Raw genomic sequence first — 288358 nt, forward strand, 5'->3', positions numbered from 1 at the left:
TAGGTGCTTTCTCTTGGCCAGTTCTTATCAGAGTAATGAGGGGATGCAGAAGCCTGAGATGAAATCTTCTTGGACACAAACATCAAACGTGTGGTTACCCCTCACTCTCTAAACGTGGAACTGAGGCTCAAGCAGGTTAGACAATTTGCTGTGGGTCACACTGTGTTAGCCTGCATTTCAACATAGGGGTCTGATATTTATTTATTTATTTATTGGGGTCTGATATTTATTTATTTATTTATTTATTTATTTATTTATTTATAGCCAGCATGAGCAAGGGGAGGGGCAGAGGCAGAAAGACATGTGGACTCCCCACTAAGCAGGGAGCCCTACCTGGGGTCCTGGGATCGAGTCCCACATCGGGCTCCCTGCAGGGAGCCTGCTTGTCTCTTTGCCTGTGTCTCTGCCTCACCCTGTGTGTCTGTCATGAATAAATGAATAAAATCTTTTAAAAAATAATAATAAAAATTAGAAAAGTAAACCACTTTTAAAGACCAACCTTTTGGGAATCCCTGGGTGGCTCAGCGGTTTGGTGCCTGCCTTTGGTCCAGGGTGTGATCCTGGGGTCCCGGGATCGAGTCCCACATTGCACTCCCCGCATGGGGCCTGCTTCTCCCTCTGCCTGTGTCTCTGCTCCCTACCCTCTCTCTATGTCTGTCATGAATAAATAATTAAAATATTAAAAAAAAATTAAAGACCAACCTTTTGCGATGCGTTTGTTGGTTGAAATGTGAGAGAATGAACTTTCTAAATTATTTTCAGGAGAATAATTTAACTATAATTTCAAAATCTTTTTTTTTCCATTTTGAAAAATCTTATTTCTGATTCTTTGTGCCTCCATTGATTCTACCCAGTGTTGATAGACAAGAATAGAACTTGGCTGGCGTATGATGATAGGGACATTTCCAGCAGTAAAAATAAAGAAATGATAGGAACATAAAAGAATGACATAGGCTGACAATAAAGAAAATTCATTACAACAAGGAGTCCTGGGATGCCTGGGTGGCTCCTGTTAAAAATAAATCTTAAAAAATCTTAGAAAACAAAAACAAAAAACCCCAAGGAGTCCTAATTAGGGCAGCTTCAGGGCTGAGTAATTCGAGGACCCATGTCAGGTGACTCCATCATCCTGCATTGAACCTGTCAGTTTTGTCCATAAAATCGCTATAGAATTCCCAGGTACAGGCATAACATCATCTCTTGCAAGAAGAGAAAGTGTTTGGGTTTTTTTTTTTTTGGTGGTTGTTATTTTTTTTGTTTGTTTTTTTGGTCTTTTTTTTTTTTTTTTTTTTTTTTTTAGATTTTATTTATTCATTCATGAGAGACACACAGAGAAGAGGCATAGGTGTCCCTGGTCTTTTTTTTTTTTTTTTGTCTCTTTTCAAGGTGAGGAAACTTTTTCCAAAAGCCACCCAGCCACCTTTGCATCAGGGCTCAATGTCCCAACAGCTGTGAGACCTGCTCACACCTAAAGCAATCCCCAGCAGGTGTCATGGGACCATTGGGACTGAGTGAACTCTGGCCTTACTCCTGAGCTAGGATTGGACCTCCTTCCCTGAGAGGAGAGGATTCCTGAACCAGAGGCCTTGCTTGGTTAACAAGGAAGCAGGTGATCCATGTTGAATATGCAACAAGGTCTAATATTTGGGGCAAGGAAGACTATTATTTGCTTGGGCCTATTCTATGTTGAGGGGCTTTACAGGGATTCTCTTGCTTAATCCTTAAACTAAGGGCTCAGGACACCTGGGTGGCTCATGGGTTGAGCGCCTGCCTTCGGCCCAGGGCGTGACCCTGGGGTCCCCGGATCCAGTCCCACACAGGGCTCCCTGCAGGGAGCCTGCTTCTCCCTCTGCCTGTGTCTCTGCCTCTCTGTGTTATGTCTCTCATGAATTAAAAAAAAAAAAGAATTTTTTTTTTTTAATCTTTATTTATTTATGATAGTCACAGAGAGAGAGAGAGAGAGAGAGAGGCAGAGACACAGGCAGAGGGAGAAGCAGGCTCCATGCACCGGGAGCCCGACGTGGGATTCGATCCGGGGTCTCCAGGATCGCGCCCTAGGCCAAAGGCAGGCGCCAAACCGCTGCGCCACCCAGGGATCCCAAAAAAGAATTTTTTTTAAAATCCTTAAACTAACAGCATGAAATGGAAATTGTTATTCTCATTAACTCATGATGAACCCGAGGCACAGATAAGCTAATTAAATTGTTAAAGGTCAAACAAAACCTACGTTACAGTGTTATCATTCACATTCAGATTGGCCTCCAAGGCCTCCATGGTCACACTTTTCCAGATGATATAAGTATCAAAGTGACAGTTATCTGTCACTGAGAACTTTGTGATAAATCTCCCTGAAAAATTAGTTCTTCTTCCCAGCACATCTTAAGAATATTATCTACAATTACAGTTATACAAATGTAATCATTACACATGTTGTTTCATGATCTGCTTTATTTTTTTTATTTTTTATTTTTTATCTTTTCATGATCTGCTTTAAAAATCATTTGCTGGGGGATCCCTGGGTGGCGCAGGGGTTTGGCGCCTGCCTTTGGCCCAGAGTGTGATCCTGAAGACCCGGGATCGAATCCCACGTCAGGCTCCTGGTGCATGGAGCCTGCTTCTCCCTCTGCCTATGTCTCTGCCTCTCTCTCTCTCTCTGTGTGTGACTATCATAAATAATAAATAAAAAAATAAAAAAAAATCACTTGCTGGGGCACCTGGGTGGCTCAGTTTGGATAAGTGTCTCTGACTTCAGGTTGGGTCATGAACTTGGGGTCCTGGGACTGAGCTCTGCATTGGGCTCCTGCTCAATGGGGAGTCTGCTTCTTCCTCTTCTTTTGTCCCTCGTGCTCGCTCATTCTCTCTTCTCCTTTTAAGGATAAATAAAATCCTTTAAAAAAAACCTGCCAATTTCAGGGGCACCTGGCTGGCTCAGTGGGCAGAACAAGTGACTCTTGATCTCAGGGTCCTGAGTCATGAATTCAAGCACCACATGGGGCATAGATCTTACTTAAAATAGAAAAAGAAAAATACCAAAAAACCCCCAAACCATACCAATTTCATGGGTGGAAAATGTACTTTGTTGTTTTCATTTGCTTGAGTTCTCGTAAGTTTTTTTTTTTTTTTTTAAGATTTTATTTATTCATGAGAGAGAGAGACAGAGAGAGAGAGAGAGAGAGAGAGAGAGCATGAGCAGGGGGAGGGGCAGAGGGAGAAGCAGACTCCTTCCTCACTGAACAGGAAGCCAGACATGGGGCTTGATCCCAGGACCTTGGGATCATGACCTGAGCTGAAGGCAGTAACTTAATGGACTGAACCATCGGGTGTCCCGAGTTTTCATAAGTCTTAGTAGTCTATTTTCAACCCAGCAACCAAAGGAGTCCTTTAGAAAAGTAAGTCAAGGGGCATCTGGGTGGCTCAGTCGGTTAAGGGTGGCTCAGTAGGTTAAGCATCTACCTCAGGCTTGGGTTGTGATCCCAGGGTCCTGGGGTGGAGCCTCGCATGGGGTTCCCTGATCAATGGAGAGTCTCCCTCTCCCTCTCCCTTTACTACCCCTGCCCTTATTCTCTCTCTGTCAAATAAATAAATAAATGGTTTTCTGGGGCAGCCCAGGTGGCTCAGTGGTTTAGCACCACTCATGAATAAATAAAATATTTTAAAAATGTTTTTTTAAAAAATAAAATAATATAAAATAATTAAAAAGTAAGTCAAATCATGCTGTTTGTTTGCTCAGAATCTCCAGTGGTTATTCACCTCAAAGTAGAAACAAAAGCAAAACCCCTGTAAGTGTTCTCATGGCATTATAGAAACAGTAAGCTTTCTGTCCCTGTTGCCTTTTTTTTAAATTAAATTAAATTAAATTAATTAATTAATTAATTTATTAGAGACAGAGAGAGAGAGAGAGGCAGAGACACAGGCAGAGGGAGAAGCAGGCTCCATGCAGGGAGCCTGATGTGGGACTTGAAACAGGTCTCCAGGATCAGGCCCTGGGCTGAAGGCAGAGCTAAACCACTGAGCCACCGGGTCTGCCCCCTGTTGCCTTTTGTACGGAAATTCCTATGACTTTATCCTCCAATCACCCACCCAGACACACTGGCTTCTTTGCTCTTATTCAAATATGCCAGCACACTCCTTCTCAGTGCCTTTGCACTTGCTGTTCTCTCTGCATGAAATACTTTCCCCAAGGATATCTGCATGGCCAGCTCCCTTAACTCCCATATAGCTTTGCTGAATGGTGACTTTCTCAGGGAGAGCTTAGACAACAAGTTTCTATAAAACATTCTTTATCTTTTGTCCATGATTTATGCAAGACTACTTATTACTTCGAACATACTATGTAATTGTCTTCTTTTGTTTTGCCTGTCTCCTTCTAGCCCACGCTAAAGCATATGCCCTACTAGGACAAAAATTTTTGTCTGTTTTATCCAGTGATGTAGCTTTTGTGTTGAGGTCAGTGTTTAGTAGATAGTATGTGCTCTTTAAATATTTGTTGACTGAGTGAAAATTTTATTATGATTATTATTTAAAGATTTTATTTATTTAGGGAGTACCTGGATGGCTCAGTCGGTTGGGCATCTGCTTTGGGGTCAGATCTTGATCCCAGGGTCACTCGTGCTCTCTTTCTCTCTTTTTCTCTCTCAAATAAACAAAATCGAGGCCCACGCAGGGGGAGAGAGAATGAGCGAGCATGATTGTGGTGGGGGGAGTAGGGGGAGAGGGAGAAGCAGACTCCCTGCCAAGCAGTTTACACAAATCTAGAAATCTTTTCCTTTATGATCTTGTGTTTTATTAGGACAAGTTAACAAAAGAAGAGTTTTACTTTTAAATATATTTTAGTTAAAGGGTGATCAGTGCCAAAAACTTTTTTTTCTACATTGATTATATGTATTTGAGTTTCCACTATTTGTGGATATATAGTGCTTAAAGAATCTGAATAATGATTTGAACTTATTTAATCACATTTATAGGATTATTTTTCACCTGTTTCTTGTTTTTTTTTTTTTTTGTTGTTGTTGTTGTTAAGTTCTAACCTAAGTGTGGGGCTTAAACTCACAATCCCTGAGATCAAGAGTCACATGCTCTTCCTCTCCTGGAGGGATTTATTGCGTGAACAAGAAGGGTTAAACCGTTCCTTACTAAAGCCTCTCCTTTTACGTTGATTGAAGGAAAATGATTTGATGTACAGGATGATTAAAATTGCAAAGCATTTGTGTATTTTTTGCATATACTTATTCTGTTTAAAATATATTCCCCCATTTAACATGGAAATAAAAGGTTACTAGTCTATAAATTTAAATCATCAGGCTCTCATAATATTACTGGAACATTTATGATAATGGAGTCTCCTTAGAAGTCCTGTTGTGTTTGACAGTAAGTCCTTTCAAAACTGAACTTGGTTGTATACATTTTATTTATTCCACCCCCTTCCTTGAATTCTAAATGGTAAAAATGTCTAGTTGTTTAATGTGACATTTTGAATTCTTACAAATTCTAATTTTATGAACCAAATTTTAATAAATTCTTTAATCAAGAATACCATCAGAAATATTTAGAAATATGATTATTATGCTTTTGGGAATCAGAATGCCAATTCTTTCTTCCTTCCTTCGTTTTTTACTTTTTGTTGCCTGAAAAAGTAGGGCTTCTACTTCATTATTCAGTTATGCCTCTTTGTTATAACTGATACTGATGGTGTGCTGACAGATATAAAAATCTAGTCCTTTGGGACTTAAAAATGACACCATGAAAAAAATCCTTTTTATGGTATTGTGGATCAGAAAACACTTCATTTTGTAAAATATTTTATTTATTTATTTGAGAGAGAGAGCACAAGCAGGGGGAGTTGCAGAGGGAGAGGAAGAAACATGCTCCTCTCTGGGCAGGGAGTCTGATGCTGGGCTATCCCAGGACCTTGGGCTCATGACCTGAGCTGAAGGCAGCCGCTTAACCCACTGAGCCACCCACGTGCCCCAATCTTAAAACACTTTAATGTAGTTTTCCTTTTAATATTTTTCTGCCGAATATTCAGAAACTTTAATTAGCCCATGTTGGGTTATTTCCCTGTCCCCATCCACCATAAAATAAGGGACTTAAAATCTTTAACCTACACATTAGTCTTGAATTGGAGGTATTTATTTATTTATTTTATTATTTTTTTAATTGGAGGTATTTAATAAAGATTATGTGAATGTAGTAACAAAAACCAAAAATCTATCATAAAGTAATTAAAACATTGGGTTATGTGCATGACACCAGGAATCAGTTTAGACTGGGTAAGAAGATATGGAGTTAGAATTCCTGGTCTCTAATTATTCAGTAGCTGTGTGGCTGGGCTGGGAAGAAGGCATTAAGGTTGCAGCATCTTCAAAATGGGCCGTAACTCCGAGGCCTGCCTCTCCATCAGCCGTGAATCACTGGGAGGGTAGTGCACAGCTTTGCTAGCTGGGTGTGTACGCCTGAAGGTGAGCAGGTTTGCAAGGCTTAGTTCCGCCTGCGGGTAGGTTGAGTCAGGAGCTCTCCCGTCACTGGTGCACCAACAGGCACAGCCCACTGGAGGCCACGCTGAGGACCTGGAAGGGGCGCTGTAGACTTCAGAAAACAGCAAATCAGGGTGGCCCTCAGTCCTACCACCTGCAGCTGCTTTCCTCTTTATTTTTTTTAAAGATTTTATTTATTTATTCATGAGAGACACAGAGAGAGGAGAAGCAGGTTCCATGCAGGGAGCCCCACGCCGGACTCGTAGGGACCCCGGGATCACGCCCTGAGCCAAAGGCAAATGCCCCAGCCACTGAGCCACCTCGGTGTCCCTACTTTCCTCTTAAAAACCTGAGCTGCTCTGGGTGTAAAATGAGCAGAAATTAGTCCTACTTTTTTTTTTTTTTAGTTCTACTTTATTTTTTTAAAGATTTTATTTATTTATTCATGAGAGAGAGGCAGAGATACAGACAGAGGGAGAAGCAGGGAGCCCGACGCAGGACTCGATCCCAGGATCCCAGGGTCACGCCCTGGGCCTAAAGCAGGCCCTAAACCGCAGAGCCACCCAGGGATCCCTAGTCCTAACTACTTTAGAGTTGTTTTGAGGACGAAAGGAAATATGCCTAGAAAGTTTCAGGATAATGGCCGAATATTCTCTTTGGTAGCCCTTCTCTTCCTCTTTTAATGAAACTTCTGAAAAAGTAAAAAATAAAAAAGAAAGAAGCTTCTAAATTTAGGCAGCTCACCGCAGCAGCGGTGGTGAAACTTCAAGACCGCGTCCTTTCGGGCAGGATCTCCGATAGGAAACTAGTAGGATTTAAATCAGTTCAATAACCCCAAGGTGTAGATGGTCCCCACAGGTGGCTAGGAAGAAAATTTTGCATTCTAAAAGAGGATTAAAAAAATAAAAGGATTAACCTACTGGTAGGATTTCAGAAAATATGCCTTTTTTGGGGGAATAGAGTGCCTTGAACCCATCACCCCATCGCAGAAACCCTGCCTTGTAGGATTGTGGGAGGGACACTGAAAACGCACATTTACTTACTAGATACCGGAACCGTAGGACGAATCCCCCTCCCCCCGCCGCCTCCACCGGGGGCCGCCGACGTCCCGGCGACCTGGGACGTCCCTTATCTGACCGGGAGCCGCGGCGGGGGAGGCCGGAGGAGCCGCCCCTCCGCCCAGCGCCCAGAAAGGAAGTTTTCTTTTGAATAAAGTCTACTGGGTGTCACCTCGCCGAGGCTGCGGCCCGGGCGGGGCGGGGCTCCCCAAGGCTCCCCAAGGCTCCCCAAGGCTCCCCAGCTCCCCAGACCCCGGGGTCACCGCGGACTGCGCGGGAGGTTGGGGGCGACCCGGGGCACGGCCCGGCCACACGCGGGCGTCCCGAGTGGGCGTTCCGGGTTCGCACCCACGCGGCGGGGAGCCGCCGGCTGCGCCCCCACACCTGCGGCCGCGTGGTGGGAGGGGACGGGCACCCCGGGGGGTGGGGGGCACCCGGGGGGAGAAGGGGGCACCCGGGAGGGGCACCCCGGGGGGAGAAGCGGCACCCGGGGAGGGGAGGGGCACCCCGGGGGGAGAAGGGGGCACCCGAGGAGGGGAGGGGCACCCCGGGGGGAGAAGGGGGCACCCGGGGAGGGGAGGGGCACCCCGGTGGAGAAGGGGGCACCCGGGGAGGGGCACCCCGGGGGGAGAAGCGGCACCCGGGGAGGGGAGGGGCACCCCGGGGGGAGAAGGGGGGCACCCGGGGAGGGGCACCCCTGGGGGAGAAGGGGGCACCCGAGGAGGGGAGGGGCACCCCGGGGGGAGAAGGGGGCACCCGGGGAGGGGAGGGGCACCCCGGTGGAGAAGGGGGCACCCGGGGAGGGGCACCCCGGGGGGAGAAGGGGGCACCCGGGAGGGGCACCCCGGGGGGAGAAGCGGCACCCGGGGAGGGGAGGGGCACCCCGGGGGGAGAAGGGGGCACCCGAGGAGGGGAGGGGCACCCCGGGGGGAGAAGGGGGCACCCGGGGAGGGGAGGGGCACCCCGGTGGAGAAGGGGGCACCCGGGGAGGGGCACCCCGGGGGGAGAAGCGGCACCCGGGGAGGGGAGGGGCACCCCGGGGGGAGAAGGGGGGCACCCGGGGAGGGGCACCCCTGGGGGAGAAGGGGGCACCCGAGGAGGGGAGGGGCACCCCGGGGGGAGAAGGGGGCACCCGGGGAGGGGAGGGGCACCCCGGTGGAGAAGGGGGCACCCGGGGAGGGGCACCCCGGGGGGAGAAGGGGGCACCCGGGGGGTGGAGCACCCCGGGAGGAGAAGGGGGCACCCGGGGAGGGGCACCCCGGGGGGAGAAGGGGGCACCCGGGGAGGGGCACCCCGGGAGGAGAAGGGGGCACCCGGGGAGGGGCACCCGGGGGGAGAAGGGGCACTCCAGGGGGAGGGGCACCCCGGGGGGAGAAGGGTCACCGGGGAGGGGAGGGGCACCCCGGGGGGAGAAGAGGGCACCCGGGGGGAGGGGCCCCCGGGGCGGGGCGGGCCGGGGGCGGGGCCGGGGCGGGTGGCCGGGGCGGGTGGCCAGGGCGGGGACCCGGGCCGGGGCGGAGGCGGCGGCCCGGGGCGGGCGGCGGAGTGAGCGGCGGCCGCAGCTGCAGCGGGACGGCGGCCCGGGGGTGGCGGCGGGCGGGCGGGCGCGGCACCCCCTGCCTTGGCCGCCTGCGCCCCGGGGCGGCGGCCGGCGCGCGGCGGCGGCAGCAGCATGAGCAGCGGCTACAGCAGCCTGGAGGAGGACGCCGAGGACTTCTTCTTCACCGCCAGGACCTCCTTCTTCCGCAGGGCGCCCCAGGGCAAGCCCCGCGCCGGCCAGCAAGTGAGTGGCCCGCGCGGCGGGGACCCCGCTCCCGAGGGCCGCCGGGGCTGCCGCGGGCAGGGCAGGGCGGGGCGGGGGCGGCCGCCGGGGCCCGGGGTCGCGCCCGGAGGCCGCGCACGTGGGGGCCCGGGGCCGGGGCCGGGGCCGGGGCCGGGGCGGGGGTCGGGGCCGGGGGCCACCGGCGGCGGGAGCGCGGCGCGAGGCCGGCGTCTTCCTTTTTTGGAGGCAGCGCGGCTCGGAGGGGCCGGGGCGGGGGGCTGGCGGCGGCGGCCCCGCCGGCCCGGAGCCTCCCCCGGGCGCCCCCACGCGCGCCCCAGCCCTGCCGGCGGACGTGCTCCCGGGACCGGAGCGGGGCCTGGGGCCGCGGGGCGCAGTAGCGCCGGGGCTTCCTCGCCACTCCTTTGAACCTTAGCCGCTTTCTTGCTTTTTAAAAAAATATTTAATTTACTTATTCATGAGAGACACAGAAAGAGAGAAGCAGGCCCCCTGCGGGGAGCCGGTGTGGGACTCCATCCCGGGTCTCCAGGGTCACGCCCTGGGCCGGGGGCAGATGCTCAACCGCTGAGCCCCCCGGGCGTCCCCAAATTGGGAGACTTCAGAAAGTTTTTTTTTTTTAGATTTCTTTTTATTTATTTATTCATAAGAGACACAGAAAGGGAGACACAGGAGAAGCAGGCTCCATGCCGGGAGCCCGGTGTGGGACTCGGTGCCGGGACCCCAGGATCCTGCCCTGGGCCAAGCCGCTGAGCCACCCAGGGATTCCCCGCCCCCCACCCCCCACCCCCCAACCGCTTTCTGAGGTCAAGTTTCTTTTTTTAGGATTCGGAAATGCTAGTGTTTTCACCGTCTTCAGTCCCAAAGCCGGAGGCGGGGGCGCCGTCCAGGGCGCGGGTGCTGCGGCCCTAGTCCGGGGGGCTGGGGCGCTGGGCCGCCCTCTGCGGTCGCTAAGTTAGGGCTGCGGGGCCGTAGCCGGGCGCTGTGACCCGCCGCAGAGCCGGGGGCTGCAGATGGATCCGGGGGCCCGGCCGGCTGCTGGGGTCTGGGCGAGGGCCCCTTCCTGCCTGGGCTTCCTGCTTGGAGGCGGCTGCTGCTGGCGGTGAAGCAAGGGCTGGCCCGTGGGGAGAGGGCCAGCCTCTTCCTCTTAGAAGGACACCGATAGGGACGCCTGGGTGGCTCAGAGGTCGAGCCCCTGCCTTTGGCCCAGGGCCTGATCCTGGAGTCCAGAGATCGAGTCCCACGTCGGGCTCCCTGCAGGGAGCCTGCTTCTCCCACTGCCTGGGTCTCTGCCTCTCTCTCTCTTTCTCTGGGTCTCTCTTGAATAAATAAGAAACAAAATCTTAAAAAGAATGCCTGAAAATTAAAAAAAAAAAAAAAAAGACACTGATCCCATCGTGGGAGGCCACCCTCGTGGCCTTTTATTCTGCCCAAAGGTTTCGCTTCCAAGCCCTTTTGCTTTTAGGGTTTCATCGTTTGAATTTTACAAGGAGTATCTGCAAACATTCGGTTCATAGCTGATTCTTGATCTTTCAGTAGGGCGTCTTTTAACAGCGTGAGTTTGCTCTGAGGCTTAGAAGGCAGAAATACGGTTTCGTGTCTGTTGGTTAGGGAAGAATTGCTTTTCCTTGTGTGTCTTTCGCTTGGCTTTTTCTTTCTTGGCTTCCTCCCCTGTCTTGCTCTTCTCTCCTTTGTATTTTCTCCTGCCGGTTACACTGCTGTCACCTTTTGACTAGAACTTGACCGAGGTGGCTGTGCTAGTTTGAAGTGGGTTCCAGAGGTGGCTCTCCTCCAGAAAACTTGCTAGTTCTCAGATTCTCCAGGTATGGGGTGTTCCATAAAAAAAAAAAAAAAAAAAAAATTGTGTGAGAATGTTGTAGGGCTTTGAAAAGTAAAAAACATCTCTTTTTTTGCATTTACATATACAGTGTTTCTGCTCACTAATCTAGCATCTTTATTTTTTTTTTTTAAAGTACTGCTTTTTTTTTTTTTAATTTATTTATGATAGTCAAAGAGAGAGAGAGAGAGGCAGAGACACAGGCGGAGGGAGAAGCAGGCTCCATGCACCGGGAGCCTGATGTGGGATTCGATCCGGGGTCTCCAGGATCGCGCCCTGGGCCAAAGGCAGGCGCCAAACCGCTGCGCCACCCAGGGATCCGAGTAAATAATGTTACCTGTTTAGCTTTTAGAATAGGTCTAACAGTAATATTTTCTCAAGGATTGTGGTGAAAATCAGGACAGCAAGACCTAGTTCTTAGCTTAAAGGGCTTGTTCCGTATATTCCAAAGCTTTCTGGCCTGTGTATTACCCCTCCTAACATAATAACGCAAAGTACTGAGTTACAGGACTTAATTGCCAGGTGGCAGAAGTATTTGAAACTGAATTTTTGTGGGCACTTTGGTTAAAGTGACTGAATGAGCGCATTAAATTCTTGATAAGATTTGTGAATTAAAGAAGTATAAAACTTGCAAATTTAAAAGCAGACATTCTAAGTATAGAACACTTCTCTTACCTAAGCTAATAGATATGCCTGTTTTATTTATTTTCTTTTTATCATTATTTTAAGTAATCTCTACCCCAGTGGGGCTTGAACTTGTGACTCTGAGATCATGAGCCAGCCAGGTGCCCTGCCTTATTCATTTTATTATGCTGGTGATTATAATAAGATAAGCATTTCTGACAGCATAAGGTGAAATTTATCCTTTCTCTTTTTCTTTTTTTAAAGATTTTATTTATGCATTCATGATAGAGAGAGGGGGGGGAGGCAGAAGCAGTCTCCATGTGGGGAGCCTGACACAGGACTCCATCCTGGGACTCCAGGATCACGCCCCCGGCCAAAGGCAGGCGCTAAACTGCTGAGCCACCCAAGGGATCCCCTCTCCTTTCTCTAGAGAGGTGGAGATGTCATAAGGTTTATTATTGATCATAGTAATTTTTTGGGGGGTGCTTACCACCTGGTGAAAAAGCAAGGAAAATTCAGTTTCTAGGACTTCTGAAAGTAGTCCTAGAAAGCAAGATAGAAAGCAAGATGTTTGTGGTAAATCTAGGATGGAGAAAAAAGGGGTGGGGGATGAGGAATCTCTTTTCTTCTCTTGCCAGGCAAAGGAACTTAGCCCAATTTCTGTCCAACAAAAACAAAAATCATATGAATATAAAGAAAATGTTATTGTTATCTCCCTTATGTTGGTACCCTCTTAAAAAAAAAAAAAAAGGGAAAAGGCCTAAAAACCTGCCTGGAGGATATAAACCGGAATGAGAGGTGGTCTTTTTGTGGCAGTTTGGAAGTCCTGTTTATTGCTGTACCTTGGGCCTCCATTGGTACCAGACACACAGTGACTGCTCAGTGATTATTAGTTGTATGAATGCATGCTTTCCTGGCTTGATAATAATTGGCGTATTACAGGTTTTCAGATGTACCTGAATTCTTGTCTTGTGATTCTTCCAAGAACCCCCTGGAAAATTAACTTACTGAAAGGTGAGGCCTTTCAGTAAAAGGACCCCACCAAAGGGCCCACACACTTTTCCTTTTTAATTCTCAGCCACGTGTTTTTTTCTTTTTTTTTTTTTTTGAGAGAAAACACGTGTGTGTGTGCCCGCGCCCATGTGTGCAGATGTGTGTGTGCAAACAGAGGGGGGCTGAGGGATAGAATCTTAAGCAGGCTCCTTGCCCAGAGCGGAAGTCCCCAGGGGCTCTATCTCCCAGCCCTGAGCCCAAATCAAGGAGTCAGACGCCTAACCAACTGAGCCACCCAGGCAGCCCCCCACCCCCAAATTTTAAAATTTGATTTTCTCTTTGCAAATATGGACATTTCTAATTCAGGAGTTCCTTAAAATGCTGACCCCCCCCAATCTGCATATATATTCATTAAAGTGTCCATAATTCACGCTTGTGAATTCACTGCTGCTGTTTTATGCAGGACCAAGAATGTGGGTGGTTCTGTAACTCATAATTCTCCTTTTCTACACATTCAGACTTCCAAGAGTAGAAATGGGCCAAAATTATTTAATGTCGTCTGTTGGGGCATAATCTTACCCCAAAGCTATGGTAAACACTTTTCTTCCTGAGTCTTGGGTAGTTAAGTAATGGTACCATGAGTTAATAGGAATAAGGAAATGAGACATTTTTTGCTTTAGCAGAATAGTCAAGAAGTCTTAAAATTGTCTCCGAGCCACTCACACTTCTAAAAAAGTTATACTGAAGAATTGTTTAATAAGGCAGGCCTGTGAGACTTCACATAGCAGGTCTCCAGTTCGCCCTGTGATTACTCTCCTTATAATTTAAATATTTTTCTAACTTGCTGTTTGGTTCTGCTAGAATCAACAGTAATGAGTTGCACTGTTTTATTCCGTGTGTCCATTAGAGGCTTTGGTGATAAGTCACAGGTGTGTGTGTGTGTAAAAGAATAATGGTTTACAACCTCAAAGATTTTTGGCTGTACTAACTCTTGCACTAATTTTTAATCCCTATATTGTCAAATACAAACATTCCCACCAGTCCTTTTGCCTGGTGCCCGGTGATCTGCCCATTTCATCTCCATGTCTGATAAATTCTGTTCTTACACGGTACATATTAATCCACTGGAATTTTGTGTTTGTTTGCGCAGGACTCACAAAGACATTCCTTTAACTCAATTTCAAGAGAAAATTAGTCCCTTCTTCTATGAACAATACATGCTCTACCCCATTTCTTCTGGCCAACTTGCAAGATTTGGAATTATTTAGAAAGCAGTGACACAAAACATTTATGAAAAGAAAAGCTAAAAATATCCAATAATGTGCTTATTCTTTTTAGACTTCCTTTGGCAGACAGTGCATGTCATACTTGTAAACATTCATTTTCTGGGAGAAAAAAAACCAAGGCAGACTAAGTGATTTGTACTGTGGCATGGTCCCCGATTCAGCCCTGCGCACCAGCTCTTGCCTACCCCCAGCTGCCCACATAGGTAGCTGTCTTTTGGTGATATAGTCCCTGGTTTTTGTTTTTAAAGATTTTATTTCTTTATTTATGAGGGACATTGAGAGATTGGCAGAGACACAGGCAGAGGGAGAAGCAGGCTCCCTGTGGGGTGGGACTTGATCCCAAAACCCCGGGATCATGCTCTGGGCCCAAGGCAGATGCTCAACCACTGAGCCACCCAGGAGCTCCTGCTCTCTCTTTTCATAGTAAAAATTATAATATGTTTGGTTCAATGGGGACCGAGACTGCCATATTCACCGAGGACATAAAAGAAATGCTCAATGCTTCGTAGGTGCCCGAAGGAATGAAAGCCTGCTGATTTTGGTTGGAAGTCACAGTACTTGCTACCATGAGTTTTCCTTTATACACAAATGTACACAATTTTTCCCTCTCTCCCAAGTAGACCATAGCTTTCACAGTATCTTACACATTAGTAGTCCTTTAAAAAACAGATGCTATTGTTAATAAATGTTATTAATTTAGGCAAAATTCACTTCATATATTTTCCCCCTTATTTTAAGAAAGCCCATCATTCATTTATTCAATAATTTATTGAATTTATTTTACAAACATTTTTGCTATGGAGGGAAAGTGCAATTTATTTTTTAAGATTTTATTTATTTTTAAAAGATTTTTATTTGAGAGAGCAAGCACATAAGTCGGGGGTGGGGGAAGGAGGTAGCAGAGAGATCAAGAGTCACATGCTCCACCGACTGAGCCAGCCAGGTGCCCCCAATTTAGTAATATTTTTTAAAAGCTAGCAAATAGAATATCTCTCTTTTTTTTTTTTTTCACAGAGCTGCTCCTTTAGTGCAAAGGAAACTTGTAGCTGTTGACAGTTTTTCAGGGAACACCTCTATGGTGTAAAATGTGGTAAAAGCTGTACATCTGTTTAGATGGAAAGGTTTACTGAGAAGTGTATCCCTGTAAAACAAGTCACATTTTCCTGTTGACAACTGTCCAGAAACTATAGATGATTGTGTTCCAACAGAAACCTCGTCATCCATGAGGATATGAAATGCATTAAACAGAGTTAATATGAATACCACTAACCAGGGTTTACCAAACTTTTTCAAATGAGGTTTGTTTTCTTAATACTTCTGGTTTGGCTATCAGTGGCTAGTCAAATGGTTTTTGGTTACTTGGTAATTTTTTTTTTTTTTAATGGAGAGGGCCAGATATGCAGTAGGAAAGATGCCTGAGCTCATAAAAGATGATTGACATGTGATATGCGTGTAAAAATATTACGAATAAAAGAGCCCACCATTCTAGATTTACTTATTTATTTTAGAGAGCGGTGTGTGAGAGCCCACGTACAAGTGGGTGAGGGGTAAGGGGAGAGGATCTTCAAGCAGACTCCCTGCTGAGAATGCAGCTGGATCTCAGGACCCATGAAATGATGACCTGAGCTGAAACCAAGAGTAGGATGCTTAACCGACTGTGCCGCTCGCGCAGCACTAGAAGTGACCATCATTCCAAAACTGGACTGTCCAGTAGTTACTGGCCTCCTGCAGCTGTTGAGCACTTGAAATGTGGCTGCCCTGAATTGAGAGGTGCTGGAAGTATGAACTACACTGGATTTCCAAGAGAAAGAAAAAGAGAATATTAATATATCACAGTGAGGGCCCTGGGTGGCTCAGTTGGTCAAGCTTCTGCCTTCAGCTCAGGTCATGATCCCAGGGTCCTGGGATCGAGTCCCGCATCAGGCTCCCCGCTCTGCTGAGGGGTTGGGGGTGGAAAACGGGGTGGATCCTGCTTCTCTCTCTCCACCTGTCTGCTACTACCCCTGCTTGTGTTCTCTCTCTCTGCAAATAGATAAAATCTTAAAAGAAAAATCATAGTGATTGTTTAATATTGCTTACGTGTTGAAATAATATTTGGGATATTCCGAGTTAAATAAAATTAATTTTTACCTGTTTGTTTTTTAACATGGCTACTGGAAAATTTAAACTTTATCTCTGTGGCCCACATTCTGTTTTCTGCTGGACAGTGCTGTTTGCTAAAGTGGAGCAGCTATTCTTGACAGGGGTTTCTTTCTTTTTTTCTTTTTTCTTTTTTTTTTTTTGCCAGGGGTTTCGATCTCCATCCTCCTGCAGTGGCTGCAGATGGGTTTGCACTCTGGGAAGATTTCTCTGCGTGAAGGGGAACTTGCCCTTTACTGTTGGGAATAGTTTTTCACCCTATCTTGGGTCATGCATACCATCATTTTGAGGTTGTGAAACCTGTGTGTGGGGAAGTTCTCTTTTTTCTGATACATGAGCTGATAGGATAAAACTGCCCTAATGGTATTTCAGACTGCAACTCTGCCTTGAGTTTACAGAGGATGGGGGTTATTACTTCATAGAATATTAAAACAAGAGTTGATCCACATTTTATGGACTGTAATTGCTAACTGCTGCTACATGATTCAGTCAGCTAAGAATAATTTACTAATTATATATTGCAGCACTCAGTTCTTTTCCCAGATGCTGAACAGTGAGATAATTAGAGGAGGAAAGATGAATTTGGGAATTGGAGACCAGAAGGATAGATTGAGAAGATCTGGGTTTGAGAGGTTGAGAAAGCAGTCAGCAAGGTGTTTTTCATGAAATTAATGTGGTTTAGGCAAAGTGTGTGTTAAAATCGCGAAGGTGGTTTTTCTAAATTCATTTCCATGTATATGGTATGTTCTCAATATACTAGGCTGATGCTGGGGTTTTGGTGAACAAAACAGAAACCTGCTGTTTACTTTGTAAGTCTCGGGGCACCTGGTGGGCTATGTCAGTGGAGCATGTGACTCTTGATCCTTGGGGTTGTAAGTTTGAGCCCCATGTTAAGTGTAGAGGTTACTAAAAATTAAATATTTAAAAAAGATTTAGGGGCACCTGGATGGCTCAATCAGGTAAGTGTCTGCCTTCAGCTCAGGTCATGATCCCAGGGTGCTGGGATTGAGTCCCTGCTCGGCGGGGAGTTTGCTTCTGCCTCTGCCCCTCCTATTGCTCATTCTCTCTCTCTCTCTCTCTCTCTCTCTCTAGTAGTCTGTATAGGTCATTTCTCATCCATGTAAAGAACAAGATCTTAGTCCAAAATTTGGCTCCCATCTTTGTTTTGTATAGCCAAAAAAAGAAAAAATGTCTGGGACACTCGGTGGCTCAGCGGTTGAGCGTCTGCCTTTGGCCCAGGATGTGATCCCGGGGTCTGGGTATCGAGTCCCACGTCGGGCTCCCTGCATGGAGCCTGCTTCTCCCTTTGCCTGTGTCTCTGCCTCTCTCTTTGTCTCTCATGAATAAATAAAATTCTTTTTTAAAAATAATTTTTCTTTTTTTTAAAGATATATTTATTTATTCATTCAGAGAGAGCGAGAGAGAGGCAGAGATACAGGCAGAGGGAGAAGCAGGCTCCATGCAGGGAGCCCAAGGTGGGACTCGATCTTGGGTCTCCAGGATCACACCCCAGGCTGCAGGTGGTACTAAACCGCTGTGCCATCAGGGCTGCCCTAAAAATAATTTTTCATAAGCATGTCATTTTTAAATTTAATTAATTAATTTTTATTTATGATAGTCACACAGAGAGAGAGATGCAGAGACATAGGCAGAGGGAGAAGCAGGCTCCATGCACCAGGAGCCCGACGTGGGATTCGATCCCGGGTCTCCAGGATTGCACCCTGGGCCAAAGGCAGGCGCCAAACCGCTGCACCACCCAGGGATCCCAAGCATGTCATTTTTACTGGAAATGTGTTAAGATTTTATGGGTCCCTATAGCAGTATGCTTTTTTGATAATAAGAGTACTATAAAAATTGCATCATATAATTTTTGGGAAAATGGTCCAATATCTTACTGTCCTATTCCAAATACTATTTTGTAGAATTGTTTCATAGTTTTTTCATTTGTCTATATATATATATATTTTTAAGATTCTATTTATTTACTCATGAGAGAGACAGAGAGAGGCAGAGACACAGGTGGAGGGAGAAGCAGGCTCCATGCAGGGAGCCCGACGTGGGACTCAATCCCGGGTCCCCAGGATCACATCCTGGGCTGAAGGCGGATGCTAAACCACTGAGCCACCAGGGCTGCCCTATTTGTCTATTTTTTAGAGTAATTTCTACACCCAATGTGGGGCTTACACTCACGACCCCGAGATAAGGAGTCGCATGCTGTATGGATGGAGCCAACCAGGTGCCCCTCTCTTGTCTTTTTTGTACATATAATCATACTGAGTTTTTAAATCCCATTTGAAAAATTGTGTTAAAATACACCTAACCTAAAATTTGCCATTAAACAGTTTTGTTAACAATTTTAAGCATTCAGTAGTGTTAAGTACCTTTACATTGTTATGTCTCCAATTGCCAGAACTTTTTCATCTTGGAAACTGAAACTCTTGTCTCCGGTAAACTGGGATCCCTTCCCCTGCAAATACTCTGGGAAATCAGCATTTTGTTTTCTGTTTCTATGCTTATGACTATTCTAGATCTCTCATATAAGGGAAATCATACAGTATTTTGATCTTTTTGTGACCAGCTACTTCACTTAGTGCAAGATCATTAAGGTTCATGCTGTGGCATGTGATAGATACTTCCTTGAGTGGAATATTCCACTGTATGTGTGTATATGCCACATTTTGCTCATCCATTCATCAGTCAGCAGATATTTGGGTGCGTCCACCTCCTGGCTGTTGTGAATAAAGCTGTGATGAACATGGGTATGCAGGTAACTCTTAGAGACCCTGCTTTCAGCTCTTCCAGGTATAAACCCACAGGTGGCATTGCTGAATCATATGGTAATTATATTTTTAGTTTTTTAAGAAATTCGGCCCCAACAAATTTGAATCTTGCTATTTAAACTTAGAATTATGAGCTCTTGGGACACCTGGGTGGCTCAGCGGTTGAGTGTCACCCTTCAGCTAAGGGCATGATCCTGGGGTCCTGGGATCGAGTCCCGTCGGGGTCCCTGTGTGGAGCCTGCTTCTCCCTCTGCCTGTGTCTCTGCCTCTCTCTCTGTCTCTCTCATGAATAAATAGGTAAAATCTTTTAAAAAAATTATGAGCTCTTGCTGAATGATTTCAGCTAGCACAGATATCCTTTTCAAGCCTGCCTTGTATTTTATTGAACGGGCATTATTTTCCAAATATTGGAAAACTGAAATGTTGCTGGTTTTTTGTTTGATTTTTTTTTTTTTTTTTGCTCCTATACATAACAATTTGGTGAACATTATGAACGAGAAACCTTTTCCATCCTTTCCTGAAATTTTAGCTTTTCAGGATAGATGTACAAAATGGAATTTTGCTTGGCAGGGATGGCATGGCAATTTTTTTTAAGATTTTTTTTTTTTAAAGACTTTATTTATTTATTCATGACAGAGGCAGAGGGAGAAGCAGGCTCCAGGCAAGGAGACCGACATGGGACACAATCCTGGGTCTCCAGGATCACGCCCTGGGCTGAAGGTGGCATAACTAGTTTGTTGTGCCCTTAGCTCCACTGGGTATAGTCATTAAAATAGAGGGAACACTGGGGCGCCTGGCCGGCTCAGTCCACAGAGCATGCCACTCTTGGTTCACGAGTTCAAGCCTCACAGTGGGCCTACAGTATACTTAAAAAAAAAAAACATAGAGGAAAAACTTTGTAAAGGCACCTTATTTTTATTTAATTTGTATTCCTTTAACAGTAAATTTAATGTCTTTCTGTACTTCTGAGTGGCTCTTCCTCTTGCTCTGAGCATTGTTCATGGCCTTTGACCACTCGAGGTGGGCAGGAAGTCTCCCGAGAGCACAGTTCTTGAGCCCTGTGCATATTTAGCTGGGTAGCTGGTTCTCCTTTTTTTTTTTTGCGGTCAGCTAAACTTCAGGTTATTTTTGACTTGCCCTGTTTGTTCCAAAGGGACATTACATATTCTGGCATTTTGAAATACTTTAGAGTGTGTCTCAGGCTGACATCACTGAAACTTGGAGCAAAGAAAACTTGCCTTACTCCTGTAATTATGACACAGGAAAGGCATTACTAAGAAAGCATCAGTGTCCTAAGAATACACCGTGGAATACAGAGGGTGGGAGCTGGATAATGTGTTTTGTTACTAACCATGTTAAGAAAAAAAAAAAATGCCGGAACATGCCTGCTTATCTTTGAATTTCAGTAAATTTAGTGCCAGTTTTCCAGCCACCCGATAGAATTCAGAGGAACCTGTTTGATAAACACACTAGGTATTGAAAAAAGGGTTGTAGGACAAACTAAAAACTCTACCTACAAAGAGGATTTTTATACTGTTTACTTACAAGCTTACTGTCTTTTGTTGAAACCTTGCAATTAGATGGAATCTGGCATTGCCGTCTACTTTAAGCCTTGCCTATGTCGAAAATTTTTTGTTTAATCTTTTATAATCTGATTAACTCCTGGTTTGCCCTCATTTAATTTTTTTTCTTGTTAATATTTTATTTTTAACATTTTTATTTATTTTTTTTGAGAGGGAGGGAAGGGGAGAGGAGCAGACTCCCTGCTGAGGACTGGGGCTCCACTCCAGGACCCTGGATCACGACCTGAGCCTAAGGCAGCCAGTAACCACTTAATGGACTGAGCCACCCAGGTGCCCCTTGTTCAGAATATTTTAATTAAATGAATCTTTTAAAGAGATGTAAAGCATTATTTCTGACTTTGGATTATGAGCCATCCTTAATCCTCATATTCTTTTTTTTTTCTTAAAGATTTATTTATTTATTTAAGACACCACAAGTAGGGGGGTGGGGAGCAGAGGGAAAAGCAGTCTCCTCACTGAGCAGAGAGCCCATAGGGAGGGGGCTCCATCCCAGGACACTGAGATCATGACCTGAGCCACAGGTAGATGCTTAACCCACTGAGAGCCACCCAGGGGCCCCAGTCCTCATAATTGTAGGCAACTCAAACAAATACACTCAAATTTCTTATACATTTTTGTTTCAAGGAATATTTTTTGATATTTTGCCAGTGAAGTCCTAGAAATTTATGTGTATCTGATCACAGTTCTCAAGCAGCAAACCAAAACCCAAAAAAGTTGTATGAAAATAGAAAACAGAATAGCTGTATGCATTTCATAGGAGGAAACAAATACCAATACTAAAAATGAAGTTTAGCATTCCACGGTATTTTACAGTTGATGGAGCTTCCCAAGGAAGGGAATTAAAATGCAGTTGGTTTACTTGAATTCTAATTTTTCTTTTTTAAGATTTTATTTATTTATTCATGAGAGACACACAGAGAGGAAGAGACACAGGCAGAGGGAGAAGCAGGCTCCACGCAGGGGGCCGATGTGGAACTTGATCCCCGGACCCCGGGGTCATGCCCTGGGCCACAGGCAGATGCTCAACCACTAAGCCACCCGGGGATCCCCTATTTCGATTCTAATCTCAGAACTTGGAGAGGAGAAATTAAACCAATTACAGTTTTATTGGTTTAGACCTTCAGCAGATTTCAGGTTTTAATGGCATCGCAGAGGTGAATTCAGGGATCCTTGACTAGTCAGTGACTTCCCAGCTGTGGGAAAATGTACATATTATGTAGGTGGTTTAAAGCAACAATGATATTATTTTTGTCCATTTAAGGTCTGTTTCTGTTTGTTTAAACAGGCTTGTGGATAGCTTTTTCTTGCCAGTTTTCCTTTGGAGGGAAGTTACTGCCCTTTCAAATCTTTCTGAAGTTTGAAAATTGCTTTCTCTAATGACCAGCATTGGCCTTTGTGCAGGCCTTTGGAGGGAGTGCGGTGGTGGGGCTGCTGCTGCTGCTGCGCTCCGATGGGGTTTGATCCTTGGCTGTCCTGTTGGTCTCTGTCTGGCAGGGGAAATGTGTTCTAGGAACTGTACTGAAAGCATAATTATTCCTGCTATTTGGTACAGAGGAGTGGAGGTAGGTCATGTAGGGCAAAGTAGTACCTTTCAAAAAGGCAAACATAGCACCAGTATCAGCAAACCAACTTAAAATTCATTTTCCCTGGAGGTGGTTCTGTAGCATTTTAATTAACAGTGGATCTTGGTCTTTTGAGGCGAGGCCTATTGAAAACAAAAAGGGGAACTGGATTTTGTTACGGGCTACAAGGGGGTGTGTTCTTGATTGATGACAAGCAGCTGTGTAAGGCAGCCTGGGTTTAAATCCGGGCAGGCTGGTGTCTTGGGCAAGTCCAGCAATGCCTGGCACATAATCTGTGATAAATATTAGCAAAAATTTTTGAAAAAATTAGCTATTTATTTTTAAAAGGTTTTTCCCTATGTGGTCACAGACTTCATTTGAGTTTTGAGCTGAGTGGAGAACTGAATGACCATGGATGGGAGATGTGGAGCCAAAGAATGACCGGTAGTGCGAAGTTAGGTGTGTCTCTGGTTTTATTGACTACAGTGTCCTCTTCAGGAAGAAGCTTCATTCCTGGAGGCTGCATCCCCCGCCCCCCCCCCCCCCTTTTTTAAAAGCCACTTTGATTCTCTCTGTAGTTCCTTTGTTTTCTAGTAAAGGGGTGGTTGTCTCCTGACCAAGCCTGAGGCCACCTATCAACATCTTAACCTACGTCTTTTTCCCCTTAAAGCAGGCCAGCCCAGCTCTGCAGCCCGGAGGATGATCTGGCCTGTGCCAAGTGCTGCCCTTTTACTTAAGAGTTTATGTACAGGTTAAGAAACTAGTGAAGTGTTTGTTGTTTTTAAATTTTTATTTTTATTTATATTTTTAAATATTTTATTTATTTATTCATAGAGGCAGAAAAAGAAGCAGGCTCCATGCAGGGAGCCCGACGTGGGACTCGATCCTGGGACTCCAGGATCAGACCCCGGGCTGCAGGCGGCACTAAGCCGCTGTGCCACCGGGGCTGCCCTTAAATCTTTATTTTTTAAATTTTTTTTTTTTTTTAATTTTTATTTATTTATGATAGTCACAGAGAGAGAGAGAGAGGCAGAGACACAGGCAGAGGGAGAAGCAGGCTCCATGCACCGGGAGCCCGACGTGGGATTCGATCCCGGGTCTCCAGGATCGCGCCCTGGGCCAAAGGCAGGCGCTAAACCGCTGCGCCACCCAGGGATCCCAATCTTTATTTTTTAAAAAATATTTTATTTAAAAAAAAATATTTTATTTAAAAAAATATTTTATTTATTTATTCATTAGAGACACACAGAGAGAGAGGGAGAGACACAGGCAGAGGGAGAAGCAGGCTCCTGAAGGAGAGCCTGATGGGGGACTCGATCCTGGGACTCCAGGACCATGCCCTGAGCCAAAGGCAGACGCTCAACCAACTGAGCCACCCAGGCGTCTCTTATTTTTTAATTTTTTTAAAAAAAGATTTATTTGAGAGAGCGAGAGGGAGAGTCAGAGGGAGAAGTAGGCTCCCCGCTTTGCTTGGAGCCTAATGTGGGCTGGATCCCAGGAACCCCCGGATCATGACCTGAGCAGAAGGCAGATGCTCAACCACTGAGCCACCCAGGTATCCAAATTGTTGTTTTTTTGTTTTTTTTTTTTCTTTTTCTTTTTCTTTGAACTTCCTTTTTTTTTCTTTGAACTTCTCCCCTCTTTTTTTTTTTTTTAAGATTTTATTTATTTACTCATAGAGACACACAGAGAGAGAGAGAGAGAGAGAGAGAGAGAGAGGGAGGCAGAGACACAGGCAGAGGGAGAAGCTGGCTCCATGCAACAAGCCTGATGTGGGACTCGATCCTGGGTCTCCAGGATCACCCCCCGGGCTGCAGGTTCTCCCCTCTTATCTGCCTCTGGCTGCAGGACTGGCTGCTGGCTTGGCCTGGTGACAATTTTGCTTCTAACTGGGGGCTTTTCCTTTTTCCTCCAGAAAGTGTAAATCGCCCTGTGCTCATTGTTTAGGGACTTAGTCACCGTTTTGTTTCTGGTTTTCATGAGATCAGATCAAATGAGGTAATGCATGTGAACTGTGTCACTCACTGCGAGGGAGGGCTGCCCGGCTGTCCATTGCAGTGGCTGGGGTCCCAGCGCCCCAGTACCCCCAACCCCGACCCCGTGTCAGCACTGCTGCCAAGGCCACAATTTGGAAACAAGCCCGCTTCTGCACAGTGTGAGCACAGGCATTGTCATGTGATCTGTTTGGCCAACTCTTCAGAGATCATGTATGCTCTGTAAAACTGGCATGAGTGTTGGAATCTGGTGGGAAACCCCTTCCTTCGGACCACGTGAGCCTCTTGGGGTTTGCTGTTCCCTCTCTGTCCCCAGTCTCCCCTTCCTTTTGGTTATGTTTCTTACAATAAATTGATTGTCTAAAACTGGCTTTATATTCTGAACGCCGCTGTATTTTTAATCGCTTGAATTGTAAATTAGCTGAACTGTAAATTTTACTGATACACTCTTATGTAAATATCCTCACTCTTATAAAAAACTTAGGACTTTAATCCCACATGTGAGTGCATGCTCAAGAAAGGTTAACTATGGCTTCTAATAGTCTTCCCCCGCATTATTAATTAAAAACAATTTGGTAGGAGCTTTTACTAAGATAGTGTGGATTGGGAAATCATCTTGGATTCGAATTTGTCATTTGCCAGATCTGGGAGCTTTGGACAGGTTCCTTCTTGAGTATCAGCTTGTTAATCTTTAAAACAGTTACTCTAGAGGAGTTAAGTAAAGTAATGTGTGTGGAAATACTCCTAGATTATAATTGCAAATATGACTACATCACCAGCGTGTTTAGAGAGTACTATAAAATTGTTTTCTTAATATATATTGTGTCATAAATTCTCAACCTATGGTCGTATTGGAGATGACACTTGATAGTTACTGAAAAATGAATGTATTCACCTGGCTCATTCACATAGGTCTATTTTTAGCTGCAAGGTAGTGATTTGTGTTTGGGGACCTGAACATATTATATCTAAGCAGCAAGTTTAAGTTACCTTATGAATGGTGTTCATGAAGCACTCTGATGCTTTGGAGAAGGATGATGTTCTAGCTCAGTATGGAACAAATGCGTTGGGGGCTTCAAGTAAATGTGGTCCTTAAGCCTTCCTGTTATCCTGTGAGCTTCACAAGCGCAGACGTGTCTCTCTTGTTCACCACTATACGTTCATTGTAGAGTGGTACTTGTCACAGGGCATAGAGTGGGGTCTGTTGTTCTGTAAAAAAATTTAGTTTTTTTAAAAGATTTCATTAGAATGAGCAGGGCAGAGGGAGAGGGAGAAGCAGACTAACCAGAGAGTCTGGTGTGGGCTCAGTCTCTTTGATCTTGGGGCTGCAGGATCATGACCTGAGCCACCCAGGGAGGGGCCCCATTTGATTTTTTTTTTAAGTTTTTATTTTTAAGTAATTTCTGCACCCACTGTGGGACTCGAATTCACAACTCCCCATGCTCCAGAGTCACATGCTTGGCCAACTGAGCCAGCCAGGCACTCGTGGTTGTTTGTTTGTTTTAAAGTAGGTTCCATGTCTGATGTGGGGCTCTGACTCACGGCCCAGAGATCCAAGAGTCACATGCTCCCCTGAGCCAGCCAGGTACCCTGTCCTCGTTGTTAATTGATCACCTAGTTTTCATTTGATCAGATGTGTATCAGAATCCTAATCAAGAAAAAGAAGTTGGATGAAGGCAATGGAACATGTTTATTTCAGGGGATATAATCATAAACCAATGGTAATAAATTCTGTGTCATGTGAAAGTGAGCTATTTAGGTGAAATGGAAAATACACTGGGCTGGGGATGAGGAGACCTGGGTCCTAGGCCTGTACTTTGTTCCGAAGGAAGTAACTCTGGAAGTTAATGGTTAATAGATTCTAGAGCTGAATACCTGATTGGAGGGAAAGTTTTAAAAGGGATAAAAGTCTTGAAAGGGATTCCATGAAATGTATTGAGATGCCAAATGAATGAGTTTGGAAACGGCTGCATTAGGTCATATCTGGTTGGGTGGGGTTGAACTTAAGTGAATTGGTTAGTCATGGGTGTTTGAGAAATGAGTGGAATATGTAGATTTTTTTTTTAAGGAGTATTTTTATTTTTTATTTTATTTATTTTATTTTATTTTATTTTTTTTTTAAGGAGTATTTTTATTCATTTGAGAGGGAGTGAACAAGAGTATGAGCAGCCTGGACGGTTAGAGGGAGAGGGAGCAGCTGACTCCCCACCTTGTAGGGGGTCTGCCCTACTTGGGGCTCAATCCCAGGACCCTGGGATCATGACCTGAGCCCAAAACAGATGCTTAACCGACTGAGCCACCTAGGCGCCCAAAGATAAAATCTTTTTTAAGATTTTATTTATTTATTCATGAGAGGCACAGAGAGAGAGAGGCAGAGACACAGGCAGAGGGAGAAGCAGGCTCCATGCAGGGAGCCCGACGTGGGACTCCAGGATCACACCCCTGGCGGAACCAAGGCAGGTGCTAAACCGCTGAGCCACCCAGGGATCCCCAGAATTATTTCTTTTCCTAAAGAGGGAAAATGTCTTGGGAAAGAAATCAAGGGAGTCCTGGCTGGTTTATGAAATCCGTCCCTGTATAGTGACAGCCAAGAATGGGTTTCATGTAAGCCAAAGGGAACACTTAAATGTTCTGAACTTCTAGATTGCAGGAGCTTTAAACAGTGTCAAGAACTATTTAAGAAAGCCCACCAGCAATGCCACATTCCTCAAAATAGGGCAGGATGAATGTATGAGAGTCCTGTTCTGAGGGAGAATGCTAGGGCAGTGGGGGCAGTTTCCTGAAGAATGAGTGCTTGTGGGCAGGTGTGCATTCCTACTTGGGGGTGAGGAAGTATATTCATTTCCTTTGGAAGATTAAATTTTGTCTTTTGTTTCCAGTGTCTCTTTTATTCCAGTTGGTCTGCATTAACTGTTGCTAGGTAAATGTTCCAGATTTCTTTTAGCAAGTTAAATTCTATTATAAAACATCAGAGTTGGGCAGCCCGGGGGTGGCTCAGCGGTTTAGCAACGCCTTCAGCCCAGGGCCTGGTCCTGGAGACCCAGGATCGAGTCCCACATCAGGTCTCCTGCATGGAGCCTGCTTCTCCCTCTGCCTGTGTCTCTGCATCTCTCTCTCTCTCTCTCTGTGTCTCATAAACAAATAAAATCTTTAAAAAACAAAACAAAAAAACCATCAGAGTCTATTGTCTAATACAATACATCCAAATGTGAGGCTTCCAGAGGCTTCTGTCCCCTTGCCCGCACCCTGTATAGAGTGCCTCACTCAGCCTCTCCATTCACCGATCCATGGATGGCCAGTTCAAGGCTCATTTCTTTCCTACAGTGTCTTGTCCTCTGATTGCTACAGGTAATCTTGAAGTATCGCCTTCCTGACAAGAATGAAAACTCCTGAGGGTTAGGGGTCTTTGCTTTAGAGATTCCGTATGGAATGATTTGTGAGTGGGATGGTTAACTGGATTCATTATTGTCTTTACTGAGAAGAGTTATTTTTAATCTGAGCAATTCGTTTAGAACTTTCATCTGTTTCTAATTTCATTTTTTTTTTTTTTTTTTAATTTATGATAGTCATAGAGAGAGAGAGAGAGAGAGGCAGAGACACAGGCAGAGGGAGAAGCAGGCTCCATGCACCGGGAGCCTGACGTGGGATTCGATCCTGGGTCTCCACGATCGCGCCCTGGGCCAAAGGCAGGCGCCAAACTGCTGCGCCACCCAGGAATCCCTGTTTCTAATTTCATACAGACTTTAGGAGATACTTCAGCAAGACCCAAGGGAAGGATATTCTTTTAACATTGGACTTTTATTTTATTTTTTAAAATGATTTTATTCATTCATTCATGAGAGAGAGGGAGGGAGAGAGAGGCAGAGACACAGGCAGAGGGAGAAGCAGGCTCCATGCAGGGAGCTCGATGTGGGACTCGATCCCAGGTCTCCAGGATCATGCGCTGGGCCAAAGGCAGGCACTAAACCAATGAGCCAACCAGGGACCCCTAAAATTGGACTTTTAAATACTTGAGGGATTTTGGATAATTTAGGAAGACTCACTGTAACTCTAAAGGTATGGACTGGGTGGAATGGTTCCTTTTAATGTGAAGAGTGAGGTTTTCTGCTATTAGTTAGAAGGAACAGGCTTCAATGTGCAATTTTAGGAAGTTTTGTTTTTTAAAAAAGTATTTTTCTAGTGACTCCTGTTCTTTTCATTAAGCACGTCCTCATGTCCCTGAAATTCTGTGGTGCGTTTTAGATTTGGAAAATGTGTGATGTGATAATACACATGGCAGATATATTTATTTATTTATTTTTAAAGATTTTATTTATTTATTCATGATAGACACACATTGAGAGAGAGAGAGGCAGAGACACAGGCAGAGGGAGGAGCAGGCTCCATGCAGGGAGCCTGATGCTTGACTGGATCCTGGAACTCCAGGATCACCCCCCTGGGCGGAAGGCAGGCGCTTAAACCACTGAGCCACCCAGGCTGCCCCTGCTGAGCCACCCAGGCTGCCCCTGCTGAGCCACCCAGGCTGCCCCCGCTGAGCCACCCAGGCTGCCCACATGGCAGGTTTAGTAGCTGCTCACATTTTGTGTCCATTTTAATTTGAAATGCTGGCTGTATGAAAAGGAGTATTGTATTAGAATGGCTTATGTGAACTAAAATGTTACATTAGCATTTTGTGGCATAGTAGGATACCAAGACTCATTAATGCTACGTTTTTAAACATTATTTGAAGTATCTCTGAATTTATATATAGGCCTTACATTCATTTAGGCACTGATTTTTTTTTCTTAACCATTTTAGTGATCAAAAGGGAACATGTGGGCTGAACTATAATAGATTCCCCCCAGCTGTATAATGTATGCCACTGAAAAAGGTAGACACGTGGAGTTAAAAAGCTGCTTCAAAATACTGATCTGTGCTTTGTGGCCATCAGGGCTCGCGGGAGCGAGTTCTGGCCAGGCTCAGCAGCTGCCCAGTTACTGAGGTGGGATAAAGTGAAGAGGCCCAGGCTGCAGATACTGGTGAACTGGGGGCGGCTTTGGTAGCTCTAGATGTGTGGGTGTCGGGGTGGTGAGAAAGGACACGGGTGAGTCGTGGGTTTCTTTTTTTTAAGATTTTATTTATTCATTTGTGAGAGACACACACAGAGAGAGGCAGAGACACAGGCAGAGGGAGAAGCAGGCTCCATGCAGGGAGCCCAACGTGGGACTCGATTCCAGGACCTGAGGATCACACCCTGGGCCGAAGGCAGGTGCTAAACCCCTGAGCCACCCAGGGATCCTCCGAGTCTTGGATTTCTTGGCTTGGGTGACTCAGGAGGTGATAGTGAAGGGAAGAAAGGGAATAGAGAAGAAAGGGAACAGAAGAAAACTCCGATCTGGGAGGGAAATGCGTTCACTGTGCTGACTCCAGGGGCTAATAATGAATGAGCGAGGGGACCGGGTATAGTGCTCTGAGCTGCCCATGGGGCATCGGAGTTGTGATGAGAGGAGGAGAGGAGGAGGGCCGGATCTGGGGAGACGGCTGCGGCCTGTGCTGGAGCCAGGGGAGGGGGAGGAGGACCAGGCGAGGGGCCACCCCCGCAGTGCCCCGCGCAGGGTGTGCCCCAGAGATAACTCCGTGGGGGGCTGGAGGGGTGGGAAGGCGGGGCAGTGCCATTGGGGAGCCCAGGGAGGGCCCCGTCCAGAGCTGGGCCTTGGTCAGTAAGACGAGTGCAGCGTGCACAGAAGCCAGGCACTGAAGGGGAGCCAGGGGGCCCTGGGGGCGCCTCTCAGGTGGGGTGCAGGGGCCGCCCCGCTGCGGAGCCTCCGATGAGGGAGGCGGTGGCTCGCTGGCATCCTTTTTAGATGAGACCCTTGAGTAGAAGGAAAGTGGCTGGGGACTGGAGGACATGGGAGGTGGGGGTCCTTGAAGCAGACAGCAGCCTCGGCAGCTCCGGAAGGGATGATGCTGTGATGCGTGGTCCCAGGAGGACAGGGGACTGCTTGGAAAGGAGGTGGCTCCTCTGGGGGGTGGGGGAGTTCAGGCTGGAAAACCTGTACCCGATACAGGTAGTGGTGACTAGGAGCTTGAGTCGAGGCAGGTGTGTGCACGCAGGTGTGTGCATAGAAGGCGGGAGCGCAGAGGCAGAGGCGGGGCGCACAGCTCCCCAGGGCTGGGTGGCTCCCTGGGTGGAGCAGGGGGGAAGGGCTCCTGAGGGTGTGGTGCAAGGCGGGAGGGAGGCGGCTCTAGAGGCCTTGCTTGCCTGGCTGAGGACTCTGGACTTTCTTTTCTGGATAGGGAGGAAGCATTTAGGGAGAAGTAGTGAGGTGCGATCCACAACCGCTGATAGCTACTGGCAGGGCCACCGTCTGGGGGGCGACAGTCTGGGGGGCTGTCGCGGTAACCTGGGGAAGGTCAGTAGGGCTTGATGGGCCAGTTGCAGTGGGAGGGCTCTGAGGGTCCCGACAGCGGCAGGTGGGTTGGCACCTGGTGGAGCAGGTGGGGAGGGAGGGGAGGGGGAAGGCCTGTGTGGGGCGGCGAGGCTGGGACTGCCCTCATGGGACAGGGGCCAGCGGGCAGGCCGGGCAGGTGGCGGGCAGCTCCAATCCAGGCATGTTCTCAGAGCACTGGTGTAGCGTCCTGCTGGCAGCTAGAGTCCCGGCCTGAAGCTCAGGGTGGAGGTCTCTGCAAGAGATGGATTTGTTTTTGTTTTTGTTTTTTAAAGATTTTATTTATTTGAGACACACAGAGCTGCAGAGACACAGGCAGAGGGAGAAGCAGGCTCCAGGCAGGGAGCCCGATGTGGGACTCCATCCCAGGTCTCCAGGATTAGGCCCTGGGCTGAAGGCAGGCACCAAACCGCTAAGCCATGCAGGGATCCCCTAAGAAACGGATTTGGAAGCATGAGATCATTGTCCTTGGATTGGAAGTGGTTGAGATTTATTTGAAGGAACAAGAGGAAGATAAATCTTGATGTGGATATGGACCGTAAAACGTCAACTTCTCAGGCCATTTCAGTGTATTATTCACTTTCTTAGAATAAAATCTTTGACGACCACAATGTGGATGTGTTCTCCAAATAGCTCAAAATTAATGAACCAAAAGATGTCAGGAAATAAATTCAAGAAGGTTTTGATAGGAAAAAAATTTTTTTTTTTAAAGATTTCATTCATTCATGAGAGACCCAGAGAGAAAGAGAGGCAGAGACACAGGCAGATGGAACAGGCTCCATGTGGGGAGCCTGACCTGGGACTTGATCCCGGGACCTCAGGATCAGGCCCTGGGCTGAAGGTGGCGCTAAACTGCTGGGCCACCCAGGGATCCCTATAGAAATGTTTCAATCTATATATATATATTTTTTTTTCTATTAGGTTGAAATCCCTTTGTTAATCTTTTTTTTTTTTTTTTTTTTTTAATGAGAGATTTGAGAAAACTGGGGACTAGCTGGTTGTATTTTAAAAATATCTTTGAAGGGACGCCTGAGTGGCTCAGCGGTTGAGCATCTGTCTTCCAGTCATGGTCATGATCCCAGGGTCCCGGGATTGAGTTCTGCATGAGGTTTCCCGCAGGGAGCCTGCTTCTCCCTCTGCCTGTGTCTGCCTCTCTGTGTCTCTCATGAATAAATAAATGAAATCTTTAAAAAAATCTGATGAAATACACTGTCTTGCGTTGTGGTATCACCATGTTTTATTGCCCAGGTTTGGCAGCAGTGGATACCTAATAATTAGATATTCTAATGCAATGTCAAGAGATGGATTTTATTTATATATATATTTATAAATATATATTTTATTTATATGTATAAACAATATATTTATTATATATATATATATATTTTAAGGTTTTGCTGACAGAGCACAAGCAGGTGGAGTGGTAGACAGACGGAGAGGGAGAAGCAGGCTCCCCGCTGGGGAGAGAGACCCCAAGGTGGGACTCAATCCCAGGTCCTGGGATCGTGACCTGAGCTGAAGGCAGATGCTTAGCTGACTGAACCACGCAGGTGTACTCCCAGAGACAGATTAAAAAAATAACAAAACAATAACAGACTAAAGTGGTTTTCAGGAAATAGACTGATTATAGTTTGTATTTAGCTAAATACTGGTTTGCAGACCCTTACTTTGGATCTGCCATAATAAAATCGACATTTTTCTGTTTGTCTTCCCAAAATGTAGAAGCAAGTAATATTGCTGATCTGTGGAAATGTTAACAACTAAACAGAAGTTAAGGGCAGCCCGGGTGGCACAGCGGTTTAGCGCAGCCTTCAGCCCTGGGCATGATCCTGGAGTACTGGGATCGAGTCCCACGTCGGGCTTCCGGCATGGAGCCTGCTTCTCCCTTTGCCTGTGTCTCTGCCTCTGTTTCTCAAATAAATACAAAAAATCTTAAAAAAATAAACAGAAGTTAAGTCTTTATTATTTTAAGTTTTATTAATTTTTTAAGTTATATTTTTATTTAATCTCTATACCCATCTTGAGGTGCAAAGTCATGACCTGGAAGTCAAGAGTCACTATCTCTTCCAACTGAGCCAGCCAGCACCACCCCACTCCCTCGCTCCCTCCCCCTTTTTGGGGAAGTAAGTCTTAGCATCCTTTGGAAGTTCCAGCTGTGGTGGGTGCTCTAGAATTTGTATAGACATGTGGGTGGTTGAGATTATTCTTACCCCCAGCCTCTAGACTCCTCTGAACTGTCTGTACTACTTTTTGATTTAATGATGTAGAAGAGAGAATCCTGCTTTTATGGTATCAACAGGCATTTATTTTTTCATAGATTTTATTTTTTTTAAGATTGGATTTATTCATTTGAGAGAGACCCAGATAGTGACAGAGATAGAGTAGGAGTGGGAGGAGGAGTGGGAGAGAAGCATGTTCCCTGCTGAACAGGGAGCCAGATGCTGGGTTTGATCCCAGGACCCCGGGATGGGATCCAGGCCCCGGGGATCATGACCTGAGCCCAAGGCAGATGTTTAACTGAGCCACCCAGGCGCCGGAGGAAGGGGCAGAGGGCCAGGGAGAGAAACCCAGGTGGCCTCCAGGCTGAGTACTCAGCCTGAGGCATATGCAGTGAATTGGTGACACAGTAATGACGTAAAAGCAGTATGAATACCTTTATAGCTGTCATCCAGCTTTATTTATTTTTTAGATTTTATTCGAGAATGAGTGGGCGAGTGTGCACCTGCACATGTATAGGGGGTGGGGCGGGGGGTGGGGAGAGGAGAGAGAAAAGCCCAAGCAGACTCTGCACTGAGTGCCCAGCTCGTCTGGAGGCTCAGTCTCCTCACATTGAGCTCGTGACTTGAGGGGAAACCAAGAGTGGGACACAACCCAACAGAGCCACCCAGGTGCCCCGAGCACCCAGCGTTAGAGAACACCTTGCAGATGGGTCTTCCTAGCCCCATGTTCTCTCCCCTTTCTCTCTCCAGTTCTTTTCTTACCATTGCTGTGTCTTTAATACTTTGATTACTGGTGTCTATGTAAATATTAATCATCAGCGTTAGTGTTCCTTTGCATGTTTTTTTTTTTTTTAAACTTGTGGCTGTGGTGTCATATTGCATTTTTTCTTCTGCGGCTCACTTCCATTGTTCAACTTTGTTTTTGAGATTCTTGCCACCCCAGTTCATTCTTTTGATTGCTGAACACGATAGTGTGTCCATTTTTCTGTTGATGGACATTTAATTATTATTTCCTCCCATTTTTCTCTATTACAAATGACCTTGCAATACGTTACATGTCTCCTTTCACATGGGCGTAAGACTTTCTGTAGGTTATAATTCCAGGAGTGGACTTGCTTTAGTCACGGGGAAGGGAGTGTGTGTCTTCATGAGTTTGTTGGGTAGGTTCTTCGGTTCCATCTGTGCATCGGGAAGCTCGAGGACTTAATTATTTATTTCTAATTTGTATGTTAATATTTTCTTGAAACTGTCGTGGACCTATGGAAATATGTGGTTTGGGGAAATTTTGGAATACAGAATAGGTAATATTTATTATGTGCTAATGATATTTAATGTTGGTGATTTTCATAAAGTTCCATTTAATTGGATACTGTGTGAGCAGCCCTGGTGGCCCAGCAGTTTAGAGCCTGCCTGCAGCCCAGGGCGTGATCCTGGACACCCGGGATCGAGTCCCGTGTCGGGCTCCCTGTGTGGAGCCTGCTTTCTCCCTCTGCCTCTGTGTGTTTCTCATGAATAAATAAATAAAATCTTAAAAAAATGGATACTGTGTGATTGCATATATTCACCTAGGATTACAATGAAAGACTATAAAGAAATTCCTGAGCTGTATTTCTTTGGTTATCTGTGCTCACCTGAAGTGACATGGTGTGTGGCTTGGTGGGGCAAGAGAGACTTTGGATTAGATAATATTTTCTGTGGTGTTTAAATTTTCTATAATTTATTTGAAGTTGTCCTTTTTTTTTTTTAAAAGATTTATTTTTATTTATTCATGATAGACATAGAGAGAGAGGCAGAGACACAGGCAGAGGGAGAAGCAGGCTCCATGCCAGGAGCCCGACACGAGACTTGATCCCCGGACTCCAGGATGGCGCCCTGGGCCAAAGGCAGGTGCTAAACCCCTGAGCCACCCAGGGATCTCCTGCCCCTTTTTTTTTTTTTTTTAAGATTTTTATATATCCATTCATGAGAGACACACACAGAGAGATAGAGACACAGGCAGAGGGAGAAGCAGGCCCCCTGCAGGGAGCCCGATGTGAGACTCGGTCCTGGGTCTCCAGGATCACACCCTGGGCTGCAGGCGGCGCCAAACCCGCTGACCCACCCGGGCTGCCCCTCTTTCTTTTCTTTTTTAAAGGCTTTATTTATTTGACATAGGGAACAAGTGTGGAGGGAGGGTGAGGGAGAAGCAGGCTCTCCACCGAGCAGGGGGCCCAACAGGGGGCTCGATCCTAGGACCCCGGAATCATGTCCCAAGCCAAAGGCAGACGCTCAACCCCTGAGCCACCCAGGCGTCCCTGAGATGGTCTTTTAAATTAAACAGTTTTTATTGGAGCGCCTGGTGGCTCAGTCGGGTAAGCATCTACCTTCAGCTCAGTTCATGATCCCGGGATCCTGGGATCGAGCTCTGCGTCCCGTTCCCTGCTCAGTGGAGAGCCTGCTTCTCCCTCTCCCTCTGTGTGTTCACACATACTCTCCATCTCTCTCTCTCTCTCTCTGTAATAAATAAATACTAAAACATTTTTATTGAGGTATAATTGACATGTATTTGTTTCAGGTATAGACCTAATGATGCAGTGTCTGTATGTTACAAAATGATCATCAAATCACTTTACCTTGTTACAGAATGATTTTTCTTGACTTGAGAATTAAGGGCTTAAGTACCTTGGCTGGTACTCTCTGAGCCACTTTCAAACATGTGCCACAGTGTTAGTGACTTCAGTGTCCAAGCTGTACTGCAAATCTCTTCTTCTGTCCTCCTCCTATCTCTGATCAAGCAGAATGGAATGAATCCTGATGGGATCTTTTTGAAGTAACCTAGCATGCTCCCTTTGGGTGAAAGAGGGTTCTCTTTTCTTATCATAGTCTTCCTCAGGCTGCCTAGGTTTAGTTTGTGGTTTGCAGGAGACCTGTTGGACTGGCTTTAGGCTGATTCTAATCACTTCTTTGATATTTCCCCCACGACCTTTTTTTTTTTTTTTTTTTAAATAGAGGTGCAGGGAAGGGTAGAGGCAGAGGGAGAGAGAATCCCAAATGGGCTCCATGCCCAATGTGGAGCCCGACACGGGCTCAGTCTCATAACCCTGAGGTCATGACCTGAGCTGAAATCAGCAGTTGGACACTTAACCACCTAAGCTTCCCAGGCACCTCTTCCCCCACTACTATTTATTTATTAAATTTTATTTATTTATTCATGAGAGACACACAGAGAGAGAGAGGCAGAGACATAGGCAGGGGAGATGCAGGCTCCATGCAGGGATCCTGCTATGGGACTCGATCCCAGGACCCCAGGATCACGCCCTGAGCCAAAGACAGGTGCTAAATCCCTGAGCCACCCAGGCGTTTCCTCCCCGTCCCCCACAACTTTTTAAAGAACTTCTCTGCAGCTCTCTTTTCCGTCACATCCAAAAACCATTTGCTATTATGGTTTAGTGGTTTCTCCAAACCTTTATTTCCTTCTGGCAGGAATCAGAGAGCTACTTCTCATGAATCCTGTCATGACAAGACAAGACCTTGGCTACAAGTCCTGCAGTGAATCTTGTCATTGTTGACAGAGGCTTTGTGCAGGAATACAGAATGAAGGGTCTCCTTGCCATTGTATGAGGAGATGAGGGGTGAGCTTTGCGTTCATGTGGATTTAATGTCAGTCACTGACTGATCATCTGAGGCTTCGTGGGCCTCTTACAGATTCTCCACTCTCCTGCTAGTTTATACTACAAACTTTAAAGCAGGTGATGGTCAAAATAGAGAACAGATGGGAAATCCTGTGGATGTGGGGTCCTACGAGTGCACAGTTGTCAAGACTGAGCTTGAGAAGTGACGCAAGGGATTTTTTTTTTAAATAAAATTTTTATTTATTTATTCGTGTGTGTGTGTGTGTGTGTGTGTGTGTGTGTGAGAGAGAGAGAGAGAGAGAGAGAGAGAGAGAGAGGGGCAGGCAGAGGGAGAAGCAGGCTCCATGCAGGGAGCCCAACGTGTGACTCGATCCTGGGTCTCCAGGATCACACCCTGGGCTGAAGGCGGCCCGGCTGCCCCACACAAGGGGATTTAACGGGCAGGTAATGTGTCGTGAACAGCATTTCCTTCGTCCTCTATAGCCTCCTTTGACTCCTTGAAGTACATAGTGACTTTTAGTCCAATACTTGGAGCCATCAAATTGCAGTTATTTGTTGCAAATGATCTTTTCTCTACTGTATTAGGATTCCTGTAAGCTGGTAAAATAAGCTCAGGTTGATAAATCACCTGCTTATATATTTATTTTTTAAATTTTTACTTGAAGTAGGTTCTGTGCCCAGCATGGGGCTTGACCTGACAGCGCTGAGATCGAGTCCCATGCTCTACCCAGTGGGGCAGGCAGGCACCCCTTACCTGGTTTCTTAAATGGTTTGCTTTCTCCTCTGACCTAGCAATTCTACTTCTCAAAATTTATCCTTCAATTAAAAGAAAAAAAACAACAAAACCCACCAAAACCCAAGGGTATATGAAAAGATTTGTTATAAAAAGGCTCATCAAGCATTTTTTTAAAGATTAAACAACTCTTTTAAAATATTTTATTTATTTATTCATGAGATGGACACAGAGAGAGAGAGGGGCAGAGACACAGGCAGAGGGAGAAGCAGGCTCCCTGCAGGGAGCCTGACGTGGGACTTGATCCCGGGTCTCCAGGATCAGGCCCTGAGCTGAAGGCAGGTGCTAAACTGCTGAGCCACCCGGGATCCCCATGTGGGCAAGTTTCTTAATGGCTCTGATAATTGTAATCACAGCTTTCTTTAGGTCATTTTGAATGTGACCAAAGTTAATGAATGTAAAAAACACAGACAGGGCCTGGTCCAAAGTAACATTCACACATTATCTATTAAATGTTTTTTTATTTTAATAAAAATTTTATGGGGCACTTAGGTGGCTCGGTCAGCTAAGCATCTGCCTTCAGCTCAGGCCATGATCCCAGGTCCTGGGATGGAGCCCCACATCAGCCTCCCTACTCAGGGGGGAGCCTGCTTCCCCCTGCTTGTATTCACTCTTTCTCTCTCTCAAATCCTTAAAAATCAATAAATAAGATTTTTATATATTTAAGATCTACAAATGACTAGGTATCCACAGTGTACGGATTATTACAGTCAGGCTAATTAACGTGTTATCTCCTCACATTGACCTTTTTTTTGTGGGATGAGAGCAACCGTGGTAGCATGTTTCCTGTGTGCAGTAGAATATTAACTGTAGTTATCCTGCCTGGACATTCTCTAGACTCCCTCATTCTACAGAATAGAAACTCTGTACCCTTTCACCAACAGACATTAGGGATTGTTAAAGTATTCAGTACACAGATACTACAAAACTTTTTAACCAGAAAAGATTTTTAAAACAGCACGTATAATTTAAATACAAGACTAGGGAAAAAAAAAAAAAACCCAAAAGTTTTACCTCTCCGGATGATAGGATAATCTCATTTGGCTTCTGTTTCTTCTTTTTTTTCCTCCTGTAATTGTCTTGTTTTTCTCTTGTAATAGAAAAAAATTTGCATATGATTTTATTTTGGTGCCTGTGGGTAAAAATTACCCAGAGGTTCTTGGCAGTTTAGTCCTAAACAAGGACTATTTAATTTTTTCACTTTATCAGAGTTTCATTTGTTCCCCTTTTATTTGTTCACCATTTAAATGAAGTTAAGATTCATTGTGGCATGGAAACAGTTGTGTCCAAAATATGCTTTCATACAAAGGCAACTTCCTAAGGGTGTCCTTAAAATTGCATATAGTTTGTTAATCTTATTGTGGTATTTTTTTTTTTTTTTTTTTTGTATTTTGTTTTTCTTAACTGTAGTTTCCTGTTCTTTGGATTTTTTGCATGTCGACATTACTGAATATAAATATTTTGCTTTGCAGGGTTAGTAAGCCATAGAGAGTGGTGTTGATAATTCAAGGAAATAGCCTAAACCATCATCAGTTAAAATTGCCTACAAAGCCATGAGTACCTTGATAAGAGCTTTCTAAGGTAGAGAGCCAGGAATATTTTAAATTCCTGGTGCTCATGCTATTAAAACTGTTCTAGAAATGAAGGTGGGGAGAGCAAGAGTACAAGAGTGGGTCTGGAGGAGTGAGGGCCAGTGAACCACACTTGCAGTGCCCGCAGCTGGGAGCTTACGACTTCTCACCAGTGCTGTGTGTTATCTTAGCAAACGTAGTCTTAATGTCAGCTTAAATATAAATGGGATTTCTTCTAAGTTGTAAGTAAGCCTGCCTCAGGTTTATATGCCAGCTTTATCCCAATGACCTCTGGTACACCTGGGCGTGCCCAGAGGATTTTATAGACCCAGATACGATAAGTGTGGCCTAGACAGCTTGGGTATCCTGGAATCAGGTTGGGATTGTTTATGGCTTGCATGCTTTCAGAGAGCTTCTGAGTTTATTCTCCCCATATCAAATGCCTGCTAGGCTGAGAACTTTTGAGGGCTGGGCTGAAAGAGATTGAAGGACATGGACAGATGATTCCTGCAAGCTGATAAAGTGATGAGTAGATACTGTACTGACCAGTAGGCACTGTATTCAGTGCTTTATTATGTTATCTCTGCTGATTTAGCATCACAACAACCCTGTGAGAATTGGCATTGTTACCCAATGTCCTTTACAGGACAGGACATTACAGATGAGGTTATCCTTTCTGTACAAATATTTTCATTTTGAATGACACCCCATGGCTCAGCGGTTGAGCATCTGCCTTTGGCTCAGGGTGTGATCCCGGGGTCCTGAGATCGAGTCCTGCATCGGGCTCCCTGCATGGGGACTGCTTCTCCCTCTGCCTGTGTCTCTGCCTCTCTCCCTGTGTCTCTCATGAATTTAAAAAAGAAAAAAAAAAAAAAAAAACTTGACATTTTTTTCATTTTTTTCATTTTTTTAAATTTATTTTTTAAAAATTTAAAAAAATTTTTATTTTTTAAGTTTTTCAGTGCTTTTAGGTATAGGTTTTATGAAGTAAACTCTATTACTAGCCTGCTAGCCTGCTTTCTCTTACCAAAAAAAAAACCCAAAAAACCCGTTCCTGAGGTTAAGAATGGAGCTTCTTTTATCTTCAGACACAGAATCTTCATTTATGTATTTGAATTTTGAAATTTGAGGTATAACTAATATAAAGTAAAATGTGCAAATCTCCATCACAGGTGCTGAGGGTCTCATCACCTTCATGAGGGTCTCTTTCTCTCCACCTTCCCCTACCAACTACCCCCAGCTCAAAATGCAGCACATTTCTGACACTCCAGAAAGTTCTTTGGTGTCCATTCCTTTTTATTTATTTTTTTAAAAGTATATGTGCTGCTGAAGCAAACACTTTCATGTCTATTCCTAATCAGTAATCTTTTCACCCCTTGGCTAGAACCACTATTCTGACTTCTGTTATTATGAGTTAACTTTGCTTCATCCCAAACTTTCTATATAAATGAAATATTCGGTATTTATTCTTTCTGCAACTGCCGTCTTTTGCCCAGTGCTATGTCATGTGATCTATTATTCATCTAAAGTAAATGAGGCCTATATTTGTTTTATTCACAGAGTTCTTTTTTTGGGGGGGAGGGTCCTTCTAGGAGTATAAAACAGAGTAAGTGGGAAATAGGTCCGGTTTTCAAGTGCTGTATGAGGTACCCAAAAAAAGAAATGCACTTGGCTGACCATGATACAGCCAAGGAAGTGCGGAGGAAAGGGCCTGATGGTGTGCTGTGTTGTCCTGGTATCAGGCTTTGTGTAGAAGGAGGAATGAGGCCTGTACTTTGAAAGGCAGCTGGACCTCAGACATGGGGGCACTAGAGGTTGGGCTAGGGGGTGGGGTCTGTGCTCCCAACGGATTCTTGTGTTTGATACACATGTGAGATGTGTGGCAGGCTAAACCTGGCCCCCAGTCCTGGACTAGGTCCTGGAGGTACTTTATTGAGTGTGTGGCCACGAAGCCTTTGAGATATTTCCCTTTTTGGAAAGATGCATGGGGCAGTGGTAAGGACATTGCAGTAGAGCTGAAGGTCAGAAGGGTTGTGGCCAGCCACTGGCTGTGGCTGTGAGAGTGGACCAGGGCTCCTGGCTAGAGCTCTGGAGAAGTAGAGTTCACCAAGGGTGGGCGTCTGAATTGCTCCTAAAAGCTCTTGGAAGAGTACTGGGTGGGTCTGCCCAGGAGCTTTGATTGGTGGCTCTGGGGCCCAGGAGCCTCTTGGATTTTTAAAAATGCCTCCGTTGATTCTAACATACTTGCTCTCCCCCTGCTGCGGGTTGGAGTCAGTGAGGAAAGTGGGTCTTGTGACCTCTTGGACACACTCACATCCTACGGGCAGGAGAGTGAGAAGACAGGACATTTTTTTTTTTTAAAGATTTGTTTTTACTCATTCATGAGAGACAGAGAGGCAGAGACACAGGCAGAGGGAGAAGTAGGCTCCCTGCGGGGAACCCAGTGCAGGACTCGATCCCAGAACCCTGGACCCATGACCCTGAGCTAAAAGGCAGACGCTCAACCACTGAACAAACCCATGTGCCCCAACGTGTTTCTTAAAATATTTTAAAGGTTTTATTTATTTTTTTTAAGATTTTATTTATTTATTCATGATAGACATAGAGAGAGGGGCAGAGACACAGGCAGAGGGAGAAGCAGGCTCCATGCCGGGAGTCCGACCTGGAACTTGATCCCGGGACCCCAGGATCACGCCCAGGGCCAAAGGCAGGCGCTAAACCGCTGAGCCACCCAGGGATTCCCCCTAAAGGTTTTAGTTTTAAGTAACCTCTACACACCCAATGTGGGGCTCAAACTCACAACCCTGAGACCCTGAGTCACATGTGTCACCCCCTGTGCCAGCCAGGCGCCCCCAGTCTTTTTGAATTACTGGAAGTGCTAAGGCGGCGGCTTGAAATGTACAGTAGTAGACCAGTTGGTGATAACCGTGCTTTTTGGTGTGTCAGCAATTTCCTTTGTGCAGAAGGATGGAGGAGGGTGGAATCAAAGCTACAAGGTAAAGAGCTGAGGTGCTAATCACAAATAAACGTGGTCATCTGAAGGTTTCTTGAGTAGTGTAGCTTTTTGAAGAGACTACCTACAGAAATATGCCCATATGTTTTGTTTTGTACACCCAGATCTGTGACTCCTTCCAAGGCATTGTTTTTAAACCTTCCGTATTGTTCAGTGTACACTGTGGTACGGTGCTCACTTCACACTAGGCCTCAGGCTTTTTTTTTTTTTTTATAAAGATTTTATTTATTGATTCATGAGAGACGCAGAAAGAGGCAGAGACCCAGGCAGAGGGAGAAGCAGGGTCCCTGCAGGGAGCCCGACGTGGGACTCGATCCTGGGACCTCAGGATCCCTCCCTGGGCCGAAGGTAGATGCCCAACCGCTGAGCCACCCAGGGGCCCATGTTTTTGTTTTTAACACACTTTAGGACCAGGGCTTTATGGGCACTAAGTCTTTTGTAGAAGAAAGAGATGATTTTCCCAGCCAGCACTTGCACAGCCCCCAGACTTGGGGACTTCTTTTGACTTACGGAGGATTGTCTTTTGCTTCCTCTTAACTCTAGGAGAGTTTATGAATATGTGGTCACCTTATGTCAGGTTTACCACAGAAATCACATACTTATCACTTCATGGTTTCGTTACTTAGAAAGCTGATTGTTTCAGTATATAATTCTCAGCATATTTCTCTTTAAAGTCTCGGGATCGTCAGGAACCAATTAGCAGCATGTCTATGGAAGGATGTCTAAGGGTGATGACCATGGATTCCCAGCTCAGGTTTACCCTCAGGGATCACCAGGTTGGTAGTGGGCAGTTGTTAGTGGAGTTTCTCTAGGTCAAGAGCAAATTTATTTCAGAAAGGGGTGTTGGTATTGTTCAGTGTCAGATTGCCAGTTCTCCCTCTGTTTTCTCCATTCTAAAACCCAATAAAAGCAATTTAGTAGCAGTGGGAGGAGTAATTTCTAGCTTGGCACAATAATCTGGCCACTAGTCTGACTAATATATATTTTTAGTTTTATTTAGAGCTAGAGAGAGAGAGAGAGAGAGAGAGAGAGAGAGAGAAAATGCATGCACATGTGGGGGGGATACAGCGGGAGGGAGGGAGAGAGAGAGAATGCATGCACATGTGGGGGGAGAGGGAGAGAGAGCGTGAATCTCCAGGCAGACTCTGCTGAGCATGGAGCCTGATGCAGGGCTCAATCCCACGGCCCTGAGATTATGATCTGAGTTGAAGCCATGAGTTGGATGCCCAACCATCTCAGCCACCTGGATGCCCCAAGATTTTAAAGTAATCTCAGCACCCGGTGTGGGGCTCGAACCCACAACCCCAAGATCAAGAGTCACATGCTCTACTCACATAGCCAGCCCGGTGCTCCTGGAATGTAAGAGTATTAGATAGAAACTCTGGGGTGGCATAATGGGAAGGAGTGGGGTCCACGTACTAATGGGGACAGGGTTTCTTTTTTTAAAAAAAATTATTTGTTTATTCATGAGAGACACACAGAGAGAAAGGCAGAGACAGGCAGAGGGAGAAGCAGGCTCTGTGCAGGGAGCCTGACATGGAACTCGATCCCGGGTCTCCAGGATCAGGCCCTGGCCTGAAGGCGGTGCTAAACCGCTGAGCCACCTAGGCTGCCCCTGGGGACAGGGTTTCTGGGTCTGAGAATATTGTGAACTTAGATCTTGGGGGTGTTTGTACATATTGTGAGAATACTAAAACTACTGACTTGTGTGCTTCACGTGGATGAATTTTATGGTATGGGACTTTCATCTAAGTAACTCTGTTTAAGAAAGAGATCTTATTAATGAATTTTTAGTGCAAAGAAGAGTGCAGAATTGCTTGTGCTTTCCTGCTTTCCTTTTTGTATTCCCCAGACCTTCCAAAGTAGTTGAAATGAAAGATAAAGAACATTAAACACTCTTATCTACTGGTGGTGGGGAAATGCTGAATGGGGGTGAATTTGTGCAGTGAAAGCTGTTTACACAAGCCTGCGTCTGTAAGCCCGGTGATAAGAAAAATCAGGCTGAAGGCTCATTCAGGCAAGAAGTGATCAGAGAATCGGGCCTGTCTGCCCCATGGAAAATCTGGGATTTCCTGATACTGGTCCTTTTAATTTATGGACCATTGCAGGCTGTCAACAAAGTAATTGTCTAAAGTAAAATTCTGACACTTTCCTCAATGTGGAGGAACCTTAGACATTAAGCTTAGTCAGAAGAAGGCTGAGATTCCACTGACTTGGCGCTGCCTCGAGTAGTCAGATTCCACGTGGTAAAGTAGGATGGTGGTTGTCAGGCTGAGGGAGAGGAAAAGGGGGAGATATGAAAACATTCTGGAGGTGGGTGTTGGTGATCACATTAAGTAGGGTTTACAACTGCGTGAACCATGCTCAAGGCCACTGAACTTAAAAATGGGTAGCGTGTGGGACACCTGGCAGGTTCAGAGCATGCGACCCTTGATCTCGGGGTCATGAGATTGAGCCCCACGTCGGGCGGGCTCCATACTCAGCGTGGTGTCTGCTTGAGATTCTCTTCTTTTCCTCTGCCCCTCCCACTCATGCTCTCTCTCTTTTTTTTTTAATTTAATTTTTATTTTTTTTTATTTTTTATTTATTTATGAGAGACACACACATGCAGAGAGAGAGGCAGAGACACAGGAGGAGGGAGAAGCAGGCTCCATGCAGGGAGCCTGACGTGGGACTTGATCCCGGGACTCCAGGATCACGCCCTGGGCCAAAGGCAGGCGCTAAACCGCTGAGGTACCTGGGGATCCCCTCTCTCTCTCTCTCAAATACATACGTCTTGAAAGAATTTAAAAATGGGTAAAATGTTAAATTCTATGTCATGTGTATTTGACCACACATAAAAGGAACTCAAGAGTATGATCACTTGAGGGGGTCCTGGGTGGCTCAGTTGGTTGTGCCCCCATCTCTTGATTTCTACTCCGGTTTTGATCTCAGGGTCCTGAGTTCAAGCCCAGTGTTGGGCTCCACGCTGTGTGTATAGCTTACTTTTTTTTTTTTTTTTTTTAAGGTCTTATTTATTCATGAGAGACACAGAGAAAGGCAGAGACCCAGGCAGAGGGCGAAGCAGGCTTCCTGCAAGGAGCCTGACGTGGGACTCGATCCCGGGACTCCAGGATCAGGAGCTGGGCTTAAGGCAGATGCTTAACCACTGAGCCACTCGGGTGTCCCAAGAGCTTACTTTTTTTTTTTTTTTTTTTTAAAGTAAATTCACTTTAGAAGCAAAGAGGGTGGGACATGGTGTCCAGGTTCCCTACCGGACTGGGCACCGGTTCCAGTGGCTCAGCCTCCGCTCCTGCCCTGAGTGTGTGTGAGGGACAAGCCAGATGCTCAGTGAGGCCTCCACCTGCTGTAATCTTGCTTCTGATCCTTCCACCTGTCATTTGTGAAGCGTCTCCCGTGTCCCCGAAATTGAGCTCTGCACTGGAGAAAGATGAAAGTGTGCTCCAAGGCATTGATAATCCTGAGGGAGCTTGGGAGAGATGCATTTGCTTTTTAAAAAGTGTCACGTTGCATAGTGCTCATCTGTGGTGCAAGTGTGGGTGGCACTATTTATTTAGGTAGTATTTGGGGGCTGACCGCGAAATGTCTGGAAATCTAATTTAAAGTAGTAAAATCAATACATGCCTGAAATTTGATACCCACAGATGCACTCTTTAAAAAGACAGTGTCTATAAAAGAATAAGAGTTTGCAGCCTGAAAATTCTTTTTTTTTTTTTTTTAAATGTTTTATTTATTTATGATAGTTACAGAGAGAGAGAGAGAGAGAGAGAGAGAGAGGCAGAGACACAGGCAGAGGGAGAAGCAGGCTCCATGCACCGGGAGCCCGATGTGGGATTCGATCCCGGGTCTCCAGGATCGCGCCCTGGGCCAAAGGCAGGCGCCAAACCGCTGCGCCACCCAGGGATCCCCAGCCTGAAAATTCTTAGCGGGGGTAAAAATCCTCTGGTGCCAGAGGAGCAATGAATTTTTTTGTGGGAGCCCCCAGGATGAGGACGAGGTGAGCTATCTGGTGGCTCCTGTTCCCTAGGCAGCAGGAGGCAAACCCAGGCAGCTACTTGAGGAACTGATGGGCCGGTCAGTGGAGGGCAGCGAAATGCCCACCTGAGGCAGCACATGTTTACAGAGGGTCCTGTCACCATGGGCAAGGTGGCATGTAACCACAGGAGCTTATTTCTCACAGTTCTAGAGTCTTGGAAGTCCGAGACCAGGGGCCTGGCAGATGGGGTGTCTGGGGAGGGGGTGCTGCTTCTGGCTCACAGCAGTGCTTGCTGTGTCCTCACCGGGTGGTCGGGGGTGAGGGAACTCTCTGGAGTCTCTTCTCTGAGGGTTCTATCCCCTTAGGCCCTGATCACCTCCCAAAGGCCTCACCCCCTAATGCCATCTCCCTGGGGATTAGCACTTCAACGTACACATTTTGGGGAGGATGCAAACATTCTGTCTGTAGCAGAGAGCAAAATAGAATTATTTGAAAATTGATAAGAACAAATTATGGGAGGGAGGCATGAGGGGCCGATGGGTCAGCGACCATGAGCTTGGACAGTCTAGTTTCAAAACCGAGCTCATTCTCAGAGGCAGTCCATTTGTTAAATAAATTCTTCTCCCTGGGGAGGAGGAGGTGAGGGAGGTGGCCGAGAGGTGAAGCGAGGCAGGGGTGTGATATTTTTGGAACAGTTTGAAATACAAAGCAATTTCCTGATAAGATTAGTTCCTCCTAAATTAAACCCCAACTGGTGGTTGCTCTCTGAGTAATGAAGAAGTCAAAGCACAGTGGCCAAGCCTTGAGAGACCGGGTCCCTAGCTCTTGGGCTGAACGCCAAGGCTGTCCTAAGCCACCGCCAAGGCTGTCCTAAGCCACCGTGCAGTTCACTTTAGGATCCGGGAGGGATCGGTTTTTGTGGAGTACTTTATCCTGATTTGATCTGTTTGCGAATTTTGTAATAAAAGTGAATCAGTCTGTTTCCCTGTCACTTTTCCAAGGGGTGGGGGTATAGGGGGTGTACCTTTTCAACATACAGCAAATCTTGTTTTTTAAAGATTTATTCAGTTATTTACTTGACAGAGACAGGGCACCAGCTGGTGGAGCTGCAGGCCAGGGGAGAGGAAGAAGCAGGCCCCCCTGCTGAGCAAGGAGCCCAATATGGGGCTTGATCCCAGGACCCCGAGATCGTGACCGGAGCCGAAGGCAGATGCCTAACAGACTGAGCCACCCAGCGCCCCTTGTGTTTTTAATATAGCAAAATTTGAAAGAAAGTATAGATAAATCAAATGCTAAGGGTTAAGAATTATTAGTAATGTTTCTTTTTTAAATTTTTTAGTTTTTTAAATTTTTATTAGCAGTGTTTCTGGAAACAAATCCTGTCCCCCGCCCCAAGGGACACTAGAAAATAATTCCACGGGCAGCCCAGGTGGCTCAGCAGTTTAGCGCCGCCTTCAGCCCAGGGCCTGATCCTGGAGACCCGGGATCGAGTCCCATGTCAGGTTCCCTGCATGGAGCCTGCTTCTCCCTCTGCCTGTGTCTCTGCCCCCCGCCCTATCTCTCATGAATAAATAAATTATTAAAAAAAAATAATTCCACTAAAAGCAATACCTCTCTTTGCTAATTCCATTATCCTTCACCAGTGACCTTACGAGCTGTTGTAATAGGCATTTAAAAGGAAATTATTTTAAAGAACTAGCTCATTGTGTTTAAGGGTATGAATCCTGAGAGGCTTATGTTGGCTTGTCTTGTAAGACAACTGCTGCCCAAACCTGGAGAGGTGCTATTAGGGACAAGCGCAGCTTCGTATTTCCCAAGTAAAGTTACCAGTAGGTCATTAATCTGATTTCTTGACCTTTAAGGAGGAGGCCAACATCAGATCTTAATTTTAAGTAGGTGATGGTGCCGTCATTTGTTTTATCTTTGAAACGCAGGGAAATTTCTTTTTTTAAAATTGATGCAGTGACTAAGATAACACATACTCAATGTACAATACTTGGAAGTTAGAAAAAAAAAAAAGCTGGAGAAGTTTCTGGAAACTCTCTTCCTTTCAGGCAGTCTGTTTCAGGATAACTGTTGGTTGTGTTTTGAGGAAGCGTCGTCCCTGCTGGTCTGCTTTAATCCAGACTAGCCGTCCTTTCTGCTTCGGATGATGCATTTGCGGAGGGCCCGTCAGGGACACCACTGTCCTTTCCCTGCCTGCTCTCTGGCCTCTAAAATGCGGAGGATTTGGGAGGCAGTCCTGGAGCCTCCCCCCATCTACCCCCTGTCTCCATGGATGCACAAGAAGCTTTACTTTGCATTTGTTAAACATTCAAGTCAGCGGGCACCTGGGTGGCTCAGTGGGTGGAACATGGGACTCTTGGTGGGGGGGAGGGTTGGTTGTGAGTTTGAGCCCCACTCTGGGGGTAGAGATCACTTAAAATAAAATGTCAACTAAAGAAGTCAGCAGAACCTACTGCCCCAGCCCTGTACTTGGGAAGGTCTGTTCTCAGGGTTTGTCTCTGGGGCTTTCTGTACAGGGGAAGAGCCCTCCGGTGGGAGGCTTTGGGTTCAGATTCTGCTCTTGCCAAGTGGAGCTGTGTCTGTGACCCACAGGTTGGCCTTGGCTTCTCGTGTGTAAGGGCACTAATGTTTCTTAGGTAAAATTGTAGCGTTTGCTCGATGCATAGCAGGCTTTCAGAAAGTGTTCTCTCCCTTGAGGTTACGCCCAGCAAAACCTGTTCATTTCTTTCGTTCAGAAATGTGTATGGAGGGGCGCTTGGGCGGCTCAGTGGTTGAGCATCTGCCTTCAGCTCAGGGCGTGATCCTGGGGTGCCGAGATTGGGTCTCCCATCGACTCCTGCCTTGAGCTCCCCCTGGGCAGCCTGCTTCTCCCTCTGCTTCTGTCTCTGCCTCTCTCTGTGTGTCTCTCATGAATCAATCAATCTTTAAAAAAAAAAAAAATGTGTATTGAGCACCACCTGTATGCCAGGCTTTGCTCTAGGTCTTGGACACCAAAACCGGGACAAAAAATACCTGTGTCCCCCAGAAACTCAGATGCTTGTGGGGAAGCCTGTAATAAGATAAATGCCTAAATTATATATTAAGTAGTGGTAGTGGTAAGGAGAAGAGAGTAAAACAGCATGGAGCGTGTGTGTGTGTTGGGGTGGGGGAAGGAGGAAATACTGAGTTATTTAACCCGTAATGTAGCTGCCTGGTGTTGCCCTGTGTAATGGGTCTTTATGCTTCGGTTGGAGGCCAAAACTTGCCTCTTTGTTGAAGCGGAACTCTGCTGTCCCTGGATGTTTCTGGGAGGGCGTGGGCCTGGTGCTGGCTGGCTGGGAATGCAGGCTCCAGGAACAAAGGGTTTGAGAGGTGCGTGTTTGTGGGGTCTTTGGGTATACCCTGGAACGTTCAAGCATTTAGTAAGTTTTAGCTATTCCAGGTTAAAGCTGCCTAGCTAATTCTGTGTCTTCTGGGGGAAAACTCAAAAGTTTTAAATAGAAACCACAGGGGCTGCTTTCTTGGAGGAGTTGCCCAGTGCTGGAAGCAGGAATGACCTAAGTGTCAGATTTGGAGCCCAGACATAACTGTGGACCCTCCTCCCGCCAGTTCCCCGCACTGGTCACTTCTTTCCCTAAATCTCTCCTCTCCCCTTTCTTCCCTTTTGAACTGACCCTGTGGGCATCTGGAGGAATAGATTTTGAGGCGGGGACCATGGTTAATGTACGTAACGAAGACCATCTTGTGTTGCTCTGTTGAATCCGCAGGCAGAAGGAAGAAACACGTTTTCAGAGCGCCATCAGGTTTCTAACAAAATGTGCTTGGATAAAGAGAAGAGGATAAAAGCCCTAGGGAAGGTGTGGTGCCTGCTGAATGGTGGAACAGCAAAAGCAGTGCTTTCCCTCGACTTGAGCCCTACCTTACAACACAGCTACATGCGAGTTTTGGGAATTAACAGAAATCCATTCGGGGATGTGAGCTTGCTCTGTGCGATTTACACCTTCACGTTCTCATTATTCCTCAGTGGTGTTTTTCTTAGTTCAAGGAATATGGGTTCTATTACTGGTATTAAAAAAAAAGAAACTGGGCAGCCTGGGTGGCTCAGCGCTTTTAGGGCTACCTTCAGCCCAGGGCGTGATCCTGGGGTCCCGGGATCGAGTCCCACGTCGGGCTCCCTGCATGGAGCCTGCTTCTCCCTCTGCCTGTGTCTCTGCCCACCCCCCTCATAAATAAATAAATAAAATCTTTTTTTAAAAAAATTAAACTTTATTGAAGGCCACTGCTAATTTTTTCAGTTCTCTATACATTGTCTGCCCCAGTTTAATAGTTGTCACTAAGTCAGTTTTTGATTTTTGCTTTTTAAAGAATTTATTGTAGAACATGCATGAGCTGGACGTGCAGAGGGAGAGGGAGAGGAAGAGCTCAAGCAGATTCCCTGCTGAGCTCAGAGACCCGGGTGGGGCTGCATCCCAGGCCCCTGAGATCAGGACGGGAGCCGAGACCAACAGTCCCGGTGCTTATACCAACTGTCCCCCAGGTGCACTCTCACTAAGTTAGATTGATTGATTGATTTATCTATTTTTTAAAGATTTTATTTATTCATGAGAGACATGAGTGGAGCACACAGCTCTTGATGTTGGGGTTGTAAATTCAAGCCCCGCATTAGGTGCAGAGATTGCTTAAAGAAGTAATATAATTTTTTTAAAAAAAGGTGCCAGTAGCAGTGGTAAGGATGACGGTAGGCCCTGACACTGGAAAGTGCTTCATGTGTGTTACCTCCCTTACTCTCAACAAGGACCCTCTGAGGGCAGGTATTCTTATGATGATCCTTTTTGCTGACAAGCAGGTGAAGAGACTTAGAAGGTAATGAAAGAGGAATGTTAAGCGATCACTTTTTGTTGGTCAAGAGTACGTGAGTTAAAAAGTCATGGGAGGTTGCTGATAATAGTTGGCAGTGGGAACTTTCTTCTGGAAGCAGTTCAGTGTTTTGCAGGACAGAAGCCGGGCCTTGCTCTGCCCACCACGTGGACACCCATGATATTGGGGTCTTCGAAGGCCGATTGAATGGCATCCCAAAGGTCTGATGTGGTTGCAGAGTCTCGCTGAAGGTTCCCAGAAAGTGTCTAATTTTGCTTTCTTCACAGTTGATCTGTCCACCTGGGAAATCGCTGGCTTTACCACTGGTTATTATTAGTTCCCACAGGGTTGAGAGGCCAGCCTGTAATCTCTGCGCAGGGAAGGGAGTAGGCCGGAACAGCGCAGCAGACAGTTGGGTCGCCAGATGCTCTGGGCAGGCCGGAGACGCTCATGGTGCGGATGGATGGTCCTTCGGGATGCCTGACGTTCGCTCGGGTTCTCTGGGCTACTGGGGGCTTGGTGTGCATCGGCAATTGGCTGTCCTTACACTTGTCTAGATTCTAGACAAGATTGTCTAGAGGCAATCTAGAACATTTGATACACCTGATACCCTGGTTACCTGGGAATGAAAATTCTGAGTTCTAGAATGCAGCAGTATTTTTTCTCTTTATGTTTGTGCCTATTTCATTTTTGAACGCTGACATTTTAGTGAAAACAGAAGTGGATTGAACCGTGGTTTAAAATAAGACCAAAGAGACCTAAAAGATCAATAGGAGCACCTTGATTGGATCAAACACAGCTATAAAAGGTATTTCTGGAACAGATGGGGAACTTTTAATACGGAATGGAGATTAAGCTCTTCCCAGTTTTCTCAGGTATGATAAAGGGGTTTTGATGATGTAGGAGAACAGCCTTATTCAGAGATTCATGCCTAAGGATGTGGAGTGTCATTATGTCGGCAGTTTGGAAAAGGTTCTGCAAAAATAAATGGATGAGCTCCCCCCCCCCCCCCGCGCCGTGCAGGGGGTGCACTTCAGTGCACTGGGGCCAGGACCGTGTCTGCACTAGTACCTGACACGTGGCAGCGTGCACAGTACTTGCTGAGCGGGAAGCCATTCCCAAGAAACCACCTGCTTCTCTCCCTTGCCTGAGCTCCTCAAGGGCAGGGTCTATATCTGGGAAGTGCCCCGGCACAGGGCTGGGCACTCGTTAACCTGTTGAATGAATGGGACTAATATGAATAGCACAACCATTTGAGGGTCTTAGCAGCGAGCATTTCAGAGTGAGCTTGTTGTGTTTTCCTTGCAGGCTTCCTGGCTGGCAGGAATCCAAGACCCAGGGGGTAGTCTGTCTGCTTGGTGCCTCATGGGTATTTTCAGGAAATTAGGCTGAGATTGTAACATCTGAAAAAGGAGTGGCTCCTCAAATGTGGAGTGGCCAAGGAGTGGCCTTGGGTGGTCCAGTCCAAATCTCCAAGACTGATGTATTTTTTGCAGAAAATAAGCAGGTGCCACTGTGCGCAGTGAAAGCTGAACTTTCTGGAACTTCTTATCCAAAACTTCGGAGTTTGATTTGCTCTCGGGCTGAGCCAGTAGTCAGGTTTTAAGAGCCTAGTGGATAGGCTTGGCGTTGCTCTCTGCTTATGAAGTGTTGTTTAAACTGTGTTTGGGTGGTTTGGGAAGGGAGGGAAAACTTAGCATTTTGTGCGAATTTATTGCCTGTTGCTCATATGTGCTTTTCATCGTTCAGTGTTTCCTTTTTTTTTTTTTTTTTTTTTTTTAGATTTTTATTTATTTATTTATGAGAGAGAGGCAGAAGGAGAAGAGGGCTCCATGCAGGGAGCCCCAGTGAAGGACTTGATCCCAGGACCCCAGGATCAGGCCCTGGGCCAAAGGCAGACGCCACACCACTGAGCCACCCAGGGATCCCCTGTTCAGTGTTTTCTTAAGAAATGCAGTAAGAAATAACAGCTGTAGTCAACTTTGTTCCTTAAGTGCTTAGCAGGTACTTAGAGTGTTTAGGCATAGAATGGAATTAGTTGCAGAATGCCGATTGTTTATTTTCTGTTTAGGATGAAAGCCATGAGGCACAAAGGAAGCCGTTAACTTGCTTTGTAAATTTGAAATTTTGTTCTTTTTTTTTTTCCTGATGAGATGTTCAGAGTGGTTAACTGAAACAGCCTTCTAAAAATACCCTGTAGCAGCACAGAAAGTATTTTCTCTTTGTCTAAAATTAGCTGATTTGAGGTCTGTCGTCTGGTTTTCTAAATCCTTCCATTAGGAGCTCTGGCCGCTTCTCTCTCTAGTTTTATGGGCTCTGGGTAACTTGTTTGATGGGGAAGCAAACCAGGAATGACTTTTATCTTTGACAGAAGAATTTATAAACATCTGAGGCTGGATCCAGTTAAGATCTCACCTCTCCCAGGAAGCCTTCCCAAGCTGTTTCTCTCCTGCGCTCTTCTTTCTGTCCCCCGTCTTCTCCGATGACACCTCTTTCCATGTCCCACCCTGACCCCAAAGCACATAGAACCTGTGCTCTGCTCCCTGCTCCACCCCGGCCTCGCGCGGCTATTTGCTAAATATTAGCGCTTAGCAAATATTTGTCAACTGTCAGAATTGATGCATTTACCGAGCAGAAAGGGAAAAACATGATTTGGTGGTGGTGTTGACAGAGACCTGCAAATTCAGGAAGTGGGAACTGAAGAGAAAGCGAGAGAGAGAGACAGAGACAGAGACAGAGAGAAAGAAACTAGTTGAGTTGGGAGTGGCTCCCAGGTGGTGGGAGGTCAGGGTGCGGGCTCGAGGCAGAGGCCTGTGCCTGGGGGCTGAGCAGACGCCCCAAGCTCACTTTCCTCTGCTAGCCCTAGATGGCACTGCACACTTTTTTTTTTCTAAGATTTTATTTATTTATTCATGAGAGACACACAGAGAGAGACACAGACACAGGCAGAGGGAGAAGCAGGCTCCATGCAGGGAGCCCCACGTGGGACTCGATCCCGGGACCCCAGGATCACGCCCTGGGCTGAAGGTGGCACTAAACCGCTGAGCCACCCGGGTTGCCCAGCACTGGACACTTCTAAGGTGTGTTTATGTTTTGAAAATACCACGAGGTTTTGAAAAATGTGGCTTATCTGCCTCAGGTGGGAAACCACAGTGATTTTGTGAAAGGCGCACCCAGGTTACGGTTTGTATTTGTCAGTTTCTGAAACCGTTTTTTCAGTTGCTTGGAGTGTGTGTGCTTTCTCTTCAAATCCCGTGACAGAAGGGGGGGTCCTAGGGGCACCCGGGGGGCTCAGGGGTTGAGCATCTGCCTTTGGCCCAGGGCGTAACCCCAGGGTCCTGGGATCGAGTCCTGCGTTAGGGTCCTGGGATCGAGTCCTGCGTTAGGGTCCTGGGATCGAGTGCTTCTCCCTCTGCCTGTGTCCCTCCTCTCTTTGGGTCTCTGATGAATAAATAAGATAAGATAAGAAAGAAAGAAAAAAAAAAGAAAGAAAGAAAGAAAAGGGCAGCCCAGGTGGCTCAGTGGCTTAGCACCACCTTTGTCCAGAGCAAGATCCTGGAGACCTGGGATCAAGTCCCACGTCGTGCTCCCTGCATGGAGCCTGCTTCTCCCTCTGCCTATGTCTCTGATGAATAAATAAATAAAATATTAAAAAAGAAAAAAAAGAAGGGGGTCCTTCATTCTCTGAGACTAACAGAATTTCTTCTATTTTAGAAATAGTCCCATTTCGTACCTGCTGGGATAGTCCAGGAGGATCCCCTGTCATCCCGGTGCCCCCCCTGAGTTCTGGATCCGGTGGTGGGGAAGGAAGATGGGGACCAAAGTTTGCTTTAACTTTCTTTGCCAACAGCGGAGGAGGCTGACAGGGAGCTGGTGGCCTGTGCCTGTGGGCAGGTCCCTTCCCGGGGTGGCCTCCCGGGCTGGGCTGAGGTGGCCCCCCTCCGGGTTCAGAGCAGAGTGGTGGCTCTGAGTGAGGGCGGAGGGAGGGGCAGGGGCCCGCGCACCCGATTTCCCCTCCAGCCCCACCCACAGGGGGCCCTCGGGTGACCCACGGGTGGACGGACGAGGCCTCCTTTCTTAAGTCGCACACAAACCTGGTTGGCAACCGATTTTCCTCCCAGGCCCTGGAGGAGCATGCTGCCCCGGTGACCTTTGCATTGGCCTCTGCATCCTCATCAGGGGTCAACAGCCTTCCCAGGTCAGGGCCCCCTGGGGAGGGCGACACATGTAACCCATGTTTGGACCTGGCCCAGAACTCCGTGTCCTAAGGAGCAGTGCAGAGCTCACCCAGCATGTACCAGTCCCTGTGTCCTTTCTTCTTAATCCTGCCTCAGGGCCTTAGGAGATCCGGTGATCGAGAGGGGGTTCCCGGCAGATTGGGACTTGGAAATGGAGTATTTCAATTTTGATATTTTTGGGAAGGGAAACCGTTCCTAAGGAAGGAAAGTGCTAAATTGGAAGACTCTCACATGTCATATGCACCATAGGACTGGCCTGGAATTGGTCGTGTAGTCGGGCCTGGACAGCGTGGCCCTTGGGGATCAGATGCTGTTCAACACCAAGTGTTCTTTTCTAGAGCATTCTGGAAGTGGTGGTTTTAAAAGGTGTGTTAGACATTTTAGAGGACTGTGAAAACCTTCCCTGGGAGGGAAAGGGGGGAGTGGTGGTGGCTGGGAGAAAGGACAAGAGAGGGAACCTTGACATCTGTGTGCTGGGGACCTGGGGTCCACCTGCAAGATGAAGCCCCACATCTGCGTTTCTCGGGAGGTCCCCATCCCGGCCCCCAGGGACCCCGCGGCGTGCATCCTGCGTGTGCTGACCTCCCCCTGCAGGTCTTCAGGTTAGAGACGTGCTGCTGGAGGTTTGCCCCAAACCCTAATGCTAATAAGCCTCCGTTGGCCTCTGTTCTTTCCACTTCAAGGCTGCCTGGGGCTCTCTGCGCCTGTGTGCATCTCCCCCTTGCAGGCAGCCCCCCCCTGCACCGCCCTGGGCTGGTGTGGGGGGTAGGCGATCTCCAGCCTTGAGGAAAGGTGGGGCAGGAAGGCACTTCCTCGCAGCCTGGGACTTCCTGTGCAGGCCCGAGAGGGTGTGCAAATCCTCAGGGTTGCACCAGCGGTGCCCTGCCCCCCCTCCTGCCGCCCCCCCACCCCCCATGCTGGCAGCTGGGTTTCCGGGCCAGTTTTTGGGAGGGTAGCTTGTTTTTTTTAGGGGGGGGGGAGGGGAGGGTAGCTTTTTGATTTTATAAATTGAAATTGGTTGCCTTGATGGGGTGATGTTAAAGACCTGGCTTTTCCCTTTGACAGCCTTTGGCAACAGTTTGGCTTTTGTTTTTTATGCAGAGAGGCTCCCTCACTCCCCTGCCCCGAGGGCCTGTTCTTACCTGGCACCTCTGGGTGCCAGCCCCGGCAGCCTCCCAGGCGGGGGTGTGGGTGCAGCGGGCTGCGCGGGCTGCGCACGGACCACGAGGAGCCTCGCAGTGCTGTGCTGCAGCCTCTGCGCCTCCTCTTGAACTTGTTTCTCTCTCTCTTTTTTTTTTAAAGTAATTTATTCACTTGTTCATGAGAGACACACAGTGGGCCAGGACACAGGTGGAGGGAGAAGCAGGCTCCCTGCAGGAGCCGATGGGGGCCTCGATCCTGGACCCCGGGATCACACCCTGAGCCCCCCAGGGGCCCCCGAATATCTCGAGGTGGCCCCTTCGCCGAGGAGCAGAGTGTCCATTTATGCTGACAAACGTGCTGAGTTGCTTGGTGTTTTTACTTGTTTTTAAGGATCTAATTTTTTTTTTAATTTTTAAAATTTATTTATGATAGTCACAGAGAGAGAGAGAGAGAGAGGCAGAGACACAGGCAGAGGGAGAAGCAGGCTCCATGCACCGGGAGCCTGACGTGGGATTCGATCCCGGGTCTCCAGGATCGCGCCCTGGGCCAAAGGCAGGCGCCAAACTGCTGCGCCACCCAGGGATCCCAGGATCTAATTTTTTAATGCGTGGAAGTCTTTATTTTCCCGATCAACAGTCCTACAGACTTCCAGAGAAGCTCTTGAAAATTTTGTGTAGAAAGAAAACCCACCTCCAATCTCAGCAGTCTGGCGTAAGCACGGTTCTAACATCTTGGCTTGTTTCTCTCTTGTCTGTGGGCACGTTGACACCTTAAAATACAAAATTCAGCCGAGTCGATCTTCCATGATCTCACTGGCTCTGATCCGTGATTCAGGAATTGAGCTGCATCCCATCTGGCCCATCGGAACTCTGAAGAGCTGTAACAAGAGGAAAAGATTTTGGGGTGGGGGGCAGCAGTGGCGGTGGCACTTGCAGGGAGAGGCACATGGAACTGTGACGAGAGAGAAAAAGCAAAAGGGGCAGATTGTGGCAAGGTCACCTTCCTTCAGGGGACAGCAGGGATCTCTCAGGCTGATGACCTCACTAGTGCTGACCCGGTAATTCCAAATCGACTGGTGTAAGGTTCTACTCCTGGGGGGAGGCTACAACTGTAAGTTCGGTATTTGATCTTAGTTTGGGGACTTGGGCTTAGCACAAGTGACTCCACTTTGGGCTTGGTGTCCAGCTAGGCACGTAGTTTGTCTTATGGGTTCTCTTCCAATTTTTTTTTCTCCTCCCATTAAAAAGTCTTCTGTAGGGTTCCCATTAACAGCTCCTGTACGGCCCCTCTTGAGATTTGGAAGTATTATTTAGCTATTTCCTTAATGCGGGGAAACAATTTCTGATTTTTTTCTTTTTTCAGTTTCTGATTTTTAATTCTCTGTGGTCCTGGCCAGGTTACTAAGTTTCTCTCTCTCTCTTCCTCTTTTCAACACAGGGGCTTGATCTAATGACCCTGAGATCAAGAGTTGAGCTGGGAAAAAAAAAAAAAAAAAAGAGTTGAGCTGAGGTCAAGAGTCTGATGGTGACCTGACCAAGCTACCCAGGTGCTCCCATATGACTCTCTAATAAACTGCTAGTTGTATTAGGTTTTCACTCTTCCAAATTTTAGGTTGGACACAGTATTATCAGAACAGCCTTTGGAAGCCAGCAGTGCATAGACCCGAGGGTCTCTCCTCTTATTTTCATCATCTGAAGTTCATGGTTGGTTCTTTCCTCCTCCTGCTTTCTTGGCTTCATGGGCTTTGAATCGGACGGACCCGCTATGAACCTTACTTGCTAGTTTCTGCACTAACTGCACGTCCTCGTAAGCCTCCATTTGCTTATCTGCAAAATAGGGCTAATAGTGGCGTACCCAGTTATAGGGTTATTAGAAGACTTCAGAGTCTGGTTGTGAAGGGGGTGGCACAGAGTCTGGAGTTTGGCGATCAGATTCACTAAGGGCAGCTCTCAGAGGGGAGGCAGTAGGTCTGGGCTAGGGGTGGGCGGGTGTGGGTGCCGTGTACCAGGCCCTTGGGCATCCTTCTGGCAGGGGCTTCTCTCTCCCAGCTTCTCTCCTTCTGATCATCTCTGGGTGTCACCTAATTCACCCAAGCCTCCGACTGTGGCCAGCCTTGTATCCCTGACACGCTGCTGGTGACTTAAAAAAATTTTTTTTTTTTAAGATTTTATTTATTCACGAGAGACCCATGGAGAGAGGCAAAGAAAGACCTAGGCAGAGGGAGAAGCAGGCTCCTTGCGGGGACTGGATCCCAGGATCACAGCCCCTCTTCTGGTGACTTCTGTATTTCTCACCCCCTCTGCGACTAAGCAGGAGGGCAGGGGAGGATTTCTGTAGAAAAAAGTGTCTCCCCCGATTGCTTAGGTCAAACGCTTTTTAGGTGATAATTCGCCTGATTCGTTATTTGAATTGATCTAACCTTTTAGTGACTCCAGAGTACTTTTAACTCCTTGGTCGGAAGACAAAAGGTGACTCCTCACCTGGGGCAGCTTTTGTAAAAATGGGGGGATCTCTCTTTGTCCTTCATCCCGAGTTGCCTGTGGTGTAGAAGAACCAGTCCTCAAACACTTCAGTGGAGCCTTTTAAGAGCTCTGAACAGACTTACTCAAAAGAGCAGCCTGGAGTGGTGGGGAGGCTGCTGGGAGAGGGAGTGGACCGGAACTGGAGGGATAGAAAGCAGCTTTAACCCTTGCGGCCCCCTTCAGACTTTCAAGTTTGTCTAATTAAAATTTTTCTTCATCCGGACATCTGGCCTGAAAGGACTGACGATTCTCTCCCTTCCTCTCGTGGTGCCAGTTGCTTTCACATCTTTTTATGGGGTGTTAACCTAGACTCCAGACTATAATTGGCAAGGAAGATTGCCAGGTATCTTTTGGAGAAGCTTGCTGCTGATAATTTTTCTTGGAGTGCTGACCTATAGACATTTCTAATTTTTTAAAATTACATAATTAAAAAAAAAAGACTATGTATTTAAGAGAACAAGCAGTGGGAGGGGCAGGCAGAGGGAGACTGGGAAGCAAGCTCCCCAGTTGGCCAGGGAGCGTGACCTGGGGCTGGATCCCAGGACCCTGGGGCTGGATCCCAGGACCCTGAGGCTGGATCCCAGGACCCTGGGATCATGACCTGAGCCAAAGGCACACATTTAACCGGCTGAGCCACCCAGACGCCCACATTTCTGGTTTACTTGAGACACTCCGTTCTCCATCCAAATTAGGTGATGGCTCCTATTTGCTGGGAAGCCTCTGCCCTGGATTTTCAGATTCCTGCTGTTGGTGGAGCTGGAGCAACCCGGAGCCTGCGCAGCTTCCCAGATGGGCTCCACCTGCCTCCCCCTGGTTGTTGCAGCCTTCGGTCCCTCATGCTTCCTGTCTGGCTTCCCTCCAAATGAGCCTGCTCATTTCCTTTCTCTGGAACCTCCCTCCCCTTGTAGCCAAGGTTCAAAGGTTCCATAACCAATCAAAGGATGTGAGGGTCACAGACCTGACTGGCAAACTCTGACCTTTGTAAGAGCCTCTAGTGTCCCTGGGCTAAGCTGAACTAGGACTGTGGCTCTGGAGCTAGTTTTTTTTTTTTTTTTAAAGATTTTATTTATTTATTCATGAGAGACACACAGAGAGAGGCAGAGACACAGGGAGAGGGAGAAGCAGGCTCCATGCAGGAGGCCGACACGGGACTCAATCCCCGGACCTCGGGATCAGGCCCTGAGCTGAAGGCAGGCACTCAACCACTGAGCCACCCAGGCATCTCTGGAGCTACAGTTTTAATTGCTCTTAGCTAAAGCCAGTGCCCAGATGACCATCGGAGCCTTGAGTAGTGAACTGTTTTATTTTATTTTGTTTTTTAAAAATTTATTTATTTATTTATTCACGAGCAACACAGAGAGACAGAGACACAGGCAGAGGGAGAAGCAGGCTTCATGCAGGGAGCCTGATGTGGGACTCGATCCCGGGTTTCCAGGATCACGCCCCGGGCGGCAGGCGGCGCCAAATCGCTGCGCCACCGGGGCTGCCCCAGTGAGCTGTTTTAATCTAGAACTTAGGGTCGACACCGTGTCACCACTTACCAATGTGGTGCCTTTGCCTTTCCCACTTCCTTCCTGGCTTCTCAGTGATTCCTTATATTACTTTTCCAGTTAATTTTCCTAATACCCCAGTGGGCTTACTTTGTAGGTACTTGATTAGGGCAGTGGTGTACATAATATAGAACATTAGAAAACTGGGGTGCCAGGCTGGCTTAGTCAGAAGAGCATGTGTGGGTCTTGGTCTTGGGCTCATGAGTTTGAGCCCTACAGTAGGTGTGCAGATTTCTTAAATAAATTAAAAAAAAAAGAATATTAGAGAACTCAGTGCGGAAAAGGACAGGGACCATAGTCCAATGGTGTTTTAATAATCAGGGAAGCCGTCCTTCGAGGAGGATGCACCTTTCTTTGGAAACCCCCAAGAGTCCACTGCGTCTCCCATTCTGCCCCAAACCTCAGGGGGGTGCTGACTCCCCAGGGGCCGCATTCTTCTTCTAATGATCACAGCTGAGTGGCTGGATTTGGATGTGCTTATCTCTGAGGCCGCTAATACTCTCTCTGTCACCGAGCTCACCCAGAATTTGAGAACCCTAAAACCAGTCGTGAAAGTGTATCCCCTCTGAGCCTGGGGTTTCTGAGTCCGAGTGCGATCGGGCATGCCTGGAGGTTGGGCTCTCCAGCTGGGGCACTCCGAGGAGACTGGTCCACCTCCAAGTTTGTTTTCTGGCTCCAGACAAACGAGTGGCTGTTTGACGATTGGCACACGACCCGGTTTTGAAAGTACAACCATATAGGGTATTGCGGACTGGTAACCAGGGGGGTTTAAGAAGTGAGGTCATGGGAGGCCCAGATGGGACGCTTCGGGTGGCTCACAACTGCAGTTAATCTTATTAACACCCTGGGCCCGTGCTTGCTCTCCTGCCCCAAGCGTGTGGGGGCGGCCAGGGGCTCCCCCTTCGGTGGTGCAGACAGGGAACAGAAGCATAGAAGACTTTCTGTCTGGTGTCATAAAGGCCTTTTGTGTGCCCTTGCAGATCCGTTTAGTTTTGAGAAGCCAACAAAAAACCTCATGCAGATTGATAAGAATGTACACAAGCGGGGTTGGATTGCAAATGCAGTCTTGTAGATGTGGGCTCCGGACCCGATGGACTCCGGTTGAAAAGGAATGTGTGGCAGCCGCCTTGGGGCATCGAGCCCGTCCCAGGACAGGATCCCCGAGTGCAAGATTCAAAGATGCTGTCGGGTTCCTTGGAGGCAGGAGGGAGCACCGCAAGCAGCCCACCCACCGCCGAGGGCCCGGGATGCATGGATGGGGTTGCCTGGGGGCTCCCGGGATAGAGCAATGGGGGCTCCTGTGGGTAGGACAGCTTCCTAGTGGGGTGGACCTCGAGAAGGGGGAGTCCCAGGGGAGGCGCGGGGTGGTGCGAGCACGCAGTGCTCTTGGACAAGTGGAAGAGGCGAGGCTGGGGGGGTGCGGCTGGGAGACTTGAAAGGCAGTAGATGGCACACGTGCGTGCAAGAGAGGCCTACTACACTGTTCCATCCTTATAAGGTTGCTGCCTGCTTCTATTTTCAAAGTCCCTTTGAAAGAAAAAAAAAAGTCCTCTAAAACACCCACCTAGACTCCCTTCTGCTGTTCTCTTTGTTGTTTCACAAGTAGCCTTAAGACAAAGGTGGTTTAAAGCTGTCAAGTTCAACAGGTGCGGGTCGGGTGCACTAATATCCCTGAACGGATACAGAATCTGCTCACGAGGTGAATAATTGATAAGAGAAATGTCCGTTGTTATGTAATGTTCCATCTGCTCATAATTAATGAGCTCACACCTCCAACAGTGGCACTGGACTGTTTTCTTAGTTTCCTGCCGGGTGCTGATACCGGTTGGTTTTAACCTGCTGGTCTTCCCGGATCCTATAGCATCCTAACGTGCTTTGGGGCCTCTGAGGGCAGAGGCAGAGGAGGAGGAAGGCGCCCTTCTGGCCTGGGGAGCAGTGTCCCCTCAGCCACCCCCCTTCTCTTCCCTCTGCCTTTCCCTGCCCTGAGCTAGCAGTGATGCAGGTCTCCCGACCGGGAGGCCGAGTGGGGGGAGAATCGTTCCCTTCCTTTTTCTTGCTGTTGGAGATGTGAACGGCCTACGTCCTTCCTGGCTGCGCAGAGGCTACAAGCTGAAGTCGGGCAGGATGGGTTCCTGAGCCCTCAGCCCCAGCCCTGTAGCCAGTATTTATAAAAGATCTTCCCAACTGGCAGGGGAGCAACTGGACTGGCCAGAGTGAATCTGCGTGCCATGGCCGTGCCCCAAGATAAGCGTGAGCCTCTGGACATGGCACCCGGCCGACTGTCCGCACTGGTGCCCTGAGACCATGGCAGCAAGCTACACCCTGTACTTTTAAGGTCAAGAACAGCAGCACCGAGCACCCCCAGAAACAAGTGTTCCTATTCTTTTTTCAGGAATAGAATTCCATTTGCTCCAGAATGGTTGTCTTTTTTACGTTGACCTATTATTTTACATTGCTGTCTTTTAGGGTTTCCCTGTCTTGCTCTTCGTTGGCAGCCGTGCACGTTATAGTCAAGATTCACATTGTCCAGTTGAGTCCCCCAAGCCACACATCAGTATTTGCATTTAGATTATTTAAAAATAATAAAAATGGGAGAAGGGGTCCAGGGGACTCTGGGGGAAGCATCTGCCTTCAGCTCAGGTCACGGTCGCGGGGTCTGGGGATGGATCGAGCCCCGCATGGGGTTCCGTGCTCCGCAGTTTAGTGCCGCCTTCAGCCCAGAGCCTGATCCTGGAGTCCCGGGATCGAGTCCCACATCGGGCTCCCTGCCTGGAGCCTGCTTCTCCCTCTGCCTGTGTCTCTGCCTCTCTCTCTGTCTCTGTGTCTCTCATGAATTAAAAAAAAAAAAAAAAGTCATTAATCAAGACTCCATTCCACTCCAGCTGTCTGTGCATCCCGTTTGCAGCAGGGGCCCATTGCTCCGAGACCAGGCACGGGTCGGATGCCGGGTGCCTGATTTCTATTCTGTACCCAAGACTGGCACCTGTTCCGTGGCTGGTGCCCCTGGGTATCCCAGTCCGTTTGGGACCACAGTAGGTGACTGCCCTGTTTCCACATCTGGAGGGTGACATTCAAAGTAGGGATTTGTGAATTTGGAATCTCGCCTCACTTGGAGTGAGCACCTGTTGGCCAGGTAAATACACACTTTTCCACTGGCACGGGCTGAGCCGCAGCCCGGCCAGGAGACCGAGTGGCCCCACACAGAGCTGTAGGACCAGCAACAGAGAGGTGGTGACACTTTACCTGGTGTCTGTCCGTCCGTCCGTTGTCAGGTGCTGTGCCTCTGTTGTCCTCCACCCAGTCAGAGACACTATGCTAGTGGTGGTTTTTAAAGGGTCAGTGGTTTTTTATTTTTTTATTTTATTTTATTTTATTTTATTTTATTTTATTTTATTTTATTTATTATTATTTTTTTAAATTTTATTTATTTATGATAGTCATACAGAGAGAAAGAGAGAGGCAGAGACACAGGCAGAGGGAGAAGCAGGCTCCATGCGCCGGGAGCCTGATGTGGGATTCGATCCCGGGTCTCCAGGATCGCGCCCTGGGCCAAAGGCAGGCGCCAAACCGCTGCGCCACCCAGGGATCCCTATTTTTTTATTTTAAAGAAAAGAAGGGGGTGGGGCAGGAGTAAGACCAACAGCATCAGGCTGTCAGTCCGGAAAGGAGGGAGAGGCCGCGGCCCCAACCACTGTGCTGTAGCTTTAGGCGCTTGGCCCAGAGCCGGGCGCCAGGGGCACTCAGTAGAATTGTTGAATAATGAGTTGTGTTATATTTTTTTCTTTATTTAGTTTTTCTTTTTTTAAAAAATGACTTTATTTATTTATTCATGAGAAATCCAGAGAGAGGCAGAGACGTAGGCAGAGGGGGCCTGATACGGGACATGACCCCGGGGCTCCTGGATCGCGCCCTGGGCCAAAGGCAGGTGCCAAACCGCTGAGCCCCTGGGCGTCCTGGTGTTCTCTGTGCTGTAGCAGCTCTGGCCTGCACGTCGTACAGGGGCGGTGGAACAGAGGGGTTGAAAGGCCTGCCTTCGGTCACACAGCAAGGTCGGGGCCGAGAGGGGATAGGACCTAGCTCATCCCAGGCAGCGGCCCTAGCTCATCCCAGGCAGCGGCAGCGCAGTGGGTCCTCCGGGTGCTTTAGCTTCTGGTTGTTGTTAGCTCTTTAGCTCAAACCTGTAAGTTGAGCTAAAATTTCGAGTTACAGAGGAGTTAGCAGGAAGGGCATTAACAGCCCTCAGACCCTCGGCCCAGGCTGTAGGAGGGGTAGGTTCTGGGGCGGTGTGTGGCTCTAACCCGGGGATAGGGACGCAGGCCGGGTGCCGCCCTGGGGAAGTCCATGGGGGAGCCCAGCTCTGTGACCCCCGGGAGCCAGCAAACCCCAGAGTGGCCCCCGGGCTTGCTGGAGGCAAACACTAGCGAGGCTGGGGTTTATGCCCCCCCACCCCCGCCCCCGGCCGCCGGGGGGTGGGGGCAGAATGGGTGTACCGGAGGGTATAGTGGGGAGACCAGGAAAGCAAAGCAGCTGGGAAAAGAGAGGACCTGGGCAGCCCATGCAGCCCCAGTGGCTCAGCAGTTTGGCGCCGCCTTCTGCCCAGGGCGTGATCCTGGAGACCTGGGATCAAGTCCCACATAGGGCTCCCTGCGTGGAGCCTGCTTCTCCCTCTGCCTGTGTCTCTGCCTCTCTCTCTCTCTCTCTCTCTCTCTCTCTCTCTCTCTCTCTCTGTGTCTCTCATGAAGAAAAAAGGACCCGTGGCTGCTGGAGCACCTGGGCGTGGCCAGGACAACAATAGGGACGCTGCCCCTGGCGTTTCCTGCCCTCCCAGGTCAAGGTCAGCGTCTGTACTGTTTTATCTCTTCGGCGCTCCCATGCAGGTTTTTAAAGACCCCTCCTCCTTTGCACCCTTGTGCCCAGCTCTGGCCTCCTGGGCTGCTGCATGCCGCTTCCCAAAGGCATTGTGCACGCAGGAGGAGGGGCAGGAGGCTTCTTCCTGGTGTGGGGGGGTGCAGTCTCTTTTAAAGGGGTAAAGATTTGGAAGTTCTCCAGCTCTGGAGACTTCCTTCAGTCCTGACACTGAAAGAAACCAGTGTTCTCCACTCCAGGGCCTGAGCTTGGGACTTGTGTGCCTGTTCCCCTGCTTCCAGAAGCTTCCGCCCCACCTTTCCTCCCTCCCCCCCCGCCCCCCGTACTCCACTGTGCTGGACGGTAAGCACCGTGCAGGTGGACGTGCCGTGCCTGACATCCCCACGCTTGGGCAAGGGCCTGGTGCCCAGCAGAAGCTCAGCAAATATTTGCTCAGGGCAGCAGGCCTTGCTCTGTGGCCGTGCTGGGTGACATCAGTGGACTTGAACAGTGCAGGGTCCCAGCAGATGGTGGATCTTGAACATTCTCATGGCAGGGATAAAGAATTGTAATCACGGGGGATCCCTGGGTGGCGCAGCGGTTTGGCGCCTGCCTTTGGCCCAGGGCGCAATTCTGGAGACCCGGGATCGAATCCCATGTCGGGCTCCCGGTGCATGGAGCCTGCTTCTCCCTCTGCCTGTGTCTCTGGCTCTGTCTCTCCTTCTATCTCTCAAGAATAAATAAATAAAATCTTTAAAAAAAAAAAAAAAGAATTGTAATCGCGTGAGGCGAGGATGCCTGTTACTTGTGGCAGTCGCTGCAGTACATACGCCCGTCCGGTCCTTTCGCAGGGCACCTAAAACACGTGCAGTGTCCTATGTCAGTTCTGTCTCCATAATAAAAAAAAAAATCAGGGTCGCAGCCTTTTAGGTGTCAGCTGCTTCTCTGGGATCTGCTTTCCAGCTGACCCTTTAACGAGAGGGGTCTGCCTTGAAAGGCTCTAGGAGGTCTTTGGGTCACCTCTTTCCTGGCCTTTTGATCTTTGAGAGGGAAGGAGAGTTGGGGCACCAGCGTGTCTCATTCACGCCTGCGTGGGTGGGTGATCCAGGGGGAGTTTCTCTTTCCCAGCCAGCTCGCTCCTTCAGTCTTCCTCCTTCAGTCTTCCTCAGGCTCCTGGGAGGCCTGGGTGCTGAGCTCAGCACCTGCAGTTAAGAACTCCCCAGGAATGCCTGGCTGGCTCCTTGGCCAGTAGAGCACACTGCCCTTGATCTTGGGGTTGTGAGTTTGAGCCCACACTGGGTGTAGAAATTGCTTTAGAAAAAAAAAAACTTAAAAACAAAACAAAGAAACAATTTACTGAATTGTCTTGACCCTGCCTCTTCACTCTTAACCACTCTTCTCCCTCCTCTTCATTCTTTTTTTTTTTTTTTTTGAGTTTGTTTATTCATGAGAGACACAGAGAGACAGAGACACAGGCAGAGGGAGAAGCAGGCTCCACGCAGGGAGCCTGATGTGGGACTTGATCCGGGTCTCCAGGATCACGCCCTGCGCGGAAGGCAGGTGCTAAACCCCCGAGCCACCCAGAGATCCCCCCTTCCTTTTCATTTTTAGGATTATCTCTTATTTAGGCAGCAAGCCTCGAGACTGGACATATGCTCCAATATTTGTGCAGTTAGCTATTTTGTTCATTTTTATTTATTTGTTTAAAAATTTTTTTGTGGGGGGGAGGTGGAGTAAAGGGAGAAGGGTGAGAGAGAATCACAAGCAGGCTCCATGCTCGATCCCCTGACCCTGAGATCATGACCTGAGCCGATACCAGGAGTCGGATGTTTAACTGACTGAACCACCCAGGTGCCCTTATTTTCATACCTTTTTTTTTTTTTTAAGATTTTATTTATTTATTTATGAGAGAGGCACAGAGAGAAGCAGAGACACAGGAGGAGGGAGAAGCAGGCCACTTGCAGGGAGCCCAATGTGGGACTCCATCCAGGACCCCAGGATCACGCCCTGGGCAGAGGGCAGATGCTAAACTGCCAAGCCACTCAGGCGTCCCTGTTTTTGTACGTTAAAAAAATTTTTTTTATACATCTTTAATGATGGGCCTTTGGTTGCCTTGATTCCTTAAATGGCACCATCCTGCTCTACAGGTCACACATGAGTGAGAGCGGCCTCAGATCTCTGCAAAATTCTCCTGTTAGGCCAGGAAGCACTTTTGAGATGATTCACTCTGTCTGGTACCTTTATTTGAACGGAAATGAGGGAGTGGACTCAGGTCACTGAGCTGAGGGCATGGGATTAGTTGGCGACAGACTCGGGATCGGAGCCCTGGCCTTGCTGGTATTGGGCATACTTTTCATAACACCCTCATGCCCCATCTCACTGTCTACTTTTTAGTATTGGCTTTGAAGAGTCTTTGGACTGTCTGGACTGAAAAATAAATGTCAGAACAAAGCCTCATTATTTTTTTCAGCTATGGCTCGTGGCCTGCTAATTGTGGATTGGAAAGAGCCAGACAAGCAGAAGGGTGCAATATTTTTGAATTTCTTTAGAAATAGTCATTGAAGGGACACCTGAGTGGCTCAGTGGTTGAGTGCCTGCCCTCCGCCCAGGACATGACCCCAGGGTCCTGGATCAAGTCCCACATTGGGCTCCCTGCCCGGAGCCTGCTTCTCCCTCTGCCTGTGTCTCTGCCTCTCTCCCTGTGTCTCTCAGGAGTAAATAAATAAAATCTTAAAAAGAAATCATTGAAGCTTTGGAAAAATTCAATCTATAGCTTTTTTTTTTTCTTTCCTAATAACCCTTGACACCAAAAATACAATTGCTTTGGGGTTTTATGTTGGCAGACAGAATGGTCCCCAAGGGATTTGGGGCTCACTCCTCATGCTAGGGAACGAGCAGGTGTCTCGTGCTATTTCCCCAGCATTGTCACCACTGACCCTGGGATACCTGGACTTGGATGCCACTGAACTTGACAAGTTACCGACATACTTTATAGTCTGCACACCTCAGCCAGTTCAGGGTGTGAATTCAAGAAACTCACGACCTGAATGGTCAAGAGCCATTTTATGTTCTTTTTCTCTTTTATTTTTTAAAGATTTTATTTATTTATGAGACAGAGAGAGGCAGAGACACAGGCAGAGGGAGAAGCAGGCTCCATGCAGGGAATCCGATGTGGGACTCGATCCCGGGACCCCAGGATCACGCCATGGGCCCAAGGCAGGCACTCAACCCCTGAGCCACCCAGGGATCCCCCCCCCCTTTTTTTCTTTTTTCCTTTTAAAGATCGTATGTATTTGAGAGTGAGCACACGCATGTGCACCTGCAAGCAGGGGGCATGGGCAGAGCGAGAGGGATGAGGATCTCCGTCCCATGACGTGAGATCATGACCTGAGCTGAGATCCAGAGCTGGACAGCTAACCCACGGAGCCACCCCGGCACCCCTAGAGTCATTTTAGGTTCTTTTGTAACGTGTTCCTACAGGTTCCTTGGTAGCCACTCCGTGGGGCCTGTGGCACCAGCTCCTGGGGACGGTGGGCACAGACTGGCGTGGGTAGCTTCCGGCTGCGAGGATGATCCAAAAAGAGACACCTGCCTGGGGGTTTTATTGTGGGCGATACATCAGTCCATATTAGTTACTCTTCCTCTTCTTGCCTTGAAGGTTGTTAGGACGCTTCGTCCTTTGGGTGCTACTCAGGGTTGAGTATGATCACATAGCCTTTCTGCAGGTTTTCAGACACCCACGGGGGAATAGTGGGGACCTATTCGTGTTCGTGGAAACAGCCTAGAGGACCCGGATTAAAATTGCATTTGGTGTGTTAACTAGTGGGGTTGGCCCCCGGCAAGCCATGTCACCTCAGGAACGGGAGTGACCGAGGGTTGGTGGGCTTCGGGACCAGGCTTCAGGTAAGTTCCATCACTGCCACGGAACAGCTAAGTTTCTCTTAGCAGGTGAATTCACTTAGGACTTGATCTCCTTTGGAAACTGGAACAATGTCGTCTTGGTTAGGTTGGTGGGAGACATAAATGCAGTACACGCCGGGTGTCTTGTCCAGCTGGCTCCGGGGGGGGTCACAGCACACACGCTTGGGCCCTGTGACTGCATATTAGCCGTTGCACAACGTCCCACACCGGTTGAGCTCTTGAGACCGTACACCACTGGCGAATCCTTCAGTGGTAAGAGGGTTCAACCAATACCGTTCTGCCCGCAGTGTAGAGAGAGGTTGGGGCTGGTGAGAATGGGCGGTTAGGGGAAATCCGGACACGAGGATTTGTTTGGAAGGGAAATGACCCTCTGGTGGGTGTCCTTAACCAGGTCCTTGCTTCGTGCCAGGTCACGTCATTAAGTCCCATACTGGGGGACGGTAGGTCCCCTTTTGCTTTGTAATGGGACTTGTGCTTTTTTTGCTTTGTAAATGGGATGAACCTGTAAAGACCATAAAGTTGGTAGAATGTGCTAGAGAAGCTTTTGGTAGGTGTCCTTAAATGTCGTTTCAAATGAAAATAGCCAGTCTTGCAGGTGCTTGCAGCGAATCGTGCTTGTGCAGAAGGGAAATTCAGCAAAGACGTCTGACCAAAGGACCACGTTGAGGGAAGTGTTGCTTTTAGCTGCTGACAAATTAGTTTTATTGGCTCTACAGCCCTCGGGGAGACTTGGCCTGAGGAATGAAAGCCGTATTTGGTGCGTGACCCTGAGAGTTGAAGGGGGGGGGGGCGTGTGCGTTAGTGTCTGCGGATTTCAAGGTCAAGTGCTCTGAGCCCTTGTGTGGGATGTGAAAAGAATCCTGGCTTATCTGCATCTCTTTCTGTGCCTGTTCATGTGCAGCATGGCCTGTTTTTCTTCTAGGATGTGGAGAAAGAGAAGGAGACGCACAATTACCTCAGCAAAGAGGAAATCCAAGAGAAAGTTCACAAATACAACCTAGCAGTCACAGACAAGTTGAAGATGACCTTGGTAAGTGCCCATAGTATTCTTTACGCTGACACATGTCAAAAGACAAACCTCAGTCGTCGGTGTTCCCTTCTGTATGTTTTAAAAATCTCTCAACGGGGCAGCCCGGGTGGCTAAGTGGTTTAGCGCCACCTTTGGCCCAGGGCGTGATCCTGGGGCCCTGGGATCGAGTCCCACATCGGGCTCCTTGGGTGGAGCCTGCTTCTCCCTCTGCCTGTATCTCTGTGCTTCTCTCTTTCTCTCTCTCTGTCTCTCTGTCTCTCTGTCTCTGTCTCTCATGAATAAATAAAATCTTAAAAAATCTGTGAACAGCATCTGCAGAAGTTTAATGGTCAAGGCACGCGGGACAGTAACGTGGGAGTATTTCTGCAGCGCTCAGATTAAAGCTGTTTCTCAAGTAGCTTTCTCTCTACATCAGTTAACACTGGCAAGATTTATTGTAAAAGTTGTGTGACCCCTCCAGAGGATTTTTGGCGTTGAGTATAGCCGTTGCCCATTGACCACACAGGAGGTAACTCCTCCTGGTAAGGCTTAGATAAGTTTTATCTTGAGCAAATATATTTGCAAGTGGCGGCAAGAGGACTTCATGGCCCTGGATTAGAATACAGTTGAGCTAAGACTCCTCGGGGCTGGTTGTCCTGGAAGATGGCAGAGGTAACCCTCAGCTGCTACCCACTGTTGTTCCGAGGCCCGTGGGGAGTGAGGGTGCGGGGGAGGAAGGCCCAGGCCTTAGTGCCGTGGACGGAGAGCCCGCAGTGAGGTCGGAGTATCCCGGGCCTCCCTGGCCTGGCGTCTGCCTCGGCCTCTGGCTGCACCTGCCAGCCCTCGGTGCGTCCCCGGGGCCCTTGGGCTCCTGCCTCTCAGGCCGTTGACTGTGAACTGACCGTTCAGCAGAGGACCGGGCGACTCGCTTAGACAGGCCTTTGGGGAGGAGCATGACATATAAAGCCTCGTGAGAAAGCATCCCTCCCCAGGGGGACTCCCCCGAAAGCGGGGAGCCGGACACACGATCCCAAGATTAGTCTTCATTACTCCGGCAGTGATGCTCCTCTGGTTTCAAATGCATTTTGCATCGAAGGAGACCTATTCTGCTTGTCACGGGTTCTTCTTCCCCCCTCTCCCGTGGAGATTAAAACACGCAAGATCGCATCTCATTACAAACCTAGAAGACTGGGTTTTTTTTAGATTTTATTTGTGTATTCATGAAAGAGACAGGCAGAGACACCGGGAGAGGGAGAAGCAGGCTCCCTGCAGGGAGGCTGAAGTGGGACTGGATCCCGGGACCCCAGGATCTCACCCTGGGCCAAAGGCAGGTGCTAAACCACTGAGCCACCCAGGGATCCCCAAACCTAGAAGTTTTAAGTGTTGTAAATTGATCTTGTGGAAAGGAAGAAAAATAAATGGGCTTAAAAGGAGGATTTTAAGGTTTTAGTTTAACTGTCCCATTTCTATATGACACCTGATGATTTGTTTTATTAAAAATAAATAAAACATTAGAATACTTCCCCCCCCCCCCCTAAATACACTGGACGTGTATTTAGAAATGGTTTTAGAAAAAGTGAAGACCAGGCCATCGTTATTATTTTTGGCAACTATGCGACTGTAAGTCTACCATCATTTAGGACAAATACTAATAAACTCAGCAAGTCGTGTATATTAAATATGTGCAGTTTTCCTGTATAAAAAGCATCCCTCAATAAAACAGAAAATAGTATCCAGAAGGGAGGTATAAATACCAGGGCAAGACAAAAAGGACAAGGGCTTAGAATATCCCCAGGTCACACTAGCTTCTACTTGTTTTACACTTGCTGCTGGAGGCACCCGAGATGCATCGTCCCGCGCCCCACGCTGTAGGGGACAAATGCTGTGCCCGGACATTTCAGTGAAATTGATTTAGGACACCCATTATCGCCACCAGGAATGACACTGTGTGCGGTGCCTGGTGGGCTCAGCGGTTGAGCGCCTGCCTCAGCTTAGGGCGTGATCCTGGGGGCCAGGGATCGAGTCCTGCATCGGGCTCCCCAAGGGAGCCTGCCCTCTGCCTGTGTCTGTCTCTGTCTCTCATGAATAAATAAATAAAATTAAAATCTTAAAAAAAAGGAGGGGGGATGAGCTAGCTTGTTTGCATATTGTCCCCTCCAGCTCTGCTTGGCTGTTTCCAGGTACCCTAGCGACCTTCTCTTTCTCTTTCCCCTTTCCCCTTCTTTTCTTTTTCCTTTTCTTTTCTAGAGAGCTGAGCAGGGGGAGAGAGAGAAGCAGGCTCCCCACTGAGCAAGGACACCCCCACCCCCAGCCATGAGGGGCTCCATCCAGGACCCCGGGATCGGGACCTGAGCCTAAGGCAGGTGCTTAGCTGACCGAGCCAGCCAGGCGCCCCGCGACCTTCCTTTTCTGGGTGATAGCTGGCCCCCAGCTGCAGATGTTTGCTCTAAGCAGCTTGCCCCGACGTGTCCCCCACGCACGAGTGCCCCTTGGGAGTCTCTGGCCCCTGCTCCAGGCCCCTGCTCCGGGGGACGGGAACCCCTCTGGCCACCCCCACCTTCCACCGGTGGCCGCAGAGGCGTCAGTCTCTGTGGTCCCCGCAGCACCAGGAAGCATCTGTCACCGCATCTGTCCTGCAGACCCCGTCCGTCCGTCTGTCCGTCCCTGGAAGCACTACCTGCTGCCGGGTGGCGCTGACCTCCCTCCCAGATCCTGCCCTTAGGGGCAATCTTTAGTGAAGCTCTGCGGCTGTAGGAGCTCAGATCGAGAGGTCTCCTAGTCTTCCGTCCTGCTAGGCTCCTTCCCTAGAAGGCCATGGGCGGCCCAACCGACGTGCGCTTTTTCTTCCTGCTTCAGAATTCAAATGGGATTTACACTGGCTTCATTAAAGTCCAGATGGAGCTCTGCAGCCCCTCCCAGACTTCTGGAAAGCTCGCTCCCAGCAGCAACGGCTGCATGAACACGCTTCACATCAGCAGCACGAACACCGTCGGGGAAGTGATCGAGGCCCTGCTCAAGAAATTTCTCGTGACCGAGAGCCCTGCCAAGTTTGCACTTTATAAGCGTTGTCATAGGGAAGACCAAGGTACGCCGCCAGGCCTGGGATGAAGTGGCCTTTGCTTTCAGGTCTTTGTCCTCCTCAGCAGAGGGAACACGGCTGGGTGTGTGGATCCCAGAGCCCAGGGACAGATTCGGGAAGCCACGGTGACTGGGGCATACCCTGGCAGTGTTTCCCGGCCTTCCATAGTCTTGAGCCGGGCAGTTGTGGCTCCAGGGAGCTCCGAGGCGTCCACACATGATGGGTACTTGCGGCGGGTTTTGTGACGTGTGCACAGGGTGGGGGTGCATAGCTTAGAGTCTTTTTAAGCCTTAACTTTAATGCCCTTCAGGACAAAAAAAGAATGCCTCTGTGCTTGGAGGTTGCACGCGCGCGCTCCACACTTGATGCGCGTCTGCACGGGAGTGGCTTGGGGCCTTGCCCCGGGGGACTCCAGGATGGGGAGGTGCGCGCGCGTCCCCGCAGGCCTCAGACTTGCTGTGCAGAGGCAACCGCGTTCTCTCTCCCGGGCTGGGCAGCGGCATCGGGCTCCCCGGGGGCACGTCCAGGGGATGCAGGACGCTCGGCTGCCGTTGGCCTCTGACTTCATACCGCGCTCAGCGGGCAGACCGAGACGGTTAAGCGAACTGACACTGGAAGAGGCGCTGAGCAGCGGCTGTCCCCCGCGGTGGAGGTCCGGTCCGCTGGTCACCAGGGGCTCCTTTGAGTGTGTCCGTGTGTGCGGCAGTCAGCTACCTGGGCTGTTGTGGGAGGAAGAGCTGCTGGGGTGACACGCTCGAGGTGTCCTCCGTTTGCCCGGGGACGAGCGCAGCTGGATGCCGAGCGTGCACCTCGCCCCAACTGCGGCCTGGGCCCTGCAGCACGCAAAGAGCCGCAGGCCCAGGCTCCAAGCAAGGGGATTTACACCTGCAGGGAAGCCCACAGCTCTGAGGCCCTTCCCTCCAGGAGCGCCGGACTAACGTGCACGAGCTCGGGTGGCATCGCGTCCTGCCGGCTGCGCTGCCTGCCCACCTGGACTTGAGCTGCACATACGGACAGCAGGAGCATCCTGTGGAAATACTGCCCTCCTGGGCGGCAGCTTCTTTCAGCAGTGCAGGCGGTGCTGGGTCCCTCATGTGCGTGTGTCTGTCTGTCTCTCACAGGAGACAACGCACAGCTGTGCCTAAAGCCATCAGAGCTTGCGTTCTGACTGCTTGGTTTGTTTGCAGCTGCTAATAATTCTAAATTAATCTACAGAGAGAGTTGCTCTGATTTTGTGTTCTTTGGACGGTATATTTTTACTGTTTTTATGTATGTATGTATGTATTATTTATTTATTCAATTTTTTTCTATCACTGTTTCTTAAAGGGGTTGCAGGTGCTTGCGTAAAGCGTATTGCTTTCTAAATGGAGCAGCAGAATGCGTTCTGAGCCCATCTTGGGACTAACTAATACCTGTTTGAATTCACTCCTGAGAATCATTTCCTTTCTAATTAAGGCACAGCATATACTGTGCAGCTGGAACGTAAATAGCATAGATTTCATTCCACTGCCGGCCGTTCAAGGGGATAAGATGAGGAGGAGGGCGACCTGGGGGCTGGGTGTCGTGGGCTGTGGCCTGGGTCGGGAGGAGGGGATGGAGAGCGGGGCGTGGGGTCCAGGGAAGGGCGCGATGCTGTGTAACGGGCTGTTTGCTTCCTTACACAGTCTATGCCTGCAAGCTCTCAGACCGGGAACATCCGCTCTACCTGCGTTTGGTAGCTGGGCCCAGGACAGACACACTGAGTTTCGTTCTTCGTGAACATGAAATCGGAGAGGTAAGTGATTGTTCGTTCTTCCTTTAAACCACATAGAGCAGCTGGCTCTGTTTTACTGCTGTATTCCCAGTGGGGGGTGGGGATGAGGGGGAACAGGAGGAGGGAGAATGTGCGCGCACGTCTGGCCGTCTGTCTGTATCTCTTGGGATGGGGAGAGCTGGTCTGCAGAGGACCATTTTCTGTGTGTTTTTGAATTGCCAGAAATGAATCCAAAGTTAGCCTACAATATATCTACAAAATACAGATATCTAGGTCTGTACGTTTTTTACAATATCTATTGTCTTGGTTTGTAATTCTCAGAAATGGGAAGAGAGCGAGTAAGAAACTTTCCTCCCACCCGAAGAACCCTTTTCACTCCTTCTACCTCCAAATTAGCCTAATCCAGCTAAACCACGAAAGTTGATACTCTCCATATGTTTGCTACTAACAGACCTCTCCAGGCTCCTTCGTTTGAAGGGAAATGAAAGGAAATGTAATCAAAAAGTACAATGTCCTATGCACAAAAAGGAAATGCAGCCTTTTTTTTTTTTTCCACCATGAAGGACATAAAACTTTGTAGAATCTTTTTTTTTTTCTCTTGCCAAAATGATTTTTATTTTTTTGCCAAAGGGATTTAGAAATTACGTTTGTATGTGCATCATTTGCCATTTTCTCTCCAGGGAGGATTGAATTTAGGCCAGTTCAGTTGGAGGAAGAAAAGCACTTCATACAGTCCTTCTCTAGATCAAATGCCAGCTTTAAGACGACACTTGAGTCAATCTTGTAAGCCCTGGGTGTCTGTCTGCTGTCTGAACAGGAAATGGTATGAATTGTCCATGTGCAACATTGTGTGATGCAGTGAGAGTAGTTTCCAGGGTAAGAGCTAGGAAACCGGGCCTCTGCTTCCTACTGTTCCTCTTGTTAGTTGAGGAGCATGACGTCGGGTAGAATTTCTCATCTTTTCAGTCCTCAGGTTTGAAATCTGTGAAGTGGGACTAAAGACTTTAAAAGGTGGTTTTGAGTCACAAATTAAAAATATATGTGAACATGCCTTGTAAATTATGGTCCTAGATCTGTAAGTTGCCACCTGATTTGGGGAGTTTTGGGAAGACTGCTACTTTAATTAATAGAAAGTAGAAAGTTCTCTCCTCCTACTCCATGTTTCTTTGATAACCAGGTCAGAATTCTTCTCCAGGAAGCCTTCTGCCATTGGGCCTACTTGGTGGTTTCATTCTTTCTGTTGCATCTGTCCCATTTGTATTAGGCTGTCTCCTGTCTTTTCCCTCCCCACGCCCCTGGGAGTTCCCATCAGAAGTTGTTCCCGGGGCGCCTGGGTGACTCAGTCAGTTGAGCATCCAACCCTTGGTTTCAGCTCAGGTCATGGTTTTGGGGTTGTGAGATCAAGCCTGGCATGGGATGGGATCTGTGCTCTCTGCTCAGCGGTAGTCAGGCTTGGGATTCTTGCCCCCTGCACCTCCCCCTGTTCATGTGCGTATACTCACTCACTCACTCTCTCTCTCAAATAAATAAATAAATCTTTAAAAAGGAGAGAGAGAAAAATTGTTCCTGGTTAAGGCAGTGATTCTCAGCGGAGGTCCCAGGGAGGATGTGGTGTTTGGAAAACAAACAAAAAACCAAAATCTTCCCTAGTGATGGCAAGCACCTTTCTTGACCTTTACTGATCAATCAAGAAAATTTTTATTTATTTATTTATTTATTTATTTACTTACTTACTTACTTATGATAGAGAGAGAGAGAGAGGGGCAGAGACACAGGCAGAGGGAGAAGCAGGCTCCATGCAGGGAGCTTGACATGGGACTTGGTTCTGGGACTCCAGGATCGCGTCCTGGGCCAAAGGCAAGTGCTAAACCACTGAGCCACCCAGGGATCCCAATCAAGAAAATTTTTAAACCCCACAGTGTTTATTTTGTGCCTTCTGTGTACCCGGTGCTATTGGGGAAACAAGTCAGAGACTCGGGCAAGAGGCTCAGCCCGGATAGTGAGAAGCACCACATCTGCAGCGTGGGTAAAGTGTAGGTGAGGGAGATACTAAGCAAATAATCGTCATAATTTTTAAATCTCTTGTGATCAGGACCGTCATTGCTCAGTGCAGGCTTCTAGTAGACCACGTCCTGGGTGGGAAGGGAGGGAGGAAGGAAATCGTGGAAGACTTCTTTGAGGAAGTGGCATCTAAGCTGAGACGTGAAGGTTGAGTAGGAGTTCGCCAGGCAGCGTGGAGAGCATGGGCAGAGCTACTGAGGGAAATGTGAGTAGGATAGTGTGAGAGAGAGGGGAGCGGAGAGGTTAGAGTCTTGCAGACTTAGCAGGAACAACCAGGGGAAGCCATCGAACAACTGTAGCAGGGGCCGGGCATGCCTAGATTTGCGTGTTCCAGAGAGTAGTCCGACTGGCTGTTGGAGGAACAGATTGGGGAATGGAAGAGTGGAGTCGGGGTCATGGGGCCGGCGGGTTCTTCCGGGGCCTGGAGAAGAGGGCAGTGACCGAGGGGGCAGCAGAGGTAGCAGAGAAAAGCAAGCCAGTTGGAGAGCCACTTAGGAGCTGGTGAGATGGGGGGGTGGGGAGGCAGCAGTGACTGTGGGGGCTGCAGGGAGAGGGTGGGGGGAGTGGCTCCTGTTGCTTCTGGGCTCAGGTGGAGGGGGGCCAGGTCAGAGGCCAAAGTGTCTAGTGTACCTGGGGCCCCGAGGCCTGTCTTCGGCCCCAGTGAGAGCTGGTGTGGAGAGCTGTGGGAGGCCTGAGTTGGCCTGGGTGCTGTCCCGGGGGCCGGGGCTGTGTGGGTGCCCTCCGGGGGGCTGGGGCTGGGGCCTACATGCTCTCCCAGGGGGCCACCCTGGGTGCCCTTCCTGGGGGCCGGGCCTGGGTCTGGGTGCCGTCCTGGGTGCCCTCCCCGGGGCAGGGCCGGAGCTGGAGGGGTGGCCGCCCCCTACGCGCTCAGGCCGCCCCCTCCATCCCCGCCTTGTGTCCCTGCAGTGGGAAGCCTTCAGCCTCCCGGAGCTGCAGAATTTCTTGCGCATCCTGGACAAGGAGGAAGCCGAGCAGCTGCAGAGCGTGCGGCGGCGCTACGCGGCCTACAGACACAAGCTGGAGGAAGCCCTGGGCGAGGTGTGGAAGCCCGACTAGGACGCGGGGCCTGTGCCCGAAGCGGCCGCCGCGGGGCTGTCGTCGGGGGTCGCGGCTGTCTCCTGGGCCCCTCGGCGGCCCGCAGCCCGGCAGCTTCTCGGTTGTTCTGCGGCACCGACCCCCCGGCAAGCTGTGAATCTGCTCGTGTGGCCCGGAGCCGCCCAGGCTGCTTGGAAGCAGGGACTCCGGGGTTTTTGTTTTTGGGTCTTATTTCCTTACTCTGTTTTAGTTAATTCTGTGATGAGGACGTTCAGCTTCAGGATATGCAGGTGATTTTTTCCAGGCTTCACAAGGAATCTATCCGAATACTTGTCCCGTGTTGAAGCTACCTGTCCGGGTGATGTTTTTCTTCTTGTTTTTAGGTGTCAGGGGATGCGGTCCGTGGGAGTGGAGAGGCCAGGACCAGGGACCCTGAGGAGGTTGTGAAGGGAGACTAGGAGCTCGACCGAGAACGTGCAGAGCAAGTGTGGAGGTTGGTGGCCTCAGCAGGGCAGGTGCACAGGGCAGGTGCATGTAGGTGACGCGAAGGCTTATAGTTTTGAGGTTAAGCTTGCTGTAGTATAGCTGGATTTGCTGGTAAGTGAAATGTGGGAGCAGAGCCAAAGAAAGTAGGAGCTGGACCCAGAGGAGGAACGGGAAGTCTGCAGCTGACTGGAGACTCAAACCTTCTGGCAGGTGGAGCTCGTTGGCCCAGATGGAGGGGGAGCCCTGCAGCCGGGCTGCCTCCTGAGGAGGGGCGGCCCTGGGGGGGGGGCAGTGATCACCTGCTAACTTCTGTCCTGTGATGCCCCCCCCCAAGCTGTTTTCTGAGTTGAAGAGGATTCTGGGTCCGGGGGCAGGGGTGGTGGTGGTTTTCTTGCTAGCTGGGAGATGGAGGTAGAGAGCTCATAGCATCCATGTGTGACAGTCACTCCCTTCCTTTCCCTATTTTTCCTTCTTCCTCGCACTTTCCCCTCTTCCTGCTCCACTCCCACCTCTTTCCCCCTCCCCCTCCTCAGAGACTGCCCTCTGCTTACCTGAGGATGTAGTTACAGACTCGGGGCCTTCAGATCCTCCTGCCAGGAGTCCTGGTCTGTAAGGAGGAGGGTGGCCAGGGACGGAGGACTCCCCCGCCCCCTCCCCACCCCCAAAAGCCGAGCACACAAGAGGGGTTCTTTGCGGAAATGCTTTAACAAAAGTGCATGTTCCTACCTACCAAAGAAAGGCGTGTGCAATGGAAGCCTTCCTTTAAAGCACAGTAAATAACCTCATTTTCTTTGCAGCAATCTGAAAACAACGGGAAAGATGTGCTGTGGTTCGAAAGGGGCCTTATAATCTACTTTTCAGTCTAGATATATTTTGTTTTATAAATTCCCAAGGAATTGTCAACACTCTGGTGACACCTAATGGATTCTTTTTGAAATTCCAAGGTGCTTCATTTCTTTGCCTCTTAAGTGAACTGTGCCTTTTATTGCATTTCTGTTCCCCTCTTGGTGGCGCTTCTGACTTTTCAGACACCGCCCCTCCTGGTGGAGGCAGGTGTAAGCCATGGTTCTGTGGCGCCACATGAGTTACTGAGACAATCATATCTTCCTAAGCATTTTAAGGAGAGTTGGAAAAAAAAAATAAAGTAGAACTAGCTATAAAATATGTATGGCACATCTTGTTTAATTTTGCATGGAACTTCTTTTTAGTGCATTGATGAGGTTTTAGTGACATCGTCATCCGACACTTTACCTTTATTGTTCAGGGAATGCCTTCATGATTTTTATACTGGTTTTACTGTTCAGACTGTGGCTTGGGTTTGCGTATACTGTTATCAGCCAGCTGGTCTTTCGGTTGCCCACTCAGTAAGCTTATATTTTGTGAAGCATTTGTTTCTCAGATTAAGACACTGTTAGAACCTAAAGTAGTAGCTGATGGTTATCTGTGAAATTTTTTTTTTTTTTTTTTTACTTGAAATAGATTGTCTAAAATAGGCATCCTCCTCCGTAGTATCCAGAACCTCGCTCGTTGCCGTGTGCACTACAAGTTGCAGTTTGGAGAACTTGCCGTATTGAAAAATCTGTCAGTGCATTATAGTTCGATACTGATGTTCTCTGCCAAACACTGGTTCCAACAGCATTTTTCATGCATAAAAGAAGAAAGGCCACGATGGCCAGAGATTTAAAAAAAAAAAATCATTGTACAAATTGTTATATTAAATTAAACTAAGCTTTGCTGTAATACTGTTTTCTCTTCAATAAGTGATGGTACCGGAATGTTGTCTAAGTGAAGGGGGGGTAGTATTGCAGGGGAGCAATCTAAATCGCAGAAGTAAAAAAAAAAAAAAAAAAAGTATATTTATAATTTTGATGAGTTTATTTTTATAGGGAAGATTTTTCTTCCCTACAGTTGTTCCTGGAATGGCAAATTGTTTCCATTTATTAAAAGTCGAAGTTGTTCGTTGATGTTTGTTCGTGTGTTTTTATTTACGATAATAACGTGCCGGGTAAACAGAGGCCACGGGAGTGGGACAAGGAGGGTGGGTGTCCTGGGCTTGGGGGCCCGCGCACCCTCCAGATGCTGCCTCTCCTGTTTTCTTACCCCTCGGGGGGATCCCCGGCGGTGGCTCTGCCCCCAGACACGGCCTGAACAGTTGCATTGTGAGGTCTCCGTCTGTCAGGGTGAACTAAGAATTGGTGGCGGGAGGGCACCTGCAGGTTCCTGAGAAGGCCTCGCCCTGCGCCCTCCGTTCCTGCCTTCAGGCCTCCCGTCCTTGAGGCACAACCACCTGGGTTCACCCTGTGTGTGTCCGCGTGAGTGTCTCTGGTGGTGGCATGGGGGGCATGTGGTGGTCAGCAAGGGGCACCGGGTGCTGACATGGGTGGTGACCTGGGCACCTGCTCCAGGCCGGCGTGTGTCCGGCTGCACGGCCCCCGGAGGCCGGAGGTGGGGGGCAGGAGCGAGGCTGCGGCCCTGGGCAGGGGGAAAGCATTTCGGGTACGTAGCTGCTTTATTGATGTATTTATAAAGATTTTTATTTATTATTTATTTGAGAGCGAGCCAGAGCATGAGCAGAGGGGGGAGGGAGAAGCAGACCCGACCCCCAGCGGGGAGCCCGATTCGGGGCTCGATCCCAGGACCCTGGGATCACCACCAGAGCTGAAGGCAGATGCTTAAGTGACTCTGCCACCCAGGTGCCCCCGCAAAGCTGTTTTATTTATTTTATTTTTAAATTTATCTTTTAAAAGATTTTATTTATTCTTGAGAGACCCAGAGCGAGGCAGAGACACAGGCAGAGGGAGAAGCAGGCTCCACGCAGGGAGCCTGATGCGGGACTCGATCCCAGGACCTCAGGATCACACCTTGGGCCGAAGGCAGGGGCTACACCGCTGAGCCACCGGGGCGTCCCCCAAAGCTGTTTTAGAAGTGAAAATATCAGCCTAGCAAGGACGGCTTGGTATAGGTCTCTGGTGAATTAGCCAAGGGAACCTAGTTTGGGAGTTGGGCCTGGGTTACTACCCAAGGACAGGGTGGGTTTTTAGGAATTTTTATCTTTTAAAGGGAGTTGGTTAGCTTCTTGCTCTAGGCTTTTTGTCAGAATTTGTCACCAGTTGGTAACTTGTTTAAATTTGCTTGTTTTGCAGAATCCTCGTGAATGGCAATCCTGTGCATGCGTGTGAAGGGAAGGGGAAGGTCCCTTTACTGTGGCACGAATTCAAACCAAGTGTTGACGGTGTGCCGGGCGATAGTCTAAAAACCTTAATAACACGTATTCATTCATTTTCTCCCCCGTGAGGTTGGTGTCCACCTGCCTGGTCCTGCCCCGCTGCTCCCCCTTCCTGGGGGCTCTGATCCAGTTTTCCAGGTCACCTGCCAATTAAAAGCCCAGAACAAGCAGTTCGTCTGGAAGCCAGCCTCTCAGTTGGTGCAGTGGGGATTTGGGGACATGAAAGGACAACTGTCCTCCCCTGTGGTTGTGCATTTAGCATCCAGTCCAAGGGATTACAGGTCACACGGTATTGAACCATCCACGTGCATTTTCATTCCACAGGTTCTGTTGTGTGGGACGGGCCAACGGGGCAGGGAGCTGGGCCAGTGTGCCCCCCCCATGCACTCCATACCCCCGAAGCACTAGAAGCCTGGCTGGCGGGGTACAGGGTTCCCATGGTGCAGGGTTCCCATGGCGGAGGCGGGAGCTCCACTCCCTGGTGCAGGACGAGCCTCTCCAGAGGAGCACAGGAAACCAAGTACTCAGGGTCCTCAAAGTGCACACTTGTCTGGTGTGACTGACCACATGCCTAACTGGGTGTGCAGAAGAGCAGCCTTGTGCACAGATTAGGGACGGGGACGGGAGCGGGTTGCATTAAATCACTTCCAGGTGAAGCGTCATGTTGTGTTGGTTGTGTTGGTTTTGCTTGCGTTTTTTGGTTGGTGCCTTTTGGTTTCATTTGGATTTGGGGCAGCCCTTGCCCTGGAGTTCTGCAAGGTGAGGGTGGCAGGGTGGGGGACAGACCCTTTTGATCTCAAATAGCAGTCTCCAAGGACACTTGTGACTCATGTGCGGCTCACGTAGGACTTGGCAGCAGCTGGACCCCAGAAGCGCCTCTCTCCTTCCCCTCTTGGAAATGTGAATATTGGAATTTTTAAATGTTTATACACAAACAGCGGAGCGCCGGGGCTCTTTGTACACTTCAAAGGAAGTTGGCGTTTTTGGCTTTGCTTCTGGAAGGGTGTTACTGCAACCAGAGTAGTTCCTTTACATCTTTCTACGTGAGTCTTAGTTTTTTAATGCATCTGGGTCTTCGGTGGGGGGTGTCTGGGGGCCCACCTTGTTTGTGGCAGCCTTTATTAGCAGGAGGGATTAATGAAATCCTGTGTAGTTCCTTCTCTGAAGTGGAGCCCCAGGCGGCTTTGCTCTCCTGCTCTCTGATTTTCTTCTCTCATGCCCTGCGCCTTTAGAGAGAGACAGTGAATGTCAAGCAGTGGACTTCCCGCTGAGCGCAGAGCCTGATGCAGGGGTCAGCCCCCCCCCCGCCCCCCGCCCCGCTCCCCCAGACCATGACCTGAGCTGAAACCAAGACTTGGAAGCTTAACTGACTGAGCCACCCGGGCACCCCGAGGGCTTTCTGGTTTTCAGGTGCAAGAAGATTTACTTAAATTTCAGGAACCCTGGAGCTGCTAGCATCCTTGAATTATTGCTGCTGCTGATCGCAAGGCAACATCTTAAAACTCGAGTGGTTTGCACTGAGCCCAGTGGGTCTTCAGATCCTTTTCAGAAGGGCAGAGGCCTCAAGTCTTGTCTTGCACGTGTCATCTCTCAAGGAAAATGGTCAGAGTCGGTGATTTTCAGGTGCAGTTGGGGTAGCATCTGATGCCTCCTCAGTGAAAGACGCTGGAGAACACCTGGTGACCGGGCCGCCCAGGTGTGGGCCTTCAGAGGAGTCCACCTGCCGTCGCCTTCCTGCAGATGGAGTTTGTGCCGGGAGGGGTGTGAGCGCCGAGGACGATGACCTGGAGGGGTGTGGTGTGACCTGGAGGGGTGTGGTGCGGCCAGGAACACGGTTCCTGCTCCCCGGGGGGCCCTGTGCCCACCGCCCCCAGCTCACTGGTGCAGGTTAGTTCGTTTGTACCTAAGGCAGCGGAGGCACAGTCGGTCTCGGGAAGGACATGCACTCGGAGGAAGCTGGCGCCTGGGAAGGGCAGCCTGGGACCTGTAGGAAGAGCTTTCAGGGCAAAATGAGCTTCCCGTGCCCTTCACGGACCGTCCCCACACCTCCCGGAGGCGCTGCTGTTAGTTGATTGTTCTGCATCTCCCCCAGCGCTGGATCCGTGTCCCCAGCACGGGGTTCTGAGGATCTGCCGCCCTCACCAGCGCCCTCCGAACTGTTCGTACACTGACCGCGGGCCCTCCGAGGGATCCAGAGGCTGGAGGGACACATCCGTGGGCACGGAGATCCCTCTGGATGCTTTTTATAAAAACCCCCTTTCTTACTGCAATTGACACAAGGTTAGGTTAGTTTCAGGTGCACAGCACAGTGAGCCCACAAGTCACACCTGCTGTGTCCCCCCGGTGCAGCTACCATGTGTCCCCAAAGAACACGGTTATTTATTTTTTTTTAAGATCATTCATGAGAGACAGAGGCAGAGACATAGGCAGAGGGAGAAGCAGGCTCCCTACGGGGAGCCCGATGTGGGACTCAATCCCGGGACCCCGGGGTCATGGCCTGGGCCGCAGGCAGTTAGAATACCACACACTGCACCCCCTGTGGGCTCTTTGTCCCCAGACCTGTTCATCCCCTACCTGGAAGCCCATGTCTCCCCTTCGCCTGTTTTGCACAAGCCGCCTCCCCCGCCTCCTGCAGCCACCAGTTCTCTGTGTTTATGGGTCTCTTTTTGCTTTGTTTTTTTTTTTTTAATTTCTTTTTAAAGGATTTACTTTTTTTTAAAATTTTTATTTATTGGGACGCCTGGGTGGCTCAGTGGTTGAGCATCTGCCTTCAGCCCAGGGCGTGACCCTGGAGACCCGGGATCGAGTTCCCGCATCAGGCTCCCTGCATGGAGCCTGCTTCTCCCTCTGCCTCTCTCTCTCTCTCTCTCTCTCTCTCTCTCTCTCTCCCTGTCATGAATAAATAAATAAAATCTTTAAAAAGAATAATAATGATAAAAGGGCTTCCTTTCTAAAAAAAAAAAATTTATTTATTTATGATAGTCACACAGAGAGAGAGAGAGAGAGAGGCAGAGACACAGGCAGAGGGAGAAGCAGTCTCCATGCACTGGGAGCCCGACATGGGATTCGATCCTGGGTCTCCAGGATTGCGCGCTGGGCCAAAGGCAGGCGCCAAACCGCTGCGCCACCCAGGGATCCCCCCCCCCTTTTTTTTAGATTCCACATACACGTGAAATCACATGGTACCTGTTTAAACAAATTTTAAATTGAGCGTAGTGGGCCCAGGCCCTTGGCTCTGGAGGGGAGCTGTATGCGCAGTACGGCCCGGTGGCTACCTGGGTCTTTGGCTGGTACAGGCTGTTGATCAACTGGAATTTTTTGAAAAAAAAAATTTTTTTTAAAGATTTTATTCATTTATTCATGAGAGACAGAGAGGCAGAGACACAGGCAGAGGGAGAAGCAGGCTCCATGCGGGGAGCCCGAAGCAGGACTCGATCCTGGGACCCTGGGGTCACGGCCTGAGCCGAGGGCAGGTGCTAAACAGAGCCACCCAGGGATCCCCCCCTTTTTTGATCAGTGATATTCTAATATCCTTTGCCTTTCGTATGATTGGAATTACAGGGCGGTTTAGGCTTATCAAAATGACAATTCTGATTATGGCTCCTTCCCTCCCTCCTGCCTCATCCCTCTCTCTCCTTCTCCTCCCCCGCCCTTCCTCCCTCCTCCTTCCCCTCTGCTTCCCCCTTTTTTCCTTTCCCAGCCAACAGCTTGGAATTAATTATATTTGAAAAGTGAGTCAGTCTGGGGCACCTGGCTGGCTCGCTCACCCAGCAGGACACGTGAGTCTTGCCCTTGGGGTTGGAAGTTCAAGCCCCCTGTTGGGTATAAGAGCTTACGTAACACAAAGAGAAAAAGGAGTCGATCTGACCTTTGGGTTCTGCCACATCTATATCTTTTAACCGCCTGTTGGTGTTTTTTTTTTAAACTTTCACTTTCTACTACTTTGTTATGTTCTTTGCAGAAAAAGAAATTAGAGTAGCACGCGGAGTGTTTTAACTTCTTTCATTCGCCATCTACCTATAGATCGCCCTGGAGATGTTGGGTACTGGGTGGATTATGGTGGGAAAGAATCTGACAGCCCCTTGCTTCACAGAAACCATGTGAGATACAAACTGGTGAGTGCTGTCATGGGGACGTACAGAGCCTTATGAGCACTTACGGGTGGGAGAGGCCTGTCTTCTGCAAGCGATTTAGAGCTGAGATCTTGAGGAGGAGTAGGCGTTGCCTAGCAGGTCCCATGCCGTACGTGAACATGCTCGACGCAGCGGGGACCGGTTTCTGAAGTCCGTCCTTGGGCAGCACGTGAGATGAGCATCACTCTTGCTGTTTTTCCTCCATTACGAGAAAGAGCGTTAGGGCTAATTGTGTCGAAGTTTAGGGTTCATCCTCTCTGTCAGGGGCAGAGGTGAAATTTACAGTGCGGCAGTTGCTCTGGAGCAAACCATGTTTTCCCTTCCTGTAAAGCGGAGAGAGCGTCCCCTGTGTGCTCCCCTCCCAGGGCTCATGTGGGGACAGTGATGACTGGGAAGGCACTTTGTCCACCGGAAAGCCCATCTCGCGTCGGCCAGTATCGTCCAAGGTCTGGTTCCAGCGCGGTGTTGGTGGCTGCTCCACCACCGGGCTCAGATGCTTACCTGTCGTGTGGACACTAGAATGTGTCCAGAAGCGTCACCGAGGAGAGCAGAGCAGTGACCTCACCGCTCGGGGCGTTTCCCCAGGCAGAGACCCTTTATGTTTTGTTTTCTAAACTCCCGCTTTGGACAGGCGCTTTGGACAGGCCGTAGCGCAGCTAAAGCAAGACCGTAGCGCAGCTAAAGCAAGACCGAGCAAAACACCGAGATTCCAGCCCCTCGCCGGAGGCCAGTGATGCCGAGACGCAGAGCACGGCCGCGTGGGCGCCCCCAGGGCCTTCAGCCTGCTTTCTAGCGGGTGTGGGTGCAAGCACTGCCCCGGTGGGAGCCCCCCGCCCCCCCGGAACGGCTCCGGGCCTGCAGCCACTTGGCAGCTGTCCGGGCTGCGGGGCTCGGCTCGCACGCTCCTGCCTGGGAACAGGTGTCCTCTGCACCTGGCCGGGCTCGGGGCTCCGCGCGGGCCCCAGCCGTGCTCGCCAGGCACGCTCGGGACCCCCGCCTCCTCTGCCGGGGGAGCATCCGCGAAGGCGCAGAGGCCCAAGGCCACCTGGTGGGTGGTGGCAAGTCCCGGGTGTCCCGCTGACCGCGGGCTCAGCGAGCTTGCCGCTCCCCTGATCTGGGATGGGCCTGGACGACGGGCCGCGCAGCACTGTACCCCACCCCCACCCCCACCGGAGCCCCCTGGCCTGACGTGTGCCGAGCCCGGGCAGGCGACTGTGGCAGCAGGAAGCCTCGGCCCGGCTGTGGGGCAATAGCCGGGAGCCTCCTGTATGTGACACACGGTTCTCGCCCACCTCGGACACCAGGTGAGCCTTGGCCCCGGACAGCATGGCCCTCTCGGGCACCCTCGGCTGAGTAGGTTTGTTGGTTTGTTTAAGATTTTATTTATTTATACATGAGAGACACAGAGAGAGGAAGAGACACAGGCAGAGGGAGAAGCAGGCTCCCTGCGGGGAGCCCGATGTGGGACTCGATCCCGGGTCTCCAGGATCATGACCTGGGTGGAAGGTGGCGCTATACCGCTGGGCCACCGGGACTGCCCAGTTGAGTAGGTTTTGACGGAAGGCTTGCCTTGGTTGCTCACTTGGTAAACCAGATTTTGTCATTATAGGAGTCCTATGTTGCTGCATGACGAATTACTTCAATATCAGCAGCCACTTGGCAGCTGTCCCGGCTGCGGGACAGTCTTTTTTTTTAAAGACTATTTATTCATGAGAGACACACACAGAGAGGCAGAGACCCAGGCAGAGGGAGAAGTAGGCTCCATGCAGGGAGCCCGACGTGGGACTCGATCCCAGGACTCTGGGTCACGCCCTGGGCTGAAGGCAGACGCCCAACCCCTGAGCAGCCCGCCCCCCCCCCCCCCCACCGGCGCCCCAGCTGAAACATTTGTTCTGTCACATGGTTTCTGTGGGTCAGGAGTTTGGGAAGCAGCTTAGCTGGAGGGTGCTTTGGTTTGGGCGTCTCTTTGGGACACCGTAGTTCAGACGATGGCAGCCCTGGTCAGCATCTGAAGTCTCGACTGGGGCTGGAGGACTGCGGTGGCTCACTCGCATGGCTGGCTGGCAAGTCGGGGCTGCTCACTGATGGGCCTCGGATGCTTATCACAGAGACCCAACCATCTGGCTGCTTTGGGGTCTTCGGAATATGGCAGCAGGTTTCCTCCCAAGCCATCCGAGAGAGCGAGCAAGGACAAGGACAAATGGTGGGGTCTTCCATGATTAGCTTCTGGTGTCACCCAGTACCTGCCACACATGCCTGCCCTGTTGGGTGCATGGACCAGCCGGCTGGCATGTGTAAAGGAACCATACAGAATCATTAGGAGCCATCCTGGCTGCTGGCTTACCCCAGCTGTTCTGGAAATACAGGAGGTGTGAAAAAGGAGCTCTGTTTTGACCTCTCCAACCACCATGCCATGGAGTGGGGATAGGAAACCACTTGTACGGTTGTGGCTACTTCCCCCGTAGTCTGAACTAGTTTCCCTGTAAATCCAGGGACAGGTTCCCCCTTTTTTGGCATTCAGTTAATATTTGCTTTGTATCTCTACACGCGCTTGTGTTGGGTATGCAAACGTTACAGAAATGTTTAGAAACAAACAAACAAAAATGTTTAGAAACATTTCCTTCTCTTGCTGGATTGACCCCTTTAGTGTTAGGTGATGCCGCTTGGTCTACTAGCCTTTGCTTCAAGTCCATTTTGTCTGATGGATGTATAGCTGCCGCTTTCCTTTGGCTGCTTGTGCATGGAATGGCTTTTTCATCCATTCACTTTCCTGTGTCCTTACAGCTGAAGTGAGCTCCTTGCATGTAGCATGTAGGTGGGTCACGTGTGTGTTGGTTTTTTTTTTTTTTTTTAAGATTTTATTTATTCATGAAAGAGGCAGAGACACAGGCAGAGGGAGAAGCAGGCTCCATGCAGGGAGCCCGACGTGGGACTCGATCCCAGACTCCAAGATCACACCCTGGGCCAAAGGCAGGCGCTAAACCACTGAGCCACCCACGGATTCCTGGTCATGTGTTTTTTGATTGGAGAATTTAGTTCTCTTACTTTTTTTCTTTTTTAAGCAGGCTCCATGCTGGGTATACGGGTTCAACATGGGTGTTGAACTCGAGATCCTGAGATCAAGACCTGAGTTGAGATCAAGTGTCGGGGTGTTCAACTGAGCCACCCAGGAGCCTCAGTTCATTTACATTTAAAGTAATTATTGATGGGTATGTGCTTATTGCCATTTCAAAAATTTTATTATTTTTCCTGCCAATTGTTATTTTCTGGCTGTTTTATAGCTATTTCTTCTTGCTTTGTGGTTTGGTGACTTTTCGGTGGTGGTTTCTACAGCTACTAGTGTTTTTTTGCATGATGTTTACTACAAGGCTTACAGAGAACATATACCAGTCTATGTTGGTAACTTGAACACATCTTTACTATTCCCCCGACTTTTAATGGTTTTGAGGTCACATTTTACATATTTTATCTTGTGTATCCCTTAGTTATTGTACCTATGCTTTTACTATTTTTTTTTTAAAAGATTTTATTGATTCATTCATGAGAGAGGGGCAGAGACACAGGCAGAGGGAGAAGCAGGCTCCATGCAGGGAGCCCGACGTGGGACTTGATCCTGGGTCTCCAGGATCATGCCCCGAGCTGGAAGGCAGTCAGTCAACTGCTGAGTCACCCAGGCCTCCCTACTTTTATTACTTTTACCTTTTAGCCTTACACTAGCTTTAAGATTGATCCACTACCTTTACCAGTGAGATTTATACTTTCATATATCTTGTTGCTAATTAGCACCCTTTTCAGCTTAAAAAAGTCCCTTTCAGGGCAGCCCGGGTGGCTCAGCACTTTAGCACCACCTTCAGCCCAGGGCCTGATCCTGGAGACCAGGGGATCAAGTCAAGTCCCATGTAGGGCTCCCTGCATGGAGCCTGCTTCTCCGAGCCTCTCTGTCTCTCATGAATAAATAAAAAAAATCTTAAAAAAAAAAGTCCCTTTCACATTTCTTGTAAGGCCAGTTTAGTGGTGATGAACCCCTTTAGCTTTTGCTTGTCTTCTGGGAAACTCTCTTCCTTCAGTTCTGAATAACTTTGCTGGATAGAGTCCTCTGGGTAGTTTATCTCTTGTCAGTCTATAAGCTTTCCTAGATGTCATGGACAGAATAATTCCATTTCATAATCTACCTCACTGCCAGGCACAGTAGGCACTCAGATGTGTAACAGAAGAGGGAAAAACCCTCTTTTGATCAGAGACAGTGGAGTTAAACAGAAAGATGGCTTTGAAGCCAGATCTTCTTTGGAATCCTTATTCTCTAGCTTCATGAGCTTGGGTAAATGCAGCGGAAGGAAAAAACCCATCCTGCAGAGGTGTTCTAGCACAGTAAGTACTGATTACGAGCATCCTTTGAGTCTCTCGATCCTATCAGCATCAGATCTGCAGGTTCAGAGAATGTTTTTTTAAGATTTTAGAGGATGCAACTCTCCTTCTTGGGGTCGAGTTCAAGCCCCCCCACGTTGGGTGGAGAGATTACTTTAAAAAAATCTTAAAGAACATTGATCCATCAGAGCCTGTACTTTGCCTTACTTTGTCTATACAAATAAATGTTTTTTGTTGGCTTCACCTTGTAATGTACTCAGGTTACTTTTCTGGAATTTAGCTAAGCATTCTTTTTTTCAAAAAGATTTTAAGTAATCTCTCTACCCAAAGTGGGGCTCAAACTCATGACCCCGAGATCAAGTCGCATGCTCTACCGAGTCAGCCATGTGCCCCTCAAATTATTTTTTGATAGTGATTTGGCAACTTTAAAAGTGTCCTCTAACATGTTTTTTTCTACCTGGTTTTCATAATTTGGAAGATACGTGACAACCTCCTAGGTCAGGGATTGGCAAAATCTTGACCTGTTTTGGTAAATAACATTTACCAAACATAACCACTCATATTCTTTTACGTATTGAGCAGAGCTACTTTCTGTGTTCCAAGAGCAGAGGTAAATGGTTATGACAGAGATATTCCTTTAAGAATAAGTCTATCAAAAAAAAAAATAATAATAAGTCTATCTTCATGTAGGGCAGTGGATCACATGAGTGGACATCAAAAGAAAGCATCTTGGAAGTTCAGCTTAGTCTTATTATCTGATTTAAAAGTCTGCCAAGATAAGACCCTTTTTCCCAGCAAAACTGTAAATGCATATTTTTCTCTGTGGTACGTTACGCATTCAGGTCAGTAGGAGACCACGTACAGAAGAACGCTACAGGTAGAGATTACAGCACCCAAGGAGAAAACAGCCCATCCTCCAGTCTTAGGTGACCGATGCAAACATTAACCAGCATCAAGAAAGAAAAAAAACATCTTGTCAAAATTACTACTTGTGGACTAAAACAAAGGACACATTCCCACTAGAACAGAAATAAATTTTAATTTGTTGAAAAGTGCAGCAGTGAACAGGGTCTTTTTTGAAGGGCACTTTCTAAGTCAGGTGACTTGAGATGACACAAAGCCAGGGCAGAGTAATTTCTAGGAACAAATGACACAAACACAGGAATTCACAGAAGTCAGTGGGACCTAAGTGGTGGTGAAAGTAAAGAACCCAAGTATTCCCATCTCATTCAGTGATACACCAGCTGAAATACCCTTTGTGTTCTCTTAGGGAGGACCCTGGAGCAATCCATCGTCTTTTGTTAAAGCACCAATCCTTAGACACCAGAAATAAACTTAAGTTTCTCAGAGACCGAGGTATAACTTCCATGGCTATGGTTACTATTTTGTACAAAAACCTTGGTATTGTGAATTAAAATGTACTTTGGAACAGTATGGTTGGTCAAATTCAAAGATGCTCAAAAGGGGTTCCCCCCACTTGGTATTTGAAGGACAGCTTTTAATAGGACATCTTATAAGGCAAAATCTCTGTTCATTCTGTGGCCTTGGATCACTGCTAATGGTTATATAGTTTTCTACTCTGAAGGGCACAACCAGTCCAGACCAGGCCTTCTTAAAAGAGAAAGTAATCAAAATCCAAGTTTGTACAATTAAGGGAGAAACAAGCCGAGCCTCTTGCAGTGTTTTCCTTGTACATATACATTCGGAAAAGTTCGGCGTGTTTTACAGTCTGTTAAGCTATCGCCCATATCCAGAATAAAGCCAGTCTAAGAGAAAGTCAAATTATAGGCCATTCCCAAGTTAGGAGATGTACCAAGTACATGAGAGGTAGACACAGCAGGCATCCCATCCCTACCACCCACGCAGAAGTCCGCTGGATGGACGAGCAGTGTGGCAGGGTTACTCACTACGGGCAGCTGACTTGTGTCACTCTTACGACTTTATCCTGCTCTCAGGAACCAGCATCATAAAACTGAATAATAGGACATCACAATATACCACCTGGTAAGAGTTGATTTCTTTTTATTCGGGAATAACTATGGTCAACTTTCATGAAGGTAGAAGTTGACTGAGAAATGTTAAGAATCAAAGTGTAGAATAAAGATGATACCCATATTTAACATTGTAGTTGGCTTTCAGTTACAAAATATTTAGAATTTCTCTCCCTAAAACATTCACAGCAGAGGTGTTCATCTCACTTGCCTATTTCACCTCTAAATACCACCACAGTTAACTGGGATTGTGTGAGGTAAAGGAACAAACCCAATGGCTATTAACCCAGCGTGGCTCTCTGGAGTTCTGACAGAGAAGCTGCTTACAGCCAAGTCTTACAAAGTGCTTAAAGCTCAACCTAAGACCTTAAATAAAGCTAAAATCAGTATTGCCTGAGTTGAACAGGTTATAAACCACAGCTCTTCCTCCTCGCCCTGCCGTCCCACCACAGATTAGCTTTCTTGTGAAGAAAACAATAGAAACGGGATTGGTTTTGGAGCCCAGAAACCTACAACTGTAGGTGTTCTGAACAGTGAGGAAATGTCAACAACGTCTGGCTTTGACAGGGGAAGGGTGAGTGAGGCCCCAAAATATGCAAGACTCCACTCACAACTCTGAAAGGGAAGAAAGAAAGGAGGGTGTAAAGCAGCTGGAACTTTGCACCAACTATACCAAATGAACAGAATGTCAACAAAATGCAGAGAGTCAAAACAAACCCAGGCTCCCTGCGAGACAGGCACTTCACTATATCCCAACTACAGCCCTTCCACCTGTCACCCCGAGAGCCCTGTCTACCAGGGCCCTCAGAAAATGCGACCTTCACCACCCCTGGAAGTTCTTTTCTCTGCTGAGATACTAAGCCACTTTGCTTTGCAGATCTCGGAGGGGTAGTTATCGAAAGAAGAGACATTCCTTCTTGTGGTTAGCAGCCACCAGGAAGGAGATATAAAAAGATCACTTTTTTTTTTTAAACTACCTGGAATTAGTCTTTACCAAAAAATAACTACTTGGAATTAGCCTTTACCAAAACCTTACTGTTCTATTTCAGTGTAGCACCAGCCCAGGATGAAAAAAACCAAAAAAACCAACCAAAAAAAAAACCCATACTTGGTTGACAGGCAAGTTTTGAATTTGTGACCTTATCACATTGTGATGGATATTATAAACAATATATTTCTACTAATCTGGAAATGGTGGTACTTGTTCTTGCTCTGATGGATACTCAAGCTGTGTGATGTTGGTATTTTTGATAGTGAAGTGGTCAAGCTCTAAAATATCCCCCCCCCCCCCGCCCCCCCAGCCCTATGTATTGCCATTTATCTGAATGGATTTACAAATTCAGACTTTGACCTCATGGGGAATAATCAAGAACTCTAACCCCAGGACCCTTTCTGTCCTTTCTGAGGACAAAGACCTCAGGAGCATTCCTTATTAGCTGAATGAAGGGACCAGGGCCAGCCATTCCTGACACAAGGGCAGAGTTCACAGTTTAACACATTGCACAAGGAAGTCAGCTGATTGGGTTGCTTTTTCAAACAGGACTTAGAGCCAGTCCAGAAACTTTTCCAGGCGTGGTCCTGAGGACTAGCTACAGATACCTACTACAATCACTTCATCAGACAGAGGCGTGCAGGGATCCAACTGCAGAGGTTGCTACAGAGTGTGTTTTGAAAACCTTCGAGTCCTGACACTGCCCTGATTGCTGAACATGAGACGAGGGTCAAACCTGTATCTGTGGGAGGAGAAAAAAAGGATGTCACATTGAGCACTTCATTCAGAATGTTCAGTGGAAAGGATGGCAGAAGGCAGATAAAGGAACAATTAAATCACTGGAGAGGAATCCAGTGGTAAAGGCCGCAGTACAAAACAGAAGTACTGCATAAGTGAGAGCGTTTCCATCCAAGGAAGTGAGCACAAAACAATGCAGTAACAAGCAGAGAGAAGAAAAATAAGCAAGGTTAATCTCAAGGCATCAGGAGGAGGCAAGATTTGAGGTGTTTTCTAGCCCTTGCTGGAGCCCTACCAGCAGCTTCAAAGCCCTTTCTTTCACAGTTCAGATGGAATGACAGGTAAGAACACAGGTGTGCACCCCAGACATGTTTCCAGCTGGCTCATTATGAACTCACAGAAGTCATTAAGCTCTGGCTACCAAGAAAATAGTAAGGTGATGCAATTCACGTAAAATATCTGGCACATCATAGAAGTTGGCCAAGTGTCAGGTATCAGCATTTATTCTTTTCCTTGGGTGGTAAAATTAAAGAAGGTAGATTGGCTGCAAAGATATGTTACATGTGTAGGCTAGACACAACATCGTATTTTACTTTTACCTGCAATCTGTGGGATAAATTATTTAGCATTATTTTAGACCAAGGGCAGGACATACACTCTTTCCCAACTATTCAACTTCGTTGCTGTATGTAAACGAATGTTTGTGGCTGTTTTCAAAGAGTGGTGGCTTGATTGGGCCTGTAGGATCTAGCCTGCTGACCCCCATTTTCAAAGGATCCTACAGACCTCAGTGTTTGGTGGGAAAGAATAAATGACTGCTAAGGAGCTTAAAAAGAAATCAGGTGGTTTAAATAGCTGAGGCTAACATTAGTGAAGCCAGCACCTACAGTGTCGGTAATATGCTTCTTAGAACATGAGCGAGACAATTATATAGTTATCACAAACGAAGCCTGCCTGAGAGTCAGGAGGTCTTGCTGTATCTCTTCTGACAGGGTGACCCTTGGACAAATGTGCCTAAGGGCTCTAACGGCTGGATGGAAATTCTATGGTTAAGTCCTAACACTTGCGGCTTGATGCTCAGGAGAACCAAGGGGGATGCTGCATCCGGCCAACCAGCTGCCGCAGAGCAGGTAGGTGCGTGTTCTAGCAGCAGCTTGGGCAGGGACCGTGTGGCCAAACACCACACCAAGAGGTATAAGACCTGACCCTCTTCCAAGAGTCATCCAGAGACTGCTCTACACCTCTAATTTTATTTGGTAAAACATTCTGAGCAAAGTAACTGTTGCAAACTGCAAAATCACCATGTGTCAACTAGTTTACTTTAGAGACTGGCACTGGCATAAGAGGACGCATTTCACTAATGTAGAGGAAAGCTCCAAGCTGGGCAGTTGGAATGCCTGACCAATTATAGCATTAACAGGGTTATCTGTATTTAAAAAACCCTTAAGTGATAGAAAATTATGATTTTCTAAAAAAAAATGTCTAAAAACGTGGTCTTTTTATACTGTTACCTAATTGTAGTCTACTGGTCTCCATGTCCCTTTGGCTCTATTTATAGCATTTAGAAGCAAAAGTGTTTTTTTGTTGTTTTTAAAGATTTATTTTAGAGTGAGTGAGCATGCGAGAGGAGAAGGGGAAAGAATCTCAAGCAGACTCCCTGAGCTGAGCACATAGCCCCACTCGGGGCTTAAAACATGACCCTGAGATAAATGACTTGAGCTGAAACCAAGAGTGGGACGCTTAACTGGCTGAGCCATCCTGGCGCCCCTACATTTAACAGTCTATACACAGTTTTTCTGCTCAGTCACAAACATTACTCTCTAATGTGTACTGAGGATATTTCACACTAAGACAGCTAAGTAATTGAGTTACTACTTTCCATCAGCTTAGGATACGAATTTCCCCTCTTTCCTATAATTGATAGAAGAACTGAAATAATGAGGTTTCATAATCTTCAAGCACAAATTGACAAGTTTCATGCCACAGGCAGCTCAAACGTATGGTGTGCTGAGACCCAATGTCACTGGTGAAAAGTTCCTATTTCAGGAGTGAGTGGGAGGAACAGAGCTGGCCTAGTAGGTGATAAAAATCTTTTCTGCCTTCATATACTACAGTGGTCTTACGTATTTCAACATTTCAGAGTCTAGAGCTTCTAATTCATTTTGTGTGTTTAGCATATTAAGTTTACTGGCAAGCATTCAAGTTCGTCTAATTGGGTTTTCTCCGAAATGAAATGAAGGCATACCCCCTCTCGGAAGTGCTATGGAACAGGGTAGCACTTGGTTGGTTTAAAGAAACCCCACAGTCACCAGTGCAATCAAGTTGGTACCATGACAAGAGTCACACGAAGAAGAGGAGGAAGAAGAGTCCCACATGGCAGGGAATAGGGCTAGGCCTGCAGCTAAAGCAGCGACTGGCACTGAAGAGCGAAAATCTTCCCAGCACAAGAGGTAACGCGCTAAGACACAGCATTCCTACTATAAAGCAGAACATTGAGAAACACAGCTTAGCTGAAGGCCAGAAGGGCCATCAGGCTCCCTTCATGTCTTCAAGAATGACATGACTGCTATAGATAACTTGGCAAAGCCATCGAAGAAGATGGAAACTTACCCAGGGTCAAACACCCCTGGAGTGCGGCAGGTTGGTCCAGAACAGGACTGTAACATCATGAGCCGGTAGTTCATTTTTCCTAAAAGCTCTGGGTCGATACTTTTAGCAATGTTTGTGATTTGGTCTGGGTCTGCAGTCAGGTTATAGACTTCTACAAACACCTATAAGAATGAAAAGATGGAGGAAAGAAAAGGGCAAGCATTATAGTTGAAATACTCCTTGTGTGGATTATGTCTAAATGGGGCAGGAGGACAAACTACCTTATAAGAGCAAGAACAGAATGCAGGACCCTCAAATAGCAAGGTCACAGAAAGTAGACTCAGTGGTAATACTGTTTCAGAAGTGAGTTGACATTTGAAGGTTTATTGATGCCTTAGAATTGTTAAGTTAGATATGGAAAGTTCTCTAACCTGTCTTGTACAGATGCTGAAGTTTCCTGTCTTAAAAAGCAGTTTTGGATGTCCCACACCAACTGGGAAAGGACACAATCCCATTGTTTCTGACATTAGATATATCGAAAGTATCACTATTCTCTCCCCCTCCCCTGTACTTTGTTCTCCAAACTGGAGTTAAGTGATAGGCTAGGAAGATGACAGGTAAATGTCACGGGAGAAGGAGGAACAAGAATTGATTCCGAACGATGCTCTTCTGCCTGCTGTCCAAAGTGCTCATGAGCCACAAACGAGTGGCAAGTTGAGTCCATTTCTGAGAAACACAATGAGCATCGGCTCCATATGGCAAGACGTGGGTTGCCAGATGAGCACATGCTGAGGAACAGTAGAAACCACAAGGGACTGCGGTGCATGAGATCCTCAGACAATCCATACTGATCTCTGGTAGCTAAAAGCCACCTTCTTACATGGATGGGGCCTCCTGGTCTTGCTTTTGATGCCCCCTGCTTATCTATTTGAGCAGCTCTGGACTGCGATACTGTGGAGACCTAAGGTTCTGTACAAGCTGGTTGCCAGTAAGCCTTCTAGCAAATGTCCCAACTCCTTTCACCTTCATAGAGTAGAAGTGTCTTACTCTGATCCCAAACTATCAGGGAAGCAAACAGACCAGACCTGTAGCAATCTCAAAAGTGGATGGTGCATTTAAAGCGTGTTTGGGTGGTAGTGGGGGTGAGGAAAATCTCATCCAGAAAGGGCACAGTTAGAGGGGTGTAGTATGGCTTTGTGGAATTCTGTTTCTTTCCTTTTCTTCTTTTCCTTAAGATTTGAGAGAGAGGGCGTGGGTGTGTGTGCAGTGGGGGGGTTGGGGGGGAAGGGAGGAAGGGAGTCCCAAGCCGACTGTGCTGAGTGCAGGGCCCAATTGCAGGACACTGAGATCACCACCTGGGCCGAAACCAAAAGTTGGATGCTTAACCGACGAGCCATCCAGGCGCCCCTCTATTTTCTTAACTGAAGGAAGCCTGAGTGGAAGTACAGATAAGAAACCTATCTTCCCTATGGAATTGCTCTTCTGCTGCCAAGTCCAGCTAACAAAGCACTGGCACTAGGACACGCAGGGGCAGGGGAGGCAGAGGGCCTTCTTACCTCCTGGTCATCAAACTCACAATACTGTAAATTCCACCGTGCTGACATGGTCCTCACGCAGGCGTAGGTGTTATTGTAAGCATCTTCACAGACACAGTCTGGGAAACATTGCTGTAGGGATATTTAAAAAGTTAAGTCAAGAAAATTCTTCTATAGTAACAAATACCACTTGCCTTCAGGGGTAATCAAGTTGGCTCAAGCCAGGCCTACCACTGGACAGAAATGAGGAAACCTTCCACAGAGAAGTCAATCACAAATAGATGTGGGCTTTGTTCCTTACTTGTGGCTAACTTAAGGACCATGTTTGTGGTGGTTTGTATAGACCGTCTGCTGATCTCCTGACAAGAATCTGTAGAATACAGATTCTACAAGAATTTGTAGCAAGCAACTGGAAAATGGATGGAGACCAAAGCAATCTCCTATTGAGTCATGTCTAAGGTATATTAACGGGCTGGAGAAAAAGGCTCAAGTGAGCTTTGTGGAATCAGCTGCAGGTAAATTCTTCATGTCTTCCTTACCAACTTTTGGTTGGTTCTTTGCTATTCCTTACACTTTGGTATTAGGCTTCCCGGACTTTGCTATTTCCCATTATCCAAAGTGAGGCCAACGTTGCCCTTACCACCTCTGGGGCCAGCCTCGCTGCCCCCAAGCAAGACACGTATGATGGCACTTGGATATAACTGTGGCAATCCTGCATCTCTACTCAATGCTACTGATAACCTCCCTTAAAAACAATGGTACTGCTTTTGGGAAGGGTACAAAAACACGGGGAATAAATAACATGGGTAGATACATGTAACTTGTTACAGAAACTGAAGAAGTCAAGGTGGACATTCTGACAATAGGTCAGAAACATTTTCAGGATTATTAAATTTGCCTTGTCTACAAATCTCTACAGTCAACTGACCAAGTGAAATGATTGAGACTCAGATTAAGGGTTTTTAATTCTTGACCCCTCTAAACCGATGCTTTGCTGTGCTATTGCTAAGGAAGCTGTCTAAGCCAACTCAAGCCATTACTTACAGATACTCCAGGACTCAGGGAAGGACAGGTTGGGTCGGTGACATCACGGCCTTCTCCTTGATATTCCACCAAGACATCTGATCGCCAAGTCAGATTTCTGGCACCTTTCTGGAAGGAAGAGCAGTAGTGGTTTCTGTGAGGCATACAGACTGTGATAAGAATCACAAAGTTATATTCTTACTGCTAAAGGGGATGTGGGAGTCCAAACTCACTGGACTGTTAAGTAGCTAAAGAGAACGGCAGAACTTGATGCAAAGGCTTCTGAGTATCACGTTTCGTAATGTGCAGAGCCTTACGTCCAATGCTTTGAGCATTTAATAGTTACTTCCCAAGACTTTCTGTGAAGCAGGTTTGCAATGCAGCCATAAAGTCTGGGAATTCTTCCAGGGGTGCCTTGATGGTGTGGTTGGTTGAGTGCCCGACTCTTGGTTTCAGCTCAGGTCTGATCTGGGGGTTGTGGTATAGAGCCCTGCATTGGGTTTGGCACTCAGGGTGGAGTCTGCTTGGGTTTTTCTCCCTATCTTTGCCTCCACCCCTGGGCATTTCCCCTCTAAAATAAAATCTTTTAAAAAAAATTCTTCTAAACTCTGATGAAGAAATTCACAGCCTAATTCAAGGACAAAAATTAAACATGGCTGGTTCAAAGTTCTTCTGGTTAGAATGAAGATACTATACACACATGAACTCATTTATTCTTCACTGTAATTAGTGGAGTGAAAGGAAAGAAGCAAAAGCATTTGAGATGGGAAAGTTCAGGACAGGTACATAAATGGCTAAAGAAATAAAGGAAGTTTTGTATCAAAAGGACAACACTAACACTGGAAGGAAGCAGAACACTTGGTAGAAAGTTTCCTGAAATCCAGCTGTCAGACAAGGAATAGAAAGACGTGGTAACCATACAGAAAAAGGTGCTGACAGGAGGCTGCTGTGGCTACTTGTTCTGTAAAGAAGAGCAGATGGTGGAAAGCAATGGGAGGCTTTTAAGCGGGGAAGGAACACACTCAAGACTGCTTTAGAAAGGTCATCTTAGTAGCAGAATCTAGAGACGGGGTAGAGAGATGAAGATAGGGAGATCAGGTCAGAATGTACTCTTAAAATGGTCTATACTCTTACTAATCAAAGTCTGATTTGTGGTTTTAAAAAGGGGACAGCAAGCCCAAAATGGAGTCACTTGTGCTAAACCCCACACCAACAAACCAGGACTTAATACCCAACCTAGTTGCAGTTTTAATCCTCCAGGAATGTAACTTTTGCCAGTTAACTTGAAATCGCCTGGTTAGCACAAGTGAGGTAATCTGCCCCATACGCCTTTCCGTTCCCCTCAGGAGGGTGACCTTACCCAAAACAATGCATTCTTTGCTAATAATTTCCATTATGCACCCCCTTTCTACCTTAAAAACTTTCTCTCTTCTACAGCTCTGCAGAGGCTACCTTCTATTGTAGAGGAGCTGCCTGATTCATCACTGAATAAATTTTTAACAGATTGCGTGGCAGTGCCAGGAGCTCAACCAAACTTCTGACAGCATTCTGGGACAGTGAGAACCACTGGCATGATACTTGCAAACCCGTTTTTTGTTTCTGGGTTTTTTTAAATAGGCACCATGCCCAGGGTGGAGCCCAACATAGGCTTTTGACTCACAACCCTAAGATCAAGACCTGAGCTGAGATTCGAGAACCAGATGCTCAACCAACTGAGCCAACCAGGTGCTCCCTCACAAACCTAATTTTTGAGTTCACGGTTCTTTCACCATTTCTGAGGACTGTGGGTTGCGATCCTCATCTAATTGGCTTTTCCTGTCTAGGGCTTAGCTGGTCACCTTGGGCTAGCAGAATGTTCCATTCAGGACTCAATTTCCCAGCCCTTGGTTATCTGCAGTTCCACAGTTATATGGAATCTCTTTCTAGTCCCCAGTCCCCATTTGCTGGAGTTTGCTGGTTTAGTCCATACTGGGACCTGCTGGTGGTGCACACAGCCTTCTCTTGGCCAGTCCCCAGTAAATCACTCTTGGTTACTGCTAGTATGTTAAGAGTGTCAAAATCTCACTGCTTAGTAAAGATAGTGACTCAACCACCTACCTACCTAAAGGTTAAAAAACAGAAGTAGTAAAATAATCTAGATCTACAATAATTAGTCAAGGGATACAAAAAGATATAAAATATAACGTCAAGAATATAAAACACGGGGGGGGGGGTTACAAATGTAGTGCTTTTAAAATGTACTTGAACTTACATAACTATCAACTTACAATAGACTGCCATATACATAGGATGTTCTACATGAGCCTCATAGTAACCATAAACCAAATACCTGTAACAGATACACAAAAATAAAGGAACAAACACTAAAGAATGTCACCAAATTACAAGGGCAAGAAAGAACACAATTACAAAAACTACCAGAAAACAGATGACGACATAAGTACATATCTATTAAGAAGTACTTTAAATGCAAATGGACTGAATGCTCCAATCAAAAAACACACCTAGGTCAGGGTGGCTGAATGGATAAAAACAAGACCATATATATGTGGCCTACAAGAGACTTCTTTCAAATCTAAACAACACATAGGCTGAAAGCAAAGGGATGGGAAAAAAGATATTCCACAAAAATGACAACTAAAACAAAGCTGAGGTAGCAATACTTACAGGGGAAGACTTTAAAATTAAAGGCTAGAACGAGACAAAGAAGGGCACTACATAATAAGGAAGGAATCAGTCCAACAGGATCATATAATATTTACGCAGCCAGCATAAGGGCACCTAACTACATAAAGCCAATATTAACAAAGATATAAATGGACAATGATACAATAATAGTAGGGGACTTTTAACACCTCCATTTACATCAAATGGATACATCATCCATCAATAGACTGATCTTAGGTGACACCTTAGGCTAGATGGATATGTACACAGCATTCTAGCCCTAAAACAGCAGGATACACATTCTTTTCAAGTGCACATAGAACATTCTCTGGTATAGATCACATGTTATACCACAAAACAAGTTTCAATGAGTTTTATGAAGACTGAAATTGTATCAAGCATCTTTCCTGACCACAATGGTATGAAACTAGAAATCAACTACAAGAAGTGTAGTCACTATGGGAAACAGTATGGAGGTTCCCCAAAGATTAAAAACAGAACTACCATACTCTCCAGCAGTCCCACTTCTAGGTACTTACCCGAAGAACTTTAAAACATTAATTGGAAAGATATATGCACCCCTATTCTCTGCAGCATTATTTACAACAGCCAAGACATGGAAGCAACTTAAGTGTCCACTGATAGATGAATGGACAAAGAAAATGTGTATATATACAATGGAGTACTACCCAACCATAAAAAAAATAAGATCTTGCCATTTTTGACAGCATAGATGGATCTAGGGGGTATTATACTAAGTGATATAAGTCAGAGAAAGACATACTGTATGCTTTCACTTACATGTGGAATTGAAGAAACAAACATAAAAACAGAATCAGAGTCATAGATACAGAGAACTGGTGGCTGCCAGAGGGGAATGGGTGGGGGAATAAGTGTAGTTGATGAAGGAGAATAAGAGATATAAACTTCATTATAAAATAATTAAGTCATGTGGATGAAAAGCACAGCATATGGAATATACTTAGTCAGTACTGTCATGAATGCTGACAGTAACTACACTTGCCATGGTGAACATTTCACAGTGTATGTACATATATGTCAGATCACTAGGATATGCACCTAAAAGTAATAAATTATTGTAGGTTAATAATAGGTTCAACTACAACAACAAAAGTAAGGGATCCCTGGGTGGCGCAGCGGTTTGGCGCCTGCCTTTGGCCCAGGGCGCGATCCTGGAGACCCAGGATCGAATCCCACATCAGGCTCCCGGTGCATGGAGCCTGCTTCTCCCTCTGCCTGTGTCTCTGCCTCTCTCTCTTTCTCTCTGTATGACTATCATAAATAAATAAAAAAAAATTAAAAAAAAAAAAAAGATGAAAACTGGAAGAAACACATGCAGGCTAAGCAACATGCTATTAAATAACCAATGGGTCAACAAAGAAATAAGAGGAAGAAAAAGTACTTTGAGACAAATGGAAATGGAAGGAAAACAGTTCAAAATGTAGGAGACACAGCAAAAACAATTTTACGAGGGAAGTTTAGGGGTGTCTGGGTGGCTTGGTCAGTTAAGCATCTGCCTTTGGCTCAGGTCATGATCCCAGGATCCTGGGACTAAGCCCCACCCACATCAAGCTCTCTGCTCAGCAGGGAGTCTGCTTCTCCCTCCCCAACCCTGTGTGCGCGCATACACACATACACACACACTTACTCTCAAATAAATAAAATGCTTAAAAAGGGGGGGGGGGGAGTTTATAGTGATACAGGCCCATCTCAAGAAACCAAGATCTCAAACAATCTAACCTTACATCTAAAGAAATTAAAAAAAAGAACAAAGCCCAAAGTTAGTAAAGGAAATAATAAAGATCAGAGCATAAATAAATGACATTGAGACTAAAAACCAATGGAAAGATCAGTGAAACTAAAAGCTGGTTCTTTGAAGAGAGAAAGAAGATTTATAAATGTTTAGTAAGAATCATCAAGAAAAAAATATACAGGATCTAAATAAATATAATCAGAAGTGAAAGAGAAGTTACATTAAAAGGGACAATCTAGAAGAAATGGGTAAATTCCTAGGAACATAAAATTTTCCAAGAATGATTCAAGAAGTAGGAAATCTAAACAGACCAATTACTAGTAATGAAACTGAGTTAGTAATCAAAAAACTCCCACCAAGACCAGACGGCTTCACAGATGAATTCTACCAAATATTTATTTTTTCTAAATTTTATTTATTTATGATAGTCACAGAGAGAGAGAGAGAGAGGCAGAGACATAGGCAGAGGGAGAAGCAGGCTCCATGCACCGGGAGCCCGACGTGGGATTTGATCCCGGGTCTCCAGGATCACACCCTGGGCCAAAGGCAGGCGCCAAACCGCTGCGCCACCCAGGGATCCCTCTACCAAATATTTAGAGAAGAATTAATACATATCCTTCTCAAAGTATTCCAAAACTCAAAGAGGAAGGAATGCTTCCAAATTTTTCATTCTACAAGGCTGGCATTACCTGGATACCAAAAACCAAGACCACCACCCTCCCATACCTGTGCACATGCATGCACATGCACGCGTGCGCACGCGCGCGCGCGCACACACACACACACACACACAGATTATAGGCCAGTATCCTTAATGAACATAGATGCAAAAATTCTCAACAAAATATCCGTAAACTGAACTAAGAAATACATTAAAAAAAAAAAATCATACACCATGGTCAAGTATCCATGGAAGCAAGTATGGTTTAAGGCCCGCAAATCAATCAACATGATATACCACATCACTAAAAAGAAAGATAAGAATCAGGGGTGCTGAGTGTCTCAGTTGGTTAAATGTCTGCCTTTGGCTAAGGTCACGATCAAAGTCAGATGATCATTTCAGCAGATGCAGAAAAAGCATTTGATGAAATTCAACATCCATTTATAATAAACTCAACAAAGTGGGTATATAGGAAACGTTCCAACATAATGAAGGCCATGTATGACAAAACCACAGCTAATGTCATAGTCAATGCTAATAAGTGGAAAGCTTCTCTCCTAAGATCAGGAACAAGACTAGGATGCCTACTTTTGCCACTTTTATTCAACATAGGATTGGAAGTCCTAGTCACATCAGACCAGCAAAAGAAATAAAAGGCATTCAAATTAGAAGTGAAGGAAGTCAGCGAAGGACAAATACCATACGATTTCACTTCTATGCACAATCTAAAAAAATCTGAGTGAACAGAAACAGACTCCTAGAGACAGAGAACAATCTGGTGGTTGTCAGAAGGAGGATGGTGAGGGGGTGGATAAAATAGGGAAAGGGATAAAAAGGTACAAACTACCAGTTATTATATAAATAAGACACAGGGATGCAGTGTGCAACATAGGGAATACAGTTATTAATGTAGTAACTTTGTATGGTGATGGAAGGTAGCTAGATGAACTGTGGTGATCTCTTTGTTTCCTATGTAACTGTTGAACACTATGCTGTACACCTGAGACCAATGTAATATTGTACATCAGCTATATTTCAATTAAAAAAAATTGTACTTGAAAGGAAGGGTTCCTGAATTAAATGAAAAGAATGGGAGACCTATTTTAATCGGTATAAAGAGGCTTCCAAAAGGTTTCAAGATTCCAAAATAGCCTCACTAAAAGATTCATTTCAGAAGACCAAGGAAACATGAAAGACAGAGAGGTATCTAAAATAAAAGATAGGACTGACTCCTATGCTCCTCTCTATCCTCCTTAACGTGAGTACTCTTGTGTTTACTAGTTCTGTCAAAAATGCCTTTCCACTCTGAGGAGACTATTAACCAGCTACCTTTACAAATAAAACCACCTAAAAAAAACAAAAACAAATAAAACCACCTGAGCGCGCCTGGATGGCTCAGTCAGTTGGGTCTGCTTTTGGCTCAGTTCATGATCCTGGAGTCTCAGGATCGAATCCTGAGTTGGGCTCCCTGCTCAGTGGGGAGTCTGCTTCTGTCCCTCACCCCACTCACGTATGTGCATGCGCTCTCTCTCAAATGCATAAGTAAAATTAAAACAAAACACAACCACCTCAGGTTGCAAGTGATCCTTCTCAGGTCTCTCTCACTTCTTGGTCAAAGACTGAGTTAAGGGCCATAGCTAAAAGAACTTCCTAAACCTCAGGAAGAAAATCCGAGTTTTCTGAGGGGTTTAGAATCATTATGAGGGTCTATGACCTCAGGCTGCTAGAGATTTATCAGCTTGTACACATGTTGGTAGAACCTCATGAAGGCCAAAAATGTATTTGGGAAGCAGAATGGCATAATCCTAAGGATGAAAAAAAAAAAAATCCTAAGGATGATATTCAAGATCCTCAATCACCAACACAGTCCTCTTATGGACCACAAAAACCTGGAAACATACAAACTGGTATTTTAACAGCCATTCCTACAGTCTTCCCTGTTACACTCATTGGTCTGTTATTCAAACATGAAAATAAAAGATGAATCTGCGGCAGAATCTGAAGCCTGTTTGGAGGTGTTCTTCCTATGTACTCCTGATTCCATACAATCTGCTCAAGCTGCCCTGTTTGTAAATGGATTATTTCCTAAAATGAATGGATTAATAAAAAAGCAGAAAACAGGATAAGAGGCCACCCGCGTGATTGAACTTGTGACCTCAGCCAAACACTTTGAAAAGATTTGGACCAATATCATAAACAAAGGTCTGCCAATCTAAGGGCCTTACTGGGTCTCCCACATCATACCCTTCTAGAAAAATCCATCATCAAATGGCTGGTCCAGAGCCAAATATCTCATTTGTAATCAACTGGGGCACTTTAGAGAAACTGTCCTCAAAGGCCCTACACAGATCTTCAATGTCCTCAAGAAAGAGCTCCTATATGGGCCATTCCCAAAACTGACAGGGCTCCAAGGGACCCTCCAGTAAACTGCTATCAGTAATACCCTTAAGCACCCAAGGGGAAAATAAAATTAATCAAGTACTTTGCTCAATTTTTATAGATACCAGGGCTATACTTTATATTTTAAATCCCACTCTTGGGGTACCTAGATGGCTCGGTAGGTTAAGCATAATTTTGGCTCAGGTCATGATCTCAGGGTTGTGGGATCGAGCCCCACATCAGGCTCTGCACTCAATGTGGAGTCGGCTTCGAATTCTCTCCTTCTGCACCCCCACCCTGCTTGCATATGTGCTCTTGAAAATCAATAAAATCTTAAAAAAAAAAACACAAAACAACAAACCCCACTCTCATAGCAACAAATCCCTTAAGAGTGAAAAGGTTTATTACTAGAGGTATCTAATAAAGACAGAATTTCTATCTTGATCAGTATAAATGACTTTGGGACCTTTTACTGCATTACAGCCCCAATTTATAGAGATCTGTCTAAATTAAAAGGGCTAAAAAATTTTGCTGCTAATGTGACCTCACTTTAGAATCTCCTGACCAACCTGAACCTGATCTGATGTTCCTTATAATCTGTCTTTGTCACAGATGAAGAATTGTTCCAACAGAAATCTCTTACTTTATTTTTTTTTAAAGATTTATTTATTTATTTATGATAGACATAGAGACAGAGAGGCGCAGAGACACAGGAGGAGGAAGAAGCAGGCTCCATGCCGGGAGCCCGACGTGGGACTTGATCCCGGGACTCCAGGATCGCGCCCTGGGCCAAAGGCAGGCGCCAAACCGCTGAGCCACCCAGGGATCCCCGAAATCTCTTACTTTAACTGAGATGCCTGAAAAATCTGTGGGCCACTTCAAATTCTGGCATTGGGAGAATAACAAATGCAGACCCTATAGAAATTCAGACAGATAGGATCAAACTTACTCCTGTATTGCCCCAATATCCATTAAGGCATGCACACCTTGCCCCAGGGTCGCTCATCCCCGGTTCCAGCCCCTGCAACATGCAGATTTTGCCAGTCTGGATACATGATGGTGAGGGGATGGCAATTTGTCTGGGACTTCAGAGTCATACTGAGTTATTCCCTATTTCCCAGTTCTTCCAAATGCAAACACCCTTTTGCCACAAGTTCTTCCAGACTCAAATGGTTCACTGTTGGAAGTCCTGTTTGGCCTTTTCAGCATCTCTGGAAACAGCCAATATCAATTTGCTTTTACTTGAAACAATCAATAATACACCTGGACAGGCATGCCTCAAGAATTCATCAAGGTCCCTTTCATCCCCATGTACTCCATCAAGATTTCATTATCCTCCAGTTCCCTGGGAGATCAATCCTTTTACAATATGCAGACCATCTCTTTCTATGCTCAGCTACCAAAGGTGTTTATAAGGATTCCATTTACCTGTAGCAATTAGCTGAAAAGGGACTTCCAAATCAAACTGCGGAAGCACAGAAGCAGGTGACATCAAAGTACACTGCTTCCCCCTGGATCAAGACTTCATACTTTAACTGAACATGAAAATTTTTTTCTTGGGACGTCTGGGTGGCTCACTGGTTGAGTGTCTGCCTTCAGCTCAGGGCATGATCCCAGAATCCTGGGATCAAGTCCCTATCAGGCTTCATGCATGGAGCCTGCTTCCCCTGTCTCTGCCTCTCTGTCTCATTCATAAATAAATAAATAAATAAAATAAATAAATTAAATAAATTAAATAAATAAATAAATAAATAAATAAATAAAAAAGAAAAGAAAAGAAAAGAAAAGAAAAGAAAAGAAAAGAAAAGAAAAAAATTTTTTTCCTTCTTCTTTTCTTTACTCTGGTCTTGGCCTGGAAAGATAATGCCTTTGATCTGTTATCTCCCAGGCCAGTCCTAAGGAAGATAACCTTTCAGACCGCTGGATTTATCATCAAAAATTCTAATCTATCCATGAGGCTAGAGATCCCATGGTCTTCCCTGTGACCAATTTCTCTTCTCTTCCCAATGTTACTACCCATCCCCCCACCCCTTTAAAAAGCTTTGACCAAGTTCAAATCTTATGGTTAGACTATCCTGTGCCTTTTTACCTTTCTCCATTTATAACTATTATGTGCTCAATCAGAAACAAGTATCTATGTAAATCTTAGTACACCTGCACCACCACGTTCTCATGATCACGTAGGTCATACCTGTTCCTTTTCAGGCAAAGATCTCATGAACAGCACACATCGTTGCAAAGCATTTAGAACGACTCTATTTCAAGCTAGGAGATTTTCTTCCCATCTGTGCTGAAAACCTAACTGACCCTGGCTTGATTGGGTAAATGTCACAAACTCTATAAATGAATCCATCAATACGACCACTTTAACCGAGACAGGGTTTGTCTTTTTCTGTGATTATCACTCTTCTTAGGCCTATGGATGCCTAGACAGCTGGCACATTGTTGTGCAATGTCTGAGGTTATCTGTGCCCCTAACTTTTTATAATGAACTAAGATACCTCATTTGTTGACTCCCTTGGGTTTATACATCAAGTTAGAAAGAAATTACCAGGAGACATTCATGACTCAGGATTCACCTCCTTTGGCAGGGGCATACTTGTCTTATTCTCAGAAAATATAAATTAGAATATGATTAGAAACTTCTCCTTAACTCAAAAATATTGCAGAATCCATAGCTAAGACAAAGCTGTCCAATAAAGATCCTTAGACTCTCTGGCCAAAATTGTTCTTGTTAATAGAATAGCCCCTGATTATATTTTGGCTGAACACAGAGGTGTCTGAGCTATGGCCAAAACCAACTTCTGTGCTGGATTAACACTTCTGGGGAAGCTGAAACTCAGTTGTGTAAGATTACTGAGTAAACCACTTAGCTCAAAAAGGTGACTCCTTCACCTGTGACTGATTTTGATTGGTCTGGGTCTTGGGGACTCCAAACATTGGAGTTAATTATGAGTTATTATGAATTAATCCTGTTCATAATAACAATAACAATCTTCCTGGTGCATTGTGCTTTCTCAAAAGCTTCAAGTGTGTGTTCATTGCCACTAACCATCAAGCAAATAACCTCCCCAAGATTGGAATGTCAGAAATGGGATGAAGAGAAGGACTGATTTAAAGATGGTCAAGCTGAAGTCATGGCTTGCGAGTATCAGAATAATAAGCAAAAGACATCATGACCTGTGCATACCACACAAAGGATGGACAAAAGCTGCGAGAACTAGAGCAGAAGCTGAGAGCAACACTGATGCCTTAAATTCTTATCACATCTCTCAGTTAAGCTGAGAGTCTGATCAAAAGGGAGTAAGCTGTTAAAAGAGATAATCGGCCCCAAATGGAGTCACTTGTGCTAAAGCCCACATCAGCAAACCAAAACTTAATACCTAACCTAATTACAGTTTCACCACCCCTCCCCCCCTTCACTCCTCCTTAATTTTTAATCAGTCAAGCTGGAATTACCCAGTCACTACTACTGAGGTAATCTGACCACTAGGCCCTTCCATTCCACTTAGGAGGCGACCTTGCCTGAAACAATTCATTCTTTGTTAATTTTTTCTGCTCCCTTTCTGCCTTTAAAAACCTTTGGTTTTTTAATAGCTTGGCGGAGCTCCTTTCTATCACCAGATGAGATGCTGCCCAAGTAATGAATCACTAAATGAAGCCAATTTGATCTCTAAATTTACTCAGTTGGATTTTTAACCGCAGTCTACCAGCAATCCCCCAGAGCTTGTTAGATATGCACAATCTCAGGCCCTACTCTCTCCTTGGCCCTACTCTCTCCTTAATGGGTAATGGGTCTGTGTTTTACTAAGATCCACTGGTGATTCATATGCACAGTAAAATGCGAGAAGCATCACTGAAACAGTGGTTCTCAAAGTGCTCCCTCAGCAGCATTAGCATCATGTGAAAACTTACTGCAAATGGAAATTATTAATTCCTAGTTGAGTTGGGAAACCATTTCTGGTGAATGCTAAGCTGCACTAAGGATGTCAGTGGACTCATCTGATGAGCACAGCAGGCATTAGGGAGAACCTGTACAAGGCCTAGGAATGCCACAGCTGCCTGGAAAGCGGGATGCAGAGAAAGGAATGCATCTCCTAACCTCTGGTCTATAGTGAATCCTGAACAACCCCATGCAGGTCAGGGGCTCAAGAAATCTAAGTCACAGGAGAGTTCAGAAGCCAACAGCTCCTCTGTAAGTACCCGCTATGCCAACTCTGAGCCATGGAAGCTGGGAGTCGGGGAACAGCTTATCTGTCTAGAGCAGCAGTCTCAAACCTTGCTACATATTAAAATCACTAGGGGAGGGGATCCCTGGGTGGCTCAGCGGTTTACGCCTGCCTTTGGCCCCGGGTGTGATCCTGAAGTCCCAGGATCGAGTCCCACGTCGGGCTCCTGGCATGGAGCCTGCTTCTCCCTCTGCCTGTGTCTCTGCCTCCCTCTCTCCCTCTCTCTGTATCTATCATGAATAAATAAAATCTTAAAAAAAAAATCACTAGGGGAGCTTTACAAGTCCCCAGAGCCAGGTTATATTCAATGTTAAGACTAATCAGAATCCTGGGAATGGGACCCAGGCAAAGTAAGCAGTCCCCACCCTTATCTGTGGGGGGTACATTCTAAGACCCGCCTCCATGGCTGCTGCAAACCATGGAAAGTACTGAACCCTAGGTATACCACTTGTTATTATACATACATACCTATGACAGTCTTATTTATAAGTAAGGCATAAGAGATTCACAATAAAATAGAACAATTATACTGTAAGGTATGTGAATGTGGTGTCTCTCTTGAAGTATATTTTGTACTGTATTCACCCTTCTTGCGATGTGAAATAAGATGACACAAGACACTGTGATGTATTACGGACACTGTAATGTCAGGCTACTACTGACCTTCTAACAACACTTCAGAAGAAAGATCATCTGCTTCCAGACCATGGGTAACTAAAACCATGGAAGGTGAAATCACAGATCAGGGGTGACTACTGTATTTTAGTTTCCCAGATGATACTATGTGGGACCAAGTTTGAGACTAATGGTCTGGAAGGGTCATTAAGCATTTTCTGTCAAAAGCCAGACAGTAAATATTTAGGGTCTATGGTTATATGGTCTCTACTGTAACTACTCAACTTTGCAGTTGTACCAGGAGAGTAGGCCTAGCCAATATATTCATGGAAGAATGTGGCTGTGTTCTAATAGAACACTATTTATGGAAATGTGGGTGGGCTAACTTTGGCCCATAGGGCCAAACTTTGATTGAAAGGTTCTGTATCTGTGCAATCAAAACAATGGCTTCTGAGCACTGGTTATGTGGCTAGTGACATGGAGGAAGTGAATTTTTCATTTGATTTTAGTTTATTTAAATAGCCACATGTGGCTGGTAGCTACTAACCAGGGCAGAGCTAGAGCTGTAATGGCAATGCAGACTCTGCTGCTCTGCAGAATACATCAGTACTTTCACTAGAATAACTTCCAAAACAAAACAGGAACAAGGAAAAGAACCGAGTCCTAATGGCACTTCCACAACTGTGCAGAGAAATTAACTACAGGGTACCCTCGAACACAGGGGTTAAGGGAATGTCACAACACCCTGCAAGGTCAAAAATCCGAATAGAACTTTTGACTCTCCAAAAACTTAACTGCTGACAACCTACTGTGAACTGAAAGCCTCCCTGATAACACAGTTGATTAACACATGTCTGGTGTATGTATTATATACTGTATTCTTACAGTAAGTGAGCTAGAGAAAAGAAAATATCTTAAAAATCATGAGGGAGAGAAAATATATTTACGGTACTGTAACTTCCCACACCGGTAAGTTTGTCTTCTGGTTTACAAGATGATCTCTTTCATGCCTACATTAATACCGTCTTACATGATACAAGGCACTGCGCGTCTTATATATATGGCCAGCACTAGATATGAAAAATGAAAAAAACATGAAAAAGAAACTCATGTTTATTTACAGATATAATGATTCATGTGCTGGTAACAAAGAAGCAGAAATATGGTTGCTTTTGATGGTAACCTAGTGTAGGTGACACAACTGCTTCATGGTAGCCTAGCTTAATGAATGGTTATAAAAATTTTTATGGCAAAAGAAATTTATGGCACACAGTGTTATAGTCATATTCATAACACAGCACTGGAAACATTATTACATTAAAAAATTCTTACCGGTGATGATAGGCTGATTCTCAGTTTCTCCAATTATGAGAGAGCAAGAGAGCCATAGTGCACAGTAATGTAATTCTTTGAAAGCAAAAACAGTAAGCAAACTAACACATTAATTTTATATTAAATACAAAATTACCTTACGCCTATGTAAGGATAGGCTATCCACTTCCGTACAAGTCTTGTAGACAGTGTTCTACATGGTGAATACTGGGCAATGATGCTGCTGATACAGTTCTTGCCATACAGTTATTATATTCTTTTTTTTTTTAATTTTTATTTATTTATGATAGTCACACAGAGAGAGAGAGAGAGGCAGAGACACAGGCAGAGGGAGAAGCAGGCTCCATGCACTGGGAGCCCGACGTCGGATTCGATCCCGGGTCTCCAGGATCGCGCCCTGGGCCAAAGGCAGGCGCCAAACCACTGCGCCACCCAGGGATCCCCAGTTATTATATTCTTAAACACAAAGACACAGACCTAAGTATTAACTGTACGACATGATGACTGTTCAACTATTAAACAATCCACCATAAACGTCCTCATCCTAGTCATCTTGTTGACTAGGCTGAGGAGGAAAAGAAAGGGTCGGTCTCACTGTCCCAGTGTTGGCAGAGGAGGGAGGGGAGGCAGGAGCACTCAGTGTAACTTTACAAAATAAACATCCTAATTTTTGTCTTTTTTGCCTTTTCATTTCTCTAAAAATGTTTCCATATGGTACCAATCCTTCTTCTACTGATTGACATAGAAGGGTCCTGTCACTAAAGAAGTTAAAAGCAGTCTTGAATAATCAAAACCCTTCTGCCAGATTGTCTGATGTCAATTCTCCAAGATCCGTATCTTGAAATCCTTTAACACCCCCATGTACTTTTTGCCATATCCATAATTTCTTTCACAATTTCCTCTATTGTTAAGTCTCGTGAAGTTAGGCACATCTGGACACACTTTTCTCCAGCAGGAATTTATTGTTTTGGCCTCGATGGCTTTCTATAACAACATCTTCAATGGTGTAATCTTTCCAGACTTTCATGATATTCTACTAGTAGGCTTCTCTTCCAGTGTTGACAATCCTTTCCATAGAGTACTGTATGTAATGAGCCTTATAGGTTTTTATGACCCTTGACCTAGAAACTGAATTAGAGACACTGTGTTTGGGGGCAAGGTTCTGGGTGGGCATCTTCACTGTCCAATGTCAAAAGGACTTTAAAAGGCAGTGCCTTATTGGCAATGTATTTTCTCCTGACTTCAGGAATAAAACATTGATCCAGAAAATGGGTTCCTCACTGTCCAGGTCTTCTTATACAACCAAAAGACTAGCAGCTGGTATTTACCTTTTCCCTTAATGGCTCAGTAGTCCCGATATAAATCCAACTGCATGTGCACAAAATAGGAGGAGTTAGCCTCTCCCTTTCTGCCTTCAGTCTTGATGTTTGCTTCTCCTCCTTACTAATAAATGTCCTTTGTAGCATTTTTCTCCAGAATAGGGAATTCCTTTTTTTTAAAAATAATTTTTTATTGGTGTTCAATTTGCCAACATACAGAATAACACCCAGTGCTCAACCCGTCAAGTGCCCCCCTCAGTGCCCGTCACCCATTCACCCCTACCCCCGCCCTCCTCCTCTTCCACCAACCCTAGTTCGTTTCCCAGAGTTAGGAGTCTTCATGTCCTGTCTCCCTTTCTGATATTTCAGAATAGGGAATTTCTATTTGCATTAAAAACCTGTTCAGGCAGACATTCTCAATGATTTTCTCTTTCTTTTCTTTTCTTTCTTTCTTGCTTTCTTGCTTGCTTTCTTGCTTGCTTGCTTTTATTTGAGAGCGAGCACGAGCCAGGTTGCGGGGGTGGGGTGCGGGGAAGGGAGAAGTGGACTCCCTGCTGAGCAGGGAGCCTGATGCAGGGCTTGATCCCCAGACCCTGAGATGAGATGAGCTGAAGGCAGATGCTTAAACAAATGAGCCACCCAGGCGTCTCTCAAGGGTTTTTTTTTTTTTTTTTCTTTTTTCCTTTTTTCTTTTTTTTTTCTCAAGGGTTTTCTTAATGGCATCTGGGAAACTCATCCATTGCCTCTTGGTCAACAGAAGCTGCTTATTCTGTTACACTGACATTTTTTAAACCAAACTACTTTCTCAAATTATCAAACCGTCCTTTGTTGGCATTAAGTTCTCCATCTTTAGATCCTTCATCTTCCTTTTGCTTTAAGTTCTCATATAAGGACTCTGCTTTTACTTAAATCATATTAGAATCTATAGGTATGCCTTTCTTATAGCAATCTTGCTTCCACATGAAAGCTACATTTTCAATACAAGATAAAAAGATATTTTGCAAAGAGTGTAAGGTTTTCATGCCTGTTGGCATAGCTACAGTGATGGCTTCTTGAATTTCCTTTTTTTTCCCCCCACAGTGGTCTTCATGCTGGACTAATTTATCTTGAAATGGTGAACAACCACAGTGGCAGACCTCAATCTACAGTACATATCAAGCAATTCAACTTTTTATGATGTCATGACTTTTCTCAGCTTCTTGGGAGCATTTCCAGCATCCCCAGTGGCATTTTGCATGGGTTCCATGGTGTTATTCAAGGCTCATGGTATTGCAGAAAATACAATGAAAAATACACAAGAACCAGAAGAGATAATTTTTTACCATGATCCCCAATTTATTGGAGAGACAAGCCATTCATGCAGAGATGATTAGCATCACATGGGATTTTAAGCAGCTACAACACTTAAACTCAGCAATTGGAGGCGGCTAGGAAATTACACAGTATGTACTGCAGTTAATTTTATGCAGTTATGACTTAATACTACATTGTTTATTTATATTTCTCTTGACTGAACAGTGCCGTGTATATTCTGTGTAAGTTTTAACTTTCTACTAACTTTTTAACTTTTTAACTTTCTACTTTTATGCATTTGTGACATATCTTTCTTATTTTTTCAATTCTTCTAAGCTATGTGGTATGTCTGCTAGTTTTTAAAAATTGTCACATATCTCCAAAAAAGTTTTCCAATGTTTATCAAAAAATATTTGCGTGTAAGTGGACTCACACAATTTACACCCATGTCATTCAAGAATCAACTGCATAGTAGTTTACTGTGTAATGCATAGTAATTTCACTTCCATAGTGAAGATTTGTTTTCCTAACTAGAAATAAGTAAGGCACATAGAATAAAATTTGCATGAGGAACATTAAAAGATATAAATTTTCCTCTTACTGGACCTACAGATTCAACGCAATTCCAACCAAAAATCCAACATGAATTTTCAGTTAATTTTAAAAGCTGTTTTCAAAGTTTATATGGAAGAATGGTAGCCAGGATCCCTACAAGGACAGAGAGGTTTGCCTTTATAAAGATTTAATTACACAGCTTTATAATAAGACAAAATGATACTGGTAAAAAGGATAGACAGACTTGTGGAACAGAAAAGACAACCAAGTAGATATGGAGAAAAAAATGAGATTGGATTTCTGACTCATACTATACCAGAAAATGGTTTCTAGATACATCGAGAACTTTCATGTAAGAGGTAGAAGTACAAAGCTATTCCAAGAAAACCTAGGAGAATTGTTTTTTGATCTCAAGGATCAGAAGCAATTTTATAAACAAGATACAAAGAACACAAACCATAAAAGAGATGATTTATACATTTAACTCCTGTGTTCTCATATCTTTTTAAAGATTTTATTTATTTATCATGAGACACACAGAGAGAGAGAGAGAGAGGCAGAGACACAGGCAGAGGGAGAAGCAGGCTCCCTGCAGGGACTATGATGTGGGACTCGATCCCAGGACCCCAGGATTGCAGACACTCAGCCACTAAGCCACCCAGGTGCTCTGTGTTCTCTTATCTTAATGTAGAGAAAAGACAAGTCACAAACAGGGAGAACAGGATGGGCAATAAGCAGCACTTCACGAGGGAAGCAATACAAAAAGCTTAAGTGAAAAACTGATTCACTGATCAAAAACTCAGTTAAGGGGTGCCTAGGTGGCTCAGTCAGTTAAGCATCTGCCTTTGGCTCAGGTAATGATATTGAGGTCCTGAGATCAAGCCCCACATCAGGCTCCCTGCTCAGTAAGGAATCTGCTTCTTCCTCTCCTGCCCCTCTACCCACCACCCCCTGCTCATCTCTCTCCTGTTCTCTCAAAATCTTTAAAACCTTCAATTAAAAAATGGGCAGAGGATTCGAATAAATATATCTCCAAAGAAGATACACAAATGTCCGATAAACACAGAAGATGTTCATTATCATTACTCATTAGGAAAATGCATTATCAAAACCACAATGAGATACTACCTTGTACCCACTACAATGTAATAGAATGACAGTTACCAAGTGTTGGCAAGGATGTAGAAAATTTTGAACTCTTGTGCACTGTTGGTGGGAATATATAAAATTGTGCAGTTGCTTTAGAACAGTCGGACAGTTCCTCAAAAGTTAAACATACATTACCATACAACCTAGCAATTCTATGAGGTATATAGGTTATGTACCCAAGAAAACTGAGAACATTTGTCCACACAAACACTTGTATACAAGATGTTCTCAGCTGCATTACTCATAATAGCAATAAAGGGAAAACAACCTACCGAGAAATGGATAAACAAATGTGGAATATTCATACAATGGAGTATTATTTGGTAATAAAAAGGATGAAATACTGATACATGTTACAACACGGATGATTTCTCAAACCTTATTCTTAGTAGAAGCTAGTCACAAGAGGCTACAGATATGCAAGATTCTGTTTATACAAAATGTCCACAATAGACAAATCTACAGCACTAGAAAGTAGATCAGTGTTTGCCTGGTGCTGGGAGAGGGAGCAATGGGGGACAGACTGCTAATGTATCTGCAGATTCTTGTTGGGATGCCGAAAATACTCTAAATTCATATTACGTACGGTGGCACAACTCTGAATATGTCAAAAACTACTTGAATTACAAACTTTAGTGAATTGTATGAATTAAGTGAATTAAAAACTGTTTAAAATGATTCATCTCATCAATAAACAAGGAAATGCATGGTAGGACCAAATGGAATTTTGGTCTTTTCTACCAGCTAGATGGGCAAAAATTAAGTTGTCTGAAAGTTTCTTATAGAGAACAAGGGAAATTCTCATACACTGCTCGTGGGAGTGTAAATTGATGACCATTTTATAAAAATAACTTGGAAATATCTGTAGAAATGAACAATGTGCAGTTCCTGTACCTCGGTATACACACATGTACACTGAAAGACATGTATAAAAAGGCTCTAATGGCACTGTTCCTAAAACAAAACTAGGACAACAGAAAGGTCTATTGACTGACAAGAAAACAGATAATTAAGTTCTGTGCGTTCATACAATGGATTATTAGGCATCTGTGAACATGTGAACATGAACATAGAATAATAAATTCTAACAGATTGACAAATCAATAATAGTCACCTATAATGAATCACCATAAATGGCTATCGTATTTTAATATTGATCCTTTCAAGTGAATATTGATCCTTTCACAGATCCTTAGTTCTGTGCGGTGCGAGGCACACAGTAGATACTCAAGTATTTCCTGAGTTAATTTTCTTTAGAATGAATTTCCAGATGGAACCGCTTAATATATGTATTCTTTTTTTTTTAAGATTTTAATTTTTTAGAGATTTACTTATTTGAGAGAAAGAACAGGGGGAGGGACAGAGGAAAAGGGAGAAACAGACTTTCCACTGAGCACAGAGCCCTACATCAAGCTCAATCCCAGGACCCTTAGTTCATGACCTGAACCGAAATCAAGATCTGGTCATTTAATTAAGTGAGCCATCCAGGCGCCCCTAAGATTTTATTTTTAAGTAATCTCTACACCCAGCATGGAACCTGAACCCACAAGCCCAAGATCAAGAATCATATCCTCTACCAACTGAGCCAGCCAAGTGCCCCTTAAGATATGAATTCTAAAGTGAAAGGTCTTGTCAAATTAGCCTCCTGATAGCTCATACTGATTACACTTTAATGAACCCAGACTGAGTAGTTTTCATTTTCTCAGACTCAGTATAAACCTTTTTAGTCTTTGCCAGTTCTGAAGGCAATAAAGGCCTCCTTCAGTTAAGCATTTCTTTGATCAGCTCTTTTTGCATTCACTGCGGCCATTTCTAAATCCTCTGTGAGTTGATTAGTTCCTTTCTTTTTTGCTCATTTTTCTACTGGGATATTAAGCTTTGCTTTCTAGGAACTCATCTATTATGACCAAGTACCCTTTTTCATATATGTCTCAAATATTTTCCCATTTGTCACCTGCCCTCACTTTGTTTAGGATAGGTTTTTAGGAGGGGTAAAGAGAAAGAAGGGAGGATACATATCTGTTTATATGTGGTCCAGTCTTTTAGACGACTCCTTCCCACCACAGAGAAAAATTCTTTCTCTGTTCCCCAAATTTCATAGTTTAAAATTTAAATTTTTAATTCTAAATTTGTACAATGTGGAATTTATTTCAGAGTCTTGGCTCAGGCATGATTGAGGGCTTTATACTCACCAAAATGGGCAATAAAGACATCCCATCCATCTGTGTCTTATTCAGGTTATATCCAGCAATATCCAAAATAGTAGGACCCAAGTCAATGTTGGCAACGAGCATCTATGAGAATGTGGAAAAAACAAGATATCTAATACACAGTTGGTCTGGCTTTCCTTTTCTATCTATAATAAAGCTCTTCGCCCCACCCCATGAGACAAACTATTATTTACTATTATTATTATTTTTTGTACAGTCCCGACTTACTGAGGTGTTACTGATTCATTGATTCAAATATAGTAATTCAAAAAACAAAACATAAAGGTTTATAAGACTTGTAATACATGCCCCTGGGAAGTTGTGTACCTATTCAACCCATACTGTTATTGATCAAAACATTTTTCGAAATTTCTTTGGGACTGCCTGAAGTCTGATGGATCAGGAGAAAATGTTGGGCTAGTTATTTTATACAAAGTATTTACAGCCTGTATTTCTACAGTTCACTAAACTTGATTTCAAATGGGCTCCTGATATTTTTGAAATCCTAGAAGGCTGAATGATTCTTACCAAGGAGGATATTAGCCCTTTTTTTAGTTTCTCAAAGTAATAACACTACTAAAAAATGTTTGCAATACCGGGTAGAAGAGGAGGATTAAAAAAAAATGTCTGCAAATGGCTTTGGAGACTGGAGAAAACTCATTCCAACACTGCATCGATAAAAGTTTCCTTAAAGAGCACAAAATTTAGATGTGCTAAATAAACTCTAGAAATTAAGGTTACTGTCCTGCATTTATGCCTGGCCTTATTCCTTTCATTTATGAGATGATTTTCCTTCTATATACAAATCCTGTTTGGGACTTAAACCAGTAGAGTCCTATAGAAATATAATGGGACCACATATGTAATTTAAAATTGTCCAGTGACCACATAAAGTCAAAAGAAAAAGGGGCAGAAATTCACTATGTATATTTAACTTGATATGTCAAAAATGGCACTATTTCAAATGTAAGCAATATAAAAAACTTAATGAGATTTTATCTTTTATTTTTGAACTAAGTCTTTGAAATCTGGAATGTTATAATTAGAAGACATCTCAGTTTGGACTATCCCATATGTTTTGGCTCAACAGGCACGGTAGCTGGTGGCCACTGTAGTGTAGTGCAGACATACATAGGACCTAAGCATACACTTAAAGTCATTTAAATCACAGGTTAGTAAAAAAGCTTTCAGAGTGGTGAAGACAACCCACCAGGGAAACCAGGGGAACTAATGTTTACTGAGCATCTATTCTGGGCCAGTCCTTATGGTTTATCCGTTAATCCTCACCATGACCCTAGGATGCAGTATTTCCATTTTACAGATGAGGAAATGAAAGAGAAGTAACAGAAACAAAATCAATGGCTTAAAATTGAAAAGCTACCATTTACTGAAAGGATTTAACAGTCTTCAGGACTATTGAGAAAACTCAGAGCATCTTAGGCAAGGCCAAGGGGAGATTAAAAAAATAAAACTTAACTCAGGAACTTTTCATTTAAAAACAAAATCAAAAGCACAGACATAAAAGGCAAGAATACATCTTTAGAGCACTATTCATCAGGGGTCAGGTTTCCTGGCAGCTACGATGGCTCTTATAAGGCACAATAATAAACTTATCTGGGAAAAAATAAATAAATAAAAATAAAAAAATAAACTTATCTGGGGTCTGAATCAATTAGGGTAACCTTGCAGCTGTCAGAAATTATTCAGTGGCAAGCCTCTCATAGGAAAAGCAATCCTCTCTTACCTTTATACTTAAGTGATAAAAGTGAGAAAATTAGAATTAGATTTCTAATTCTAGATTAAAGGATTAGAATGGATACTATGGGCCCATGATCATAATGACTTCTAGAGACACTAGTAAGTAATTCAAATTCCTAAAATGGTACTGCTTTTATCACTAAGTATAAAAGTTACTGAGAAAACCCCCACAAAAACGTTGTCTCTAGGGATTATACAGGACCCAGAGTAAGAGATATCTTCCTAATTCCAAGTCTCCCAGGCAAGCTGAGCCACTTTGAATATAGTTCACAGAACAGGTATGAATACAGAAAAGATCACACAGGCAAGAAGAGACAAGCAGAGACAATCTCCAGAATCAGATCAAGGTAATAAGACCCTGATGTGTCGCTAAAAGATCTTCAGTCAGGTCTAGAATATGAATGAAGCCAGATCCACAGGTATTACTAAGATCCAAACTGTCCAAAGCAGTTTTATAAGAAAAAAAAAAAAAAAAAAAAAAAAAAGGAAACACCAAAATAACAAAACCCACAGACATAAAATGGTGACTGCCTATTTCACCAGGAGTTGCCTCAAGAGCCATCAGCTGTATGATGGGAGGCTCTCTCCAATGGCAGTCCCCTCTATGAGGGGTAAGGTCTGTAAGTTTCAGTACGAGTCAAGATCACTAAGATTTGTCCCAACTACCATAAACACTATCCCAGGACTCTTTGTTCCCAGATATCTGCAATAATAACATTTTCCCTAAAAATAACAAATTCTCTTCCCTTCTAGGCTTTGGTTTGAATAAGAAGAATCTCAAAATTAGAATGCTAGGTCAGAAGATAGGAGACTTCTAGTGGATACGGAGTATAAGTTAAGAACTCACAGAGAGGGCAGCCTGAGTGGCTCAATGGTTTAGTGCCGCCTTTGGCCCAGGGCGTGATCCTGGAGACCTGGGATCGAGTTCCACATCGGGCTCCCTGCATGGAGCCTGCTTCTCCCTCGGTCTCTCTCATGAATAAATAAATAAAATCTTTTTAAAAAAATAACTCAGAGATTTCTAACTGTCTGGTTTTTACAAACAAGAATTAGAATGGATACTACAGACCCATGATCATAAGGACTTCTAGAAATACTAGCAATTCAAGTTCCTAAAATGGTACTGCTTTTACCACGAAGTATAAACTTAAAGATTCATTTATGGATTGGGACTTTTTGAAAAGCACTAACAAGACCAAAAGTAAATTATTTCATAAACCACAGGCTCCCAGATGTTTGGGAATGTTCTCAGGATTTATGTATGTAGGTATTCTCATCAAATAAAACCTCTTAGAAAATTCTGGGGCATGATATCAAGAGATATCGTGCCTTGGAGCTGCTCGTTAGCTCTAGAAGAATGACAGCGCTACAGAATTACTGAGAAAAAAATAAGACTGCTCTCAGCAGGATACATCAGGTTTCCAAATAGACATTTAAGCCTTGATCTTAAAGAATTCATGTAGAGGGATCCCTGGGTGGCACAGCGGTTTGGCGCCTGCCTTTGGCCCAGGGCGTGATCCTGGAGACCCGGGATCAAATCCCACGTCGGGCACCCGGTGCATGGAGCCTGCTTCTCCCTCTGCTTATGTCTCTGCCTCTCTCTCTCTCTCTCTATGACTATCATAAAAAAAAAAAAAAAAGAATTCATGTAGAGTTACCAAAGGAAAGACTCCAAGCACAGCGGAAAATCCATGTGGTGAAAAGCAGTGGAACTGCCTAAGAAGACAGAGGACTCCCCACATCTAGGGCTACTTCACCTGGATTAATGCCCTACAAGGAAGAAGCCAGGGTGTCACCAAGTTACACTGGAGAATTTTCCACTTAACCATTCTCCCACTTTCACATAGGGAAACTAGGCTTATTCGGCCTGTCTTAAAGCCAATATGCTGTCTTCTTGGCCCCCTAGTACAGTTCTATTTCACCCAGATCATGCTGGGTCATTTTTTTCCCTACTAACCTTTTTCTTTCTTAAAACTCTTTTTGAAGAATTTCTACCACCAAATCTAAAGCTAGATTAACTTCCAGTCAGGGGGGAAACCTCGATAAGCCAGTGTTTGGCATCCACACAAACCACCTGCTTTTGCTCTCTAACAGCTAACACAAAGCTAAGCCCGCTGGTCAAAACAGGTCCTGTTTGGGCCGTCATCTTTTGACAGCTCAGCTTATTATGCCCAACTCATAACCCCGTGCCACTCGCATAGGACAACTGGCGCTGAGACGGCTATGCTGCCAATACATGAAGATTCACCCATCTCTGACGTTTTTTTGTGCTAGGTGGAGGCCGAGCATTTCACACTTCTCAAGCTACATCTGTCAGCACAGCAGCGCAACACACATGGATTTTGAGAACAGACACTCTTAATTTTCAGTCCTGGTTCTGCCACTATGTGACCCTGGTGGTGATAATTCAAGCAACATGGATGTCTGATGTTTATTAAGGGCTGGGTATTCTAAGCTTAGCCATTGAGGAATTCCTTTTAGCACAAACCCAGTAGGGTGTGATAAGTGTGAGGCCCACCAGGAACACGGGAAGAGCACCTACTCCAAGTGGGGGCAGGGGTCTGTAGTGACTTTCCAGACAGAAGCCCACAACCAAAGCTCTAAAGGACAATCGGTGAGGAGGAAGGGGCATGGGAGGGGGAAGCAATCTAAACAGAAAGAGCAATCAGCCATACAAAGGCCAGGTGAGAGAGATGGTTCCCTTAGAAGTGAACTACTGAAAGTAGTTCAGTACAGTTGCCACATTCTGTTCCCTGAACAAGCCAAGCTCATTCTCAGATCTGTGCCTTCACATTTATTGTTCAGCTCAGAATGCCCTCCCACAGATCTCTGTGGGACTAAATCCTTCTCAACACCAAGGTCTCCTTTCAAATGCCTCAGAGGCTTTCACTGACAACTGTAGCTAAAATATCTGGCTCTCCTGACATGTTAAGAACCAATCCTCCTTTGGATGCTGTGTATCCAAGGCTGCTGGCACAAGAAGATACTTAAATGTTTCCTGAGTTATACTATAATGGTTAAGTATAGACTCTGCAGCCAGACTGATACTTTTTAGCTACATTATCTTGGGCAAATCATTTAACTCCTGTACCTCAGGGTCCTCATCTGTAAAATGGGGATAACAATATCTTTTTGGGAGGGGGCAGGGTGACAACAGTACCTATATCTTATACTGTTGTGAAGTTAAATGAGTTGATATAGCTAATACACTTAGAACAGCACCTGTCACAAGCTAAGCATCCAATAGATATTTTGATATTGTTGATTATATAGATATATTTTTTAAAGATTTTATTTATTTATTCATGAGAGACACAGAAAAAGAGGCAGAGACACAGGCAGAGGGCTCCTGCATGGAGGAGCCGGGTCTCAACTCCGGGTCTCCAGGATCACACCCTGGGCTGAAGGTGGCACTAAACCACTGAGTCACCCAGGCTGCCTTAAATATTATATAGATATTATTATTGAAATGGTTTCCTAAGAACCAGGTTTTATTTAGACTGTTTATAGGTGAACTTTTCTGATGTTAACATTTACATGCCACTGTTATCTTGAAGACAAAAGGAACAGTCTGTTCGATGGGCAGCTCGCTGACACATTCCATTCTATTCTCATTCAGCCTCCTTCCCTACACTGGTTAAAAGTGGCCCTAGGTAGCCCTGCTCCTTGGAAATGCAGAGCTGCTGACACGTTCTCTTGAGTCAACTCCCAACACCAAGATCAATATAACACTTTTAGACTTAATGGTCCTCCAAACCCACCTATGCCCTTTGAAGGAGAGGCCCATTTACAGGGTATTGAATTTATAGTGGGAAGTGACTGGCTTTAGAAATGTAGGTTATTTATTTTTAAAAAGATTTTATTTATTTATTCATGAGAGACACAGAGAGTGAGAGAGGCAGAGACACAGGCAGAGGGAGAAGCAGGCTTCGTGCAGGAAGCCCAGTGTGGGACTCAATCCTGGGACTCCAGAATCACATCCTGGGCTGAAAGCAGGCGCTAAACCGCTAAGCCACCCAGGGATCCCCTGTAGCAGGTCTTAAGAGAAAAAGAAAACTCAAAGGGAAATTATGAAGGCCATTTTACCTTTCTGAAAGAATTTCAACAGAATTCTATCATGAGCATTACAAAAGGATATAAGTGAATTGCAGACTTTTAAACAAAGTAAACATTAAACCCCAAAATTAAACTGAAGTACCCAGTATACCCAGAAAGTCTGGCCCATTTTTCAATTTTAGCTTAAATGACGTATTTGCTCATTTTTTTTGTCTCACAGAGCTGGGACTGATTTGTGTTATCAGAAAAGAGAACATAACTAGTAGAGTTTATCAATTCTTATCTTCTAAGCATTAGACCGAAGTGTTTTGGTTCAGAGTGCCCACAATCTCCAGGAACAAAGTGCCTCAATATTAGATTATAAGTTTGGAAAAAGACACGGAAATCAAATGGAAATGGCAACATTTCCAAAAGAAAAGTGGTATATTATGATACTTTTGGAGAGAGAATCAGTAAAACAGAAATGCATTAGTAGGAAGAGTCCCAAAAGAGAGGGATGAAATCCTCAGAAGACATGCTTTCTATAGCCTTATACTCAAAGTGGAGTCAGATCGGCAGCAGCTATCAGCTGGGAGGTCAGAAATGCAGACTCAGAATCTGAATTTTAACAAGGACCCAAGGGGATCCGCCTAAGGAGCTCTGACCTACAGGGTAGTAGGCACCAAACTGGGTGGCCACTCAGAATCATCTGTGATTGAAGGAAAAAAGCAGAGGCTGGGTCCCCATTTTAGTCCAAGTGAGTCCATTAGAACCATTCTGGATGTTGAACCTTTCACAGTTTCAGAAGGTGATGTTGATGAGGACCACGGTCGAGTCACTGCTTCAAGGTCAAGTAAAAACTACTTATAGTGATATGATACTTATACTGATATGATATGATACGCATATGGGAGGAGGGGGGAAATACAGTTAATAGAACGTGGCCAAGGGTTAAAAAAATAAAAATAAGAAAGGAAACCAGTATTTCCAAGGCTTATATATACACACTTACAAGATCTTAAGCCATCTGACATCTGATATGTCATCCTCATATGAGGAGAAATCTAGTCAGCCTCCTTTCCAGCCTTCGTTTCTCAGGCAAGTGCTACCTGTAAACACCATCAGTTTCTCAGGCACCTACCCTGCTTGTCTGATTTGGTTTGATCCCAGGTCCTCGAACCAGCAGTGGAACTTTGATATCAAACTCATACAGCTGTCTTTTGTCTATTGGCAAAGAAAACTGTCCTGAAAACAAAATACAGAGGGTAAAGATGGAGCCAGGATAGAAATGTCACTCACACATTCATTCATTTAATCGATAATAAGAATGAAAACAACTTTGTTCTACTATTTATGGTGCCTTAATGGAAAGTTTACAATTGCTTGGGTTTCTTATTACTACAAGGCAGGATATGAGTTTATCATCTTTAAACAAATGCCTAGGGGAATTCCTCTGGTTTATGATAGGAGAAATTTGGCAAAAACAATGACTGGAAAGTACTGAAACACAAATACATAATTTATGGATGACACTCAATATGACCACAATTGAATGAGGTTACTCAGAAAAGTGTAAATAAAGGGACAAAAACATTTATCCAGGCTTTCTTATATCTGCATTTCAAGATAACCAAACAGTTGAGTTCTTCTCTAAGGAGTTCCAACTAATAAATGCAAAAGGAAGGACAAAGTTATGAAGTCAACATTTTGCCATTTTTGAAAGAATAGGGGATTAAAGCAACAGTCATCAACAGAAGCTTCAGCCACAAAAGGTTCATAGGACAGGCTCAGACTGACACCACATGAGCCATCAATTAATAGCAGCATTGCTAAATGGGTCAGCCAGACACCATCATGAAGTGATGTGATAGGAACTACAAATTGGTATCACCAAGAAAGGATTCTCACTGAAAATACGAATTTCTGTTCAGACACTATAACTATCAATCTATAGAAAATGCTGACTAAAAGTACACAAGGCATCACAAGACTGGGATTAGCCAAATCGAGAATGTGAATTTTTTTTTTTTTTTTTTGAGAATGTGAGATATTCTAAAGAACAACAACAAACCCCTTTTCCAATAAATCAGTGGCAGTAACAGCCTCAGGGAACATAAAAAACAAACAAAAAACAGGTAGGATGTGGACTTTGTCTAGATTCTGATACATAATAAACTAGTCAGATGGACAATGCAGTGTTGATGTACAGAATCACAATGTCTGAAGTTTCTCCAATACTGCCTAGCTAAAAACCAAAAACATGGGGAAGGCAGGAAAAATTCAAAAGACTGGCCATAGGTAGCTGAAAATCGAAGCTGGATAATGGAGATTATTTTATCAGTCTCTATTTTGAGTACTTAAAAAAATCTCTTACCTCCATTCTATAAAGTCTATTTGCCCTTTAAATCTAGTTAAGTTTCTTACTTCTGCCTGCCTCCAATCTAGCAAGCTCACTCTGCTCCCAACTCCTTGAACATCATGTAATTTAGCATGTGAAATAGCAAATAATGAAACCTGGTCTCTCTACGTGCGAATGTGTTGGCCCTCTAATCACAGGGGTCCTGAAGGGGGCACCCTCCCTTTGGTCTGTCCTCCGCTACAACAGAACTAGAGCTTCCTGCCAGTGCTACTGACTAGGTGAAAAAGGCACGTCATCAAGGTCACAGAAATACCCCAGTCCGTCCCTTACCTGTGTGATAGCCATTATCTGACGTATAAAAGATGTATGTGTTGTTAAGTTCCCCATTGAATTCCAATCTCTTCACCAGTTTCTCCACAAGGTCATCAACTGACAGTAAAGTTTGCCACCTGGATGTACACAGAGGGTGACAAGGGGACTTCAGAAACAATGGCTGAGGGAATGTATCTTGCCAACAGAGCAGGAGTGAAATTCAAATCAAAATAATACAAAAGCCCCCAAACCACACTCCCAGAAAGCTCAAAACCCAAATGTCCTTTCCTCAGACCCCCTCACTGAAAAAAAATTAGAAAAATCCCAGAACACAATTAGTTCATTCCAAATTTAACCATTTCTAAAGAAGTGAGGCTTTTAATAACCAGTTAGCTTTACTAAAACGAGTGATGAGAGCAGAAACAACTGGAAGGGAAAGCTGTCAATTCAGTACTGATTAACACAGATTAATTCAGACAGACCCACACTACAACATTTCAGGATCTAAACTAGGGGTGGGCAAGCAATTAGCGATGGGCCACAGCCTGTCCACTATTTAGGTTTGTTTTTATTTTTATTGTATTTTTTTTTAAAGATTTTATTTATTTATTCATGACAGAGAGAGAGAGAGAGAGAGAGAGAGAGAGAGAGAGAGAGAGAGGCAGAGACACAGGCAGAGGGAGAAGCAGGCTCCACGCAGGGAGCCCGACATGGGACTCGATCCCAGGTCCCCAGGATCACACCCTGGGCCAAAGGCAGCGCTAAACTGCTGAGCCACTGGGGCTGCCCTAGGTTTGTTTTTAAATTGCGGTAAAAAACACACAAGATGTAATTTACCATCTTAACAAATTTTAAGGGTACAATCATTAAGTATATTCACACAGTGAAACAGATCTCCAGAACTTTGTCTTGCAAATCTGCAACTCTGTACCCATTAAATAAGTCACTGTTTTCATATTGTTCATTCATATATTGCCTAGTTTTGCTCCAACAGCAAAGCTGGGCAACTGTGACAAAGACCATTTGGCTTGTCAGGCTATAATATTTACTGTCTGGCCCTTTATAGAAGTTTCCTCACTCCTGGTATAATCTAAATACATCTTAAGAGAGTGTAATGGATTTTTAAGAACTGACTTAAGGAAATTCCTTAATATTCCAAAAAGCAAGTGCAAATATTCTGTTCTATTCTAAGCCTTTGGGTCTTTTTTTTTTTTAATTTAATTTAATTATTATTTTTTTAAGATTTTATTTATGTATTCATAGAGAGAGAGAGTGAGGCAGAGACACAGGCAGAGGGAGAAGCAGGCACCACAAAGAGAGCCTGACATGGGACTCGGTCCCGGGTCTCCAGGATCACGCCCTGGGCTGCAGGCGGCACCAAACCGCTGGGCCACCACGGCTGCCCTAAGCCTTTGGGTCTTATACAAATATTGAGTCTGATTTTTCACAAAGTGATCTTTTCTTCAGACACAGGGAAAAATTTTTTGTACCAAATGGCTCCAGTTCGCAATTATGCTTTAACAAGTTATACAAATGAATTGTTGTATTAGTCCTGAAGTCCAAAGACCATCTCCTATACCTCTGGGGGAGCAGACTCCCAATCAAAGAGTCTCTCCCACCAACCTGCTACCTTCTGATTTTGTTTCAAAGGTAACCATATTGTGCAGTCCCCCTGTTCATGGGCTGACTTGGAAGGTCCTTAACATCCATCCAGATTGAGAAAGTAGCTCTTACCTTTTCCTAAATGCACTATCTAAAAACTGTATTGAAGAATTGGTCATTGGGGTCTTGGCTTGCCTAATTAACCAGTGCTTGTTCTAAAATTTAGAAGAAAAAAAAAATGTTAGCACCAAGTCACTACAATCAAATAAACTACTACCAGAATACATAATGAAAAGCAGCATTTTATACTTCTACCAAAAAGGAATTCACCAGAGCATCTGAACAACTTCAGACCTCCCCTCCCCTGCTCCATATATTCCTAAAAACACTTTCTATAGATTATCATTCATTCTTAGGTTCTTCCCAGTAGCTCTCTAATGAAACAAGGCCTGGGCTCCTTGTTAGCAGCATTAATCAGCATTAAAAGATTTAGTGAAAGATATTAGAGGACTATTGGCTAAAAGCAGACTAAGTTTATTAACATTGAGTCTATGCTTTGGATCTACTACCCGAACCACAAAAGGGTAAATATTAATTTTACCTTCCATTAAGTATTGCCTAATAAGCGACCATTCTTATCACCCTCTATTTTCCTGCCCAAGATACTGATCGTCCTAGAACTTTGGGAAAAAACTCATCATTACAATTTCCTAAAACCTCAAGCTCAAATCTAGAGGGTTCTTCTCATTTAAATCACTTGCAGTTCTAAAAAAACCAAAAACAAATAAATAAATAAAAAAACCAAAAACATTCCCATACATCATTAATTTTCTCCTCCCTATTCATAAAGTCCTAAGCCACCATCTCCCAAACTATCAGTCTCAAAGGGTTCTTACTTAGTATTGTTTGAGAAATGTTATACAGTATATCCTCCTGTTGGAAATTCATCTTGGAACAGGAATAACTCTAAGAAATTCTGTAACAGAGTGACTGATTTAAAATTTCTACTTATTTGCTCATAGGAAATCCTATTAATTTCTTTTGGAACACAGAGAAAGGCCCTCTAGTTCAAAACTCAGTTCTCTCAGCCTTTAAAATCCTACTTAAGCACTTGCTTACAGTGTGCCAGGCAACATGCTGCATATTTCTATGCTCCTTAGTCCATATTGTAGCTGCACGAGGAAGTAAGACCTCCCATCTTATTTATTTAGATCTCTCACTTTAGATAAAAAAGCAGAAGTTAAGCATCTTGCCCAAGGTCAGGTCACTCGGCTCAGAAGTGGCAGTGCTGAGTCTAATCCCAGACTCATTCTGTCTACCATCTCACAAGCAATGAAGATTTCTGGGCAACACACATGAGGCAATAGAGAACTTCTGCTTTTGAACCAGTGAACAGCCCACCCTGTGTGCCAAGGGAAGTATAAGTAACTGGTGTAGGAGGCAAATATTTAGGCTGTGGCCCTCAATTATATTCCCCGCTCTGGCTCATTTCTCCATTCAACTTCCCTTTCCAGTCATATTGCACTAGGTCACTGCCTCTTTCCTATGCCTAAGGCACGGCGAGGGCCACCCACAGGAGGCTGCTGCAGGCCTCGCTCAGCCCCAAGGCCTAGGTGTCAGCCACCGCCACGCAGGAGGAGAGCCAGCACAGAGATTAGCAGGAGAGCCTGTAGTCAGGAAAGATGGCGCTGCTTTAATATTTCCTCTGGACTCTCTTAGTTGCTAACTGGATGTGTGGCAGGAAGCTTATCTGTACTTCTGAAGCAAGATTATACTATCTTTATACTTAAGACAGGTAAAATTACCTTTAAAAGGTCTGGAAGGAAAATCAAGTACGTGGCTCAAAGGTTCCCTGACAAGATAATATACAGTTACTTATATCAAGTATGGCTTCATTCAAGGATTAGGGGAAGCTACCGTTCCATGGATGTTGAAGTTCTTATTTCTTGGTGCAAAGACGTTCTGAAAGGTCTTCTGGTACTGAGGTGCGGCTGTCCAAGGAGAATGAGGTGCTGGTGTGGAGATCATCATGAAGAACGGCTCAGAGTTGGACTTGTAGTCCAGGAAGCCCAAAGAGATATTAGCCTGAGATACACAAAGATCTGTTATCTTCTACTCTACCCAACAGTGGAGAACTTGAGAGATGCACATTCTCAGGTATACAGGAGGCGGCACAGGGTCATATCCGCTTTTAAACAATCTTAAAAATTTTAACCACTTTTAACAATCTTAATATTAACACAACCTACATCACAGTTATTTACAAGTGTATTGTAGGAACATATATTTGGGTTTTAGGCAAAACTTATTTAAAAAAAGGGGAAAAGCATAAAATCTTAGGAAAACAAATAAGATTGTAATGATCTTATACACGATCTAACAATTGTTAATGCTTCTCATAAAGGAAAAAATAGTAATTTGACCTTTTAAGGATTAGGTTGCATTAATACAACTGCCTCTGATGCCTGAAAGTATATAAAATATATAGAAAGAGAGTCAATGTAATTCACCCAGTGGGACCAGGGGATTAAGTTATCTTAATCTTATAAAAATACATGCAGTGTAGACATCCCAAGTTACACCAGCTAAAACAGCTAAACTAAATCCAAATCCATCACACCAGGATTTTAATTTATATCAACTTACATTCATCATTTGCTTATCTGGAGATATGTTATCAAAATGAAAGCATCCCACACACATGCTACATGTTTAATTGTTCTAGTTGATTTACAGCTTCACTTATTCCCATCACTACACTCAAAGGGTACTGACTGAACCAATCTCCTTTCACCATCCCACCCACCTGCTTACTCTAGCAATGTCAGTAGCTGTGCGTTCCCCCAAATGCTGGGCACACTTTTGCCTCAGTGCCCCCACAACCTGTAGCTCTCTCTGTGGACCCTTTCCCCTGATCTACACAGCTCACTCGCACCTCTTTAAACGTTATCTAAGTAACTCCCATGCCCTGTCTTATTTCTCTATCTGATCACCCAGAGGGACTTTACTTCATTCACTGAACACCTACTATGCTGGGTGCTAAAAAATTTGGTGAATGAATACTCTGTGAAGGGCACAATGTGTAATGACACATTAGGAACACCTTACACAGGAAAGGCAAGTCCTAAATTCACCCAGTTTCAGTAATTTTTATGTATAAAAATAAAAATATTTATATATATTTATAAATAAAATTCATATTATTATGTATTTATATATATAAATAAAAATTCAGATATAAATCTTAAGCCTTAGGAACTCCCAGTCCCTAGCTCCCCACCCTCACAGTGAAGCCGCATCTCATAGCTTGTGAGTGAAACTGGGGTCAAGAGTAAGAACCTCTAAAGTAAGACCTCTTCAAAATAATCTCTACAGTCTCAGAGATTAGCCTTTGGAAAAGGATTTGTTGGTGGAATTTCAAGAACATTAGCTCTGAGCCTAGCTTATATACAAAGAAAAACACCCTCAGGAGTCTTTAATCAGTTGGAAATATTCTTTGGCAGTTAAATGAAGTTATTATTCATTCACGTTAGTGAACATGACCAAGTCCAACAGGTTTCTAGGCAGAGGTTTCAACAACTGTGAGCCACACCTGCGAGGACAGAGCTTTGATAACTCACCAGAACATCTGTCAGGTAGTCCACACTGTAGTTTTCACCATGCTTCCGTGCCTTCCCATTGATAGAGAGCGTATAATTATAGTATTTAGAATTCTTTTCCTATTAGACAGGAAAGTAAGATTTGTTAAGAGATCAGCATACCAAATGAAAAGTCAGAAATCATGCTGGGCTAAACCATACTGTTTAAATAGTGACAAGACAATCTGGGACACCTAGGTGGAGTGGCTGGTTAAGCATCTGACTCTTGATTTTGGCTCAGGTTGTGATCTCAGGATTGTGATGAGACTGAGTCCTGCATCAGGTTCCACGCTCAACGTGGAGTCGGCCTGAGACTCTCCCTCTGCCCACACCACCCCTCTCTCTAACCCTGGGTCAAATAAATATTTTTTTTATTTTTTTATTTTTTCAAATAAATCTTTAAAGAAAAAAGGAGGCATTTTAAAATAAAAAAGATAATTACTCAAGTTAGTACTGCATTGGATTTTTTGACTAGAGTATTAACTACTAACATAGTTTCAATCATATGTCCTAGTTTGAAGAGCCATGAGTGGGTAAGAAAACAGCAAAATACGTAACTAAACCTTATGTGATGCAGGAAAAGCATCCCCCAGAGGAGTGACTCACAGATCAATAGACTTTAAGGAGATAAAATAGCTAATCATAAACGCAAAGCAACTCATGTCAAAATTAGAGCTAAATTAGAGAGTAAACATATTTTACATCTGCAGGGCTGTGTATAATTGTCGCTGATTTCAATAATCACTCACCAAGGCATACCAATAACTCCAGCCTAGAGGAACATGTTCTAGTCCACCTGCATCTGGGGCTCCATACTGAAAAGCAAGACAAGTAGGATGTCAGAATTACTCAGACTTGACCAAATCAGAAAAAAAGAGGAAACTTTTAGAATCCTTTTTGATCAGGGCCTGAAACAAGGTGCTCTATTTTCCCAAACACATAAAACCCAGTCAACAAGTAAAGAACACTATAATCCTAGGAACTTCTGAAGCAGGAGTTTGCAAACTATGGCCAGCAAACCAAATCTAGCCTGCCAACTGTTACGTATGATTAACAAGCTAAGGATTTTTTTCCCCAACCATTAAAAAAAACAACAGCAATCAAGAGAGGAATATTTTGTGACAGAGAAAATTGGCATTTCAGTGATGAGGGATTTTTGGAACAGGTGCACTCATTTTGGTTTGTGTAATGCCTATGACTGCTTTCATGCTACAATGGCAGAGTCCAATACAGGAATCCCCCCTTATCTGCAGTTTCATTTCCCGTGGTTTTAGTTAACTCACGGTCAACCGTAGCCCAGAAGCAGAGGAACTCCTGTCAGAAGGTCTGTAGTAGCCTAACGCTACATTGCAATGTCTGTCATTCACCTCACTTCATCTCATCAGGTAGGTATTATATCATCTCACACCATCACATAAAGTACAGTGCAATATTTTGAAAGAGACATCATTCACAATTTTTATTGCATTATATGGTTTTAACTGTTCTATTTTGTTATTATTAGTTGTTAATCCCTTATTGTGCTAAATTTACCAGTTAAACTTTATCACAGGTACAAATACACAGGTAAAAACATAGTATATATAGAGTTCAGTACTACCTTTGGTTTCAGGCATCTACTGAGGGTTTGGGAAAGAATCCCCCATGGATAAGGTAGGCAAGGGGGAAACTACTGTCATCACAAAAGAGATGTATGGCCTGTAAAGCCCAAAATATTTACCTCTAGTCCCTTCCAGAAAAAGTCTGCATGGCTTAGGCCAGAAGGTTCATTTCCTGAGCTACTGATGGCACAAACTGAATACTCCAACTGACCTTGTGCCTAACGATAGCCAAAATAATCAGATTATGAGCTCTCAGCCTATAACTTCAGTTGTCCTGATGATGAATTCTACTTTTAGAGCTCAGTTTATTTGATGAGATGAATAAGTGACCCCAGAACTATTGCATTTTATCTCAATCAGGTTTAGTATTGCCCATTTAAGGAAGAATTTAACCCATGAGAAATCTCTGTATTTTAATGAATTTCTCTTAATTCTGTATACACATTAAATGGTCTTTCAGATGCGTAGTATAAATTCTGTTTATGACCCACAGACTTGTCTCAATAACCTAGTATTTATACTTATTTCTCATGATCCTTTTCAAACTGACTTATCTTCCTTCAACCTCACAAGGCTGCAAATTCTCCCAATTATTGTGGGGAGAGAAAGTATGAACAGAAAATTCAGATCAGATATTAGTATCTCTAGCAAGTGTGGATAAAGTATATAAGAAAATGTGTATCTTTATCCTGTATTCCCAATTTTACTCTAAGATATAACCTAGATACTCTCAAACTATTTCCCTTAAGTTTGACTAAAAGCTAGGGCTAGTGTGGTGAAATCTAACCTTGGTGGGCTGTAATGGGTGTCCCTCCACCCAGATGCACAACAGGCCAGCACATCAACCACTAAGCCATATGCTTTAATGGCCCAAACAGCCCATGCTCTGGGTGCTTTCCCTTTACCACTGATCTCTTTACATTTTTTTTAGGTTAGAAAATGGAGTTAAGTCTTAAGCTGTTATGGTGCAGGAAAGGTGGCAGGAGGAAAAACTTCTTCATTCTCATCCTAATAAAGGGGAAATGGAGAAAAAGATACCACGACAGCCACATGACATGCAAAATTCTTGAAGAAAAGGGGAAAGATGCATCAGACAGCAGCAGTCACAGGACAATTTTTAAATAAATGCTGTGAGGCCATTTAGAGGAAGAATAACTACAGTACTTAAATCATATAAATATATTCATGTAAGTAAATTGTTCGAAGAGCAAATTAGGAGAAAACATACACCAAAAACATTTTAACATGACTCAAATGGATAATAATTAAAAAATGACATGAATTACATTAATTCACATTTATCAAGCTTTTTTTTCCTAAAGGAATAATTAATTCATTCAACATACCTCATTTAAGTACTTCCCTGCAAAAAAGGTCTGATAACCACACATCGATCTGAGAATTGCTGGGAAAGTATTTGGTTCTTGGATCTTCTGCCAAGACTTACTACTGCAGTTTCCCTCTAAAGTGTTGTTAACAACGTGATGATTATGTGGGTACTTCCCTGTCAAGATACTGGCTCTGCTCGGACAGCAAAGAGCACTTGGCACATACTACAAAGGGAACAGAAGCAAAAAAACCTAGTTACACAAGAAAGATGGATTTCTCATCATTTCTAAAAAGAGCAAACAAAGCTGCTTAATACTCTAACTTTGAATTTCTAGTTTCCCACGGAATAGAGTTTTTTGCGTTTTTGTTTTTGTTTTTTTTTTTTTTTTTTTTTTTTTGTAACATATGACACACTTTAGAGCTGCTTTAAGTCACATAGTGGAGACAGTAAACCAGATAAACCAAGAGAACAGATTTCTTTTTCAGTTGGTTTCTTTCTGCAGAATAAGAGTTACTCCAATCTCATCTGCTAAAGAAATATTTTTGTGGTAGAAATTAGTTTTTTTTTTTTAAAGTATGTTCCATGCCCAGTTTGGAGCCCAAAGTGGGGCTTGAGCTCAAAACCCTGAGATCAAGACCTGAGCTGAGATCAGGAGATGGACGCTTAACCAACTGAGCCACCTAGGTGCCCCTAGGAGCTAGGTCTTAACCAAAGATAAAGAATACTACTTGAATCTAATGTAGCTGAGAGGTACAGGTTCATTTTCAGGAAAACCTGTAGCTTTATACATTTCCTAAATCACTTAATACACTGGATACAGATTATTTTTTTTCTACTCTAACTGCATTTCTAATAGCTGAGCCCCTTCTACCTGATATTTGTATAGGTCTTAGTACATGTTGCCAAGCCACCTTATGGAGAATGATACTAGTTTATACTCACACCAGCAGGGAAGGAATGCTCATGCAAGCATGCTCTTGCCAAAACTACATAGTATCCCTCTTAAATACTTGGCATTTCTTTGGCCTTTCAAATTGGATTTGGCATTTTTAAATACTGTTGAGGATGAACATTCTCCACATGCATACTGACCAACTGTTTATGTGAATGATTTGTTCATGCATTTTGTATATTTTTTCCTCCTGGGGCATCAGCTTCTTATAACTGAAAATCTGAGTTAAGGAAGGATTCAGTCATGTTACAAATACTTGCCATTTTTTACTTTTGCTTTTTAAAGTTTGTTAGATATTGGCAACCCTTTTAAACCTTTTGCTTTTTTGTCTGCTGACCTATTTTTTGGTCAATGTCACAATGTTTACTGTATCTTCATATTGCATTTTATTATTTGGAAAGGCAATTTCCTCCTTTAAATTATCTTGATTGTTCTAACCTACTTCTAATTCCAGATAAATCTGGAATCACTTTACCCGGCCTAAAAAAAATCCTGTTCAGATTCTGATTAACCTTGTGTCTTTCCATAGAAATGAATGTTACTTAATTCTTACAATCCATTTTCAAACCTCAAACAGTGAGGTTGTTTTGTTTTGTTTTGTTTTTTTTAATTATCTAGTTCTGAGCTATAAATCAAACTGGCTTAGAAAATACCTACAATTAAGGTTCAATTAGTAAAAATTAATATTTCAATTAAAAGAATTTAAGTCACTTTAAATAAAGTCCTTCCTTTAGATCAGGCATCTAACTAGGAAATTAAAAAACCATACAGATTACACTAGACTACCCCAAAAAGAGTGCAACTTCTTGGAATATGAACAGAAAGTCTCACAAAAGTAAGTCAGCTTCAAAACTTACAGCACTGGAGAAAGTCATCCCCATTTCTCCAATGAGAGCCTTGGTTTTCTTTAGTGGTGTCTGTGAAATAAATAATTATGTGTTAATCCATTTCCTCCAATAAACAAAAACACGCAGACCAAAACTCATGTTTTTTGCATCTTACTCGTAATGATCAGCTCCATTTGACACTAAGAAATGTCAAAAGAGTCCTGTGTGATTCTGGAGATGAACCAAACAGGTTTGGTTACAATTAGTTATGTCCCATGCAAAAGATCAAAAGGGTCATAATGCCCGCAGGAAGGGAAAGTTCACAGCTGACAGCACTATTCTAGCAGTGCTGATTTTAAAGTAACTAAATTTTGGTGCTCTCTTTTGTCACTAGCCCCCTTACAAGATAGATATGGCAAATCTCCATAAATTCATCTTTAGAAGCAGGAAGTGGGATAAGAGATGAAAGGAGCCTTCCACCCTTTAAAACAGAAATAACACTCAGGTTCTGAAAGCCAGATAAGGTCAGGAGGCCCAGAAAACAACTCGATTATCACACATCCAGTGGTGGAATCCAAATGTACACTTTTCAACTATATGCCCAAAACCTGTGCACTAGACCAATCACCACCTCAGGTAAGGACTTGAACCAGATGGCAAACAGTATAGATGAGAACTGACCTCAAATCCTAGAATGAGATAAAAGTATGAAGAACGTCGTTTAAATACAAATAAAGTGAACACTAATAATCTTTACTCAGATTCCAGACAGTAACAAAGGACCACTGAAGAGACTCTAATTTTATTTGTATTATATTAATCAGTTCATGATGATTTTTGAAGTACCTTTGAAATCTAAGACCAAAAAAAAAAAAAAAATTTAAGACCATATTCAGTGCAGTTTTAAGTATATCTTATCGTGCAATAATTCCTTAAAGAAAATCTAAGTATCTAACTATGTTAACAAGAGTCTTATTTATAATACTGTATAAATGACTTCCCCTCACTGTTTTATATAGATAGTAAAAAACCTAAGGCACCCCTAAGCTCAAAAGGATGAGAATCCTAACTTATTTAAGAAGACATTTCATAATTTCACGAATAGATCCATAATAGGTTCCCAGGAGATGCTATAGGTAGATATATAAGGTCTTCGCTAATCTTCACAAGTAATGTCACCAACTATGATACTCCGCAAAACATCACTGGGTGCTACCGTTAGGTAAAGAATATTAGGCTGAGTGAAACACTGGTTTGACCAAAAAATCTGAGGTATGATGACACACAGGGAGGGGAAACGAGAATACAAAGTGTAAGTGGGGAAAGTGAGTTAATGTTAGTTGATTATATGGGACTTAATCCTCAAAATGGCAAATAGGCAAAACTACTGAAGAAGTTTCTGATTTACAGAAGACTATACTGTGTGATCATAACCCATTTGTTAACCACTTAATGTATGCCAGGCACTGATCTAGGCAAAGGTGGCAAAAAACAGGTGGTCTTTGATCTCATGACCTTTGTACTCGGGAATTTAAACAAGTAACAGGTAAACAATCATTTCAGGCAGTGAAGTGCTATCAACAGAATAAATCAGGATGAGTTATGCATCACCATGCTTACAGCTGGTGGGAGGAGAGGGAGAAACTACTCTAGATAGGTGGTCAGGAGAGGCCTCTCTCAGGAGGTAACTGTGATACTCAGAGTCACATGATGAAGAGGTCAGCCATGCAAAGATCCAGGAGACGATGTGTCCAGGCTGAGTGAGTAACAGCAAGGACAAGGGCGGCCAGAGAAGGAAAGAGGCGTACGTAAGGAAAGGAAAAAAGGCAAATGTAGGAACAGCACAGCAAGTAAAGGAGACTGTGGGGTGAGTTAAGGTCAAAGCGTTAGGCAAGAGCCAGCAGATGATGCAGGGCTGCATGGGAACACAGATTTTAGTGTAAGTAAGAAATCTACATCAATGACAGTCATTTTCATACTGCTAACACCGGGACAGCGATAACCATAATCTATGCTTAAACAAATCTTATACAAGAAAACACAGTGTACTGAAAATGTGTGTGTCCATGCTAACCTGAACGTTAACACTGATCTTTTAAGATGTAAGCAAAGACAGCTGCAAGGCTGGTCAGGTCAGGGCTGTGCAACGCTGCTTAAGCAGCAGCCAGTCTTAACACCCAAATATGGGTAACTTTACTCATCCAAAGCACATCCCTTCCATAAAAATCCTAAGGAGTCATTTACTTTTTTGGCTCCCATGTATATAGCTGCTCTGAAATAAAGTTTTAACAATTCTAATAATCTACGGCTAATTTTTCTTTTAACGGTGAAAGATCACTATGCTTTAGGCAAAGACATCATCTATTCTTGCCCTACATTTCATCATGGCTCCGTCTCTCATTTCCTTAAAAGTTTTGACCAAATGTCACTTTTTCTAAAGTGAATGATTTTAAAAAGAGCAGCCTGTGCTTCTGTGAACAGTGTGTCCATCCCACCATGAAAACATCCAAGTAAAATCAAGAAATAGGAACTGTTCCCTAAGCCAAGAAACTAAAGTCCCTCAGATGATGCCTGCAACAAAGATGATGCATCAAAGACAATTTCAAAGGTGACTGAAAGATTCTATGAGAAGCAGCAATCACACAAACGCTTATAATTCTTCGACCTGAGCTAGTGTGGTGGATTGGACCACCGTTTCTTTTGCCAACTATGGCAGCAATCAGTAAGCAATCTGACCCCCTTTTTTTGGGTCAGAAACCTCACTCTCTCTACAAAAAATGAAGGTAAAATACAGAGTATTACATATAAATTAAGGACTTCCATGACCCCACTGGTGTCCCCGAGTATCAATTTTGGTTTTTCTCTTTAGTGTAAACACCTATAAAAAAGAATCTGCTACTGGTTTAAAGAACCAAATACAATGAACATGTTAAGGGGAAGATACCTCAGATCTACACAGACCACATCGATCTCTAAGAACTAAGAAACTCAGTTCTGAACACCTGGTATTTCAGTGATAAATTTTTGTTTTCAACAGAAATGTAAAAGTTTGACCTTTTAATTGTTTTAGTCACTATTGCTAATTTTTGATATGAGATGGCTTGCTTTTTCTAAACACTTTTTTTAAAGATTTTATTTATGAGAGTGAAAGAGCGAGTGAAAGCGAGCACATGCAAGCAGGTGGGAGAGGGAGAAGCAGGCTCCCCGCTGAGCAGGGGCTCGAACCCAGGACCCTGAGATCATGACCTGAGCCGAAGGCAGATGCTTAACTGACTAAGCCACCCAGGGGCCCCTAGACAAAACACTTTTCAATGACACACACACACACACACACACACACACAAAAACCTTTTTTTTTTTTTTTTTAAAGGAATTTTGTGAGGAGAGTTAAGTGTAGTGATGAGAACGGGGAAAAACGAAGTAAATTCCAGGAAGGCAATTAAGCAAGACTCTTCAATGTCAATGTGGTGGAGTAGAAGGTAAAAGGCAATGAGGCCTATGTGGCAGGAAGAAGCGTGGAGTCAAAATGCAAGCATCTTAAACATTAACTAGAAAAGATTCTTAAGGCAGTGCAGGTGGCTCAGTGGTTCAGCACCTGCTTTCAGCCCAGGGCGTGATCCTGGGGACCTGGGATCGAGTCCCACATTGGGCTCCCTGCATGGAGCCTGCTTCTCCCTCTGCCTGTGTTTCTGCCTCTCTCTGTCTCTGTCTCTCATTAATAAATAAAATCTTTGAAAAACAAAAAAAAAATTAAAAAAAAAAAAAAAAGATTCTCACAATTGTGAACACAGTCCTGAGTCAGAACTACATTTTAATTCATAATCCAGAATTACATATCTGGTTTACGTGAACCTTTACCATACGTCCCACATCTATCACACCAACATTTTCTTTTTCTTTTTTTTTTTTTTTAACACCAACATTTTCTACTCTATTCCACAGGAAAGTAAAAAAATGCTGGTAGCTGCTCACTGAGCTGATTTCACAGCTCACGGATGGGTTGAAATCAGTCTGAAGGACATTGAGGAAGAGTGTTCACATACAGTAGCAGGAACTTCTGGGAAGGGTTTTCATAGACTCAGCGTTTAGCTGAAAGCAAAGAGAGAACTGAAACGAAGAAACAAGGTGTGTGTGTGTGTGTGTGTGTATACATACCCTTGTATATTGAAAGAAGAGAAATGCCAGACCCAGCATCAGAGCACCTGCTGGATTCCTATCTGCTTCGACTACTTAAGCGCCTCGGGGAAGCCACGTTCCGGGGCCTCCATCAACAGGAGCCTGGGTGAGCGCTCCTGAAGGTCATAAATTCCAGAACTCTAAGATACAGAAGCAACGCTCACTCTGGGCAAGAGCGAAGTCGCCTGACAAAACACATTTAAAATGGGACTGGTTGGAGAAAAGGTGAAGTTCAAGAAGCTCTTGTTTTTAATCCCCACATCACTCATCACTTTCTTAAAGAAGCCTGAGACATAATAAAATAAAATAAAATAAAATAAAATGGAACACGGGCCGCAGGAGCCAACGCATCGGCATCAGCATCATCAGCATCATCAGCAGCAAGCATCATCCAGGGGCTCGATCGGGCTGATTGAACTCTCCTGCTGCGTGTCCGGCCAACGCACACCCTGAGCCGCCCGACGACCACCTACCGGATCAGTCCGTTCCAGCACTTATTTTCTAAGATACCCAGCGCAGCCCTGTGCACGCGGAGCCGGCCTAGGTCCTTCCTTCAAAGACACGGCGGGGCTGGTGCAAAAGAGAAGCCGGGCGTGCGCGCCGGCGGCCCAGCCCACCCCTAGCTGGCGTCCACGCCTCGGGGCGCAGCCCGAGGTCCGACCTGGAAGCTCGGCGCGGTGCGTGCACCGGGGTCCGCCCAGGAGAGGGCGGAGGAGGGGGAGACGGAGTCCCGCGGCCCCCGGAGCTCGCCTACGGGGCCGGCGGCGGCAGAGGCGCAGCTCGCCAGGACCGCGGAGCCGCGGAGCCGAGGCAGGGAAGGGGAAAGCGGCCCAGACACCTGCGGGGGGCGGGGGGGGGGGGGGTCGGCCCGGGAGTCGGAGGGGCGGGGCGGGGCAGAAGCGTTACCATGCCGCCGAGCACCTCGTCCTGGTCGTCGGTGAGCAGCAGCACCACGTTGGGCCTCCGGGAGCCCGCCGCCGCCCGCGAGGCCCCCAGGCAGCCGCCCAGCAGGAGCAGCAGCGCGGGGCCGCAGGGGCGCAGGTGACCCGGCTGGTTCCGCCGCGGCCCGCCTGGGGCCGGGGGCAGGAGCCGCATGGCGGACGGCGCTCCGGGCCCGAGCGGACGGCGGCGCCGGCGTCTGAAGGGCAAGCGGCGGAGGGACGGCGGCCGGAGGAAGAAGCTCGCCCGCGGAGGCCGGGGCCGGGGTCAGGCGCTTTCTCTCCTAAGCACGGTCACGTGAACCGGGGCAGGGGGCGGGGCACGCCGCGCGGTCACGTGACGGCAGGCGGGGCGGGGCTGCGGGCGGAAAGGGAGGGAGGCCGGGGCGGCCGGCCGGAAGCCGGAAGTGGGCGCCGGGCGGGGCAGCGGGGTTGCTGTGCGCTGGCGGCCGGCCCCGCGTCCGGGTGGCTGGGTCCTCGGGCGGCCTGCATCTGGGCGCCTGGTGCGAGGAGACAGTGGGGAGAAGGGTCGGTTCACGGCAAGCGGGGGCGCCGGCCGACCTTGTACCCGCCGGATCGCGACGTCGGCTGCGGGCGAAGTCTCGTCTCCGCCGGATTTTATCCCCGAGGCAGCGGACGCCTGCAGGGCCTGGTGGGGACCCTGGGGACCCGGGATCGACTGCCGCGTTGGCTCCTGCGGGGAGCCCGCTTCTCCCCCCGCCCGCCTCTCCCCCTGCCCGCTCCTCCCCTTACCCTCTCCTCCCCCCGCCCGCCTTTCCCCTTGCCCCCTCCTCCCCCTGCCCGCCTCTTCCCCCGCCCCCTCCTCCCCCTGCCCGCCTCTTCCCCCGCCCCCTCCTCCCCCCTCGCCCGCCTCTCCCCTTGCCCCCTCCTACCCCCCGCCCGCTTCTCCCCCGCCCGCTTCTCCCCCGCCCCCTCCTCCCCCCTCCCGCCTCTCTCCCCCTGCCCCCTCCTCCCCCCCGCCCGCTTCTCCCCCGCCCCCTCCTCCCCCTGCCCCCGCCCCTTCCTACCCCTGCCTGCTACTCCCCAGCCCGCTCCTACCCCTGCCTGCTCCTCCTCTTGCCCACTTCTCCTGTCCGCTTCTCCCTCTGCCTATGTCTCTGCCTCTCTCTCTGTCTCTCATGAATAAAATCTTAAAAAGAAAAGGGGACCTTGTATTTAAATTTTTCTGATTTTTCTCTACGACTCACCTGTTAAGTTTAAAGTTGGTTTCCAATTCAGCTTTCTTGATTCCTAGTCTCAGCTGATAACGTGATTTCAAACAAGCAGATGATTCAGGGACATCCTCACAGTCTTAAATACATCTTGGGGAGTTCTTGAATGTTCCCCCTAATACTCCTTGGTGGAATTTTGAAAGCCCCGTTAGATGATGCTGAAGGATACGCACACTGAGCAAATACGGAGCCAGGGAGACGTGGTTACGCGACCACATTAGGTAATCTTTTTTTTTTTTTTTAAGATTTTATTCATTCATTTATGAGAGGGAGAGAGAGAGGCAGGCTCCATGCAGGGAGCCCCACGTGGGACTCGATCCCAGGTACCCAGGATCAGGCCCTGGGCTGAAGGCGGCACTGAACCACTGAGCCACCTGGGCATCCCCAACATTAAGTAATCTTTAGGGGAAATACTTCCATGAACGAGGGCTCCAAATATATCTGTGGTAGCTCTAGAACAGAGCTATCGACCCCCTGCTGAAATCTATGGAAACAGATTCCTGGCGAGGGGAAGGGTCAAGCCTTATTCCCAACTCAGAGCTACCACCTGTATCTCCTGGCTCCTTACAAAGTGTATTTTCTCTAGACCATCTGCCATGAAAGGTGTTTTAAAATTCAGGAAAGCATTATACTATGAGGAGGTAAGAATGATTGTGGAAGTACTTTGAAATGTATATACAACTACAAGGCTTTTGCAAAAGGAAGTGTTGCTCCCCCGGAAAAAAAAAGGTTCACAGAAGGCAAGAGAATCTTTGCAAAATGAAGTAAAGGTCCACTGCCAGAAGATGCATCCTAGGAATCTGGTCAGAGTAATTCGCAGATGGCCATGGTGCTGGGTTACAGCCTCAGGTGAGGCTCATGTTGCAACTTGGTGGAATAACCCCAAGGAAGTCGAGATGTCCAGGAAGACTCCCAGCGCGCACGCGCACACGAACCTGTTGTGGTGCCCCAGATTGTAAGATTGTATCACCGTTCTTAGTTCAAGTATGTGATGGAGAGAGGGTGTCATTAGGTGTCGGCTTTATTCCAGATGCTAGACTAACGCTGAGGAGACACCGTTCCTTTTTTCATGGAATTTGCAGTCTCATTGCGAGAGATGCACGATCTGATAATCACAGAAGTGTAGGATTACAAAGAGGGAGACCTGCTATGAAGGAAAACTAAAGAGAGCAGCGAAGGTTTAAGGAGAGGAAGGGGCTGGCCAGATTTAAAGATTCACTGAGGAAGCGAACTTCCAGTGACCATGGAAGGTTTAAATAAGAGGTAATTCGTTAATGGGATAGTGGGGAGATAGAATGTCTCCTAGGCACAGAGTACAGCGTGTGTAAAGGGCTTGTAGGGCATTCAAAGAACAAAAAGATGCCAGTGGAGTTGGAGCAGAGGGAGAGAGGGAGGGGGAATATAGAGAGGGCCCAGATCCTATGTTGAGGATTTTGGTCTTCATCCTAAGGCTAATGGGAAATCACTGGAAGAGTAGGGGAGAAATAAAATGAATTTTTATAAGGTCCTTTATGCTGTGGCGTGGTGTACAGATTTGTAGAGGACTAGGATGAGTGAAGGTGCATTAGGTGGAGAGGGATGATGATAAGAGAACAAATCCAGATTTTTTTTTTAAGATTTTTATTTATTTATTCATGAGAGACACAGAGATACAGAGAGAGTCAGAGATCCAGGCAGAGGGAGAAACAGGCTCCAAGGAGGGAGCCTGATGTGGGACTGGATCCCGGGTCTCCAGGATCACGCCCGGGCTGAAGGCGGCACTAAACCGCTGCTCCACCAGGGCTGCCCCAAATCCAGATTTTGTGGGTCGTGAAGCTTATATATATACAATTTGACAAGGGTGGTGGCTCCTGAAGAAAAAGAGTAATAATTATAAATACAAAATTAGGTGTAAAATGAATAGTTAGACTAAGAAGAAATAACCAAAAAAAAATAAATAAATAAGAAGAAATAACCATAGTATAGTATAAATAACCGTGGCACTGTACACCATGCCAAAGTTGAAAAATATTATAAATTATAAATGCGAAATTTTAAAATGTAATGTCTTTATTAGTGAACTGCCAGATACACCTGTCCATGCTTCCATGCTTCCATCCCCCTCATTTTATGGCTATGTGTACTTCAATTGCCTCTTCATGTGACAGTGGCTTTGTAATATGCTCTGTAGGAAGAATAGGAAGATAATTTAGTCTTTTCTGTAGCATAGTTGATCAGTATTCATTTTTTATTATTGATCATAATTTTTTTTCATCCTCAGTTCATTATTGGTTATACACACACCCATACTTATTATAATCGTGTATTATGGGTTTATGTCCTCTTCGTTAATGTCAATTTGAATTTAAATCAGACACTTTAGTATTTTTTAATGAGTTTATATGATTTACCTTCTTTGCAGATTGATTATCAAACAATTCAAGAGCCTATTTATTACTTTTTTTTAAAAATGATCTTTTTATTTATTCATGAGACACACAGAGAGAGGCAGAGATACAGGCAGGGGGAGAAGCAGGCTCCGTGCAGGGAGCACGATGCAGGACTTAATCCCAGGACTCCTGGATCAACAACCTGAGCCAAAGGCAGACGCTCAACCACTGAGCCACCCAGGTGCCCGTATTTATCACTTTCATTGGCAATTCATCTCTTCCTTTTAAACAATTACTGTTTTTGTTAAGATGTGAAACAAATTATTTACTTTTCAATGTTTGGATAATATCTTTTGATTTTTCTCACTCATCTTTATCACTTTGATTTCATATTTATGAATTTTTTACATCAATTTTTTCCCATGCCTTAAACAAAAATGGATTAAACCCAGCTATTAGTTGAAAAATTCCTATGAAATTTCCATTATGGGTACAACACTATTTTTTATTGTGACCTTTAAAGTAAAAATACCTTTCACTTAAATATTTAATAATCTTAAGACCTTCATCTCTGACCGTGGTGGAGTATTAGGGCCAGACTAACCTTATTGCTATAAACAACCAGAAAACAGGACAAAATATGTTTCACACAATAGACAACAGTCAGTGCAGGACTATGATCCATGTGTAAAAAGGCACTAATTGTTGCCACTTTGGCCGGTAGACACATTCTAAACCAAGGAGCCAGAAAGAGGGTCCTATGTGGGGACAGAGAATTAAGGGGACAGAGATTAAGTTTGGGGGAGGCTGAGATAGCTGGAAGTTGTGAGGCAAGGTTCCAAAGAGAAGGAAAAGCCCCCATAAATCTGCACAGAAACCCTTTTGAGATTTTGTTGGACACTGAGATGAGCATATAGGGTGTAAGCATCATACATATGGTAAGGAATGAATAACCAAAGAGATGTAAGAATTCTCAGAGGAGATATATGAAATCTAACTAGCCAGGAGAGAGTCTTCCTTGATCAGCAGGGGTACTCAGTAGAGAACCCAAAAAGGTCATACCTTAGTAGTAGGGATAAATTACCCTGACTGAAAAGTATCATCTACCTACAATGACAAAGTTTATTTATTTTTTAAAGATTATTTATTTATTATTTTAGAGGGAGGTGGAGGGGCAGAGGGACAAAGAGTCTGAAGGAGACCCCTCCACTGAGCACAGAGCCCGATGGAGGTCTTGATCTCATGCCCCGGAGATCATGATCTGAGCTAAAATCAAGAGTCAGACACTTAACCAACTGAGCCACCCAGGCGCCCCTGCAAGGACAAAGTTTAAATACAAGTCTCAGAATGTCAAGCTCATCTGCAAGAAACTTGCCTGTGAGAACAAGGACCCACTCTCTTCAAAGAAAAACTACAGCATCTAGCTGCTCAACAATATGAAATTCACAGGAGTACCCAGGATATCAAATAGGAAAATGTGACCCATCACCAGGGAAATAGAAACATAATAAATGACACAGATGAAGGAATGAACAGGTTAGGGTGGTTTTTTTTTGTTTTGTTTTTTGTTTTGTTTTCAGATTTATTTATTTATTTATTTACTTGAGAGAGAGAGAGAGGGAGAGAGAGCACAAGCATGGGGAACAGCAGAGGGATAAGCAGGCTCCCTGCCAAGCCAGGAGCCCAGGATGGGGCTTGATCCCAGGACCCTGGGATCACAACCTGGGCAGAAGGGAGACACTCAACCAACTGAGCCACCCAGGCACCCCAACAGGTCAGGGATTTTTAAAACACCTCTTAGAGATGTCATAGTCTAAACAGGTTTAGACGGTCTGGGCACCTGGTGAATTCCTTATCCATCCGTTGCATTGGTGACATGCTCATCAGGCAGGATGAACACAGGCAGCTAACATACTGCAACCTTTAATGATACATGCTCTGCAGAATGGGAGGTAGGCCTATGAACATTCGGGGACTTGGCACTTCAGTAAAGGATGGTACGGATCCAGGAGTTTTACCAGGTCATTGCCTCCAAAGTAAAAATAAATTGTTGCACCTTGCTTTTCTTATTACAATAAGGAAGCACAGGGATCCCTGGGTGGCGCAGCGGTTTGGCGCCTGCCTTTGACCCAGGGCGCGATCCCGGAGACCCAGGATCGAATCCCACATCCGGCTCCCAGTGCATGGAGCCTGCTTCTCCCTCTGCCTGTGTCTCTGCCTCTCTCTCTCTCTCTCTCTGTGTGTGACTATCATAAATAAATAAATACAAATTATAAAAAAAAAGAAGGAAGCACAGTGTTTATTTGACATTTTTGTGTTCTGTGTGCAACTTATTTGCCCTGGGAATACAGCCACAGCCTGTGTACTGAGTGACATGAAAGGCTTCCAGCTTTGAGTGGAGTCTGGAGCAGGAAAGCACACTAGAACAGACAGGGCTAGCTCCGGGATCTGTGGGGCCTAGCGTAAAATAAAAATGGGGGGGGGGGGAGTATCACTAAAGATACTAAAGTATAAATCCTTTTAAAAATATTGTAATTAAAAAATAAAAATAAATAAAAACATTGTATTACTGACTAAATGCAATGGAGATGATAGTGATACGTAGGTAACACTCTATCTTACAAATTGCAACTAGTATTTTTGGTGTTATATATCTAATTAGCATTGATACTTTATTAATGTGGTATTTTGATTGCTAATACATATATATTTTTGACTCGCTTTCCTGCAAATTCATTTCTCAGACCATCAAGATGTATACTTTTAGCAACTTCATTTTCATTTGATATAATGCATACTAATTATAATTTTTTTTTGATGGTTTGTCCCCAGGTATTTATTCACAGGGTAAAGATGGAGAAGAGGAAAGTCTGAAATGAGCCCAATTACTCTCCCATCCTGAGTCCTCTAAGAGGAGTCAGGTGACTGGCAGCTGCAGGTCCTCTGGGTCAGAAGCCTCTGCCACCCAGTCAGCCAGGAGCTCACCCTCCGCTGAGTGCTGGCAAGCAGCTGGCTCTCCCTCCCCCAGGCTAGGGTACAGACTCTCTATCACAGAGTGACTGCCCTACACTTGTTCTCCGTAACAATGGGATACCTGGTTTCTGATCTTGGTAATGACCAACGGCAACACTCACAACATTTGAGGGGCCTGGGATTTAATCTGACTTGTGGGGTGCACTAACATGCAGAGGTCAGTGCTCCTCTGAGATAACAGGGAAACCAAACCTTCCCAAGAATGGCAATGTGAGATGCCTCCAGGCTTCCAGCAGCCCCAACAGGATCCTATGCTTAAAGTCCCAGTTACCTTTACCTCAAGCTTGTAAGATGGTTGCTAACTTTTGAGCTGCTTTGGTCATTTAAAAAACAGCCTACACCCACATACGGTGTCCATGAAGCCACTCAGACTTCCTATGGGAGGGGAGAGGGGGCTCCAGGCCTTCAATGACACCTGATCCCCACAGTGGAGGATCCAAATTTGTTAATTTTTAAGGAGGATCTTTCTTTTTTTATTTTTTACTTTTTTTATTTTTAAAGTTTTTTTTTTTTTTTTTGTCTTATTTATTCATGAGAGAAAGAGAGAGAGGCAGAGACACAGGCAGAGGGAGGGGCAGGCTCCATGCAGGGAGCCCAATGCATGACTTGATTCCAGGTCTCCAGGATCACACCCTGGGCTGAAGGCGGCACTAAACTGCTGAGCCACCCAGGGATCCCCAAGGAAGAATTTTCTTCTGGAAAGATCCTATTACTGGAACTAGTAAGTACTTTATGGGATGTATAACAAAAGGATCAATTTTTGATAGATTATTTCCAAATAGAAATGTTAGCACGTGGTGGAACTGATGATTCTTGTGGAATAATTTTTCCAAAAACATGTAAATCTTGGGGTGCCCGAGTGGCTCAGTCTTGATCCTTAGCTCAAGCCTTGATCTCAAGATCATGAGTTCAAGCCCCGCATTGGGCTCCATGCTGGGTGTGGAACCTAGTTAAAAATAAAAATAAAAATAAAAATAAAAATAAATACATGTAAATCTTCCTATAGATCAGTTTTACTTAGATATCAATTTTATTTTATTCTTATTTTTTTTTTAATTTTTATTTGTTTACGATAGTCACACAGAGAGAGAGAGAGAGAGAGAGAGGCAGAGACATAGGCAGAGGGAGAAGCAGGCTCCATGCACTGGGAGCCCGACGCAGGATTCAATCCCGGGTCTCCAGGATCGCGCCCTGGGCCAAAGGCAGGCACTAAACCGCTGCGCCACCCAGGGATCCCCTTAATTTAATTTTAAATGTAAATCTTAAGTTATTGTAATTTTGCAATTGCAGAATTGTCACTAGTATTATATTGTGATGTTTCTTTTGACATTTCCTGTAACTTGCACAAGAAATCTCAAGTGGCTTCACGCTTTAATTTATAGTAATTCAAAGTGCCTGTCCATTCTATCACTGCATCTTCAGTTACAAGGAAAATTAATTTTAAATTGTTTTCATCATTAATAATTGGTTGTCTGGAGTTTCACATGAAAATGGGGGTTATTTTCTATTTATAGGCTTGTGGATATTTGATTTGCCATGTTGCATAAGTTTTCTAAACTCTTTGGAGTATTCTACATTCTAAGAACTCAGAGAATTCTCTGATTTGGTTTATTTCAATGTTCTCATGTGTGCTTTTATTTTGTATTAATTTACTGATGAAGTGTATTGCCTTGAAAGCCAGCACTTCTGATCCTAGCCCTCAAAGACTCGTACAAATATCACAAAGTTGGGATTTGGGGAGCAGATGGGGCCCCCCACAACAGGTCCCTGCACTGGCCTTGTGTAGAGCCCCTTTCCCTTCTGATTCCTGTTGCCACTACTGCTGCTTCTCCAGTGTTCTTTCTGCAATAGCCCAGTCTGGGCTCTGGTCTTTTTCTGACTCCCTGGGGGCCCTGAGACTCCCTGGACTATCCTGAGGCTTGAGCATGTGACAGTTGCTTGGGGCACAGCTGCCGCATTCTGTACTCCTTGTCCTGGTTTATCTCTTCTGCTCGTGCACATGTCCCATTGGACTTTATTGTCAAAACACAAGTTCAAAGATAAAATTGTTAATAATTTCAAGATGGTGACCACAAAAGCATAAGCCGAGAGTGGGGACCTTCTGAGAGTGAGGCTTTGTACAACTACAGGGTTTACATCCTGAAGTCTGTCCTGGTGGCAGGTCCAGCCTGTGACACAGGTAACCCTTTTGCTTGGGCCATACACTCTGGCAGACCTATGATATTCAGGTGTCAGTGATGAGAAAAAAATGCAATGTGGAACAAGTCCCAGTAGCAAAGTTAATAATGAGGACCCCTGGGATTTTGGAGTAATGTTATCTACAGCAGGAATTACATATATTCCTGAATATGAGCCCTGATAGAGATGGAACTCGTGATCATGAGACACCAAATGACCGTGCTTCCTGTATTGTCCATCATGAGTGGGGTCCCCTTGGACCTACCAAGTCAAAGTTGATCAGAATCAGCAGTAATTTTACGTGAGATGAACTGTTTCATCTGGAACCAAGCATGAGCGAGATCAGAGGGCATGAACAAGTGCATGCATAGGTAGCACAGATTCCCCTATCACTCATCATGGTTACCGGAGTACCCCCTTGCAGTTCACACCTGGGGTATGACCAGCCAAAGGAGGAGGAGAAAGGCCGAGCTTGGTTTATGGACAGAACAGCTTGGTTTATTGGTGGAAGGTGGAAATGGATGGTGGATTGCATTACAGCCCCACTCAGGGCTGGCCTTGAACGACAGTGGTAAGAGAACGATCCTAATGGACAAGGCTTTGGTTGATGTACCTGACCATCCAGTTGTGAGGTAAGGGAAGTGGTCTGAGGTTAGCATAAAAATGCATTTGTTGGTAGTGGTGAATGGCCTTGGCTGGCCCTCATGAGCATAGAAGGAAAACGACTAGAAGACTGGAGATAGGGAGGTCTGAGGTAGAGGCGGAAGGATGGACATACAAGAATAGGCACAAAGTGTGAAGATCATTGTGTGACTTCTTTATGCTCACCAGAAAGCATTCACCATGGAAGGGGCAGTAAACAACAGGTTAGACAAATTAGCTTAGTTTAGGTTAGCCACCCTTTGCCAGCGGCTACCAAAATGCTGGCACGGTAGGCACCTCACAAAGAATGTCACGTGAGTACAGGTGGGCTAGCAGAAGTCTGGCTCCCAGCGGATAGGCATTGAGCAATCACAGTTTTTTTTTACTATTGCAAAGAAAAAGTTATATTCTCTTACTTGGAAATCTAGTGTAACAATAATTAATTAAGCAGTAGTCAGGTTAGATGTCCAAAATTCCTCTAAGCACTCAAATTTTATGACTTAAATATCATTTATCATTAATAGCCTTTATTTATGGACTGCCTACTATGTTATTGCTATGTATTTCCTAAGGTCTAAGGCTTGATGGTTTTTGAAAGTACTAAAATCCCTTTTTTTGCCCGGCATCCCAACTTTCTGGATTGAAAAGTAAGTCAATCGGAGAAGGACAAACATTATATGTTCTCATTCATTTGGGGAATATAAATAATAGTGAAAGGGAATATAAGGGAAGGGAGAAGAAATGTGTGGGAAATATCAGAAAGGGAGACAGAACATAAAGACTCCTAACTCTGGGAAACGAACTAGGGGTGGTGGAAGGGGAGGATGGCGGGGGGTGGGAGTGAATGGGTGATGGCACTGAGGGGGGCACTTGACGGGATGAGCACTAGGGGTTATTCTGTATGTTGGCAAATTGAACACCAATAAAAAATAAATAATTATAAAAAAGTCGTCTTCATGTATAGTTATTAAGATGAGAATAGAGATTGTATTGTTGTCCAAGCATATAAATAAATTGTAATCAGCAAAAATAAAGAGCAAGCATGACCTTCTATGAGCAGAAACTGAAACCCAGCAATGACCTTTTGAATTTCTCTTATGCTTGAGAATGAGTAATCCCTGAAGGATTAGAATGAAAGATTAAATGCTAGATTTTAGAAATCAGCCATTCCAAGCATAATCAAAGCTTTCATCAGAGCAGTTCAGTGTTTGTGTGTCTGAACATGCTGAAAAAAACTATCAGATGATCAAAAATGTTGAGAGTCTTGTTAAGGTAGGTTTTTTTTTTTTTTTTTTTTTTTTACAAGCCTTAATTCATTTTATTTTTTGTTATGTAATTTTAAATGATGGGTATCTGAAGATTATTGACAAGACCTTGATACCTGTTTGGAAATAATTTAAATGTTAAGAGCCTGTAGCTTGTGCACTAAATTCACATAAATTGCATTCTGTAGATTTTAGTGAATTGTACTCAACTTAGAGATGATGAGTCTTGGCTCCTTGTAATGCAGCACTAGAACTTGTATCTGGTATGAAATAATTAGTACGATTATTTAAACATTAAAACTAAGGTTCCAAATAAGTTAAAATACTGATTATTATCAGTAGCATAATTAACCATGGTAAATTTAATTTTAGCTATTACTTTTAGTCACTTTCAGATTGAAATCATATTCTGTGAGACCAATAGTTCTCTCTTACATCCAACTAATTGGCTTCAGAGCTTCAGGGAACTTGCTTGGGGCCTTCCAGTCACCAAGCAGCAGTAATGTAAAGTCCAAAAATGGGCTGCTCTTTGCTAACACCACTTCTAAGATCCTTTTTAATGCGACTCTCTTTTCTTAGGAAAGCAGAGAGTTGGTTGTTCTTTTGTCTAGTTTTAGGGGCATACACCAGTGAACAAAACCGACAAAAATTCCTGCCTTACCGAGCCTACATTTTACTGACAGAAGACATAATAAATCAGGAGATGGTGTAGTATATTGGAAAGTGGAGTGTATTATGGAAAAAAGAACAAGGAAGGGGAATTAGGGAGGATAGGGAACCACAGTTTAAAGTGGGGTGGTTTGGCCGGCCCCGGTGGCTCAGTGGTTTAAATTTTTATTTATTTATGATAGTCACACACACACACACAGAGAGAGGCAGAGACACAGGCAGCGGGAGACGCAGGCTCCATGCACCGGGAGCCCGACGTGGGACTCTGTCCCGGGTCTCCAGGATCGCGCCCTGGGCCAAAGGCAGGCGCCAAACCGCTGCGCCACCCAGGGATCCCCTGGCTCAGCGGTTTAGTGCCGCCTTCAGCCCAAGGCATGATCCTGAGACCTGGGATAGAGTACAGCATCGGGCTCCCTGCAGGGATCCTGCTTCTCCCTCTCCTTGTGTCTCTGCCTCTCTCTGTGTGTCTCTCATGAATAAGTAAAATATTTGAAAAAAGAAAAAAAATAGGGTGGTTAGACCAACTGAGAAGATGACATTTAAGTGGAGATTTGACCCTGGTGACTAAGAATCATGTGCATATCTGGGAGATGATCATTCCAACAAATGCAAGGATCTTGAATCTGCTTTCCTTGTTATCTTTTACTTTGTCAATTTTCTCTTGTGTGATTTGGTACTGGTAGGAAATGAAAAATAATTTTGAAGTTCTGATTAATTTAAAAATGTTGACTGTCAATGACAGATTGTGTTTATTGGTCTTTTTCACCATCCCCTTCAGCTTACTTTTGAATTTCTTTGTCCATAGGTCCTGATAGAGGTACACAGCATGAAGTGCTGAAGATTAGTAATCACATCTCTTACTGGATGGAGATAAAGGGCCATGAAGTCAAACAAAAAAAGAGATCTAATTTCAGTTTTTCCCTTTATGAAAGTGCTGTTTGCTGCAAAGTTTGGCATATGAAAGAAGGCTCCCGAGACTCTATTCAATGTTGGGAACAATGGTAAAAAAAAAAATAATAATAATTTTATTTTTTCTATTTTGTACATTTTAAAATTAAATGGATATAGGAGTTAATACAGTTTACAAAACCATAAAATAGTATTTCTAGTATAATTTCAAATTCTGGATACCTAAGGAAAAAGTTATTAACATTTTGCTTTTCTTAAAATTAACTCCAGTTTCAAGAAGGGTCCTATTGTTCTCACTCTGTTTACAAGTATTGTGGTGGTGATGCCAAAAGACCTCAGGTTTCTACCTGTCAGGTCAGGCTCCATTATGAAAGTGCCTTGAAAAGTAAAAAGTGTGCTGAACACACAAAGCACTACCATTGTTCACTAGGTGCATTGTGGTTCCTTTTAGAAATATGGCAAATATTTAATGGCACTAGGAGATAGACAAATACATATTCACCCATAATGGAATATGTAGTCATCCATAATGAAAGCCAGACACTTTAAGAAAAATTCACTTTATTCTTTGTAATGGGCAGTTATTTAGCCTCTCTGTGCCTCAGGTATCTCATCTGAAAAGTGAGGATAAAATAGCGCTTACCTTTGCTACTATGTGTAGTGAAGAATGTTAGACTTATCCAGGTGATCATTTGGAAATAAATATCAAAGTGTTACGTTGTACACCCAAAACTTAGTGATATGTCAATTATACCTCAATAAAAAAAATACTATTTACCTGCTTTATAGGGTAGAAGTGAGAATTAAGTGGGATAATTTGTACAGGGGATGAAGAACAGTATCTGGTGTACAAAAAGCACTCAAAAATGGAAAATTGTTATTTAATTCACAAAATATGCAGTGGAGGGGCCTCTCAGAGTTCTTCCCTTGAGACCTCGTGTAGGATACATCTCAGGATAGCACGGGAACCTTTGATTTTACTGCCAGAATCAGGCATGTCAGCTTATTGGTTTGGCCATTTCAAGGACATTTACTAAAACCCTCATCTCTGTTAGGTCTTGTGCCTGGGAATTAGGTGATCTTAATCTAGCACTTTATTTTTCACTGAAGGATAAAAGTTCACAGCTTTATTAAGGCTCAAGTATATGCCAGGCCGCCTGGGGCTCAGCGGTTGAGCCTCTGCCAGGGCTGAGGCTGTGAACCCGGAGTCCTGGGATCCGGGATCCAGTCCGCATGGGGCTCCCCGTAGGGAGAGCTTCTCCCTCTGCCTCTGTCTCCCAGTCTCATGAATAAATAAACAAAATCTTTAAAAAAAAAAAAGTCTCAAATGCCAAGTCTTCGGAGAGGTTATGGTCAGAGGCTAAGAGCACCTTAAAAGGAGCCCAGATCGGGTGGGGGGTGGAGAAGTGAGGAGGGGGAGGGGGAGATGGAGGTGGGAAGGGGGGGATGGCGAGGTGGGGAGGCGAGGTGAGAGGGTGGAGGGGTGGGGAGGGGGAGAGGGAGAGGGGGAGTGAGGTGGGTGTGGGGAGGTGAGGTGGGGAAGTGAGGTGGGAGGGTGGAGGGGTGGGGAGGGGGAGGGGGAGAGGGAGAGGGGGAGTGAGGTGGGTGTGGGGAGGTGGGGTGAGGTGGGAGGGGAGGTGGGGTGGGGTGGGGGGGCGTCGTGTCTGGAGCGTGCGAGGAGGGGCTCCGGCGGCGGCCTCCTGCGGCTCCTGCCGGGCGCCGAGGGCCCCCCGCGGACGTGGCGGGGGCTGAGCGGGCGGCAGAGTCGCCCCGGGCGTCGGGAAGGCGGCGCGGCCCGGGCGCCCTCCCCCGGGGCCTCCTCGGGCCGCGCTCCGGCCGCGCCCTCCGCCCCGCCGCGCTGGCCGGGCGCTGCCGCAGGTGCCCAGTGCCCAGGCGCCCAGGTAGGCGGAGGCGTGGCCGTCGGCGGGTCGGCGGAGCTGCGGGCGCTGCAGGGGGCGGGGGGGGCGGGGAGGCCGCGCCCGCTCCCGGAACTGGGCGGGAGGAGCGGCCGGCGGGGCGGCGGGGCCGGGCGGGCATGGAGCGGGTTCCCGCGCGCGGGGCCGGGCGGGGGCGCGGGGAGCCCGGGGAGCCCGGGGAGCCCGGGGCGGGCGGGCAGGGCGCGGCGGAGCTGCCTGGGGGCTCGCGGGGCGCCCGGGGGCCGGGGCCGGGGCCGGGGGCGGGGGCTGGGGCGGCGGAGGGGCCGGGGCCGGGGCGGGGGCCGGGGCCGGGGCCGGGGCCGGGGCCGGGGCCGGGGCCGGGCGGGGGGGCGCGGGGCGGCCGCAGCAGCCGCGCGGCGTCCCTGGTGAGCGGGCTGCTCACCGAGCTGTACCGCGGCGCCGACCACGAGGAGGCGGCGGGCGGGGGCCGCGGGCCGGGGGGGCGCCCGCCGCGCCGCGACAGCCTCGACAGCTCCACCGAGGCTTCGGGCTCCGACGTGTTCCTGGGCGGCCGCGGCGGCGCCGGCGACTCCCGGGTGCTGCAGGAGCTGCAGGAGCGGCCGAGCCAGCGGCACCAGCTGCAGTACCTGCGGCGGAAAGGTGAGCCCCGGGGGGGGGGGGGAGGGGGAGGGGGAGGGGGGGGCCGGACCCTGCCGCTCACCTGGGCCGCCGCTCACCCGGGCACACCTGCGGGGGCCGTCGCTCACCCGGGCACACCTACAGAAGTTACCTCTCACTCAGGCACACCTGCCGGGGCCGCGGCTCACCCGGGCACACCTGTGGGGGCCGCCGCTCACCTGGCACCCCTGCCGGGGCCGCCCCTCACCCGGGCACACCTGCGGGGGCCGCCGCTCACCCGGGCACACCTGTGGGGGCCGCCGCTCACCCGGGCACACCTACAGAAGCTACCTCTCACTCGGGCACACCTACGGAAGCCACCTCTCACCCGGGCACACCTGCCGGGACCGCCGCTCACCTGGGCACAACTGCGGGGGCCGCCGCTCACCTGGGCACACCTACCGGACCCCGCCGCCCACCTGGGCACACCTGCCGGGTGCCGCCGGGCGCTCAGATCTCAGGTTTGGGGCTGAGTCTCCTTTGACCTGCTGCGAGTGCCCACCGTGTCACCGATTGTGACCACACCTGGTCCTCACTGTACCCCCACCTCCCTGCCCTCGCGAGCGCTGAAGGTGAACCGAAGTTGGTGGCGGCGGCGGCTCCGCACCCCTTACCCCGCCAGGTGTTTGTGGAGGCCCAAAGGGAGAGGCAGCCCACCTTCTGACTTCACCTGCACAGCTGTTAGGACAGCTTCGGAGTTTCTGATTCGGTTACCCAAGTCGCCTAGAGGGCGCCGGGAGAAGAGAGGCGACTCCTGCGCGTGATCCCCCCCCCCCCCCCCCCCGCCCTTCTTCCCCTAATCCGCCCTCGCGGGCCGGGGCGCTAGGATAGTGCTGCACCAGCGGGGCGGAATAATTCGATAATGCAGTTTCTAAGCAGAGCGGATGAATTCCATTTCTGCCAGCCTGTCTGATTTCAGAAAGCTCACGAGGTGGATTTTTTTTTGACCCTCTCGGTGGAGGATTAGCGGAGGGCCCCACTGTGTGCGACTGCTGCTACCTGCAGTTGCAAGGCTCCATCCGGAAATGGCCTTGTTTTGGGCGGGGAGAGGCTAATGTGGTGTTTCTTTTGTTATCAGACTCTGATGCTCAGGTTCTAATGAATTTTTTTTCCCCCTCCCTCAACCGGTCATAATAGTTTGCTTTTCAGGCACTAACACAGTAATTGCAGTTGTCTTTTTTTATAGGTGCATCAAGACTTCAATTTACCAAATGAAGTGGGATGTGGAAACAGACGCTAAGTCACCGTAACATTTCTTGAATTATTGTCCTCCTGCTAAATTACCAGGAGAGGGTGGAAGGAGAGAACACTGTTGTATGGCCTCCCATCTCCTCATTGTAATCAGTCTAGCTGGTGTCAGCGGGGAGGAAAACACACACATCAGAAAAGGAATAAATCTGTCTGCCTTCTCAAATCTGTGTAAACAGCTTTCAACTTCCTCTTTTGGCTTCCTAGCAAAAAAAAAAAAAAAAAGTTTTTTTCCCCCCAGATGATTGTTACAAATGACTTCCACCTTCCTCCCCCTGCCTGGGACTTTGACTGGAATAGTGCCATTTCATTTAATACAGTTATTTGGCTGTTCTCAGGGTGCCTGTTTATGCCAAGAGTTACATAGATAGTTCTTTCAGAATCCAACAAAGTCAATTTTGAAGAGTTATGCTTTCTGTTTTTACAAGGCTGTTCACTTTTCATTACTGAGCACATTTTGGGGATTGGTAATTTCCTTTTGGAGGAGGAAATTTGGCAAGCTACAGCATAAAGAAGAGGTAACAGTACAGCTTTACAAGAGGATTTCAAGCCAGTAACCCCTCTATTAATTCCTAAGACCTGTAAGAGTCTATTCTTTCTGGTCTAGCCAGAACAAGGTCTGCCTTGTTGCATGGCTAGTTGCCTGCTAACCTTTCCTTTAAATCGACCCTGTTAGGATGAACGGAAGTGCCATATGCTAGTACTCTTACAGACAGACACACCCCGCTTTTTTTTTTTTTTTTGATGAACATCATTAGAATACTAAGAATAAATAAGCTGGTAGAAGCACCTGGAAACAGCTGTCTGCATAAATAATTTTATGGTTTATTAAATTACTTGACTTTTTTTGAGGGTCAAAAATGTCCCTCCTAACATAATGCTTAGTAAGAGTCTCATATACTGCGGATAACTCGTGTGTTAATTCACTCTTCTCTCTATTTGGAATTTTGCCGTAGCACCTATTTAGATGTTTAGCATGGGTAGGTCCTTCACTTACAGGAGGCATCAAAAATGGTTTCTCAGGAAATCTTGGCTCTCTTCTCAGTGTTTTCTGAGAAGGAAAGTGGACTTTGAGGTCAGAAGGCAGGAGTTGGTATCCTGCCAGTGTTCATTACTAGCTCTGGGACCTTGGGCAAGCTTTTTTTATTTTTTTAAGACTTTATTTATTTATTCATGAGAGAGAGAGGCAGAGACAGAGACACAGGCAGAGGGAGAAGCAGGCTCCCTGCAGGGAGCCCGATGCGGGACTCAAACCCAGGACCCAGGGATCATGACCTGAGCCGAAGGCAGATGCTCAACTGCTGAGCCCCCCAGGTGTCCCTCAGGCAAGCCTTTTAACCTTTCCATTTTCCTCATAAGTGGAAATAACCTCATAACCTGCCCATTTTCCTCACTTACGGATGCAGATAGTAATAACACCTAACCTGAGAAAGGACTGTGGAGGTAATTACTTAAGTTAATGTGTATAAAATGCTCAACAAATGTTAGATACTATTTTTGTTATTATCATATATGCCAGAATGCCTCAGAGGGGAGGTTGTCCACTGCCTGTCAGTTGATGATCTCACTTCTGCTCATTTATTTAACCTCATTTAACAGGAAGAGTGGCTGATTCAGTGGGGCATATAAAAATAAAGGAGACCTTACTTCTGTCTTTGAGATGCTTATATACCAGTAGATATTGCTGTAGAAGACATTTCTAAACTCAGTTCTGATGATTTTTCCCATATTGGACAATACGTATAATTCAGAGAATCACAGAGCTGTAGATACCTTAAGGGTCACTAAAAAGGACTCTTTGTTGGAAGAAATCTGTAATGTAAATGCAAGATGATGATATTCCTGCCCTTTTTTCTTTCTGAAAGGAAAAATTTTGAACATTCAAAGAAAGACTCTCTGTTCTATGGAAGGAATCTAGGAAAGAAGAGCCCTCTGATCTCCTCTTATAGCTTGTTTCCACACTTAATTGTCCTTAGGGCACAAACATGATCATTTAACCTAAATGCACTCTTGCTCCCCATTATATATCACCATGTTTTAACTCAAGGTAAGAGGAATAACTGGTCTCTGTTCTCTTCTACATTACTATTATCCCTTATTCTTATTTTAGTGCTACTTATATTGATGTTAATACAGACCATTCACATTTGTTTCTCATCATAAACTCATAGGCTAAGCAGAATTTGAGACTCAGAACACTGCCTTGCCTAAGATCACAAAGGTAGTTGGTTGATCCAAAGCGAGTTGTTTTGTTTTTTCTTAAGATTTTATTTACTTATTTGAGAGAGAGAGAGAACATGAGAGAGCGAGCTTGAGCAGAGGGGGAGGGGCAGAGGGAGAAGCAGACTCCCCACTACAAGGCTCCATTCCAGGACCCTGGAATCATTACCTAAGTCTAAGGCAGACACTTAACTGACTGAGCCACCCAGGTATCCAAAGGGAATTCTTCTCAAGGTCAAATGCATTTTCCATGATGTGGTCAAATATGACTCTGTCAAAGGACCCTCCTTTCACTTCTGTTATGCAGAGCCCCAAAGTTCATTTTCTTTGACTCTCTGGAACTTTTAAAAAATTTTTTTTACTTTTGAACACTTCTTTTGCTCTCTTATGGATCCTTGCTAATTTCTCCAAATCTGTTTAAAAATGAATGGATCCAAATCCTACACAAGATCTCTAATGAGGGCCTAGTCAATGCTGAATTGAGTGGAAGCTTCTTCCCTGACTGGCAGGTCACACTCTAGTGACTAATGGTAATATCATGTGACAAATGGGTTCCTGGGTGGCTCAGTTGGTTAAGCATCCGCATTTGGCTCAGGTCACGATCCCAGAGTCCTGGGATAGAGCCTCCCAGCTCTGTGAGGAGCCTGCTTCTCCTTCTCCTCCTGCCCCTACCCCCACTTGGGCTCTCTCTGTCTCTGTCTCTCTCTCTCTCTTTCAAATAAATCAATAAAATCTTAAAATAAGAAAACACAAACCAAGTGTGACAAACAGAACTCCCAGATTGTAATGATTACTTATATAGAGATTGTCCATACTTTTGATTCCCAAATCTTTTTTTGTTTGTAGAAAAACAGCTGTTAGAAATATTAATTTTATGAATGTAGAATTATCCTTCACTTATCTGTTTAAAGGACTGTATTTTCTATCATATCTGAAAATTTGCTGAGTTTCTAAAATGACTACTGTACCTAATAGTCAAGCTATTGGAAGACTATATATTTAAAACAAAATCAATATTGGTATATTCATCTACCTCAGAAAATGTGGTTATATTATTTACTTTTAACTGATCATTTACAAAGGTGAGTGCTTTTGAAAACATTTGCCATCAGCTGTTAGGTTTGAGATTGATGGGACAGACTCAAAAGGATTCTTTTCTTGTAAGCTTACCATCTGAGCACGTTAATCATACAAAATACAAATGCCAGGGATCCCTGGGTGGCGCAGCGGTTTGGCGCCTGCCTTTGGCCCAAGGCGCGATCCTGGAGACCCGGGATCAAATCCCACGTCGGGCTCCCGGTGCATGGAGCCTGCTTCTCCCTCTGCCTATGTCTTTGCCTCTCTCTCTCTCTCTCTGTGTGACTATCATAAATTAAAAAAAAAAAAATACAAATGCCAATTTTCATGCAACCAAAGGTAAATTTGTAACCAGAGCTAAATATTACAAGAGTCTTTGCTTACATGTTGCGAGTGGCCTCAAGGATAAAATTTATCTTACAGTATTTGTTTCACAGGCAGGAAATAGATGAGTGACTTATTTGATCGAAATATCTTGGCTGAATTTGTATAGGTAATCCTGAGTGAGAACCCAGAATTACCTGGTTTAAATGGGTGTTCTAGATGTGTATCCCATGATTAGTATTATATTGGGATTTGTATTCCTCTCTGGGTATTTATTTTCTTATTTTTCTTTGCTGATAGACACTAATGAACTGAAGACAATCCTTCAAGAGCTAAAGCACAGAATTGGCATTCAGTCGGCAAAGCTACTTCGGCAGCTGAAGCAAAAAGACAGGCTGCTGCACAAAGTACAGAGAAACTGCGATATTGTGACTGCGTGCTTGCAGGCTGTGTCACAGAAGAGAAGTAAGTACTGGGCTTCGGGGCAGCCCTTTTGCTGCATGTGTCTGAAATGTTAGTGGAGCTGAGCCAGTAGTCAGACTTGAATATATTGCAAAGTTTTAAATAGAAGCTTATAGCGTGGGAACTAAGAACCAGGAACAACCCAGTTTCTTTCTTTCTTTTTTTTTTTGGTTACAATGTATGGTACATGTCTGATGTTACAAAATTTGTTTTTTTCATCCTGGATTTGAAGTGGTACTGCATTTTGACAGTGGTTATTTTTACCTGATGCTAAAGAATGACTAAAATCTTTATTTTTCGAATTGCATCAAATAGGCACAACCTGAAAGGCAACTATCTTTGTCCTCTTATTTGGTGTCACTCTAATAAGTGGATTAAAAATTGACTTAAAAGGACACTTTTGTAACAGGATCGTCCAACTTGCTTTGAAATCTAAAAGGGACAAAATGTTTTAACAAATTAAATCCATCTCATGGGTCATCCATTCACAGCTAAGGGCTGTGTGGTTTGTTACTTGAGTTGAAAATGTTAAATCACTGACCCATGTTAAATTCTAGATATAAAGACTTGTGACTTAATTTTTAAGTTCTCCATGTGGTAGTTTTATGTTTTATTCTGCTAACATTTCCTTATTTTTGTTTTGTATTCTTTATTAACATGCAGCATGGCAAAACGGTATGTTCAGGTATGGCAAATAGAGGCACCAATGATGTTTCAATAAAATGCCTGTGAGAACTTTTTAGGTGCATGTGAAAGTTGCCTTACTTTGTTTCTTTACGCTGTCACATTTTATATATAAAGTGATATCTTTTGCAGTTTTTTTTTTATTATTTATTTATGATAGTCATACAGAGAGAGAGAGAGACAGGCAGAGACATAGGCAGAGGGAGAAGCAGGCTCCATACACCGGGAGCCTGACGTGGGATTCGATCCCGGGTCTCCAGGATCGCGCCCTGGGCCAAAGGCAGGCGCCAAACCGCTGCGCCACCCAGGGATCCCTCTTTTGCAGTTTTTTTAAAAAATTCCAAATTAAGATGTTTGTTTTCATAAAATACAATGTTCAGGGCTTGGTTAGTTTCAGATAATAAAATCAATGGCTTACATTGATTCTTATGTTTATTTTCAAAAGTAAATACCACATTTTCTTCCTCCTATTTTATTATATCACTGTTTACAATCCTCAAATTATTATTCTTCCTGTTTACTAAAGAAGATTTCAACCTAATATATATATTAAGCAGAATGTTGCTTAATTATAATGATACAATAGTCCATACAGAAATCTGGGGTGTCCTTAAAGAGACTGGTTTTGAATAGGGCTTTCCCCAGAGCCAGGTACTTGTCTGAAATAGCTAGAAAAGGGGAATACAGACATAGGTATACATACACATAGATGTACATTTATATATGTTTAGCTATCTACAATAAGTTGGCATGTGTTATATTTGATATTTTTCCATGGATTCTGATTGATTTACAAGTAAAAATGCAGTTATTTTCCCATTTTTATTTTGAAATACCTTGATTTTTCTCTTTTCAACTATGTTTTCAACTACCCATTATTATTGTTTGTACCAGAAGTGAAAAGCACAAAGCGGTAAATGCATGGAGTTTGGATGTGTGGGAAAGTAGAGGGGGGAGGAGTCAGTGTAAGGAGACAGAGCAGAATGTCTGGCTGGCACAGGGTCATGGGTTGGTAATTAATTAACAGGGGCTGATAATTATTTATAGTTTGGATTTATTTGACTGAGAAAAGGACTGGCATTTGTGTCTTTTAAGAAAAACATGTTCACAAGCACCTAATTCAATTTGTGAATTTGTGAATGCAGCTTTCCTATGTATTTTAGAGTTTGTCTCTTTAAGTCTAGCCACTTTTGTATTTCAGAGTATGGGGTTAATGCCTCTTAACCTTGGGAATTCAATTATCACTTTGGTAATAAGGCTCAACTAAATGGAACAGAAAGTATTTTGTTGAATTAAGAAAGGACAGTGGATCAAAATTATCATTCTTATTATATTATGATGTAGACATTGTTCGAAATTTGACTAAATTGTTATTTCTCCAGGGGTTAGATGTTTTGTGACTAAATGTCTGATTCCCATAATTGCACATTTTGCATCTTTCCTGAAAGTCAACTAATAGATACATTTGATTAGAATTCTAAGGAATTGGGACGCCTGGGTGGCTCAGCGGTTAAGCATCTGCCTTTGGCTCGGGGAGTGATCCTGGAGTCCCAAGATCGAGTCCCACATCGGACTCCCTGCATGGAGCCTGCTTCTCCCTCTGCCTGTCTCTGCGCTCTCTCTATCTGTGTCTCTCATAAATAAATAAATAAAATCTTAAAAAAAAAAAGAATTCTAAGGAACTTAGATTTCACTATTTTACGTTCAATAACTAAGCTTTCATTTTAGTGGTGATTGGCAGTGATGCATTTAAATACAACATGCATGTTGAGTTCTTTGTATTTAACATACAAAAGTTCAGATAACCCCAATTTTCCCCTCTATATATGGATCTAGTGCTGACAATTCTTTTCCTAAGTGATATTCCCCCTTCTATAACATGTTATAATAGAAAACAATTTTAATCTTTAATTAAAATAGGTTATTTCCTGTTGATACACCAAAGGGGATATAATGATTTCATAAATAAGTGTGGATTATGAACCAAAATGACTAAATCATTTTTATTTTGAAGACATATGATGTAACTGCCTGGATTTTATGGTTTCCTACACTAAGTCTTATATAGAATCCTTTTATTTTTATTTATTTATTTGTTTATTTATTTTAAGAAGATTTTATTTATTTATTCATGAGAGACACAGAGAAGCAGAGACACAGGCAGAGAGAGAAGCGGGCTCCCTGCAGGAACCCCAGGACCATGCCCTGGAGCTGAAGGCAGACTCAACCGCTGAGCCACCCAAGGTGTCTTTACAATCTTTTTTATTTTAAAACAGAGTTGGGAATAAGAAGAACAGGATCACTATTTGCCTTGTAGAAGAGTATATTCTTCTCCCTATATTTAACTGTGTATCGAAGGGTAACCATGGTACAACCAATTTAGTGTATGTGCTGCCGAAGCAAGCATGGTACAACCAATTTAGTATTAATAATAAAATTAACGATAGAATGGTAGCAGCTGTCACTATTCATTAGGAACATGGAGGTGTGCAGGAAAATCCACCTCAAGGCTTCAAGACAATAAGAATAAGATGAATATTTGGCCAGGAGTTTGATTCTGATGTTAAGATTTTTAAGTGGTTTATCTTATGATTTAACTGAAAACACTGAAGGCAGAGGGAGGCCCTCTTAATTATCAGCATTTCCTAATTTTATAATTTTCTGCATCAATGTAGTAAATATTTAAGTTATGCTGGTTGAGTTTGTGAAATGGTAGTATAAATCAAGTGGTAAAATCGAGCTGTCATTGAGAAAATATGGTAAGAAAAAAGGGTGGGAAAAATGTAAACATTCATAGAAATATTGTCTTTATTTTAGCCTTGTCAATGAGTACAGGAATTTTAAATAGCTTATAGTCTCATTTGACTGATGTGTCTACTCTGGCATCTTGATAATAATGTGATTAAAGCTTGCTATCTATTGTAAATGCCTGGCAGACACGGATACTTGTCAAATAGTGAGTGGTCCTTGTTCTTTTCCTATGGTTGTCTTCTCTAAAATAGTAACTTGTTCTCTGTGGCAGGAGAAGGAATCAGTGTGGCTCTGAGTTTGACATTCAACATATTCCGCTAGGAAATAGTTCTCTGTGTTTTTTAAACAAATTATAAAAGTAAATGCAACCAAAAAACAAAAAAAAAAGTAAATGCACTCAACCAGCCATTCCACTCCTAGAAAACTGAAGATGTATGTCCCCACAAAAATTGTACATGAATGCTCATAGTGGCATTATTCAGTATAGCCCCAAAATGGAAACAACTCACATGTCTATCAATGGATGAATGGATTAACAGAAGTGGCATATCCATATAGTGGAATAACATTCAGTCATGAACAGGAATGCAGTACTGATTCATGTTATAACATGGATGATTCTTGAAAACATTATACTAAGTGAAAGAAGCAAGACGCAGAAGTCCATGTGTTGTGTGCTTCTATTTGAGATGTCCAGAAGAGGTAAATCCATAGAAATAGAAAGTTGATTAGTGGTTGTCAGGGGCTCAGGTAGAGAGAATGTGGAGTGACTACTAATACTATAGGTTTTTTCATTGGGGTGATGAAAATGTTCTGTAGCTAGATAGTGGTGATGGTTACACAATTTTGTGGGCATACTAGAAATCGCTAAATTGTGCAATTTAAAAGGGTGAATTTTATGGTGTGTGAATTGTATCTCAATAAAAGGTGTTAAAAATATAATACACTCCTTATGGAAACTTTCAAAAATGCAAAATTATAAAAAGGAAAAATCATTTTCGAAAGACAATCTTTTTATAATTCTGAATATTTATTCAAGTGTGTTTTTAAATTCATTATTTATTTATTATTTATTTTTTCATGAGAGACAGAGAGGCAGAGACATAGGCAGAGGGAGAAGCAAGGCTCCCTGTGAGGAGCCTGATGTAGGACTTGATCCCAGAACCCCAGGATCACACCCTGAGCCACAGACAGACGCTCAAGCACCGAGCCACCCAGGTGCCCCTAAGTGTGTTTTTTTAAAAAGATTTATTTATTTTATTTTGAGAGAGAGAGAGAGAAGGAGCATGAATGGGAGGGGGGAGAGGGAGACAAGTAGACTTCCTGCTGAGCAGGGAGCCTGATATGGGACTTGATCCCAGGATCCTGAGATCATGACCTGAGCTAAAATCAAAAGTTGGATGCTTTCACTGACTGAGCCACCCAGGTGCCCCACAAGTCATTTTTTACACAAAGTTTTTCCAAAATCAATGTACTATATAACATTTCTGTATCCTGCCTTTTTCATGTAACCTCATATGCCATTGGCATAAGTTATCTGTAAATATAAGTTTGAAGGATTGATGCACTGCTTTTCAGTCTACCATTTTGTTTTGTTACAACATTGTAATAGTTAAAAATCTTTCAGTCATGAGTACAGAAACACAAACTGATTTAAGTGAAAAGGGAAATTGATTGGCTTACATAATTAGGACGCCAGGGATGTGGCTTCAGGTGCAACTAAATCAGATACAGCTGCTCAAATAGCATCTTTAAGGCTATGATTTCATCTCTTAGCTGTGCTTTCCTCTGCACTGAGTAACACCAAAATGGGCAATATAGCAGCTCCAATTAAGCAATCTTACCTGAAAGAACAGATCTCTTTCTCCATAGTTCCAGAAAGTTCCGTAATTCAGCTGGGTCACCTGCTCACCAAGAATAAGTATTTATGTGTGTAAGGAGGTGGTAAAGTGATAAGTACTGTAGGAAATAAAACAAACTGGTACTGGTGCTGCCAGTCATTTAAATTTTAACTATTCCAGTGAGTGTTGATTTGCTGTGGATTTTTGTTTTCATCTTTCTGATTACTAATGCGGTTCAGCAACTCTTCATATGTTTATTAGCTATTTATCTCTGAAGAAAAGGATTGTCTACTTTTTCTCATAGCTCTGCAGGAGTTTCTAAAGTGTTCTATATGTGAGGTTTAGTCGGATACATGCATTGCAAATACCTTCTTCCACCTTTTTGGCTGGCATTTTCACTCTCTTAAGAGTGTCATTTAATGAATGAGAGGTCTTGGGTTTTTTTTTTTTTAATTGTTGTTGAGGTAGAAATAATATACGGCATGATACTTGTTAGAGGTATACAACATAGTGGTTCAATATTTGCGTATATGGTGAAATGATGACCACAGTTAAGTCTAGTTGAGATCCATCACCGTACAGTTACCGAATTTTTTTTTTGTGATGAGAACTTTTATAATCTATTTTCTTAGCAACTTCAACCATCAACACAGTATTGTTAACTATAGTCACCTCATGACTAAAGGTTCTTAGTTTTTCATTTTTATTTATTTTTTAGGGGGAGAGAGAGAGAGAGCGAGAGCACACACACATTGGGGAGGGGCAGAGGGAGAGGGAGAGAGACAATCTCAAGCAGAATCCATGCCCAGTGTGAAGCGCAACACCTGGCTCGATCTCATGACCCTGAGATCATGACCTGAGCTGAAAACAGGAGTCGGCACATAATTGACTGAGCCACCCAGGTGCCCCAAGAGTTCTTAGTTTTTAAAAAGTACAATTTACTAGTCTTTTAGCGTTTTGAGGGGCTGGCTTCATGGGCATGTGACCTGTGTAGTCACACAGGCCCCTATGGTCAATAGGGACCCACACCTGGTTTAATGCTTTGCTATTGCAGAGCAAGGGGTTCCACAAATTATGTAGCCAGTCCTGCCTTTATGGCTGGTGCCTTTTCACTTTGCTTAAGAAATCTTTTTTTAATATCAAACTCATGAAGATACTCTCCTGTATTATTTTCTAGAAGCTTTATTATTTTGTTTTGATCTCTACATCTAGATCCACCTAGAATGGATTCATTTGCTTGTGCGATATGAAATAGGAGTCAAATTTCATTTTTGTCCATATGGATGTCTGATTGACTCAGCCCTGTTTATTGAAGAGACCATCCCTTTAATCACTGTTCTGAGGTGATATTTTTGCATAAAATTAGGTGTCTCTATGTGTGTGGATCTGTTTTGGGGCTCTTGAGGGAAGGGAAACAAAAGCAAAAATGAACTGTTTTGTTGTTTTATTTGTCTATTCTTGAACCAATACAACACAGAGAAAGGCAGAGACACAGGCAGTGTCTCTGTTGTATTGGTTCAAGAATAGACAAATAAAACAACAAAACAGTTCATTTTGCTTCAACAGTGAGAAATCATTGCATTTTATAATAACTATTACTATGTGATAGTGTAGGTTCTTACACCTCATTCTTCTTCAAGATTATTTTGGTTCTTCTTGGATCTTTGAGGAGAATGACATCTTTAAAATGTTGGGTCTTTCAAACCATAAAATAGTATTTTAAAAATTATTTAAATAATATTTTACAGTTTTTTAAAAATTTAAAGTCAAGTTAGTTAACATAGAGTATAGTATTGGTTTCAGGAGTAGAACTTAGTGATTGATCACTTAGGTATAACACCTAGTGCTCATCCCACCAAGTGCCCTCCTTAATGCCATCACCCATTTAGCCCATCCCCTCCCTACCTCCCTTCCAGCAACTTTCATTGTTCTTTATAGTTAAGTCTCTTGGTTTGCCGCCCTCTCTTTTTATCTTATTTTTCCTTCTCTAACGTTCGTCTGTTTTGTTTCTTAAATATATGAATGAAATCATATATTTATCTCTCTCTGACTTATTTTGCTTAACATTATAGCCTCTAGTTCCAGCCATGTTGTTGCAAATGACAGGATTTCATTTTTCTTGCTGTCCACGTAATATTCCATTATCCATATCTATATATCTCACATCCTCTTTATCCATTCATCAGTTGGTGGAAGTTTGAGTTCTTTCTATAATTTGACTATTGTTGACAGTGCGTCTGTAAACATATAAACATTGGGGTGCATGTGCCCCCTGTGAATCAGTACTTTTGTATCCTTTGGATAAGTACCCAGTAGTGCAATTGCTGGGTCATAGGGTAGCTCTATTTTTAACTTCTTGAGGAACCTCCACATTGTTTTCCAGAGTGACTGCACCAGTTTGCATTCCTACCAACAATGCAGGAGGGTTCCCCTTTCTCCACATCCTCACCAACATCTGTTTCCTGAGTTGGTGATTTTAGCCATTCTGACAGGTGTGAGTGGTATCTCATTGTGGTTTTGATTTGTGTTTCCCTGATCATGAGTGATGTGGAACATTTTTTCATGTATCTGTTAGTTATTTGTACATCTTCTTTGGAGAAATGTCTGTTCATGTCTTCTGCCCATTTCTTAACTGGATTATTTATTTTTGGGGTATTGATTTTGATGAGTTCTTTATGGATTCTAGATACTGGCCCTTTATTCGATATGTCATTTGCAAATATCTTCTCCTATTCTGTCACTGGCCTTTTATTTTTTTATATTTTTAAGAGATTTTATTTATTTATTCACGAGAGACACACAGAGAAAGGCAGAGACACAGGCAAAGGGAGAAGCAGGCTCCCTGTGGGAAGCCCAGTATGGGACTCAATCCCAGGACCCCGGGATCATTACCTGAGCCAAAGGCAGATGCTCAACCACTGAACCACCCAGATACGTCTGTCAGTGACCTTTTAGTTTTGTTCATTGTCTTCTTTGCTGTGCAGAAGCTTTTTATCTTGATGAAGTCCCAATAGTTCATTTTTGCTTTTGTTTCCCTTCCCCCAGAGACATGTCCAGTAAGAAGTTGCTGTGCTTGAGGTCAAAGAGGTTGCTGCCTGTGTTCTCCTCTAGGATTTTGATGGCTTCCTCTCTCATATTTAGGTCTTTTATCCATCTTGAATTTATTTTTGTGTATGATGTAAGAAAGTAGTCCAGTTTCATCTTCTGCATGTGGCTGTCCAGTTTTCCCAACACCATTTGTTGAAGAGACTTGTCTCTTTTCCGTTGGATATATTTTCTTGCTTTGTTGAAGATGAGTTGACCATAGACAGGTGGGTTAATTTCTGGGTTTTCTAGATCTGTGTGTCTTTTTTTGTGCCAGTACCATACTGTCTTAATGATCACAGCTTTTTTTTTTTTAATAAATTTATTTTTTATTGGTGTTTAATTTGCCAACATATAGAATAACACCCAGTGCTCATCCCATCAAGTGCTCCCCTCAGTGCCCATCACCCAGTCACCCCCACCCCCCGCCCACCTCCCCTTCTACCACCCCTAGTTCTTTTCCCAGAGTTAGGAGTCTTTTATGTTCTGTCTCCCTTTCTGATATTTCCCACTCATTTTTGTAATACAGCTTGAAGTCTGGGATTGTGATGCCTCCTGTTTTTTCTTTTTCAGCACTACTTTTGTTATTTGGGGTCTTTTATGGTTCCACACAAATTTTAGGATTGTTTGTTCTAGTTCTGTAAAAAAGGCTAGTGTTATTTTGATTGGGATTGCTTTGAATGTGTACATTGCTTTGGGTAGTATAGACATTTTATAATAATATTTATCCTTCCAATCCATGAGAATGGAATGTTTTCTATTTCTTTGCATCTTCTTCAATTTCTTTTGTAAGTGTTCCATAATTTTCAGCATACAGATCTTTTCCTTTTTTTTTTTTTTTTAAAGATCTATTTATTTTAGAGAAAGAAAGGAAGTGCAAGCTGGGGGAGGGGCAGGCGGAGATGGAGAGAATCTCAAGCAGATTCCTTGCTGAGCTTGGAGCCCAAGATGGGCCTTGATCCCAGGACCCTGAAATCATGACTTGAACTGAAACGAAGAGTCAGATGCTCAACTGACTAAGCCATGCAAGCGCTCAAGATCTTTTACCTCTTTGCTTAGGGTTTACTGCTAAGTATCTTATGGTTTTTGGTGTATTTTATAGTTTTCTATGTAGAAGTCTGGCATCTTTTACTGGATATATTCTTAGGTAGCTGAGGTTTCTTGATACTATTTTAAATTGTCATGTTTTAAAAAATCCATTTTCTATTTCTAATACTTAGAAATATGGTTGTTCTCTGCATATTGATTTTGTATCCAGCACTCTTACTTTTTTTGTTGTTAATTCTAATTATCTATAAATTATTTTGTATTTTATATTTCTCATATTTTTATTTTATTATTTTTTAAATAATTTATTTATTCATGAGAGACAGAGAGAGACAGAGACATAGGCAGAGGGAGAGGGTGAAGCAGGCTCCATGCAAGGATCCCAATGTGGGACTTGATCCTGGGACCCTGGAACCACACCCTGAGCCAAAGACTGATGCTTAACTGCTGAGCCACCCAGGTGTCCCTATTTTATGATTTTAAAATATTTTTTTGAGATGGGAGTTGGGCAGAGGGAGAGGGGAGAGAGAATCTTAAGCAGGCTCCATGCCCAGTGCAGAGCCTGATGTGGGGCTTTATCTCACAACCCTGAGATCATGAGTGGAGCTGAAATCAAGAGTCAGATGTTTAGCTGACTGAGCCACTCTGGGGCCCCAAAGATTTTTTTGAAACGTAATCTCTAACACCCAGTGTAAGGCTCAAACTTCTATCCCTGAGATCAAGAGTCACAGGCTTCACTGATAGCCAGCCAGGTCCCCCAGGAAATTCTTGGATTTTTAAAAAAAACGTAATATTTATCATTTGTGAATATTGTTGGTTTTATGTCAGTTTTCTTTACCATTCTTTGATTTCTTGTTCTTGTATGGTTAGGACAAGGATAACCTTGCCCTGATTAGGACCTCAAGGATAATTTTGAATAGAAGTAGTGATAATGGGGCAAAATTTTTATCTCAGGTACAGTTTCAGAGGGAAAGGTTTTTTTCCCTATCATTTTACCATTAAGTTCAATGCTTTCTGAAAATTTTCTGTAGAAATCCTTTATCAAATAAAGGAAATTCCCTTATGTAATTTGCTAAGATGTTGAACTTTATCATATACTTTATTGCTATATTGAGATGATATGTTCAATGTTAAAACAACTTTGCTTTCCTGGAAATATCCTAATTAGGTCATAAGATGCATGTATATATATATGTATATATTGCTGGATTTGATCTGCTAATATTTTGTTGATTATTATGGCTATGTTTATGAGTGACAAGCCTGTAATTTTCCTTTCTTATAATGCTCTTGTCAGGTGTTTGGAGCCTCATAAAAGAAGTTCCAGAGTATGGTCACTTTTTCTGTACTTTGGAAGAGGTTATATAAAACTGGAATTATTTCTTTCATGTTTGATATTATTGCTGGTAAAATATTTGGGTCTGAAGCCTTCTTTGTAGGGAGATTTTATTTTAATTAATTAGGGATCCCTGGGTGGCACAGCGGTGGCCCAGGGTGCAATCCTGGAGACCCGGGATCGAATCCCACGTCAGGCTCCCGGTGCGTGGAGCCTGCTTCTCCCTCTGCCTATGTCTCTGCCCCTCTCTCTCTCTGTGTGACTATCATAAATAAATTTAAAAAATTAAAAAAAAGATATTTTAATTAATTAATTAATTAATTAATTAAAGATTTTATTTACTTATTCATGAGAGACACACATAGAGAGGCAGAGACACAGGCAGAGGGAGAAGCAGGCTCTCTGTGGGGAGCCTGATGAGGGACTCCAACCCAGGACCACAGGATCATGACCTGAGCCAGAGGCAGATGTTCAACCACCGAGCCACGCAGCTGCCCCTGTAGGGAGATTTTAACTTACAGATTCAACCTAAAAAAATACTTATAAACTTATTTACATTTTCTATTTCTTCTTGCATCAGCTTTGGTACATTATATAGAATTTGCCCATTTCACATAACTTTTCACATTTATAGGCAGAGAATTTTAAAGACTATTTTAAGAGTTCCTTTGGTGTTTCAAGATATTAAAACAATTTCACTGATGTAAACAGGAGTTTACTTACTTAAAATATCTTTTATATAGAATGTATCATCATATATGTATTAGAAATATATTAAAAAAATAAAGTTCTATGTAAGTGGATACCTACCTAACCAAGACTTAGTAATAATTACTAGCACATTAGAAGCCTGAGTGCTCCTCCCTGTGAAATTTCCTTTCTTCCCCACATTTGTGTTGATCATTTCCTTACTTTATAGTTTTTCTATCCTCTGCATTCTTTCCTCAACAATGTAAAGTTTTCAGAAACTGAGTAGCAAGCTCAAGCCTAGTGGTACAGGGAAAGGGTAATTAATGTTGCCTCTGTTAGATAAAAGCTCCCCAAAGATAAACCAGTCTCTGGGTCACAGTCTGGTGTTGGGTTCCCCTGAGAATGCACAGGACCCCCTTCTGGGGGATCTAGGGGGCTACGCTATAAATAAGTCCTGTGGTATCTCTTGCTGAGTGATCCGCAAAGTTGGGGGAGTGGCCTGCTTTTTATTTTTGACGATGGCCTTGCTCTTGCTCTCAGAAGTAGGTCAAAGCAGAACACTTTTGTGAGCATGGAGGGAAAGGAGGAGAGAGGTCAAAGCAGAACACTTTTGTGAGCATGGAGGGAAAGGAGGAGAGAGTGAGCACTTCGTCAGCACATTGTGAGAAAAACACCTGCTCTTCTAGGCATTCTGTCCTCGAGTTAGAAAGATGGCCCAGTAGCAGGAAGGATCTTGTGTTGACCTCCATCAACACAACTGTCACTTGAGCCACAATGCTATGGTCTGGACTAGCGGTGCTCGGTCTGTTACCTTGGGATTTCCCTTCTGTCTCTTTGGCCCTCTCCAGTGTTGGATCTTTTGTTCTCTTGTCCCATGTTTTCTTCTTTCCTGATTATTCTTTCTATAGCTGTGCCCATATGCCCTTGAGCAAGAGTGCTTGTGGGGTAGAATTTTGGAAATTGTGCAGGAATGCAAATGTCTTTATTAGATCTTCACTTTGACAATTTGTACCTGCTCTGTTGACTTCTCGCTTCCATTTTTGCTCTGGAGAAGTCTGAAGCCTTTCTGATTCCTCATCCTTTGTCCTGGATTTTTTTCTTCTTTTTTTCCTTTCCTTTTTGAAAGCTTGTGGGATCTTCTCTTGGTTCTTGGTGTTCTGAAATCATCATGTTCATGACTATGTTGCTTGGTGTGGGTCTGTTTTCATCCACTGTGCTGGGCCTAGATAGACTCTTTCGGTCAGGCAACTTACATCCTTCACTTCTGGAAAATTTATGTGAATATTTCTTTGGTGCTTTTCCTCTCCTTTTCTTTCTTTCCTCTTTCTGGAATCCTATTTTTTGGCTGTTGGAACTTCTGGACTAGTTTTGTAATATTTTTTGTTTTTTTTATTTTCCATCTCTCTATTTTTGGTGTGTTTTTTTTTCTTTTGTTTTTTTCTTAAAGATTTATTATTTTGAGACGGGGGAGAGAGGGAGAGAGTTAGAGTGCACACATGCACTAGTGCAAGGGTCAGAGGGAGAGGGAGAGAAAATCCTCTTTTTTTAAGATTTTATTTTTTATTTATTCATGATAGACATAGAAAGAGACAGAGAGAGACAGAGAGAGAGAGAGAGAGAGAGAGAGAGGCAGAGACACAGGCAGAGGGAGAAGCAGGCTCCATGCCGGGAGCCCGATGCAGGACTCGATCCCGGGACTCCAGGATGGCACCCTGGGCCAAAGGCAGGCGCCAAACCGCTGAGCCACCCAGGGATCCCCGGGAGCAAAAATCTTAAGCAGACTCCGAACTCAGTGTGAAGCCTGATGGGGGGCTCTGTTTCACGACCCTGAGATCATGACCTGAGCCAAACCAAGAGTTGGACACTTAACCAACTGCACCACTCAAGCACTCCTTGTTTTTGTGTTGGTTTTTCGCTTTACTGTCTTGGAGATTATCTCAACTTTATTTTTCAGTCCTGTTACTGAGACCTCTTTTTTGGGGGTCATTACTTGAATGCTCATTTTCTGTATCCTACTCTTGTTTCACAGATTCATATATTTTCTCATTGTTTCAAAGATATTAATGAGGGACACCTGGGTCACTCAGTGGTTGAGTGCCTGCCTTTGGCTCAGGGTGTGATCCTGGGGTCCAGGATCGAGTCCCACATCGGGCTCCCCACAGGGAGCCTGCTTCTCCCTCTGCCTGTGTCTGTGCCTCTCTCTGTGTGTCTCTCATGAATAAATAAAATCTTAAAAAACCCCAAAGATATTAATGATAGACACTAAGACAAATAGAAAACAAGGAAGAAAGAACCTTTCAAAACTCTTATTATGGTTATTTATTACACTTTAAAGGCCAAATAGAAATTGTAAATAATAGATATCAAAACTTGAAATTAAAAAAACTATTATTGGGGCAGCCCGGGTGGCTCAGTGGTTTAGCACCTGCCTTCCGCCCAGGGCATGATCCTGGAGACCTGGGATCGAGTCCCACATCGGGCTCCCTGCAGGGAGCCTGCTTCTCCCTCTGCCTGTGTCTCTGCCCGCCCCCCCCCCCTCTGATCTCTTTCATGAATAAATAAATAAAATCTTAAAAAAAACCTGTTATTATATTTCGAGTCTTTTCTCAGATTTGTGGCAGTCCTTGGCTGTCTGCTCATAATTAAGTGTGGAAGTCTAAAGTAGTGGACTTGAACTCTGAACTGTACAGTAAGGCTTACTGATTTTGAGCTTCATTGAGGAGTCACCTGGATGGCCCCCAGGTGCATATGTTCAGGTCTTTCTTTTGGGGCTGCTCAGATTCCTCAGGGAAGAGCTCCTGTTTGGACAGGGAAGGTCTGTGGGGTAAGAGCTGGGGTCCCTGCATTCAGCAGTCAGCCTGTAGGTGGTCACTGAATCCCTCTGTTTTAGGTAAGGCACTCACCCTCAGCTGGCTCTCCAGTGACTCCCTGTTTGAACCCTCTTCAGAAATGAAACCTTCAAACCTTTGTAGGGATGAGAGAGGAGTAATTGCCCAAACTCCTGAAGTAGAGGAGAGGATCTAGGGATGCAATTGTTTCTCAACAGCTTCCTCCACATTCTCCTTATTAAGCTTCCTCAGGAGCTGGCTGCCTATCCTTGAGTGTTTTGTGGAATATGTGGTGTCATAAAGCTTTGTCCTGTCAACTGGGATTTGGCTTCATAGGCTCTGCTAAGTCAATTTCTACTTGTCCTATGTCTTTTCAGCTTCAAAATTCTGTTGTTGTCTCTGTTCTATTTTTCCCTGTTGTAGGTTATGATAGAAATCCCTATACTGTATTTTTAATGTGGTTTTTTGGTGGGGATCAAAATTATGTGCGATTTTTTCCGGTCTTTCTTCTTAACCCAGATGTGCACATTCCTTTTTTTTTTTTTTTTTTTTAAAGACTTTATTTATTCATTATTGAGACGGGCAGAGACACAGGCAGAGGGAGAAGCAGGCCCCATGCGGACACAATCCCAGGTCTCCAAGATCACGCCCTGGGCTGAAGGCAGTGCTAAATGGCTGAGCCACCTGGGCTGCCCTGCACATTCCTTTTTTATGAGCTCATTTGTTTTGATAGCTGAAAAGAAATTAGTGTGTTTTTTCCCCTAGTTTTACTGAGACATATTTGACATTGAAGGAAGCTAGCATTTAAATTAAGGTAGATTTAAAAAAATAAAATAAATTAAGGTCAATTTGCCTTACATTTGGAACTTTGTGGTGGAATTGTGAATTTTAGCACAATGTTAATATTGATAACAGATTTAGATATGTTTTGATATATAATTAGCAGCTTGATCTGCCTTGAAGTAACTTAGTAAGAATTTGACAAGATGAAAGAAACAGGATTATAACTGCTTATAGTATTTTTAGCACAGCCTCTCATTTTCTTTAAACTCTTTAATGTCTTGCAGCTAAGGATTATTTTTTTATGTTTTGTTCTAATTTGCTTATTCTTACACATACTGCAAGTTTGTATAATATTTGGAACAGTAATAGCTTTTGAACCTCTGACTTTTGAGAGATTCTGGTGGCTTTGAAAAAACAGTAGATGTTTTTTCTGAGCTTTTACAGAGAGAACGGGCTTTTAGAAAAAAGAAATCTGAATCTCAGAATCATTTAGAGCCAGAAAAGAACTTAAACTTTAATTCTACATACTCCCAACCTTATGGTTGAGTTAGATGAGGTGTTGGGGAGTTAAGAGTTTTGCTAAAACTCACTCAGCTGGTTGGTAACTCAGGGCTTCCCCAGTTGGTGTTTTTGTTATCCATTAGGACAAAAGAAAGATATATATATACAGCCAGCAGGGGGTGTTCTTCTCTTTTAAACTTCTTTTTTTTTTTTTTTTTTTTTTTTAAGATTTTATTTATTTATTCATGAGAGACACAGAGAGAGACAGAGACACAGGCAGAGGGAAAAACAGGCTTCCTGCTGGGAGCCCAATGCAGGACTCGATCCCAGGACCCCGGGATCATGATCTGAGCCAAAGGTGGATGCTCAACCACTGAGCTACCCAGGCTCCCTCTTTTAAACTTTCTTGAGAGCACCATTAAATTTATGTTCTCTGTACAGTAGACCTCCCTTATCCACAAGCAGTAGGTTCCAAGACCCCAGTGGATGCCTGAAACTGTGGATAGTACTGAATCCTCTATATACTATATTTTTTCCTATACATTCATGCTAGGATAAAGTTTAATTTATGAATTAGGCACAGTAAGAGATTAACAACAATAATAAAATTGAACAGTTATAACAATATACTATAATAAAAGTTATGTGAATGTGGTCTCTTTCTCTCCCAATATATCTGATTGTGTTGTACTCACCCTTCCTGTGAAAAGAGATGATACGATGTCTGTAGGATGAAATGAAGTCGGGATATGATGTGTCAGGAACATTATTTGCTTCTGGACCATGGCTGACAGTGGATGATGGAAAGTGAGACCACAGATAAGGGGGAACTTCTGTGTGGTGGGGGCTTGAATCCCAGTTCTGCCTCTGACTAGATGTGCAATCTCATGCGAGTTTCTTAACCCCCCTGTGCTTCAGTTTTCTCATCAGGAAATAGGGGATGGTGATAATACCTACTTTAGATTGTCATTATGAGAATTAAGTGAGTTAAAGTATGTAAGATTGTTAGAATAGTGTTGGCTATATTATTTACTATTATTTCCATGACTGTGGGAAGGTTTAGAGGCTGCCTTTTCCATCAGCGTTTGGATACTTGCCTTTTTTAAGGCAACTGTGAAGGTTGCTAAGGATCCTTACATTTTAAAAGAAACTGATGGGGGGTGCACCTGGGTGGCTCAGTTGATTAAGGGCTGCCTTCAGCTCAGGTCATGCCCCTGGGCTCAGGGAGTGATCCTGGGGTTGAGCTTGCTTCTCCCTCTCTCTCTTCCCCTCCCTCACTCATGCCCCCCCCCCCTCAAATAAACAAAGTTTGGGAAAATCCCAATGGAATGGGGTTATTGGAGGAGGAGATATCAAATAGTCATCATTAGAGTTTTGTAAACTTTAAAGCTTTTTGGGAGAGGAGCACTTTCTCGTTTCCAATAAGATGCAAGAAGATGGCTCATCTTTTATGTGTTTCAGCTGGTAAGAGAATATATAAACATGTTTTTGGGACTGATTTTAAAGTATTATTCTTGAAAAAAAATAAAGTATTATGCTTGTTTTTAGATTAAGTTAATTGGGAATATTTAACCTATTAGTAGGCAACTGCCTGTCTGCAATAGGAGCAAAGATGAGAACCACCAACATCCTCCTTGAAACATCTCAAAGAACTCAGATTAGAAAAATGAGAGACATGTGCCCTGTGGACTCCCAGGAGGGCTGGGGAGACATTTCAGGCTGAGATGATGGTGCAGGGGCCTGTGAGAGCATCAAGTATTTGGGATGTACTTTTCATACTCTAGTGTTACTGGATTAAAACTGGAGGCTGGAGTTTACATTGTGTCCTGTAGTAACACTGCAGAGGCCAAGAGTGATGTGATTGGATTTTTGTGTCAAGGGTCACTTTGGCGTGAGCAAGGAGGACAGGCTTGGAGAGGGTGAGTGGACATGAGGAGTGTCGGGGAGACCGGCGCACTAGAGCAGTAGCACTGGTGGGCCCCGGGAGAAGGAGCGCTGGGAATGGGGAAGAGGCGGTGAGATATTTAGGACTGGGAGGATGGTATGGGAACAGGAGGAATCTGGGGACCTTGGGTTTGGGTAAGGGGTGGGAGGCATTGGTATGGGCTTACAGCTGAGATGCCAGATGGGCACCACATGGGGCTGCTGGGGAGGAGTGTGGCATGGCCAGAGTGCAGGACCTGGGATGCAGAAGAGCCCACAGAGAAGAGCGGTGTGGACAGCCCTGTTGGAGGACAGAGTTTCAAGGACATGCAGTTCTAGCTTCTACAGAACAGTTCTCAAGAACTATTATCAAGCACATGTGGCTATATGTATAATTAATACAAAGAAGTCAAATAGGAAGATGATTGGAAAGGGCATTGGATTTTGCCTTTTTAAAATGTCAGAGAGGTGTTTCTATTTCAGTTGAATGGTGGAGACAGAAGCCACATTACACTTGGGAGTATACCAAGGTATGTAACAAGGGTGTTACACTCTTTTTTTTTTTAAAGATTATTTATTCATGAGAGACACACAGAGAGAGGCAGAGACATAGGCAGAGGGAGAAGCAGGCTCCCTGCGTGGATCCTGATGTGGGACTCGATCCCAGGACCCCAGGATCATGACCCGAGCCAAAAACAGACACTCAGCCAGAGCCCCCAGGTGCCCCTGGTGTTATAATTCTTTCCAAAGTGATGTAATGAGATGGGTTGCGAACTAGGCTTGTCCTGACTTCCTTGTATAGAGCCTTTTCTGTGCCCTCATTGGTTATTATTGATTAACCTTTTCCTCCTCTTAACCCCACTATTCCTTATCCTTTGTTCTATTAAACACCAATAACATAGACATATATCTGTATCTATATTTTATGGTGGTAATTTGTTTCTTTATACATTTATTTATTTCCTTTCCCCTATCATTAGACATAGGTCTCCTGGGGGAGAGGCTATTTCCATTCACCTTTTTATCCTCAGCATCTGTTCAATGCTTGGCATTACGGTGGAGCTCACTGAAGGTCTGTTGGACGGCTGGATGGATAGCTAGGGGGGTGTGGATACATTGAAAGATTGGATCAAAGTTATTGTACACATGTGAGGCAGGTGACTTGGTGATGGAAGAGAGAGGAGCCTCGGAGATTGTGGACAACAGTGCACATTTAGAGTTGTCACTTTGATAAATGGGAAAGGGACTGATTAGGAAGGAGCAGTATCAGGATTGCCGAGATTGGAACTTTTAAGCTAGTCAATGTGCGGAAATCTTGTGAAATTACAACACATTAGAATTTTGGAGCTACAGAGGACCTCAGAATTAACCAATGTCACTGTTATTGAACACAGGACATTAGAGTATGTGAACTGTCTTCCTAGCTAGATTAAAAGCTATTTGAGAGTTTGGCTATTTGGCAAGTACATGTATATTAACTGATGATGTTAATGCAGTCTTAGCTCTATGTGAGGAAGGAGTGAGTAGAGAAAAATTAGGTTCTATCATTCTAGTTAGAAAGAAGGTCTGAAAAAGTGTTTGAAAACTCGTGTATCAGATGGCAGGACAATAGCAAATACAGATAATTCAGCTATATTGTCTTTATCTCCTTAACAGCATTATAAAAGTTTACTTACCCAATTCTAAATATGCATCTGACTCTATCTCCCTTCTCCGGATGTCAGAGTTTTTCCCTCATCTGCTTTTTGGTGTTTTGGGTATGATTTTCACTTTTGGTGGATTATATAACTTTTTAAAAAAATATTTTATTCATTTATGCATGAGAGATACAGAGAGAGAGGGAGGGAGAAGCAGGCACCATGCAGGGGGCCTGATGCAGGACTCGATCCGGGGTCTCCAGGATCAGGCCCTGGACTGAAGGCAGACACCAAACTGCTGAGCTACCCAGGCCTCCCGGATTATATAACATTAAATAGTAATGCAACATCATTTTTTTTCCTGGTAAGGGCATGAATAGGTAGGTGTTAGCAACGGACTCTGTAGAACTATATATGTATATAAACATACATATATTTTTTATTTTATTTATTTTATTTGTATGTGTGAGAGAGAGAGAGAGCAAGAGCAGGAGTAGGAAGAGGGGCAGAGGGAGAAAGAGAGGCAGATTGCCAGCTGAACAGAGAGCCCATAGGTGCAGGGCTCGATCCTAGGACCCTGGCATCATGATCTGAGCTGAAGACAGACACTGAGCTGAAGAAGCCACCCAGGTGCCCCAGAAATACATTTTGATATCTTATGTTGGGAAAGAATAGCTTCTAATGAATTAATGAATTAATGAATGCACATCATAGCCCATGCCTAGCCTTTAGACAGATTTTTTTTTTTTTAAGATTTTAGTTATTTATTTTATTTGAGAGAGAGAGTGCAAGCAGGGGGAGGGGCAGAGGGAGAGGGAGAGGCTCTCAAGAAGACTCCTCGCTGAGTGCCTCTACCCTGAGATCGTGACCTGAGCCCAAACCAAGAGTCTCCCGACTGAGCCACCCAGGCACCTCTAGACAGAGCTGTTTTTTGGTCTCATTCAGCATTACCTTCTCAACACCATTTGCAAAAAGGGGTTCCACTAAGGCAACATCAGAGTTTGCTATTTGGCCTGTGATCCCTCCCATAAGGTTTCTGATATGCATGAAACTTGTAGATGAGCGCTTTGGTTTTTGTGTGTCTGGATCCTCCAGCAGTACGAGTCTCATTGGCAGATCTCGCTGCCACCATGCAGGCTGGCCAGTAGAGGGTAGGCTTGCTCCTTTCCCTGACCTGGGGCTGGGCCCACTCCTCTCCCCACCCTTCCTGCACGTCTTTCTCATATCCAGCAGTTTTCTGATTTGTCAGTTCACACAGTTTCCAGAATTAGCATGTGATATAATTAAAAATGATTGGAAAAAAGACACAAAAGTCAATTCTTTGTTTTCTCCATACACTGTGACTCTTTGGGGGGCAGATCCCTTTCAGCCTGTGTTGGTGGCCTTCGGCCTGTGTTGGTGGCCTTCGCTGAGTTTTTTTCTGCCCTAATTCTCCCAAGATCAGCCACAGAAAGTTTAAGGTACTCAATCTTTGATCCTTACAGTTTTCAGGTGTTAGATAATGACTTTTAATAGAACATTAAAGAGGCTCTCATGTCTGATTCCCACACCAAGGGCCTCAATGCTTTGGGAGTCCTACAAAAAAGACCTGGACTTTTATGGAGCTAAACAGTCTGTATACATATATATTAATAGGTTCTTTTTTTTTTTTTTTTTTTTTTTTTTGCTGTTCTTGGAAAGATGTGATAATAATAATCATCCCTTTTAGAGGAGGAGCTCACTTTGAGAACTCTATTGGGCTGTGAGTTCAGGAGTCCTGGATCCTGTTTTTGATATTTCTGTGTTTTTTTTTTTGTTTGTTTGTTTTTGTTTTTTCGTAGATTATCCAGTTTGCCTTTGTTTACCTGTTTGTAAGCCTGGTGTTCTTCCAGGGGCCTTCCTGGTGACTCTTCCTCAAGGTGTCTCCTTGAGAAAATATGTTTCTGCTTTCAAAGTTTTACTTGCTGTATTTGGGAGTGGGGGGCATTCACCCTACACCAGAAAACATCACATTTCTTGAGAGTAATGACCTTTTCTCTCTGCCATCCCACCCTGGCCATTTTTTTTTTAATCTAGTTGCAATTCTATCTATAAGTTCTATCTATAAGTGAATGTTGAAGGATGAGTAGAAGGCGTCTCTCTAGTACAGTCACTGCTAACAATCAACCCCACCTGTGTGTGTGGGGGGGAGGGGGACTGTAAAGTTTGCTCCGGCTTTGTGGACCAATCAACTTCAGTATCCAGCTGTATCTACACCTTCTCTGTAGGTGGCTGGGCTGGGCTCTCTTAAACCTTCCTATTAAGTACATGCTCCCTGCACTTGAATTTCGGTCTGTCTTTTACTTGAAACCACAACCAGAGTGTGTGTCACTGCTGTGAATATAGTTAGGGAATGTGAGTCTCAGAGTAATTAAATGACCTGAGTTTTTCCCAGGAAGTCAACTCAATTCTCCCCTCAATTCATAGACTGATGAAATTTGAGATCCTTGGGGATCATTTAATCCAATGTACTTATTTTACAAATGATGAAATTGAAGGCTCAGAGGGGCTAAACAAGATGCTTACAACCACCTTACACCTATTAGGAAGGCTCCTATAACAACAACAACAATAGAAAATAACAAGTATTGGGGCAGCTTGGGTGGCTCAGCGGCTTAGCGCCGCCTTTGGCCCGGGGTGGCATCCTCGAGACCTGGGATCCAGTCCCATGTCGGGCTCCCTGCAGGGAGCCTGCTTCTGTCTCTGCCTGTGTCTCTGCCTCTCACTCTCTCTCTCTCATGAATAAATAAAATCTTAAAAAAAAAAAATAACAAGTATTGGCAAGAATGTGGAAAAAATTGAAACCCTTGCACACCGTTGGTGGGAAAGTAAAATGGTGTTGCTGCTGTGGAAAAAACAGTATGACAGCTCCTTAAAAAATTAAAAATAGAATTATCATATGATCCAGCTATTTCACTTCTGGGTATATACCTCAAAGAATTGAAAGCTGGGTCATTTATACACCCATGTTCATAGCAACATTATTCATAATAGCTAAAAGGTAGAAGCAACTCATGTGTCCATTAATGGAAGAACGGACAAACAAAATGTGCCATATACATACAACGAAACATAATTCAGCCTTTCTGACACAGGTCACAACATGGGTTAACCTTGAAGACATTATGCTAAATGAAATAATGCAATCACAAAAAGGCAAATCCTATATGATTCCACTGCCATGAGGTACCTAGAATAATCAGAATTATAGAGACATAAGTAGAATGGTGGTTGCCAGGGACTGGGAATAGGGAGTTATTATTCAATGGGTATAGAGTTTTAGTTTGGGAAGATAAAAAGAGTTCTGGAGATGGTTGCACAACTGTGAGAACTATAGACTTAAAATGGTTAATATAGTAAATCTGTATTAGGTATGTTTTTTTAATATATTTATTTATTTATTAATGAGAGACACAGAGAGAGAGGCAGAGACACAGGCAGAGACAGAAGCAGGCTCCCTGCAGGAGCACCGTAATCTCTCCAGCCACAACTACCTCTCATGCCTGCTTACTTTTTTCTCTATATGGCAACTTCTGTTTTTAGGGTCCAGCTGAGCCATCAGCTCTCCTGCAGAGTACTTTTGACTACATAGTCTGAATTACGTGCTCACTCTTTTCAGGGTCATCCTGGCCACATGGAATTCCCACACGTTATTTCCTGGTCTGTGTCAAACATTGGACTTGATGTTTCCAGTGTCTAGTGCACTGCTTATATAGGGTAGATGCTGGAAAATGTTTGCCAAAGATGACCTGTATCTTGGAAGATGCTGCTATAGGGGACACATGTTCAAAACTGCCTGACACCAAGTGCTGATCTGCAACTCTCTGGCTTTTTTTTTAAAGGGCATCTCTCATTTTTTTACTGTGGTAAAATACACATAACGTAAGCTTTACCACCTTAATTGCTTTTAAGGGTATAGGTCAGTGGTATTAAGTACCTTTATATTGTACAACCATCACCACCATCTGTCTTCAGATCTCTTTTCATCTTGCAAAACCATGACCACTAAGCAACAACTTCCCATTTCTCCCTCTCCCCAGCCCCTGTCAACCAGCATTCAGTATTTGTCTTTTAGTGAACTGGCTTATTTCACTTAACATAACGTTGTCAAGGTTCATCCATGTCATAGCATTTGTCAGAATTTCCTTCCTTTTAAAGGCTGAATAATGTTCCACTGTATGTATATGCCACATTTTGCTTCTTCATTCATCTGTCGATGGACACTTGGCATGTTCTAAAATAGCTCTGACTTGATAAACACAGCAAGTCTGTTCTTGTGCTATTCATACAGCACTACATCAAAAGTACACCTTTCATACCTTGAATTCTCTTTTAATCTTTTTTTTTAAGATTTTATTTATTTACTTATTTTAGAGAGAGAGAGAGAGAGCAAGCACGCCTGAGTGAGTACAGGGGGTAAAGGGTAGGGGAGAAGAAGAGGGAATCCCAAACGGACTTTGTGCTGAGCGTGGAGCCAACTGGGCTTGATCTCATGATCCTGAGACCACAACCTGAGCTGAAATCAAGTTTGATGCTTAACCGACTGAGCCACCCAGGTGCCCCCTACCCTGAATTCTTTATAGCCTTCATCCCAAACCATCTTTCTCTATCCATCTCCTTTCTGTTCCATTCCAGTCTCCCCAGCTTTGATCTTATGACTTGTTTTTCATCACTTAAAATTGCTTCTGCGGCTTCCCTCTGCATCTGTGATTCATACCCACCCACTTGTTTGTGGTTTCAGATCAGTAATGCTACAGGTCCAGTCCGAAAGCTTGCTACTATTATACCACTTGCTACTATGGGATCTCCTAATAGAATGTCTTCCCCTCCCTCTTCCTCCTGTACTTTCTCCTTCCCTCCACATCTTTACCTTCTGCTTTTCCCAGCTATTCTCATGAAAGAAAGGAGGATTCTCTGGCAACAGCTCTCCCATGCCCTGTTCAGCTGTGAAGCACCCTTTCCTTATCCTTCATTCCTGCTGCTTCCCATCTCCACATCTCCCATGATTGCAAAACCTTGGAGAAAAAAGAACAGTGATCTCCTGGACTAGAGACAACCAATAGCAAAATATAGCCTCTGCTCCCAACAGCCCTTGTTGGCAGATCTGGGCAGGGGCAGCAGTGTGTTTCACATCTATTCCAATTCAGCCACCTGACTTCTCCATTGCTATGTGCTCCTGCCCCTATGGTGCATCTTTTCTCCTCATTCCTTCACTTCCTCTCAACCTCTTCCTCCTTTCTCATTCCCTAAAGTACCACTGGCATGAGGCTGGTTGTGAGTAACACACTTACCTGAAGGTTCCAGGCTAACACAGGAAAGCTACAACACACATGAAAGGACCTAAGAAATGGCTGGCTCTTGAATTAAGTCTGAGACGATATTGTTCTTTTTTTTTATTTTATTTTAATTTTTTTTGACGATATTGTTCTTAAGTGTTCTTTGGACTTCGTCCCCTGAAAATTTCTCTCTGACAGTCATTTCTGTCAGGCCCTAGTAATCTATTGTAGAGCTCAACTGTCCTTACTGTAAGGAAGCCAGAAGGTTTTAGGAGGTGGAAGGTGAATTCACATCACTGGCCTAATCTAATTTTTTCCCCCCGGAAGAGCCAGTCATAGAGGAATTTTGCTGCCAACAGCATCCCTCTGTGTGGCTCCAACTACCTGGATGAGGTCAGGTGGGCTGGTGGGAGCATCCTAAACACTTCTCTTTGACATTTTGAATCAAGTTATACATCAAATTTTGTAATGCAAATGTTGGACATATGGCAAGGCAGCATCTGAAGTGTTGACTCACTGCTTCAAAGCTTCAGCATCAGTAAGTAGTTAATGAGATTTTGCTACCGTGTGTGATATTGTGCAAGAGTTTTCAAACATGTTTTTAAAAGTCTGGGCAATTTGGTTTGAATCATCTCAAATGGTATCCTAACTCTGAGATGTAGTAATTACAACAGCTGCTCCTTGCACATGCGGGAACGCAACAATGGCCCAAGCATCATTCAAGACTGATTATACCCTGAGTCCGCATCATTTACCATTTGCTCTCTATGGAGAGGGTCTTTGGTTTGTTGCTTTCTCAGCTAATTAAGCCAGCTTCCTGTTTCCTGTTTCACATTTGGCAAGTTATTTTTAGAGATAAATCATATCTGCAGCTTCTTGGGGGAACTTCAAGGTGGCCCAGATTTTCCTTGGATGAGTTATGGGGTGAGTTGATGCAGAAAGGCATGCCCCATGGGGTCTCCACCAAGCCTACTCTCTGAGGGCACTAATTAACTCCTGCATGACCCATCACGTTGTCGTAAAAGATATAGCTGGTTTTCTGTAATCCTAGCCTAAGAACTTCCCTCGTTTGCTCTGGCATCATGGGATTTTTTTTTTTTCTCTCTTCACTAGCTGGGCGAAGCTGGCCTTGTTGAAAAGCTCCTTTGTTACCTCTACCAGTACTTTGTTTTAGTAGGTTAATAGAATATGGGGAGTTTGGCGAAATGATGCATATTTTATTCACCTTTTGGTAACATAAATGGGGCTGTGAGCAAGTCTTTCAGAACTGGGATGCCTAGGTGGCTCAGGGCGTGATCCTGGGGTCCCGGGATCCAGTCCCACATCTGGCTTCCTGCAGGGAGCCTGCTTCTCCCTCTGCTTATGTCTCTGTCTCTGTCTCTTTGTGTCTCTCATGAATAAATAAATAAAATCTTAAAAAAAAAAGTCTTTCAGAACTTCCAAAATGTTTTTGATCCTGCTCTGATAAAAAATATCTGGTTATGTTTTATTGGCTTTAGAGAGAAACAGACCTGGGTTTAAATCCCAGCTCCACCGTTTATTATTTATATGATTAAAAAGTTATTTCCTCTCTTGGTTTGTTTGTTCCCCTTTCTTTCCTTCTTGGTTCCTTCTTAGGGAATAAAAAGAAGTCAGAAAAGTAGAAAATATTCCCACCACCCAGAATTAACTGTATTGGATTGTATTTTTGTTTCAGGCATTTGTTTCCTATGCTTAGCAAAAAATTACCCTTATAATATATGCATACACTTCCTTTCTCCTCATTTCTTGGGAGATATTATCTACCTTCTTGGGTTAAAATGAGTTAATTAAGGCACTTAGCTTAGGGCTGACTCATAAGACAATTGGTACGTGGTGGTGGTTGTTACTAGTTCTCCTTTTATCCTTGCTTCTTTCTTTGTGCATCTGCCTTAGAAAATATAGTCCTGGGAAACTGACAGGCTTATAAAAATGATGTGGTTTTTTTTTTTTGGACAAGCTATTTCTCCTTCTAGGGTGTCTTTCCTTACCCTCAACTCAAGGAATTAATACCTGTAAGAATGTGGACTACACCATAAAATTTATTTATATTGCAAATCAAAATATATTGAAAGACCAGAAAGTTTTAATAAATAATGGCCTACATTTGGGAAACCCTGCAAAATAAAATGATTGAACCAAATTTTAGAAGCTTGTATGCATTATTTAAAAAATTATAATATTGGTAGAATGGAAAGATTGGGAAGAAAATTGCTTACTTAAACTGTGCTGTGAAAGATTGATTTTCTGCTTGTAGTGATCTTGCAGAGCAAGTGGCTGTTGGGTAATTAATGCTGGGGCTTTATTAATATATGAAGAGCAGGGAAGTATTAGCTTGTCTGCACTGAAGTGAATTCTCAACATGTTAAAAAAATCAGGATGATGAAAAATGTGAGCAATTTGTCAATTTAAATGAATGTTCCTTTTTATGGGCTTCCTAGACTAGTTTTGCACTAAAAATCTATATTCCAAAATGGGTGGTAACATAATTAAAGAGCAAAGAAGCTAGGGTGACCTGGTGGCATTGTTTGTAATCTATAGCAATATTGATGTATTAGTTTAAAATGTCTTTCCTTTAAAAGATAGTCTAGGGGCGCCTGGGTGGCTTATTCAATTGAGTAAGTGAGTCTTGATTTTGGCTCAAGTTGTGGTCTCAGGGTGGTGGGACTGAGCCCCCAGTCAGGCTCCAAACTCAGCACAGAGTCTACTTGTCCCCCGCCCCCTCTCAAATAGATAAATAAATAAAATCTTTAAAAAAAGATAGTCTAAGTGCCTTTTATACTATATATTTATATTCATATTTAAATATTTATTTATTTATTTTAGAGCGAGTAAGCACGTGTGCATGAACAGGGGGAAGGGCAGAGGGAAAGGAAGAAGGAAAGAAGTAGATTCCCCTTGAGCAGGAGGCCCAATGTGGGGCTTGATCATACCACCCAGAGATTGTGACCTGAGTCAAAATCAAGAGTCTGAGGCTCAACGGACTGAGCCACCCAGGTGCTCCAATTGTACTATATATTAATGACATAATAGGCTGTACTTACCATGGGCCAGATGGTATAGTAAATGCTTTACCTGTATCATTGGCTCATTAGAATAACTCCTGTGAAGTATGTACTTTAATTGTTCCATTTTGTGGATGAGGAATCAGACAATTTACCCAAGTTACGTAGCTACTGAGTGATAGAGCTGGGTTTCAAATCCAGGCATCTGGTTTTAGAGTCTCTGCTTTTTAGCTATCCTATTATGCTGACTGCCATTCTACCTAGCATTTCAAGAGCATCTTTCACCTGATAAGTAGAGCAAATTTGTGACATTTGAGCATCACATATTTTGGAAACTTGTTAGGGAGACTAAGAATAGAGTTTGTGGATTTTTTGGTACATTGTATAAATGTCAGTCAAGATAACTGTTTATAAACACATCTGCTTATTTCTCTTGTAATTGAATAAAAAGCTCTTTTTTCAATGAGTGGGAAGGTATGGCTCTCTTCTTGACATGATGAATTTATGATATTTATTTTTAACATTCATGTACCGAGTGTCATATGTGAACCGAGTTCCATGCTAGCTGCAGGCAGGGGAGGGGAGAGATACAACAATGAATAAGACTTAGTCCCTTTGCTCAAAGGAGTATATGATCTATTGAGAGGAAAAGATCTACCTATAAATAATTCAAAGGCATAGATGAATCAGCCGTGGGGGTGAGAGAAGTGTGTCACATGGCATATAGGTGTTTAGGGAGGTACCATTTGTAAAAAATTATTTTTATTGAGAAATAATTGACATATAACAATGTATTAGTTTTAGGTGTGCAACATAGTGATTTGATATTTGTATGTATTGTGAAGTGATTACCACAATATGCAGGTACCATTTTTATTTTTTTATCATTAAAAATTTTTATTTGAGTATAGTTGGCACACAATGTTATATCAGTTTCAGATGTACAACATAGTGATTCAACTTCTCTATACATACATAATCTGTCACCATATAATGCTATTACAATATCAGTGACTATATGCCCTATGCTGAGCCTTTTATTTCCATGACTTAGTCATTCCATGACTGGAAACCTGTATCTTTCACTCTCCTTCATCCATTTTGTCCATACCCCCTTCCCTCTGGCAAGCATCAGTTCTCTATGGCTGTTTTGCTTTTTTTGTTTGTTCATTTATTTTAAGTTTTAGATTCTACGTATGAGTGAAATCATATGGTGTTTGTCTTTCTCTGCCTGGCTTATCTCATTTGGTGTAATACCCTCCAGGTCCATCCATGTTGTCACAAATGGCAAGATCTCATCCTTTTTTATGCCTGTGTAATAGACCAGATTATGCCACATCTTCCTTAATTCATCTATCAATGGCACTTAGATTGTTTCCATATCTTGGCTATTGTAAATAATGGTGGAGTAAACATAGAGGTGCCTATATCTTTTTGAATTAGTGTTTTTGTTTTCTTTGGGTAAATTCCTAGTAGTAGAATTACTGGATTGTATGGTATTTCTAGTTTTGATTTTTAAAGGAAACTCCATAGTGTTTTCCTCAGTGGCTGCACCAATTTACAAAAGTGCACGAGGATTCCCTTTTCTCCACATTCCTGCCAACACTTGTGATTTATTTCTTGTAATTTTGATTTTAGCCATTCTGACAGGTGTGAGGTGATATTTCACTGTGGTTTTGATTTGCATTTCCCTGATGATGAGTGATGTGGAACATATTTTCATGTGTCTGTGGGCTATCTGTATGCCTTCTTTGAAAAAAAATGTCTATTCAGGTCCTCATGCAGGTACCATTTTTAAATGTTTAATCCAGGATCACAATCTGACAGTTCTTGTGTGTCATAGAGGCAATTAAAAAAAAAAAAAAACCCACAACATTTACTGAATGGCTCTGGTGTTTCAGGCCCTGTGCTGGAAATTTATTTAGAATTTTTATTTTATTTTATTTTTTAAAAATGTATTTATTCATGAGAGACAGAGAGAGAGAGGCAGAGGGAGAAACAGGGTTTCTCTCCTCCTTTCTCTCTCTCTTCTCTTTCTTCTCTTTCTTCTCTCTCTTCTCCTTTCTCTCCTCCTCTCTGCAGGAGGCCAATGTAGGACTCGATCCCGGATCCCGGGACCACACCCTGAGTCAAAGGCAGACACCCAACCACTGAGCCACCCAGGTGTCTCTAGAATTTTTCTAATGTACACTGGGGTACTTAGTTTTCAAGTATCGGGAAGGTTTAAAATTTAGAGAGACCAGAGGTAAGTTTTCTTTTTTTAGACCTAATCTATTTCCTCCGTAGGGGGCTGGTATATCTGATTGATTTTGGCATTAGGTTAGACTGACATACTGCCAAGTGACACTGCGGCACGCTGGGACTAAAGACAATTGTAATTAAAGGTGCCAGCACACTGCTCTATCAAGTACATGAGTATAACAGGCCACATTTGTATTGCTTCCAGAGAAGGAACACAGAGAAAATTTATTTATTAAGAGCTGTCTGCTTCGTTAAGAGGCTTTCTGTACTACCAAAACTTTAGGTTGACTTTCAAAAGCTAGAACACATATGACCATTTCCAAGGATACACTGGTAGATTCCTAAATCTTTATGAAGATAGAGATAAAAGTGAATGTAAATCACCAGATATGCTACACTGAAGACTGTGTTGATTGATATACCACAAAATTCCTCTTACTCCTAAGTATCTGTCATCTGTGTAATTCAGAGGATGTGCAATTCCTTTTAATGTGATTCCTAATATGATTTTCAATTCCTTTCTAATACTGTCTTGGACTCTTATATAATAATGATCTAAAGATAATGTAAGATTTTAAAAAATAATGATTTTATTTATTTATTTGAGAGAGAGAAAGAGGGAGAAAATGAGCAGCAGGGAGGGGCAGAGGAAGAGGGAGAAGCAGGCTCCCCACTGAGCCAGGAGCCCTTTGAGCAGGGAGCCCAAGGTGATGTGGGGATCTATCCCAGGACCCTGGGATCATGACCTGAGCTGAAGGCAGAGCCACCCAGTTGCCTGATAATGTAAGATTCTTAATAAATACATAAAAATTCAGTTTGTTCAGAATATTCTTTTTAGGTCAAGAAAGCATAATATATTTTATTTTATTTATTTATTTAATTTAATTTTATTTACTCATGAGAGATACAGAGCGAGGGAGAGAGGCAGAGACACAGGCAGAGGGAGAAGCAGGCTTCATGCAGGGAGCCGGATGTGGGACTCGATCCCTGGTCTCCAGGATCACACCGTGGGCTGCAGGCGGCGCTAAAGCGCTGGGCCACCAGGGCTGCCCCAGTATAATATATTTTAAAAGTATTCTTAGGATTGAAGCCAAAAGAATCTTTTTTTTTTTTTCTTAAATTTCTGGATTCTTGACTTGTTATGCCATTTCATTTTCACAAGAATGCAATAAGTATCATTGATCATAGGGGTGAGGAAACTGAAACCCAGGAATTAAGAAACTTGCCCAAGGACATTGAGCTACTGAGTCTGGGCATTAGAATTTTTTTTCCATGTCTTTTAAAAAAATTATTAATTTTTTTATTGGAGTTCAATTTTATAACATATAGCATAACACACAGTGCTCATCCGCCAAGTGCCCCCCTCAGTGCCCGTCACCCAGTCACCCCCACCCCCCGCCCACCTCCCCTTCCACCACCCCTAGTTCTTTTCCCAGTGTTAGGAGTCTCATGTTTTGTCACCCTCTCCGATTTTTCCTACTCATTTTCTCTCCTTTCCCCTTTTATTCCCTTTCACTAATTTTTATATTCCCCAAATGTGAATGAGACCATATAATGTTTGTCCTTCTCCGATTGACTTACTTCACTCAGCATAATACCCCCAGTTCCATCCATGTCGAAACAAATGGTGGGTATTTGTCGTTTCTAATGGCTGAGTAATATTCCATTGTATACATAGACCACAGCTTCTTTATCCATCATCTTTCGATGGACACCGAGGCGCCTTCCACAGTTTGGCTATTGTGGACATTGCTGCTAGAAACATCGGGGTGCAGGTGTCTCAGTGTTTCATTGCATCTGTATCTTTGTGGTAAACCCCCAGTCTGCACTTTCCGCTGCTTCTCTCAGCGTGATCTGAGGCTCCCAGGCCAGCCAAGCCAAACTTAATGCCATTCTCATCTCTCCTTCTGCTACTTCTCTCTTCTCGCCATCAAAATTAAGTGCATTCTTTTGAAAGTCATGACCCTTCCCTTCTCTATGAACATATATTTCTAAGCTACATTAATTTGCATCAAGAGGTAACAGAAACCGTCTCCTTTCATATCCCTTGACTGGGCCAAAGGAATCTTAGGCTGGTTTGGCACAAAAGGTTGGGAAGGCTAAGCTAAGTAGTTAGTCATGACTAGGTTGAACAATGATTTCATCTTCTAAAGTAATGGTCTAAGTCTTCTTGTCCACCTTGATGGAGAGGCAGAGAGCCAAATACCACAATTGTAAGAGCAGAGATGAGCTTTGTCCTTGGCTTCTTGAAACGTAATAGCTCAATGAAATAAAGCCCTGGAAGAGGTAAAGATCATGCTATCCCTCCAAGTACTCACATAGTAGTTTAAATACTCACAGAGTGGGGCGCCTGGGTGGCTCAGTCGGTTAAGCATCTGCCTTCGGCTCAGGCCATGATCCCCGGGGGTCCCCCCACGTTGGGCTCCCTACTCAGCGAGGAGCCTGCTTCTCCTTCTCCCTCTGCCTGCCACTTCCCCTGCTTGGGCTCTCTCTGTCAAATAAACAAAATCTTAAATAAATACAGAATATTTTATGAGAGAGAGAGAGAGAGAAAGAGAGAGAGAGAGAGAATCCCACGCAGACTCCATGCCTACCCACTTTGTCTCTCCTTCAGTAAACTGTAAGTTCCTTGAGGTTAGGGAATGTACTAAATTCATACTTTTATTTCCCACAGACCATAGCACAGTACCTTTCCAAAAGCAGTTGACAAATAAATGTTTATTTCATGAGTGAATAAATGAACAAAAGAGGGCAGCCTGGGTGGCTCAGCAGTTTAGTGCCGCCTTCGGCCCAGAGCATGATCCCAGAGTCCTGGGATCGAGTCCCGCGTCAGGCTCCCTGCATGGAGCCTGCTTCTCCCTCTGCCTGTGTCTCTGCCTCTCTCTGTGTGTCTCTCATAAATGAATAAGTAAAATCTTTAAAAAATAAATGAACAAAAGAAATATAAGAAGGTCTTTATATGGTGAAGTAAACCTACCTTAAGTAGTATTAAGTAAATATCAATTATTTTGAGGCAAGAAATCACTTCACAGAAAATAACAGGCCAAGAGGAATAATAGGAGGATTTCTAAAACTTGGGGTTAGCTGTGTATCTGAGGTTATGTGGACCTGCCTGGCTGTAGGATTTTAAGTACATTTCCAGTCTGGTAACCTGAAATGGGACTTCAACTCTCCTTGTGAATTAAATTATTATACCAGTTTTTAATTTAAAAATTTCTGGTCTGTAGATAAAACTGGTTATTCTGAAAATACTTCATTCAAGATATTTGAATGTGTTCAGGATGGGGGGAAATGTTAGGAGTGGTTTTGTTCTTGAAAATATCCAATTAAAAGGAATGGTCCTGGGAAAGCATTGACAGGGACTCTCAGGGGGTAGGAGGCAGTGCTGAGTTGATTTGGTATTGGGATTTAGAAGCTTTCTGTTTTGTGTTTGGTGGAATACTTTGTCTAAATTAAACAAAATACAAAAGCTACCCCGATGGTCTTCAAGGATGCCTGTATTTATTTATTCATATTTGTTTGAGAGAGAGAGAGAGAGAGAGACAGAGAAAGCATGAGCAGGGGGAGGGACAGAGGCAGAGGGAGAAGCAGACTCTCCATTGAGCAGGGAGCCTGACGTGGGGCTCAATCCCAGGACCCTGGGATCATGACCTGAGCTGAAGGCAGATGCCTAACTGACTGAGCCCCCCAGGCGCCCCAGGATGCCTGTATTTAAATAGGGAAATCGGTTTTTATGACTGGAGGGAGAAAATCATACAAAAGAAAAAATGTTCCCAGTACGTAAGGTGATGTGTCAGATAATTGTCAGGTTTTTCTTCCCCCTCAGTATCTTCCTACTGCCCTACCTCTGTGCCTCTTTCACGAGGGGAAAATGATTATTAAGCCCATCACCATGAGCTCATAGTGTGTGGGCTTCTCGTCCTGGATAATGGGCAGCAGGAACTACTTATTAAGGCCGTACTTTTAGGTAGGTCTGAGCAGAGTATCAGCTTCCTACAGCTCTGGCCACAGTTACTGTCCCTTTAGGGGAGATGTTATTTTTACTATTCAGGATTTGCTCACAGACCTCCAAAAGTTGTGGGGAGAGGAAGAGTGGCTTGAGGCCACCAGACCCTTACCTTTCTCATTAGTGGGGTTGCAAAGATGTACCCCCACCCCCAGGTCTGCCCAGTGGGAGACACACTAGACCTGCTCTCTGGTAAGATCTCTACTGACCCTCAGAAACTTGTATGCTCCTGAACACCTGCCAGCTGTCAGGATGAGTTCCAGGGCCATTTCCCCCCTGAGCAAGCCAGCTCCCTGTGGTTCTTCTCTCTCCTCAAAGCAGGCTCCCAGGGCTTTTTCTCTTGGTAATTGTCACTCCTTGTTCTGTTCAGTCCCTGAAGATAAGCACGTAGCCCCTTTTTATTTTAAGATTTTACTGTTAAACAAAAATAGCAGTGTTAGGAAACCACAGAAGTCACAGACCTGATTTCTGTCTGGAAGCCCCTTGGGACAGAGCTTTTATTCCTGAAGTGGGGCTTTTTGTTCCTTCTGACCTTTTCCTCCTTCTCCCATTAAAGGAATAGTTTGCTCTCAAGGAAGCCTCACTCCCAGCTCAAAGGCCTGAGGTGGCAGAGGTAGCCAAACGACTCCTACTTCTTGGGTCAGCCTGGGAACTTCCATCTCTGGGGATGTCCCACTGGGATCCGACCGTGTGAGGCATGCAGGCTGTTCCTTTGGCAATCCAAGTAAGATTCTCAGCCAGTGTGAGGTTTTCGCTGAGCCTTCCTTTCCCCAAATTCAGCTTAAATTGTAATTTCTCCAGACTGTGCCAAGATACGATGTGCCCAAATGTGAATTCACTGATTTTATATGTTTCATAAAGATCACTCGACTAGAAAAGAGGCATATGCAGTTGGCCTTGGCTGGAAATATTACCACCTGAGAGCTTCAAGCAAAGTCTATGCTGGCATTGTTTCCACTGCAAGTTGACTTCAGGTGACATCTCTTGCTTCTAGAAAACAATATTCCAGACATGAATAAGAAACTATGAGTCATAATAAGTGTAATACTAGGCTTGTGCCATGACTGCGTTTGGACCATTGTATTTTAGTGCTTGTTTAATTATCTGTTTGCTATAAAAGTTGGCAATCTTGGCTTTCCTCGCCAATGTAAACAGAATTATGTTATTTAATTCCCTTGCTATTTATTGGTATAATAGTAGAAACTTTCAAGCCCCCCCCCCTCTTTTTTTTTTTTTTCTGTTTTCAATTTCCATGTACTTTAGAATGGGAAGTTTTTAAGGAAACTTTTCTTTTCTCTTTTCTCTTCTTTCTCTTCTCTTCTCTTCTCTTCTCTTCTCTTCTCTTCTCTTCTCTTCTCCTTTCTTTTCTTTTCTTTTCTTTTCTTTTCTTTTCTTTTCTTTTCTTTTCTTTTCTTCTTTTCTGTAGAGATCAAGACCTAGGCTGGAGGGGATCCCTGGGTGGCGCAGCGGTTTGGCGCCTGCCTTTGGCCCAGGGCGCGATCCTGGAGACCCAGGATTGAATCCCACATCGGGCTCCCGGTGCATGGAGCCTGCTTCTCCCTCTGCCTATGTCTCTGCCTCTCTCTCTCTCTCTCTCTCTGTGACTATCATAAATAAATAAATAAAAAATTAAAAAAAAAAATTAAAAAAAAAAAGACCTAGGCTGGAGATCAAGAGTCAGACACTTAACTGACTGAGCCACTCAGGTGCCCAGAAACTTTTTTTTTTTTAAGAGTCAGTTTTTCCTTCTAATAAATCTGAGATGAAATGGAATTTTTATCAACAAGCCCCTGTGACTGATAGCAAAAAAAAAAAGTATTGCAACCGAAGAAGAGCTTCAAGGAGAGGGCTTTTGGTCAGCCATGACAGATCTAGGTGGCTTGGCAATCTAGGGTCTAGATTCAGTTTTGGCAGTCCAGAAGTTTGATTTTTTTTCAGCTCACTGAGAGTTGAGTGAATTCAGGAGTATTGACTGCAGTGCTAACAGGTCAGTACATTTTCTCCTTTGCAGCAAAATCTGTGGGGAAGTCAGATGACACTCACTGTTTGCTTGGTGAGCATGGAGTCTGAGCCAAAGGGAGGGGGGATGATGGTCTGAGTGGCACATGTCCACCAGCTGTGGGAGCTCCATGTCCTTTCTACTTCAGAGGCAGTATCTTAGCAGAGTTTATTGCTCCTCCTCTTGGCTGCTGAGGCAGTCTTTCCTGCTGGCCCAGTGCTGGAAATGGAGTGTGAATAGCTTCTCTTGTTGAAAGAGAACACAAAACCCTCTAAGGTTTGAGCAGATGAGAGCTCTGGAAGACGAGATTGTGCATGCAGATACCAGCTTGTTTTCTTGGATTTTCCGTCTCCTTCCAGGTCTCTTCCTTTGATACTGGCCGTTAATCACCATCTTCACCCCCAGGGGCCTGTGGTGCTCTCTAAAAAATTGGCCAGAGTCAAACATCAGTTCTCTTTGTGTCATATGCTCTCATATTGTTCTCAGCAATAACAGGCTGGAATAGTCAATGGACATCTTGTTAAAATTAAGAGAAAGCTAAAGAAATGAACAAGTACTGAAACTATGAAATCATCAGGCTGATGAAGGATACATTTTTGTACCCGAGCTGGGTATAAAATGTTGGGAAATCTAAACCAAACAGTTAATCATGACCGAGTGAAACAATGACTTCATCTTCTCAAGTGATGAGGCCGGGTATTGCCTTTTCAAAGCACTTTCCCTCTGGTGGGGCTGGCATACCTGAGTAGCTTATATGTTGCGTCTGAGTCGGGTTTACTTTCACAGATTAACAATCTCATTTTAACTGATTCTTATACATAAAATGTATATTTCATGCATAGAGTCGTATCATTTCTGACATCGTCCTCAAATTCTGGGGCTACTTCACAAAGCCCAGATGTACTGATTCCCAATAAGTATGCCAGAGTCGTAAGAATGACTTCTTTTCCAGCTCTTTCAGAGTATCATTAGGAATGCTTTTTAAAAATACTCAATACCTTTCGATCAATAGCAGCCATTGTTTTTGATGCTCAAAAATTTCCATCTTTGACCAATAGTGGCCTATTCATGTGGCTCTTAGGTCCTTTTGACATGACCCCATTAGTCTTGGAGCACTTCCTTAGCTCATCAAAATGGTTCAGGCTCATCTTGTACTTTTTGCTGGCTCAGACCTAGAATCAGTCACACTTCAAAGGAGCCCTGGTTCTTTTTAGTGGGGGATGCTTTTTTAGAGACCACAACCTGGGCACTGCGGGTATTCACTGCTGCTGAGTTGTCCTTAGTTCTAAACCTACTTAGTGGATATACAGTTGACCCTTGAACAACATGGGCTTGAACTACATGGACTGCATGGGTTCTTTTATAAGTGGATTTTTTTGGAGAAGTACTGTAAATGCATTTTCTCTTCTGTATGATTTGCTTAAGATTTTTTTCTCTAACTTACTTTATTCTAAGAATACATATGTAATACACAGACCATGCCAAATAATGTGGTTTTTAAGATTTAAAAAAAAATTTTTAAGTAATATCCACACACAATATGGGGCTTGAACTCACAACCCTGAGATCAAGAGTCATATGCTCTACCAACTGAGCCAGCCAGGTGCCCCATCCAAATATGCAGTAATTGACTGTTTATGTTATTGGTAAGGGTTCTGGTGAATAGCAGGCTGTTAGTAAGGTTTTTGGAAGGTCAAAATTTATTTGCAGATTTTCTACTATGGGAGGGGAAGGGAGAAGATTTGCACCTCTAACTCTCTCATTGTTCCTTGTTCAAGGATCAACTGTGTATGTATTTTTGAAATAAAAAAGAGATGAGTTTATACTGATATTTCCAATTTAAATATAATATTGTAGGATTTTAAAAAAACCTTAATTTCTTTGTATACTTATATTTTGTCACTCTGGGGATCCCTGGGTGGCTCAGTAGTTTAGCACCTGCCTTCCGCCCAGGGCATGATCCTGGAGTCCTGGGATCAAGTCCCACATCAGGCTCCCAGCATGGAGCCTGCTTCTCCCTCTGCCTGTGTCTCTGCCTCTCTCTCTCTGTGTCTCTCATGAATAAATAAATAAAATCTTAAAAAATATTTTGTCACCCTGAAAAGATTTTGGTTCCTTTTGACATTAACATAATTATTTCCTTTATTCTGTAGTGTACATAGGAATTAAAAAACAGCATCAATATCACAGATTACAGTAATGCTACTTGTTGACAGTTAAGGTGTCTTTGCAGTTTTATTTGCCCTTGGAATATATACCACCATGGATGTACAGTCGTCATAATACTGTATTCTAAAGCAACTTACAAGATTTTTTTTTTCTGTATTCTTGTGCCATCAATAGGCTTTTCAGTTAGGTTCATTTATTTCCACTCATTTTCATTTTTTTAAAAATATGTTATTCCAGAGTCCAAACCGTATACAAGGAACATACAGAAAACCTCAGTTTTCCATGTCTCTTTCTTCCACACGGTTCCTTCTCATGTAAATACTTTTTGTATCAGTAAACACTTACCCATGTAGTGTTCCTTTTCCAAATATAGCAAATACACTTGTCTCTGTATTCCCTTCCATATCCCTTCCTTCCTTATTTCCTCGTCCATTTTTTAATGATTCATATTCCATTAGTTAATATCCTAGCTTAAGAATGACTTTTTGTTTGTTGTTCGGTTTTGAACAGTTAATGATAGTGAATAGTTCTACACTACCGACGTCTCCGGCTGGAGAGACTAGCAAGCCCCCCCTCCCTTTTTTTAATTTTTATTTTTCTATTTTTTAGGAAGCCCTTAAAAAAAAAAGAACACTTTTATATGTGAACACCTGCATAGATTCTTTTGTTGAAGCCTATCCTTCCAAGGGAAACAACCAGTATTTTTGTTTTCCACGCCTTCCATGCCTCTCTGGGCCGCCAGGAAAGGGCCGGGCACGGAGGGGCTGAAGCTCGCGCTTCCCCGAGCGCCGGCCTCCCCGCCTCGGGCCGCACCTGTCCTCTCCGGCGCTGTGGCGAGGTGGGCACCTGCCCCTCCGGGATGCTGCGCCCCCGCAGCCCGGCCCAGGTCTGGGAGGGCACAGGGACCTCCCCCCGCTGCTGCTGCCGCCGCCGCTGCTGGCGGCCCGGGGCGCAGGTGCTCCGCCGGCTGCGCTCGGGCCCCGCCGCGCCAGGCCGCCCCGCCCGCGCGCAGTGATGCGGGGCCTGGGGGCGGGCGCGCCGCCTCCGTCCCCCGCCCCCTTCCCCGCCCCAGCCGCGCGGGCTCCGCACTGCAGATGCCCGCCCGCCGCCCCGCGCTCCGCTCCTCCCGCGGCTCCCCGCGCCCCCCGCGCCCCGCGCGCCCCTCGCCGGAGCCGACTCGCCGAGGCCGGCGGGACCCCAGGCGGCCCGCGGCCGCGCCCGAGCCCGGGGCGCTCCCGGATGCGGCAGGACAAGCTGAGCGGCTCCCTGAGGCGCGGAGGGAGATGCCTGAAGCGGCAGGGCGGCGGCGGCGTGGGCACCATCCTCAGCAATGTGCTCAAGAAGCGCAGCTGCATTTCCCGGACCGCGCCCCGGCTGCTCTGCACCCTGGAGCCGGGTGAGGACCCGGGGCTGCCGACGCGGCGCTGCAGCGTGGCGGGGCGCCCCGGCGCCGGGCCCCCCTACCCCTCCACCCCCCTCCGCCCCCCACCTCTCCATCCGCTCCCGGGTGCGGGCTACCGGGGCTCCGCGCCGGCAGGCGGGGTCGGCCTGGGAGGGAAGAGCGCGGACCGAGGCCTGCGCGCGGGCAGCGACCTCCCAAGGCCGGGAGGCCCCGCTGCTCCGGGTCCCGGCCCCGGCCCCGGCTGGGGCTGCGCTCGGCCCTGCCCGCCCGGCTGGGGGCGGGGGGGGGGCGGCGGCGGCTCCCGGGCCACCCGAGGCCGCGCAGCCCGCTGTGCTCCAGGCTGGCAGGAAGCCGCGTGGGAGGAGGGGGGAGGCGCCGGTTGGATGCTCGGGGCTGGAGGGGAAGGCAGCGGCCGCGAAGGGAACACCGGGTGCATTTCCCTGAGGGTGTGCGCGGCGGGAGCGCCCGGGGCGTCTGGTCCGCGGGCCCGCGTGGGGGTGGGTAGGAAACCCTCCTGCAAGTGGAGACCCCCTTCCCGGTAGCCGGAGCTCGGGCGCGCGGTGCGTGCTAGGCCGGGCCCTTTATGCTGCTCGGCGGGGTTTCCGCGTCCCTGCTCCTCTAGGCCGCGCAGCTCCGCGCCTGCTGCACCGCCCGGCGCCCCTCCCTGGGGTCTGATGGGCACGGAGCTTTCTGGCAACGGCGTGGCCGCAGAGGGAGCCGGCTGTTTTCTCCCCGGTGCTAGCGCTCGCCGGTCCCCAGGGTGACACCCGCAGGGGGTTCCAGGCTTGCCCCCCCCCGACCCCTGCCTCCCTGCGCCGTCGGGGACCTGCTCATCCCCAAGCTGCCGGGGAGAACCTGACGAGGCGCGCAACCCCAAAGGGTGGGACGCGTGACTGCCTTTACGGACCTGGTGGTTTCTTTGTCCCCCCCCCCCCCCCGCAAGGAAGTGTCTGATTGCAGAGACTGTAGTATTTATTCACCGTTTCCTTTACCCTTTAAAAAAGAAAAAGAAAAAAGGAAACTCCTTCCCACGTTAAAAGTGTTTTGTGTTTCTGAATCCGGAACAGCCCTTGGCTATCAGATGAAACATAAACCTTCTCCCCCTCCCTTACTCAATTTAGAAGAAAAGGGGAGAAAATGACCTGATTTCAGCTAGCGCATGCAGGTGGTGAATGATCAATTCCGGTTAAATCCTGTGACTCACTTTAGATCATGAGAAAATAGTTGTGGTTTAGACTAACCCCAGTCGGTTTTCAGCACCTGATGCCCAGCAGGTGTTCTTAAAAAAAAAAAAAAAAAAGCAGAGGGAGCGTATTTGATCATACACACAGGGAGTTCGGAGCTTTTAGCTTAAGCTTTAATAAAAAAGCTTTAATAAGCTTTTTAGCTTATTTCGGTTGAAATAAGTCAGCGCGGGACTTGTTCTCTTGCCATTGTTCCAACAGAGCAGAAGTCATGACTATCTGCTCCTCCGTTCAGCACCGGGCATCTGGACAGCAACCGTAGAGCGAGGCCTGTTTCTCCTGGTGCCCTGAATCCTTGGCTCCAGCTGGAGGCACTCTTGTGGCCCTTGTGTCATTGCTGTGCAGTGAAGCAGGACTTCATTGAAACCATCTCACACAGATGAGAATTTGCGGGGGTACTTGATATACCCTTGGAGAAGGAGATCTTTATTTGGGCAGAATAAGCTAGTGGACTGAAGCTTTGAAAAGACCTATCAGGGCATTGATTGGATGCCTGGGATTCTGTACCACAGCTTGACTTTAGAAATCTTGTGTTCACAGTACTCTCCCGGGACTCCCAAGAAGGGATTCTGCGTACTGTCATGGGCTTGGGCAAATCATATACATCTTTCCAGCTTGACACACACACACACACACACACACACACACACACACACTCTCTCTCTCTCTCTCTCTCTATATATATATATATATAAGAACAAATCTACTTTATTATTGTAATTTTAAATTCTGAAGATCGTTTCTATCTCCATCCCAACTCCTAAGTAGGTTGTGGGGAGGCTTTCAGTATGCCTAATCTGCAATCAACATCTTAGAAGCAAAAATATTGTCATGAATGACAATCATAAATTGTAAAACTGAATGCTATTAATAATGTTTGGTATATCTTGATCTTTGAACTTTTAAGTAAAGTTTTTTTTAAAAAGTGAATTGGGGGAAAGAAAAACAAGTGACTTGAAATATGATTTAATTGATTTTGAAATTGTAGAAAAAAAACATGTTTTTCAGATTTGATTATATTATTCTAAATAAAACTTACATGGGAATAAAAACTGTCATTAATTTCACTTCAAGAACAACAGCACATACTTCTAACATGGAATTCTGAATAAAAGCTCAATATGAATATAGCATATAGTCTTTGTATATTATAAACACATTGTCTTGATATATTCTATTTATTTTCTTCTCCCATACATTTGGGATTGGAATCAAAGAAGTTTATTTAAAGTCGTAGATAACTTGGAATTAGAGATCAGTTATATTTTTAGCTTGTAGTCTATGATTAAAAATACCAAACGTTTTATCATCAATGAGCAAGTGTATCATGACAGAATTTTAAGATACATAAAAATCTCCAAATAAGATTGTTGAGGTGGATTATTCCACAAGTGAGAAGGTGGTGATGTTGTTTTGATAACTTTTAACATTTCACAGAAGTTTCTTTCGTAGACTTAGTCCATGCACATGTCTTAGAAAACAAATTCTGTAAGGAGAGATGTCTCTTCCTAAGTTTCATAAATAACAATCCACTGAGAAAGATATTATTACCCACACTTTAAAGATGAATTGAGGGGCACCTGGGTGGCTCAGTCAATTAAGAGACCAACTCTTGGTTTCGGCTCAGGTCTTGATCTCACAGTCCTGAGATCTGGCCCTGCCTGGACACTGCTCTAGGTGTGGAGCCTGCTTAAGATTCTTTCTCATGGGGCAGCCTGGGTGGCTCAGTGGTTTAGTGTCGCCTTTGGCCCAGGGCATGATCCTGGAGACCTGGGATCGAATCCCACGTCAGGATTCCTGCATGAGCCTGCTTTTTCCTCTGCATGGGTCTCTACGTCTCTCTCTCTCTCTCTCTTTCTCTTTCTCTTTCTTTTTCTCATGAATAAATAAAATCTTAAAAGATTCTTTCTCTCTCCCTCTCTGCCCCCACCTCCCATGTACCCATGCATGAATGTGTTCTCTTTCTCTCAAAAAAAAAAATTGAGACTGAGACAAATTAAATAATTTGACACTAGGAACCAAAGTGGAGTGGGGATCTGAGTGACTCCAAACCTGTGGTGTCATTTTTTTTTTTTTTACACTATTTCAGACAACTGTGGAAGCCACCATCCTAATGGCCATAGGCTATTTTTCTATTTAAAGAATCTACTTAACAAAATGGACTAAAATTTAATAAAAATATATGTTTTAAAAATTTTATGACTCAGTAGAATCAGGTTAATTTTAATTTTTATTTTTGATCTAACTTATTTTTTTCCAAAATAACAGTTATGTATTTTTCTTCTAGGAGTTGACACAAAGTTGAAGTTCACTCTTGAGCCATCTTTAGGTCAAAATGGTTTTCAGCAGGTAACTTTATTTTTGGTTTTGAAAATACTCTTATTTGGGGGTATATATACAAGATACACTGAGATACGTCCTCAAAGTGGGAAAATTAACATGTACTTTGATACATATTAGGTGAGTCAGTTTTTAAAATTACAGATAAATAATGAGCCTGCAAGTGGCCTGGGTTTATATCTGCAATGAAAAATTTTGTACTTTCAATTAATGGTGCATGTTGTGAAAAAATTATAAGAACCGAATATCTATGATTTTGAATCCATAATACATGTTTTTGTTTCTGAACTAGCTTCCCAACCCTGTGTGTGCACATGGGTCATAGGTGTGTTAAGAGTACCTAAGGTGGGGAGTGCATAGGACTTGGAGCCTGGCTGAAAGAAGCTCTGTTTACCTCCGTGTGCTGTACAAGTTTTATCATACTCTCTGGAGGTCGAAATGGGAAAAAGGTTTGAAAGTGCTTATCCAGGTCAATATTCTAACTTTGCCAATGTTTCTTCTGTGTTCCTAGTGGTATGATGCTCTCAAGGCAGTTGCCAGGCTATCAACAGGAATACCAAAGGAATGGAGGAGAAAGGTGAGAAGGATTCCTAGGGCTAAAATACAAAAGATCAGCATTCTGTTCCTCTTTAAAATGTCTGAAATGTCCAAAAGGATATTCTAGATTTAGTAATTCAAAAGCTGTCTCTTTTCATTATTTATTCATTTAATAAGCATTTATTGATTATGTATTCTGTGCCAAGGTACTGTTTCAGGTACTGAGGATACAGGAATGGGAGGATAAAACCAAAGTTTTTGTCCTCATGGAGCTTACAATGAATTCAATATAAAGTATGTGAGATGATGATAAGTGCCATGCATAAAAATAAAGCAGAGAAAGAAATGAGAGCAGAGTGGAGGAATGGAGGTAAGGAGGTGGAATTTTAAATAGCAAGGTGACATTTGAATAGGGCCTAGATGTGGAAGTGAGCCCGGAGGAGGTAGCTACCTGGGGGAAGAGCACCTCAAACAGAGGAAACACCCTCAGGTAAGGGCATCTCAGGGGTATGCATGGAGAGAGGGGGATGACAGATCATGGAGACCTTATGGGCCATAGTAGGACCTTTACCCAGTCTGAGATGGGAAGAGAGAAGCATTGGGAAGTTTTGAGCTGGGGAGTAACATGATAACACTTATATTTTAAATGGACCTCTCCAGCTTAATAATAGGAGGGACAAGGGCAGAAGCAGGGAGATCAGTGGGAGACTTGAGATAATTCAGGCAAGATGTGGATCAGGGTTGCAGTGATGGAGGTGGAGAAAAGGGATCAGATTCTCAGTTTATTCTGAAGGCTGAGTTGACATGGATTCCTGTTATGAATATAAGGTATATGATTCTGATGCTTGGGACAAAATTCTGGCTGGAGATATTGATCAGTGTTAATCCTGCTAAAGTATGTTCAGATGCTAAAACTCGACGTGCTTCCTTGGTATATTCACTTATGAACCTAGTCTTAATGCCCCTTGCGTTTGAACATTGGCGGTTCTTCAAAATATACATGAGAAATCTTACAGAAACCGCTTTTCAGGATAAAGTGATCAACAGAATAAAAATACCCAGTGACTCTCTTAAAAAAAGTGATTCATTATGGGGCCCCACCTGTGTGTTGTGAGAGAGAGATTGAGGGATGATTTAAAGGCACAGGCTACTCCGTGGTGAAAGAAGACCCATTCTCCATGAATGACCAGGTAGCTCTTGTACAAGTACCGAGAGAATTCAAAGCCAACTATAGCAAGCTCAGAAGATGATATAGCTAATCAGTGAACTCAAATAAGAGTTGAAGATTTTTTTTGTTTCTTAACAGGATTTCTAATGGCTGGATCATTGCTTGGTGCATAGTAGAAGCTCAACAAATGTTAATGGAAAGAATAAATGAAAGGCCTTAAGTGGTGCAATTAGCAAACATGTCAATGAAAGTTGAAATGAATAGTGGGCTATATTTGGTCTAGGATCAGCTCTCATTTTTCATCAGATGCAATAATTATTTTTTAATAAAAGTGAAACTATATATTTTACTTTGGTATTCTTTTTTATTAATATTTCAGGTTTGGTTGACCTTGGCAGATCATTATTTGCACAGTATAGCTATTGACTGGGACAAAACCATGCGCTTCACTTTCAATGAAAGGAGTAATCCTGATGATGACTCAATGGGAATTCAAATAGTCAAGGTAAGGCCCCTGAGTTTGGCCTGTTGTCCTGACTTAGAAGGAGGTTTCTAGGATCCAGATGTTCCCTGGACAGAGGATCAAACCTTATGGTCTGAATGTCCATATATTTCCTGCTTTCTTATTCTGTTAGTTAACAGCCTCTTAATGGGAACTTTGACTATGTCTTGTTTTCATTAATTTATATGTTGGCAGTAAGAAGAAAATGTTTCTATTCATCTTCTCCTGTTCACTTGATAGGCGATTGAAATTTCTTTTCCTTTAGCATGGGTCAGTGCTCTTAGCTAGATTTTTTTTTAAAGATTTTATTTATTTATTCATAGAGACACAGCTAGAGAGAGAGAGGCAGAGACACAGTTAGAGTGAGAAGCAGGCTCCATGCAGGGAGCACGACGTGGGACTTTATCCCGGGTCTCCCGGATCACGCCCTGGGCTGCAGGTGGCGCTAAACCGCTGCGCCACCGGGGCTGCCCTCTTAGCTAGATTTTTACATAAAAGTTACAGAGTGGGAAATTTAAAGTTAAGTATATATCATGTTAGAATAATTAGGTTCTTGTTGGGGTCTCTGATAATTTCTTAACTGCCAATTTATGAAGATAGATTGACTGATGAGTCTACTTAAAACCAGATGGTCAAGGGTTCAAGCCAGATGTGGAGGCAGCTGTGGTTTGCCTACTGGGATTATTACAATTGATTAGGGCCTGTTGCCAACAGCCAAGGTTGCTGATTCAATTCAGTCCCACTATTGTTCTCTTACATAAATTTCCAGCACATGGGTTTTAATTATTTGATTTGATTTTTTTAAAGATTATTTATTTGAGGGAGAAGAAGAGAGAGCAGGGAGGAAGGGAAGAGGGAGAGGGAGAGAGAGTCCCAAGTGGGCTCTGTGCTTAGCTCGATTCAGGGCTCCACTCCATCTCATGGCTCTGAGGTCACGACTGGAGATGACACCAAGAGTCAGTCACTTAACTGGGTGAGCCACTCAGGTGCCCACTTTTTTTTTTTTTTTTTTAAGATTGGCTTTTGATTTTATATGAGTTTATTACAACGTAAGGCTAAGCTGGGGTTTTAAAAGGAACATTGTCTCCTATAAATTTTGGCCACCAGAGTTTGGCTAAGGTTTTGACAGATTTGAGGATACTTTTTTTTTGTGAGGAGTACTAATGGAAAGGAGTTACTTTGTGATCTGACTTGGTCTGTTTCAGACACATGTTAAAAACAATTAGGAAATTTTATTTTGTATGTTTTAAAAGCTTGTGCACTATCCATATTTCACCTGTTTATTTGGAATTTCAGGAGTGTTTCTCAGTGATGAAGTAGTCCATGTTTGAAATATTTTCTGTTTAAATTGTGAGTTAAGGTAATATACATTTTATAACAATCATGTTATTAAGAGGATCCTTCATTTTCCTCATTGAAGTGAATGCTGTGTCAGTAAAATGACATTAGCTCCTGAAAATTGTAGTCTCTGCTTAGTTATTAAATTACATGTATTGCCCTAATTAAATATTAAAGCACAACAAATGTTTCTGTATTTTTTATACAAATTTTAAAACAGTTTGGATAGATTCTTCTGTCTTGAACAGAATGATTTTTCTGTCTCTCTGTAGTACAGATTGCATTTTTTGCTATTTTAGTTTTGCTCCTTCATATTATTTTGAGTTTTGATAGCTAAATATTATATTGTGTTTCAGAGAAAGGAGTAATGTTAGCATCTATCATGTGTTGAAGTCATGTGTTGAAATGACTTTTGTTTTATCTGAGACATAGTATTAAAAGAAACTGTCAATTTGTATGGAATTATAATGTAATTTTTGTTAATACTGTGTCCCTTTGGTATTAATTCTGGAAACATTTTAAATTTTGGCAGAAAATTATAAAGGTAGGACAAAACTTTTTTTTTCTTTTAAGATTTTTATTTATTCATGAGAGACAGAGAGAGAGAGAGAGAGAGAGAGAGAGGCAGACACAGGCAGAGGAAGAAGCAGGCTCCATGCTGGAGCCTGACGTGGGACTTGATCCCACGTCTCCAGGATCACGCCCTGGGCTGCAGGTGGGCGCTAAACCACTGTGCAACTGGGGCTGCCCAAAATTATAAAGTTAGAAAATTTGCCTGTCCGAAATTCCTCTTGAAAATGTCCTTTAGTTAACTAGATCTCAATAAAACTGGGGGGAAAAATGTATCTTAGCAAAATAGAAAACATTAGAAAAAGAAAATTTAAAAAATTGCTTTGGCCCATAAACATTTTTATTTTTATTTATTTATTTATTTTTTGTTTTTTTAAAGATATATTTATTCATTCATTCAGAGAGAGCGAAGAGAGAGGCAGAGACACAGGCGGAGGGAGAAGCAGGCTCCATGCAGAAAGCCCGATGCGGGACTCGATCCCGGGTCTCCAGGATCATACCCCAGGCTGCAGGCAGCGCTAAACTGCTGCGCCACTGGGGCTGCCCCCATAAACATTTTTAAAAACTAAAATTCAGGTTGATAATCTGATTCTATTTAGTGCTGAGGCAAAGTTATAACTAAAGGTTTTTTTTTTTTTTTTTGGAGAGAATATGAAGAACCATTTAAAAAACTTTTGTTTGCCTTCTTCAGGATCTTCACCGCACGGGCTGCAGTTCTTACTGTGGCCAGGAGGCTGAGCAGGACAGGGTTGTGTTAAAACGGGTCCTGTTGGCCTACGCCCGGTGGAACAAGAATGTTGGATACTGCCAAGGCTTTAACATCTTGGCTGCTCTAATTCTGGAAGTAGTGGAAGGCAATGAAGGGGATGCACTGAAAGTGAGTAAGAGGCTCTGGAGAGGGCAATTGAAATTCTTCTGAGAGTGAAGTATTGGAACTATAATTCCTCGTCCCTGATGTCCCACCTCCTTCCAGGGTGTTTTCTACACTTTTGTAATGACCCATAATCACCATTTCTTCCATGTTACAGCCAGGTCAAGTGACCAACTCATGTAGCTGCCAGTTGTGAGAAGAATGATTATGTTTTTTGTCCCACTTGTAAAACACATTTTTAAAGCAAGCTGAATACTAATCATATTAATTATTCTTCACAGCTGTGTCATGATTTAGCTGCTTAAAGTAGCAAACATGATTTACCTCACAGTTTCTTTGAGTCAGGAATCTGGGTGTGACTTAGCTGGCTCAAAGTCCTATTGTTGTGGCATCCAAACTGTTGGCTGTGTCTGCAGCCTCATCTGAAGGCTCAGTTGGGGACAGCATTCACTTCCAAGTCCATGTGGTTGTTGGTAACATTTAATCCCTCACAAGCGGCTGGATTGAGGGCCTATGTTCCTGGCTGCCTGTTGGCTGGAGACCTTTTTTAGTCCTTTGCCATGTCTCCATCTCACAACAAGGTGATTGGCATCCCTCAGAGTAAGAGAGTAAAAGGGAATGAGCAAGGCAGGAGAGATTAAGTTACAGATGTTGTATTCCGTCATTTTTGCCATATTCTATTCATTAGAAGCCAGTCACTAGGTTCAGCTCTTATTCAAGGGGAAGGGCTTGTATAAGGATATGACTACTAAGAGGCAGAGGTCATGGGGTGTCATGTTAGAAATTGCCTACTACACAAGTTATGTGTAATTCTGGTTGGTTGGATCTTCTTATTGGGTTCCTTTACCATTTCATCTATGGGGCAAGCTATGGAGGAGGTTAGGCTGAGAGTGAGTATATATACCATGGAAGGTATTTGCATGGAGATAGGTTATGGAAGCAAATTATATTTTATTATCTTTTAACCTTCAATGCCTGCAACTATTATTAGTAAAAAAAAAAATTCTAGAAACATTTTGAGATGGTTCACAAGCAATTTAAGCTTATAAATTGGAATATGAGTCTGTTAGTCACCAGAAATAATCTTTATGAGAAATGAACACATGCACAGGATGGCTATTCCCTTATTAGCTTGGGGCAATATGGGATTGCTAATTCTTATCTGAACTCTCAAACTGCTGTTGATTGCAATGCTTTGTGATGGATGGGATGGATACTTAGTCTTTGTATTCAAGAGCCTCCCCAACCCCAGCTTTGTGTTTGATTATGGTCAATACCTTAGTGATATTCCCAGTCACTGACTAATGTCCTATGGAAAAACAAACAAATGTTCCTCCTAGTTGTATATGCATCATGGTGGAATTAACTATAAACCCAGTCTGGCCTAATCTCAATCTGTATTCACCCTTTCACTTTTTCTGTCCCTGTATTTAAGGAAAAAGCTCTGAAACTACTTGTTCATCAAATAAGTGGGGGAGTGGAGAGCCAGTGATAAATCAAAAATATAAGTTTAAAACATTTTTTATTAAGCCTTTTATTTACTCAGTCTATCAGCTTTAGTTGATTTTTTCTTTTCAGATGTAATTTCTGTGACTATAAAATGAGAACCGTTCTGTTGAAGAGTTGGAATAAGCAATTCAGGTTAGGAGGTGAAGTAGAAAGGTCTGGGGGAAGGGATATACATGCCAATCAAATCATAAAAGAAACTCCTTGAGAAACTAAAAATGCACACACAAAATATGGATGAGATAAAGCTGAGGAACTGAATATTTATATTTCTGCCTCTAAGAAAATGATCTCCATGAAATGAAATGACATCATCATCATTTCAGAATCTTGTGGTTAGACATTGAATATGCAGAGGAAGATTGGATTCATGAAGAGTCACTTCAGAGGCAAAGGGAAGTATTGGACGTCAGTGTTTTTCAGCAGCTATTTTGTCCTCTGCAAATTTTAATTATTAGGCAAATATATAGTTTATTTGAGAAGTAGGTAAACCATTTTGCATGCTTTTGAGCACTTACTGTTTTTGTCTTGGTAACTTTTTAACTACGTAAAACTTTGAAGCTCCTTCATTATTTACTTTTTAAAAAATACATAATTTTTTAGAGCAGTTTGAGGTTCATAGCAAAATTGAGAGGAACATACAGAGATTTTCCATATGCCCCCTGCCCCCACACATCCCCCACCAGAGGTACATTTGTTACAGTCCATGAACCTATATCGACATGTTGTAATCACCTAAAGTGCATAGTTTACGATTCACCCTTAGTGTTGTACATTCTGTGGGTTAGACAAATGTTTAATGACATGTATTCATCATTATAATATTCATACAGAGTGTGTTCACTGGCCTAATGATCCCCTGTGCTCTGCTTATTCCTCTCCCCTGCCCTTACCCCTGGCAACCACTGATATTTTTACTGTCTCTACAGTCTTGCCTTTTCCAGAATGTCATATAGTTGGAATCATACAATAGGTAGCCTTTTCAGATTGGTTTCTTTCACTTAGTAAGATGCATTTAGCTTTCTTCATGTCTTTTCATGGCTTGGTGGCTCATTTATTTTTAGTGCTGAATAATGTTCCATTGTCTGCATGTTCATAGTTTGTTTATTCATTCACCTGTTGAAGGATATCTCTGTTGCTTCCAAGTTTTGGCAGATATGAATATATGCTATAAGCATCTGTGTGCAGGTTTTTGTGTGGACATGAGTTTTCAGCTCCTTTGGGTAAATACCAATGGGTGTGATTGCCGGATCGTATGATAAGAGTATATTTAGTTTTGTAAGAAGCTGCCAATCTGTCTTCCAAAGTGACTATCCAGTTTTGCATTCCTGCCAGCAATGTATAAGAATTCCTATTGCCCCACATCCTTGTCAGCATTTGGTGCTGTGAGCATTCCAGATTTTGACGGTTCTAATAGGTGTGCGGTGTTACCTCGTTTGAATTTGGGTTGCTTTGATGATGGATGATGTGAAGCATCTTTTCATATGCTTATTTGCCACTGAATACATCTTTGGCAAGGCACCTCTTAAAGTTTTTGGTCCATTTTTAGTCATTATTTTGAGTCTTAAGAGTTCTTTGTATATTTTGGATAACAGTCTTTAATCAGATATGTCTTTCGCAAATATTTTCTCCCAGGCTGTGGCTTGTCCTCTTATTCTCTTGACATTGTCTTTCCCAAAACCAAAGTTTTTAATTTTAAAGAAATCTAGCTTGCCAATGATTTCTTTCATGGATCGTGTCCTTGCTGTTGTACCTGAAAGGTCATCATCACCATACCCAGGGGCTCTGGGCTATGCTATCTCCTAAGAGATTTATAGTTTTACATTTTGCATTTAGGTCTGCCATCGATTTTGAGTCAATTTGTTGTGAAAGGTGTAAGGTTTGTGTCTAGATTTATTTTTTGCCATGTGGATATCCATTTGTTCCAGCACCATTTGTTGAAGAGACTGTTTTTGCTCTATTGCCATTATTTTTCTTTCTTTCTTTCTTTCTTTCTTTCTTTCTTTCTTTCTTTCTTTCTTTCTTCTTTCTTTCTTTTCTTTCTTCTTTTCTTTTCTTTTCTTTTCTTTTCTTTTCTTTTCTTTTCTTTTCTTTTCTTTCTTTCATCTAATGTGGGGCTTTTGAAATATATTAGTGGGTGGAGTGACATACCTAACATTCCACCCAGCCTGTCTCTGATGTCCTGTCAGACTTTGCAATGCCTTTGGACAGAGAATTTCATTGTGTCACAAGAATTACTGTGATAATTGAAAATTTGTTTTTCTTGTTTCGTGTAATTTTGGGAGATCATGATTTCTTCAGAGAAGTTTAAGTATCTCTCTCAGTATTAAATCCTTAGATAAAAAGTGCAATAATAGACTATTACCTTTAAATTGTGCCTGTGTCATCCTGTAAATCCCTCTTCTCCTTACTCATAAAGTTCAAGGTCCCCACTAGGGCACCCTGCTCTGCTGGAGATCTGCACTCCCCATCAAATGGCATCAATCTCTCTAGGTCCTTCTTCCCTCCACAGATGGAATATTCTATACTCCCTTCATTGCTAAGCTCCACCTGCCCGCTCTTGTATTAAAGGTCTCAGAGGGACCTTCTCAAGAGTATGGCGCAACCCTTATTAACTTAGTCAAAACTCTGACCCTAAAAAAGTAGAAATTAAAAGCCAGGGATGAGGGAGAAATGGGCCTTTGTCTGGTCTGGGAGATAATTTTCTTAGAGTATAGAGTTTTGTTTTAGATTGAAAATTAAACTATGAGACTACCCTATGGGGCTGGCTCTGACTTGATTCTTAATTTTGTTTTCCCTGTACTCTGGGGAGTGAGTGGCCTTCTAGGGAGGACAGCATAGCAGGGTATACAGGCTGACAGGGAAAGGGCCAGGGATTGACATATAGAACTCTTGTGTTTTGTTGGATCATTCTAGTGGTTCTTGACATCTTTGCAAAGGTAACACAAATAGAAAAGTAAGAGTGAAAATAGTAATTTGAAGAATTTATGAGACCATCTTATGAAAGAAAGCCAGATTTTCAAAGTACCATTTGTTCAAACAAAGCCTTGTTGTATTCTCCTGGGAGAGGAAAGTGGACCCAAAGCCACTCTTAGTTTTAATAACCAGGTTGAGGCTAAGTGAATCTTGAGACTGGCTTTAGTTGGGGTGTTTTATGGTGGTTCAGCTCTTGGTTTTCATATAAAGGTTGTGAAACTGTGCTCACATCAGGGAGCCAGTATTGAGATTCCTGCTGGCCGCTGGTGGAGCATGTGCTCCATGACTTCTGAGTAAGGCTGAGGGTTGTGCAAGCACAGCTACTTATGGGGTGAACTCAGGTCTAGTGGCTTATCTAGAAACTTTTGACAGCAGTGGCCTGTGGGTCTGAGTTACTTTAATAATACTTTAATAATTATGCCACTTACTCCTTGCCCAGCATGGAGATGAGCCTTGAAAATCCAGAACATTTGATATTGACATGTTTTGAAGGATGGTGTGCTTGGCTAACTGCATTTTTTGAATATGTCCTTTCTATTTAGGGCATGTTGGGATCCCAGTCTTTAGGAAGCAATCTTATTTTTTATCTTTTTCTTCAGATCATGATTTACCTTATTGATAAGGTACTTCCTGAAAGCTATTTTGTTAATAATCTCCGGGCTTTGTCTGTGGATATGGCTGTCTTCAGAGATCTCTTGAGACTGAAGCTCCCTGAATTATCTCAGCACCTGGATACTCTTCAGAGAACTGCAAACAAGGAAAGTGGAGGTAGTGATGACTCAGTGCCATTATACCTTTGAAAATATTTTACTTCCTTGATTCCACTGTACATCTGAGCCTAAACCTTGAGCAGAAATACTTGTTTTCAGGTTATTTCTGTTAGTGGGCGTTTGGTACAATGAAATAGATTGGTAGAGAACAGAAACAGCTGAAAAAAAATCATAGGGCCATGGTCAAGTGGCCAAGTCAGTCAAGAACCTAATACTTTACTGGTATCAGATCAACACCTAAAATGACATATTGCCCTCTAGAAGAACACTGGTGTCCATGCCTTACCATCTAGTTAAACTGCTCTATGCTGGCATCCATCCATAGGAGTTTTAAAAAACTGAATTCCAGTACAGTTTCACAGACTGTAGTTTTGCCTGAACCATGGAGGCTATGTAGAGAGGAACATGTATTTTCATTAAGTTTTAGGTGCTAAATCAACAGTCTTTTTGGATTGAAATGTTTAATGCTTCTTTTTTTTTTTTTAATTTTTATTTATTTATGATAACCACACACAGAGAGAGAGGCAGAGACATAGGCAGAGGGAGAAGCAGGCTCCATGCACCGGGAGCCCGACGTGGGACTCGTTCCCGGGTCTCCAAGATCACGCCCTGGGCCAAAGGCAGGCGCCAAACCGCTGCGCCACCCAGGGATCCCAATGCTTCTTTTATCTATCCATCATAAGGGTATTTCGGTGAATGGGCCAGCTCTTTCTGGAGAAGGGCTCCCCGGGACCCCCAGGTAGAATCTGAATGCTGAGGGAAGGCACTGGGTTGAGGCTGGGGTTGGAGACTCTGCTCTGCAAGCAGCTCTGAGTCACTGCTGTCTGCTGGGCATCACCCAGCTTGCCGAAGCGCCGAGCTAGTGGCTGTGATTATACCCACTGTCTGCACTTCCCAGGAAGAATAATCAGAAGTTTGTTGTGTTTCCTATAAAACGGTTGTCAGTTCCCCACCCATGCATTTCAATCTGGGAAAATATGAAAGGATTTGAGGACCTAATCTGTGATTATGGTACACTGGAAATTCTAGTGACACCTGGGAGTCTCTCAGCATTTCCTTCTGAGCCATTTGAATAATCTTATGTAATTTGGCTGCAGAGTATAATTGTGCACCTGCGTGGATTTCATAATGCTTCCAGATAGACTGCCTTGCCTGTCCCATGTCAGACGTCCTTTCCTGGGCTCCATGTTTTCCTCCAAACGTCCTGCACTTGCCTATCAGCACTACTCACAGATTCTAAGTCTCTGAGCAAAGATGCTCCTTTGTTCTCGGGTAAGAAGAGACGACGAGTGCAGGAGAATAATAGATCTCTTTTTGCTTATCCATGGGTAAATGCATAGCCTGACAAACTTGGAGGAAGGATCAGTTTAAATATCTCCATTTTTATGTTTCATAGAATACATACTTAATGCCATCATAGGAAGAAAGAGAGAGCTCCGTGTTTACTGTGAATTCGGAAACCTCAGTGTGAGCTGTATATATAGTTTATTTCAAAATATTTTAAAATTTCATGTTGCTTAGTATCCACATACTTTGGGATTTTCCAGCTCTCTTTCTGTTACTGATGTCTAGTTTAATTCCACTGTGGTCTGAGAGCTGTGCATAATTTAAGAAGCAGACAAGTAATCTCTTAATGAGCAATGTTTTTATCAGCGGCATTTGAATAAAGTAGGCTTTCCGGGGTTTTGAAAATTGAATTCTGCTTTTAAGAGTCCAAAATCCTTTCTTTTTCTCCTGTTTTTTTTGGTGAGAACATTCTCCTTAATTTTCAATACTCCACAATAGGTAGAGCCTAATTAAGTTCTAGGATAAGATTTCTGAAATATCAGGGCACCTGGGTGGCTCAGTCAGTTAAGCATCTGCTTTTGGGTCAGGTCATGATCCCAGGGACTCCTGGGATGGAGCCTGTGTTGGGCTCCCTGCTTAGCAGAGAGCCTGCTTCTCTCTCTCTCTCTGCCATATCTGCTGCTTGTGCTCTCTTTGTCTCTCTGTGTGTCAAATAAATAGAATCTTCAAAAAAATTCCTGAAATAACCATAAAGAATTTGTGAAGGTCATCTTACTGAGATCTTATCAAACATACCTTTGTCCTTCCAAAAAGAGGAAGGAGCAAAGGGGTGGGGGGTGGGGGGAAGAACCAGACTTTAAAGATAAAAAGAAATAAGTCAGGAAGTGTATTTGGTGGACATGGAAAATTGAACAAGGGTATTTTTATATCTTGCAAAGTGCAGAGTGTTTGTTTTATTTCAGGTGGATACGAGCCCCCACTTACGAACGTCTTCACGATGCAGTGGTTTCTGACTCTCTTTGCCACCTGCCTCCCTAACCATACAGTCTTAAAGATCTGGGATTCAGTCTTTTTTGAAGGTTCGGAAATCATCTTAAGAGTGTCGCTGGCCATCTGGGCAAAATTGGGAGAGTAAGTGATTTCCCCATTTTTTTCTGTTTTGAGGTATGCGGGGCCTTAAGCCATGTTGTGCTCTAATGTGGGAAGCATCTATATTTAAGCATGAGCAAAAGAGAAAGTTGGGAACTTTGTTGAATTGCTCTAGCTTCCTGAAATCTCAGTTGGCTGATTCTTGATGGCTGGGGGAGGGGGCAATAGAATCTCTGTTGGGGAAGGGGGCTGGCTTTTCCATGGCTGTAGATCTCTTCCTCAGTGCTAGTGTCCTGGCTGGTTTACTCTTTGCAGCCTCTCCCTGGACTCTAATTGGGAAGAGGGGCAGGAAGAGAAACTTAGAAGAGGAAGATTGGGAGAGGGGTAGTTGAGTTTGTTGGTTAACATTCACAATTTGGATGATTTTTGAATCCTTAGTATTTATTTAGTTCTACTCTTCAGGGTCATGATAAAATGAAATGAGATAATATGTATAAGGTATCTCTGTGGTACTTAGTACATAGTCAATAGCAGAACACATAGGGGGCACCCGACTGGCTCAGTCCCTGGAGCCTGCGACTTTTGAGGTCAAGGTCGTGAGTTCAAGCCCCTCTTTGAATGTGGAGCCTACTTAAAAAAAAAAAAAGAACACATGGAACTTCTTTCCTTTCACCAAGAATTAATTCTGTGATGAAATCTGTTACCCCCAAACATATTACTGTATAGATGTTCCTTATGTTTGTCACTGGTAGCAGGACTGTGAAAAGGAGGGTATTTTCACCCATTTCTAATTTATTATGACTGTTAAAATTTTACCTTCTGGGTAATGGAAGGAATATTAGGATGAAATTGTTAGAGTTGAGATGCAGAGAAGTTTTTAACGTTTCTTTCCTAGAGCTATAAATGACTTGAGTGGGTACTCATAGACAACATGTCAGAAAACCAATAAATCTCTGCCAGTGTTTTGTTTCAAAAACCTTTTAAGTAGCCTTTTCATTTATGAAAAGTTGTTTCCTGGGAGATTTGCCGCATTTCATACTTTTTTTTTTTTTTTTTAAGATCCACCAACTCTCGATTTAGGGATTTAGATCATTATTGTGTATAAGTGTTTTTAAACATCACATAGCTGTCTCCTTTGCTTTTGTTTTATGGTACACTGCTTTTCAGCTGGGCAAATAAGTGAGTCCGCTGGGGATTTGGTGCACCGTTTACTTATCTTTTCATTTCTCCCCAATATCTATATCTTTCTGCAGCCCTATATTTCCAACCTATTCTATGCCTGACGCTCTTTGAACTTTGATAGTTTCTCTGGGTGGGAGAGTCCAGTTACCGGTATAACTAGTTCATGGGATTTAAGTGTAGCACTTTACTGTGGGCTGAGTTAGTTATAGTCACCTTTGTGTTAGTGCTTAGTTACGGGGCAGGAGGAACAGAAGAGATTCTGGTTTTACTCCCAACTATCCAGTATGTGTAGGATCAGGATTTATCCGTCTGGTCTTTTCTGAGATTCTGCACTGTGAACCAGTGTAGCTCTCAGCACTCAAGATGTGAAACTAATTCATTTAGTCCTTATCCGGCATCATGTTATGTCGGTACTGTTCTCATCCCCATTTTACAGATGTGGGAACTGAGCCACAGAGAAGTTAAGTGAATTGCCCAATGTCACTCAGTAAGTATGTGGAGGGGCCTGATTTTGAACCCAGGAATCCTAGCTCTAGAATCTGTACTTCTAATTTTAATTGTATTTATTTTTATTTTTTAAAAAAGATTTAGTTATTTATTCATGAGAGACACACAGAAAGAGGCAGAGACAGAGGCAGAGGGAGAAGCAGGCTCCTCGAAGGGAGCCGGATACAGATCCCAGGATCACACCCCTGAGCCGAAGGCAGATGCTCAACTGCTGAGCCACCCAGGCATCCCTTTTTTTTTTTTAAATTTAAGATTTTTAAGTAATCTCCACAACTAACATGAGGCTTGAACTCACAATCCCGAGATTCAGAGCCATGTGCTCTACAGTCTGAGCCAGCCAGAATCTGCACTTTTAATAATGTGAATCTCCTGGTACTAAGTATGTATTTATGAAGTTCAGGGGATATAGGAGTCACACTTGGTAGGATTTTAAATGTTTCCGAGTCCTTGCTCAGTGTACTTGTACATTTTGGGGGCATGCCACTTGTTAAGCGAAAGGCAGGTGCCTGCAGTGCCGTCATTATGTCAGGCAGCTTAAACACATGGTCTCATTCAGGTCTCTGCATAAGCCTGGGAAGTAGGTAGGATTATTCTCCCTGCCTTTTCAAGTGAGAAAGCTCCCCCAGGAGGGTTAATTAACTAGTTCATGGTCACATAGCTCATTAGTTGCAGAGCTGGGACTTAATCCTGAACTTTGGGACTCCAGTGCCTGTATGTTTCCCTACAAACTTTCCACTGGAAAAATCATAAACCACAGCTCCATGGGACCTCTCCGTTCACCCTTAACTCCTGCAACCTGGCATTTCTTCTTCTCACTCACCCAGGGTGCTTTGGGAGTACGTGAGCCGTGGACTCTCAGCTCAGCTTCACTGGCGTCTCTTAGGTTTCCATTTCTCTCTGGTGCTGGCCTTTGGCTTGCTCCCTTGTTCCTCATCCTGGTCTCATGCAGTATTTCTTCCCTGGTCTCCCCATCATACCCTGCGCTCCCCACGCTACCCCTGGCCAGCCTTGCTGAGGGCACATCTGTTCCCACGCTCCTTGTTAAGTGCCTTTCCGTGACTCTTGGCCCGGAAGAGGCTCAGGTGGCACAGGACCCGTTGGCATCTGTCTGCAGCTCAGTACCCTCAGTGCTCGCTGTTGCCCTTGGCCATGCAGGCCTCCTGGGCAGCTTTGGTTGCGTGGAGCTCCTTGCAGGGCCTGGGAAGGGCCTGCCGTCTCCTGCATCCATGTCTTTGGAAAGCTTTTTCTTCCTTGTCAACCCAGAGAATATTTTTCAGAACTCCTCTGAAGCATTATTTCCCTTCCTTGCCCTCCAGGGTAAACTTAACCACTTTTTCAATTATGCCCGCATGCTACTCCGTAGTTTTGTAGTAACACTTCAGTAGTCTATTTCATTTAATGGCACTGGGACTGAAGAGCACTCCAGAACCTGAAGTTTTTCCATCATCATATTTGTTTTGGATGGCCCTTTGGAAATTCTCCAACATTAGTGTATGTCAAAATGTTGGTCTTATGGTTGGGGGTGCAAATACAATTATCCCACTTTACAAAGACTGTTGTAATAGAGAAAACCAATACACAGCATTTATTTATTTATTTATCCGTGCAAAAAACGTTTTATTAAAACACAGGGGCAGGACCTGTGGGCAGAAAGAGCTGCCCACGGTCCTCTTTGCTTTAGATTATTCCCCCTTTTTCCCCCCTCTAGAAGAAGGATGAAAGTCTAACCTGCCTTATAGGTTGCCAGGTGACAGATTCTTTATTTACATGCAGAACCAAATGCAAGAAGCAGGGCCTTATCTCTAGCTGTCTGCAGTGCCCCGAAAAGAACTGAAAAATTTCTGCCTGTGAAAACATCCTGTGGATGATGAAATATGCAGGAAAGTTCTTGTTCTTGTATTTTTCATCTTTCACTTCTCCTGTGATTTGGTCCTTGTCTACCAATGAGATCACCATTTGCAGATTAAGGGCCCCAGATTCCCTACAGGGGATAATTGTTCTTCAGTACCCGATTTTGTGGTTATTAGTTCTGATCAGTGGTGGGCATTCTGATGTGTAGCCTGTGTCACATGAAAATAATAAAGATGCTGCAGGTGGGGCTATGAGGCCGGGGGGCAGATGGGAAAGACATATCCCGTAATAAGTACCTCTAAGTTGACTTTGGTGTTTTTGTTTTTGTTTTTGTTTTTGTTTTTTAGACTGTGTACTAGGATTGTGGTTTAAAAAAAAAAGTTAGCAAAATGGGTTTATTTGGGAATAGCAGAGAATTGTAAGCCAGGACATGCAAGCTATGACAAAGCCATGGGCAAGTCCTAGGATTGTGATTTTTGTTGATTGCTAACTCAATCGATAGGATGGCAAGAGGCAACACATCTGTTGCACCTGCGGTCTATACCTGATAAACAGCATGGAGGTTGTAAACATTTTCTTCTGTACTTTCTTTGTCTAGGCAGATAGAATGCTGTGAGACAGCAGATGAATTCTATAGCACCATGGGGCGCCTTACCCAGGAGATGCTAGAGAATGACCTTCTGGAAAGCCATGAACTCATGCAGGTGAGTGAGCAGCTTGGCCTCACTTCAGGGAACCCAGGGAAGTATGTTTGGCCAGCTCTCAGATTTAGTTTTTCACTTGACCAAGAATCTATGTATAATTTGATCAGAATCTCACTATATCACGGGAGGAAAGAAAAAAAAAATGGGTAATGGATGTTTGTTATGCTTCCCTTCAAGCTGTGTTGCTTTAAAGTCCAACCTCCAAACTCCCCACCCCCACCCCATGTTACCAGGTACTTCTTCTGAATCTGATTTTTTTTTTTAAGATTTATTTATTTGAGAGAGAAAAGAGAGAGAGAATGAATGAGGAGGCAGAGGAGGGGCAGAGGGTGAGAATCCTCAAGTAGACTCCCCGCTGAGCAGGGAGCCCGACTCAGGTCTTTATCCCAGGACCCTGAGATAGAACTTGAGCTGAAATCCAGAGTTGGACCTTCAACCAACTGAGCCACTCAGGCACCACTAAATTTGATTTTTAACCTTTGTCAAGGGATATTTGTGAGGTAACATCATTATTTTGAGGGAGAAATTATTGAGGATTAAAGGAAGTTATTTCAATCAGCATTTTGGTTTGTGTATTAATCTTAAGTTTCAATATGAAAGACTTGAAGGGTTTTGTTATTTTCTGGCCGGTTATTGTATCTCAATTTCATATTCACAGAGGCATTAAAATTGATAGTGAGTATAGGATAGATAGCAAATTTGTAAACATTCTGTCTCCCATGAGGTTCTGTAATATGATTTTACCCTTATTTCCCTCTGATGCTTCTCACTGCTGCTTCTCTTCCTGGTTGCTCCTCTTGCCCACCAACCAGCCATAGGTCTTGTCTAAGGTTGGCTTTGGGCCGTATGTCTTTCTTTGTGATTTCTCTCCCCTTCCGCCAGTTTCAGCTTTTACCCTTATATTGGGTTCCATGCATGAGGTCATGCTTGGGTCCAGTCAACAGATTGGAAAATGAGAACTCAGACCCTGACATAGGGCTTGAGAAGCCGGGACCTTCTAGTCCTTTGCTCATTTCCTGACGCCTCCAGCTCCTTCTCAGAATCCCTTATTTTTTAGCAGACAGCTGCCTGACTCACTGAGAATGCTGACCACCTGATAGAACTTCCCTGAATATTTGTAATTTTTATTTTAACTTTTCTTTACATTCTCTTCTTCCTTCTTTCCTGTCTGAGAGGAGGAAGGGTTCGGAGGGAAGTATCTTTAATTGAACATGGCTCTGTGAGCGATGTCCATGCTTGGCATATTCCACGTATGAGATTCTTTACATCCCACAGAACTGGCAGATTCATATGCCCAAGGCAGGACTCAGGGTCTAGGTATTGTCCCTTCTCCCTCCCTAACGAAACTTCAGTGGCTACCCACTGCCTATAAAACGAAGTGTGGATTCCTTAGTTTAGCATCCAGTGCTCTTGACTGTCTGGTGCTAACCTATCTTTTCAGCCATGGCTGCTTCCTTTTGTACCCTTGACTTAATTCTAGTCAACTCAAGCTGTCTTCAGGGCTTCCAGAAATCCCTAGGCATATGCCTTCTCTGCACATGTGCCCCTTCTGTCCCTGTGCCTCCTCCACACCAGTGCCCCCTTCACACCTGTGCCCCCTCCGCACCTGTGTCCCCTTTGCTCAGTCTTTTCCTTCTTCCTTCACATGTTTACAGCCTGCCACCTCCTGGAAAGTTCCAGTTCAGATGTCATCTCTGTGGAACATAATCTGAGAGTCTCAACTAAAGTCATCTCCCATTTCTCTGAATCACCGGGACATTGTCTTTGTACATCTCTTGTGAGCCTTCATCACATTCTACTTGACTGAAGACCATCTTATTTCCATAGTGATATTTTTAAGCTCCTTAAGGACAGGGACTGTGCTTTGCTCATACATACTTAGTACTTTGCCTTTTGCTAGAGCTGCTCAATAAATTTATTACTTTATTAAGCAAACACTTGTTGGGAGTCTGCAATTAGTTCCCTACTTCTCTTTTTCAATAAATGTTTGCTGAATTAAACGACACTCACAGATGGTGGCCCTCCTTCCAGATTCCCTCTGCACTAATGTGATTGGTATTTTGCTGTCAGAGTGATGGTCCACACTGGGTGGGTCATCTCCTTGTTCCTCGGCACGCCTTCAGTGCTTCCTTGTTAATAACTGCACTAACTAAAATGCTTCATCCTAGTTTTCTAGGCCTTATATTAACTTCTCCAGATATTCTTGAGCATTTCTATCTGTCAGAAGGCTTCCTTGAGGAAAATAACATCTGGTTTTACCTTTAAGGGTGGCATTGGTCGAGCTCTGTGTGGGTGTGTGTGATGTATGTGGATACATGCACACGTGAGATTGTGTATGTTGGAGGCCGTGGTGCAGAGCAGGAAGGGGTTCGTGGTTGAGGGAGTCCATGAGCAAAGGCCTAGCAGTGGAAAACTTTGGGGTGTGTGAAGGAACCTACAAGGAGCTTGGTATCTGGGGTGGGTGGGGAAGACCACAACCCATGGTAAGGATCGTACTTGACCTTTCAGGTTAGTGGTTGTGAAATCGTGCTTGCTGGAATTCTAGGGAGGCTGTGGAGCCTGTGGAAAGGGGAAAAGAAGACCCGAACGGTCCTAAGGAGAGAGGGAAAATGATCTGAGCTGTGGCTGCTGTCAGATACAGGCAGGGGCAGCTCTGTGAAGGGGGCAAGTCTGACAGCAGGAGCCTGGGAGAGGCCGTGAAGGATAGAAAGGTTGGAACAGAGACGATATTTATAAGGTGAAATCAATAGGACGTGGCCATGGGAATAGATGTGGGGGAAGAAGATGGGAGAAAGAAATGGGGAGACAAAGGCAACCGACAAGTCTCTGGCTTAGGAAGGAGAGCTGAGTTCATGGCGGGGAGGGAGATGGGTTCGTATGGAGACAGGTTGCATTGGAGATACACTCTGGCTGCCCTGTGTGTCACCTCTCCAAGGTGTTCCCCACCACCACACAGCTGGAACCTCCAGCATGGGTCACCCGGCTGTCCCTCTCCTCCCCCCCCCCCCCCCCCCCCCCCCCCCCGCCCAGCCTCCCTCGTCTCAGCCCTCAGCGAGGCCTCCTCTGTGTTCCTACTGCGATCCAGAGTTTCAACAACTGACACAATGCTAATTATAGACAGTTTTACATTATTTGGTATTTTTTCAAGTATGTTAATCTTAATTCTCTAATGAAGTGGTAAGTTCCCTAATGACAGGGGCCTCATTCTACTCAGCATCCTCATAACACCTAGAGTGCTATGAAGAACACACCTTTGCTCAGTGAATACATGGACTCATAGAACAGGAGAACTCAAGGCAGTGGTTTTCAAACCTGACGGTGTATGAGGAAACCTCCCAGGAGTGTGTTAGAATGCAGACATTTAGCCCAGGGGTGGTTCAGATGCAGGTGGTTTTTAAACAACACTTAGGGAAACACTGGCTTAAAAGAAGCTTAAAGGGGCACCTGGGGGGCTCAGGTTAGCGTCTGCCTGAGGCTCAGGTCATGATGTCAGGGTCCTGGGTCGAGCCCCGCCTCGGGCTCCCTGCTCAGTGGGGAGTCTGCTTCTCCCTCTCCCTCTGCCCCTTCCCTGCTCTTTCTCTCTCTCTCTCTCTCTCAAATAAATAAATAAGATCTTTTTAAAAAAAATAAAAGAAGCTTAAAGATCAACCCAATTCTATCACTTGACAGAGAGTGAGTGTGTGGCGTTTCTTCGATTGTCTAGGAGCAGACCTGGGACTGGGAGCCAGTCTGCTACTCCCGGCCTGGTGCTTTTCCCCTACCACCCCGTACACAGCGTCCACCTTACTCAAAACATGCCTCTCTCAAAGCTGAAATCCCCTTCAGAAAAATAAAGCAACATTTTATTTCACTTAAATGTTGCCAGAACAAATGAGAGATGTTGACACACACCATCTTTGTCCTATAGAAATTTCCAGTCTTGGGTATTAGGAGAAAAGAGAACCACCTCGTTTCCCTGCTGTAAGAGAATCCTAGAGGGGAAAACGCAGGCTGCGGTTTGATTGATTAGATGCCATTTCAGTGGCTTTTCTTCTGCTGAGGGGAACATCTGGGTGGAGATGAACTAAGCCTAATTTTGTTCAGCTTATGTTTTTTTTGTAAAGCGTGTCACTAATGAAAAGATAAATGGAATTTTTTTTCCCAGCAGTACCTAAATATAAATGTCTGTCTAAGCGTATGTTGGTAGTTTGGATCGTAAATTGACTTGCCGTTTTTCCTTGGCGTCATAGAATGTTATGGAGAGAAATGGTGAATGTCATTTCAAGGCACTCTCTTTCCTGTATTCACTCTTTTAAAAAAAAATTGATTCAGTGGCTGGGATCCAATTATGGTGGGCCATAAATCTGTCAGCAAACGTGAAATGGCTCCAGATGAAAAATGTGGGCTGCACGTAAGGTCTTCATCTTTGAGCCTGAAGACGTGGAAGGAGTCTGTCTTCCTGGTGGTCTTCCCCAGTTCTTTCAGTTCTGTGCCACACACAAAATAATCTGCTGGGTTTTTCCTTCTGTAAATCACACCCCCCCCTCTTTTTTTTAAATTAGCAGTGGCTGCTTTAAAAAAAATTGACATGGTGTGGAAAAGAGTTTGGGAGGATGCGGGTGAAATCGTGTATAGAGATTTCAGTAAGACGTTTGACAGTCTCTCATGACTTCCTTGAGGGCAATAGAGAGAAAACCGGGGTGCTGCTGTTAGAAGTGTTTGTAGGTGCTGGGGAAACCTACCCCGAAGTGCTCGTCAGTAATGATTGTTACCTGGGCGGGGGCGGGGGGGGGAGCGCTCCTGTGCCATGATGTAGGATCTGCCCTTGGACTGCTCACTTTTTTTTTTTAATTTAAAGATGTATTTATTTATTTATTTGAGAGAGGGTATGCGGTGATGGGGAGGGGCAGAGGGAGAGGGAGAGAGAGAATCCCAAGCAAACTGCTTGCTGAGCACAGAACCTGGCACGGGGCTCGATCCCAGGACCCCTGAGGTCCTGACCTAGCTGAAACCAAAAGTTGGACACTCCACTGACTGAGCCACTCAGGCACCCTTGGACCATTTTTACTTTTTTCCACCAGTGATGGCGTGGAAATGACAAGGATGTGGATGCTTGTCCAAAAGAAGGATAGTGTTTGATGAATTAGTGCTGTCAGGTGATTCATAATGTATCTTTCTGGGAATCTGTTGTAAATCTCTGATTTATGAAGTTGGAAACCTAGAGTAGAGCTTCTCAGGTGCTTTGAGGACCGCGGTGATGTGTGGTGCACATCTTTGGCATTAACTTGCCTTCAGATGTAAGACCTTCGAATAAGTGAGTGAATATATGTGAAAAAGTAGTATAAACACATTGGTTTCAGGAGCACTGATTTCTTTTTTGAAGGACTAACTGAAAGTAAAGGATAAAGGAAGACCAAAACACCAATGGGGCCAGTTTTCTTTTTGGTCAGGTGTCTGAAGCTGAGTGGAAGCTTGAAGGAGCTTGCAGAGCTGGGACCAATTACCCTGGGGCAGGATGGGATGAAGTAGGGGCAGGATGTTCTTCCCATTCCTTCCCACCCTTCATGAGGCTGGACAAGGAAATATTTTGGTAACTTTTTATAAAACTGGCAAAAATAAAACACAAATGACTCTTTAGCTGGCTATCCTACTAATTGTCTTCAGTGAGACGTCTTACTTCATTTATAAGGAATTTTGCAATTCCTAGCATTACTAATTTCCTCTTTTAAACTTGAATCCAAATGGTAGGGGTTTCTTTTTAAAATTATCATGGTGTAGTTGACCTATAATATTGTTAGTTTTGGTTAATGGCTTCCTGGGAGACATGAAATAAAGTCTGATTAATATACATTTTCTGGTGAATGAGTAGTTGAAGCATTGAAGACGTATGTTCGGAGCAGTTACATGTTAGTAAAATTAAGAGAACGCACTGAATTACTTTCCTCCTGCTGATAAGTGATATGTAATTTTGAAATTCTGGAGGAAGCACAGGTGCTTTTCCCATTTTTATTTATAGATTTTTAACAGCCTATGCTTTACACCCTGTCACTTTTTTTTTCTTTAAAAATAACAGCTAACAATTTTCACCTAGAACTCATTCACAGACATTTGAAAAGGTGGTATCTTTGGAGAAAGCATGCAGGTGATCATAAGATCATCCACTAGACTTAATTTTGTCCAGAAGGCTGACATTAAATGTCTATAAAAATCATCAAAGCTTTGAAACAAATAAGCCCTACATATGAAGATCATGGATGCGTACTTTGTTAAAGAAGTAATAGGGAGGGGGCGCCTGGGTGGCTCAGATGGTTAGATCTCAGATCAAGGCATCTGACTCTTGATCCCAGCTCAGGTCTTGATCTTGGGGTTGTGAGTTCGGGCCCTGTATTGGGCTCCATGCCCAGCTTAAAAACAAAACAAAACAAAACAAGTAATAGGAACTGTGAATTTCTGAATTAACCCACCTGTCACTTGGGCTGGGAGGAAGTCAGACTGCCCCCACCTGCCACCCATGTTCACCACCTGGAATGCCCAGCACAGCTGGATTGATTTGAGGACTCAGCATTGTGTTTATCAATATTCTTTTGTCTTTGTCTAAAGCAGGTATTGAAGTAGAATCTCCACCTGCTGTGTGAGGAGCACAATCTACCTCTTCAAATCCAAATTATAAAACTTTAATGTTTTTCCAGGATTGATAAAAGCTGCTTAAAGCCACCATTTCAGACTTGGAATTTTTGCTTTTGTTTTTCAGACTGTTTATTCTATGGCTCCATTCCCTTTCCCACAATTGGCAGAGTTGAGGGAAAAATACACCTACAACATTACACCATTCCCAGCCACAGTTAAACCCACCTCAGTTTCTGGGTAAGGTCTTTCCTCCTCACCCCCTTTCTTGTTTTCATGATAGAAGACTTAGTATTTTAATGTGTTATTGTAACTTCATATTTGTTAAGCCCCAGATCTATATAGTCAAAGTATTTTGGCACTTAAAATCTGAATGTCTCTTTTCCCCAAAATTTTGATTAAAATTCAAGATAGAGATTTTTAAAACTGTGCTTTCCAAAGCAGATTGGGACGTAAACTGAAGGGATATTTAGGAACCCTACAACTTATTTAAAAATATCAAATACTAAACATTTTAATAATTAAAATAGTGTAGGACAGGTGCATGAAGAGACAGACGAGCTACTTTAAAATGTAAAGATGGTAAAAAAAAAATGTAAAGATGGAAGTTGACAAATATATATATATTTAATATATATAAATATATAAACATTTTATATATATTAGTATATATAATATATATATATTTGTGTGTACACACACACACACACATATATACCTATATGTATATATAGGAATTTAGTGTTTGAAAACTTATCAAGTTCTGGGCTCCGGGGACCTGAATTGCAGAAGTACCAAAATATCAAATCAATAGTGAAAAATGTATTTAAGTGGAAAAAAAAATAATAAAATTAGCAGAAGAAAATGTAGAAGAATATTTTTAGTTCTTTGGAACTGGGAAGGCCTTAATAACTGACTCAAAAACACTATGGAAAAAGTTAAGTACTTTAAAAAATAATTTTCTGCGTGACTAAGAACAGAACAAAACCTCCACAAGCAGGCACAGAAATATTCGTGAAAAAATATTTGTAATTGGTAATCTCTCATACATAAAGTTCCTAGAAATCAATAAGAAAATGGCCACCCAACTGAAAAAAATGATGAAAGAATGGCAATGGGTAGTTTACATAAGAGGCAGCATCACTTACATCAAGAGAAATGTAGCTTAAAACTAGATGAGACTTTTTTTATATCTGTCAGATTGATAAAAGTTCAAAAGGTTGACATGCATTCTGTTGATGAGGTTATAGGGAAACACTCTTGCACGTTGCTGGTTGGAGTTTAATTATTACAATATTTGTGGCAGGCAATTTGGCAGTATTTCCCCAGATTACTAGTCCATATATCCTTTGACCTAGCAATTTACCTTTATGGCTTATCCCACAAATATATTTGTACACCTGCAAAACACAGTATCTATAAGGTTATTTATTGCAGCATTGCTTATAATAGCAGATGAGTGGAAACCACTCAGGCGTACATCATTAGCAGCCTGGTTTCCAACATGGGTTATATGCATACAGTGTAGCGCAGCGATAAAAACAGGATGAAGCAGCTCTCTGTGTGAATGTGGAGATTTTTAGGTAAATAGATGCGCAGCACAGAAGAGTGTATACAGTATGCTACTATTTATCCAATAAAAGAAAAATAAGACTGTATAGTTATATTTGCTTACCTATGCATAAAGAAATTGAAGAACACATCAGAAATTAGTAACAGTGGTCAGCTTTGGGAATTAGATGGGTCAAGGGCAGAAGTTGGACAGGGATAGGAGAGAGGCTTTCTATATATGTTATGTTTACAGTTATATATAAAAAGTAAGTTTACGTCATTTAAACCATGTGACTATCATTTATGTTTTTAAAAACCACTACTATTTTCTTTGAATATTTCCTTTTCTTCTTTTATGTTTTCCAAGACGACATGGTAGGGTCAGAGACAGTGATGAGGAGAATGACCCAGACGATGAAGACACTATCGCTAATGCAGTGGGGTGTCTTGGACCTTTCAGTGGGCTCCTGGCACCTGAACTGCAGAAGTACCAAAAGCAAGTTAAAGGTAAAGAGGTGGCTTTCTATTTAGGTGATCTCCGTGCATTGATTCACTCTGGCAAAGGTGTTATTATTTTGTCCCATAAATGCCTATTATTTCCCGACCTGGTTACCGGTATTAAACGTCTTTATTAAAAGTGTCTTCTCTGTTACTTTATCTTTTTAAAAAACTTAATTAAATTCATTATTTTAAGAAAAGATTTTATTTATTTATTTGAGAGAGAGAGAGAGAGAGATGGAGATAGCGACCGAGAGAGCACAAGCAAGGAGGAGAGGGAGAAGTAGGTTCCTCACTGAGCAGGGAGCCCGATGTGGGCCTTGATCCCGGACATTGGGATCATGACCTGAGCTGAAGGCGGATGCCTAAGTGACTGAGTCACTCAGGCACCCTTTTTTAAAAACAATTTATTTAATTTATTATTGAGAGAGAGATAGAAAATGCACGCATATGGGGGCAGAAGGAGAGAGAAAACCAAGCAGACTCCTTGCTGAATGTGGAGCCCAAGGCAGGGCTTGATCTCATGACCCTGAGATCATGACCTGAGCCGAAATCAAAAGTCAGTCACTTAACCAACTGAGCCACCCAGGTGTGCCCCTCCTTTATCATTTAGTAGGATCTCTCTGTTAGGTGCTGCATACATCATACGTATTTCTTTTTCATTCTGCTATCTTTTGCCCCAGTTTATCTGATTCCATTTTGTATGTTCAGTTCTTTAGCTCAGAACCTGGCATACAGTGGATGCTTCCTACATTCTGTTTGAGTGTAATTGATATGGACTTGCTTCTTTTCCACTATGGAAATGTCCTCTATGATAGCCTTGACTTGTATTTGAGTGATTAGAAACTCATTATCTCATAAGACATTCTGCTGGGTCCTTCTGCGTAGCCCATGGTTTCTAGTTGTGAAGAGATAATTTCCACCTACAAATCTACTCCCTCTTCTATTGGAAGTCTCTTCCCATCTTTGAGAACAGCCGTCATGTCCCCCAAATCCTTCTCTGTGGTCCAAGTTGAGGATTTTTCAAAAGATGTGACTTCCAGAACTTTGAATATCCTGTATATTCACCTTTTAATGCCCTGTCATTTGGTAGTGTCGTTCTTAAGATGTGTGCTTTGAACTGGATGCTATGCTACATTTGTTCTTTTCTTGTGGAGAATGGACTTCCTGTGGTCTGGGCACCATCGATGTAATGAACTCTTTTGAAGCAGTTCATGGTTCTCCCACTATGTTCTTTCCTATCTGGGGTGGCGGTTCCTCCTCTAGGACATCTGCTTTGCCTCTTCTAGTTTGAAGACCATTCTCCTTGGTGAAAGAGGACAAGGACAGAAGATATCAGGTCCTTTGTTCTCTCTGCCCTCCACTGAGTTCATACCACCTTCTCAGAGTCGTGGGGCTATCTTCTCATTTTTGTTATGTTTAGAAGGTTTATTTTTGTTTGTTTGGCTGTTTTTTTTTACTCCCCCTCAGTTGTGAGTAGTTTTTGGTAGTCTTTTCCTCAAACCTCAGCTTGTTTTGAGTATTAAATGGTTTTGGTTCAAACGTGATTTTGTGTATGTCCTTGTTATGTACTCTCCTCTCATCTTTTTTTTTTTAATTTTTATTTATTTATCATAGTCACATAGAGAGAGAGAGAGGCAGAGAGAGACACAGGCAGAGGGAGAAGCAGGCTCCATGCACCGGGAGCCCGACATGGGATTTGATCCCGGATCTCCAGGATCCCGCCCTGGGCCAAAGGCAGGCGCTAAACCGCTGCGTCACCCAGGGATCCCTCCTCTCATCTTTTTAAATGACTTTTAAAAGATCTAAACTCAGCAAGAGTCCTGTTGATTTTGTAATGCCCTCCACCCCTTCTCTTTGTTGCCAGAATTTCAGCTTTTGGTATGTAGCCATGAAATCAATACATATTTTAACTCTAAAATTTTTCCGCCTGCATTTCTGGAGTCTAGGTATATGTCCCCTCCTTTTTTTCTTCTGTTTTCTGTCTGTTTAGTTGGTAACGTGCTTCAGGATGATAGGATCACTTTTTCCTAAGTTTTAGAGCTAGTCTTTTTTGTCAGTTTTGAGTAAATTAAGATTAGCAGGTCACCTTTGAAATTTTTTTCTCCTTGAAAAAGGTCTTCAGTAGAAAAGGAAGTAAATTTATCTGATGTTTAGGCTTTATCTGAATAACACTTTTAGTAGATGTTAGGATAGTTAAAATCCCCCATTAAACATTTTTAAAAAGCTTGTTCCCAGGCCACTATTATACACTGTGCTAGAAAAGCCTGTGCAGTATGTGTGTATGCTCTCACACAGTGGCTTATTTCTCGTTCTTAGATGTTAGCTCAATTTTATTTAAGGGACGAATCTCCTAGCTGTAGGTGTCAGAAGCAGAAACTACAGACAAAAACACATGTAGTAGACAGTGGGAAATGTTTGTTGAATGAAAAAAAAAACATTCATTGTTAGAGATGCAGGGATCCCAAGTTCTGATAATTTTATAGAAGGTGTTGCTATTTTTAACTTAAGAAAAACTCACTTTTAATCACAGACTAAAATCCTCATGCCATTATATGCAAACCTCTAAACTGACTTTAGACTTGTGGAGTTCTGTTTTCCTAAGGGAATTTTAGAAAATGGCAGGGACTTTTATGTGGAAAGAGTTGATCTTTCGTGTCTATAATGAACAAAGTGGTAACAAAATCAAACAGGGAACCCACCTAGCTCATTTCAGACCCACAGTTAGGCTAGTAAGAAAATGCAGAAATTTTTTCAGGGCTGAAGAAAAACATGTACAAGACAAATTGTAGCAATTTTTTTTTTTTTTTTGTGGTTAGAATTCCAAGGAAATTAAGCTACTACCACAGGGCCTGGTGTCATCAGTTCTCATTTAGTGCCTTTCTCCTCCATGACACTGTGTCCTTATGTCTCTCCCCTTGAGTGCAGAACCGAATGAAGAGCAGAGCCTACGGGCTAATAACATCGCGGAGCTGAGTCCAGGAGCAATCAATTCCTGCCGAAGTGAGTACCACGCAGCTTTTAACAGCATGATGATGGAACGCATGACCACGGATATCAACGCACTAAAGCGGCAGTATTCTCGGATTAAGAAGAAGCAGCAGCAGCAGGTGCATCAGGTGTATATCAGGGCAGGTAATGTGATTTTTTTTTTTTTTTTTAGGTAATGTGATTTTTTGAAACAGTTTTAACTCTGTCACCTTGTGAAAAAAAGAATGCGTATTCCTAGGATAGCCTCAGAATCGCAGCTCTCTGTAGCTCAGCATCCACAGACACAGCTGGCATGAGCTCATAGCGTCTTTAGCATCTCATTTTCTATTTTATCAGGCTCTACAGAAGAAAAAGACCATGGGTTCCTTTCAGGTACCAAGAACCAGGCAATCGATGGTATTAAACACATCTTCATTATGTGTGCTTGTGGAGAGGGGTTGGCAGATGATTAAAATGTTGCAAAAGCCACACAGTCCTTGGACTTGAGACATTTTTGGAGCTATTGCCTCTGGCACATATTCATCTGTGTGCCAGTCAAGTAAGCTGTCCATCAGTCATGTAGGTAGTAATACAACTGATAGTTGTGGTCAGAGAAGAAGGAAAAACCCATTCCTGCCTCACTGATGGGTTAGAAGCGTCTTGGGGGTCTGCTGAGAAGAACATAATTGCAACGCAGTTGGAAATGCTCTTTTCCAAGGACTGTCAAACCGCCTTTTTCTTTTTCTCTTTAAATTCCGAAAATCCCAGTGAACAGTCTGCTTTTATTATTTAATACATGCTGATTTGGGGAGTGGTTTGGCTTGTGCTAAGTGAAATCCTAATGCAAATGATGCCTGCCCGGTATTAATCAAAATATGAAAGTTGACCTGTTTTTAAGAGGCTTGTGAGCATGTGACTGATCTTGCACAAAAACTGAACTTACCTTCCACTTAGAAGGGAGGAGTTGGCAACTTCCAAAGATTCGTACTTCAACCTGAATCACTAAAAAGGAAAACACAAAAGAAACAACTGTAGCACTTTAGTTTTCAAAGTGTTGGCTCCTACGTATCCTCATTTTGTCCTTAAAGCAAATCTGTAAGGAGGGTAAGAATGGATTTTTTTAAAATATCCTTTTAAAAGATGAGGAAATGGTGACTCAGGATGTCTTATTAGCAGGGTCATGTAGCTGTGGTGGGTGGCTAGGCCAGGGCTAGATCCCTGTGTTCTGATTCTTTGCATAGTCCCTTTTTTTAGCTGCATTATACACATCTGTGGGTGGGATGGTGAACAGGGGTATTGCCAGTGGGTATTAAATGAGCTCAATACCTTGTGCTCTAGTCAGAGGTCAGCAAACTGTGTGCCACAGGCCAAATCCTTCTAGCTGCCTGTTTTCGTAAAGAAAGTTTTATTGGAATCCAGGCATGCCCATTTATTTACATATTGTCTGACTGCTTTTGCACTACAATATCTAAAATATTTATAGTCAGGTATTTTATTTTTTTATTTACTTATTTTTACTTTAAAGATTTTAAAAATTTATTTATTCATGAGAGACAGAGAGAGGCAGAGACATAGGGAGAGGGAGAAGGAGAAGCAGGCTCCATGCAGGGAGCCCGATGTGGAACTCGATCCCGGGACCCCGGGGTCCATGCTGTGAGCTGAAGGCAGATGTTCAACCTCTGAGCCACCCAGGTGTCCCCCAATCAGGTCCTTTATAGGAAAAGTTTCCTGACTCTTGTCTAGATCACAGTTTATTTGGTTCTTTTTAGGGAGAGATTGCTTGCTCAATGGCAAAGTTCTAAAGCATTGCTTCTGAACTTCAGTGTGCATGTAAATCACTTGGGGGATCTGTTAAAATGAAGAATCCATGTCAGCAGGTTTGGGGTGGGGCTAAGATTAAGCATTTCCAGCAAGCTCCCAGGTCATGCCAGTGCTGCTGGGTGGGGATCACACTTTGAGCAGCAAGCTTTTAGAGGTGATGGTAGACGATAGGATTAGCAGTGCTGGTGGGAGAGGTTGCACTGGACCTCAGCTTCTGAGAAGTAAAGGAAGGTGGTGAGGATGGCAGTTGAGGGACCAGCTTCCCAGAGTAGGGAGGACAGGAAGTCCTGGCCTTTTTTTTTTTTAAAGATTTTATTTATTTATTCATGAGACACACACACACACACACACACACACACACACACACACACACAGGCAGACAGAGAAGCAGGCTCCATGCAAGGAGCCCGACATGGGACTTGATCCCAGGACTGCAGGATCATGCCCTGGGCCGAAGGCAGGCGCTCAATCGCTGAGCCACCCAAGTGTCCCAGTCCGGGCCTTTTGAACCTGATAGCTTCTGTTTTTATGGAGCTATTGGAGGAAAAGTGGTTTGCTTGGGAGTAAGTTAAGGGGACTAAGGTGGGAGAGGGGAAACAATAATACAGATTTGAGCAGGTTATTGGATGGAAGAAGGAAAGAAGACGATTGTTCAGTGGCTTTGAGGACCCAACGAAATAGGAGTTAATGAATCTGGAGAGCTTTCTGTTCACATGTCTGTGTGATTTCCACCACCCCCACTTTGGGGAAAGATAACACGATTTGTTGTGGGATTTTGCTATGTCTAAAGGCGTAGGGATGTTGAGAATGTGTGGTTATTGCTGAGACAGAAGTCCCCGTGGCCAGCCATGCACGTAGCCTGGTAGGAGCATCGGTGACCCAGAGATAGACGAGGGCTTATGTGTGGGAGGTTTGAAAGATTGAAGAACCAAAGTCTCTTTGATTTAGTACCACAGGTAGCGATATTGAGAGCCTGAGAGCTAGAAGAGTCAAAGAGAAGGGTAGGAGAGTTAAAGACTATTCAGGAAGGGTAGGTCTGAGTGCCGAGGTTTAGGATGGAGTTGGGTCAGTCAGAGAAACAGTAAAGTAACTGGGGGGACTAGTAAGATACGGGGTGAAGAGGGGACACTTGCCAATATTTTCAACAAGGATTGGAGTGTGACCAGAGGTAGGTGACAGCAGTCGAGAAGCTGTAGAAGGGAGTTCATCCGGGTGACGTGGACGTCTGGAGGAAGCTCGTTCACACAGAGCTGGTGGGGCCATCGGCCCGCCGCTGTCATCTCTGGGGCCATGTGTGCTTGAGCCTTCAAAGTCCACTGAGGACGCGGAGCGCTTTTCCCCTCTTAGTACCGGGTGCCAGGGAGCAGTGACTTCACTGCGTTTTTACCACCTTCTTCTCACTTCTCCCATCCTGCTGTCTCTCACTCCATAATGCACCAGGTGTTCTTTTCCTACCTTTCCGAAGCTAACAGCTGATAATCCATATGGTCATGGAGTTTGACTTATTTTTAAAAAAGCCTTCTAAGCATTTCTAGAAACAAGACCTCTGAGGTGGTTTCTCGGAGACCAAAACTCGTGCTAAGGAACAGTAGGGTGTCTGCACTTCAGTGAGCCTGCCCCTTCCGTATCCTTGGCCTCTTTGTCCTCCTCTTTGAAGAGGAGGGACTTACGTAGTCTAGGCTCCACAATTGAATTCAGTGTTTGTTGCCTTCAGTCACGTGACAAACCGGGGCAAGACCTGGGTGGGCTTGGGGCCAAGCCCCGCGTGACTCCTGCGCCCCGATGGCCAGGTCCTCTGCGGTGCGTTTCACACAACCTTTCACCATTTCTTCCAGACAAAGGGCCAGTGACCAGCATTCTCCCGTCTCAGGTAAACAACTCTCCAGTTATCAACCACCTTCTTCTAGGAAAGAAGATGAAAATGTCCAACAGGCCTGCCAAGAATGCGGTCATCCACATCCCCGGTCACACGGGAGGCAAGACGTCTCCTGTCCCCTATGAAGACCTCAAGACAAAGCTCAATTCACCCTGGCGGACCCACATCCGAGTCCACAAAAAGAACATGACGAGGACCAAGAGTCAGCTGGGCTGCGGGGACACCGTCGGGCTGATAGAGGAGCAGAGCGAGGGTGGCAAGACGAGCGGCCCGGGGGCAGCAGAGGGTCCGTCCAGTTGTGCAGCCACAGCTGGAGGAGGAGACGGCGGCTGCTCTGAAGGCAGCGCCGGGAGGACGATCGAAGGACAGTCTCCAGAGCCAGCCTTTGGGGAGGCCGACGCTGACGTGTCTGCGGTCCAGGTGAAGTTAGAGGCCTTGGAGCTGAAGCAGAGGGATGCTGCTGCAGACCCCGAGCCCAAGGCACACCCGCCCTGCCCGCAGCACTTCCCAGAGCCCGATGCCCCTGGTGAGCACAAAGCCGCAAGCAGACCCCCCCAGGGTGGCCACCCGAAAGCGCCCCTCTTTAGCCCTTTCCCCAGTGTCAAACCACTGCGCAAGTCAGCCACTGCCAGGAATTTGGGGTTATATGGTCCTACGGAAAGAACCCCAACCGTGCACTTTCCCCACATGAGCAGGAGCTTCAGCAAGTCTGGTGGCGGCAATAGCAGCACTAAGAAACGGTGATGGGCCTCAAGCTCCACGTAGATGCACCTTCTCCTGGCGGTGGAGGGGTTCCGGCTGAATGGCTCTGAGACATTCGTAGCTGTCCAATGGAAACGAGTAGATCGGTTCAGAGATGAACACCAATCCGTAAACATGGGAAATGGGCCTTTCCTAAGGGGAGCCAGAACGGGGTGTGTTTTCCCCGCCCACCCATAACTGATCCAGCAAATTCTTGTGGCCAGAATAAATACCGTAGTTTTAAAGTGTGAAGTTTTCCCAATTTTTCATTGTGAGTTGTTTAGACAACTGTGTCTCTAGGCTATCAACCCCTCCTCCTCCTCCTTCCCATTCTGAGAACCTTTGCGGTCCCTGGGACACCGCTCCCCCAAACCTTCTGGTTCTCTGGGTGTTAACTGATCCTCAAGCATGCACACACTAGCTTGCTAGAACAGAAACTGTGAAAAGGAAGTAAGTGTCTTAGTTGCAAAAACAAAAAACTTCCCAGTTTTCCTCTTCCTGCCCCACTGGGGGAATGTTTGTGTGTGTGAGTTTGTCTTTTAATAGTTCCCTTCAGCCAGTTTCAAGATTTTTTTTTTTTAAATTCTTATGCTGAAATGCAAGAGAAAAATGTAGATAGCCTTTCTTTGTATTCTACCTACAAAATGAAGAAAACCTCTATCTGTTGAAATTTAGGTTGGCCCACCAACTTGAAGATCTTATGCAGAGAACACACACTGGATATGCATTAAACAATCACCCTGAGCAGCTTGCTGATTCCACTAAGTTTTCCCAAGGTTCATTCTCTCCTCTTCAGAAGAGTCATGGTCCTCCGTGGTAGGATGACTTGGTGGCTTCTCCACGGAGCTGGTCCATGCGGCTCATTTACCCACCAGCTCTTCACGGCAGATGCGGCAAGGCCTCTGCTGCTCAAAAGCCAGAACATAGCACCTGCCACTCTGTTACTTGAATTTTGTGCTTCTTTGATTGGAGTACTTTGTGGAGTACTTTGTTACTTGAACACTGCCTTTCTTTGGAGAAGGCGTTAGTGCTTTCTAGCTCTCTCTTACCCACCTCTCCCCCGGTCCCAGCGGGTCAGAGACAGCACCTGTTCTTTCCACTATGCAGATGGGAGCTCTGAGTCACAACGGAGGTGAAGCAGCACTTCAGACACTCAAGGTAAATACTCCTGGTTGTTCAGCGTGACTTAAGTCACGTGTCCCCCGGCGCAATAGGCAGATTGAATGCTCTTTGTGCACAGATGCATTGGCTACATAGGTTCTAAAAACCAAGCCCGGAAAGCCATTCACTACGCTCCCTCCAGACTCAGAGGACCTTTCTCCAGATGTCATAGAGGCCTGTGATGGCATTTCACAAAACCAGCTCTAACCTTTCGACCCAAAAAGGTAGTTCATTTTAAAGATGCTTTGTGCAGCTGTCATTTGTTTGAACAAAGTCTCACTCCTCAGTCCCCTTCTCTAACTATCATTGGAAGCATAGACTCAGCGTCTTTATCCTTATCTCTGAAAGACCTTGGCCACGCTTGCAGGCATATTGTTGATGCAGTCGATGCGAATTTGAGCTAATTGGATTGCCAATCCGGAAACCAAAGCTATAATTTTAGAGAGGGCTTTTACTACGAGAGGTATTAATTTTTATAATGGAGAATGCGGTTGTGTGGGCTCTTTTGAACAGAAAACACAAGAATGACATACAGTGAGAAAAGCCATTTAATCCCTTCTGTGGTATTTATACCCCCAAAGGAACCGAAGATGGAAAATATGACTAAAAAGTCATTGCGATTTCGGTCTGGAATTCTGTGCCATCTGAAGTTAGCATGCCGCTGCTTAAAAAGCAGCTGTGCCCACCACCTCTGTCTTGGGAAGGGCGTAGGTGGAATGTTGGGCTTGCTTTGCATTCCACCCCCAGGGAATGGGACCCTCTGCTGGGTTTCCAAAGTTAAGCACATGACATGATTTTCTTCCATCTGCTAAAACTTTTCAGATAACAATGATGCCACCTTCTATTCTTTCCTCCTCCCCCGTCCATGTGAGTCAGAATAGATTCATCCCTTTGGGGGTTGTCCGCCTCGAATAGACTATTGTTCCTTCTCTTGAGTCAGCTCTCTGCTCCCCCAAGGATCTGGGTTCAGGGAGGTGGGGAGGGGGGTGGAGGCCCCTTGCCACCATCGTTAGGATGGTGCTGTTGCTGTCTGCGGGCTGTCTTAGCCTCAGCAGCCCTCCACCCCATTCCCTGGGGTTGGTCTTTCTGGAGGAGGGATAAAGGAGATGGCACATGCTTTGGAGTAAGTATGGATCCCAAATGAAAGAATGAGGAAACGAAAGGATGCTAGCCCTTTGAGGGGGCACCATGGTTGTCAGGATTTTAAAAACCGACAGATTTCCGTCAAAGCACTCTCTGTACCAATAACGTGCATGCATCCTACCATGTAATCGCAGCGTGAATCGGTTAATTTTGGAGCCTTGCCTACTTTAGAAAACGGGGACGTGTGCAGTAGCCGCTAGCACGCAGCATGTGCGAAGACCAGCCTGGACTCATCATCCTCGCCATGCCCTGGACACTGGGTGCAAGCACCAGAAGCACTTGCCAGTGGCCGTTTCTTTATTTTTACCCCTGTCCCTGGTCAGGTCTTGTGCACGGAGTGGACTCCTTCGACGCTTCTGCACCTCCTGCACCTCCTGCACCTCCATCCTCTTACAAAAGCCTCCAGATGATTTACACCTAGTTGGTAATGCTGACCTCTGGGCTGTCACTGTTTGAAACCGTGTATTCCTTTTTTTCCGGGTCTCTACTGTTGTTCCAAGGAATTGTACTGATTACAGACCTGTGCATAAAGATTCTCATTGTTGTAGCTGGTGTGCTGTTTTCTCTCTGAGCGCGTGCAGGGGATACTGTTGTGACATTGGCCTTCCCCTTCCCCCTCCCCTTCGACTCCTCCCACCCCCCACCTTGGTCACATGACCCAAGGAACCAGCCCAATAAAATCCATCTCCTCCGACCTGATGACTGGATGGCTCATGACCTTTGAGGAACTTTGCAGAATAGCAGGTTCGTGAGTATGAATAAACGGAGAGTTTCTTGAAGAACGTGTGTCTGTAAAATTCACCTTTAGATTTTTTAAAAAGATTTTATTCATGAGAGGCAGAGACCCAGGCAGAGGGAGAAGCAGGCTCCATGCAGGGAGCCTGACGTGGGACTCGATCCCAGGACTCCAGGATCAGGCCCTGGGCTGAAGGTGGGGCTAAACCGCTGAGCCACCAAGGCTGCCCAAGTAGCATGTATTTTAAGAAAATTTGCAGAAGAGAGCATATTCATCAGGAATCATCAGTATTCTGGTATGGGCTTTTCCAGTATGCTATTGTCTGTGCACACGTGTACACACACACAGAGGTAGACTAAGCTGTCTTTCCAGTCAATGCTCTCACAACAGCATCACTTTCAGTGCCTCGGGTGCCATCGCCTGTTCATGCCAGAATTCACAGAACCAGAGCCTTGTTGTCAAACAGGTGGTTCCTGTGTGCAGGCAGTTCTTGGGGCGTGCCTTAATACCTCTGTCTTCACCGAGAGCCTTACGTGTTTCCTTGGGGTATGTTCATCCAGATGGTGGTACGGGGTCAGAAAGGATGAACATTTCTCGGTCCTGTATGTTGTCAAATTGCCACCCTTAGAGCAGTGATGGCATTTATAGCTCATTCCTGACTTTTAAGGGAACCATTAAGTTTGCTGAGGTTTCTGGTAGGTATCATTTATCAGGTTAAAGAAATTACTTTTCATTCTTTTTTAAAAAAAATTTTATTTATTCATGAGACACACACACACACACACACACACACACACACACAGAGAGAGAGAGAGAGAGAGAGAGAGGCAGGCTCCAGGCAGGGAGCCTGATGCGGGACTCGACCCTGGGTCTCCAAGATCATGCCCTGAGCCAAAGGCAGATGCTCAACCACTGAGCCACCCAGGGATCCTTCTTACTTTTCATTCTTTGCTCGCTAAGAGTTTTTTAAAAAAATTATCAACAGGTATAGTTGACCCTTGAACAACAGGGATTTGAACTCTGCAGGTCCACTTTTATGTGGACTCACTTGATGAATACAGTGTAGTACTGTAAATACATTTTTCTTATGATTCCCCCAACATTTTCTTTTCTCTATTATAAGAATACAGTATATGATGCATACAACATACAAAATATGTGTTAATTGTGCTATTAGCAAAGCTTCTGGTCAACAGGCTATTAGTAGTTAAGTTTTGGGGGAATCAGAAGTTGTACGTGGATTTTTGACTGTGCCCCTAACCCTGGAGTTGCTCAATGGTGAACTGTATCAAACGTTATCAGATGATCTCGAATTGCAACCTTTGAGAAGAAAATAGTGTTTGAGATTTGAACTCAAACTTGAGAAAAATAACCATTATCAGGTTTCTTCGAAAAGTATTAGATACTTTAGAGTTGGAAGTGATAGTAAAAGTTTTGTGGGCAAATTTTCACTGCAGTAAATTTATTAATAGAAATTTGGAAAGAATGTAAACATCTGAGAATAAGGGAAATGGTTGGGTGAATTATGGCTCATCCATAAGATGGAAATGCAGTGGCCCATGAGTATTTGGCCCGTTGACTACTATCTATTGCCCACACAAAGCACTTCGAAGTCAGCAAAGTCTAGAGTCATAGAGCTGCTGGGATACAGCTGTGGATGGGAAGCCCTTCTGGATGGAGGCTTAAAGTAGGCAGACAGAGCCAGGCAGTAGCTCTTTCACAAAGGTGGCCTGTGGCCAAATAGGGACTGAATGGGGACTGGGCAAATGTTGGGTTGGATCAGCTTCCAGGAGGTTCCCAGTGGGCCATCTCCTGAACTTGAGTACATCTTTCCTGGTGCTCAGTTCTGGTCAGACTCATGACCTAAAAAGTCATGCTCCATCCCGTCCTCTTCACCTCTTCCAGCACCCCCACTCCTTATCCAAGGCTCCACTCTGCCCCCTGGGGTCTCAAGAATCTTGGAGTTAAAACTAGAGAGTTGACTATTCTTAATATTTGCATTCCTGTTGTAATCCTAGTTCTCCTTTAAGCAATGCTGATTCTTGGGAAGGTGGATCAGTTTCCTTTTTTTTTTTTTTTCCCTTTTTTTTTTTTTTGGATCAGTTTCCTTAAGAGACCAACAGGGCTGAGTGGAAACTTGCTGATCCCTCAGCCCAGATGTCTCCCCATCCCTGAGGAGTCCAGAAATCTGCATTAAAACAAAAATCCTAGTAATTTCAACACTGAGCTAGATTCGGCAACCACCAGTCAATCTAACTATTTTAATAGTCTTCCCTAGATCCCCCACTGCTGTAATTACATATTGCTACCAGAGTGATCCTTCTAAAATGAAAAACTAAGAAGGCCATCCCTCTGGTCAAAATCCTTCCATCATTCCCCATTTTCTGGAGGATAAAATCTAAAATCCGTATCTTGGCATGATTGGCCCATGGTTATTTTTTGAGCTTATTTTCCTACCATCTTTCCCATTCATCACCTTCTCCAACCTATCATCAGCACAATACTGTGCTGTCCCCACCCCTTTATTATGTTCTCTGGCTTATTCCTCCCAAGAACTCCATGAAGCATGTATTACAGATGATGAATGTGAGGTGTGAGCAATTATGTCCTTGGCCACGGTCACCTAGCTGGTAAATAACAGAGTCACGATCCCTCTGACACCAGACTGAGCTCTTTGTTGCACCATCTAACAATTTTGCAAACGACTTGAAGTTCCTTGAAAGCTGCTTGCCCTTCCCTTCCAAAGCCCCTTCTGTCTCAGGAGGGTCTCATTGCTGTTGTTGGCATTTCAGATCAGCTGCAGTTTACAACAGTGGACCACGAGCCTAACTCCACTCCCCCCCCCCCCCCCCCCCCCCCCAGTATAAGCAGCTTGGAGTGAGGAAGTTTGACCACTAGGTGCTACTGCCCCAGAAGGGAAATGATCTCTTTTGGGCCATTTCCCAGATAAATGATGGGGACCAAAGTGTTGGTGGGGGTGGGGGCTATGTAAAGCCATTCTGAAATGGTTTGAAGATTCAGATTTCCTCTTTTTTTTTTTTAATTTTTTTTATTTATTTATGATAGTCACACACAGAGAGAGAGAGGCAGAGTCACAAGCAGAGGGAGAAGCAGGCTCCATGCACCGGGAGCCTGACGTGGGATTCGATCCCGGGTCTCCAGGATCGCGCCCTGGGCCAAAGGCAGGCGCCAAACCGCTGCGCCACCCAGGGATCCCTCAGATTTCCTCTTGACCAATTCCCAAACATGATGCATCTTCAGGATTAAGTTGTATAAAAATATTTTCCTGAATGGTTCAAAAAAAAAAAAAAGCTGCTTGCCCTCCAAGCATCCCTGCAACTGTGTCTTCCCAAACCTCTGCCTAGAGCACCCCCCTTGCTCCAGTCTACCAGGGAAGCACCCACTCATCCTTAGCCCACACCTTACTGAGGTTAAATCCAATCCGTGCCACTTCCCAGTTCTATGAGTTTTGTGCAAATCACTTAACAGCTGGGGCCTTTGATTTTCTCATCTGTACAGTGAGAACAGTAATTCCAACCTCACAAGATTTGTTGCGGACGCTGCTATTTTTGCTGCCCATAATTAACTATCTTCCTTTGGCAGCAAAACCCTGATTTTGCTGGGCGAGCTGCCCTTCCCTCCACTTGCATCTGAGTTCTGGTGAGGTGGGTGCCCCGGGAGCACAGGGCCTGAGCTAAGCCACTCGGCATTCTCCTTCCACCCGGCTATGGTGTCTGACCTCCGGACAAGCTCATGGGTAAAGAAACTCAGTTCCTGGGCTCTTGCTTTGAAGTCTTGGGGCAGCTGACTCGCTCATTTCTAATGGGTTTGCACCTGGAGGGAGGAGCCCATGGTGGCTTCTGGGAATGGTCTTGTAACCACCAGGGTGGGAGGAGAACAGGCAGCACTGAGCCAGCAGAGCTGAGGAACAGAAACCAGGCCCTTTTCATATCAAGTGATCCCAGGATCAGGTCATACCTGAAATCTGTCTCCCTATAGCCTTTTAGCCCGTCAGCAAACATTCCAGTGTTTGCTTTTGGCCCAGTTGGAGCAGGTTTTCCATCATTCCTATGAAACAATTCTCATTTGGCACAGGGGTGGGGATGCTATGAAGGTTGCAGGTTATAAAGGCAAGCCAGTGGCTGTATCATCAGTGAAAAATTGTTAATATTTTTTACTGTCTAGTGCTTCAAGCCTCCCCTGAGCTGCTCTCTGTTATTTTTGGCTTTGTCCTCTTCAGCATAATAATAGTGGAAAGAGGGGACATGGTCAGGGAGCGTATTCTTATTTTATGAAGAAGGTTCTTTCTCCAAGTCCTTGAGTCTTCTTTGGCCTTATATCTCCTTGTCACAGAGGGAGAGGTGACTCTTATTCATGAGAGAGAGAGAGAGAGAGAGAGAGAGAGAGAGAGAGAGGCAGGGACACAGGCAGAGGGAGAAGCAAACTCCCTGCAGGGAGTCTGATGTGGGACTCAATCCCAGGACCCCGGGATCATGCCCTGAGCCAAGGCAGATGCTCAACCACTGAGCCGCCAAGATGCCCCAGGAGAGGTGATTCTGACTAGAAAACCATCTTTAGCTAGTTTTGCCTACAGCCCCAGCCCCATCTGCGTTCATGGCAGATGCGTCCTGTGGACAGCAGGGTGACTGTAAGCAAAACACAAGCTGTGGGAGCCCAAACAGCATAGTTGTGGAACTCCCCTCCTAGAGTATAATAGAAACAGAAGGCACGTTCCCTCTCCCTTCATCAGGTGGCTGTGCAGCTTTCTCACAGAGAAGGCTCCAGCATGTCCTAGGGAAGCTGCAGGGCTGGACGTGAGCATGGTCCTCATGGGGACCTACAGTGTTTAGCAGAGCCAAGGGGCACGTGCTGGGACCATGCCTATTTGGGAACACATAAGAGGCACCCCCTGAGGATGTTAAGAAAGACTTGCCCAGTGTCAAGGGGAAGGAAAGACTTTATAGACACTGTTTCAAAATTTATCTGTGAGAATAGAATTTGAGTCACTGATGTTCTGGGGACCCCATTTGGACCAGAAAGGTACTGATGTCTGGGAAAAATCAGGTCGTATCTAACTGCTACATGATAAATTCCACAAACGTATATGCAGCCGGACCTAACAAATGGTGAAAAGCTTGAAGATTTTCTTTGTGTGTGGATCCATGGACCAGAATTTCTAGTGCATTCTTCAAGTGGGAAACAAATTGCAGAGCATACGGGATCCCTGGGTGGCGCAGCGGTTTAGCGCCTGCCTTTGGCCCAGGGCGTGATCCTGGAGACCCGGGATCAAATCCCACGTCGGGCTCCCGGTGCATGGAGTCTGCTTCTCCCTCTGCCTATGTCTCTGCCTCTCTCTCTCTCCTCTCTCTGTGTGTGACTATCATAAATAAATAAAAAAAATTAAAAAAAAAAACAAATTGCAGAGCATGGAATTATTTAATAAAAGCGCATTGGAATAATGAAATCACGGAATGTCAGATGGAGAGATCATGTAGCTCAGTAGTTTTCAATGTTTTTTAAGCAACGGAATTACAAAGTGATTAAACGTTTCCTCTAAACAAGGTAGTGTTTGCACAGGGTGAAAATTCAAAATGTACCCCAAAAGCGTGTAGCAAAAACTAGATCTGTCTCTGCAGCTCGTCCCTGAGCCATCCCATTGTAGCAAAAACTAGATCTGTCTCTGCAGCTCGTCCCTGAGCCATCCCATTTCCCTGCCGTTAGCACTGTCATGCAGATCCTTCCAGAAGTATCTTGTGCATATTCATGTCTACACACACACATTTTCATGAATAATAGCATGCTAAGCTTCTGACTCTTTTTTCACTTAATATATCAGGGAGACTTCCGTAACAGTGTGGGTAGACCTCATTTCTTTTACTGCTGCATTCGTTCCCATCCTAGGTCCGTACACAATGAAATCCTCCTCTTGTCCATTATCGGAGAAGTTTTTGGCTTCCGATTCCATACCTGTGGAGTGAGCATGTCCTTGCACATATGTTGTTACGTTGCAAATGGGCAAGTTTAGCTACAGGATAGTATCTTAGATATGGGATTACTTGTCGACAATGTACATCTTAGATTTTTAAAAAAGATTTTATTTATTAGGGTAAGAGAAAGGGAGAGCACACAAGAGCAGAGGGAGTGAAGAGAGAGAAGCAGGGACCAGATCCCAGGATCCCGGGATCATGACCTGAGCCGAAGGCAGATGCTTAACTCACTGAGCCACCCAAGTACCTCTGTATTGTTTTGTTTTATTATTTTATTTATTTTATTTTTTTATTATTTTACCTCTGTTATTTTAGATTTTGAAAAATGTTGCTAAGTTTCTCTCCACAGATATTATGTAAATACTTCCCACCCTCACATGATTCAATATCTTATCAAACTTTTTGATCTTTTCTGATTGGACAGGTATTATTGTCCATTTAAAAACATGCAAGAGGGCAGCCCGGGTGGCTCAGCAGTTTAGCACTGCCTTTAGCCTAGGGCGTGATCCTGGAGTCCCGGGATCGAGTCCCACATTGGGCTTCCTGCATGGAGCCTGCTTCTCCCTCTGCCTGTGTCTCTGCCTCTCTCTCTCTGTCTCTCATGAATAAATAGAATCTTAAAAAAATAAAAACATGCATGAGGCTAACATATATTTAATCATTTATAGGTCCTTTGTTCATAGCCTTTGCTCATTTTTGGTCTTTTTTCTTACTGATACAAATTCTCTATGCATTAAGAAAAATGTCTATAATATTGCAATATTCTCATTTTTCTGGTTATCTTCTGACTTTATGCTAATTTGTTGACATGTATATAGATTTAAAAACATCTATTCAAATTTATCAGCCTCTTATGGCTTTTGGGTCTCATATGATATTTAGAAAGACCTTTCCCGTATCTTTGGAATTATTTGAAAATTCTCTTTTTTTCTTTTTATGGGTTTCACTTTCCATGCCTAAATCTTTAATCCATCTGGAATTTACTTTTGCATAAGATGTGCACTAAGACTCCATCTTAACGATTTTCTGAATGGTTTCCCAGTGGTACAAACATGATTTATTTAATAATCCATCTTCTCTTTATTTATCCTGCACTCAATGCCTGTGTGTTTTAGGGTTTGTTTCTGGACTTTCAGATCCACAAAAGAACCCTCTCTTCAAACCAAATCTGGGGGATATCAGAGTTGCTCTAGTTGAGATTGGGGTGGAGGGGCTAAAGCTCTCCCCATTTATTCCCTTCTTGTTGCCTGAGGTCACCCACACCACCACCAATCCAACCTATAATTATGTAGAAATAAGTAATGATTCAGTCACATACAACTTTTGGATTTCCAGAATTAAAAAAAAAAAAAGAGGGATGCAAACTGTAAGAGACTCTTAATTGTAGAGAACAAACTGAGGGGTGCTGGAGGGGAGATGTGGGGGGATGATGGGCTAACTGGGTGATGGGCATTAAGGAGAGCACACGTTGAGATGAGCACTGGGTGTTACATGTAAGTGACAAATCACTAAATTCTGCTCCTGAAGCTAATAAGGCACCATATGTTAACTAACTGGAATTTAAAAAGTTTTTAAAAAAGATTTTGTTTATTTTAGAGACAGCGAGAGAGCAAGAGTGAGAGCGAGCAAGCAGGGTAAGGGGCAGAGAGAGAGGGAGAGAATCTCAAGCAGACTTTAGGCTGGGCGCAGAACCCACATGGGGTTTGATCTCATGGCCCTGAGATCACGACATGAGCTGAGAATAAGAGTCTGATGCTTAAACAATTGAGCCACCCAGGTGCTCCCCCAACCAGAAATTTTTTTTTGAGAAAGGAATTACATTAAGGGAATGTTTTAGTTTCCTTGGATTGGCTCTCTTCCAAAGCAAATTTAAAAAAATAAACCAAGAAAAACAATAACAGAAAACAATTATATCCCATCAATCAGACAAAGGGATGGATTCCAGGAATGGTATTATTAATCATAAACAAGCGTCATCCACACAGCAGAGTGGCAGGACTCTGACCTGTGTGGCCCAAGTTGGAGTTTCTGAACCAGAGGGCGTATGGTAGGCTCGGGGTAAAGGGTTTGCCTGGAGCTTTCACCAGCAGGTGTATTTTTATGTCTAGTTCCATTGGCCTCCTACTTTGTGCAAATCCTCCCAGTTTTGCCAGTGAGCTGACTTGGGGTCTGCTGCTGTGCTCTCCGGGAGAGCTATGGGCCACAGGTGCAAACTGCCAAGTGTGGCCTGGGCACCGCAGTGTGTCCCTGAGGTCCTCTTGTAGAGCCCAGGAGGCCAAGACTCTTTCCAGAATAACACTAAGACATTATTTGCCTCTTCCACTCCCCTTTTCTCATGAGTGTAAAAGGAATTTTTCAGAGACTACGTGATGTGTGACATTAGAACAGACTGAATGCAGGAGCACATGGGAGAAACAGACTATCTTCTTAATAACCTGACACGAAAGAGATTTGCAAAAGTGTAAAGCAATGCCACTCCCTTACCAAGTATTCTTGTTTCAGGGAATGTAGTTATTTTTCGTAAATAGGTATTTATGTTATTGTCTTTTTAAAAAAAGATTTATTTATTTATTTATTTATGATTGACATAGAGAGAGAGAGAGAGAGGCAGAGACACAGGAGGAGAGAGAAGCAGGCTCCATGCAGGGAGCCCGATGTGGGACTGGATCCTGGGTCTCCAGGATCAGGCCCCTGGGCTAAAGGCAGGTGCTAAACGGCTGAGCCACCCAGGGATCCCCCTGTTATTGTCTTTTTAAAAAAGAATTAAAATGATGTGTAAAATGGTGAATATCACAGGGCACCTGGGTGGCTCAGTCGGTTAAGTGTCTGCCTTCGGCTCAGGTCATGATCCCAGGGTGCTGAGCTCGAGCCCTGCATCGGGCTCTCTGCTCTGCGAGGAGTCTGCTCCTCCCTCTGCCCCTCCCCCATCCTCCTTGTGCTCTCTGTCTCAAATAAATAAATAAATAAATAAATAAATAAATAAATAAATAAATCTATCTTTAAAATATGGTAAATTATTTATTTTTTATACATTTATTTTTTATTGGTGTTCAATTTGCCAACATACAGAATAACACCCAGAGCCCATTCCATCAGGTGCCCCCCTCAGTGCCTGTCACCCATTCACCCCCACCCCCACCCACCTTCCCTTCCACCACCCCCTGTTTCCCAGAGTTAGGAGTCTCTCACGTTCTGTCTCTCTCCCTGATATTTCCCACTCAAAAAAAAATGGTAAATTTAAAAAGATATATTTCAACTTAAGAACTTAGGGACCTTTAAATAATTTTAAAGATTTTAGGTGGAGGGGTCCTAAGATGAAAAGGGTTGAGAACTGCAGGTCTGTGGGATAGAGAAAGAAGAGAAACACAAATACCAGTAATTAATGATTGGTTGAGTGGTTCTTGTTTACCAGGCCCTGTGCCAAGGGCCATACATGGATTACGTCACGTAATTCTCATAACCACCCTCAGGGTAAGGGCTAGTGTTCTTTCTTACATTCCCAATCAGGAACCTGGGCGTAGATAGGATAAATAACTTTCTCAAGACCATAGAGTTGGTAGAGGTCAAAGTGGCAGGGGTAGAATTGAAGCCAGGGAGTGTGGCTCCAGCTCTCATGCCCTAAACCACCCAGTGGCAGTGCTTCTAGAAGCCTGTGCTCCCACCTGCCCTTGTGCAGCTCCCTCCTCCCAGTAAAAAAATTTGATATAAGGAGGGGCAGAGCTGGGAGGAAGCTGGAGAGGGGTGCTGTGGATGCCTGCGAGATCCCCAACTACCAAAACCCACACTGGTGTCTTTTCCCTTTTAAGTTAGGCTTGGAGCTGAAGGGCCGCGATTACTAAAAAGCAATAAGAGACAACTGTAAGAAAAAAACCTCAAAACTCTATAAAAACCAGTGAAGTAAATCTTACTTCACAGGTGTCTTAAAGTTCTCTCCTATTTAAACAAACAAAAACTGGCTACTGTAGATGATGTGTGATGTTTGGTTTATGCTACGTAGACTAGCACCAACCCAGTGGGTCGGCATTCTAGAAAGAAATTATGGCTTGTACATCATTGGTTGAATGAATGCAAGGTTAGATATATTAAGTATTTAGTAAGCTCCGCACACATCATTTTCATGATTCCCTGTTTTACCGACTTTTCCTATTTCCCAGCCAACTTCTCTCAGGTCTGGTTGGATAAGAACAAAGGGAGGTTGGGGAGTAGGATTAGGTTTTTCTTAGTTTTTCCGCACATGAACGGAGGAAGCACGTAGGTAACTGTGTCACCACTAGATGCCACTGTTGCTTCGTGCAAACATCACCAGCCCGCCGGGTTCTAGAACATGCTGGCACTGTGTTAAGGATGCTTGTGTGTGGAAAGGGAGCAAGAAGTTGCGCCTCCCCTCCCCGGTGCTCTCATCTCATCAAGTTTGGAAAGTATGTAGACTTGGCTCTTGGGTAAGGAGCAAGTAGGTACAACGTTGCCAGCCAAAGATCTCTATTTCTTGAAGAATTTCTTCAAAAACAGCTTCCTTTCAAAACAGTTTGAGTGGGAAGCATGGTAAGGGAAGGCAAGTGCTATGGCTGGTTTAGGGCTTCAGGAACCACCCAGGGTCCGGTGGAGGTCACCCTGTCACAACTAGGTGACCCACGGGGCGGCTGGCCATTGCTGTGCACATGGAAGGTTGCAGCCTGGAGCCCAACAGCATCGCCCTCTGGGAGGGTAGGATGCAGGCAGGGGCTCACCTGAGGGCAGGGGGCAGTGCTAGCTGGACTGTGTTCTTAGGGACGGACCCTCTGTTGGCCCTGACACCTGCCTGTCCAGGTGGTTCAGACTGGAAGAGTTTCTGGAGGCCATCTATTCCAATTTCCACTTAGCATAAGCAGTTCTTTGGTGACATCCACGGTGGATGCGCATTCCCCTGACGGAATACTCTCTGTACTAAGATTCCTACGTCGTTGGCCGTCTCATTTCATTGCAGGGCTGCTCCGCTAGACAGTGCATTCTGGGCTCACCTAAAATCCACCTCCTTTCAGCTTCCCTTAATCACTTCTCGTATGATTTCCAGACGCTTCTATATCAGTTCAGGGTAATTCAGCACTTATTGATTGAACAGCTTTAGGTCCAAGGCCCTGTGCTAAGCAATTGGGGGCGGGGGGTTGGTATCCTCTGGAGAAAATTGGGATTGCTGAGGTCCTTCTTGTTATGTCTTTCCTGGAACAAAACAGAACGTTCCAGGTGAGGTCTAATTCATGCCAAGTATAGGGACAATTACTGCCCTTGATCCGGAAGCTTCCATGCAATAAGATTTTTATATATTAAAACCTTTATATATATATATATATATATATATATATATATATATATATATATATATCTTTTTATGTATTGTAACAATGCCAGGTCATCTGCATTTGAGTTGAATTTCAGTTCCCAGGGCTCTTTTCTCAGGATCTGTGTCAAGCTAGTTCTTTCCATCCTGGGCTTTTTTAACATAAATTTTCACTATAAACCCCGGTTTTCATCTTTATGCATCCATTCATTCAATTAGTGGATACTGAGCGCCTCACAGTCCTGCATGCCACTTAGGTAAGAGATACGACAATTATTCTACCTTTTTTTTTTCATCTAGCGAAACAGACCCTCCCAGGGCTGCATCATTCACAGATTCGAAACGGACACCCGATCTGACTTCATCCTAATTGCTAAAGCAGGCCTGCATGTGCCTATTTGTTCTATAGGAACTTTAAAAGATTCTGACTAATTTTTACGGAATCTGATTCCACAAGAAACGTGAATGAAACTTCTCTTGGGTTTGGCACCCTGTTTATCATTGTGTTCTAAAACTGGTGTTTTGAAAGTTTTTGAAATGGTTACTTAATTCAGCATTTTTTTTTTTTTTGGTAAAGTTTAGTGCATAGAGATACATGATTATGTTCAAGGAGCTCACAGAACAATAGTGTATATGTCGAAAATCATACGGAGGCGTATGCCTTCTTACATGTGTGAAGCATTGCTGATATTTAGTTTCTGGAACTCATTTATTATTTGGAGGAAATATGACCTTGAAGGCCTTTTTTTTTTTTTTTAAACTACGCTTGCTCTGAGCTTCTGATTTAGAAGGCTGATCAGAAGCAAAGATTGGGCAGCTTCTGCTTAATGGAGGAGTAAGTGTTTCTAAGAAGCCACCTAGAAATACATTAGGCACCTTTCTTTTTACGAAGACAGTGATCCGAGTTCCAATTTTGGTTCTGTTTGTGCCTTGCTCGCTATGGTAACTCATGAATGTCGTACACACCCGATAAATCCTCATCTCTATCACTGGAAGAAATAGCCAAGTGAAGTGGTGCTAGATGTGAAGGAAGTGTTGGGCTTACACCCTTGAAATTAACTGACCAATCAATATATTGTCTGAATAATAGCAGATTGATTATTAAATATTAGGCATTTTGTGTTTAGTAGGTTTTGTTACGATGAAGTTTAGAGTTCAGAAACCCTGGTTTTGGTTTTTAGGTACTCGTTTTGGTAAATGACAAGATTAATAATTAGATAATGTCACAATACACTTAAGATGTTAGTCATTTGTGTTGATTTGGTATTTCTACCTTCACGTGCCCTATCCATGTAACACCTTGGCTTTCGGCTTATTTAATTCAACTGTGATAACATCATAAATAGGAAAGCAGATGGACGGTAAATGGAGATGAGACCATGAACCTCAAGAACTATACATTTTGAATTAGTGGATAATTAAGTACAGTGATGAAAGAAATATTTACATTACGCTCTCCATTTCCCTGTGCAAGTAGATTGTACATCTGCTAGAGAAGTCCCTAAGATGAATCTAGGTTTAGTGAGGAACCTTCAATTCACAGACTTTAGTTCACTGATGGATTGTTTTCAGACAGTTTGTAGGACAAGTCACTCTTGGTTTCCCTCTGCTTCACTGATTGCTGCTTTTCAGTCTCCTTTGCTGGTTGGTTCCTCCTTTTCTTTCCATTCACTTAACATTGGGGTGCCCTGAGGCTCAGCCCCTGGTCCTCTTTGTCTTTACTCCCTTGGTGACCTGCTCCAGGCTTATGTATTCAAATACCGTCTCTGTATTTAAACAGGTCCCAACATTATACCAACAACTCCCAAAGTATACTTCCAGTCCAAAATCCCTCTGAGTTCCCTCACTGTTACAGAGTCAACTGCAATACAACATCTCCACTGGATATATAAGAACATCCAAACATGAGCTCCTGGTCATACCTTCCAAACCTGCTCCCCTCAGCTTTCTCATCTCAGATGATAACTGAAAGCAGTGCTTTATAAGATCAGCAAGGTAGGGATCCCTGGGTGGCACAGTGGTTTGGCGCCTGCCTTTGGCCCAGGGCACGATCCTGGAGACCCGGGATCGAATCCCATGTCGGGCTCCCGGTGCATGGAGCCTGCTTCTCCCTCTGCCTGTGTCTCTGCCTCTCTCTCTCTCTCTCTCTCTCTGTGACTATCATAAATAAATAAAAATTTAAAAAAAATTAAAAAAAAACCCTAAAGCCTAGGAGAGATCACTAAAGTCTAAAATATTTAAAGGAACATTCCCTGTAGACCTAGAAGTGGTTCCCAACCAGAGATGATTCCCCATTTTACCCAGGGGATATTTGGCAATGTCTAGAAACATTTTTGATTGTCTTAACTAGGGGGAAGGGTTGCTACTAGCATTTAGTGGGTAGAAGTCAAAGATGCTTCTGTATATCCTATAATGTGTAGGATAGCCCCTTAATATCAATGAGTTGTGTGGCTCCAAATGTCAATAGTGCCAAAGTTGAGAAACCATTGTGTGGATGGAGAAGAGAAGGTCAAGGACCCAGCCTGGGCTATCCAGCAACACATAACAAGTAAAGTTGAAGAGGAGGAACCAGCAAAGGAGACAGAAAAGGAGCAATCAGCCAAGTAGGACAGAACCAAAAGTTGTGGATCTTAGAAGCCAAGCGAAACAAGTTTATCAAGAAGATGTGTCCGATGGTTCTGATTAGTCATGTAAGATGAGAATTGGATATTAATCATTATATTTAGGAACAGGCACGTCTTTGGTGATCTTAACAAAAATAGTTTGACGTATGTGGTGGGTGGATTTGAGGTAGAATAGAAGGCAGGGTATTGGAGACAATTAGTACTCGAAAGTCTTTGGAGAGGTTTTGCTGTAAAGACAGCAAAGAAGTGGGGCAATGGCCAGCTAGAGGTAAGAGTCTGAGTACCAACTGTAGGTTTGGGTACCAGCTGTAGGACCACAACCAGCAAATGAGGCAAGGGCCCCAGAACCAAGACCAAGGTGGATTCAGATTGTAATGATTCAGGATACAGCTCAAGAATGAGGCAAAGGTCTAGGGAATCCGTCATTTTGGGTGTTGGCTTTATGGGTTACAGGCAGGCCTGATGGCCAGGGCCAAGCTGAACTAGACTGTTCTAAGACATTCTATTCTTTATATCCTTTTAAATAAAGGGCTGAGAAATGCCTGGGTGGCTCAGTGGTTGAACGTCTGCCTTTGGCTCAGGGTGTGATCCCAGGGTCCTGGGATTGAGTCCCGCAGGGATCCTGCTTCTCCCTCTGCCTGTGTCTCTGCCTCTCTCTTTGTGTCTCTCATGAATAAATAAATAAAATATTTAAAAAGAAAAGAAAAGAAAAGAAAAGAAAAGAAAAGGAAGGAAGAAAGAAAGAAAGAAAGAAAGAAAGAAAGAACGAACTGTAATTGGCTACATGAATTGTTCAGAATTATGTTCTCCAAGATTTCCTCTCATCTCTAAGTTTTAGGGGCAGACTTATTTTTGTGTCACTTTGAATGTGCAGGTAAATTTTGGGGCAATGAACGGTTGGACTATTGCAGCAGCCATTTATCTGACTCCCGCTTGCTCCCCTTCACTGCCTTTTCTACTTCCAGGATCTTTCTAAATGCTAATCGGACTGTATCATTCCCCTGCCTGAAAACTTTATAGCTTCCTGTCGTAGTCAAGACAAGAATTTAGGCTCCCTGCATAGCATACACCATTATCCTGGCCTTAGTTCCTACCTATGCACATCCTGCTTTTTTTTTTTTTTTTCTGCCTTGCAGTGTGTCCTGGCCTTCTTGATATCCGCTGCACCACGTGTACACACACGTGCGCACACACGCAGAATTTAGTTTCACACCTCCATACCTGTGCTCATGTTCTTTACCTTTCTAATCATCCTGTCTGCTTTTCTGTGCTTGGCCCACCCATGCTCATTGTTCAAGACTTATTTCTTTTGGGAAGCTGTATAAATTAGAATTATATTTGGCAAGTGACTAAAAATAACAGTGGCTTTGCTGCTGTTCTGGAGTGGGAACATGAGGAAGACGGGGCTATTTAGAGGTCCATGGAGAGGAACATCCATGCTCCCACAATCTGTTCTTAGAATAACTATGGCCTAACTGGGACGGGCAAGTCCTATCCTGGTCTTTCTTAGATTCTGAAGCTCTGGTACTGTTGCTGTCTGTTATCTGCCTTCAGTTTTAGAGGATCAAATAATCCTACATTTTTGTTTAAAAGTTTGTCCTGAGCCTTGTCTTAGATGGATTCATTAGTCCATTAATTCATCAATGACTGATTCACATGTGAGTTCACTGTAACTTATATATGAAAAGCCCCTTTCTTCTGGCTTATTCATCAGAATTGTGGGGGTGTAAAGTAGTAAGCCACTTAGCCCTCCATAAACTCTTATGTTCTTCAGATGAATTACCCGTATCCTTAATTCTTCTCTGCTCACTCACTATTTATTAAAAAGTAATTACTGAACACTTGTCACTTGCACTATGTTTTTTAACCATAATGCTTGGTGCTCAGGATTCAGAATGAAAGATGTTCCTTGTGCTGGTGGAACTGCGGTCTAGAGTCAGGGTGGGCAAGGAAAGGGACAGAGTGGAGCAGAGGAAGTGCTTATACCAAAGCATAGCTGAAATGTTATAAGAGCCCAGAAGAACATGTAGTCAAGACCAGGATGTCTGGGCAGGATCTTGAGAAAATGACGCCTGATCTAAGTGATGAGAGAGACCTAGGAGTTAGCAGGAAGCTAAAGTGGGGGTAAACCAGAAAAAAAAGTGAGGGTAAACGAGGGGTGGCTCGATGAGAATAGAACTCCCCAGATTTTCATCAATCTTAATTCATACCACCCCAAGTGAAAAAACAGAGTAAAGACAATATGCCGGTAGGCAAACGCTGCTTTATTCCAACTCCCTTCATCTCCATCACCCCCCGTCTCAAGTTACCTCACACTAATATATAACACAACTTTTGCAATTTCAGGTAGATGTCTACCTGAATCTCCTCCTAAAGACACTTATGAAGGTGTCATTACCCCACATCCCTCACCACAACCACCCCTTAAACTCATTCTCATCCCTGGATACTGACAAATCAATCATCCTGGGGCTCAACCAAAGAGAAGGAAGAGGGATGGGGGAAGTTGAAGGACAAGGCTCAGGACTCAGGGGTGGGTTGAGGCTTTGGGGTGAGTAAGTACCAGGAATGGGGTGGGGTATTATGGGGGATGTGTCCTCTGCTTTATACTTCAGAAGAACTCTTTCTCATCCTGGTGTTGGTATGGAGGAGAAAGTGGAGAGGGTCTGATTCATTAGTCAAGAGTTAAGGAAACAGTCTGTACGAGACATGATTACAGGGGTCTTGCTACAGGCAATAGTGAAGAAGGGACATATTTAAGAAGTATGTATATATTTTACAGCATCCCTCTGATTATAATAGAAATACATACTTGTCATAAAATTTGGAAAATATTTGGAAATCATTAAAAAATTAACAGAAATACCAACATCTAGTGATAAGACCTATTCATATTGTGGAGTATTTTTCCAATGTGTTTTCTATGCATGTTCAGATGAATTACATATATTAACTATTCTATATAATCAGAATCTAACTTTACGTATGGCTTTTCCTGGTACTACTACCTTTTTTTTTAGTTGGGTAAAATATACATAACAAAACTTATAATTTTAACCATTTAAAAATATATAATTCTGTGACATTAAGTACATTCACATTGTCGTGCTTTCCTGGTACTTCTTGAGCTCATTCTAACTGTAGACATTGATTCTCCTTTAATTCAAGAGAATCCTTTTTCTAGCATATGTTGATTATTTCTTTGATTCCTTTCAGTGCATGTGTTTTAACCAAACTTGCATGTACAATTTGGAGAAGAGTGTAACAATTTGAGTTCTCGTGGTTTCTCCGTTTTTACCCTCTTGGGCTGCTTCAGAATTTCAATGTTTGCTTTGATCAAGGTGAAGACCATTATTTTGGAGACAGGTCAGCAAAATGCTTGGTAGGTAAACCACAGCCTTAGTTCTTAGTATGCAAAGGACTTTCGGTAGTCTTCCCGAAGAACCAGAGCCCTGTGTGGTGTGAGGGAATGCCCACATGCAGGAATATCCTTGGTTTCCTAGGTCATCTACAGAATGAGAGGAATCATCTCTCAACAGGAAATCATTCCTGTGTTGGATGATGCGTTCATCTGGGCATCTGGAATGCAGTGGACTGTTCTCTGTCTTAGAGCCAAGAATCTGGAAAGTGGGTGGAAACATCAGCTGTGATTCAGATTTTCACCATGGCACTGAGAAGAACTTATCAACACTCAGTTAACAGGCAGCAGCTTACTGAGGGTGATGATGAAGGTTGGACACATGTGAGGGTGTGAGGGAGGAAGAAGCTGGGGCTGGGAATTTTAGGAGGTGGTTTCAGTGCCTCATTCAGAGCTAGGCACATGCTATTTGCTTAACTCCAGGTTGGACATTTCCTTACTGAGAGTCTGATTGAACCCGACTTTAACTGTGTGTCTTGGTTTTCTAATTGTTTTAGTTTTAATAGGTTGTTAGTGAAATCAACTGAATTCTGGGCAGATACATCGACCTACCACTTCATTGACAATAAAAGCACAAACATTAAATACTTGTGTGTTCCAGAGATATTAAGTTATTGCTACAATATTTATACTAAAGACCTATTCATATTGTGGAATATTTTTCCAGTGTGTTTTCTATGCATGTTCAGATGAATTACATATATTAATTATTCTATATAATCAGGATCTAACTTTATGTATGGCTTTTCCTGGTACTATTACTTTTTTTATTTTTTATTTTTTATTTTTATTTTTATTTTTATTTTTTTTAAATTAATTTTTATTGGTGTTCAATTTACCAACATACAGAAAAACACCCAGTGCTCATCCCGTCAAGTGTCCACCTCAGTGCCCGTCACCCATTCCCCTCCAACACCCGCCCTCCTCCCCTTCCACCACCCCTAGTTCGTTTCCCCGAGTTAGGAGTCTTTATGTTCTGTCTCCCTTCCTGATATTTCCCAACATTTCTTCTCCCTTCCTTTATATTCCCTTTCACTATTATTCATATTCCCCAAATGAATGAGAACATACACTGTTTGTCCTTCTCCGATTGACTTACTTCACTCAGCATAATACCCTCCAGTTCCATCCACTTTGAAGCAAATGGTGGGTATTCGTCGTTTCTAATTGCTGAGTAATATTCCATCGTATACATAAACCACATCTTCTTTATCCATTTATCTTTCGATGGACACCGAGGCTCCTTCCACAGTTTGGCTATTGTGGACATTGCTGATAGAAACATCGGGGTGCAGGTGTCCCGACGTTTCATTGCATCTGAATCTTTGGGGTAAATCCCCAACAGTGCAATTGCTGGGTCGTAGGGCAGGTCTATTTTTAACTCTTTGAGGAACCTCCACACAGTTTTCCAGAGTTGCACCAGTTCACATTCCCACCAACAGTGTAAGAGGGTTCCCTTTTCTCCGCATCCTCTCCAACATTTGTGGTTTCCTGCCTTGTTAATTTTCCCCATTCTCACTGGTGTGAGGTGGTATCTCATTGTGGTTTTGATTTGTATTTCCCTGATGGCAAGTGATGCAGAGCATTTTCTCATGTGCTTGTTGGCCATGTTTATGTCTTCCTCTGTGAGATTTCTCTTCATGTCTTTTGCCCATTTCATGATTGGATTGTTTGTTTCTTTGGTGTTGAGTTTAATAAGTTCTTTATAGATTTTGGAAACTAGCCCTTTATCTGATATGTCATTTGCAAATATCTTCTCCCATTCTGTAGGTTGTCTTTTAGTTTTGTTGACTGTATCCTTTGCTGTGCAAAAGCTTCTTATCTTGATGAAGTCCCAATAGTTCATTTTTGCTTTTGTTTCTTTTGCCTTTGTGGATGTATCTTGCAAGAAATTACTGTGGCCAAGTTCAAAAAGGGTGTTGCCTGTGTTCTCCTCTAGGATTTTGATGGAATCTTGTCTCACATTTAGATCTCTCATCCATTTTGAGTTTATCTTTGTGTCTGGTGAAAGAGAGTGGTCCAGTTTCATTCTTCTGCATGTGGATGTCCAATTTTCCCAACACCATTTATTGAAGAGACTGTCTTTCTTCCAATGGATAGTCTTTCCTCCTTTATCGAATATTAGATGACCATACATTTCAGGGTCCACTTCTGGGTTCTCTATTCTGTTCCATTGATCTATGTGTCTGTTTTTGTGCCAGTACCACACTGTCTTGATGACCACAGCTTTGTAGTACAACCTGAAATCTGGCATTGTGATGCCCCCAGCTATGGTTTTCTTTTTTAAAATTCCCCTGGCTATTCGGGGTCTTTTCTGATTCCACACAAATCTTAAAATAATTTGTTCTAACTCTCTGAAGAAAGTCCATGGTATTTTGATAGGGATTGCATTAACGTATAAATTGCCCTGGGTAACATTGACATTTTTACAATATTAATTCTGCCAATCCATGAGCATGGAATGTTTTTCCATCTCTTTGTGTCTTCCTCAATTTCTTTCAGAAGCGTTCTATAGTTTTTAGGGTATAGATCTTTTACCTCTTTGGTTAGGTTTATTCCTAGGTATCTTATGCTTTTGGGTGCAATTGTAAATGGGATTGACTCCTTAATTTCTCTTTCTTCAGTCTCATTGTTAGTGTATAGAAATGCCATTGATTTCTGGGCATTGATTTTGTATCCTGCCACGCTACCAAATTGCTGTATGAGTTCTAGCAATCTTGGGGTGGAGGCTTTTGGGTTTTCTATGTAGAGTATCATGTCATCGGCGAAGAGGGAGAGTTTGACTTCTTTGCCAATTTGAATGCCTTTAATGTCTTTTTGTTGTCTGATTGCTGAGGCGAGGACTTCCAGAACTATGTTGAACAGCAGTGGTGAGAGTGGACATCCCTGTCTTGTTCCTGATCTTAGGGGAAAGGCTCCCAGTGCTTCCCCATTGAGAATGATATTTGCTGTGGGCTTTTCGTAGATGGCTTTTAAGATGTCGAGGAAAGTTCCCTCTATCCCAACACTCTGAAGGGTTTTGATCAGGAATGGATGCTGTATTTTGTCAAATGCTTTCTCTGCATCTAATGAGAGTATCATATGGTTCTTGGTTTTTCTCTTGCTGATATGATGAATCACATTGATGGTTTTACGAGTGTTGAACCAGCCTTGTGTCCCAGGGATAAATCCTACTTGGTCATGGTGAATAATTTTCTTAATGTGTTGTTGGATCCTATTGGCTAGTATCTTGTTGAGAATTTTTGCATCCATGTTCATCAGGGATATTGGTCTGTAATTCTCCTTTTTGGTGGGGTCTTTGTCTGGTTTCGGAATTAAGGTGATGCTGGCCTCATAGAACGAATTTGGAAGTACTCCATCTCTTTCTATCTTTCCAAACAGCTTTAGTAGAATAGGTATGATTTCTTCTTTAAACGTTTGATAGAATTCCCCTGGGACTACTTTTTTTTAAATTTTAGTTCAAGCCCAACAAAATGTTGGGAAGGAAACATTTGTTTTAAATGAAGAGTACATTTGATACTCTGGAGGCAGCATGTTGTGAGGAGACAGATAAAGTTCTGGATTTAGACATTTTGAAATTATAATGTGGGTTAAACTAGATTAATTTGACACAGTCCTTCTTTCTTGAAAATTTTGGAAAGCCTTCTTTTATTTTTCTTCACCATAGTCTGTGGTATCACCATCTATGCAGGTCCCTAACTAGAAAGCATGGAGCCATCTTTGAGTTGTCTCTGTTCCTCACATCTGGGGAAGAGAGGAAAGAACCAGGTTTGGACTCTAGTTAGCCTGGGGGAGGTCCCACTGTCTTGCAGAGGTGGAGAGCTCTGTGGCCTTGGTCACATCACATACGTCTCCAAGTCTGTTTCCTTATCTATTAGAGAAAAGAGGGTTTAAACCACTTCCCCCTGAAGGTAGAGAGAATGTATGTAAAGCACGGAGCTCAGTACCGGGTATAGAATAGGTCCTTGATATATGTTCTCTATTATTGAATAATGCCAGAGCTTAAGGATTTATTTCTTAATTTTAGAAGGTGTTGAGGGGGGTAGAGGGAAAGGTAGAGAGAGAACTCTCAAGCAGACTTCATGGTGAGTATGGAGCCTGAGGTGGGGCTCAGTCCTAGAACCCTGAGATCATGACCTGAGCCAAAATCAGGAGTCGGACACTTAACCAACTGAGTCATCCAGGCACCACAGGGCTAAAGTTTAATAAAGCATGGACTCTTCTTAGGTACTAGGCACAATTCTATAAGCACTGCAATATATTTAGTAGCTTAATTTTCATGACATTCTCTTAAGGTGAAAACTATTATTACCCACATATCTTTTTCAGATGAAGAAACTAAGGCAGAGAGAGAGGTTAAGTAACTTGCCCAAGATTGTATAGCCAGAACCAAGATATTGGAACTGTCCAAAGACAGGCTTCGGAGTCTGTTCAGCTACCAAGTTGATTCTGGTTCTGAAGAGATGTCTCTTACAAGTAACTAGGCTCATTGGGATGGAATCAGACAATAATGTCAAAAGTGAAATCACACCAAAGCCCAGCACTCAGAGACAACCATTATGACTATTTCAGGGCATTTATCTCCAGACCTTTTCCCATATATATGAAAATAAAGGTAGAGATTTTTTTCTAAATAAAAATGGGACCACACTATGACTTCTTTGTAAGATGCTCTGTTGACTCAGGGTGCCATAGGGATCTTTCTGTGTGAACAAATAGGCAGCTGAATCATGACTTAAATTTTTTTTTTAAATCTACTTATTTGAGAGAGAGTGTGTGTGCAAGTGACAGAAGGGGCAGAGGGAGAGAGGGGGGAAGAATCTCAAGCAGACTCCATACTGAGTGTAGAGCCCGATACAGGGCTTGAACTCAACGACCCTAAGATCATGACCTGAGCCAAAACCAAGAGTCAGACACTCAATCAGCTGAAACAACCAGGTGCCCCTGAACCATCAGTTTTTAACCAACCATCCCACATTGGATTTTTAGGTTATTTCCAATGTCACCCACTACTATAAATGACGCTGAGCTAAATATCCTTGTGTATACATCTTTGTGCCCCTTTTCAGATATATTTACCCAAACACTCTTTAAAGAAAATTTTTGCTTATTTCCAATGTTTTTCTATGACTATAAATAATACTTGAACAAACATCTTTGTACATACTTTCCAATTATTTGTCCCCTTTCCAATTATTTTTTTCAGGAAAGCTTCCTTGAAGTAACCTCATTAGTTACCCATTGGTTGAAGGGCATGTATGTTGTAAAGATTGTGGATACATATTGCCAGATTGCCGAACAGATAGGTTGTGCCAATTTGCACAACCACTACTGGTGTATGACCAGTGACCTCGTTCACACCTCTCTTGCCCATGCTGGGGTTTATGAGTATTCGAAAGCTTGATTAGGTGTATTTTGTGGACTGGTGTCAGGCTTTAACTGCAAACAGCACAATTTCTCTAGGGAAGTGTATCTTACCTAAATGGCCAAGTGGGAAATAGCCTTCCTCCATAAGTGGCAGGTTGCCTGAAGTTTTTCTTTAACATCATTCATTAGAAAGCATACCAGGGTGTGAACTGGGTCCTTCCATGTTGGCTTAGATGCTGTGAACTAAAAGACCCCAAAGAAAAATAACATCTCCTTTAAGGAAGTCTTGTGATGTGCAGCCTCACAACATGATCGTGTTGTTCTAGAGGATATTTATTATGCATTAATGGGATAAAAGGGTCAGTGGTATTTAGAACTATACCCAAGGCCCCTTGAAAGGATGCAGGGCAGGAGATGAATCGGTGAGGTCCCTCCAAATTTGGCTTTTAATCCAGCAGATTATTTGTAGACACTTGGCACTAGAAATATGTAGACAAATTGGGGGGAGTTCAGAGAAAAGCGGTAAAAACAATGAAGGGAATGAAGGGAATGGAGGAATGGAGCGATCTATGAGGAGAGATTAAAGAAGTCAAACACATGGAGTGGGGACCCAGTGGTGACTTTGGGGAACATGATAACATACAACAAATATTTGAAAGGTGTAAACCACCAAAGCGAGGATGTATCGAGCCTGGTCCCAAAAGACATGAGCCAAGATGGTGAGTTCAAATGAAAGAGAAGAGGACTGTCTCCAGAGAGAGGTGAGAAGGTCTCTGACTGGAAATGTTTAGCACCAGACAACACTCAGCCCCCCAAGGAGAGGATTCTAGACCGGAAAGCAAGAAAAGAGACTCGCAGTTTCAATCATGCCAAACTTTGGAGCCTTTCCATGCTGTTACCTCATGGTGATTGTATAAACATACTCTCTGGGGTCCCAAAGGTAAAGTAATACGGCTCATCTCTTTTTTATTTCCTGCCTTTAATACCTCTTTAAGTTAGCAAGTTTAATCATGTCTGAACACATGCTTCTTCAATCAAGTCTCTCCACATGCGTCTGCATGATGGGGGGGGGGGGGCTGCGAGAGCTATTGTTCTGGGAGACAATGGACAGATCCCCAGTGTCCTTCGGTGCCTGTTTGAAATTGTGAAGGAGGATGGAGGAAAGAGCCAGTCAGGCACGGAGCCCACCGGCCCCAAACCCCAGAGGATGTCTCTCAGCCATTAGGCCTCATCATCTTTGTCCAAAAGCTCACCCCCGTCCAGACATGTAGGGGGCTTTGTGTCCTCAAGAATTCACGCACACCAGCAGCAGGTCCCAGGGGGAGGTGGAGAAAGCATGTGAGGGCCTATTTAGGGGATATGGTCCTGATTTTGGTCTCCTTGTTCTGCTGTCAGTAATAGAAAGTTAATTTGCTTGGATGTGCTCCAGTCAGTACTCAATTACCATAAAACAGGGAACAGAACAATAAGGATTTCATTGAAACGAACAGTCACACACGTGCACACGCACACACACTGTTTAAGGCATTTCGTCCCTCCATGACAAGCCAACGGTATTCATAAGCACTTATCAGATGCTCGATGCTGGCATTGGAGCTGTGAGTGATGCTGAAGCAGGCTTTTTTGTAATGTCTGGAATCAGTGCGGAGGCAACTAGAGGTGAGAACAGAAAGGGGGAAGGACAAAAGCAGATGCTGCTGCCATGTCTCATTAGGTGTGTGTGCGTGTGTGTGTGTGCACTCACAAGACGGAGCCAGTCTTCGTAGCATTAGCTGTAGAGACCAGGGCTCTTGTGCTTGCTAATAGGGTGACCGTGGTCAAATGGCTTAACCCGGGTCTTGATTGCTCCAGCAGTAAAAGCAGAGATAAGATCAGTACCGAGCTCATCGGGGTTTGGGGAGGGTTAAGTAGATAAAGCACACAACAGGCTTACCCAGGCTTGGTCAATGCAAGCTCTCAGTAACTGTTAATGGTGCCCCCTCCTTCTTCCTGAACATTCACGCAGCAACTCCCAATTCAAAATCTGTGGGGGTCTTTGTGCCCACCTGCGAAAAAGAGAACGTGATCTTCACCTCTAAATTTTTTTTCAAAGATTTCATTTTTAAGTAGCCTCTCCGCCCAACCTGGGGCTTGAACTTGCAATCCTGTGATCAGAGGCACATGCTCTACTGACTGAGCCAGCCAGGAGCCCCTCTAAAGACATTTCTTAAGCTGCCCGCTACGACTTCCCAGGAGATCCATGAGTTCAGTGAGAAATTTAAATATGTATTTTAAAAAATTTTTAGTGTTTATTTACTTGAGTTTAATTTTTATTTAAGTAATCTCTACACCCCATGTGGAGCTCGAACTCACAACCCTGAGATCAAGAGTCACATGCTCTTCTGACTGAGCCAACCAGGAACCCCTAAATGTTGATGTTTTAATGTCAGTATTTTAATGGTGAATATATTTAATGTCTCAATATTAAAAAAAACCAATTTAATCTGATTTTGGATCATGTCATAATCACCTTAGAACCAAGCGCTGTCATTTAGTTTTAGTGCCCACATGTGCATCTAGGTTCCTAACTAGTGGTCACAGGAAGGGACAGCTTTACACTTTCTCTTAAAGTGGGGAATGGATCTGCCTTCCCGCCCCCCAATTTTTTCTGTATGTTTCCCAAGTTTGAGAAACGCTGAACTCCACCGCACACCATGCAGGTAGGGGTGGGGAAGATGGGAGGGCATATGTGGGAGAGTCACAGGAATTCTTGATGAAAGGAGAAACAGGAGACAGGTTCAGGTAGTTCAGTGTGAGGTGTGAACAAGGCTGATTTGGGTTCACAGGCCACCTGGCTGTGACCCTGGAGCTTGGAGGCCAACACGGAGGTGTGGGATTTATTTTATTTTTAATTTTTTCAATTAATTAATTTTTAGAGAGAGAGAGTGAGGGAGAGGGAGTGTGACTAGGGTGTGAGGAGAGGCAGAGGGCGAGAGAGAATCTTAAGCAGACCAACCGACACGGGGTTCCATCTCACAACCCTGAGATCATGACCTGAGCCCAAATTAAGAATTGGATGCTTAACCAGAGCCACCCAGGTGCCCCTGAAATGTGGGATTTAGAGAATAATTTATGTGAAATCCCTTGTTCTGTCCACCTGTCAACACACATGCAACTGAAACGCCAACACCCCTCACTCATAGAGCACAGCATATGTGCAGAAGGAGTGGGTCTATAGTCCCTGTGGAAAGTTCTAGCCAATGTAGGAACTGGGGCAGCAGAACGTTTATATGGCCATAGCCACGAAGATGTCACCCCCCACTGCCACTATGAAGGAGAGACTGTGAAGAGGACTTTTGTGTAATGAACACAGAATCAACAGGGGGCCAGTTACTCACCAGGGAATGGCACTGGCCAAAGGAAGTTTTGCAGAGAAAGCGATAGGACAATGCCCCATGTGCACCTGTCATAGGGAGGGGTGATACCAATTGCATAAAATATCTAATATTGGGATTGGAGCTGGAGCTTTGTGGATCTGGGATAGCTCACTTCAATGTTTCTGCTGGGATGGGCTGTCCTGGGGGACTGTAGTATGAGTCTTGGTTCCACGAACTTATTCACCTCTCCTCCAACCCCTGGGGCAGAAAATGCTCCAGATGCACCAGGCTCAGCTTCATGCACCTACTGTCCTGTGGGGTCCTAGGAGATTCTCCTCTGCTCTTGGAAAGAGCACACAGAAGCTCCCACTCGTGGCTCACTGAAGCACGGCCTGGCGGGCAGCAGCGGACTTTGGAGGGAGACTAATGAAGTAGCCTCGTTGAGTCTCAATTTTCTCATCAGAAAAATAGGAGTAATTGTGAGACTATAGGTAAACCACCTAATCCAGTTTCTACCACCCAACAAGTGATAGCTATGGTTGTAATTTAAATTCAGTGGATAGAAGGGGGTGGAGAGAGCCCCGCTTTCAGCCCAGAGAACATAGAAGAAAACATAGTTGCTCTGCTATTGGAGCCTTTTTACCTCAACTGCTGCCCTGAGGATCTCTAGCTCCTCTATTTAGCTAATTGTCTGTCTACTTAGACACCTACTTACCTATTTAGATAACTGCCTCTTACATCAACCACACGTATGCGACCGAAGATTTCACTTGCAGGGCATCAAAGTGTTGGGGAGAAAGGGTCCCACTCAGTTTCTTGGGATTGGCTGCGCCGACTTCTCCTCTCCAGCTCACTTCTGGGGCTTTGCACATCAACGTATCTGTCTGACCAAAGGATCCCTTTTCATTTTCCATCTTTAGCTGGTTAAGGTGAACTTAAACTCTGGAGGTAGTAGGTATTAAATACGTGCATGGGGACCAATAGCGTGTATCATGGATGTGGGTCATCACCTTGTGAAGAGTTGGAGCATCCAGGGTCTAGCTCATCCTGGCTATGACACGGCCCTAGTCCCTCCAGGGTTTGGGGCGTTACCTTCTTCATCAACAAACTCCTCAGCATTTTCAGTTGACCCATTACTTGGGGTGCCTGGGTTGTTTCTGATGTTCTTAAAGGTCTTGGAGCCGAGCATCAGCATCATAGTTTTAGGAAGGTAGGTTTGAGAGAATCTGTTGTGTGAAGCTTCACTTACAGGGAGCAAGTGTTAATTTGAAGATCATCTCAGCCTTTAAAGTCACCCTTTTCCCTTTTACTCTCTTCCTTGGGGTTTACTCTACATGGGCATTACCACGATACAGTGGGAATAAAAGGAAGTGAGCGCCCTGTCTACAGTGGTAAGGAAAATCTCTGCTGCCTTTGGGTACATTACAGTTACAGTGAATGATGAATTTGTCTGCATTTAAGCCGGCCTGGGAACATTCAGAGGAGGGACTACAGTGGCCTGGAGAAGCAGGAGGAGGATAGAGAACATGGGACTAAGGAATTCCTCTTTACAGAGCTGCCTCCCCAGACCAAGGCTCAAGGGCCCTGGAGTGACCTTAAGTGCCTGGAGAAAAATGGAAACACTTCCACAGGGGAGCTCCCCAGCACTGCAGGCCTCAAGGTATTGCTGTGACTGATGCCAGGATGGCCAGCTCTGATCGCCAGGCCTCCTCTCCTCTTCTTCAATCCCACTCTGTCAGACTCAGGAGAGGGAAGAAGAGGTTTATGATGAAATCAAGAGTCCCAAGAGGGATTCTGAAGTGCACTCCTAAAATAATGTCACTGTAGGTCCAGGAAGCATGAACGGAATTTTTATCTGGACATAGCTGGTTCTAGAGTGTGAGGCAGAAAAGCAGGAGCTAGATTTTCTGTAACCTGAGTTCTTCTAACTTTTAAGTGTTTTTGTACAGTTTGAAGGATCGGAAAAACAGGAAGCTAATGCACTCAGTGCTCTTACCCGCTCCCGTAAGTAAGCAGGCGGGCACATTTCCAGGAAGGACGAACAGTACAGGGACAGGGGAGGGGAGTGAGTATGTGGGAACTCTGTACTTTCCATTTGTCTGTAAACCTGAAACTTCCCTAAAAAAAAAAAATAAATCTATTAAAGCAAATGAAAAACTGAAGTTGGTACTGATTAGTTCATTTTAACAACTACCAATCACTTATCTGTATTTGCTCCTTTTTTTTTGTTGCTACTGAGTAGAAAATCACTTCATAATATTAATAAAAAATAACTTGTATGAACAAAAGAGTAGAGGGATGGGTTGTTGCTGGCCCGGGTCGTACTGGGGTCACCAAGAGCATAGAGGAGCCTGAAACGTGACACATAATAGATATTTCAATATGTATAAAATGCATGGGTGGGGAAGTGAGTAAATGAGGTGACTAGCTTTTGCTGGGAACTGGAGTCTTTTTCATGTTATGCTCTGGGGCAACGCTTGGGTGCAGGCCGCCTGTGGGGACCAGACTTGTCCCCCCCACAGAAACTGCCATCATCCACTCCATTCCCAGACTCCTTAAAACACAATATCACCGGCTTGCCTCTTTCTCATCATCCCTGAAGGCAAATGATTGACTTCTTTTTAATTTAAGAGTTTCTGCTGTCAGTTGTAGGGGAATAGAAGCAAATGAGAATTTCTTTCTAGAAGTTGCTAGAATATTACAAAATCCTTAGTGCCCTGGGCTCTGGCATCTAGCTCTTGCCTTGTACCTGCAGCGGCAACTTTGGTTTCTGGTGATTGGCTTTTATTTACTGTGTGGATCACCCTTCTTACTAGTTATTTTTTCTCCTTGATTGTTACCTACCTCATTTTCTCTGGACGTAAATTCCTTAAAAGAAGGACACTGCCCGACTTATTCACTGCTCCATCTCCAGGGCTTAGAAGACGGCCTCTGCCAGAGTGGACGCTCTGGTTGGAGAATGAATGAATGGAACCCAAGAGTCGAAGCCAGTTGGGAGGAGAGATGTGAACCTGAGCGGGGAGGTTAGCAGAACTCATACACTTTTGGTAGGCAGTTGGAAATACGGATATCCAACTTGTTGATTCATTCAAGAATTATTACCTGAGCACCTATTCTGTGCCAGCTACTTTGTGGGTGCTTGAAATGCAGGTTTGGCTTTCAGCCCTAGATGTCCAAGCCTGGGAATAGAACCCCCAGACCGAGTTCTCAACTTCTGCTACCAGTTTGCTGTGTGGTTAGAATCAGTCGCCTACCTTTTCTGTTTACCGAGTAGGCCAGCTGATACTTGGTCACCTTGCGGGGCAGGTGCAAGGATTGATAGATATTTACAGAGTGCTTTGAGATCCCAGGGGAAAGGACTTTTGCTTGTGGCAAATCACATGATTACAGGAGCGTGTTAAGGATGAATGACTTAGGCTTGTAACAGACTTTAAAGATGAGGAGAGATGAAGTCTTATGACTTAGCTCCTGGCCCGTAGTGACCTGGAGGTGTGTGTGACCCTGGGCCTTCTGGGCACTACTGCGATTCTGTCTCAGGAAGTTCCACTGGCACTCAAAACATGTTTTTTTTTTTTTTTAAGATTTTATTAATTTGACAGAGAGAGAGAGCACACCAGGGGGAACAGCAGAGGCAGAGAGAGAAACAGACTCCCCACTGAGCAGGGAGCCCGATGTGGGGCTCGATCCCAGGACCCCAGGATCATGACCTGGGCCAAAGGCAGATGCTTAACAGATGGAGACACTCAAGCACCTCAGAGCTCAAAATTTTTAATTTGCCTGCTTTTCAAAAGAAATATCAAAAGTAGCATGCTGCATTATAGAAGGTCAGCTTTAGGGTGCTTGGGTGGTTCAGTCAGTTAAGTGTCTGCCTTCAGCTCAGGTCATGATTCCAGGGTCCTGGGACATGGTCCCACACCAGGCCCCCTGCTCCGTGGGGAGATTGATTCTCCCTCTCCCTTTACCTGCCACTCCTCCTGTTTGTGCTCTCTCTCTCGAATAATAATAAATAATAATAATATAGTAATAATAAAAGCAGCTCAGTTTTAGTGAGCCTATAGCTAAGGGAGGAGGAGGAAGGCACAGAAGAGATTTTTCTTGGATATTCTCACCCCTGGATTTATATTTAGTTGATTGCAGGCACCAGTGAACACCAGTGAATTCTACTGAAAGGTAAGCGACTTCCTTAACAAAATAAAGCCGAGTAGTAACCAACCCAAAAGGTGGCTTGAAGTGTCAAGTTTGATGTGAGATTTAGAAATATATTCTAACTCTGACTCTAAATAAAATCTCTGAGGTCATATTAAAATTGCTTCACAGGAAAGACAAAATACCTATATCCTGTGCCTTTCTAGAGTTTCCCTCCTTCTTGAGGACTCCTAGAAGGCCTCATTCCTAGAGATGCAAAGATCCCACCCAGTACCACAGGGCCTCCCACAATGACCTTCCAGGTTCCCAGGACTTTGGAGGAGGCCACCACTGGAGGGTAGATTGAAGCAGGGTCATACATTGGAGGAGGGTTCTGGGCCCAAGGTAACAAAACCTATGTGGGGTCTGGTGTAGGTATCTCACTTGAGAGGAATCTGCTCGTTCAGAGTTTTCAATGCGTACTTGGGACAGCAGATTCTAAATGGATATTAATGGTGCTCCAAAGAGGATACGTTGCAGTACCCTAGGGCTTCCTGCCTACCCACACCTATCCAACTTGTCCTAACCAAGGGACAGGCCTACACAGGAGGATGTTGATAGGGTTCAGGTGGTGGGTGCCTTCTGGTTCCCACCTGCTTGGGTGGTTTTGCTGCAGACATTTATGTGCTTTTCCCGACATAGAAGAACGTGATCCTGGAAGCAGTACACCCAGATGGGAACCGGATCGTGGCTAAATGTATAACTCTGTTGAATAGAAACCTACAGGCCCAAAGAGAGTTTTCCAGTTTTTAATTCCAGAAGGGAGGTGAAAATTGTCTTATCAAAATCTTACTGGGGGGACAGAGATAGTTTTGGATCTTGGTCCTTCCCTGCACCCCCATATCTCCTACCACTTCATTTGCTCAGTCCAAGCTTCTCTCTTTATGGGATCCGTTCAGAGTGTACACTGGTTGGTATCCGGCAGGAGGCGGGTGTGATTTCACTGAAATGTCACCTTACTACTGCTATCAATACAGGTGAATGACAGTTTGGCTTTAGGAAAACACAAAGCCTGTGCAATTTAAGTCAGCAACAACAAAAATATGAAGGCCCATTTCTGGGGGTTCTTATCACTGTACAAAAATCACTCTTGTGCTAAGCTGAAAGTAAAAGCTGCATTTCTGTGCCTTGCTGAGAGCCAGGGACATTTCTGGGCAGCACGTTTTGCATCTGAAGGGCACGGATCCGAGTGCCAAGTGGGGAGAGCACCACATCCTCTCGTGAGTGAGTCCGGGAGGAAAAGTGTTCATCTCTTCTTTCAAAACCTTGCCATAATTCACAAACAGGCAGGCCATTCAGCGGCATAATTTGAGTTTCCCATTTCTAAATAGTGATATAATAAATGCCATAGTAGTTTGATCCAAAATTCCATCCCAGAATGTCCCATTTTTTGGCAGTGATTTTCAGTGGCACGATGGAGCTTTACTGGATTTGGGGAATATCTCCCGTTTTCTATCCAGGGCTTTCTGAAGTTATGTGATGGCTTGATGAAAGGTGCTTTGTGAAAAACTGCCTTGTTTTAAGAAAATATTATTCAACTTTTATGCTATGTCTTTTCCCAGTTCTTGCATTAATATTGCTGTAGGTATATCTGGAATTGCATGGTTTTTAAGCATGGTTTCTCTATACGTTTATTATTATATCATTTTTTATCGTCTTTAAAGATTGTCCCCAGTAGTCTTCTATATATCTTGTTTTTGTTTTGTCTGATTCTAAATTTATCCTGAGACGGCTGTGGTTTGATGAGTTTAAATCATAGGAAGGACAAGTGCCAAATTAAAGGCTTGTTGGTAAATTTTTTTTTTTTGATGCTGGGTATTTTTAACCCTCCTCTCTTACCAAGGGGAAATAGATTTTTCTAAGAATGTGTATTTAAAAATATTTTTTGATGCATGACTTCTGAGGGCAGTGCTGCTGTGTAAGATGGGGTTGGGGAATCGTTGGCAAAAGAAACATAAAAATGAAAGATGAATACGTTCAGACGCTTGCTTTAAGGAGTTTGTTTTCTAGAAAAGAACTGCCACATTTCATTTCCTTAAGTCTGTTGCCTCACATAGTTGATATGCCTGTCTTTGTTATTTAATTATGAGCCTAAGGAGTCATTGGAGAGAGACACCATTTGGTCTTGCAGTCGTTTTATTTATTGGTTGTGGTCAGGTTGGAGACCTCTGGGAAAGGAAGTTTCCAAGAATAGTAGATTTTAGATTTTAGATGTTACTTAGTTGCCCTATTCAAAGGACCGGGTACTTAACCAGAGCTTGGAAGCTGCCCGACTGTCCGCAAGGGTAGCACACTGAATGCCATTATCCCTTATGGGGAGTTCATCAAAAAAACCTAGCCAGGCACTCGTGGAAAAATCTCCAAGATGGAGTTGGTAGGAAGTGGGATTTGTCTAGCCAGCCGGGTTGACATCATTGGAATTGGAGTCTTAATTTTGAGAAGAATGATAAGATGCAAGGGTCCTATATCTGTTAAAATTGTAAGTGTGTATGGCTGTGCATTTTCCTGGAGGGAGAGGGAATAGGTTTTATGAGATTTCCCCCAAAGAGCCACAGCCCTGAAAGGCTGAGGACTCTTTCCTGATGGCTTGCTCAGGCTCCTGCTCTGTGGACTGACCCCTACAGCCTCCCATGTAGCGTCCTTGCCACAGGGGAACACCAGCCCCTATGAGAACTGCTCTGATTTATTGAGAGCTAGAGTGAGGAGAGCTCCTTGGAGCCACACTTGGATCCCACAGGGTGGGTGGAGGTGAGTAAAGCAGGACCTGGAGTAGGAGGTGGGGTGGAGGGCCTGGTGGTGACCAGGGAGGCACACCCCCTTTGGAGAGGGGGTCCTTTCACTGTCTCCAGAGTAAGCTTTTGTGGAGCCACCATGCATGCGGCTCAGTGCTGCTGGATACGTGTGTGTGTGTGTGTGTGTGTGTGTGTGTGTGTGTGTGTGTGTTAAGTACTATCTATGCCCAATGTGGGGCTCGATTTCCTGACTCCAAGGTCAACAGTCACATGCTCTACTGACTGAGCCAGCCAGGCACCCCTAGATCTTTATATATTTAAATGTCAGCAGCTAATTCAACATTTTGAAGGATATTGAAGAAGCCCCATAAAAATGCTTGCAAGGACAGGTTTGGCCATATTCTTTGGTTTGTCACCTTTCTGGCAGAGCAGTGCTTGACATCAAGAGTAACCTCAACACCCCATTTTCATAGCATACATTTGACATCAACCTCTTTTCTATTAAAAAGTGAAATCTGCAGGTGGCATAACTCACAAGCGTGATTTGAGAAAATGAATATTTTGCCTTAAGTGTAATACATAGGGGAGAAAACAGGAAGGAAGCATGATAAAAATGTGCATTTGAGCACGTAAATGCTCAGCAATGACTGTATTAGAGGTCGAAAAAGCCGCTGTACATTTCCAGGATGTTCCCTCGGGGGCAGGATGGGCACCATTGAAAGCCACATTGCCTGAGGCTTCTGATTCTATGAATCCTGCGTTGCTTCCTCCAACTTTCCTCCCACCTGTCTTAGCTCTGCCCTGTAGTTCCACACATCACATTCGATGTTGCCTTCATGGGACAGCTTCTAAACAGTAGGAATGGTTTAAGGGTTTCTTTCTCTCCCCCCCTCAGCATCTACTCTTCTCCTGGGTAGGTCATCTCTGGCCAAGCATCTCCAGTTCCCTCAACCATTCCTGACCTACCTGCCCTGCCAACCACCTCCTTCAGAAGCCCTTCCTCTGTCCTCATTTTCCTGTGTCTGGACCCCACCCTGCTCCTACAGCCATCCTCCATAGCAGGACGTGTCTGAACGTGCCCTTCCTCTCCTCACCCCCAGCCAGGGGGCATTCGCCGCCACCCTGTAGAATGACTTAGACCGTTGTGTTCTGTGTGGCAGCCAAGGCCATCTTGATGTCATAGTGACTTAGAAAATAAGACCTGGTTATGAGTGCCGGGCCACCCCCTGGGCACCACAGCACATGGAAGCATCCGAATGGCCAGATTTGACTGTATGTGACCCATACAATAAGCCATAAACCTAACAGTTCTTCTAGTGCTGTGGAGTGCAGCTCCATCTCCTGTGCCGTTTCCTTGTAGCAGGCTCCCAGTTGCTTCTATCACCTTCCAAGTGTTGATGTCACCAGTACCACAAGTCAGCACTTTGTGCAGTGCTCTGCTTGCAGATGAGGCCTCTATGGGAGGCATGGGAGCCGTTGGAACCGTTAGACTTTGCTCTTTTATTCCTAATGGGCTACCTCCATCTCACTCCACATCAGCTCCAATGTGAAACTCCGTCTTGTATTTAAATCTACAGAATCTTAAAACCCCTTACATTAAGAATTCGGGAGTTTTGAAAGTTTCGAGTGTTGCTCAGAATCACCACATTGGCAGCATGGAGACTTTCACCATGTCCCTGACTTATTTCTCTCTGATCTACTTTTCCTTCCTAGGTTGCCTGTGGAACCTCCAAACTGCATTCTTTTTTAAAGATTTTATTTATTTATTTGAGAGAGAGAGAGAGAGAGAGAGAGAGAGAGAACACAGCAAGAGGGAGGGGCAGAGGGAGAAGCACACTCCCCACTGAGTGGGGAGTCCCACAGGGGACTCAATCCCAGTACCCCGGGACCAGGACCTGAGCTGAAGGCAGATGCTTAACTGGCTGAGCCACCTAGGTGCCCCTCAAAACTGTATTCTTTTTTGATGCAGGATACTTTAATTTTAATTTCTGAAACTTAGGTCCTGGGCAATGTGGAGGACCTAACCAGCTAGCTTGAGCTGCTGTAACTATCCTAGACCAGGTGGCTTATAAACAACAAACATTTACTGGGTGGCTCAGTCACTTAAGCATCTGCCTTTGGCTCAGGTCATGATCTCAGGGCTCAGGTCATGATCTCCGGGTCCTGGGATTGAGTTTTGTCCTGGTTCCCCACTCAGGGGAAGTGTGCTTTGCCCTCGGTAACCCCCCCCCCCCCCCTTGCTTGTGCTCTCTCTCTCTCAAATAAATAAGTCTTAAAAAAAAAAAAAAGACCCAAACAGTTATTTCTCATAGTCCTGGAAGCTGGGAAGTCCAAGATCAAGTGCCAGCAGATTCCGTGTTTGAGAATCCACTTCCTGGTTCAGAGAGAACTCTTTTTGCTATAACCACATTTGGCAGAAGGGTTGAGGGACCTCTTGTGGGTCTCTTTTAAAAGGACTCTAATCCTGGTCACGATGGTTCCACCCTCATGACCTAATGCCTCACCTCCAAATAGCATTGCATTGAGGGGATGGGATTTCAACACATGGATTTTGGGGGAACATAAACATTCAGTCCATTGCTCCAGGAGAGAGGGGTAAGATGGGGAGAGAGGAGCCAGCCTCACAGCACCCTCCAGTCTTAGTTAACATTCTTTTTCAGATCAAATTATTTCCTTTTCTAAGACATTCTCATGTCAGCTATGAACATTAGGATGTTATTTTCTCTGTTCTAATATGTTTATATGCTTTATTCCACCTTCTTATGTGGAAGGAGTCTCCGTTTATCATGTATTTGTGTCCTGAGTGCCTGCCCTGTGCTAGGGGTGGATAAGCACTGGAACATGCAGCCCTTACCTCAAGGAACCGGCATTTTGGTCACAGGAAGAAAAGTGACCAGGCAAGTCAGCCTCATGGGCTTTGACATCATGTCATTGGATGTTGTGGATACATGAAAGAGGATGGGTCTTCGGAGATCAGGCTGGACCAGGTAGATGGGATGATGAACAAATCTTGAAAGATGAGCAGGAGTCAGCCAGGTAAAGGAGTTCCAAGTAGACTGAGGAGCGTGTGTGAATGGATGGAGTGGGACCTGAAGTGCAGTTCAAAGAAGATCAGTCTAGGTTGTGCAAGCGTGGCCTGCGGGGGGTTGTGGCAGGGGCTCTTCCTTGAGTGATCAGTGCCTCTCTGTGGACTTTTATCCATGTGGCTTGCTTGTGGCATTGGTTCAGTGAGGCCTTTACCCCTGGTATCATCAAGAGCTTTATTTTTCTCATTTTTCCATTGAATCGCTCTTCTTCCCCTTCCTGTTATCTTGGTGGCGCATAAGGAAATGGAGATATCTTTTTTTTTTTTAATTTTTTATTTTTTATGACAGTCACAGAGAGAGAGAGAGAGGCAGAGACATAGGCAGAGGGAGAAGCAGGCTCCGTGCACCGGGAGCCCGATATGGGATTCGATCCCGGGTCTCCAGGATCACGCCCTGGGCCAAAGGCAGGCGCTAAACCGCTGTGCCACCCAGGGATCCCGGAAATGGAGATATCTGAGGAGGCTCTTCTCAGAGCTGATCCCAAAGTTCATGAAAATCAGGATCCCGGATTGTGGGTGTACCCACGGGAGAGCTCCTCTTTATCATTCTCTTTTCTGATCATTTGAAGTTGGGGGGAGCCAGGTCCATATTCCGGTTCTGTCATTTCCAGCTGGGTGACACTGGGCAAATTACCGAAGCCCTTTGAGTCTCAGCTTCCTTCTCTGTAAAAGGGAATGGAAAAATATCGACATCATAGAGTTGTGGAGATGTGAGGTAATGCTTGGTGTAGCAGAAGCATTCAACAAATGGTTGCCTTTGTCTTAATTCACATTATAACTTAAAATCCCAATCACCAAAGAGGGAGATGGTGGCCGTAGAACTTGGTGCCTATACGGAAAAAAAATGGTTGAGAACTGAGTAAATGTGAGAAGGAATGAAGGAAATCTGCTAAATAAGAAAAAAAAAAAAATGAGGCTGTTACAAGAAAGTTACCGGGCCTCGATGTCCGCCTCTGCAAAATAAGGGTCGGACAAAGATGATAAATATAAATCTCTTTCAAACCATAACACGTAATTCATTTCAGTTTCCAGAATAATTGCATGAAAATAACAATAACGCTAATAATATGTAGTAATACTTTCATAATTATAAAGGTTCAGGTCTTCTAAACGGTGGTTGTATATTCGAGACCCTAGGAAGCTTTGAATGACTCCTGATGTCCAGGTCCCATGCAGACATGTAAAATATGAATCAGGGGCACCTGGGGGGCTCAGCGGTTGAGCATCTGCCTTTCCCGGGATCGAGTCCTACATCGGGCTCCCTGCAGGGAGCCTGCTTCTCCCTTTGCCTGTGTTTCTGCCTCTCTCTCTGTGTGTGTCTCTCATGAATAAATAAAGTTTTTTTAAAAAAAATAAAATCAGAATCACTGGCAAGGTAGTGGTGTTATGGGGCAGCTGGGACTGAGGGTCTTGTCTGTAATTTCCAAAGGAGAATTAGATGTCAAAAGATAATATCACAGATTGCTTTTGTTGTTGTTTGTTTTAAAACTTGTTTTTCTCCTCAAGTGAAGAATTAGGCTTCTTAGAGATGTAGGTGATTGCTAGTCTTTGAGTTTCCTTTACCAGAATATTCATAGCATAAAGACGTATGTTACCAATTATGTTTTTAATTAGAATGGAAATGTGTGTAAAGCTCTTTCATAGCAATGCATACTAAATCTGTTTTAGAGAAACTTACTTGTAAGACTTTTTTTTTTTTTTTCTTTTCACTCGGTTCCAATTCAGGCTTTGGCTTTCATTCAAGAGAAGCCACTACAATGAAATATTTTCTGACACTATGTGGAAATAGCTGTCCTTGATGTGTGTGTCTTTATTTATGTCAGGGTTCCTAACAAATCCCACAAATAAAACCTGTTTTTTTTTTCAATGAAAAACATTTCAAAATGGAAGAAGGATGTATGTCATGTTGACCCAAAATAGCACGAGCATAATGAGCCCAACATGGAAGAGGCTTTAAAGTCTCAAATCTTCATGGGAAATACTTGTTGATTTTACTTCACTATAATTGGAGGAAAAAATATGATGGCATCTTAGCATGATAATTTCTTAATGTGTACTTATTGAACTTCAGTATGTGTGGTCTGTTAAAAATAATTTCATAGAAAAAATGTCATAAATCATATGTATATGTATAATTCTAGGAGATAACTATACACATTATTTTGTTTTTTTATACACATTATTTTGTAACGTGCTTTTTAACTTAATGTAAGTAGACATTCTTCCTTGTCAGAATCTTTGATTTCCCATTATTATTTTATTTAATTAATTTATTTTTAAAGATTTTATTCATTTATTTGACAGAGAGAGAGAGAGAGAGAGCACAAGCTGGGGGAACAGGAGATGGAGAGGGAGAAGCGGGCTCTCTGCCATCCCAGGACCCTGGGATCATGACCCAAGCTGAAGGCAGACACTTAACCGACTGAGCCACCCAGCCACAGTCATTATTATTTTAATGAATGCATAATATTCCCAATTATTCATATATCAGAATTTACTTACCCAATCTCACTTGGACATTCAGATTGTTTTCAATTTTTCCTATGCTGTAATGAATATCCTCTTGTCTACAATTATTTCCTTAAGATAAATTCATAGAAGTAGAATTGGGTCAAATAGTCTTCATGATTTTAAGGATTTTGCTACATATTGGCAGATTGTATTGAAGCCTGTATCAGTTTGTACTCCTTCCAGCCCAGTTGTTTCCTGTTCAGCAAATTCTTTTCAACAGTAGAGTAATTTAAAATCTAAAGTGAAACTCTTCCTTCCTCTCTCAGCAAACAACTTCCAAACTCCCCAAGCTCATTCTGCAAGGTAAAATGCTGGGACAGCTGCACACTTATTGCAGCAACAAGATTGGGGGCCCAGGGAATGCAGAGGAGAAAGAGGCTGTCAGCAGTGGACTCAGAAGAAATGAATATTTTTTGACTTGCCAGGGTCTGACCCAACCTCTGGGACAAGGAGCTTTCTCCCAAAGAAGAGGTGAGGTTAGAGAGAAAGAAAAACTGGGAATTCCACTTAAAATTCCACTGGGTCTTGTATTTGAGATTGGCAGCACTGAGGCATTCCAGATGGCTTTGTCTATTCTTTTGAACCTACCTTTTGATCTTATTTAAATTTCCTCCTCATTTCACCTGTTCTGGGTTTATTGCCTGGAAAACAAGCAGGTGAACATATTAGGTCCTCCTTAAGGCACCACTAGACCACAGGAAACTTATGTTCAGGTCAGGAATCGTATAACATGACTCCCTGCTCCACATTTATGGGCAAGTTAAACAACAGGGAATTTTATGCTGGGATTTATGACACAAACTTGTAGCAGGCACACATTGAGGTGGGAGGGAAATTTAAACAAGGAAAATCCCTGCCTATAATATTGATTCAAGATCTCCAATTGATGGAAAAAACATGTCAGGATTTTATTCTGGAAATTGCCTGTGAGTTAGACAAGGGGCAGGAAAACATAAGTATTATAAACACATCACTCCTTTCTCTCCCCCCCCCCCCCCCCCCGTATATTGGTTCTCCTCTTTCAGATGAGGTCATTTATAGTTTTCTAGGCAGTCTGTATACAGGCTAAAATTATCTAGAAAGCACATAATTAGCTGCTTTAGCAAACTTTATCCCTATTAATTCCAGGGTGGGAGGGAGAAAAGAGGAGCATGTGTCGGATTGAGGGGACTTCTATATTCTCTAAAAAATTGACCTACACCTTTTGTATCTGTCCTTACAGCCCATAAAAGCTAGCACAAAGGAGAGCACCAGCTGGAACCATTCAGGGAAGGCAATGCCTTTTAAAGACCTGGCTAGCAGCAGGTGGAATAAGCATTTAGGGGTCCTTTTATTCTTCAAATAGTACTTATTTTCAGTGGGAGACAATATGGTTCTTATATAGTCAATAAAGAGCAAATTCAGGGTGTTTGCCCTTTAGCCAGAGTGGCTGATGATTTGTGATGACTCCAGCATCAGACCATCACCCATGGAGCTCAGAAAACACTGGACTGAAATACTGAAAGATGTGGGTCCTGGCTTTGGCAGACCTGATTCTTCAGACCCACACTGAGGTCCATAGGTGCACAGCCTAATAGCCAGAATAATTCCAAAGTCCTGGAACAGTGATTCCTGCTGGTACAGTGATTGTTTGGAAAATGGCTTCACTGGACTTGTGTGGCTTTTTTGATCCTTGTTCATTCGTTTAGCTACACTCCCTTGCTTAAGGTCTAGGAGAGTTTGGGTAAATTGTCTTGTCTCTCTGAGTAACATCTTTGCTTAGGACTTATATAGTTATTCCTATTCTGAATACAGCCGGGTGTTGGTGGTGGGTTGATGGAGGAGAAGCAGGGAACCCCTAACATGTCCATTTGCCTTGGGAGTTCAGGGACTCTAGGAAAGGTCCATGGTGTCCAATGTTGGGAGAAATCAGCGCGTATACTCCTTGAGGGAAGACTTTGCTGGTTCTGTTCTCCACTGTTCTCGCAGTGTCTGCCACACAGTAGGATCTTACTAAGAATATCACGTTGCCTGAGACCAGGTGGCATAGTGGGGAGCGAAACCACCAGTTTTGACAACAGCAAGAAAGAAAGCATTAGTTTTCTATGAGGAGAGATGCTCAGGCATCTTAAGAAATGCTTAAGAAATGAAAAATGGTTCCCACCATTACTTTTGACTTTCTTACCCATGTATACTATGGGCCGGAAGGGGGCAAGAGGTAGCTTGTTACTTGAGTTACTTGGCTCATCATTGTTGAAGAGTTGGCGTAAACTCAATTCCAGAGCCCAAGGGCTTTCTTCTATCTATGCTCTTTGTTAAATACAGAATAAGGAGTAGGATCTTAACCGGAGAGGAGATGCATGGCTTAGAGCAGGGGTTCTTGAACTTGAGCATGCATCTGGCGTCACCTGGAGGGCTTGTTGAAACACAGATGGCTGGGCCCTGCTTCTGGAGTTTTCTGACTCAGTACATTTGGGGAGGGGCCGAGAATGCACATTTTTTTTTAAAGTACATATTTTTTATACTTTTTAAAAAAGATTTATTTATGATAGAGAGGCAGAGACACAGGCAGAGGGAGAAGCAGGCTCCATGCCGGGACCCCGACGTGGGACTCGATCCCAGGTCTCCAGGATCGTGCCCTGGGCCAAAGGCAGGCGCCAAACTGCTGAGCCACCCAGGCATCCCCGAGAATGTGCATTTCGGACAAGTTCCCAGGTGATGCTGATACCATTCCCCCGAGATCAAACTTGGAGAGCCAATGGCTTAGAGAAAAAAGCCCTCACATTGAAGCCAGATGAAGCTAGACTCCTGTCTTACTTGCTGTGTGACCCAAAGTCAGATCAACTTTGCTTAGCCTCAGTTTCCTCATTTGCAAAATGGTGACAATATCCACTGCACAGGCCTGTAGTGAGGACAAAATAAAACCAAGAGAGTAAGGTGGCCGGTCTACTCCGATGATTGAGACCTTCTGCTCTAACTCTTTTTGTGTCTGTGGCTTTAGGTCCGCGTGAGCTGGGTTTCTGCCATATTAATTTCACAATACCAGGTATTTATATATTCTGAGAACTTCACTATGACTAAACATTTATGATGTGAACGGCACAGTGTGCGATGATTTTTACATTATGTATAACACTGGAAATATTTACCTTTAACAAATGAGAATAAGTAGCTTGCATACAAACTCACACCAGCCTCCTCCACACCAGCCTCTTGACTTCTGGGTTAAAGTGGTTCCCACGATTCTCTATGGGCAGAGGTTGCCAAGATTATTAGGTCCTAATTACTCACCCACAAGGTACAGCTATCTATATAGGTAACATACTTGAGAGAATTGAGCAATTATCCTGAGAACGTGAGTGAAAGGGATAGGATGTTTTTTGCGTACCTTTTAAGCCAGACCCTGTCTTATTCATCCCACCATTGTGCATGGAGAAGCTCAGCAAATGTTTGTGGAATTAGTGAATGAATTAAAGGCTCAGATCGAGTGGCAACCTCACCTGCCTGAAAAATTACCGGGCTTCCTCCTTAAATAATGATCAGTGAGGCTCAGTCATACACAGCCAATTGATGCTGATACCCAAACAATTGAATCTTCTCTTAGGTCCTGGATCTGGAGCCTTTGATGAGCATGATAAGTGGTTGTTACTAACTTCCCTTCCCTGGATAATTTGTGCTCATGGTTTGATTTACCAGAATAATTTGAAACAGCAAATCCACGACCACTGCCATGGCAGGACCCGATTGCAATACTGACAGGTAAAGTTTCAGTTCTACTCTGCTAAGTTTACCTGAATCCTTTGATACTTAAATCTTGTGCCCTAGAGAGAGAGAGTTCTCAAACTTTTTTTTTTTTTTTAGTTACTCCACAATCCCTTGCTTCTTCCATAAAAACCTCCAACAAATCAGAATAGAAAATTGCTCTGAACAAGGAAGGCCACAGGGATGGACTACCAGGGTGGCATGGCTGCAAACAGAGGCTTAGGGCAGGGCTGCGGAATGGCAGTCATCCAAAGATGCGTGGCAAATTGCCGACTCCTGCTAGTTGGCATTCCTGAGGGCAGTGGTGACTTCCCCACGGAGATGTCTGCAAATAGCAGTCAGGGATGTAGCGGGGGCCTGTGGGTAGTGGTCTGAAGAGGTGGTGGTCCTTATGCTATTTTTATCATATGCACCGTAGGTCACTGCTTCCTGCCTTGGAGCAGACTCAGTCTCACTCTTTTGTCAACACAAGTGTTCTAAGGATAAGTTTTAGTTGGGCCACAGATATTTGGGAAAATAATGAAAATGTTTTTCTAACTAGAAACAATTTCCCGTATGCAGTTCATGACTGCGAGTTGTCAGTTCTAAATGGTCAGCTCCTGTAGCTTACCTGTTGTTAAAGATTTTGAATATCACACAAATTGTCATATAAGTTACCACAGATAACTGTAATAGAAACCACTAAAGCAATTTTTATTTCTACATTTTGCAAGACCAGCGGGGTGATGACATGGCATGATTTCTGGAAATCATGCCAACACTGTATTTTTGTTTGATATTGGGCTGGTGACAATGGGTCGCATGGTGATTGTACTTCAGCTACTGGACTCAGAAAATGTCCCGTGGTGTGACACAGGCCATGAGAGGTGCAAAAGGAAAATCTGGTTTTAGCTCAGAGTACAATCAAAACTCTTCCTGCTCTGCACGCTACCCCAGTTCTTTTCTCCTACTTCCAGGTCACAGGCAGCAGAGCAAAGAAGCCAGACCCAGAGCATTCAGTTTAGAGAGAGAATCCTTTCCCTGGCTAACATGCAAGGCAGGCAGCCAGCATTTTATGGGGCATATTAGAGAAAAGTCATTTTCAATAGAAATCAGTTGGCAAAGATGATTCTTAAGTTGAAATTCAATCAGTTGCATTGCATATGAAGAGACTAAGAATATCTGAAAATAATTGAAAGAGCCTTGACTCAAGGTCACTTTTAGCACAGATTGATTTTACGTGGAACAGAATCAGATCAGCAGACCCTGGGAGGAGAGGAATCCAGTCCAGGCCCACCGAGGCACTTGCCCATTGTGTTCATGCACTGCTTTCTTGACCATCGCTGCAAAGCTAGTTCCATGCCCCATGCACTATGCCAGCAATTACCATAGGGACAGTTTACATGACCTGAAACAAGTAAAGTAAGATACCACTTCTCTTTTTTAATAGAACTGAGTAAACAATGGAAATCAGAACCATGTAAATAAAAAAGTAAGCACACTCATTTTTTCAAGAATACAAAGAAGAGAATGGCACTTCCAACATCTACATTTATATCTAAGTCTTGGACTCACATATATGAGGCAATTGATTTCTTTTTTTTAAATTTTTTTAATTAAAAAAATTTTTTTTTTAATTTTTTAATTTTTTTAGAGGCAATTGATTTCTTATGAACTATTTGCTTGGAGAGTCTGTCAAATTGTACCATGGCTTTAATTCCTAAGACATATTTGGAAGCAAAACACAACATCGGGATATGTCCAATGATCTTTTATTGAGAAAAGTGAGCAGATATAAAGTTCTCTGCTTCATTGTTTTTTTCTGATAACTCTTACACGGGTGGAATATGTTGCCAGTTTAATTCAACAGACATTGATTGGACTGTTGTTCTATATTTGGAATCCTTTTAGCTGCTGGAGTAGAAAGATGGCTGATAGAAACCACATATCAGAGCCCTTTGCTTTACCAAGATAAGTTACTAAGGTGTGTGTACATGTATGCCTTAGTTTTTGTGTTAGGTTTGTGTGTGTGGATGGGAACAGGGTGGAGAAAAACTTTTTTAAAGAAATTTTTAAAAACTTTAAAAAATTTATTTGTGAGAGACACACAGAGAGAGGCAGAGAGAGAAGCAGGCTCCATGTGGGGAGCCTGATGTGGGACTCGATCCCGGGAGCCCGGGATCACAACCTGAGCCAAAGTCTGATGCTCAACACTGCCCCCCCCTTTAAAGAAAATATCATTGAAGTTCTCTGATTTCAAAAAAATTAAGAAAAAAACTACTGAGTTGCACTGGTGGAATTTTCTTCAGGGATAAGTGGAAGTCATAAAGGACCTCCCAAACCCATCCACTCCTGTACTGTTCCTTCTTATGAGTCCCAGGACACAGCAGACTCCTTGAGAGTACATGCTTCCCTCTGCCCCAACATAGGTGCTTTCCGTCCTTGGAGTCACCCAGGTAGTCCCAGGAGGGATCCCCTGAGGCCCAGGGAGTCCTAGGTAGAGTATCTTCAGAGAGTCAGTGTTCTCTTTCTCTCTTCCTTCCTCTTACCTACCAAAGTCAAGTCCAAAGCAATTTTTAAGGAAAGAGAATGAAATTTATCACATTCTACAAAGGATGTAAAAAGGGGAAGGAAAGAAGGCAACTTTGAAATCCATTACCTATCTGTCAAAGTACAACTAAACAGTAATAGATGGGAAAACCAGGGCGTTCCTCTGATTTGGTGAAGAATTCAACTGTGATGGCCAAGATGAGACTATTGGCCTATAGTGTCTACAGTTACTTTCTTAGCGTCGATCCAACCTTGTAATATTAAAAAAAAAATCTGAGTAATTTTGGGGGTGAACGTCTTTTCATTCTGATAGTTGCTTTCCTGGTGCCTGTGGACCAGTTGGGGGCAACATGTGACTCCTAGGCCTTAAAATTCAGTATCACCTGGCTTCCTGGTCTCCACAAGATCTGAGAGACCAACCAGTCCTGAGGGAGTGTGTGTGTGTGTGTGTGTGTGTGTGTGTGAGATCCTTTCTTTTCTACCACCACGACTAAATACAAATTCCACAAGATTTCTCTGTAAGCATTTGGGTGTTCATCTCACGCATATTTACCAACAATCCTTGTCTCATCTCTCCTGGTTGGATTTGTGCGTCAAGACACAATCTCATTTACAATGTTTGCTGGTCAGATTATGAAATAATAACCCTTCAAAGGAGGTCTTTGGGGGCAGAGTTATGGAGTTCATTGAAAATTACTGAGAACTTTTAGGATCTCTGAGTTCTGTTCCTAATTGTTCCAAAGGCCCACCCCCTGTGACTAGACCAAGATATTTCAGTGTTCCCTGGTGAACATTTTGTGGGCTTGGAGACTTAAAAATTCCTGTGGGGTGAAACGAGTGGCTGCGTACGTAATTGCCACCGCCACCGCCACCACCAAAGAATCCCAAGGCCCTGGGCCCAGTAGCAACCTCATCCTGATCTAAACCCTGTTAGAGCATGTCTGGGAACCCAGGTACCCTAATGGTTCCCATTTATTCAACATGTATTACTGAATGCTATAGGATGTTGGTCCCTTTGTGGGTTCCAGGGTGGGTAGGAGTAGGGATTAAAAAGTAAAAATGTGTTCCCCATTTTCCTATAGGAAGGAGCAATATAAATCCCGAAAAACTTCAGATCTATAGATGTTCTCTGCACATAGAGCATGGCTGGTCCCCAGCAGTGATCAATAATGTTAAACTGGAGAAGATCTGACTTGCAGGGTGCACTTAAGTTTGACAAGTTTCTTTAAATATCACCAATTCTCTCTAGTGTATATAGCTTTTAAAAAAAATCCAGGAATTCTTAGAATTCCTGGAGTTCTGGGGAACAAAGAGAAGATTGTCAGGCTGGAGAGATTCTAGTCCTTGGCTTTGTAGACCATTTATAAAATGGATGGCTCTGTGGTTGACCAAACCGCAGATGAGTTCCTTAGGGACCAACGTGGAATGTGTGCATATCTAAGGCTTATTGGTGATTAGGCATGTTCCAAAATAATTCACATGGCAAGCACTGTGTTGAAAACATAGTGTTCTAGAAGTCCATCTTAGAGCCTAGAGTTCTTCCAGAAAAAAGCCTCCCTTCATATAATGGACCCTAAACTGCTTTGCAGTGAGGAAGTGAACATTCTTATTAAGGAATCCATGTGAGTAAGGGATGACCCTGGAATAATTTTCAGAGAGGCCAGGAATGACCCCAAGCTCTTAAGTGCCTTGTTGCATCCTCTTAGGGTTCCTTTCCTCCAGAACACAGGTCGTGGTGTGTAACATTTATCCATGTGATTGATTACTGTCTACCATCCTCCACTAGGCTCTACCAATAAGGGATCAGCTATGTTCTTAGTCACTGCTGAGTCCCTAGAACCTAGTATAGTACCTGGCACAAAGTTAACACTAAGCTAATAAACCAGAACTTCTGGGGATGAACTTATATCCATTTAAGAGACACCATGATGTCCACTGGGTCAGTAAGTCCACCTGCTACTATTAGCCCTGTCAACTTACAATTCTGCTCACTCCCTGAAACTATTAAAGGAAAATATAGA

The 288358-nt window shown here is 44.2% G+C and overlaps 4 protein-coding genes and 1 long non-coding RNA gene across 16 annotated transcripts; 2 read left to right on the forward strand and 3 right to left on the reverse strand.

The window, feature by feature from the left end:
- Nucleotides 1–9073: 9073 nt before the first annotated feature.
- RASSF3 (Ras association domain family member 3) lies at nucleotides 9074–80184 on the forward strand. Its single transcript, XM_072742094.1, has 5 exons — nucleotides 9074–9314; nucleotides 69701–69808; nucleotides 72644–72872; nucleotides 74531–74640; nucleotides 77608–80184. The coding sequence occupies exons 1-5, from the start codon at nucleotides 9204–9206 to the stop codon at nucleotides 77755–77757; spliced, it is 708 nt and encodes a 235-aa protein (XP_072598195.1). The 5' UTR covers nucleotides 9074–9203; the 3' UTR covers nucleotides 77758–80184.
- A 10782-nt stretch (nucleotides 80185–90966) lies between these two features.
- GNS (glucosamine (N-acetyl)-6-sulfatase) lies at nucleotides 90967–142988 on the reverse strand. The gene is made up of 14 exons (XM_072742095.1): nucleotides 142493–142988; nucleotides 137441–137500; nucleotides 135648–135854; nucleotides 133450–133515; nucleotides 132683–132781; nucleotides 130980–131147; nucleotides 129195–129277; nucleotides 127479–127597; nucleotides 125931–126034; nucleotides 118979–119080; nucleotides 98835–98942; nucleotides 97812–97922; nucleotides 96277–96437; nucleotides 90967–93670 (listed from the first exon to the last, which is right to left on the reverse strand). Exons 1-14 carry the CDS (start codon nucleotides 142679–142681, stop codon nucleotides 93592–93594), a joined length of 1656 nt encoding a protein of 551 aa, XP_072598196.1. The 5' UTR covers nucleotides 142682–142988; the 3' UTR covers nucleotides 90967–93591.
- Nucleotides 142989–154894: 11906 nt separating this feature from the next.
- On the reverse strand, nucleotides 154895–157471 carry LOC140595908 (uncharacterized). Its single transcript, XM_072741677.1, has 2 exons — nucleotides 157420–157471; nucleotides 154895–157306 (listed from the first exon to the last, which is right to left on the reverse strand). The coding sequence occupies exon 2, from the start codon at nucleotides 156856–156858 to the stop codon at nucleotides 156193–156195; it is 666 nt and encodes a 221-aa protein (XP_072597778.1). The 5' UTR covers nucleotides 156859–157306; nucleotides 157420–157471; the 3' UTR covers nucleotides 154895–156192.
- Nucleotides 156639–241299, forward strand: TBC1D30 (TBC1 domain family member 30). Of its 12 annotated transcripts, none has more exons than XM_072741675.1 (16): nucleotides 156644–156722; nucleotides 158664–158795; nucleotides 162546–162710; nucleotides 196933–197100; nucleotides 197238–197350; nucleotides 205478–205539; nucleotides 206042–206107; nucleotides 207615–207740; nucleotides 210337–210522; nucleotides 215598–215766; nucleotides 218018–218186; nucleotides 222283–222388; nucleotides 229119–229231; nucleotides 230910–231049; nucleotides 233969–234175; nucleotides 237667–241299. In XM_072741675.1, exons 8-16 carry the CDS (start codon nucleotides 207675–207677, stop codon nucleotides 238449–238451), a joined length of 1941 nt encoding a protein of 646 aa, XP_072597776.1. In that variant the 5' UTR covers nucleotides 156644–156722; nucleotides 158664–158795; nucleotides 162546–162710; nucleotides 196933–197100; nucleotides 197238–197350; nucleotides 205478–205539; nucleotides 206042–206107; nucleotides 207615–207674; the 3' UTR covers nucleotides 238452–241299. The 12 variants fall into 12 exon arrangements, with proteins under 12 accessions (XP_072597770.1, XP_072597776.1, XP_072597768.1 ...); XM_072741672.1 differs by lacking the exons at nucleotides 156644–156722; nucleotides 158664–158795 and adding exons at nucleotides 158807–159949; nucleotides 234368–234427; XM_072741667.1 differs by lacking the exons at nucleotides 156644–156722; nucleotides 196933–197100; nucleotides 197238–197350 and adding exons at nucleotides 157224–157358; nucleotides 234368–234427 and having other exon boundaries at nucleotides 158563–158795.
- Nucleotides 157582–158133, reverse strand: LOC112922301 (uncharacterized). Its single transcript, XR_011997847.1, has 3 exons — nucleotides 157991–158133; nucleotides 157765–157864; nucleotides 157582–157734 (listed from the first exon to the last, which is right to left on the reverse strand). It is a non-coding gene; the product is annotated as an uncharacterized lncRNA (long non-coding RNA).
- Nucleotides 241300–288358: the final 47059 nt, after the last annotated feature.

The sequence above is a fragment of the Vulpes vulpes genome, chromosome 16 (genome assembly GCF_048418805.1).
Source record: "Vulpes vulpes isolate BD-2025 chromosome 16, VulVul3, whole genome shotgun sequence".
NCBI classification, from domain to species: Eukaryota; Metazoa; Chordata; class Mammalia; order Carnivora; family Canidae; genus Vulpes; species Vulpes vulpes.

What these genes read in the sequence shown, in the direction of transcription:
- GNS (XM_072742095.1), bottom strand. Translation starts at nt 142,681, where the DNA reads ATGCGGCTCCTGCCCCCGGCCCCAGGCGGGCCGCGGCGGAACCAGCCG. An exon ending in ACTACCTGACAGATGTTCTG is followed by an intron (nt 131,148 to 132,682) that starts GTGAGTTATCAA and finishes TGTGTATCTCAG; the next exon opens with GCTAATATCTCTTTGGGCTT. An exon ending in CCAGGGGTGTTTGACCCTGG is followed by an intron (nt 93,671 to 96,276) that starts GTAAGTTTCCAT and finishes CTCCTCCCACAG; the next exon opens with ATACAGGTTTGACCCTCGTC.
- RASSF3 (XM_072742094.1), top strand. Translation starts at nt 9,204, where the DNA reads ATGAGCAGCGGCTACAGCAGCCTGGAGGAGGACGCCGAGGACTTCTTC. An exon ending in ACAAGTTGAAGATGACCTTG is followed by an intron (nt 69,809 to 72,643) that starts GTAAGTGCCCAT and finishes TTCCTGCTTCAG; the next exon opens with AATTCAAATGGGATTTACAC. An exon ending in GTGAACATGAAATCGGAGAG is followed by an intron (nt 74,641 to 77,607) that starts GTAAGTGATTGT and finishes GTGTCCCTGCAG; the next exon opens with TGGGAAGCCTTCAGCCTCCC.
- LOC140595908 (XM_072741677.1), bottom strand. Translation starts at nt 156,858, where the DNA reads ATGCCCGCCCGGCCCCGCCGCCCCGCCGGCCGCTCCTCCCGCCCAGTT.
- TBC1D30 (XM_072741667.1), top strand. Translation starts at nt 158,693, where the DNA reads ATGGCCTCCCATCTCCTCATTGTAATCAGTCTAGCTGGTGTCAGCGGG. An exon ending in ATCTGGGCAAAATTGGGAGA is followed by an intron (nt 218,187 to 222,282) that starts GTAAGTGATTTC and finishes TTCTTTGTCTAG; the next exon opens with GCAGATAGAATGCTGTGAGA. An exon ending in CAAGAACCAGGCAATCGATG is followed by an intron (nt 234,428 to 237,666) that starts GTATTAAACACA and finishes CATTTCTTCCAG; the next exon opens with ACAAAGGGCCAGTGACCAGC.